A 264951-nucleotide genomic window follows, 5' to 3' on the forward strand; every position below is an offset into this window, starting at 1 on the left:
TTGTCTCCAGCCTGCTTCTTGCCTCCCCTGTCATTGAAGTGGCCCATCAATATATAGTGTATTTTGTTTTGACTTTACCCATTGCCGATTCCACGTCTTCATAGAAGCGTTCGGCTTCCTGGTCATCATGACTGGATCTAGGAGCGTAGACATGTACGACCTTCAATTGCTGCCTCTTATTAAGTTTCACAACAAGACCTGCCACCCTCTCGTTAATGCTATAGAATTCCTGCGTGTTACCAGCTAAATCCTTAATAATCAGGAATCCTACTCATAGTTCTCGTCTCTCCGTTAAGCCCCGATAGCACAGGACAATTACCGGTTCATTACCTATCAAATTCTTGCACTGATGTTTGCTCGATTGTGCATGTTCGCAGAGGGCTCGCCGACAAGAAGCCACACTACTTCTCAATGAAATGGAGGTGAGTTCGTTCATATTGGTAAGGTAGGTAATTTAAGGCGTTAAAATCGAAGTTTTCCTAGAGATCCTCTTGTGGTAAAGTGTTGGTCGGCTGAAGATATCTTGTACGCGTTCCAAAATAGAACGGAGGTGGTCCGTTCCACCCAGCCGCACACGAATGGTCAACTTGAACCGTGACGAACGCCATGACGCCAATTGCGACGTGATATCTGCTGTCAATCATTCCGTGCCGTCTGCTATCGGATGAACGCAATGGAACGGACCGCCTATTTCGTGACGTAAAGAACGGACCGCCTCCGTTCGATTTGGAAACGCGTACAAGATCGCACCCAAAATGCCTTTGTACGATCTACCAAGCGTTGTTTAAATAGGAGCCCTGATGTATACATGCCCGCTCATCTTAATCACTCGCGGATTTGTGTTAAAACTTCGCACAGGGGTGGCATATTGCGGGGGATTTCGTCTAATGCCGAGTTTTCTAGCATTTCAGTCGAATCTCGTTAAATGAAAATTCAAGGGTCCGGGAGAACATGTTCCCGTTAACAGGAGTTTCGTTTACTGAGAAAAAATGTGCAGGTGTACGACACTATGTTTTGCATTGTGTTAACACTGTTAGATATGTCAGCTATCGAGAAGTGACTGCAGCAGCTACATTGTCCCCTGGTTATGGTGGCTAGACACCATAACCTGGTTTTGGCATAGTCGGTGACTTTTGGATTGACTAGGATTTGCATGTTTTTTTTGTTTGTTTCGTGGAGACACCAGTGAAGTATAAAAGCAAAACAATCACTCTGATTGCTCGACTCGGTGGTGGAATCTGTGCGAGGACGTGCTGGTGGAGTCCAATTTATCGAACGTATCATCCACCAATAAATAAAGTAGCGACGTCACCAGTGGTGGCGCCATCTGTCTGAGGACAATAAAATCAATCTGCCAATGTGGGCTGCGATATGTGCTTGTTGCTTGGCCATGACATAACTGCATGGTATAGTAAATAAAATTATAACAGCAAAAACAAAGACTGTTGAAAACGCATACGTACGTCTGTGAAGTCGCGAGGTAAATGTAATAAAGACGTACTGGCATGACATTTCCCGAATTCATTTTTGCGTTAATGTACCCAGCCTTCTAAACCATACAAAAACGAGATCAATCTTCAGACTGCCCTATATAATTATAATATCCATTCCACAAACATGTTTAGGTTTAAGTTTCCGATAGGTGTACTTGTCATGACGTCATGATGCAGAGAGAGGACCCATGGGAGCGGAACATCGTGACGTTTCGGCATTCGCTTCGGCTCGATCGTCTGCAATTCCGCCACCCTTAGCCCGGCCCTATGTAGCAGCATAACATGTGACCTTGCGAACCTAAGTGAATCCCAAAACGTCACCATATCCTACGTCATGACATGAAACAGACACCTCCAGGAAAAACAAAATAAAAATCATGTTTGCAGAAACGTACTATAGCTAATTATTGAAGGCACTCTGTGGATTGCTGGTGCTTCACTTCTTGGCTAGAAGGCCTGGACGTTCATTAACGAAAAAAAAAAGACTAAAGAGCGATGACCTGTGCCTCATATCAAGGACTTTGTGGTTTTAAGGTATACGTCCGAGACTCAATAGCCCCATAACCTGAATGCGAAGCTGTCGGGGTGTACCTGCCGGGGAGGTTCTGCCACATGGCGTTCTTGTCTCGTTTCAGGAATGCCTGCACTACTTTCATTACGATAAATTGAGCCAGCTAAGACACAGGACAGTGGCACATCGCCTCTCATGACCTCGTCGTCCGTTTTCGTTTGCTCCGAAAAAAGAACGAAAAAAAGACAACGTGACATATCAGGAAAGTGCACGCAAATAAACCACATGAGGCTACAGCGCCTCATTGCGCTCAGTCCATGGTTTCGTCGATATTTCCTATCTGTTTCGTTCTACTGATAAAATTAACAATAAAGAACACCCAATAATTTTTCACATGTTCAGTTTATATTTATTATTATTATTATTATTATTATTATTATTATTATTATTATTATTATTATTATTATTATTATTATTATTATTTGCCGTTATATATCTACCACCGAGCCCCGCCATAGGATTGACATGCTCTTAATTTTTTCATTCTTTTCGTTGCATCTATGGAAAGATGCTTGAGTCGCTACGAAAGGCAGATGTGAAAAACTATTGCTAATCCATGAGCGTGATTTTGTGCGCGACAGCGACAAGCGACGGCTTCCAGCGATGGATCGGGCCGTCGCTTGAACAGATCGCTCGGTCATGCCGCGCGATCGCTCGGTTCTGCAAATCTAGAATTCGTCGCTCGTCGCCCGGAAGTGCTATGAGCGACTAGCCAATAGCGCGAAGCCGGAACTGGATGTGCATTACTCAGGCACTTCCGATTGTCGCACGGAACGAGCAAATGATTGAATTTTTATACGTGCAAGAATGAGAACCTACTGCAAAACTTTCAGAAAAATTTTATGCTGCTTTTTACCAGTAAAAGACATCAACTTAAGGTAATAAAACATGCGTCACGCTAGTTTCGGCGCTATTGCTGCTATCATACCGGCAACACTGGGGAGACGTCGCTCGAAGTCGTCGCTCGCATGGGGTAGGACTTGTAGGCGACGAGCGAACGCGACAGCCGTCTCCATCGCGTCGCTTGTCGCTGTCGCGCGCAAGATCACTTGCATGGGGTTTACACTTCAGCGATCCCTCTGCAGACTGTTGGCGTCGGTCTAGTGTGACAGCGGCGCCGAGAGACCGCATACCAAAATAGGTGTCGTGTCGGCCTAGTGTGACAGGGCCCTTAGGAAGGCATTGTCTTCGAAACGAAGAATAAAACACAAACGATCGCACTTCTAAGGATGTGCGCGAATGGCGCGTTTCGCTTTATTGACCAAAAAAAAAAGTACGTAGGGAGAAAGACTGGGAAACGTTGGCGCACATGCTGTTCTCGGGTGGATAAATTTGGGTCACGTGGTTGCGACCATGACGACGAGCGCCCTCTACACATAAAGAATGGGAGGAATGGGAAAAGAGGAAACGAGCAGAACTCCTCGCATCTCCGGGCCTCGGCTTCTCCCTCATCTCCGAGCCTCGTCGTGGTCGTCCCGATCGCGGTCGCGATGTGGCCGCCTGCCAGACTTTCTCATCTTTACGTCTCTACTCGTCGTCGTCGCCGCCGAGCTCATCGCGCTCGTCGAATCCAGGGGGATACCTGCGGTGTCGCCGCATTGTTTCGTCATCGTCGACGGGCCGCCTTCGGTGTCGATTGTGCCTGTCGTAGGGACGGCGACGTATGAAGTCGTCCGGTCCGAGACCGCCGACTGGCTCCGGAGGGACGCGGTCGGCGGAACGCTTGGGTCGACGGTGCCCGCCGTCCTGCGTCCCGGATGCTTCGCGTCGCATCGACGTGCCGTAACGAGTTGAGGAGTCGTCGTCGTCGTCGTCGTCGGCATGCGGTGGACTGAAAACCACCGCTTCCGTTCCATGCGTCGGTGTTTTCCGCCTGGGTTGAGGCGAGCAGAGAAGAGAACGTACGTGTTAGTCTGGCCACGCGCGAGAACTTGTACTTGTTAGCCGTCCTAAAGAAAGGCGTAAGTTGCACAACTTCATCTAAATAGAAGAAAGAAGAAACATCGTTTTTCTCTTTTGTTTAGGTGCATGCTGGATGCACAGAATGTCGGCTACGCGTCAAGGCTATGGACCGGGATTCATCTATTTATATTTATATGGCCGGTCACCTCGTTTGTGCGTTGCCAACAGACGGTCGCGCGGGGCGCAGATTTCATTTTCATTTCATTTCATTTCATTTTCTTTTTATTTCTACTCTTGCCATACAAATTATCAGACACTGACTGAACCCATAGCCAGAGGCTAGTGTGGGGTTCAGGAACAAAAATACACGATGGCAATGACACAACACTTGTGTAAAATAGAAAGCCCTGAATCACGGCGAAAGACCAAAGTACACTATACAATGAGGAGAAAATAACATAATATGCATTTTACAGGAGAATGAATAAAGATCTGTAATGAACAACACTGTACAACAAACACAAACCGCGAACGACTGTCACATAGATCAAATAAGGCTCAAAAAGTATGTTCTTTTCGCGTGGTGCCAATCGCGTGGTGCCAATCGCGTGGTGCCAATCGTGCATGCAAAATAGCGCTTTGGCGTGCGCCGCGAAAGCAGCCTCAAGTCGAAACAGAAGCCCGCGCGCTCTTTCCCTCGCGGGGGCCTCCGGGGAGGGCGACGAGCAGCTAACGGTCACGCGCAATAGGCATTCTGCGTCACAGGCGAGGCGCGCGCAGCTCGCGACAAGCATGCAGCAGCGCGAGCGACTCGATCGCGAACCTCCGCCATGACACCTGATATTGGGAGGCGGCCCGATCTCGAAGGCCATGCACAAAACATCGCCGTTTGGTATGACGTCACACCGCGTTCCTCGTTGTTGCGCTCGCCTCCGCTCGCTTCGCCAGCTGCGTCGCATGCCTTAACATGGAGGATTTTTTCATCTACGATGCTTTATACAGAATGTACGCTTTCTGTATTGCAGCTGCAACCTGCGGGTGCAATTTCATTTCGAAATCTATGTTTTGGTAACGATGCGCAGGTGATGTGCGGTGGCCGCTGGTCACAGAGTCTCTATTAGCATAAGCAGATGCGCTCAGACCGGGCCATACGGTAGACTGAGGAGCTTTCAAGGGATAAATTACCGGTAGGCGGTTTTATCTGGCACTCCAGATAACGCAATGTGACCGTAACGAACTTACAAGAACAGTGCGTGGAGAGCACCACTCGTTCAAGGAGCAAAGCAGTTTAACTATGCAGGGCATGCTGCACGTCGTTCCAAAAAATTACGTAAGTGGTCTGAGATTGTACGAATAAACAAAATTGTCTGGGTTAATCGACAAAATAAAGAAAGAAAGAAGTTGGAAGGTCTACTTCTACTATGATATACTTCCAACCTACAGTTAAAGTAGATCCAACACAACATCTTCCTGAGCAATTTGTGATTGAAAATAGGGCAGTCGCTATGAACGGCGCTCTATCACATCCGCTCCTCGCGTGCGGGGAGTAGGAGGAGCATTGAACTGCTCAACATTTTTTTTACTGCACCTTATCTTCGAGCTCATCCCCATTTTTTTTTAGATTGCAAATACCCACGAAAACAGCCTCTATACTAAGATTGCACGATTCTTGGGGTTGGCCCTCGAGAGAGGCCAGAAATTCGCCGATATCCCAATCGAACGAAAGAGGGTAACTCGCTAAGAAATATAATAGAGAGTTTTAAAGAGTACGGTATTCGGGTAAACGCAAGTGGACTGGGCGTTTTACCGGATGAGTGCAAGAGTTAATGGCCTGCACGGTGCAGCCACCTGGTGGCGCAGAGTTCAATGAGACAAGCACAGCTAATACTGCAGTAACCAAATGTATCTTACTTTCCTGATGGCATAAATTTTTTATAGGAACACGATTACGCCGCTGCCGAAAATTTACAGCAGCAGCGAAGCAGAATACACTGGGTTACTGTAATATTAGCATCGTATTTGTCTGATCGAGCTCTGTGCCACAAGGTGGCTGCACAGTGCAGGTCGTTCACGTTTGAGGAATGGAAGAAAAGCTGAGAAGTGTTGGCCAAGAATCACAATCCAGGCTCGCGGAATGGACGGTGACACCTGTGACCCCCTGGACCCCGACCTAGCCTCCCCATGACCTGGCTCCGCTTTCATCTTCCCCTACTATTCAATAAAGTTGTTTTCTCCTCCTCCTCCTCCTCCTTCGCCTCCGCTCATCCGGTAAAACGCCCAGTCCGTTTGCGTTTGCCCGAAAACTGGACACGCTAAAGCTCTCTATTGCGTTTAAAACTGTAAGCAGGTGTCCTAATTTATTGAGGGAAAATTACCCTGCAGAAAACTGTAAGCAGGCGTCCTCATTTACTGAGGGAAAATTACCTTGCAGAAATCATTTGCACCACGTGTTCGTTCAGAAACTGCGACTCCCCTACAGTAGAATTGTTGGGAATTAGTCCCCACTTGCAGTTGTATTTCTTTGGCTGAAGTACACGCGCTAAGTGTTGTTATCCTTCATATTCGAACGGAAACGAATATTCGAAAACTTCGAATGGTGAATTGTCTCGAATAAAATATAAATCTAGGAGAAAAGACTGTATTCAATTTTAATTCGAATTTTCGAATATTCGCATGCCTCCAGCGTGTGTGATGTGCCTTCACTGGCTCAAATGGGCCTAGCTACGTTGGGCTACGAGTGCTGCTTTACTGTATATTCGAGCAGAAACGAATATTCGGCAACAGTCGATAGTAAATAGTAAATTTCGGCAATAGTAAATTTTTAAATCAAGAACGATCCTAATACAAAGGAATATATTCGCTTTATATTTGAAAGCTCGTACATCCGCAAAGCCTGTACTGTTTTGGACCCTTCACTGCCCTACGTTGACTCAACTACGTTGGTCTGACTACGTTGGACAACGATTGGTGGCGTTGTTCTTTTTAATCGAGGCCAAACAATTATTCGACAAACTGGAAGAGGGGAATATTCGAATTGTGTGCGAGACGATAAGCAAAGGCTTATAGACAATGCGTATTCGAAATTTCGAACATTAGCAAGCTCTAACGTTCGCGTTGGGCCCCCGTCGACCCACCGCGCGAACTTGTGTTTGACATCGACAATCTTTGCTACCGAGGCGTTTTCGCGAACGCGCAGATCCTGTCGTCATGTACGGATATACCTTCTCCTCCTTTTTTCTCTGGCCCCTTGCGTCATCGAGGCCTTAGTCCCGTCTTCACCTCCATGATAACCATAATCGTGTACTGTACCGCCGTCTCTATCGTCATCGTGATCGTGTTCGTCGTCATCGTCGTCGCCAGGTTCCAATGGCATCCCGCCAAAATTTCCCAGCATGCCCATGCGAACTTTCACGCAATGCTGCACGGGAGAAGGACGCACAGTCAGTGTCAGTCACTCGTGGCAAACAACCATGAGAAGCCAATAGCCAACGAATGCTTTTGCACTAATTGTAATTATGTAGATGTAATTATTCGTTACGTTTACGATAAGCTTTTTCTCTTTAATTTTTTTTAATAGGAAGGAGAGAAATTAAGCGAGAGAAATTACCTCCGTCTACGATGGGAGCCGAACCCACAACCTCCGCGCGACGCGAGCAATGTCTTTTTCAATTGGACTAATATGCGCACTTCATCCTCATTCGCTCTTTGTAGACTATAATGCGCATTGACTTCGAAAACTCTCAAAGTTAACTAGGAAGCGATTGGGTTAAGACATGCGTCTCGGATATAAAGTTAGCTTCATGCGGAAACTGCTGTGTTTGGAAGACTATGTTTAGATTGACATTAGTTTCACCTCGACGGCTGGGGCACAGTTAACACTAGTCGGCATGCAAATTAAATATGTCACATCAACATGAAAACCGACCATACAATGTAACGCCTTCTCTCTCTCCCTCTCTAGGCAAAGAAAAGTGATTTTTCATGGCATTACCATGGAACGACGAATCTTTCGCTACTATGGGTGTTCGAATATCAATTATTAAGACTGAATCGAATAAGAATCGAATAGTGCCACAAGTGGATCGAATGTCGAATGTATTTCGAATGGCTTTCGAATAATAAATAGCTGTTTTCGCGATTATTATAAAGCGATTTTCACATTCCAGCATTAATAATGTTGGCAAGTTTCTGTCGATACATTGCACGTTATGAAGTCTCGCTTATTAAATGACCAAATCGAGCATTAATAACAACTAAGTAGTTAGCTCTTATGCCCAGGTCACTTGGGAGAGGTTGAGTGGTCGTGATTTAGCAGGTCAAGTCTGTCTCGATGTACCCTGATCGACGTAGCCTGCTCCATTCTGAAACTTCCTGCGTATTACGGCTAGCACGGCAGCGGAAGCTAAATATATCGTATTTTTGCTTTACATTTATGCCTGATTGAGCTCAGTTGACAGCTCTGAAACATTTAAAAACTATGAGAAAAACGTTCGTACTTACGAATAGTGACTATTGGATTCGACGACTGAATCGAATAGGACGATATTCGATTCGTTATTGGAAAGTTTCGAGCATTCAGACAGACCTGTTCTCTACGTACGTAACAACGTCTTCTTCGACAGCTAGTCGTGGTACATAAACAAACAAACAAAGATTTCTTCTAAAGCTTGTAACGTACCGGTCGGTCATGAGAACTGACTTCAAAAGCGATTACGTCGCTGAGTTGTCGGCTTCTTATTCGGCCTGGTTTCTTTCGGCTCGGTTTCTCCGAATTAAGCATTCAATCAGACAACATCTTACAGGTGGTGGAGCTGCTGATCACGGAGCACAAACGTCGAAAGACACCAGAAAATTCGTTCGTTAATTAGGAGAAACAGATCGAGCCTACTACGAAGGCGGCGATGAGAGGGAGAGGTGCCGATGAGGGACTATCACGAATGTATACACACGAAACACGGAATTACTAATCGTTTTGTCCTGTGCTAATACCGTGCATTAAATACTATGTCTGGTTCGATCGCAATAGGTATACTACTTCATACGCGTACCGGTTTGTTTGTTTTTTCGAAATAAATACCATAAAGAAAGGAAAAAAATTTCGGCTTCTCTATTATGCCCCTTAAATACGAAGGCAGGGCCGTCAATTAGCGTCTTTAATGTGGTTGTAAGTGCCTGTCCCGTATTTCGAGAATTTTCCACACTTCTGGGCGGAGTGGGCATTTACACCTCTTATACACACACCCCACTTACCCAGAGTCAATGCACTGCTTCGTAGAGTACGCTATAAAAAAAACAGTTTACACTTTCTGGGGAGTATTTTTGTCCTACAACTACAATGATAATCTATCTTGCGTTCACTTGAGTTATTTATCGCGGTGCACCCGGTACGTCCATATGTGGGACGGCATGCACGTTATTAGCGTCACATTACATTCTTGCCAGAAAAGTAGTGAGCTCAGATTTTTTTTTTCGAGAAAGAAAACGCAAGCAATTAAGAGAGATGACGATTATTGTTGAAACCGAGAGTGTGAGAGTACCCAAGTATGAGTATGAGAGCATCCGAGAGTATGCTGGAGTGTATGGTTGTGTATGAAAGGAGGAGAGTATCAACGAGTATGATGCAATTTATAAGAGTAGGAAAGTATGAGAGTATCACAGAGAGTATGTTAGAGTATGGCAGCATCTCGGCTTATGCCAAATTGCTTGAGAGTATATGAGAGTGTGATAATGTGATGGAGGATATAAGAGTACGAGAGGGTTCGAGAGTAAGAGAGTGTGAGAGTATGACGAAGAGTATGACAAAGAGTATGAAAGAACTTTAAAGTATGAAGGAGAGTGTGAAACATAAGAGTGTGGGAGAGTAGGGGACTATCTGAGAGCTTGAAGGTGAGTATGAGAGTAAATGAGAGTTTGAGAGCATGACGGAGAGTATGGCTAGAGAGTGTCCCGAACGTATGGTGACGGAAACGATGCCTCTTGTGAGACAAAGGTACACTCCAAAGAGTGCGAAGCGTTTTTAGAGTGATACGCCAAACACGAAAACGGGTGTTAAACATGGGGTATGCAATTACTCCCACATCAATCAGTTGCTCACTCTGTCTTTATGGGTGCAAACCTGGCCATGAAGTTTGAACAAGGTCTGTAACCTTTCTTTCTGCCGTGAGCCTTTGGCCAGTTCCACGAAAATCGTCAAGGGGATATTTTAGTGAAAAATACTCTGCAGGCGACACCGATATATATATATATATATATATATATATATATATATATATATATATATATATATATATATATATATATATATATATATATATATATCGTTTCAACGTATTCACGCTAGAGCCGACACATAATGCAACGCAGAAAAAAGAAGCCAAACTTTTGTAAATAGGTCCTTACTGAACGTTTCAGCTGGTGGACCTGCCTTCGCCAGAATAGTGACTTTCTGACGAACGTTACGTAAAGACATTTTCAAAAGTTCGTCATCCTTTTTTCTGCATTTTATACAGCATATACATACACACATCAGGTAATCTAACGCTTATAATTATAGCATGTGCCGCGCAGTTTTGCCAGGCGATGAACCAAGGTCTTACGTCATATCCACCATGAAACTTGATGGCGAAGAACTTGTTCCTCACGTCCTTGGATGCGACAGGGAAAATGAGAAAGTAAAAAAAATAAACGTTACTCACGCTCGTCCAGCTGCGTTCGTGCCAGACAAACTCGCGTGCATTTAATGAACACGCGAGCCCCTCGAAGGTGCACGTTTTCTTTTTCCCGGCATATCATTCAGGCCCACGTCGATCACGACCGACGTCTCTAACCACCGTATGCAGAAATGCAACTTAAGTCGAAGCACGTGCTTGACTTGATTTAGATGACGCCTGGCGTTAACGTGCCAAAAGACGCTCACTGCGTTTCCTTCGGCGCGTTCCCGATAGGCGTCACTCGGATCAAGTCAAGCATGGGCTTCAACTTAAGTTGCATCTCTGCATACGGGGGTAAATCAACTCGCGAGGAGGTACTGCCAGTCTAGTTGATGTTACTGCTAGTTTCCAGTGATGAAGCGGGGGGGGGGGGCAACCGAATAGACTAGACAATGCAGAGTGCCGACTATGCGCAGTTCTTTATTGTTGGATTCCGCGATAGCATATACGAGCATCAATTCGCATGGACAAAGGTGGGCATTCGAAAGGACACCTTTTTCGCCTCAAAGTTCTAACATGACACGTACCTAAGAAATAAATCCAAGTTCCTGGTGTGCGTCAGTCAAGGTCAAGGTTCCAATTCCTCAATATCACGCCGAAACACCACAGCTCGCGCGTCATTGTGACGTCACAAGTTTCAAGATACTTTTTCGTATACGGGCCGTTGAGACCTCCCAGTGAATGTTCTGAAAGCTTCCCAAGTTCAGCCTTTGGGGCTCTTTTAGAAGGCAACGCAGTCCATCTTTACCGATAATAAGTTAACTATAAGCCGGAGCCAATGACATCCATATTCATGACGTCCCGGGGGCCTTGGTGCGGAAAGACCGAATTGGGGTGGTTGATTGGGCTAGTTGGTAATTCATAATAAAAAAATGATGTACAGCACGAAGGACAAGGACTGCGAGAGCGCAGTGTATGTTGTCTCTCGCAGTTTTTGTCCTTCGTGCTGTACGTAATTTTTTTATCAGGAAACACCGAGTCGGTGTCGCCAAACCGTCTTCTGTTCTCGCGCATTTTTCCACGCTTTCTAATACCTGCGTCAGACGGCGTACGTTAGATCGCGATCGAGCCCAATCTGGATCAAAATTTGAGACCGCGACTGGATTTCTTGCTCGGCTTGAGCAAAGGAACCAGTTGCGACCGAGAATTAAGTTCGATTGCGATCTGGCACGATCGCGATCGAAAGTGCGCGCCGCATGAAACCCTCATGAGGCTCTGCTCACGGTAAAAGTTATATATATTTTTTTGTATTTCAGAAGAGTAATTTACTGACGCAGCTCGAATACATTTTTTTATGCACCTTTAACGATTAAAGGAGTACTGACTTCAAATTTTCACCGTTAATTCTCATCTTTTTTTCCTTGCGTTATATGAAGGTCCTACAGCTCTAAACCCTATAAAATATATTGACCATAAATAGCTCAATTAATTATTTTATATAGCACCTTCCCTACGGCCATTGCTGGTGACATTTCCCAAGAGGATGTTGTGTCTTGTCCTCACAACATGGCATGCGGTCGCGTGAGAGCAGCGTCTGGCGACGTTCTGACATTCACTCCGGCGTCTTGACACCCGTGCACTGTTAAACGATTTGCACCCCTAAAGGCAAAAGAGTGGTGTAGATAGGTCTATAACTCACGTCCTTACACCCTTCTTGGGCGCAATTGTATGAGTTGTAGGCATTTCAGATCGTTGTCGTGAAAAGGACGCGATGATGATAGTGTCATCAAGTGTATTTGATACTGAAATAATTGATTGATTGATTGATTGATTGATTGATTGATTGATTGATTGATTGATTGATTGATTGATTGATTGATTGATTGATTGATTGATTGATTGATTGATTGATTGATTATACTTCGCTGAGAGGACCTCTAGTGCGCGGTGCCGAAAATGGAGCTGCAATGTAGCCGCTTCTCCACCTTACGCCGCGACTGGGCTGCGTGTTCCGCGCAGGTGTGTGAGTTTATTTATGAAAATCTCGTGTTTCTTTTTTTTTTTCTTTGGGGTGGGGGGGGGGGGGCTTTTACGGGTGTAAACTATTTTGGTGTATGCTTTCGTTCACTGCGAGCACCGATGTAGCGGCATAGCGGACTACCAAGGGAGCCGGATCGAGTGTGGAAGTGGAAGCGCCGCGATGACCTGCTCCCACGTGACCTCATACTGTGTCACGACAGACGACACTGTAGAAACACTACCAAAACTGGCTATAGAAAAGCTGATTCGTTAAGTTATTTAGGACACTGGGACGCTTGGCTGTATTTGCTCTCGTCTTTACGAGTACCGGACTTTCATTTAAAGGAAAATAGTTAAGGCTAGAAAATATCGTGTCAGCACCCCTTTAACACGCAAAGTATTCAAAAAATGAACAGAAGTTACTGCCAGCGTCTGCCACAATGCTTGAAAAAAAATTAGGACGAGAGGTTGGGCTTTTGTATTTCTCTAGTAACGAGCATTACTTCTTTCCCCGTAAAGTATTACAGAGACACTTTTAAAAGGGCAATTAAGCAGCCTTTTGAATAATGTAGTGCTTCTTGTTATTGCATCTTTAACACTAGCTACGCGCGTGCAGACGGACGCAACGCCCAAAAAAAAAAGTTCTCGAATAGGACACTTACGACTCTTCTGACCAGTGCCATTCTTGAACACTGTAGGTAAACCCTCATCTGCGAGAGAAAGCAAAGCGAATGAGTATCAGACGCCCTCTCATGAGATAACTTGACACCCCCGGATAAGTTCGTCTGCTTTGCCTGCCGCCATACTGATCCGCTCCCGAGCAAAGTAGGTCGAAATAAAAGATAATGTAGCGCTTCGACGAGTTGAAAACAAAAAGAAAAGTTGCGACAAACTTAATGTTTACGCACAGCAGCGCACTTATGAACCGGTATGCAAACCGTGACAGCTCGTGTCTCCACCAACAACGAAAAATCAGTCGAGAATGCAGCAGAGGATGGCTCTGACACATCACACATAAGCTTTCGTGTACTGATCATTTGTGTACATATTTTTTATTAAAATAAATAATAGGAAACGTTGGCGGCACCTTTATGGCGGCACTGGCTACTCCTTGTCACTTAGCAAAGGAAACTAATATGTGCATAAAAAAGATCGAATAGTGTCACAAAATATGGCGCACAGAAGAACATCAGATGTATAGAAAACAATGCAGTTCTACAGTACATGAATTACAATGCTTTGTGCATGGGTATTTCAGTACACATACGCATATATAAGGTCAAACATATTGAATGGCGAAAACACAGAACACAAACAATTACACTGCAAAGCTCAGAACACAATTACACATGGCACAAAAAAACAGGATGACAACATAAGTCGATGTACTTATAATGTACGAAGTTGCCCAGCACTTAGCTTTGTTTTCGTCTTATTTGATCACAACTGCGTGCAACAGTGATCCGCCTAAACTTGTGCACAACTTTCTGTCTCAGTGAAGGAAAGCGAGGCAAAGCTATGGACAGGGAGCGCGCAAACAAAGCAGGGGGCGCTCCCGACTAAAATCGCGTAAAACCCCTTAAACCTCGTAAAGTAGCGACACTCTCCGCCTCTGGCTTCACTCCTCCTCGTTTCTTTTCTCTTTCGCACTCCTTCCTCGACCGTGGCGCCGCCTACACTGCTCGAGCGTAGCAACGGCTCCAACATACGCTCCTCGCCCCTCCGTAGATGCTTCTCGAACAAAAATGGCGCTGATGCACGGCGCGAGGGCCCACGTGATGCTATTAGGCCAATAGCGACGCGGCGGCGGCCTCAGCCAGAGCGCGCGAGGAGGAGGCGGCATTCTTCAAAGCGTGGCACTGCTTTACGAAGTTTAAGGGGCTTTAATGTCGCGCATTGTAAGCCACGTTTTTCTCAGCTGGGAAAGAGAAAATGCGAACATCATTTTTCGGCAACTAAAAGGTAACTCCAATTGCACCATTTAGTTCTTAAATCTGAACCGTTTCTTCTGCTTTTTTTCTTCTGCACAATGGTAAATGCGAAACCGTCACATGTGGAAGCTACGCTAATTCAGTCTCACTTCGAAAGAAACAAAGAAGCGCTCTGGAATGCTGCCGCACTACTTAGCGCAGTAACACATGTACAGAAGCTCCGCCCCTCCAGCTTTCCCTCCATTGCCACAGAAAGTTGTCTTGTCCGCTAGTATAGTCTTAGCCTTTTTCTTATATATATATATATATATATATATATATATATATATATATATATATATATATATATATATATATATATATATATATATATATAACTCTCTTTTGTATATATATATATATATATACAAAAGAGAGTTCTAGCGTGTCCGCTATTCCGGTATACGCAGTGGCGTTTCCGTGGTACCTGGTTACCGGATGCCGTAGGCGACATCATGTGCCGATTCAGCTAACCACAACGCCCTAATTATTATTATCATCAGCAGCAGCCTATTTTTATGTCCCCTGCAGGACGAAGACCTGTCCTAGCGATCTCCAGATATGCCTGTCTTGCGCTAGCCGATTGCAACTTGCACTGGCAAGTTTCCCAATTTCATCACCTCACCTAATTTCCTGCGCTTCCTCGATAGCGCTTCTCTTCTCTTGACACCCACTCTGTAACTCTAATGGTCCACCGGTTATCTGCCTCGCGCTTTACATGGCCTGCCCAGCTTTATTTCTGTATCTCTTAATCTATCTCTTATCCCTTAATGCCAACTAAAATATCCGGGACTAGGAATGCTTAGGAGCGAGGATCAACGGCGTATATTTCAACAACCTTAGATTTGCAGATGACATTGTCCTGTTCAGTAACAATAGGGATAAATCGCAACAAATGATTGAGGGCCTTAACCGAGAAATTTGATGAGCACTGTTGAAGTTTAATATGCTGCAGACAAAGGTAATATTCAAGAGCCTGGTAAGGGAACAACAATTCATGATCGCCAGTCAGCATCTAGAGTCCGTGAAGGAGTACGTTTACCTCGGACAATTGCTCACAGGGGATCCTGATCATGAAAAGGAAATTTACAGAATAAAAATTGCTTGTAGTGCATACGGCAGGCATTACGAAATCCTGACTGGAAGCTTACCACTCTGGTGGAAAAGAAAAGCGTAAAATCATTGCGTTCTACCGGTGCCAGTCTATGGGACAGAAACCTGGAGGTCATCAAGGAAGCTCGAGAGGAAAATGTTAGGTGTAACGTTAAGAGACAGGATGAGAGAGGTGCGGGTCAGAGAGCAAACGGCCTTAATTACAGACACATTTTATTGCTCCGCGAGTGTTATTGTAAAAAAAATCAACAACTTTTAAAAAGGCAACCTGTACCCGAATATGACACTGCCGAAAATTCCCACCAACGGCGAAGTAGAATATACACTTGCTTATGCGCAACAATAGTTTGCCTTGTCGAGTTCTCCTTATCATTGGTGTGTCTTTCGCGCCATGAACAAATGCGTATCGATACTTACACTTGGTTCATCCTTGCAGTAGGACTTGTTGGCCCCCATGTCGAGGGACATGGCCAAACAGCCGTTTAGATCTTCGTGGAACGGAGCCTGGGACATCTGTTGGAGAGGTCGCAAGGGCCAGGGCCCATCACAAAAAAAAATATTTTAGCCATCGTAAGAAATAGAAAGAAGGAAAAAAATCGGTGCCTTTGTTTTCTTCACGCTGCTCCCGAACCATACTTATTGTATTCGCGTAGCAGTCAGACGCTATCCATGCTAGGTGTGACGTTGTTACAGCGTCATGAATGGATAGAGATCGCTGAATGGCGCGATAAACGCTCTCGCGAGAGCGTTTATCGCCCATGTGTAAAGGGTATCGTGGTAAACGCGTTTACCACGATACCCTTTACACATGGGCGATATTAAGACTTGTATGTAACAAAACACAATCAATTACAAGTAATTATTTACTAGTAATCAATTGCGTTTTTTAGTAAATGTGGCAATGTAACGATTCATTCCTTTACTCGGTAACGCGCGCTGTAATTGAATTACTTTTTTGCAGCAACCAATTACGTGTAATTAGCTGCATTTTTTGGCAAAACAAGCCATAACAGGCGATGCAGCTTCGAGCTCTTAAATTTGGCGGCAACAATCGTGCGCCCACACGGATGTAAATATGCGCGTGGGTTACCTCCGTGTTACCTCCTTCCTACAATCGGCGTCCTCTCCCTCTCCATTTTGTCTCTTCCCTTTCTCCCTTCCCCAGCGTGGGGTAGCCAACCGGACTCTTGACTGGTTAACATACCTGCCTTCCTTATATCCCTCTCTCTCTCTGGTGCTGCTGCTGCGCCTCGATATCCCGAACAAGGCAGCCTTGCGCATTTGCAAACTTCTCTTGTAAGTACACCACCGCTGAACTTTTCTCCTATAGTCAATTTCCCACTCCTTCTCTCGCCCCTAGAAGCACGCGTTCCACTCATGGGCGGTAAGAGCTGCTTGCTCAATACTTATTCGCTTAGTGCAGTTTTCGGCCTTTGAACGCAAATGATTTCAGTTCGATATATGCGCGTACACGTGACTCGTATACACCTGTGTTTTGTGATTGTAAGACACGGGCAGTATCAACAGCTCGGAATGATATGCAGCTTTATGGTAAGTGACAACACAAATTTAGCCAATATTCGGAGGAACGTAAACGTTCGCTGACCGTCCGTTACAGTTAATCATTTAAATCTCTGAATGGCTAGCGAGTGAGGGGCGCCGGTCCACCAGATGTTGGCCAACAAAATGGAACGGCGCTTCGACGGCCCTTTAGCCATTGTTACTTCGGACGTTGATGACTGGGAATCAACTTGTGAACAATTTTCAGTTTTTTTTTTTCATTGGCCTTATCGCGGTAGCACCTTCTGCTGGCCCCAGCAGCAACGAAGCGCAGAAGACCCAGACCTGAGCATCGCGGCATCGAATAACAGCAACCCTGTGTGCAAAGCGTTACTAAAGCAATGACAGGAGTTAACTGGAGCACGTCCATGATTACGCTGTGCTGTTTTTTTTACACTAGCAAAAAAATAGAAAATAGGCAAAAAAGGATGCAGACGGACGTCTGCACCGTCCGAGTCCTCCTGAATGTGTTCGTACGTCACGATTAGCGCAGCCCTTTCCATCAGCGCGAGCATTTAACAGTTTTCAATGTCGCTGCAGATATATTCTCCAGAAAACGAAAGAACATCGCGGAAGAACATTTTGAGAAGCAATTCTTATTGAAGATAAACAACTTGTCAAGGATTGCAGATGATGCAATTTGTGTGCTTTGATTGTAAAAGCTTATAAGGAACAAAAAAATTGAATCGAGACAGTGAACAAAACAAACAAAAGAACAGTAACATTTTAGCCGGCCGCAAAAGAAGTTTTATATGGCATCCCTCATCGTGCGGCCCCAGTATGAATATTCTGAAAGGTTACAACAGTACAGTAACATTCACAGACAGGTGAAGAAGGCGCTCCAGCGCACTCCTCCGCAACGAGGACAAGCGGATAGGACAGTAACAAATGTTAGTTTAGGCTTCAAAACCTTTTTTTTTCGGTCTCGTTTGCTTACTCGAAGCGGAAAGTTCGCACATTACAATGGCCGACGTCACCCATGGCCTCCGAGATCAGTTGACGCGCGACGTACACACTCCCCGATCCCGGAGGCCCTGTGATGACGTCACCCATGGCCTCCAAGACGAGGCGATGCGCGGCGTACACACTCCCGGATCTCGGAGGCCCTGTAGTAGTTACATAGCACGTTGGCTACTCGCTCATCGTATGACTTCGAAAGCTTTGACTACATCGGTGGGTTACGTCACACTTACGACGGCGGCCATGTCCTTCTGCGATTGGTTTGTCCAACGCTTCTTGATGCCGCACTTCTTGAATACTTTGAGTACTGTCACATGCAAAACGAAAAATAAAAGATGATGAAATCCGAAACCGGTGTCCCAATGTCAGAATTTAGCCCATTTGTCCCTTTCGTGGGACAATAAATGGCGTCCCACACGTAAATTACAAATCTCCGTAACGAAATTACGATGCCGCATCCCACCGTTAAATTTTTACCTATACAGGTCTGGTCTGGCGCCGTCCACTCTGTGTCCAACCTTCCTTGAACCCAGAAACATTTGATCACTTTCTAGTAGCATGCCGTCGATTTAGAAATCAGAGGAAGAAACTAGAGTGCTCATTCTGAAAATTTATTTCTTTAACTACTCAAAATATGCACTCCTTCGGGGCTTCTTCATTGGGCTTTAGCGACAACAACATCTGCGTGGCCATTTGCGACTGGCACAAGAAGGCTACCATGCTAATTCTTGAAATCAATGCTTGGATAGATCATTAAGTCCCTGATTGTGCCTCCGAAATTATTCTAATAATACTTAAAAAGCAAGGATACGAAATTTGCAGTTTATATATAATTACAAAAAAAACATTTCTATATCTTCCATGTAAATCTATTTTTAATTACCATGAACGTTATACTTCATCCCGATTTAATTTTACGTTTTTCTCTCTCCCCTTCCCTATAACTTCTAACCTTTAACCGTCGGCTTCTTGGCCAATCTCCCGTAGCACCACAATTTAGGAACAAGCAAGCAAGCAAACCATCAGCGTAGGAGATAATTGAGCAAGCCTCCAAATATCGAACGCCTAAATTACGAAATCTTAGATGGTGCAACTACAGGTGTCCCTCCGAACCTCGTTACTGCAGCGAACAGGCCTCACAAAACATTTATTTAGCAACTTTCTTCCAATAATTTTTTGCCTCCTCACTCATATTCGCTCATTTATTAATGACTCCTCACGTGTCATCATCATCATCAGCCTGTTTGTGGCCAATGCATCACGAAGGCCTCTCCCTGCGGTCTCTAATTGCCCCTGTCCTGCGCCAACCGATCCCAACTAGCGCCCCGAGAATTTCCTAATCTCATCGCTCCACCTTGTCTTCTGCCGTCCTCGACTGCTTCCTTTCTCTGCGTACCCATTCTGTAACCCTAATGGTCCAACGGGTATCTAACCGGCGCATTACGTGACCTGCCCAGCTTCATTTTTTTCTCTCAATGTCAATTAGAATATCGGCTATACCCGTTTGCTCTTTGATCCAAACCGCTCTCTGTCTGTCTCTTAACGTTATGCTTAGCAATTTTCGTTCCATCGCTCTGTACGCGGTCCTTAACTTGTTCTCAAGCGTCTTTGCCTCACGTGTACCTATATATTTATTCAATTACTCTCTCATCAACATGCTCTGGCTTATGCTCACTCACTCACTCGCTTACTTGCTCACTCACGTACACACTAACGCTGCTGAGCCTCGTGGTTATAGCTCTGCGTTTACCCTTTCCTGGACCTATTATTCTCCTCCTGCAACCGATTCTTCTGAGGCGTATTCGGGTGCTCTTTTCATGGCGAACTGACAACGCTTTGTTACAAAGCTGGTCTGAAATACCAACTAAGAGCACTTCTGCAAGGATCAAACGGCTCCACTGATGTTAAAGAGACACTAAAGGGAAAAATGATTTTTTCTGCATCAGCAAATTACCGTTCTACAAGACCAAAAACACCACTCTTACAACGATAAGACGTTTGGTAAGCCAGAAAAAGCGCAAGAACGAAATACGGGTGGCGACGCCTACTTATGTTGCCGCACCTGGGGGCTGTGACGTCTTGGATCTTGACGGCATCTTCTAGGGCCTACTAATTGTATATAGCGGTACAGATTGACTACATTGTGTTCTAAAGGAACCAAATATTAAACATGGCAAGTTTCGGGAACCTTTATTCAGCCAACGCGGCCCAAAATGCGAAAACATACTTTGGAATCCCTGACGTCACGCTGACGTAGCGGCGCTTGGGTTTCGGCGCGAAATTCAAATACTGATACTTCGACCTTCATTTTGTCATCTGATAATCAAAGTTCTTTTCTTTTTAACGGCTGCCTGCAGGGTTCTCAAACAATGCCTCATTAGTTTAAACTGATTTATTGTTTCGCTTTAGTGTCCCTTTAACGAAGCCACGTTATCTCTATACCCTACCAGGGTATTGTCGTAATACGTACAGCTTTAAAGCTGTGTTTTTTTTTACGATCTTCATAACGCCAGCAGAGCGCTCTCAAGCGGTCACTACCACGTGCCGCTACGTTTCCACTCACGTTTCCTGCACTCGGGTGTCCGGAGTTGCTTCCCCATCCTGTCCTCGAACGCGCACTCGCATACCACCACCAGGCAGACCAGAACCAGGAGTGCAAGCACCGGTCTGGCCATGTCGGGCGTGCTGCGTTGAAAGCCGTGCGCAATTAACTGCGAATAAATAGAGACGTTTAGCTTGTACGCTATTCCGGTAAACGGGAGCGCTTTGGGCGGATTACCGGATGGTCGGGGTGTAAACGTGAGCGGTGAAGCCACCTGGTGTTGTAGAGCTCAACCAGACAAACGCAGAGCTAAAACTGCAGTAACTCACCACATCCTGCTTCGCCACTCGTGCAAATTTTTGGCAGTGGCGTAATTGTGAACATGATTACACCACTGTCGAAAATTTACGCCAGCAGCTAAGCAGAACATAGTAATTAGCTCTTTGTTTGTGTGGTTGAGCTTTGCGCCACCAGCTGGCGCCACCGATCGGGCTGCTCACCTTGACGCCCCCGCTGAACCGGAAAACCGCCCGCGCTTGCCCGAATACCGGACACGCTAAACGTCTCTTTTATCTGTTGAATACCGAGCACTTCGCTGTAGGTGGGTTCCTGTCTCGCATCGTTTATGGCTTCTTCGGTAAAGTAGAAGAAACAGAAAGCAAGTGTCCGATGATAGAACGAACCTCGGTTTCCGGAAACAGCAGCCTCATTCTCTAATCATTAGACCGCAATCTTCTTTTTAACAGTGCGTCAGTACTGGGAGTGGAAGAGTGGGAAAAATCGTGTACCGGGTGCTTTTAATGCGTAAGCATTCTTTGGCGAGCTCCCCGGCCCTGTCACGCGAAAAGTGCACTGCCTTGTATCTGCACAAAAATGCATAATTTGCTATATTACGACATTTAATCATTGTGATAATGTAAATGTAGATGAATGGTAGCTTTTAACCGATGAGGAATAACTTAAAGCAAAAACAAAATAATTTATGAACAGAATACACATAGAGACCCCTAGAGATACACAGGGCTCCTTAGAAAATGCATAGGGAAGCTTATAGTACGGGTGAGCCAAGTGAAATTTGGGGATGGGCCAACTTCAAATTTGGAGCTGGTGTCGTGGCGCTAGGTTACGTTTCGAACCCGGCTCCATATGGTAGCAGGGCGTGGGCTTCAGGTTGAGGAAGTCAGATGTTCGGACGTTGGCAAAACGATAACCAACCGGATACTGGCACTTTAACAAAAGTTATTTACATCGCTGAATAGGAAAAACAGAAAAATGGTGAAGTGTTTAGCACCCAGCGTCTGGAAGAACCTCGTATCCATAGCCCAGAGCCGCTTGTTTTCTCTCCGCACCGTCATTACAACATCTTTGTTCCAACCCTCCCTCCTGGCGGTAGCCTATCACACACAGGTCACAACCAATCAAGAAGCGCAAACAACACTGTTGCCGATGGCATGTCGGACCAGCGGCCCCACCAAGTTCCAGCGGATGCAAAGGCAGAGAGAGGGTCTGGCCGTGGGAATGGGAGAGGAGATCTGTTACTCCCTAAAGCCCCTTAAACTTCGTAAAGTAGTACCACGCTTTGAAGAATGCCGCCTCCTCCTCGCGCGCTCCGGCCGAGGCTGCCGCCGCGTCGCTATTGGCCTGATAGCATCACGTGGGCCCTCGCGCCGTGCATCAGCGCCATTTTTGCTCGAGAAGCGTCTACGGAGTGGCGAGCAGCGCATGTTGGCGCCGTTGCTAGGCTCGAGCAGTGTAGGCACGGAGGAAGGAAACTATGGAGAGGCCCTACCCCCTCCGCGCGCTAGGAGAAAAGTGTGGCGGAAATGACGCAGTAGGTTCTCATTGTTTTGCTGCTTTTTTATTTTTTTTTTGTTGTATGGCCACGCCCTTTGGGCCACAATGGCGGCGTTGTTATGGTTTTGAGCGCTCACACGTGTTGCTCTGGTAGGGTTTCGTGTCGTGGCAAAGGCGCTGTGTGGGCGGGTTTGCGTTAGTCACCGTGTCTTGTTGCGCTGTGTTACCTGCACCGTGCTCTGCCGGATGTTGCTGTGGCCAGGTGGGACAGGAGGAGCTAAAGTTCGTGAAATGAACGCGCATGCAAGGTCGTAAGCAATGTACCGCGCCACGGCAATGGCTACGGACGAAGGAATATCCGCGGGAAATGTTGCCCTCTTTCGCGGAATCATGATAACGTGCTAACGATTGCTTAGTATTGCTGCGGATGTTGGCTTCTTATGATATGACTAATAAAAATCGAGCCCCTCGGTTAACCCCCTTTCTTCTCGTATATATATATATATATATATATATATATATATATATATATATATATATATATATATATATATATATATATATATATTTGTGTGTGTGTGTGTGTGCATATGTGCGTGTGTGTGTGTGAACCGAGGCGCCCGATTTTATTAATCATAGCACAAGAGGTGGTGGTGCTGGCTAACACTCCCTGCCAAGCGGACAAATTACGCAGGGCGTGCCAAAGCAAAGCCACATTAATTAAAGCACACCGCAGGGTCTAGGCTGCACTACGGTAACGGTCGACCGTCAAATCAACACTTCTGTGCCCGCCGCATTAACTTTGCGGCAATGGCATTGCCAGAGGTCGCGCATTTGATTCCGACCGCGGCAGCCGCATTTCGACGGGGGCGAAATAAAAAAAAAAGCTATGATGCACTTAGATTTAGAGACACGTTAAAAAACATCACCGTGTCAAAATTAATCCGGAAACCGTCACTACGGCGTGCGCCTCCTAATTAGATTCTAGTTTTGGCACGTACGGCCCCATGATCCAATTCTAGTGTAATGCTTCTGCCACGATGCAATGTGCCATGCGAGGTAACGACAATGCTCAACCCTCTCAGAGGTTACGAAATATGGCGCACAACAACGCCTCAAGCAGACGCCTCTCCCTGTGTGTTCTCTGTACTACGCATGACAAACGGCAGTGGTGCACGCAAGGTAACATTTAACACCAACTCACCGCTCTCGTGTGGACTAAGCGTTGAAGAAATTAAGCTTTAGCGCTTCAACATCACCGATAATTATCGCCAATCGAAGCAACCAGCAAAGAAAGCTTCGCTTACATCGGTTACCACAGTGCGTAGGATCTGCATTTTTTATTTTATGTTTTTTTCGGGATTGTACGCGACCGCGTCGCAACGATTTGAAGACTACGAGGCAACGTTGCAGCACATGCTGTAATGCGAGAATCTGTGACTGAACATAGATCATGGCCTCCGAGATTCACCCCGCACGCGTTTTTGCGTCGCGGTGGATCTCGAAGGCCATGCATATATCGGCTTGGTTCTCGTCGCGGCCGCCAGGGGAGCGAGCATACAGTTTGAGTCGTGATTTAAAAAAAAAAAGGAGCATTTCGGCTGTTGTGTTTTAAGACGAAGGTTTGATCCCTCCATTGGTCGCGCATTCCTTTGCGAGATTGTCCATGACCTCGCAGCAGCATTAGATAGGGGCAATAAAATAGACATGATATTTCCGGATTTCGAGAAAGCTTTTGATAGAGTGTGCCACCAAAAACTGCTTTTGAAACTTAAACCTATTCTGAAAAATGATACATTGCTCGCATGGCTAGCGGCATACTTGTCATTCAGGCATCAAACAGTATATATTGATGGAATCAGTTCGGACCCTGCCCCTGTAGAGTACGGTGTTCCTCAGGGCTCCGTCCTGGGACCATTACTTTTCTTGGTTTTTATAAATGATATTGCTGCCAATATATCAGTTAAAATACGTCTGTTTGCCGATGATTGTATACTTTACCATGAGATTTTGTGTCACCACAATCAGGGATTATTAAACATGTATCTACGTAAAATTCACGCCTGGTGCTCAACTTGGCAAATGTGCATTAATTATAAAAAAAAACATTAGCTATGACTGTGACACGAAAAGTTAGTCCTTTGAAGTTCCGCTACACCATCGATAACAACACCTTATATCAGGTTGCAAAATAGAAATACTTAGGAGTCATAATTACATAAGATCTGAAATGGAATGACCACATAACGTACACTGTAAGTAAGGCAATGAAACAACTTGGATATTTAAGAAGAACTCTTAGTAAATCCTCTACAGAAATTAGACTGCTGGCGTACAAAACTTTCATTAGATCAATTCTAGAATATGCATGCAGCAGTTGTTTGGGATCCACACACAGAGTGCAATATTACCAAACTTGAAAATGTCCAACGCAAATGTGTCAGGTTCATATATAATTGTTACAGTTGGAAAAAGTCCCCATCAGCCCTTTTGCAAACAGCCAATTTAGAGACCCTACAGGTAGACGACTCTAGGAAAGACTAAAAATTTTCTACTTAATTTACCATAACCAACTTGGAATAAACAAAAATGCATATTTTCATTCAATTACCCAGCGACAAACCCGTTCATTCCATTCAAAGAACGTGAGCGAGTTCTTGTTGCAGAACAAATGTGTTCAAAGTCTCATTTTTCCCGAGCACAATTCGCACATGGAATAACCTACCTGCCAATGTGGTTGAGTGTTCGACGGTGTCTGCTCTCTTAAGTGCATTCCGCAATAGGTAACGATACATCACATCATTGTGGCATATTGTTTGTATTCCGCTTTGTATAGCCTATGTGGGTTCTTCTAATGCCGTACTCGCTCGGCCAAATGTACATTGTGTTCCTATATACTCTGTTGTTATGTACCCCGCTCCTGCCTAAAGCCTGACACCCAGGCTGGCAGTATGTAATAAATAAATAAAATAAATAAATAAATGTCGCAAGTCGATTCAGACTTGACCCCCTTTGGGCGGCCAAACGTCCCGTATTAGAGGTTGGATTGCACAACATTTTGACGAGACACACAGAAGAAAAGTACACACCACAGAGCGCTCCAACCTCTAATATGGTATGCCAACACGCCCAGTCTTCAACCTTGGCAAATGTTCCGACTTGTTTTTGTTTTCTCACTAGAAAACAATATACACACGAGGTTTCCTGTTTTTAATGGTGGACAACTGTTTTGCATGTTCTTCCTCTCTCTCTCTCTCTTTTTTTCTTGTAATGTGGCGTTGTCATAAACATTGAGGCAGTGTCGTTCTTGTTGTGATTCTAGTTCTGTTGTAGGCACTAATGATTAACAGTACCTCTATTGGTAGACTGTAAAAAAAATGCATCCTTAAAAGTGAATGAGGGTAAGAGTCTAAGTTATAGACATATTTACACCCTTATTCACGTTTAAGAGCGTAAAATATTTTACAATGTACTGGTAGCGGTGATAGTCAGGCAGTTATGCATCATTTTTCTTGTAAATCTCGACATGCAGTAGGAGTAAAAAATATTGTTAAACTTTGTTGCACGTACATGCAGAGACTGGAGGCTCCCGGTACTGACAAAGTCGATCGTGTACCCGCGTATACTTCGGCTTTATTGTGAATCGAACAAACAAGTGGCGCTCTCAAACATCGAAATAAATTGAATTCACTTGTGGGGCATGCATTTATGCGAAATTTCGAACGAAAATCAGCCAGCTGCTTGCCTTGAAGAGTTATGTAAACAGCTGACGTACGCTTGCTTTTTTACAACACTCAGTGCATCTTAACCATCATAACTATAAAATGTTCCTCTTTAGTGTCCCTTTAATACAAGACAACGAAGAGAACAGCTTGTGCTTTTTTTTACTCTGCATTTGTTTTCTTTGATCCCGTGGGCTTTGTTTGAATACATACGCTCTCCATCTGTGGATCTTGAGACTGCGTTTGTTATGCGCTAGGCAAACGCGTATAAAACACTCACAAAACGTGCACGAAGGCCCCAAATGGTGCCTCGCAAAAAAATCTGGCTTGATGCTAACTTACTACAAAGCGACAGAATGTAAGAGCGTGCGACACATACCCAGTTAGGAAAATAAATGTCATCAGAGATAATGAAACGACACAGTCAGTTACGCGTGTATATCCGTTGTGAGGCCATTTGGAGCAATTGAAAGAGTGAATGTGTCCTGGTGTTGAAAGTTTCAGGGTCGAACAACAGTATGCAGCTCAAGTGTCACGCTTAGGATAGGGACAAATTATTTTTTGTTTCACCCGAACTATATGAAGGCTCAATTCACTGGGTTACTTTCTCACTCGGTACGTAAACCATAAAATAGAAGTGCAAACATGAACAATTGCAAAGCACTTTCCCATGTTAGTTGAGTGACATCTGCAATATGTACTCCTACTTCATCTGAGATAACGAAAACATCGATTTTTCGATGTTACAGTAACGTGTTATCTCGCTTGCTCTTACGTGTTTCAAGTGATTACATGTGAATCGCAACACTGGTCTTATAAACAACATGTGGACTGGTTGAATAAAAGTTGTAGAATTTAAATTCTAGGGACTGTAGGAAGCAGAATGTTTATTTAGGCCCTGAAGATTTTTACAAAGGTTGCCGGAAATTGTATGCTTAACAAAAAAATAGGAGCCCGAAGTTTACAAACGCGAAACCTTGTACCAAGAACAGATATTGTAGTGCTGGAAACTTCATCTGTTAAAGTGGAGGAATTTGATAAATTAACTGACAGCTTATGTGAATTGGTTGCAACGTTTACAATGGTATCACAAGAGTCCTAACCATATATTAGTGATGTGTTAGAGAGCCATATGTGTAATACATCAATATTGTCGGCTTAAATGTACTATTATATGTGGTTTACAGAATTGTGATATTGTTTTCATTATTATTGCTGATATAAGGAGTTGTAAACTTGATAACTTTCTTTTCTAAAGCTTTTACAATTTTTCAACATTTTCTTTTTGTTGAAGAAGTGCCGGCCTAAATCACAAATTCGCTTTCAACAGTCACTAGATTTGAACGTTTTCTGTTAATTGCAACAACCCTCGTCAAATGTGCAGCAGCGGTTCCCGAGAAAACGGATTTTTCCTTTCCCATTTATTCCCTGAGCTAAAGGTTCATTTTAACACTGAAAATATGAACGTCTACGACATATAAGGATGAAGCACAACCTACCGACACTTTATTACTGTCAGTGAACGCGTTTTTATAGATGGCGATAGGAATTAAATGTAAGAAGTAATGAAATAGTTTAGGAGGGGCGAATAGTCGAAACTTGCTATTAACGAATTGAATAGTGTCCTATTCGATTCGATCTTCGAATTGAATAGTCACCATTCGTAAATGCGAATATTTTTCGAAAACTTTTCGAATATTTCAAACAGTCAATTGCGCCCAATTAAACATAAACTTGGAGCAAGAGTACGGTAAATTTCCGCCACCACAGGCATACCATTGACATAAAACATGAGAACTAACTTGCGTAGCACGGCAGGCTACGTCACTTAGGTAACCATACTTCACGGGCTATGCAGCGATAATCCGCGATCTCCGCAGAATCCTGTGTATGTGAAGAAAAAAAAAAACTACTTGTTTGCTCCTGATGCTCGATTTGTGCTTTTAATAAACAACGCTTCGTAATTAATGTACTATGTGAGGACAGAGACTTGCTAATTTTCGCTAAATTTACCTGCGATAAAGGCTGTTGATTATTAGAAAACTATTCTAAAAGTATTGAATATTCGATGTATATTCGATTCGAGTCGCTTCTGGCACTACTAGATTCGTTTCCAATTTGGTCTGGAATATTCGCGCACCCCTAAAGTGTAGCATTGAAATATAAGAATATAAGGATTAATGAGTTGGTACTTTGCACTTCGCGGTTTCTTGTCGTGGTCGTTCATATTTTCGGCGTTGAAACTCCGCGCAACGTAATCATGAATTTGAGCCTCCATAGCGCAATAATGGGTCAGCGGCTATCCTGCAAAGCAATACAAACGACACACACAAACAAAAATCCTGTCCGTGCTACTTTTTCAAAGCGAAACGTTTAACTAGACCCAAACAGACGCTGTCAAAATCTGGGACCTCATTGAGAGCTGCTGGTCATGGTGGCCATGGCGAACTGGGACCACTGGCGGTATGGGAGCGGCCCATTCGATTGGTAATTACAAAAGCGTGACTTACAGCTTGAATTAATTGCTTGAATTACAGCTTGAATTATAGCTTGAACTAAAGACTGAATTAATTGCAGCTTAAATACGAATATTCCTTTAAGGTGCAGCTAGAAGACTGTTCTTCGCATTGAGAGTTGTACCCGAATTTCCATCCGCTGAACGCTGTGCAACGCTACCGTGCCACATCGACTGCAGTGTAGAGCTAGGACAATAAATACGCAACTTACGCCAGCTGAACCCAGGAGAGATGAAGCAAGGGGACTCGAGCTAACTACCCTTCCACGCGCTGTCTCCCCTATTTGCCCGTAAAACTGTAGCCTGGCTTTGTACTTGCACGACTTTCTGGCAGGCTCGCTCAAAAGAATACTGCAGTCTTTAGAGACGCATCTGTTGCGTTTCGGGCTTAATACCCCGCCTGTCGTTAATAGCCGATAAAGAAAGATGTTCAAAAGAGTCCCAGAAGTGAAGTACACGTGTATCATTGCGCTTTGGGAATCAGCCTTCGTTAGCCGCGAAGTGTGCATTATGCTTAATAACTCTACAACAGTGCCCTCTACTGTGTACTAGGGTTCTGCGTTAAACGAATAACTCTCTCTAGCAGAGGCATAACGTTCCCATTTTCCTGGATAAGGGGGTGGGGGGTAGGGGGGGGATCAGAACTAGCTGTTCTGTTGATTGAGACACACAAAATAAATCAGTCATTGCTGTGATCAAACTTTCGAAGTTTTTTTACGCATGCTTCCTTTCTTTGTACAACAAAATCTCCTTGAAACATTCAAAAACAGCGACACGTAACACGTCTAAGGTTTCCGGCCCGGCGGGCTGGGGGTGGGGCGGGGGGAGTATCCTTGCTCACCCGCAATTGACGCTTATGCTCTTAAGTGTACGCAGTGCTACAAGTGTGTACAAGTGTCTACACAAAGTGTGACTATATTACACGTGCCAAACGAGCACACTTATGCGCACAAAAAGGCATAAACTGCAAATGCAGTTGAATTAATACTAGCATATAACGTTCTCGACTTTTCATTTTTTGCTTTAAATGAAGGTCCTTACCCCGAAACCCCGGGGGAAGAAAATCTCTGAGCCTCAGAGCGCCCCGAAATGATTTACTATTATAAAATTTCTACAAACCAGTTTTGGTTTCGTTTCTGGGGGCACAGTTCGGCCTCCACATTGCTTGATCAGCCTGACATCGGCGTTGGCTTGGGTGTCCACGGGCCATAGCGGGCAATCGCCGGCTGTTAATCTTAAAATGGCTTCAACTTATCATTGCAGGCCATCCTGGAACACCTGCAAGTATGGCGTCGCCAGAACTTCGGCTCCGACGACCGCGCGATCGGGCTATCAAATTTTCCCGTGTGATTCTGCTATAAGCCGCCATTGTTGGCAGTTAACTCGAGAATCTGTTACTTGCGCTGGCAACACTGTCCAAATAAACAAGAATGGCCGCAATGGCCGTATGGCTAAGAGTGTAGAGTTTCTATGGCTACGACATCCGGGCTCGCGGCGGCTCTTTCGCTTGGTGCTGCGCTCATGCGTTTCTCGTTCGTGGCGTCGAATCGAGCTGTTTAGCCGAAGCCGACACGGTCCTTGCTGCCGGTTACCTTTTATAGTTTAATCGGTCTCCAGAATTTCATGGACGAAACCACGGAAATCCTTGCGCGGTGTGTGCCTAAGTCCGGCCTGCCCAGCGAACCGCATCAGATTTTTTTTAAGACAAACAAGATTTCATGTGAGCCGGAGGTTTAAAAGACGATGTGTTTGTGCGGAGCGGGCCTCCGAAAAGTGCAAGCACTTACTTGTTCGTGGCGTTACTCCATGCGTTACTCCGGCGTTACTGACGTAGGTACGATACTCGACGGTTTTCGACCTTCGCAGGCAACTGCGTACTCCGACTCGTGTTGTAGTATATCACGCGTACCATCTCACAATATACAGGCAGTAACGTCTGGCTTGCTTTCAGACGCTGAATACAGATATCCCGCACTGACGCTAAAAACTGTATAACTTTACCTGGTCAGTGTGTCTTGGGATAAAAAATTCCAGTGTCCTTCCACTCTGCGAAGAAGGATGACCTGCGAAACTGTGTATGTGGGCCCCTTAATGGCGAACTGCACCTCCGCCGCGTGTCGGGCCGGCATTGCACTATCTCCGGGTGTTGCACTATCTACGCAGAGTGTAAACATAAAATCATGTCGCCAGTGTGCGCGTGCGCTAGATGTGTTTTTTTTTTGCGCCAAATCGTCGATTTCTATACAGCCGAGTTTTCTGTGGACCGCCATGAAGGAATCGCCGGTTGGTAGAGGTAAACAGCTTCGCTGCAAAACAAATGAGAATTCCGTTTGTGAGTCGAGGCCGCACCTTTCTTCTTATAGTTAGCTGATACCTGTGATAAGGTCGTCTGAGTCCGATGACTTGTGCTTGTTCGTGCTCGCATTACGCAGTGCTCGAGGTGGGGCTCGAGCTTACGATCATGCGCCGCCCGTAAAACGCCTCAAACCTAAAGTGAAACGCGCGAAGCGATTATAACAACGAATCTGACCATGTTTTGTTTCTCCCAATAGGTATCCGGAATTTAGCCAACGTTTCCTTTTGGGCAAGGTCACTTCTATTAGTGTAAATGCATGACTTGGAAATGAACTGAACCTGTTCATGACTTGGAAATGAACTGATCCGGAAATTAATTAACTACCCTTGTGCGCGCAAGCATCACGAGGATTTGATAACTGCGAGGCATTCAGCGCATGCCGTGACAGGAGGCCCTCTTTCGCTTCAATCTTGAACCTGGATCGACTGCTTCTCAGCAAGGCCGCTAGAGGGCTTGCATTTAGTTGGAATCGCTAATACTGAAGCCCCCCCTGAAAACTAAAGTAGCGACAACTGCGTCCTTTGGCCTCTGCCTGCTCTCCGATGAAGATTTATTGGCATCCCCATTGAAATGGAGCGGTGACCGTCACTTAGCCTGCTTGAGTTACAAAATCAGGTACACGTCTACGTGCTTTTCATTCTAGCATCTTTTCTATGCATACCTTTAATCTTTTTTTCTCTCTTTAAAAGACTTCTCTACTACCTTGTACGCTACCTATGCTTCTAACGGATAAAGTGGTATCAGTTTCGTATCAGGTCGTACCAGTGATCTCAACAATAAACCCAACAAGCTGCAGCAGCGCCATCTATGGCGTCCGCATGAAATTTCCCGCTGCGAGATGCGGGCTCTGCGTGTCTCCGCATAGGTCTCGGGCTGCAAACTAATTGGATTAACAATCTACAGAACGCACAAGAGATGAGGAGGCGGCAGCACACGTATGAGGGTGGAGCCAATTTAGTTAATTTTTCAGGGGCGTTGAACTATACAGCTCCACTGTCCTTGATGCTCGAGTTTCTCGGATTTGCCCATTCGTTTGCCCATTCGTAATATGCGGCAATATATCCGGTGGTTCTTTTGTTGCAGAAGACTCTAAAATGAAAGTAAAGAGAGGTCTCTTGTGCAGGCTCCCGCTGTTTTACCTGATACTCTCCGTCGCTAGCCGGACATAGCAGCAAGAAACAGTTCGGCAATAACCTCGCTAAACGAATATAAACACCCGCTAATTAATTTTTTAATTGCTAACTTTAGGGCACATGTTGTAACTGCGAAGCGGAAGTCGAGTGGCACAGAAGTCATATATCAAAGCTCAGCAGAAATCGTAAGACTAGTACACTTTCTCGACATTAAAATTTGCTGCGAAATACATAGGCGTTCCGTTTAACAGTTGCCTAAAAACGTGCCTCTAACCATTCGGGCCGATCTAAACTGAAACACCAAGCTGCGTTTTAAATCCGATTTTGGGGGCGAATATCTCGAAAATTTCTAAACAGACACCACCTCACTCTTCCTCGACCTCCATTTCGCAATTATACACGTGCCTTCCTAAGGTAGTTAATATTAAAAGAAATTTAATTTATAATTTCAGGGCACATATATAATTGCGAAATTGAAGCCGTAGAGCCTGTATTAGCGCGTTTCAGGTAATTAGTTTAATTATTGCCTAAATTATATATTCGATGCACAATGTACGTCCATGGTCACGTAGCATATACATCTGGGAAAAAACAACAGCAAAACGGCAGGGGCTTCGAAATGACAGTTTCTCAAGCAGAACACTATTAATGTGGACGTTAATGCACTTAGCATATTTAGCGACACACCATGCGCACTTCCACCGCGGAAACGTGTCACGTATAAATTCCCAGCACCGGATAAATTTCAGGGGATTTTTTCTGGTCATTGGGGGGGAGGGCAGGGGAAAGGCACAGTGACCCAAGTTGCCGCGAAGGAAGTTCATTGAAGAGCGGCACATATTGCAGGATCATAGAATACTCGGTGACCCATGTTGAACCCATGTTGGACCCATGTTACTCGGGGACCCATGAATACTCGGACCCAACGATTGGTTCCGAGCGCGATTTCCACAGCTCAGCAGCGCGATGCTCTATCGTTAGGCCACACACCACCGAGTGGCCGGTAGATACACACACACACACACACACACACACACACACATATATATATATATATATATATATATATATATATATATATATATATATATATATATATATATATATATATATATATATATATATATATATATATATATATATATATATATATATATATATATATATACGGGAAAGTAACAGGGATGGATCCTAAATTTAGAATTTTATAATGGCACTAAAAGTGTTCTGCGTCATGAAGAAGCACATAGTCCAGGCCAGGCTTGCCGTCTTTGTATTATGCAGCCCGCGAAGTGCGGCTACAATGCAGAAGTTCACCTTGAATTAATGAGCCAGTGGCTTTCCAGAAAGAGCCGTTCATAACCGTCTTCAGCTTGCGGTACTTGTGCATGCCGGTGTTCAGCTGAAAGGACAAGCATATTTTTTTTATTCTTATTATTTCGAGTACGTGTACGAAACGCCAAAAGTTAGCGCCGACCTTCACAGACAGGCGCGATTTCGAAACGCCCTAGATAGCGTTCCATTTCTCGTATGTTTCATTTCACATATGTTGTCTATATTAATACGCCGGCATGGAGCATGAGGCTGACATGACGAACAGATCCATCAGACGCATGCTGCGTCGTTCACGGAGAAAGTTAATGACTCGTCAAACCATCTGCCCGTAAGAGCTCTAACTTTTGCGCACATGTGACGGTGGCAGTGCGCTTAATTTATATTTCAGATTCGTTCGTGACTCTTCTCTGCGACAGTCTACTGCCGTCTGTCAATGCACTCGCAGAGCAATACGTAGCGTCCACATTCCCGTCCCATATAGTGGCGCCATTTAGATTGAAAATGCGGATCTTCGAGGATATGTTTTTGCTATTTGAATGCGGCGGAAGCGGTTTTGGAAGCCGGAAACACGTCATAGACGCCTGGTTTGGGCACCGTCTATACGGAGCCTTCGTACTACAATGTGCTAGAATATTGCGCACTGTATTCTAGCACATTCATTGCACACTGTATTCTGTATTCTATTCTAGCACACTGTACTTCGTAGGCACACGTATACGATAGAGTGCTAGAATGCAAGTGCGTATGGTGGCTCTCTACAGAGTGATACAGAGCAATGAAAGGTAGCGCCATCTGGAAGATTGAAGGCAAAGTACCTCCTGCAAAGCATTGCCTCCAAGATTTAACGCTGCGCACACCCAATTTAGGAGGCCATGTGCCAGACGTGCAGCAGTTTTTCTATTTTAGGTACAGGTGCTGCCACCATTAAGCAGCTTTTGTTTGACCACTCTGTAGATAACGTCAACGTGCTATGGTCGGATGCAACTTAAATCTGCTGTGAAGCCACGCCCACGCCCTCATAACCGCCAGCCACTGTTCCTCCGCTAGGCTGCGAATATAGTTCGTACTTCCGACCTTCCCTGTTACCTAAACAAGGCGGTAACCACAAAAATAAAATTATAAGCACATAATCTTATACTTTTCAACTCGTCTATTATAGTAAAATGATGAAAGCCTAATTGTTTATTGAACTGAAATAAAACGCTTGATTCGCTGTTACTATTTATGTCAACTTTTACTTTAGTTGGCAGTGAAGTTTAATGAGTGAAACCTGCTCAGCAGTTAAATGAACTACACCGCGAACTTTTGAAGAGTAAAATGTTCAGACTCCATACACTTTGTACATGTCTCTTGCATGCCTCATCGCTTCCGCCGATGAAGACTTCAAGAACAGCAGACGCTCCGGAGGCATCAAGTACGACGATTTTTTTGCTTCGGTGATTGGCTGATGGAGTAACACAACGCCGCGTGGACCATGCGCCTTGGTTGCCAGCTGCTGTTTTTTTTTAAGTTGCATACCCCCTAAGATTCAACAAGACACTCCCTCACCAGAACAGGAATTGGCTTCCCTGGTGCAGTGCTCGGCCACTCCCTCACAAATGACTCATTTGATTACGCAATGGCCCTCAGTCCCCAACAGTTGCGGAGCACCTGACCAAGGCCGCGGTCAGACCTGTAACGCAGCAGAGGGTGCTAAGAATCTCTGGGTCCGCACAGGCAGCCAATGGAAACTGACCCTGTCAATCTTTAACGCCCGAACTCTGTCGCGGGAGGCTAGCTTAGCAGGACGACCTGAGGACCTATCAGACATTGTTTGGGATATCATGGGCCTTAGCGAGATTAGAACTGGTGAGAGAGGCTTATACATTGCTGACTAACGGTCATGTCCTCTGCTATAGAGGTCTCCCAGATAATAAGCAATACGGGGTAGGATACCTAATCCATACAAGGACATAGCGGACAACATTGACGAATTCTGCAGCATTAATGAGAGGGTAGCAGTAGTCTTAATAAAGCTGAATAGGAGGTACAGGATAACGGTAGTGCAGACCTACGCTCCAACATCCAGTCACGGCGATGAAGAAATATAACAGTTTTATGAAGATGTTGAATTAGCGATGCGTAAAATGCAAACTCAGCATACTGTAGTCATGGGCGACTTCAGTGCGAAAGTGGGGGAAAAAGCAGGCTGATGAACAAGCAATTGACAACTACTGCGTGGATTCTAGGAACACTCGAGGAGAGGTGGTGGTAGCATTCGCGGAAAGAAATAAGCTGCAAATAATGAACAGATTCTTCGGGAAGCGTTGGAACAAAAAGCGGACCTGGAAAAGCCCTAATGGTGAAACAAGAAATGAAATTGATTTCATATTTTCTTAACACTTCTACATCCTGCATAGTGCAGGATGTAGAAGTGTTAGCGGTAGGGTAAATTGTAGTGATCATAGGTTAGTGATGGCTAGGATTCACCTCAATTTGAAGAGAGAAACACTAAAATTGGTCAAGAAGAAACATGCCAACCTAGACGCAGTAAGCGTAAAAGCAGACTAATTCAGGTTGGCACTTGCGAACAAATATGCAGCTTTATAACAGATCTGTTATAAATCTGCATATTTGTTTGCAAGAGATGAAGATTACATAGACCTAATGAACGAAAGCGTAACTAAAGGCTGGCTTCAGAGGCAGCAATTGAAGTGGGAGGCTAGGCACCAAGGCAACCAGTAGGCAAGCTCTCCCAAGTAACAAAGGACCTAATAAAGGAAAGACAAAGAATGAAAGTGTTCAACTCAAGAGATAAGATAGAATTCACGGAACTGTCAAAACTAATGAACAAAGAGAAAATAAGTGATATTCGAAATTATAACGTGAGTAAGACTGAGGAAGCAGTAAAAAATGGACGCAGCCTGAGAACAGTGAGAATGGAACGAGGCATCGGACAAACCAAGATGTATGCACTGAAAGATAGGCAAGGTAATATCATCAGCAATCTCGAAGGTATAGTAAAAGCAGTGGAAGAATTCTATACTGACCTGTACCCCAAAGCAGCCACGATACCTCCTTTCGAAGTAGTAGTGAACGCGTTACAGAGGCTCCTTCTATAACTAGCGATGAAATGAGAAGGGCTTTGCCAGAGATTAAACGGGGAAAAGCGGCAGAAGATGGACTACCAGTCGATTTAATCAAACATAGTGGATACATAATGCTTGAAAAACTAGCGGCCATTTATACGAACTGTCTATCGACTTAAAGGGTCCCAGAGAACTGGAAGAATGACAACATTGTACTAATCCAAAAAAAGGGAGACGTTAAAGAGTTGAAAAATTATAGGCCCACTAGCTTACTTTCAATATTATGATCAAATATTCACCAAGATAATCTCCAATAGAATAATGGCAACATTGGACTTTAGTCAACCAAGGGAGCAGGCAGGTTTCAGGAAGGGATACTATGCACTTGATCACATCCATGTAATCAATCAGGTAATAGAGAAATTCGCAGAGTACAATCAGTGTATATACATGGATTTCATAGATTACGAAAAGGCATTTGATTCAGTCGAGATACCAGCAGTCATAAAGGCATTACGTAATCAAGGAGTACAGGACGCTTACGTAAATATATCTTGGAAAGTATCTCCACAGCTAGCTTAATTATCCACAAGGAAAGTAGGAAGATACCTATAAAGAAAGGGGTCAGACAAGGAGACACAATCTCTCCAGTGCTATTCACTGCGTGCTTGGAAGAAGTATACAAGCTGTTAAACTGGGAAGGCTTAGGATTAAGGATCAACGGCGAATATCTCAGCAACCTTTGATTTGCAGATGACATTGTCCTGTCCAGCGACACTGGGGACGAGTTACAACAAACGTCTGTTGAACTTAACAGAGATGGTATAAGAGTGGTGTAGAAGATTAATATGCAGAAGACAAAGATAATGGTCAATAGCCGGGCAAGAGAACAAGAGTTCAGGATCACCAGTCAGCTCCTAGAGTCTGCGTGTGAAGGAGAACGTTTACCTAAGTCACCGGGGACCCTGATCATGAGAAGGAAATTTACAGAAGAATAAAAATGGGTTGGAGCACATTCGTCAGACATTCTCAGATCCTGAATGGAAGCTTTCCATTATCATTGGAAAGAAAGGTTACAGAATGGGTGCCAAGAGAAGGGAATCGCAGTCGAGAACGGCAGAAGAGTAGGTGGAGTGATGAAATTAAGAAATTCGCAGGCGCTAGGTGGAATTGGACAGTGGACGAAGGACAGGGGTAATTGGAGATCGCAGGGAGACGCCTTCGCCCTGCAGTGGATATTAAATAAGCTGCCGCTGCTTTAACTTCTTTGCAGTTCTATACGAAATGCACGCGAATTGGCCTAGCTGTTACTGCACTGCGTTTTGCTTGCAATCCGTGTCTCGCTTCTGGCGTTTTTCTTATCTTAATTTGCAGTTGTGTTTTTCATCAGTAAATGGCACCGCCGATTGCTGAAACATCTTCGAGTGTAAAGGAAACTTGGAAGGAACGAGCTCGCAGCTGTATGCAGTGTACTTTGATATATTATATTATACCTTTTATTTCATGGCCAGTACCAGTGGCTATGCAGTATTTGTTTTTAAAAGCAGAGTATAATGCAGGCACTTGGGAATATATTTATTCACATATGCAATGCACAAAATACGATTAGGATATGCAGAGTTCGAAATGACTTCTTGGACATATTGTGAAGCGCATTTAACAACGCACGCACAAACACAGGAAAGAGTAAAAGTAGAATTCGCTGCTGAAATTTTTTTTATCGCACATAACGCAATGCGGATGTTTGTCAGCGAGTTAATGCGCTTCTGCCCCACTATTTACTTGCATAATAGGTCATACTGCACTTGCTAAATCAACGGGCTCATAATGCAATAAAATCAATAATCTCCACTAATTTCGGCCGCCAACATTCATGCGCGAATGAAATACTAACGCAGCTCTGCACACACACGCGTATACTTTCTCTCGCACCTTCGCATCGCTCTACGTTACTTTCCTCGCATGGTCGTGCAGTTACCGACGGTTCAGTCCTTCCGTCCAACTCTATGCAACCATACTTTTATTCTGGTTAGGTTCTGGTTGCCGCGCGGGATGCAAAATAACTTCTTGCCATCCTTCGTCCGGTTTCGGCACCCAACCGCAAAGCAACAAGGCATTTCGGCCCTCCCCAAACGAAATTATTGCAGCAATGTGCATAGTACAACAGGTGAAACGCGCACTCTTCGCCCGGCGCTCAGGAACTTTCATGGCGGCAAAGGGGCGGAGCAAGGTCACATGTCACCGATCAGCCTATCGCTGGCGTCGTCGGTTGGATCAAAGCCTTTCTGTACTTTTAAATTATTGAAGGACTTCCGCACTGCCGCCGGCGCCGCTGGTGGCAGGAAAGAAAAGCACAAGATTGCACGAACACCAAAATGGCGGCGCTCGGGGTACGTAACGGCGGAGAAACGGCGTTCGCGGCAAGTAGGGATATTTTGAGCACTCGCTCGCCGCTCAAGGACTGCTGCGGCTCGTTATACACTTTATTTGAAAGAGTTTCGCGATGAATTAAACGTTGCTATTTACAGAAATGGTAGCTTAGAACACATACTACCCGAATATGTGGTTTTCCAAAAATCGTTTTCCCTATTTTTCTGCTATCAAAGCGCCCCCCCCCCTTAAGTCTGGGTGGTACTCAAAGTAAGCTGCAGGATTGTGTGGAGCAGTTACACACAGCCTTTTTTTGCCATGCTCAGCAGCATGGTGCGCGCTCGGCACTAAGGCTGATAGACTAGCCGCTACCTCCATAAAGCCAAGCAGGCTGGAGGGGCTGGCGGATTGGTTCAGAAGAGGATGATTCCATCAAGACAATTTTCAATTTATGCTAGCTGATCATGACCTCACCGCTCAGAAAGGCCTTGGGATTCAGCTGGCACTGCTCCCCAGTGGCAAGAAAGTTTACCTCCATGAGCTCAGGTGGAGCACTGGAAGAGTCAGGAGCGAGAAGGTGGCTGTCTTTCTAGCAGTTTTTGTGAAATATTCTTTCTACCAAGCCATACATTTGCAGCAGGGCTCTAGGAGGTGGAGGTCAGGGTCGCGTCAGCAAGGTCATACTAACATCTTCCACCAACCAGAGATAGTGCATACCAGCACCAGTGAATTGCATCACCCTAGTTTACTCCGGAAAACTATGCACGACGAGACAATTTTTTTAGGTTCTACCTAGATTACCTTGTCCCTTTTTTAAACATTACACATGATCCAGAGTAGGCTGCATGCGGACTGCTATAGTCATGGCACTTTGTGAATGCATTTGCACAGTTTTACAATTTATATTCATGGTATTATCGCTTCGCACATTGAGTTTCCCATGACAGGAATGTGAGCTACGCCCATATCACTGGCTTTTGAAACCTCTACTTGAGTTCAGAACTAATAGCCCGACTGGACAGCTGAGGAAAGCTAAGCTGACTATCTCATGCAAACACATTCGGTTAAGGTGAGGACTAGATCGGTGTGTTTATCTCCACTGCTTGCCCTTTTTATTGTCATGCACCCAACTGCAGCGACTACTTGGTCAAGCAGTGCAACTAGAATGACTGTCTTTCTCATTTAACAAATGTCTTTTAAGTAGGTTATAAGAAACGAAAACAACAGTGTGAGGACCATACTAAGATTGCATGTGTAATACACATACAATCCATGTAATTTCTTCCCTTTCAAATAATCGAAAATAAGTTTTCTAATAAGTGTTTCTTCTATAGTATCTGGGGGGAAGAAACGACACTGAAAGGGTTAAGGATGCATAAAAATTACAGGGCCTTCAATCCATGAGAACAATGTTTTATTATGAAGCAATTTTCAAGGTTCTCAAAGGTCTGCACGGGTCTTTATGAGCAAAAAAATTTCACACCAGTTCATTCAGCATCACTGAAACCAGTTGAAACGTAGTAGGAATCAAAAATGCACATAATAATTGCATAATTTCAATTCCTGAGAAAAAGTTGTTTTAACTACATTAAACAGCAATAGTAAATGGCCACTCAAATTCGCTTGAAGAGTTCAGCACAATAAATGCGAATGAATTGAAACATTACATGCTATTAGTGCAAGTATTGAAGTATCAATAATTAACAAAGCCCAATCCCAAATTTTATTTAGTGCACTGAAACGAACTCGCACAACTGATTTAGTAAAGAGCAGTTCAATTCATGTTTATTTGCATCTATACGTGTATAGATGACAGGAGTACAGACAAAAAGCCAAATGAATTCGGCATGACGGGGTCTGTACCCCCTACAAAAAATGGTACTGTGCACAATAAAGAGAACACAAACATACAATAATGGATAAACGAGAAAAAAAAGTGAACATTAGTGAACATTGTAAAAAATCAACAATAGGATGCTGCAAGAAATTGTATTACAGAAGCGAATAGTATGAAATGACACAAATAATACAGCCTTGAAATTCACATATATGAATAATAAGTTACTGACAAGAAGAGGAAATTGGTTAAGCATTCATGGCGTCAATGTATACCAGAGCAAAAGAAAAAAAAGAAAAAAAAGGAATCCACAATGAGCCTATTAAAAGGAGAGATAGGTGTCTATTGAGTTTCCAATGAGTTTAACAAAATGGCAGTGTGTGGCGTAACATTTCAATGCAGAAAGAATTGTCTGCAACAAAGAGATAACACAACAGATAGAGATAACAACAATCATAACGAAAAGTGAAGACTTACAATGTTTCATCATAGTATAAAACTACAGGCCTACACATATGCTGAGCTTCCATGAAAAAAAAACTAAGAAAAACATGAAAAGCAAGAAGGAACAATGAAGAGTGCACACAACTCAGCGCTGCTGCACTGCAGATGTTAGGTGCACTTGTAGTGGCAAAGTGCCTATTGAGGTGGCTTTTATGTCCGAAGGTTTCACGGCAGAAATGGCACCGAAACGACCTCTCGCTTATGTGGGTTGTGCATGTGTCAGTTCAGTGCGAACTTCTGCAAGTAACTCTGAGGGCATGAAGAGCCCTCACATGGTGTCTCCCTGAGTGGAAACACAGGTGATCCTTCACTACAGACTTCTTGTGGACAAGTGGGTGTCGATACAGTGCAGATTTTCACAAGTTCTCAGGACATGACCCTGAAAGGACCCTGAAACAGGCTCTCACATTAGTGGAAGAGAAGTTCAGTGCGAACTTCCATGAGTACATCCGAGTACACGAAGAGCACTGACATGGCCTCGCTGAGTGGATACACACGTGGTCCTTCAGTAAGGACTTTTGAGGATTGCTGAGGGCATGCAAGGCATTGAAATGGCTGCCCGTAAGTGTGGCTGTTGGTTTAATGCAGACTTCCACAAGTTCTCGGACATGAACAGCTCTGAAACAGCCTCTCACATTAGTGGAAGTGCAGGTGAACCTTCCACGTCGACTTTTGTGAGAAACTTTGAGGGCATAAAGGGCATTGAAATGGCTTCTCTCCTGTGTGGGTGTGCAGGTGTTGGTTCAGATGACTCTTTCGTGAGAAGCTTTGAGGGCACGCAGTGCACTGAAATGGCCTCTCACCTGTGTGGGTGTGCAGGTGCTCGTTCAGATTACTCTTGCGTGAAAACATCTGTGGACATGAAGGGCATTGAAATGGCTTTTCGCCTGTATGGGTGCGCAGATGTCGGTTCAGAGTATTTTTCTGTGAGAAGCTCTGACGGCAGGATGGGCATTGAAATGGCTTCTCACCTGTGTGGGTGCGCAGGTGCTGGTTCAGATGACTCTTTCGTGAGGAGCTCTGAGGGCACAAAGGGCATTGAAATGGCTTCTCGCCTGTGTGGGTGCACAGGTGCTGGTTCAGATAACTCTTTCGTGAGAAGCTTTGAGGGCACGCAGGGCACTGAAATGGCCTCTCACCTGTGTGGGCACGCAGGTGCTGGTTCAGAGTACTCTTTTGTGAGAAGCTTTGAGGGCAACAAGGACACTGAAATGGCCTCTCGCCTGTGTGGGTGCGCAGGTGCTTGTTCAGATTACATTTGTGTGAAAATCTCTGAGGGCACGCGGAGCACTGAAATGGCTTCTCACCTGTGTGGGAGCGCAGGTGCTGGTTAAGATTACTCTTGCGTGAAAATCTCTGAGGGCACGAAGGGCAATGAAATGGCTTCTCGCCTGTATGGGTGTGCAGGTGTTGGTTCAGGGTACTCTTTTGTGAGAAGCTCTGAGGGCATGAAGGGCATTTAAATGGCTTCTCGCCTGTGTGGGTGCGCAGGTGCTGGTTCAGAATACTCTTTAGTGAGAAGCTTTGAGGGCATGAAGGGCATTGAAATGGCTTCTCTCTTGTGTGGGTGCACAGGTATTGGTTCAGATTATTTTTCTGCGAGAAGCTCTGAGGGCACGATGGGCATTGAAATGGCTTCTCACCTGTGTGGGTATGCAGGTGTTGGTTCAGAGTATTCTTTCGTGAGAAGCTCTGAGGGCACAAAGGGCATTGAAATGTCTTCTCACCTGTGCGGATGCACAGGTGTCGATTGAGATTACTTTTTCGTGGGAATCTTCGAGGGCATTCAAGTGGCTTCTCTCTTGTGTGAATGCACAGGTGTTTCTTAAATGTAGACTTCATCTTGAAGCTCCTAGCACACAAATGGCAATGAAATTGCATCTCACCTCTGTGGAAGCACGGGTGTTGCTTTAGAATAACTTTTTGTAAGAAGCTCTGAGCGTGAAGGGCACTGAAATGGCCTTTTGGCTGTGTGAGTGTGCAGGTGTTGCTTCAGCTTGAACGTTCGCGAGAAGCTCCGACGGCACAAACGGAATTCAAACACATGTTGGTCTGCATGGATCCTGGTGAGCACTTCAGATCACAGTTTATCCATCCAGACACAGGAGTTACAGCGGTAGCGGTATCCTTCACGAAACTGCACCATCTGCATTTGCTGGACAGCTGGAATGCTTCAATGCTGCACCAAGAAAACAAGACAGGTTACCCGAGTAATGCTTTTCACCTAAAAATAAAAATGTAGTTATAATATGCCGAAGAAATGCAATTACATAGATAGTAGTGGTAAAGATCAGCCTTTTCTTCATTCAATGTCTTGGTAGTGATTTCAGATCAAATCAGAGCACAGCAGGTCAACCATATTGATTTGGAGAATAAATATATTTTTATGATTGCTCAATGACCAAGTTTACGAAATTAGCACAAATTTTTGCTTAAGAATTTTTTAAACTGAAAGATATAGTGAAAAGACTAGGAGCATGGTATTAGTGCAAGCGGCCATTGCAGTCAAGTGCGACAGCCCAAACATTCAGTAATACCATCATGGGCCTGATGATCAAATTATGAATAGCAGCACTTCATCTCGAACTAGGTTTCGCAGTATTGGCTGTTGTGGTAGATAGTTACATTTCTGAAATTTATTTATAAATGCTGCCTACTCACTTGAGTCCAAGGAGGAATGAATATACAGAAAATGTAATCAAGGGACAAAAACATTGGAAAACAATATTATAGCCAAACAATACAAATCACAAATATGACAACATATCTACTTTCAACAACACTCTTAGGCTATTCATTCCATTCTTTGTCTTAGAAAAAAAATTACTATCTATAAGCATTATTCACAGCACATAGGTCCTGTATCGTTCTACCGTGGTACTGACGAATGCTGGCACAAGAAGTAGGACACAGGCAAAATTATTTCATAATGCTGGACTCTGAAAACAAATTATGTGGTTTTACGTGCCAAAACCACGATTTTGAGTATGAGGCACACCGTAGTGGGGGACTCCAAAAATTTCGACCACCTGGGGTTCTTTAACGTGGACCTAAATCTAAGTACACGGGTATTTTCGCACTTCGCCTCCATCGAATTGCGGCCGCCCTGGCCGGGATTCGATACCGCGGCCTCGTGCTCAGCAGCCCAACACCATAGCCACTGAGCAACCATGGCAGGGTTGCTGGACTTTGTTGTACACTAAATGCAAGAGTTGTAGCCTGTCTAGCGCGTCTTCACTGTAGTTATTCAAGATGGAGAGTACTCAGCATCTGCAAGACACTATCAGTTTTTCTGCAGAAATTGCAGATGAACCTAACTTCTATTTGCTGTAATAATTCTAATTTAACAATATTTTATTGGCATATGGATCCCGCAAAGTTTATGCATATTCATAGATAGGTCTGACAGCATAGCGAACGCCCCTATACATTTACCCGTATAGGGGCTCCTTTGAAATTGCGACAAAGGTCCATAAATTTCTAAGCGCTCATGCAAATCTTTTCAATATGCTCGTCCCACCTCATGTGTTCTGTTAGAATTACCTCGAGGTACTAATAGGTAGAAACATTGTTAGGTGTTATTGCCAATGAAATAGGAAAAGTGTAAACATGTCCCCTTGCTGCTTAACTTCATAACACAGCACTAATTATTGTTCAAGCTTATTTCCTACCCTTCACGCGAGTGGCAAATCTTATCAAGATTATTGCTGAGCTTAGTTTCATCAGCTTGTGATTTAACTACTGTGTGCAATGCATCCAACCATATTTGCTGTCATTGACTATTAGGAACAGAAAAGGTGCCAAGAATGACCCCTATCCTATGCTACACCTGACATGAAATGAAATGCTTCAAATACGACTGCCGACTTTGACATACTGAACATGGTTTTCAATATAGGCTCTGATAAAATGCACAGACTTGGTGTCTATTCGACTGCATAAAGCTTACATGGAGCTTTATGTTCAGTCACTTAATCAAAGGCGTTGGCAAAATCTAAAAAATACTGCCTCTATTTGTTCCCCGTTATTAACTGCTATGTCGTTATATGAGGCAATAAGCTGAGTGACAGTAAAAGCCTTCCATAAAACAATGCTGGACTCCAAACAGCATGTTGTCTTCAGCTAGGTATTGTTTTGGGTACCAACAGATCATATGCTCTAACCTATTGTAGCAAATTTGGGTCAGCGAGACAGGTTGATGATTTTGCACATTTAGGGGATGCACCCGCAGTGTCGGAAGCAGGTGTATTTGGGAATCAATGGGTGCGCCCATTTATTACCAAATACACTTGCTTCCAACACAATATGCTGTATGGCCAACAATAGTATATACTTTGCGAATACTACTGACCGACAGCCTCACGGAGGATATGTTCTTGTTCAAGACCAAGAGCCAAGCCAATAAATGTTCCGCAGTGGCCTGCAGCAGCATTCATTCGATGATACGGCACACATCTCTCCCAATGGCACCGACTGTTCTTACAATGAGTCACTTATTGCTTGTGAAACCCATCCGTTCACTACAAGTTTGAATTAAAACCATGAAGCAGTCCTTTAGGACACTAGTTGGAGTGCTAGAGTATAGCCGAGGCAGTGGAGCAGTTTATGCTGCGTTGACGAGAAAACATAAGGTACTTTGTGCAGTGATGGAACATCCATTTGACCTTCTGGCACAGATCTTAGCACCAGTAAGAAGCTGATTTTTGCAAAGCAACTAGCACTTCTGGCACAGTGTCGAACCTACGTCCATCTTTCTTTCATTTAGATTATTCAAGGCAAATTCGGCACAAAACTATATAGTGTATCTTTAACTGAAATAGGCAATTAATATAGCCGACATCTGTTTACGCACATAATAAGGTATTCGGGATAAAAAGAACTCAACTTTTAAAGTAATGGTCAACCCTCTGCATACATCACTGTATAAGGCTGTTTATTGATGGTATTGCTCAGCACTCATTAATAATTAGAAGGTTTTGCTGTCAGCAGGTACTGACAATATTAACTCTAAATTACTAAAGAATATTGTCTCTGAGCAGGTTATTATTCCATATCTTTCATCAATCTTTAATGACTGGTCAGATTCCACAAGATTGGAAACTGCCAGTCATACCAATCTTCAAAGACGTCAGCAAAAACACGGCTGAAAACTACCAAGCGATATTGTTGACGTGTAATGCTGTAAAATGATGGAACATTATGTCACGGTGCCATGGGAGGCACAAAGACGACAATCACCAACAAGACGTAAGAGACGACGTAGTGGGGCTAACCTAACGTTCAGCCATACTCGTTTTACCAGCCATATCTTCTGCAGAGTAATACGGTCCCATTTAACCTTACATCTCGTTTCATTTTTGGTGTAGGTTCTGGGTATTGCAAAAGATGGAACTCTGCAGTGGGCTTGTCCTCAGCTGTCCTACCATGCTGACAGATGACCAGGCCTAGCTAGCATCACTGTCGGGTCCCAACGGTTGTGTGCAGCGATGCGTTTGTATATGCCAAGCCATTCTTCAATGTTGACTTTGTCGATGCCATTACTAGAGAAGGTGTCGGGGTCACGCGGATGGGTCAAGACGACTGACGGTTGCGGTGTAGCGGATGCTGATGGCCTGGGTGCACCGGGTGCTGACGCCAACCACGGAATAAGTTCTGGGAATTTGAGAGTATGGGAATTTTGACAGAAGAGGATAGTTTAGAAAAACTCAATGCTTTTATCAGTCCTTGAACTGTTTCAAAGCAAAGTTGGATTTGATGGTGGTCGCTATGGGGTAGCCTTCTCATGGAAAGAAGATTGTGAGTAGCTAGACAGCAATCAAAGAGAAGCTTTAAAGCGAGTTTAATAGGGATTTCGCTGAGGAATATGGCTCAACCATTAAAATTTATATGAAGACATGCCTTGCTGAGTGTAGACTGGAAAGAAGTGGTGCGCAGTGTCTTGTATTCATTACATTCCACATCACGCTGTCATATGCAGTGAGTCAACAACTACAAGAGTATGGATAATTTTTGAAGAGTCAGCTAGCACATAGACCTCACTTGTGCCACCGAACAAATGCTTAGAAAAAGGACCTAATCTTCCGATTGGCTTTGTTACTCCTCTCATACGTTTTTGGATTAATCAAACTCCTTCGACTGCCGATATTTAAAAAAGCATCTTGGCAGATCGAACCGTAGCTTGATATCTTTGAAAGTGATAGCTTGTGCATTACAGTAAAAGCTCGTTAATTCGAACCGCATGGGGAAGCCGCTTCAGTTCGAATTAACGAAAGTTCGAACTAACGAAAGTGAAGGAGGGCAACAGTACACTGCGATTTGGAAGCAGTATGGCATGTCAGAAATTTGGCGTGTCAGAAAGTGATGGCGTGTGCCGCGAGCAAACGCCATCTTCAAGTCGAAGCTCTGGGTCCGACTGTGCCACACCACCGATGTCCACCGAAACGAACGTTAGCCGAGGCTTAACACCATCACAATGAATCGCGACGGCCGATACCTCCTAAGCTGAAAACAGAGGTGCACAGCCGATGAAGACTACCGAGACAAAGACGCTGAACATGTGAAGGTGGCGAAGGCCCTGATTCGTTGGTTCTTGATTGCAAGCGCAGCTGCGACTTACTTGATTCGCTGTGTTTTGGAGCTTGCCGTGCCATCTCCGCACAACATTAGCAGCTGTACAAGATTTGCAAAGCCTCCGAGATCCGCAACGGGCAAGAAGTCTCGGAGGTTACGTAGAACGGAGAGGCGGCCGCCGCCGCTGCCTTCTGGCTGACCCCGCGTCGGTTAGATTTTTTTCCGATTTTGCCTTCTCTCGCCATTCTCTCCGTTTCGGAGGCAATACAGCCTTGTGTGTAGGCAGTAGGCGCGTTTCTCTGGCCATGTGCCAGGCGAGCGTAGTTCGAATTATCCGTGAGGGAACCTTCGCGCGTTCGAATTAACGGACTTTTTTATACATAGACTTCTGTGGAGCTTGGCCGGACCAAATCGTACAGTTCGAATTATCCATAAATTTGAATTATTGGAGTTCGAATTAACGAGCTTTCACTGCAAGTGATGACTGCAAATTTCAGTGACGAAAGTATCCTCAACCACCATAATAGACCTTACACAGAAAGCGGTACACTTATACAGCATAAAAACTTCCTCAATCATAAGACACAATGTGCTTAACCTTGACTTTGCAAAAACCTGCCGAAGCATAAGAGTATAATGAGAGACGTGCAGCAAATTTTTTGTTGCCCCAAGAATGGCTTATATCTACTACGGGATATTGGCCAGCAAGTATGCAGCTTTACAAGTGTTATTAGGACTGTTTAAAAAACTTCACACATTAGAGCGTAATTTCAGGCACGGCTGCGTCCCATAATCACCATCAGGAAAATATGTGCACTGATGTTTTATAAAGTGCTGCTGTCTGAAATGCAAATGCTGACTTGCATGGTTTAATGGGTGGAGCATCGAGCTTCTGTTGCTGGGGCACAGTTTTAATCTAACCAACGAACGTTTTTGTTTATTTTATTTCTAATGGTAACCGACTCAAAAGGCTTTCTCTATCACAAAGAAGAGACAGATATTTCAGTTCCAAATTCCACAGTGACAAGAAGATGCTGTCATGGCACAGTTTGTTGAGCAATATTGGAGAACATGGCAGAGAGTGCACCTACTGAGTCGCCATTCTGCACACTATGCAAGTGTTCAAGCTCAAGCTTCGAACAATCTAAATGATGGAGCTTGTGCTTGTTTATCAAGATTAAGCATCACGACTCCATTGAAGACTGCACAGATCGCAGAGGTACATTGAGGACATGATCAGAACATAAAAATCTGTTGAATTAAGCGTTCAAAGAACTCAGTAACACACAGACTGGTCCGTCCAGCATTTTCTTTAATTGAGCTTTTATCGACTCAGCAGATTAAAACTACATGACTTTCAGGGGCAGAGGATAGTTTTGCAGCTTCTTGCGCAAGCATAACCATCAACTCTAATAAAACTAAGAACAGGGACAGCGTCCGCCATGAACTCTCTCACAGTACTATGGTTGAGTTACTTGAAAATTTGTTCTCACAACGGCCATGATCATATTTTTTACCCTCTCCCCGTCAAGCATGACAGAATATCTGATTGAATTAACGAATTGCCACACATAAATGACAGCAAGTCTGCAGAACTAATTGCACAAATGTGTCATGGATGCTGCTCAAGCTACAAAAGGTCTGACTAAAAGTGTACCTGAAATCAGTGTAGAGAACATGCAGATGGAATGAGCCACTGTTTTATACTAAAACAATACTGTAGCTTCTTCGTCCAGCTTTTCTAAAACTTATATTATGGCTGCCCCATTATAGGCCTTATGCTAACCTTGAATCAAAAGGATATCAGCACCATACAGTCAAAGTGAGGACAAGCAGAGCTCTACAATCATTGTCATTACATGCCGATGAAAAGAACTTAATTTAGGACCACTTCCGCAACTGGGAAAGCTACATGCTTGACTATGAAGGTACAGACGCCAGCTCTATCCAATACACAGATGTTGAGCGGGCGTTGGACAGTCATGGCAGCTGCTGGCACCATCCTGCTCTCCAAGATAAGTATTCTCCACTGATGTACGAGCAGAGTGGCTGAGAGTCACAATCCTGGACTGCCAATTTGTTGACTGTCAGATAATGTCCTTCCAGCAGAATGAGAACATTTCTTTCTTTGTAGTTTCCTTGCAATGGATTTTGGGATAATAGTGATGGGCAGGCGGAGTCACCACTGCAGATCAAAACAAGCACGGGAGTTCTATATCTCCTTGCATGAAAACATTTTGTACAGGGCAGCCTGCTTAAGATGAATTTTCCCACACGTCACTTGAGAAATAAACTCCACTGCAAGCTTCAGAACTGCTGGCACCGTAGTTGCAGCAATGAAGGCATGAAATCAGAAAATAATTTTTAGCACTTCCTTCAAAACTTAAACAGGTGATGAATAAGTGTCACAACAGGTGTCGTTGGGTGACAATACAGTTAAACCTCGATAAAGCGAGGTCGGTAAGATCGGCACTTCGTTTGATCAAAATTTACCCAAATTGAAATTCAACCTTTTCGCTAAGTGCTGTAGCCAACTGATTCTTTTTTTTTTACTCGGAAGGGTCGTAACTCGACTCCGTTTCCCCATTCCCCCTTTTCCCTAACACACCGGCGTGCCATCAACTTGCCTAATAAAGTTTATTTCCCCGTTACATTATATTTGCAGTAAAATCGTCTGATAGGTTTCACATTATTTCTCTGGGATTTGTTGTTTTCTTCAGCGTGTCGCGGGCAGCTTCTCTGAACTTCAATCATGGAGAGCGACCTCGGTGTGGTATCCCGAAACGGCGAAGTCCTTTATGTCGCGCTAATCGAGATCGTTTGCATGATGCTAACTGGACTTGCTCACAGGCGAGAGGGTGTTGCATTTAGCCAAATTGTTTAGTACTACCGCCTCCACCGGTACTCACGTTTGTCATTTTGCACACGAGGTAGAGAGCACTGGCCTTCGAAACAGCAGAAACAACCAGCAGCACACACCAAATCCGGCATACAAACACGCGCGGATTCAGCACTACTGCTGCCGATGTTGATGGACTATTCCATTTGTGAGGGAGGCCCATTTTCTTACTCCGTGCAATCTTCAACCCAATCGTGTAGGAAAGTGTAGAATAATAAGTAGCGTCAAAAACACGCGAGCGACTAAATCGGTGAACACCTATATGTCGTGCAATGGTTGCGCAAAAATCACGTGACCTGATCCTAGGTGCACGTCTCGTAGCTTCGTTCACTGCGCCGCAAGCAAATGCCAGTAGTCTAAAGATCGAAGTTAATCCGAAGCCCCCTTTGGGGTGTATGTCTGCCACACAACGATAATCGTCATATCTGCCTTGCTTGCATTTCCTTTCTTGAAAACGCCGCGCTCGCTACTTTCCTGTCGGGAATGCCACGTCTATATAGTGCCTATGATAGCGCGCATGCCGTTCGTTACTGTAAAGTACCAGGCTCGCCGCGGTAAAGAAAGGAAATGCGGTCAAGATAGATGACGATTATCGTTGTGTGGCAAAAGGGTGTAATTTTGCTTAAGAGTGATAGGTTGGGGCAACGCTCATGAGAACCCCCGTACACACTAGCGCCACATTTCCCTCTAGGGTATTTATTTAGAAACTCTATGCATTAAACTAATACTTTATTTCGTGCTCTTAAAAGGAGTGTTGGTACAGCTGCGACATGTGCCGCAGTTACATTATAAAACATCTCGAGCATCCACTCGGTGGCTAAACTTCCGCGCAACAGGGCGACCATACCCGATTCCGTGCGACTTCAGTAGCCAAATATCACGTCAAATATCAAGCGGGTCAAGCGGATGGTACGTAGCGCCCCTGGCGGGAGAATGACAAAATACCCTGGCAATGCCCACGACCTACCGAACTACAGACCTGCACAGATCTCCCTCCTTCAGCACGCCTGGTCTAGTTCGCCCCTTTTGCCGCTAGGGAAAGAACGTACGAGCAGAGTGGCGCTAGTCATAACCTGTTCGCTGTCGTCTGCTTCTGTGATCTGTTCGATCAGCGCTTGTCTTGCCATTTCGGCAGGCACAAAGCTCTTGTATTGGCGGTTAATGAATAAATTCACAAATATACAAAAGAAAACATATTTGCGAATGCGTTGTGTTTGAATAGTGAAACTAGAAGAGGATGAGCGGTGCAAGAAATGTAAACAACGAGCATATATGTGGCAGCCGCAATGCTAGATCGACGGCATAAATTTCCCTTTCCTAGCCTCCTTAAGAGACTGGAAAAATTGTTTAAAAAGATTCATAGGATAATCTAGCTTTCTTTAGTTGATTACAGACAGCCTAATGTCGTAGATGACACTAGGATTTACTACTGTGTGCCGTAGTGAAAGGAAGACGATCTGGTAAAAGTATATATAGTAAAAGTATTCACTAGTAAGTCCTCCACCTGATATGTGCAATAGTCTGATCGATTCTGTTTCAAGGGAAGGTGAGCATATCTTGTTTTTAATATCGTTGGATGTCTAGCTCAGTAGAAAGCTTGCAAAAAATTAAGCGATCCCAGTGCTTTAAAACGTGCTGCAGTGCAGGCCTTAAAAATCGTGTCACGGAACTCTTTTCAAACTGTAAAGCTAGCTTTTCCGCGTAGCACGGCGGCAGCATAACGGTGGTGCTGAAGATACGTACGCAGTGAAGCTGTGTGCGTAATTCACTTTTTGAACTCGTGACGCATTCACGGACAACTTTTAAGAGTTAAAATGAGTGGTAATCGTTCTGTCGTCGAACATTACGGTGGCTTCAAGTTTCTAAAGAGCGCAGACGCGAATTTTACGTGTACAATGAAACTGTTGGGTACGTTGCGAACTCTATACACAATGCGATTTATAATAATCTCCTTGAAAAAGGCAGTGGGAGCGGCTATTTAACGCAATTTTAGAGAGCAGCGGACTTCACGCTCCGACATTTTTTAGGTTCGGGGAGTCAACTTTTGGAGCCAAGTGACCGATCAAAGCCTTGTGACATCTCTGTCACTGTGTTAGCAAAAATCGTCAACTAGAGAAGCAGTTCGTCGCAACACAACAGCTGCCGTACTACTTACAACGCCGCACAACCGCCCACCGCGTAGCAGACGGATGGATGGATGGATGTTATGAGCGTCCCCTTTGGAACGGGGCGGTGGCTTGCGCCACCAAGCTCTTGCTACTATGCTGCCTAATATCCTACCTAGGTTAACCCATGAGAAAAAAAAAACACACTATGAACTACCACGTCCAAATTTTCTGATACCCTATTGCGAACTGTGCTTTTGTACGTCTCCGTCCTTTGTCGTTTCCCTACTTTTCTTCCACCAATCCTCCAATCGCCTCTTACTGATGTCTATTGCGGACCTGTTTGCTTTACCACTGCTCCCGCTGAACCCAAGGGCTTCAAGGAGGCCAGTGGTGCCTAAATCGACCGCTGGATAGATGTCTTCACATTCTAATAAAATATGCTCCGTCGTTTCCCTAGCTTTACCGCAGCAAGCACATGCTTCTTCTTCCTTCTTATATCTCGCTTTATACGTGCGTGTTCTAAGGCATCCCGATCTCGCTTCGAAAAGTAATGAGCTTCCCTTTGAGTTATCATAAATGGTTTCTTTCCTAATTTCGTTTTTTCCCCTTAAGTAGTTACTCATGGCAGGTTTCTTTTCCATTGCCGCCACCCATGAGATTAATTCAGCCTCTCTGACTTTCCGCTTGACCTTCTTTGTTGCTGTGTTGCCCACCCCACAGGCCGCATACTTGCTGGTAAGCTTCCTAGTTCTTTTCCTCCACTGTGAATCAATGTTTTGCCTGTACAGATACCTGAACACTCTCCCAGCCCATTTACTTTCCTCCATATTCCTCAGCCGTTCTTCAAAGACGAACAGGTTATAAAAGCGCCACCTACGGCAGTCGGTTGAACGAAAGTGGGCGCAAGCTGCTCCCATAGATGCTGCTCCCATAGAAGCCGGATATCTGTGCAGGTCTGGAGTTCCAGCAGGTCGTGGCAATGCCCTCCCGGCACGCGCATGCGCATTGCAGAATCCTTTTGGCTTCCCTCATGGCCACGGTGCGATAAAATGGTCGAGAAAGGAGACATGGCTCACAGCGAAAACGAGTCGGAGAGCGACCCGCAAAAGACTAGCGTGCTAAACGGAGACGATGAGCTGCCGAGCTTCAGTGATCCCGAGGACTTTGTTGACGATATCCCCGAGGAAGGTGCGCATACGCTTTGTCCAGGTGCACGTGTTGCTTCTGCCCCCCTTCCCCATCTTCCTATGGGGGTGGTCGTGTCTTCGGGCTCTGACGCCGTTTCTGTGACACGATCGGCTTCTGTGGTGGCGGTGAAGTATTGGTTCTCCGATTTGAAGTGCCACTTTTACTAAGCGCTTCGCAGGAACCCATACATAATCTCGTGTTCAACGCTGTGTCTCGCCTACCCCCAAGCACGTCACTTTCTTTGATCAAGCGATCACGTCCACGCCGGCAATGTGGTAGCGACGGAAAGGGATTACCCCGATTTCGTAAATTTTTTTATGCATGTCGCGCGCCCTTTCTATGCAAAGGCGGCGATTGCTCAACGAAGGTTGGCGATTCCTGTTGACTTGTGAGCTCGTAGTCGTCGTCTGTCTCAAACTAGCGCGAAAAGTTCGGTGTCGCTATACGTGGGGCGCCTTTGACACATTTCCGGCTTTCCTTACTTTTTGTACGCGCCGTAGGCTTAAATACGTGCCGGCGACTTTCGTGCAAGCTGTTTATCGGCGCCGGTGCCCGAATTGTTTGTCCTGCCGTGCGATTGCGCATCCGTTGTAACTTTCCGCAGTTTACCCTTGGCCAACGATACATTTTGCTTTCTTTTCACTGCCGTGTCCCTCGTTCGTAACTGAACCATATTGAAAGGCTCGTTTCGAACTACCTGCTTGCCACATTTTTTAAACCTCATGCCGGCTTTCGGAATGTGTTTTCCGGTGCGTCGGGTGGCCTTAGCTGCGAAATAATCGCCTCTTAGAGCGGCGCGGTTGTTTTGTTTACTTAACGATGGTTGATTCGCGGTGGGTCACTCGCCTTCGTAATAAACCTGATCAGAAGACGCCGAAATTGGTCTGCCGCCTTGCGTAAATATGAATGACGTCTGTTAGGTCGCGTGATATCTTAAAAAAGGGACCTTCTGCTTGATTTCGTGCAGTGTAATGTTGATCGCTGACACTTCGATCGGGTGTTTTTTTTTTTGTTGTTTTGGACATGGTAGACAACTTACTAGGCGACGTGTGGCGTCATCGCGTTAGTGTGCTAAAATGTGCAAATTTGAATACAGTCGATACAGGCGTTAAATATGTTGTCTCCCGTACGGCATAGCGACCCACGTATATTCGGGAGACGCGTCTAGCAGAAATTTGCTTGCCGCTTAATGCGATAATGGTGTTATGGCTGGCATTTCGGGACACTGTCGCAGTGTCGAATACATTAGTGTGGCTGATGCTGGAAAGGGGCTGTGATGTGGACCGGTAAAATGGGAGGTCTCATTACTTGAACTGGACGGCCTTCTTGATTTTATGCAACCGATTCCTCGGAACAAACCTACATTTTTGAAATAAAACCGAGGTTGTTGGCGAAATATTTCTGTCCACATAACTCGGCAGGCTGTGTCATAGGTGTTTTTCATTAGCATATGGCCATGATGTACTGTCAGCATACGGTTTCCTACAAGACATACAAGTTCAGCGTTGATTATTCAGTGACTGTGAGAATAGTGAGTTGTACATAGATTTGTTGGATCATGATGCTTGTGGTGCTATGCTTTTTCCTGCTAATATCAGTCAGTTCTTTGTGCAGAGCAAGGCAATAAGCGTCTACGTTCAGAACGCTACATTTTCAAAGCAGTGAGTTTTCGCAGTCGTAATGTTGTGTGAATACATGTAGGGAAAGTTCAGAAAAAATTTGTGTGCCACTCATTGTTCCCATGCTGGCTGAAGGTACATAATTCATTTCGCCGAGACATCAGCACTGGAGTTCTCTCAGGTAATTTTGGCAGGAATCTCCGACGTCGAGTACCGCTCTGCCAATAGTGTAGTTGCTTGTAGTTAAACAATACCACAGTGTATCGCTTTGTTTTGACTCTGTCAGTTCAGAATTTGTTATTCCATACCACTTGGATTGCCTATACAAAGGCAGCTTGTAGACATTTCTGTGGTTGTCGGCACAACACATCTGGTTGAACATACTACGCGTGTCACTGGCATACACTGTTTATAGTCAAATAAAGGAAGATGTGTATATTTAAACGCTTGGAATCTGTTGGCCAACCTAAGTATACAGTGCTTGTCCATCTGTTAGGCAGCTAGTATAGCAGAGCCACACAATGCCCTGCATCTATGCAGAAAAAGTCCATAATATACAACATTATGCAAACATTGTACAGCAACACTAAGTTCGATAATACCGAATTCTTCAGATATCTCTTTGAGGGAAAAATATTACATCAGAAATACTATGGGTTGTGACATAATGCAACATGATGATAAATTGTGTTATTGTGACAGCTACATTCCTGCAACCATAGCTACATTGCATAGTGTAGGAATTTGGTGGTGACTGCAAAGCTTTCGTCAATGTTTGTACAAATGTTATGCAAAATACAATGCTAATTATGAACATAATAGTACAACAGGAGGCAGATGTAGCGTTAACCTGTGCAAATGTATAGCTTATGACACAGATGCGATGTAATGTTTCGGCAAACTTAACATCATCATGCAAATCTTTGCCAAACTTGGCTGCCAACTCCTTTCTTTCACTTCTCCGTAGCCGACACCTTCAATTTTCTGTTGCCAACTTGACTTCTTGTCTGTTGTTCCACTTTTGTATTTCCATTTGGACACACGCCAAGTTGTGCAAATTGTTTACTCGGGAAGATGGCAGCACAACCAAAGTGGGAGGGAAAAAAGTACAGAAAGCTTCGCTTCAAAACAACAAAAATGTAATGTACTGTTGCGCTACAGCACAAGCTTGTTTTGCAACGTGGTGTTTGTGCAAAATAATTGTGGGTCTATAATAACGCATTCATGCCATGTGAGAAGTTTCTTCGTTGTGATGCACAGCTTCTTGAATGTAATATTCCTTATTGACATCTTTGGAGCAGCACACATTATGCTTTATTGCTCACCCAGGCCATGTTCAGTGTCAGTAACAACTGCGAAAATGATAACTAGAAACTGCGGCTTTATGCTTTCATAGTTTCAGCCTGCTCATTTAGGCATGCGATGCTACAGGCATTGTCACTGCAGTCATGGCTCATTTAAAAAAAATTATTTTTGTCATGCGTCATGCTTGCGTCCCATTGTGTTTTCGCAGAGCTCTTAGGGGACATCTTGCAGCACAGGCCCGCGGAGGCTGATGGTGTCGAGAGCGTCATTGTTGTTGACAACATCCCCCAAGTCGGGAGCGACAGGATAGAAAAGTTAAAAAATGTTCTCATGAAGATCTACTCTCAGTTCGGCGAGATCAACACAGAGTACATACCTGTTGATGAGACGGGCAAGACGAAAGGGTGAGTTTCGGCGACGGGCCTGTGGTTTTCGTCACTCTGGGTCGTCCGTTTGTGGTTGCTTAGTCGGCGACCAGGAACGGCATAAAGCATTTGAATTGGGTGTGCATGTGAAGGAGCTAGTACCTGAATTCCAAGTGAAAGTTCTGGTATGCACTCTTAAAAAAAACTTTTGCACCCTTCGAGGTTTATCATGTACCCAAACAATAATTGCCACCTCTCTTGCTGCAAGGCCTTTCCTGTCTCTAACGTTGTGTACCCTGTACCTTCACATCTTGAATGGCATGTGCTTATCAGTATGACCTATCATTCCTGATAGGAAAGCAGTGAGCACAGAGTGTTAGGGAAAGGAAATGCGCGCAAGATCGATGATGGTTGTTTGGGGATAAGATCGTCACCAAAGAGTTAAAAAAAAATTGTTCTTGTTTCTTATAACTTTATCTGTGCCCTGCCCACCACTGTAGTTCTGGGGGCTACTGTGTTACAGATTATCCAGTGCCACTGTAGTGGCCTCCGGGTATTCCTTGGAAACCTCCTATCACTTTCGAGCTTGACGTTGCCTCGTATAAGTCGAAACTGACAAAACACGCTTGGCAAGGTGTGTCCGTTTAGAGACTGTATATTTCATTTTTGCATTGTTGCAGGTACATGTTCTTGGAGTACAAGAATCCTCAAAGTGCACAAGATGCTGTCAAGGTGACGAACGGACACAAACTCGACAAGCAGCACTCGTTTGTCGTCAACCTCTTCACGGACTTCCAAAAGTAAGTGGCCATTCCGCATGTAATCGTACCTTGATGCATATTATTTCGTTAGTGCAGATTTCATGGGGCTCGGAAGATTTTCTCGAATTAACCGAATGTGGTATTTATCGAATGTGCCATGACGACATTAGACAAATGTGCGCGCTTACATCAGCACGCCACTAAAAAAATGTTTTGCTGAAGAAATTCACTACCCTCGCTTCTGTTTTGCACGATATCCAAACAGAAGCACCAGTTATCAACTTATCGTGGCTGGTCAAGGTTTGCAGCAGTGAAGGCCTTGAAACTTCCTTCGCAGTTTAGTAGCGGCACATGATGCGCGACTTTGTCGAAGTAGATGAGCTTTTCGCTGCTGCGCACTTCCTGATTGTATTTTGCCATTGAGCTTGTCGGCAACGGATTGCCCATCGCGATGTAGCCTGCAGGTTTGATGCCAGAATTTCTTTTCATCCTTGAGAACTGCTGCGGTGTTCGTGACGTCGCACTGGTTTTGTGCTTTGGGGGGCCATCTGAATTGGCTGGTGCACAGCTAAGTTGGTTTCAGAGTTGATGAGAGTTTGATGCCATTAAATACAGTAGAACCTCATTCATACATTTTGGGAAAAAAACAAACGTGAGAAAAAAACTTACTAGCCGGGAAGACGAACGATCTGAAGTAACTAAAAAAATTTTACAGACTCAACTATTGTTGACATCTACGTAATGCGAAGTGTGGCACAGATTGCTGCGGCGTGGGTTGCCAACGCGCATCGAGCTAGTGGTGCTCCGGCGGCCTGAGGCACGTTTGGTTGTTTCCTATTGCGTGTCGGTGTTTTAAGAGGGGGACGGGAAACCGAAGTGAAATTGAGCTGTTGGGTGATGCCGCCGAAGCAAAACGTGATGTCCACATCACGTCGGCTGCAGCAGGGAATGGTGGCGCGTTTGGACTATCGCCTACTAAAAGCGTGCAGTACGCTATCAATGGCACTATGCAGCACACGCTACAAAACAGATAGGTGAAGATATTTATCGCAGTAGGTTTGGCGGTGATCATTGTGAATGCAACTTCTGACAACCCAGGCACAGATCTGCTTTTACCGGAATAAGAAACTGAGTGCGCGCCGGCGTTTTCACGCTATACGGGCTGATGAATATAGCAGTGAAGCTGCCGCGGCGGGAAGCTACTGTAAAAACCGGAACATAGGTCGAACTTTTTTTCAAAAAACCATCGCGAAAAGTCGACCCTCGACTTATATACCGGACATTGGCGGAAAAACTACGGAAGTCTTGCAACAATGGGCGAACGAAGTAAACAGCCGCCATCAGCAGCAGCGCGGCGTGGCGACATTGTGGCACCGGAACTTTGCGTTTCCACTGTCGCAAAGTTATCTTAATTAAAAGCTGCATTTTCATTTTGTTTCAAAATGAGCGGAAGCCGACGTCAATTCACCGTCGCCTTCAAGAAAAAGGCGATTGAGTGCGCGGATGCCCACGGCAACCTGACAGCACAGCGCGAACTTGGAGAGTATCCGAAAAGAGCATTCGGTAGTGGCAGAGGCAAAAGCAACGTATTACAACTTGCAGCAACCAAAAGAAAACGTCATTTCGTAGCCGGATCGCAGCGGACTGCAGAACTGTAAGGCAAGGTTGCGGAGTCCGTCCGAGAGCTGCATGTAAGATCGCTGCCTGTTGTCGAATGCATTCGTTTGAAAGCGGTAGAGATCGCACGCGCCTATGAACTGGGCAGCGAGAAGCACTCGTCATCCGACTCTGATCAAAGGTGTTGCTCTGATTCGGAGTAGCGCTTGCGGGATCTAGCGGAGTACTGAATGTTGTTGCCGAAAAATCATGTTTTCTGGGAACGAATGAACCAGCAAAATAATGAGCGTAACTCTATTGGGTTATTTGTGTTTTCGGTTGTGAACGTTGGCGCCGGGAAAACGAACGTAATGGGAACGTCTCAACGAGGTTCTACTGTAATGAGTAAACTAGTCGTGACCGGAGGTGGGCGAAAAACCCGCATTGCTTGCATTGCGATGCTGTGCCGATTGAGCCACCATGGCAGATGTCGCCCCTTGTACACTCCTTGAGGTATTTTTGTCGTTTAATGAAGCCATCGTTTAACGAACCGTCGGGATTAACCCAGTGATAAACACCGGGGCTGTATGCTTCAGCTTTGCTGGTTAACCATCTGTACAGAGTGCTTGGGCGGTGATCTTTTTTTCCCCTGATAATTTCTACATTTCAATTAAAGCTACATTTCATTTTCCCTGTGCTTTTCTTGGCTTCATTATGACGCTCATAGGTTTCACACATTACTTAGAAAAAAGTCTAGCCTCTTTGTACTCCTTCTAGTTAATTTTAGTGGTATCTTCTGTTTTGTAACTCGGCCTGTGTTTTCTATCTCTCACAGGTATGAAAACATCCCAGAGGAGTGGAAACCACCTCAGCCACAGCCATACGTTGACCACGTGAGAAGCTTTTTTCTTTCCTTCTTTTTCTGTTGTACTTTTCACTTCTTTTTTCATATTCCTCACATTTCTGTGCAAGCGAATTAGAAGAAGTGTCTCTAGATCCAACAGGGACGCGGCAAGATTAGGGGGGACCAAGGGACTCAATTTCATTGCTATGTGCAACCACACAGTGTTAAGAGACATCGAAGCTAGGGAAAGCACAAGGGGAAATTGTCTTTTCATTGTGTATTAAAAAGACACTAAATAGAAGAAAAAGCTAGCTGTATTAATTATACCCCTGTCATGTGGCAGATCTAATGTAATTTACAACAAATGCCATTTGTTCATAATGATATATTTCTGCTGTCAAGGGAAAACACTAGGACAATTGTTCAAAATGTCATTTTCAACTGACTGAGTTCACAGAACTCATTTCCATTTGATCTGGAATTGAATGCTGTTGTGCCGTACCAATATAAATACAGTAGAACCTCGTTAATTCGAAGTCCATCGAACCGCGGAAAATCATCGAATTAACCGTGTTTTCGAATTATAAAACATCGACGAAAAACGAGAAATAAACGTACGAAATGTAGCTGTATCGACACTGCAACTTTATTTCGCCTGAAAAACGCTCACTTGAAGTACCGTATTTACACTATTGTAAGGCGACTCGAATGTAAGTCGACCCTCCCCCCATATCGCGTGACAGGGGGGAAAAAAAAAAGAAAGAGAGCATACTTGAGGGCGCATTCGATAACGAAAATTTATTAGTAGCTGACATGGTCACTGGACTACTCATCTTTACTAGTGCTGCCATCCTCATCGTTACTACGGTCCCACAGCGCGCCGTCGTCCCGCGAAATTTCACATTGGGCAAACGACCGCACCACGACATCTTCTGGAACAGCAGCCCACGCCGAATGCGTCCAACCACACGCAGCCGTCAGGGAGGCTCTTTTGACAGGTCCGGTTGGCGTAATTTCGTGGTCTTCTGCCGCCAGCCACTCGTACTCACAGCGGAGCAGGTCCTTAAATGGCGAAGATACGGGCTTGTTTCATGACCATGTCGCACTTGACTGGCCGGGACCGATCGCGCATTTCAGCGACGTACGCCGCAAGCTTAGCCTGCAGCTCCGGAAAGCGTCCAGACTTCAGCACGTGGGAAATTCCTCACTTGCCGTCACAGGTGAAAATTTCGCTTCGCTGCAGTCGCCACTCTCGCACCAACTCTTCAGAAGTATCGAACTTGCGGCCCGCTACGCAGTGATTTGTTTCTTTGGCGTAAAGGATGGCAGCCCTCTTGAACGCTGCAGTGAACGAGTGCCGAATGATTAGTGGGCCTGGAGCACTCATGACGACTGTGGAAGCATAGAAGTAGCACGTAGCCGCCAGTCAAGTGGAACACGTCAAACCAATGCCTTTCGTCGAACTATAAAGAAAGGTAAGCGCAACAGGCAAAGAAAAACATGCGAGCAGTGCTCTTCCATGAACTACCGATACTCCCTGCAAGCGCCGCCATTCTGAGGGTGCCGCCGCGAATGGAACAGCGGTGCTTCCATCAACTATCGACAACCCCTCATGAGTGTTGTGTGCACTGTAAAACTTTCAAAAAATGTTGAAACACCCTTCCAAAAAGCGAACAAACGCGGGATAGCGAAAAGGTAAGGGTAGGGCCATAGAGCAAACATAAAATTCTAACTACGTTGTAGCTCCCGTTGGTCTCGCTTTTTGGGCGGTGCCATGTTTTGGTTTCGATTGTAAGTCGACCCCGCCCCCCCCCCCCCCCTCAACTTCAGATTTTCAAATTTAAAAAAAGTGGCCGACTTACAATCGTGTAAATACTGTAGTCATTGACGCGTGACTGCTTGGCGCGGTAGTTAGTCGCACCGTTGGCTGCGCTCTCCAGTCTGCTTCCAGTGCGCAGCAATTCACTGTTACCGCCGCGGATCACGGAGGCACGGAAAGAGTCACGGAGGCCATGGTTTAAACTGACGTATTATCTGAATATGGGCACGCTGGCTGTTCAAATTATCCGGCAAAATTTGCATGCAAACTGTTGGGACCACCGAAAACCTTCGAATTACGCGGGATTTCGAATAAACCGAGTTTGAATTAACAAGATTTTACTGTAGTATGTAAGTATGTAAATATCGCATAAACTTTTTTGTTTCTTCTTCTTCTTCTACGGAACGAGTTCGTCTTTCGGCTTCCACACCGAAGTCACAACAATGTGTAATCTCGACTCCAGGGGGACATTTCTAAAAGATAGCTTATGACATGTTTTTCTTTTATTATTTGTAACTAAAAGCTAGTTTTTTTAGAATGACCAAGGGACTCAATTTCTTTGCTGTTTGCAACCACACAAAGTCGGCAGGCATCGAAGGTAGGGAACGCATAGGGGGAAATTGACTGTTCGTTGTTGCGTCGTCAGCCTTGTTCTTCTTCTTCTTCTCCTTCTTTTTTTTTTTTTTGCTTGGCTGAGCTTGACTTGACTTGGTTTCTGTTGTGCAGCTGGGACAAATTAGCCTGAATGGTTAATCATGTACTGTTAAAGGAATTATTAAGATTAAAAAGTCTTACATAGACGATAAACACATGGTAAATGCAAGTTTTATCACTTTTTTTTTCTGCAAAGTCATGGTCATCATTTTCAAATAAGATTTGCTTTTGCCCTGTGACGGGTATAATTCACCTTTCTACAATATCGAAAAGGCCACTCATACCATCAGAAAATGCTGAGTAAGCCTGAAAATGCAGAAGTAAAACATGGCTGGCACTACTGCTTCAGAAGTTCCCAGGCTAGGTTTCCTTAATGTTATGAACTTTGATAGCGCTGTTACGAACTTGCACCGCTGCACCACGATTACGGCTTTGTGGTCCCGTAGTGCTCGTCACCCGTTTCGTGACAGAGCGTTGGTAGCGAAGACTCCGAGCCTGGCGTCGATGAGAATAACAAAAGGGACTTTATACATTATATACAGGTTATCATACAGGACATGAACGGGTCGGCACTGGGGCCGAGTGCTCACAACAAACGCGACTGTTCTCGCACGACGACGTCCGGCGAAAACGCGTTACACATCTCACCCCAGTCGGGAGCGACACTCTCTCCCGGTGGGGTCGGCAGATCCTGTTTTCGAGCGGCGTGTCGCTGCTTTTATAATCCCCGAGGCCCATTGTCACTCAACCGGCCCAATACAAAGTCAGCACACGACGGTCGTCCGAGGGGTCCAACCAGCGACCGCGCTGGCCACCCGGTTCAAAGTTCGCGCGCGCGGTGACCTCCAGGCAAGGGAGGTGCGGCGCCGGGCCGTCTGGCACACGCGGACACGTCTAAACACGCTGCTCGCCGAGGCTTCTCCCGCACGACGGCGCAGCATCTTGTCTTGTGAAGGGAGAATTATGGCGCTCGCAGGATAGATTCCGCATCTTGCAGATTCGGAATCCGGGCTTGTGGTAATGGCACAACAGCATCCCCGCCCTCAGATAAGGCGCCGGGAAGACGAGCTGCCTCCACGTGGCTCGGATGCCAGGCGCGCACGTTCGTCAGGCTCGTCCAAGTTCACGTCCAGTGTCGGGACGCCAGGTAACATCACGTGCCCAGGTCCGACTCGCCAGGACAGGAGCTCTGCTCACCACGTCGTCGCCAAGGCACCTTGACCAGCTCCGCTCGGGTCGTTCCTAAGACCTTGCTTCTCGCCACTGGTCCCGCTTGGTCGTTCTGCAGCTTGCAAAACCGACCGGCAAAAGGCAACACCCAACACGAACAAGTGCCCTCTGTCTCCCGTCAAACACCAGACAAGGCCATAATTCAAATCAACCTAACTAAATTGTTTTCCCCCTTTTTTTTTTTCTCCCGCTGCAACAAGAGGCAGGTGTACGATCTAGCACACAAGGCTTAAACAATCAGTTTTCAAATCATCAACACAACAAAATAGAAACAATTATTAATCAGCAATAATAATTACAAATAGAATGGTCCCCTTGAAATCGCTTTGGACCGAAAACATACTTCTGAGGAAGCAAATGAGGTCATTCATTTTTCCCGGCGATATTTTCGCGGAATCCGAAGCTGCTTATATTTGCGACCCTGCTTATCCGTGTAGCGGCGGTACAATAAGCCAGATTCCTTGCCAAATGAAACCCCCTTTTTTTCCACTCCCCGTTTGACGCTCTTCCTCAGATCGGCTAATGAACAATCTTCCTGTTGCTCGCGAATCAGACTTTTTCTTTCAACTGCAGCCTGCTCCTGCCGGCTGGCGGAAACCGGAGCGAGTGCGGAGCCCGCGTCGCCTAATTGCGGCGTCGAGTCTATATCGCGGCTAGCACTGCACGCGTCACTCCCACTCACTTCCAGGACCCGCTCGTCTAGGCCAGCCTCCGAGCTCTGCCTCTCCCGTGACTGCTCGCCACTCAAGTTACCGTGATCGGTCCGTGTGCCGCACCGCTGTTCGCTCACCGACGCTAAGTCAAGTTCCCTCGACAGCGGGCGCGCTTTGGATCGCGTGGGGGCCATGTACACCACGTCGGCAAAGAATGATTTGCCGTGATCCCTCAGCAACTGCTCCGAGCTATTTGAGAAGAGGTAGGAAAATTGCTCCGGGAGGGCGGCTGACACAGCGGCTTCGGTGTTAAGTTTCCCAAATTCTCCTTCAATGCTAACCGTTGCGATCGGTAAACAGACACTCTCCTTCTCGGCCACTTGCCGTATCCTAACGCACTCTCCCGTAAAATCACTCGAGGAGACGAAAGACGGGTGAACAACGTCCATAGTTGCTGCAGAGTCCCGCAGTGCTCGGCACTTCTTGCCGTTTACCTTAATTTCCTGCACATAGGGCTCCAATAGACGTATGTTCTTGTGAGTTTCCTGTATCGTTGCAAAAGCAATTCTCTCTGGGCAGCTTGCAGCGATGTGCCCTTGCTTTTTGCAATTGTAGCAGGTTAACGGTTTCCGTTTTTCAAAAGAACGCGTCATTTCGTTTCGCTGTTTCGGACCATCGTCATCATTCTGAGATGCATTCTGTCCATCCCTTACAGTTTCTTTGGGAAGGGTCTCGTCGTCCCGAAACTCGCGACGCGTGATTTCCTTCCGTTCGTCGGGCTTCCCGGAAAACCCATCTCTTCTATCAGCTTTTTCTACGCGCACTGCCTTGCTGTGCAAGCTGCGGCGGGTGTAATACTCTTCCGCTAACTCTGCTGCCTTGTTTAGCTTAACCTCCTTTAGCCTATCTTGCAGCCAGAGCCGGACATCCTCATCAATGCAACGGTAGAACTGCTCCAACGCGATGCATTCGACAATTTTGTCGCGGTCGTCGTAAACCTCTTCGCCCTTCAGCCATTCCACCAGGTCGGCTTTTAGACGAAACGCGAAGTCAACATTCGACTCCTTACCCTTTTTTGCATACCGGAACCTCTGCCGGAAAGCTTCGGGCGACAATTTGTACTTCCGCAGTAGCGCTTCCTTCACATCACTGTAGCTCTCAAACGCCTCTTTCGATAAGCAAGTTATTACGTCTGATGCCTCCCCAGGAAGCAACGCTAACAGATTCTGTGCCCAGAGGGATCGCTCAATGCTATTCCGTTCGCACACGTGCTCAAATTTCACGAGGTATTTGGCCATATCCTCTCCGACGACAAAGGGTGGAAGTTGATCGCGTATTCTTGGAACGTTAGAAGTGAGACTAGGCGCTGGCGAGCTATTTCGGGTCTCCAACTCTTTCATTTTAAGCTCGTGCTCACGAATCTCTCTCCTTTCCTCCATGCAACGTTCCTTCTCCCTCTTTTCCTCCTCGCGACGTTGCTGTTCTCTCCTTTCCTCCTTTTCCTCTTCGCGACGTTCCTGTTCTCTCCTTTCCTCCCTTTCCCGACGTTCATTGATTTCCGCCCAGGCCTCTGCGGCTTCCTCCGCCGTTACGTCCCCAGTCCTCATGACCTCAAGGATCGCATTCTTTCTTTTGGTTGAGCCCAACTCAATGCCCAACTCCTCACAAATTTCGAGAAGTTCCTTCACCTTGTACTTCTCCATCGTTCACACTGTCCTCCTGCTGTTTACCCTTTTTGAATATACCTGCCGTACGCTACTATAACACTACTAGTAAGACATATGCAAGTATTTCACACACTGCCCTGTTTACCCCCTCAGCATCCCCTGGTTTTCAAAACACTCTTACTAGGCTTGAAACACACAAGGTTATCACAATGCAACACCAAATCCTTCCCTAAGCTACTATAACCTGTGTCAGAGAAAGTCTGGTGTTTGAGGTAAACTTCAGGCACTCACCGCGCCGAGGTAGCTGATGCCGGTCAATCCCGTAGCTGCCATCCAGTGTTACGAACTTCCCAACCGGTGCCACCAGTGTTACGACATCCAACCGGTGCCGCCAGTGTTACGAACTTGCACCGCTGCACCACGATTACGGCTTTGTGGTCCCGTAGTGCTCGTCACCCGTTTCGTGACAGAGCGTTGGTAGCGAAGACTCCGAGCCTGGCGTCGATGAGAATAACAAAAGGGACTTTATACATTATATACAGGTTATCATACAGGACATGAACGGGTCGGCACTGGGGCCGAGTGCTCACAACAAACGCGACTGTTCTCGCACGACGACGTCCGGCGAAAACGCGTTACACATCTCACCCCAGTCGGGAGCGACACTCTCTCCCGGTGGGGTCGGCAGATCCTGTTTTCGAGCGGCGTGTCGCTGCTTTTATAATCCCCGAGGCCCATTGTCACTCAACCGGCCCAATACAAAGTCAGCACACGACGGTCGTCCGAGGGGTCCAACCAGCGACCGCGCTGGCCACCCGGTTCAAAGTTCGCGCGCGCGGTGACCTCCAGGCAAGGGAGGTGCGGCGCCGGGCCGTCTGGCACACGCGGACACGTCTAAACACGCTGCTCGCCGAGGCTTCTCCCGCACGACGGCGCAGCATCTTGTCTTGTGAAGGGAGAATTATGGCGCTCGCAGGATAGATTCCGCATCTTGCAGATTCGGAATCCGGGCTTGTGGTAATGGCACAACAGCGCCTTCTCCAGCATAGTTACTCTTTTTATCCATAAAAAATAAAGTACAGTGAAACCTTGTTAAACCGTAATTGGCCGGAGCTCGGAAAAAGTACGTGCTAAACTATAGTACTGCTTAACTGAAATAGCATGAGATCTCCTACTTACCTGTCAAAAACGGAACTCAGTGAGAGTGCGATGAAAGGGGAAAAAAACATGCAGAATTTATTCACTTAGCGCGACAAAAGTGTTATTTTCGTTTGATGCCGCGGTTACCTAGTAGCGACGACAGTGGCCTCAAACTTAGTGAAGCTGCGAGCCAGCATTTCAGCCAGCCACCTCGGCAAACAATCGCATAGCAGATTCCTTGTTGGCGTTGCATATTCTCCGTGCACGGGCGCGGTAGCGTTGCAGAGGTCACGGGTTGCCTTTTCATTGCGAGGTGCTGTTCTCGTTGCGATGATTGCATTCATGAGGCTGACGTAACGTGCAGCTTCTGCCACTGTCGGGCCTGAATCGCCTGTGCTGTTGATTTCCGTGTCGTCCTCATCACTGTCACTAGTCGACACTTCGGCAACAACTGAGGCAATGATGGCGAAAAGCCAAACCTCGTAGCCGACATCTTGTCACGGTCGCAGCAGCGGTTCCGAGCAACTTCGCATTCCAAATGCCACACACCGTAGTCAACAGTAGATTCCCGTACTGTGCCAGCGCCAACTTCTTCATGTCACATTCGATAGCACGAATAATGTTTAATTTTTCTTCTATGCTGAGCACCCCGCGTCTTGTTTATCTGAGCTTTGGCAATGGCGCGAGTCCTTGCTTGCACGACGCCACAACGGTCTCTGGCACAGCGCCAAAATGATGTTGATGGGGCTTTACGCGCAAACGTACAGGGCACTTGGAGGCTGTTGTTCTGATCTCTGAGGCTTGTTGTTCTGCCCGGCAGCCTGATGGAAACGATGCACCACCGTGTTCGTGCGACGAAAAGTGGAAACACTACGCGTTAACCGATACATATGCAATAAGCTGGTACGGTTTATGCGGATACAAAACACTATTATGTTTTATATGGCCTCTGAGTCGGGGATGTTACTTTACTACTTTTAAAACAAAACTACTGTTTAAGCGGGTTTAAGGTTTTACTGTAGATTATGTTCCAATGAGCAAGAACTGAACTTGGCAAGTTCCAAGAACTGATAGTGTGCCGCAATGGCCAAAGAAAAAAAATAATTGCCACGGTGTTTTGTACTGATCTGCTGTGTCTGGGGTTCTAACATGAAATTTTCAAAATTTAACATTAACCTTCTAATTTTCTGTTCTAATAGCCTATTACTGTGAAATTAGCAAAAGTAGTTTTGAAAGGAAAATTCGTGCCGAACCCATCTCGTGATGAATGTTGACGTTAATGCGATTACCATTGAAGCAGCGTACCGTATTTACACGATTGTAAGTCGACTCGAATGTAAGTCGAGCCCCCCATATCGCGTGACCGGAAAAAAAATAATAAGAGAGCGTACCCGAGGGCGCATTCAATAACGAAAATTTATTAGTAGCTGACATGCCAACTGGACTACTCGTCTTCACTAGTGCTGCCATCGTCATCGTTGCTGCGGTGCCACAGCGCGTCGTGGTCCAGCGAAATTTCAAATTTGGCAAACGACCGCACCAGGACATCTTGCAGAACAGCCGCCCACGCCAAATGCACTCTACCACACGCAGCCGTCAGGGAGGCTCTTTTGACAGGTCCGGTTGGCATAATTTCGCAGTCTTCTGCCGCCAGCCACTCGTTGTACTCACGGTGGAGCAGAACCTTAAAATTAAGGCGAAGGTCCGGGCTTGTTTCATGGCCACTCCGCACTTCACTGGCAAGGACCGATCACGCATTTCAGCGACGTACGCCGCAAGCTTAGCCTACAGCTCCGGAAAGCGTCCAGACTTTGGCACGTCGGAAATTTCTCACTTGTCATCTCAGGTGAAAATTTCGCTTCGCTGCAGTCGCCACTCTCGCACCACCCGTTCAGAAACATCGAAATTGCGGCCCGCTGTGCAGTGATTTGTTTCTTCGGCGTAAAGGATGGCAGCCCTCTTGAACGCTGCTGTGAACGAGTGCCGAACGATTAGTGGGCCTGGAGCACTCATGATGACTGGCGAAGCATAGAAGTAGCACGTAGCCGGCAGTCAAATAGAACGCGTCAAACCAATACCATGTCAATACCAATGCCTTCAAACAGAGAAAGAGAAACCAGCGGGCGGTGTCTGCTCTTCCATGAACTACCGATACTCCCCGCAAGCGCCGCCGTTCTGAGGGTGCCGCCGCAAATGGGAACAGCGGCGCTTCCATCAACTATCGACACCCCCTCCCCATGAGTGTTGCATGTGGTACTGTAAAACTCTCAAAAATGTTGAAAAACCCTTCTGAAAAGCGAACAAACACGCGGGATAGTGAAAAGATACGGGTAGGGCCAGAGAGCAAACATAAAATTCTAACTACGTTGTAGCTCCCGTTGGTATCGCTTTTTTTTTTTGGCGGGGCCATGTTTCGGTTTCGATTGTAAGTCGACCCCCCAACTTCAGACTTTCAAATTTAAAAAAAGGGGTCGACTTACAATCGTGTAAATACGGTAGCTGCGCACCGTATTGGCGCCGCCAAAACGCGTCATGCATCATGCATGGGCTTCAGCCAGGCTCCTCTCGCACTTCTTCTCCGGACACCCTACGCCATCTGGCGGTACCGCCATGAAGCCCGCAGGTGGCTCATGTGTGAATATAAACTCTTTATTTGCTTCCCCTTTGGTGGACAGGGGTAACCTTGCTGGAGCCGGGAACTGAAGGACGGCCGTAGTAGGTCCGCTTTGAAGGCTTCGTGGGTTTCCAGTTCACCTCTGTGGTAGTTATTTTGCTGTTTCGCTGGGTCCGCTGTTGGCTCCAACAGGCTTGAGAAGTCTTCCTCGGATTACTAAATAAAAAAAGGTAGTAGTAACGACAAAAGACACAAAAAGTAAGGCATGCAAGAAAAAGGGTTAAAAAGGACATGCCGAAGAGACTTATGCATCGGGGCGATGCTCTCGCACAGTTGGCAGAGCACCGGAGAGGCAATTGTGCACTGACGAAGACACCCTGCGCCAGCTGGCGGTACCGCCATGAAGCCCGCAGGTGGCTCATGTGTGAATATACATTCAGAGGTGTTTGTCTGAATATGCATTTTACCTTCCAACGCTCTGGGCTTACCGCTGACTCCTTCGGTTGACCACTCCAAATATAGGACTCCTTTATTTATTTATTTATTTGAAACCTTGCACGTTCCTGTATCACATGGGAAAATATTAGAAAGGTGACGAAGTTGACAAAATCGCACTCGTCTAGCGTGCTATCGGCAAAAATTGGGTACGAGGTCAAGCATCGGGAGGTGCCGTCGCACTGTAGAGCGTGCAACCAACGTCGCACTGCAGAGCCGCATTTCACCATGCACAAGTAAGATCAGAAGAAGAGTGGAAAAAACGAAACTAGCCTAGAGATTCGTTGCTGCTCTCCGCGCCCACACAGAAAACGCTCCCATTGGCTGATGTAGCAGATTTGAATCGCCGGTTCCCGTTTCATGCACGTTTTGACTGTGGCGAGCTATACATTTCCTTTTCTCTGCAAAGTTTTGCTATCGTTGTATAATGCCTTGCTGGCTCGTGTTAGTTTTGTTCGTGCGTCCAAATTACGAAATTGCTGAATTTACAGTTCAAGAATGGCAGGCAGGCCTTATCGAAAAAAAAGAGAGAGAGAAAGGGTGGTTTGGCTGCACGTGGAACATCTGCTAGCACTTTTTAAAATTTCATGCCAAAGAACCCCAGCGCAAGTACGTCGTTGCGGTGTCACGGATTTCAAAGTACTTTCTGGTAATGGGATCGTTGGGGCCCAGTAAAAGATCCCGAAGCTTGCGAAGTTCTGTTTTTGGCTTGCGTGGAACACCATGTAGTCTATCTTTATTGAGAAAACATTAACTAGGTCCTAGCAGGTGCTGTCAAAATCCGTGCCGTCAAGGCGGGAACTACAAGGTGGCATCGCCACCTGTCTTGTTTTGATGTCTTTTCTGGCTCATTGAGCTTCTCTCACACTAAAGAGGGGCTTTCTTGATTTTGTAGAAGCGTGATTTACTTACACAGCACAACTTCCCGTATTTATTTGAAGTGGGTCGAATTTTTTTCTTCTCTCACTCTCTCTTTTCTTTTTCCCCGGAAATTTTACACGAAATCAGCTATCAACCAATATTCTTGACCAGAGAGTCTCGACCTACACTCTGGAACAAAGCTAGCAAAAGTACCGAGTTAACGGAGCTCCTCCGCCGTGCCCACCCTAAGGCCATTCCCGAGATTATCGGGTCTGGTTTTGGAAGAAATGCTGCATATCCAGCGCACTCGACGGCATCGAGGATGACGTAGTTTGGGGTGCCCAGGATGCCTAGGAATCATCCAACCAGGACGACTTCCCTGGCAGTAGTTCTATCGAAGACGCAGCTTGCGGCACTCACTAGTGAGACTTTGTGGTTGAGCTTATGGTAGGTAAAGTTTGTCGTGTTCAAACTTTTCATTTTTTCCTAAAAAGGTATGTGTTGGCCTCTATATATCATTTCCTTGGTGAGTTCACTACGTAGGGGTCGACCTGTACTTGTGTTCAAGCTATTTTCGAGTAAATATGGTTACAGCTACAGCTATAGCTACAGCTATAGCTACAGCCACCGAGCTGTCGCTGTAGCTTTTCCACACAAATAACTTCGCTTGCTGTGTGTGTGAAGCTTTCTTTGTGAGCCCTTGCTGAATTTCCTGAACATGACTGCTGGATGCTGTTGCTGTCTTGCCTCGTCCCTGGTTTAAATCTAAGCTCCGTCATTTGCAGGGAAACCTGAGGCAATGGCTGCAGAACCCTGACTGCTACGATGAGTACAGCGTCATGTACTGTGGCGGGGAGCGGGTGGCCATCTACCTCAACAGCACGCCAGAGCCGACGATCATCAAGGACAGAGAGGTACGTACGCTCGGGGTCGCTAACCTATTTGCTTGCTTGCTTGCTTGCTGCTGGTTGCCGGTATACCTTGTACAGCTAATGAGGGTTCTAATTTTTCCATTGTAAGTTCTGGCTGTATTACTTCTAGAGATGTGGGTAAGCATGACAGTCTTGGTACAGCGTTGGAAATTTTGTTTGCCTCTGCATGCACTTTGTGTTGCATAAAACACGTGTGCTGCGAATTTGCATCGCTGCTTTCTTTTTTCTTCTCTCCAAAGTACCCAGTTGTGCATGGGGGGAAATGTAGGCTCACTTGTGAGCGGTGCAAGAGGAAGCGATTGTTCTTGTAGAGTGAAAGTAGGTTCCACACTTGTAGAAGTAACCCATGCAGATTGCATTTATTCTGGAAACTTTTGACTGCCACTTTTGGCGCCAAAGCAGCCCGCTGACCAACACGGGTCAGCAGACAAAAAATATCTTTTTGTGTAGTGAAATGGTTAGAAAAATTAGCCATAATTCTGTGTGTCTTCAGATGTTCCTAGGCGGACAGGATTTGAGCGGTCTTTTTCTTCATATTAATAGCTTCCTGTGCTGATTCATGGCTCCTTCTTTCTCTTATTATTTTATTGCTTCTTTCCAGCCTTACACACTTATGTAGCGAGGTCCATCTTGAACTCTGACAGGAGGAAGAACTTATGCGTACGTTCATTAAGTTCATCGCGCTTGTTAATTGCGTTTCTTCTATACAGTTTACACAATCATTAAGAACATATTTTACAAAGGTGTCCATGTTTACTACAACTTCAAGTTAAAAAAACAAGATCAAACTGATGCGTACAGTCACCGTCATCTTTGCTTCAACACAAGTCACTGTGATTATTCATAGATGGTATTCCACAACCATCGAAATGTTCAGAACTCATTTCGCCCATGCTGCGAGAAACGGATGTCGTGGTGTACATTGTTGCGTTTGTGCAACATAGCAACTTTCCACCGCTGCGAATCACTCGGGTATAGTAAAGCTCTAATAATATAGTCAGTCAGATGATACTGATATACAATAATATAATAATGACATATAATGATAAAAATGAAGGCAATAAAAAATGTAGAGAACAAATGAAGATATAAAAAAAACATTTTGTTTTGCTTCATTGTTCCCAGAAATAATCAGCTTACAACTGGCAAAACTAATATATACAGAATATGCAACTTTTGGCAGTCAAAGGGTAACGTTATCCTATTTTGACGCATTGTGAATCATAGTCTGCTACAAAAATTACTGGAGGAAACGCTGACACTGGCTGCAGTTGTTTCACTACCATGAAAATTATGATCAGTACGACATGGACCTGTCTCATCTTCGTGCTTGCAGCTTTCAAACATTGTGGTGTTGTCTATTACGCTTTATACTTTTCTAAATTTCCAAGAAATTGTAGCTTTTTAAACCGAGCAAGGCAAATAGTGTGCGCCCACATGTGTAACCATGTGCCTTGTTGCATATAACAATGCAAAACTTCATTGAAAGTGGTCAGTCTGTGAAAGTCGCAAGGCCGTCTCGAGCCTAAATGACGGAGCTTAAGCAAATCCACGTGTCATTCCCGTGCTACCGGAACTGCCATACTTGCAGTTTGAATGGACACTCTCACTGTCTAGTGGTTTTTGCGGGAAATTATGTGCTTTGAGGGACGCGAGTCACTGCAGGGTGTGCGTGCTACTGGCTTCGACCTTCGGTGAGGTCATGGTGAGGGGTTGCTGTGACACCCTCTTGGTCCCTCTTCTCTTTGTGCAGCGTTGGTCCGACAGCGGGGTGATGTGGTCTCCGCTGGGGTCCTACTTTGCCACCTTCCACCAGCAAGGCATAGCCCTGTGGGGCGGGCCCAGCTACGCCCAAATCATGCGGTTCAGCCACTTTGGCGTCAAGTACATCGACTTCTCACCATGTGAAAAGTGAGTAGGACATCCTTTCGGTTGTAAGTGTTGTGTACAGCGCGTGATCAGGCGACCGGACAACAAGCCCTCGTATGCTACGTCATGGCGTCAAGGCTGCCAATAGCTGTGTTACGTAAACCCAGTGAAGTTGGGTCAAGTCGGCTTGTCGGGCCGGCGTCTGGTCATCGAGTTCACGTCAGCGCTAGCGAGTGTCGAGGCAAGTTCTCTCTGCCACCACAGCAGCATGTGCTATGGAGTTCTGCTGCAGCACTCTAGGTCGTAGATTCTATTCCTGGCCACTGTGGCTATGTTTCGATGGGGACAAAATGTGAAAACGCTCATGTACTTGACTTTAGGTGCATGTTAAGGAACCCCAAGCGCTCAAAAGTTAATCTGGGGCCCTCCACTGAGGTGTCTCTGGCAGCTCCAGTTTTGCTTTGTGACTTTAAAATTCACAAATCAATCAAATCGATAAATAAATAAACTCATGATATCATCTCACAAAGCATGTAAGCTGTGCGTGCAGTGAGCGTGGCTGAGGTTAGTCTCTCTCTATGTTTTTTTACGCAGTTATCTGGTGACACTGAGCCCGCCATCACCTGAGGCTTACGCAGCGCACCAGAAGGGCCTTCCGCCGCCCGACGACGGGAGCCAGACAGTGATAATCTGGGACATCCGGACAGGCCTCAAGAAGCGCTCGTTCATCGCCGACGCCGAGATCACCAGCTGGCCCCTGTTCCGGTGGAGCAGCGACGACCGCTTCTTCGCCCGCATGTCGGTCGACATGCTCAGCATCTACGAGACGCCGTCGTTTGGCCTGCTGGACAAGAAGTCGCTCAAGGTCACGGGCATCCGCAACTTCTCCTGGTCCCCAGTGTCGAACATCCTGGCCTACTGGGTGGCCGAGGACAAGAACGTACCGGCGCGGGTGACCCTCATTGAGGTGCCCTCGCGCCAGGAGCTCCGTGCCAAGAACCTCTTCAATGTGGCTGACTGCAAGATGCACTGGCAAAAGTCGGGCGACTACCTCTGCGTCAAGGTCGACCGCTACACCAAGGCCAAGCGGGAGAAGAACGAGTGGAAGTACAGCGTGAGTAGTGGCCGCCTCTTATTTCCAGTCAGCGTCTGATTTTTCAGGCTCGCTAGGGGACGCGAAAATGTGCGAAAAATCGGGCAGTCCGAAAAGGCGAATGCATGCACTTTACTGCCCCCAAGGGCTAAGATTGCCGCAGGCACGTCCAAAATAGCCGTAAAGGCCTGCCAGTATACTTAATGGCCGTATCGTTGCTCATACTGTGACAGGAGACGGTGGGTGCATGCATGTATATAGTCAACGACCGATTTTACGCACCCTCTAGGGAACGTAAAAACGTCCGAAAATTCAGGCAGTTCGAAAAAATGAATGCATGCAAAAAACCGCACATTTTTTCTTTTTTTCTCGGATCTAGAGGTAAAGGGCAGAGTACCAATTTTCCGAAACCCTGCCAAAGCATCAATAAAGGTGCTATAAAAAGAGGCGTTCAAAAACTCTTTATGCAGCCGATTGCCGGTTTATTATGTACATGTGCATCTTCGGGTAGCCAGTGTTATTGCTGCAGTGGCTTGAAGAACTTGTTGATTGTTGTTTGTACGGCATTCCGGTTGCATGCAATCATATTCGCCTAGATCTGAGCAAGGGTCATGTCAGCACTGTATACCGATAAAAAAGTCAACAGTGCTCGCGTCAACTCGGCACTTGTAGGCGGCACAGGCATTGGCTCCTCATTTTCAACATTGTAGTTTTCTGAATCCCCCACAACCTGATGGACTATTCCCTCGTCAGTCAGTTCTGCGCAGAAGTTGAGCTCGTTGTCAGCGTCAACAAGCTGTTGAAAAGTTATATCCATGGGTACAGTACTGCTTTCCGTGCTTCGATGCCATCAGCGAGGACGACGAAGGCAGAGTGGGGGCCATCGAAGGCAAGCGAAATCCTTAAGTTGCGAACAGTGGAGTTCGCTGACGAGCGTCGAAGCACCTAGGCCTAGCGTCGCAGAGCACACTTGACACAACAGCACAACCACACACCACGCTAGCCAAAACGCAGCCAGCGCAAACAAACGAAATAGCGCCGCTCCGGAAACTCCGCCGGAAGCGGAAGTGTGGCCATTTGCGGCGATGAACATAGCCAGCGTGGCCAGACCAAATCAGTGTGTGACGGCTAGATTCGGCTAGTTGTGGTTCAAAGTGGTGATATGCTTCGGCTGCAAGTCGATTTCCTTCGCAAGGGCGCTGCGCGAGAAGCCAAAGGACCTTCCGTCGCGTCAAAAAGTCCGGGGAATTGGACGGCGGGGGGTTTGAGCATCCGAAACTTCAGATGTCCTTATACATTGATTCTGTGGGGCTCGTGGCGGTGCCGCGAAGACGTCCGAAATATCGGGCATGTCCGAAAATTTGGCCGTGCGAAAATTCAGTCGTTGACTGTGATTAAAGGGACTCTGAAAGCAAATAACGGCAAAGGTAAAGTCTAGGTAAAGTGATATAGTAGTCCTCGAGAATCTCTAAGGCATCAATATTACCGTATTTACTCGCATAATGATCGCACTTTTTTTGTCAGAAAAATTGACGCAAATTCAGGGGTGCGATCATTACGCGGGTTAAATTTACCGCGAAAAAAAATTTTTTTTTTTTTTGCCCCGCGTTTGCTGCGGGATGCGAGATTGCGGGTGCGGGACACCAAAACAAAAATGGCGGCCGGCGGAGCAAGCCGAGCGCGCCGAACGCGATTTTTTTTTCTTCTCGTGAGTACATTACGTGTATTGAAACAGTTTCTTCCGTATCAGTGATGAATAATATCGTTAATATCGGCAAGTTTGCGGCAGTAACGTAGCCATGTCCACTTTGAGGGGACAGAAACAGGTGTGCGCGCTTAGCTGCCAGTGACATAGAAATGCATGGGTGACGTGCTGCGGAAACTGCGACATCTGTCTTCACTACTATCCTAATACGGCACGTTTCCGCTAAGGGTGGGCGAATATCTTAGCTGTGTTACAAGCGTCGGCGTATGAATAGGGTGCACTTTTATCGTATCAGAGTAAACGTGGCTACTATCATTGCTGCGCGCGATTTGTTGCATGCTCACGAGTACAAAAGCAGATGAAAAGAGTCGAAATGCGCCTTTATTGTTTTTGTTGAGATCAACCATTATAAAGCCAACCCATAATAAATGCAAGTTTGGTTGTACCTCATTTTGTCATAGATGTGCGGAAAGTGACGAAAGTAATGAAATGAGGCATCTACTTAAGAATGTTTGGTGCGTGCAGGCCGCTTGGCTTGTCTTGAAGAGTCGTTCGCGTAGCATTCGACAGATGGTAAGCGCGATCATTATTAGCTAGACTTAGCACACGACATATCGCTGCGGCAAGTTTGGGGTGCGATCATTACGCGGGGAATAAAAAAAATCGAATTTTGACGACAAAATTTAGGGGTGCGATCATTACGCGAGTGCGATCATTATGCGAGTAAATACGGTATCGCGAACAGAGCCTTAATACAGTAAAATCTCAATACTACGAACACCACACTAACAAACTTTTCAGATTTGCGAATTTTTTAAAACTTCCCGCCACAATGCCTATATTTTCAGTGTAAAAGAACTTTCAGTACTATAAATTTCACATTACCGAATATTTCAGAACAATGCATGTAATTTAATCTCGTTATCACCAAGGTGCTTCGTTATTACAAAGTTCCGTCGAAGTTTCAGTACCAAATCCCTGAGGCTTACACCTATCATCATCATCTGCAGCAGCAGCAGCAGTCATGCGCTGGGGAACCTGTTTCAACAGGTACAACCCGCCGTGGTTGCTCAGTGGCTATGGTGTTGGGCTGCTGAGCACGAGGTCGCGGGATCGAATCCCGGCCACGGCGGCCGCATTTCGATGGGGGCGAAATGCGAAAACACCCGTGTGCTTAGATTTAGGTGCACGTTAAAGAACCCCAGGTGGTCAAAATTTCCGGAGTCCTCCACTACGGCGTGCCTCATAATCAGAAAGTGGTTTTGGCACGTAAAACCCCAAATATTATTATTATTAACAGGTACAGCCCCAGCAGCATCGGCATCAGCATGTCGCATATTTTCATGTTCGGGCTCTCCTACTACGTCGTAGGCCTAGCGTCACCACGTTGATAGCGATCTGCAGGAGCTGCGAAGTTATCGGTGCTGTGATTGTGTCATTCGTTAGCTTTGCTGACAATGAGTTCTCCTGGCCCCCGCGTTAAAAAGAAGCAACGCCAGTTTTGGCTCAAAGAAAAAGTGGACATTTTGACGCAGCTGAATGCTGGAAGAAAGCCAAGTCGACCTGTGCAGGGAGCGTGATATTCCCCTGTCAACAATGGCAACAATGCTCAAGGATCAGGAAAAGATCATGAAATCGCATCTAGAATCACAGCTGGCTCCCTCAAGAAAACGCTTGCGGCTTGGAAACTACTAGAACATCGACGACGCCGTCCCCACGTGGTTTAAGGATGCCAGACAAAAGGATGCATCCTTGTCAGGCCAGATTATTCAAGAGAAGGTGCTACAGTTCGTGGCTGCCTTAGACATTTCCAGTTTCGATGCAAGTGCCGGATGGCTTTACCGCTTCCGGCAAAGGAATGGCATTGCGTGGCAGATTTCTTGTGGCGAAGAAAAGGCAGCAGATGCCGAGAGTGCGGTTGCCTGGCAGAACGAGCGCTTTCAAGAGATCATCGAGTCTTTCTCTCCAGACGACGTTTTCAACGGGGACGGAACTGCGTTCTTTTATCAGTTTTACTACCCTGAGTCACAATACGAGCACCGATAGATTGAATAACTGTACTGGCACCCATTCAGAGCTGTTAGTGACATTACTGTGGAGAATTACAGCCTTCCTCACTGTTACGTTTTTGCTGCTGTTACATTCCTTTTTCACGCTTCGTTAAAAACGTATAAAGGCGTTCTACTGTATAGTGAATTACTGGGTACAACAGAGTCAAAATTTTCTTGAACGGTATTCTTGGTCACTCATTTTTGGGGATACAATCGCTTTCGTATGACTCAGCACCAAGCATGTTGGCGTCTACGAGCATCAGTGCTCCTGGCATAGTACTAAGATGGCAAGCTTGGCACAGTTGTCGTCGCTCGCTATTGACTGCAGTGCACGTCTGGTGTCTGACCGGACCAGCTGTGCCTTGTTGTGCGATGCGCTTCGCTGCAATGCACCTTCAAAGGTCAGCGACTGCAACTGCTTCTTTTTTTTTTTTTTTTACAAATTTGCACTTGCGCGTGAGGTAGCGTTCACTTGTCATACCGCGCAGTGTTGTTTACTAGCAAATGATCGGTCAGCGAACTGGCAGAAGTTTTTCAGGGCTCCGATCTGACTTGCACGCCGTGGCAGAGTTGTACCGTATATACTCGCCTAATGATCGCACTTGTAAAAAAAATTGACGCAAATTCAGGGGTGCGATCATTGTGCTGGTTAAATTTCCCGCGAGAAGATTTTTTTTTTTTTTCATCCCGCATTTGCTGCGGCACGACAACAGGTCAACAAACAGGCGGCTTCCGCTGTAACAGTGCGGAACACCAAAACGAGGATGACGGCCAGCAGAGCAAGCCGAACTCACTGAACGCAATTTTTTTTCTTCTCATGAGTACATTATTTGCATTGAAACAGTTTCTTCCTTTATCAATAATGAATAATCTCGTTAATATCGACAAGTTTGTGGCAATAACGTAGCCATGTCAATTTTGAGGGGACACAAACAGATGGGCGCGCTTAGCTGCCAGTGACATAGGAACACATGGCGGGCATGCTGCGGAAACTGCGGCATTTGTCTTCACTACTATCCTAACCAGGTGCTCAAGAATCAACTTATCACCCTACCGTCCTACACTTCGTCCCGTTCAGACCACAGATATAAAGTTGCCGTCCCATCCTCCCGAACGAACAAGTATCATGATTCTTTTTTACCCCGCACAAGTGTCGACAGGAACCACCTTCCTGCTTCCATCGTTCAGATCACAGATGTAACTTCATTCAAAACAGCAGTCTACCACGCTATCGCTTAACGTTGCCTGCATACCATTGTCTGCATATTACATTGCTTTGTATGTACCACTCCTTTCTGTAGTGCCTTAGGGCCTTGAAAGTATGTATAATAAATAAATAAATAAATACGGCATGTTTCCGCTAAGGGTGCGGGAATATGTTAGCTCTGTTACAAGCGTCGGCGTATGAATAGGGTACACTTCTAACGTATCAGTGTAAACGTGGCCACTATCGTTGCCGCTCGCAATTAGTTGCGCGCCCACAAGTGCAGACGAGAATTGAAAGGCGCCTTTTTTGTTATTGACCAAAACCACTATGATAACTACAAAAAATAAAAATAAAGCCAAGGTAAGTTTGGTTGTAGCTTTCTTTTTCATGGAAGTGCGGAAAATGATGAAAGGAATGCAATGGGGCATCTGCTTAACCCTTTGAGGGTCGATTTTTTTCACCATATGCGACTGCCGAGGGTCGATTTTTTTCACCATATGCGGCTGCCGAGGGTCGATTTTTTTTATTGCAGATTCCAATTCTTCTTAGGGACTTACATCGAAAAAAATTTACTGTAATTTTTCTAGGGTGACCGTAAAGTGAGAAAAAAATATCTTGAGTTGGTATATATGTACTCTTCTTTCATGAAAAGTAACAAGAAAAAAGAAAATAAACTTATATAAGAATTAAAAATTTGATGCATTATTATACACATAGTTCAAGGCTTTGAAAATGCACACACGAGAATATTTTGCAAGACTCAAGTGTTCCTGCTCTTACACTAATATGTACATCCATAGCGTAATCGAACTGCATAGGTGCGTGCACTCAAGCAAACTGTGTGGTTGTGTGCCCGTTAAAAAAGCAATATGTGTGACAAACTTCCGCTAATCTTCATCCTATCGCCAACCAGAGGCAATTTTCGCGAGTGTCCAAAAAAAGGAAAGAAAGCAACCGAAACGCATGCACGGCAGCATCCTTCCTATGCACACCCCTGTGAGCATTAAATGAGCGAGAGACAGGCGGTCGCCCTTTGAGCGATTAGTAACGAGATAGCCATCAGTTTTCTAAGCGCAAGAAGCTGAAACTGCCCGCGGAACCAAACCCAAACCACCGCCCGCCAATGTGCGAGCAGTAGTATATAGATATGTGGGAGCAAACTAGCTCTAAAACAAACAATGCTTGAAAACAGAGAGAGGGAGGCACACGAAAAAAATTCCCTATATTCCTACATAGTGGCTGCATATGACAGAAAAAAAAAATTTAGTAAATTGGCGTGCTTTTTAAATGAACAGACGGCGCCATAAATATACGGCATCGACCATTCTTGGACTTGTTCGTGGCACCGTATATTTACGTCTTTGGCCCTTAAAAGGTTAAGAATGTTTTGTGCGTGTAGACCGCTTAGTATGTCTTCGAGAGTCGTTCGCGTAGCATTCGACAGCATTCAACAGATGGTAAGTGCGATCATCATTAGCTGGATATCGCTGCGACAAGTTCGGGGGTGCGATCATTACACAGGAAAGATAGAAACTCAAATTTTGACGACAAAATACAGGGGTGCGATCATTACACAAATGCGATCATTATGCGAGTAAATATGGTAATCACTGGGATTAGCTGCACAGCACTGTGGGGCCAATTTTGACTATAACGCCAGTGTGGCAGCTTGCCAGTCCTGTAAGATGGCGTGCATCACACAGTGTCAGGATGCTGTCACCCATCTACAATGAACAGTCAATTGCTAGTCACGCAAAACGTTGCGAAAGTGATTTGACCTCTGAAAGTGAACAACCGACTGCCTTTGCTGGGTGCCTTGCAACGTGGAGGTACAGCGTCACGCCCGCATTTCTCTAATGTAGAAGCATTCGCAAATTATTTTTTTTCATTAATATTGGTGTGTCAGTTTATAATTAGTATTGGATATAACGAAGCAATTTCAGTGGCTGCTGCAACTTTGTTATAGCGAGGATTAACTACTAGGCATCATTTGCACGCTAGCTTGAATGATGGAAGTGCCCCAATTCCCGCTAGTAACTTTAGTAAGAAGCTCTATCGGTGAATGGACAACACACAGCGCTGGCTTAAGCTGCTTAATTTGAGAACATACACATTCTGATGTGTATGTTCTCAAACACTATAAAATTGGCTCTGTGTGTTTTCCTTTATCTGACCTTGTCTCTTTAGCCCTACTCAGATTTCCAATGTTACAGAATTACTGCGTTGTGCATCTAATGTCCTCGACCTTTCTGGTGGCAGCTTCGAAGATTTTGGCCCGAAAACAGCGCGACAGACAGTGACATGCGCTGTACAGTGACCAAGTGACATGCAGCTGCGTTTGCTCACGCTTGGTTATCAGTTTTTGCATGTCCTGTAAAACTGCGTTGTTTCCCAGCTGATGTCATACAGCAGCTGACCCAGATGCTGCACTTGACTCTGACGCATGCCCAGTTCCTGTGGCTTTGAAGTGGAACAGGATGTGTGCCCAAATCTTAGGGACACCCTTATTTTGTAACAAGTAAGATGTCATGCCGCTGATTTTGGGCTGTAATGAGCAGGCAAAGCCTGTGGTAAAGTAAGGTTACCTATGGACCACAACATGTTGTCATCCTTGCAGTCCGCTATATTTGATATTCTACATTCCTTGAAGTACTCGGAAACCATCGCAAACAAGCAGGTGGCCTGTGCTTCAGCTGACCACATTGCCAGGTCGTCCTACAACACATGCTGCCATAAAAACCAGAATATAGGTCGATGCGAAATGTAGGTCGAACCCCTGCTTTGAGGGGCATAAAGGGGGGGGGGGGTAGGGGAATCCAGGACACCTAAGCACTTCTTATGAGCTGGGAATGCAAAAGCATTAATGTCCAATTGAACGTCGTCGAGCGGTCCTTCGAGTTTTGCGCTGCGAGTAATGTTTGTGTTGATTCTCGTTCGCCTACCGTGTATGTATTGGGAGAGTTGTCGACGGTGGTGGATTTCGCTGCCGCCTACCTCTTCGCTCCTTCTGCTGCATTCTTCCGCTCCCTTACTTCGTCCGCGGTGTACTGGGCGGGATGGTCACGTTTCGCTACTGCCGAGGCTGCGTGCGCCGACAATGTAAAGGCATCAGACTCCATAGCAGTATGCGCTGTCCGAGCCAGCATCACCATCGGACAAGGCACGCTCGGGACGTGGCATCGCAGCCAATGGGAAGTTAGGTGCCATTCTTTTGCTGCTACATACGCTGCCGGCTTTTTTCACTGAATGGGCCATCTGACGCTTATGCATCAGAAAAAGAAAAAGGTTATTCAGTGCACTTAACCACAGCACACACTTTATTTCATCGGTGCACTCGATTCGTTGTGAGAGACGAAAACTGCACGGGAACTGTGAGGATTCTTGTCCGGGGATGGTTGCTAGTCACATCTGACATCCCACAGCACATCACCGGTGATGTCCAAGGCGCGTAACATTGTCATCAAGAAATTAATGGCACGCACTGGGCGCCCAAGGTTGAATGCCGACAACCACTGCAGCTGACTCACGTCCTTACGTGGCTGCCAGCCATTCATTTGTTTTGATGGTCTAGATCCTTTTATTGCAGCTTCAGGCGTTTCGTGCCATGTTGGCACACTACGGTGGCCGATGAGGCTTATCTTCTGTGCTGTTGAATAACACCGATGGGTAGTTCTCGCACACAATGCTTGTGAATAAATTGCACCACGATGTCTTCAAGTTTAACATGAGCAGCGTAGTGGCCGTGGAATGAAGTTTTCAGCGAAAGCTTAAAAGTTGGAACTCACCGGGGTTGCACAGTTTCATTGTTGCAGCGCCACCGTGCTCCCATTTGCATCCGAGTATTCTTATCACATCGTTTTCGAATGCACCGCTAAAGTCAAGCCAAGACCTGCTAATTGCAGTCAATTTCCCAACCTGTTTTCTTTTGGGAAAGTGGTGTTCACTAGAATTAAGTGCAGTACCTGTTTGTACAATTTGTGCTGTATTGTGGCATTTGTGCGACATTCGATAGGTTACATTTGGTCGGTTACTTTATTTAGATACGTATACAGTGCGTTACTAGTTCATTTTTTTTTACAAGTATATTTTGATTCAGACATGTGCGAAGCAAATTAAGAGTGCTTTCTTTTTATGAATAGTACTTGCACAAGGTGCGCTAACAGTGTTTTGCCCGTCTGTTTACTTGCAGGGGATGTACTTCAACTTTGAGATCTTCCTCATGAAGGAGAAGCAGATTCCTGTAGACAGTCTCGAGATCAAAGGTGCGTGTGCGCGCTCGATGCTTGAGTTCACCTGAGGCTGCATTCTCAGTTTGATCACTTTTGGAAATGTGTTCGCTATTGTGTACAGTAACGTCCAGTACAATGTCTCGGAAGAGCGACTCTTGTTCTGTCCACTGGCTTAGCCCATCAGCATCTGCTCCCTGTGACACGTTCAGAAGGGGTCAACCCAGAATACAGACCCTGCAAGTGTAGCTTCGTTGCCTGTGAAGAGCTATTGGACAGCGTGCTTGTCTGTTTGTGATTGGGAAGTTATACGTGGGCGCACTTAGAGTAAACGCTCTCTCTTCTGCTTGTTTAATTCTCAAAGTCGTATGTTCCGCTGTCACTGAAATAGTGAGTCTTCACAGTTGAAGCCACCAGACATATCAAACGCCCCTTGCAGCCAATAGTTGTCCCCGTATTTGCTGCAGTACTGCCGTCTGCTCTAACGGCATCTTGTGTTTCTTTCTCGCAACCTTTCCCCGCGCGCAGACTCAATTGTGGCGTTTGCCTGGGAGCCCGTGGGCAGCAAGTTTGCCATCATCCACGGGGAGAGCCCGCACATCTCCGTGTCCTTCTATGGGGTCAAGCCCGGCGCATCGGCTGTGCTGCTCAAGAAGTTTGAGCGCAAGCAATGCAACCACCTCTTCTGGTCGCCCAGCGGGCAGTTCATCGTGCTCGCTGGCCTGCGAACGTGAGTGCACCTCCTTTGCCTGTCTGGATTGTCTGCTGTGAGCCGCTTTAAGGGAATGTGTTGTTTTGATAGTTGGTCCATACTTGCAGGCCTTGACAAGCACACACCTCAAAAGCTGACTGCAATTAAACTTCTGGGCTTGGTAAAAAGTCTAGTTTCAGCTCGTGTTGTTATCAAGCTTTTATATAATACTTTCTTCGTCCCTTGTATTTTTTTTTTTATGTTTCTGCGGTACTAAAATTTTGTCCCAGTTTGCACCTTCCACGTCAAAGGCATTGTAATTCCATTTGGAAACGTGTAGGTGTAGGATACAGCTGTGTTAGGTAACAGACGACCTTGGCACTGGCCGTAGTAAGAATGCCAAAGGTGCAACTCGAAGCAGCAAACCTTATGTTACATGCGCCCCAGGGACGCAGGTCCACCACTGATTAGAAAGAAAAAACTAAACTGCTGCTTCGCTGTTACGGACTCTGCATCAGCCACTGTGATCCCTTTTGGGGGATGGAAGATTAAGTGGCGGTCAAACGGAGCAAAGTGTACTGTCCCCAGTGGTACCTAGGCAAAGGCAGATCTAGAGAAGCCAAAGTCCCCAGATCCATCTTTTGCAACTCACACTTGCGCAGAAAATTGAGCAAAATGTGAGAAGGAAGCTCTCCTATGTATGGCTAAGCGAATATTCAATATTTTCATATACAGTCGCTGATGAATTCTTTAGACTCCAAAAATTCGGACTTGGTGGATATTCCAGACTTCATAAATGCCCTGACTTCAGGGTTTTCCCATAGATCTGATGCATTTTCACGATCGATTATTCGCACGAATTTAGGTCCCAAGTTCGATTTTCCGGACTAAATTGCTCGTTCCAAGCCACGCTACCCCCTATTCTTGGGAGCCGACATGTTGGATTTCCCGCTGGCTTGGCCAATCTTGACTTCCCGTGGCCCGCTCTATAGCCTCGATCAGGACATGCACGTTTTCAATAGAGAGAGCACAATATCCTTGAGTTTAGGAGGCCGTGCCCACTCTTCCTTGACCGAAAAAATGCTCTAGGGGATAGCACTTTTTCTTGTTTATTTCTTTTTTCAGTCAGCACTATCGTCATAATCACTTAATGCGGGATCCATGTTTATTAGTTTGTTTATTTTTAAAGTTTCGGTTGCTATTTGCACGTGGTGTGTCCACAGAGCAGGTGTGTCTTGGAGATGACGTAGCATCTTTGTGTGTATTTCTACAGCTTCGGATTTGTGTGATCGGCACTACTTGAGCCACCATTTGTGCCGTGTGATCGGCACCGCTATGTTTTTGCGATAGCCAGGTGGCACAAAGAAATGTGGCTCTTTTCTTCGACCTCCATGGCGATCTCCAGCAGTGGAGATCGCAGATCGCCAAAGTGATGACGCTCTTGTTAAACTGTATACTGAGACGACGTCACCGTTGTGCAAATCCAAGTAAATCTGATCTGGTTGCCTTCAAGTGTAGTATAGGCAGGGAATTGTAAAAGATTTTGTTAATTTGCTTTAAGCCTAAGATATTTCATTTTTCTGGCTGAACAAGTTTTTGGGACTATTTTTCGGTCCCTGCAAGGTCTGAAAAATCCATCGACAACTGTGTTTGATGGATTGTTAGGGTGTTTGGTATTTGCTTCTGTTTGAATTCCAGTATTCGGAACGAGCTAATATCAATTTGAAAACGTACAATCAACAGTTTCTATTTCGGGGCTCATGTCACATTGCCATTGACACGGCTGAGGGCCAACCAAAACAAGCTAAAAACGAAGCCACCACTGGGTCACCATGCCGCCGACCAATTTTTCAATTGTTGAAGTTCCGGATTCCACGCAGCACCTCTATCAATTTCTCGAATATCGTTCGCATTCACGGTGTTGGAAACTCTAAAAACCGATGCCATTCAAGTTGTCCCCCCTACCCTCGCTTTCCTTCGCGATTTTACCTCTTGATGACCAAGCCGCAACTTTGGTTGCGAACACGTGGTGAAGCAGTGCTGACAAGGTTTAATGGCCAAGGCAGTATCGCTGCGCCGAAAATTGGCCAGAACCATCACGTGAAGTGTTGCCACCCGTTGAGTGGCTCATCTGTGATTGTGTACGAGATCACATGCACGGGATAGACTGGGGGCCATAGAATCGGAATGCACGGGCACTTAGCCGTAAACTTTAGCTGGTGTTAAGTTTGCATACCTTCTGAATGTAATAGGCCAAACTCCTGTTAGATAGGAAGCACCGAGCCTAACAGCCGGCACCACGCAGTTGGCACTGTCAAGGTAGGATACTACATGTGCACTTCGATGAATCGCGGTGGCATGCAACAAAGATTGAGGTGCACAGCGGGCAAACATGAAACGCCCTGCAGACTTCACCGTCATGAAATTTAAACACAGTGGAACGCCGTGATATGCTTCTCAGTGTTGCATTTTCCCGGCTGATATGTCACATTTTCGCAGTCCAGACTTAAAGCTCATTGACTTCTATGTATTATGTTCCCATTTGATATGTCACCGTTGTGCAATGTTCCCACATCTTATGTTGCACTCGAATGCAGTGGTCACCTAAATTTAATGCTGCAGGGTCAAATTTGGACACACGACATGCTGTGCGCGATTGAGATTTTTGTTGGCATCCAGTGTCAGCTTCGCTGCAATACAGCCTTGTTATGCGGTGAAGCATATTAAAATGGCGAGAGGTTACTGTTATGAAATATTATAGTATGTTTCTCTTAATTGTACATGCACGCAGAACTGTTTGTGACGTGGCTGTGAATATTTGGGGACTTTTCTCACTGTTACATTTTCCAGGCTGTTATGTTTATTTTTTCTCCACATTCCCTTCAAAAACATATCAACGGGGTTCTAATTCATGCTGAACCCCAACACTGGACAATAATCCATAAATAGGTTTTCTGTACAGCTGGCAATATTGCCAGCATCGTAAAGAAATGTTGAACTTGCGTTTTTGCGGGCATATATTTGCATAAGAGCACTGGAAATAAACTTGCCATCTATGCAACAAAGATGGTTCTCCCTCGCCTTTTTTTTTCAACTTCACTACAACTATTCACTTTGAGCCAACAAATTGGTATATTTATTAGCCTAATTACACCAAATACGGTTGCATTTTTCTTCACCAAAATATCTCCTTTACAAAGTACATTCGATTAAAACCTAAAATTTACTGTTCACCCATCCCTGTACTGTACCTGCCACTCTCGGGCTGGCCGTACCACCATGCTTGCAACTCGCTTGGGCACCGGCAACCAGGGTTCCGCGTAGTAATTTTCATAGGAGACTCGTATGTCCATGTTCACTTTCTCACTGGGCCTGGTTATGAAAACTCTCCTGATTTTTTGGGGGGTCATGCTTGAGATGACTGAGTGCGTACGCATGTATTTCCTGTTTGCAGCATGAACGGAACCCTCGAGTTCATTGACACTGCCGACTTCACTATGATGAACACGAACGACCACTTCATGGCCTCGGATGTGGAGTGGGACCCCACCGGACGTTATGTTGTTTCCGGGGTCAGCTGGTGGCTGCACAAGGTTCGTTCCTATTCCTGACCAGCTTGCAACCCGTCACGTCATTGACCTTTGATCTTTGAAGTTCTCGGTGTTTTTAACCCCATCGATTGTCAGTGTTTTTCTACAGTCGGTTCTCACTTTAACAAAGCTGCAGAAAAGCGCCAGTAGACGCCCACTAGCGACATGGTATTTTACGCCTCACTGTTGCACAGGCATGATGCGAGCGTTCTTATGAAGCTGCGATGTCACTGAAATGCTGTGGGCTCACATGCTGCTTTCTTTTGAGTGCAGCGCTAGGAGTGGGTGCACCAGTTCAAAAGCACCGATCATCTTGGTCAGCGTCATGATTAATATGCTGTGATCGCATTGATGTGTCATGGACAGTGTCCTAAATGAGAGGGGAAAAGAAGGATGTCAGCTACCAGCTCACCACTGCTATGCTGGACCGCAACAAAGTGGCACTGAGCAACTGGCGAAATGCGCATCAACGCTGATGACAGACAGAAGGGGCAAAGATAGGCTTGGAGCATGGCTTAGCTCACCGCTGCTACACTAGGCCACAGCAAAGTGGCAGCAAGCAACTGAGTAAATACGCGTGAACAGTAATGGCAGAAAGAACAAGTAAAGATGAGCTTGGAGCATGGACTGGCCTTGCCTGATGTCTGGCTCAGCTAGCAACCTGCCGCCAGGTAAAATGCTAGCACAAGCAACGCTGCCAATACTGCCCCGTTCAAATTTTCCTGGTATTTTCGAAGTCGAGATTTCGAGGTATCCAGAGTCGGGCTCAACAGCTTTTCGAGGTAGGAGGTGAGAGTTGGATCGGGGTAGGGAAAAAAATTGTGACTTAATCTATGTTTCGAGGTATCAGAGTTCGACTTTTAACGAGTGTATACTGTATGTAAAAATTTTGTTGCCCATGCATTATTTAGATGGGTTAAACTACGGTTATAACGAAACCAAAACTACAAGATCCACCGTAACATTGGACATGGTGAAGCGAATATTTGTGCAATTACAGTTCAAAACATGTTCCTCTGGAGGCAGTCACTCCAGACTGTTTTTTGAAAATATATATATATATAAATAATTTTTGGGGATACGGTTGGTTTCACCTGACTTGGCTCTGAACACATCATCTACGGGCAACAGCCTTCCTGGCTCAGGGCCAAGGTAGTGTGCTTGGCACTGTGCGAGAAATGCACAGTGCCTCACAGATGCCGACACTTCAGGTGCAGACTAAAGCGAAATCTCGCAAAAGTAATCATATCACCTAAAGGAATTGACAGGGAATACGGCCCCCTTTACAGTGACTAGAATAACACGGCCAGGGCACCAACTCACGCACACGCGTAGCTTCTTAACGTGTATTGTGTGTGTCACTTGAAGTGGTGCTCGTAGCGGCGCTGTTGTCGTTGCACAGTATTGAATGCGTCTTGCAAACCGCCGCTCTAACCACAGCCTGTGCGTGCATGGCCAAGGGCTCCTAACTGGCCGTGCTCCAGTATGTGGTGCGCTTCACCACAATGTACCTTCAGTAGTCAGCCAGTTGAGTAGCCAGGAGATGCTTTTTTTAGGGGGAGTAGGGGGTGCTTCCCTGTTGTAGCTAGACCCCTGCACTTCTCAGCTGCATCTACACCATGTAAAAAAAAATTTACATTTTGCAGGTTAGGTAGCGTTCATGTTTTGTGCCACGGTGGTGTTGTTTGTTTGCAGTTGACATGTTGACAGGCGGGCATGAGTTTCACTGGGCTGTCACGTGACTGGCATGCTACTGCACAGCTATTATCGGTGAAATCAGCCACATAGCACCAAGTGGTCAGTCTGTGTGATGACGGCATTTTGGTGGCTTGCCAGTCAGTCATGTTGGACAGCGTGTTTGGCACAGTGCCGAAAGTGTGCTGACGCCCGTTGACACCAATTAGTCAGTTGCTAGCCACGTGAAATGTTGCAAAAGCGATTTTTCTTTCCAAAAGCGAACATTCGAAAATACCACCCTTACTGGGTGAATCGCAATGCCGACATACAGCGTCATGCCTGCATTTCTCCCAGATAGACGCAGTCTTGATTTTCTTTCATTGATATTGCTGTTTGATTATATATAATGAATACTGGTTGTATAACAAAGTAATCTCAACGGCAGCTGCGACTTTGTTGTGGTTTGAATGTGCTGACTGTTCCTGTACTGGCAAGTTATTTGTCTATTTTCTTACTGGACTTTTCATGTTACATAGGAGCTAGTTCTCTGTCGTCAGCTCCTTTTGATGCAGAATTCATGAACAGTTCCTAAACCTCGCGTGTCAGAGTGCAGATGTGCTTGCCACACTGGTCCACCATGACTGCACCCTGCCGAGACAGACTGACAGTACACTGAGACACTGGCTCCACCTACTGTCAGAAATATAACTTAAGCTTTGTGGGCTTAAGAGGAAGCTTTAGCTCGGGCCCAACTCCGACGCGGCCTATTCAAATACATGTAAAACGCAAAAACGTTTTTCAGAGATAACCCCTGGACCAATTTCAATGAAATTTGTTGCATTTGAGAGAGAAAGTTAAATTCTAGTGACTGTTGGGAGTGGAATTTCGATTTCGGGCCTGAATTTTGTTAAAAAGATATTCAAATATTCAGCAGTTTGAAAAAAAATAGAAGCACGAAGTTTACAATTTCAAAGCTCTGCATCAAAAACAGATAGCACGGTTCTGTAAATGTCATCCATTAGATCATTCAAAGCACACAAATTCGTTATGTGATTTTACATGTTACGTGCATTTGTTACGTTGGTTACAAGGGTTCTGCAAAAGCTGTATTTCCATATTACTAAATTTTTTATATTCATGTGCAACATGTCAATTTTGTCTGCTTTAGGTGTACTATTAGATCCAATTCACAGAATTGTATTATCATTTTCGTTGTTGAGTTACTGAGGTGTAAACGTGATAGTTTTGTTTATTGAAAATTTTCTATTTTTGCCAATTTTTAAGAAAAAGTTGACGACCTAATTAAAAAATTCAAAACCAGCAGTCACCAGATTTTAAGTTTTTCTTTTAAATGGAACAAGCCTAGTCACATTTGGGGCAGTGGTTGCCGAGAAAAACGAATTCTCCTTTTACATGTATTTAGACAGGAGCGCCCGAGCTAAAGCTTCCTCTTAAAGGGACCCTGAAACGATTTTGGCGATTTTCTACAAACGTACTCAGTCGTTAGAGTAGGTTCTTCTGATCATTAATTGATGCACCTAAGTGCTCTGCGTAATGCGTGTAATTTATTATAAGGTTTTAAAAATACACATCGCTGCCGATCGCAGCGCACTGCTCGGCGGAATTTTAAGCCGCCCCTACCCATATGACGCAAATAACCCATATTACGTCACATGGGCGAGCTATCTGATTGGCTGACCAGGGCGCGTGGTTGATAATTTTTCCAACTTTATGGTGAACAAATGATGCTCGTAATAGTTGGAATGTTAGTTACTTTGTTTTTGTAAAAAGAAAATAACTTAAAGAGAATACACAAGAATAGTTTTTTAGTACACTTCAGCACTTCCGGCACACAGCAAGTGTCGTCTGCTTGTGTTACAACGTACTCCATTTTGACGAGAGCTCCGCGGTCAGAGTCGGTCTCAGTCTTTTCGCGAGCACTATGATTCGACTTTGTTGCCTTGTGGACTGCAAACCTATCGACCTGCAAACCGCGAGTCCAGTATTAGGGCAAACGCAAGCACAAGGGGACAGGGTCTGGCCGCTTGACTGTGCCGGGATGAGCCACGAGATGAGCAGAAGGGCAAATGTGAACGGTCTGCACGGTGCAGCCACCTGGTGGCACAGAGCTCAACCATACACAGTAGCAGCAATGAAGTGTATTCTTTGCTGCTGGTGTGTATTTTTCGCAGGAGTGTAATCATCAACACGTTGATTTATAAATGTTTAAAATGCTTTATACTTGGTTAGAGCAATATTAGCGCTTTGCTTGACTGGTTAAGCGCTGCGCCAGCAAGTGTCTGGACCGTGCAGACCGATCAGGCTGCTCACGTACGTCTACGCTAAAGTTCCTTCATCAGCTTGAGTTTATGCCTCCAGTCATTTGCCGAAATGACCAGCTTGCCTGTTTTTAGCGGAGTACCGGACACGTTCGGCGCTACGACAGAATGCTCGCAACGCACGCTGCTTCGATAGCTCTCGGTCGACGGCCAAGCGGCTAGCGGAGAGGTCTCGCGCGGGAGGGGGCGTGCTCCTAAACAACCGGAAGTGAGCGATGTGACGTCGCATCGTGACGCTGAACCAGTGAAGGCGGAGCTTAGCGCCGCTCCCTCGGCGAGCGAGTTGAGGAGGAAAAGCATAGCTAGGGAGGAGGGTAACTTCTAATAGCTTGCAGCTCCATTAATACGTAACGCTTCACTTAAATTGTGGTGCGAATGTTCTACTTAAGCTGTACCCTACGCGCCTACAAAATTTGTCCGAACCGTTTCAGGGGCCCTTTAAGATCGCCTGCTCACAGGGAGCACAACATGTATGCGATTTTCTTTTTCGCACGAGTTGCTTTATCAGAGGCAGGTGTAATGTGCTGTAAATGCAGATCGAGTATACTCGGAGGTGGCAGGGGTGGTGGTGAGAGTGAAGGCACTAGTTGTATGCGGAGTGGCAGAAAAAGAAGGAGTTAAAACCGTGAGCCTGCACCAACTCCTGTGGGCTCTTCTGGTGCCCTCATGGCTGAGTGCTTGCTGTCGTCACGTTGCGCAGACGGACAATGCCTACTGGATCTGGTCCTTCCAAGGGCGGATCCTCCGCAAGTGCAACCTGGATCGCTTCTGCCAGCTGACGTGGAGGCCCCGGCCTCCTTCTCTACTCACCGAGGAGAAGCTGAAAGAGATTCGCAAGAACTTCAAGAAGTACTCGGAGCAGTTCGACCTCAAGGACAAGGCCTCGCTTAGCAAGGCGTCCAAGGCACGTGCATACGCCTCTAGCGAAGTTTTGCGATAAATTTTTAGATTTTGGCAGCAAAATCTGGCGGGGCTTGCGGAAAATATTTGGATACACAAGCATTATGCATTCCTCCGTTTTCAAGTTCTGTTTTGAATGCATTGAAGTTCACATTTTGCAATGTGGGAGCGTGCGGCGAGAAATAGAGGGAAATAACTGAATAACTGAAGCCAGAACTTCGAAATGTGCTTGTGGTATATCACATTATACCAATCGTACATGCAGCTACATACTGCGAAAAAAACAAAAACAACAAAAAAACGCTTCTAGCTGTTTTGGGTGCTGAGTTATCAGCGCTGGCAGATTACAAGGAAAATGTTAATTGTCAGAAAATTGCAAGAAAACTACTCAAGATGGCAGGGTCACAGGTTTGTAGAGTTAAATTCATTACTATTATTGATCTATGAGTATTGATTCATGTAGCAGATACTTTACAGGTTATTGCAAAAAGAGTAGTAGATTTAAAGAATGTCAGTTTTAAAAATTTGATTCTTTCCAGGATTTTTGGCCTCTTAGTAACACCAGGCTGACCTCTTAAGATTGAGAGTTGGGAAATAGAGTTGGGCAGTCCATGTAGGGTGTTTAGCAGGTAGCGGGTGGCCTGTTGTAGAGTAGGAGAGTAGGTGCACAAGGAAGGAATGCGTGGTCAAGGACGACAAGAGACCTAGGTAGTGCAACGAGGTAAACTTTGCGATAAAAAATTGAATGACTCAGGGAGGGGGTAACTGGAGACCGACAGGAGAGGCCTTCCATCCTGCAGTGGCGTAAATTATGATGATATCTAAAAGAGAGTCCTACTCAAGTGCTATTATTGCCGCTTCACATTCTGCAATGCATTTGCATTCATCACCTTCCGAGTCGAAATGCCAGAATTGGCTGATAGTAGTTTGTGGAACGGTTTCGAGGCACTGTCATTGTGGGAAATGTGTTGCGCACTTCCTTCTTCGCATTAATGCATCCGCTGTCATGCAGACTGTGATTGCGGTTTTGTTTCTTCTGCAGTCTGAGCACCAGAATATCTATCAGTGAACAACATCCGCTAACACTAAGTGCGTTCTTTGCACTAGAGGCAAAGCCTTGGACAACGAAACAAGTAGTTTTTTTTTTACACTTCAGTCACTGAATAATGAAAATACCTTTTGTCACAAGTACTCCTGCATGGGATTACATGATCACATTGAAATGTTTTTAATTTCTTTTTCAACTGAGATGTAGCAAGGTTTGATTTTACGCAGTTTGATATTTAAAGAAGTGCTTTCGATTCCCCGTAGCTTATGTATAGAGCCTAACGCGTTGCAAAGTTCGAAGCAGCAAAGAGAACTCACTGTCATGCCTGATTTACTGTATTTACTAAAACTCGCCCTCGATTGTAATGCACACCTGTTTGCCATCACCTAAGACTCAATTCTAATGCGCACGCAATTTTTTTATTCATTTTATCGGGGAAAAAGTGCGCAATAGATTTGATTATATACGGTAACTAAGATTCGGGGGAAAGTATGGGCAAAGTATTAGGGAAATGTCAGTATGTCAGATTTTAGTTAGGTGATGGGTCCATTGACTTGTTAAGAATGTTCGCCACCCCATGGAGGAATACAAGACGTACCCAGTGCGCTCATTTTTCATGATGAGTGCATACAGAAGAATTACTCATTTTTGCTTTTGAATAAACTGAATATTATTGGCATGGATGTTCCTAAGTTCTGTGAATTCAACCAAATAGTTTTCCATTCCCATTAAATTTGTTGACTTCGACACATTTCTTCCGCCTGTTCTCTTTTTTTCTTTCTTTAAAATTGCTGTCGGCATGGTCGTCTTGCAGGAGGTCATGGAGAAGCGGAAACGGATGTTGGAGGAGTACCGGGCCCTCCAGGAGCGCAAGACACAGGAGTACAACTCCATGCGCGACATCCGTATGCAGCTCCGAGATGGTGAGTTCTTTTTATACGCATAGCAGGCAGTGCTGCGGGAGCCAGCAATGTAGTGTTGTAACTGAAGTGCCACTCCAAGCATATCGTAGTACAGTCATTGGACAGGGATGCTTTCTGCGGCGCAACTGTATGCAGTTAATCTCGATATTGTGAAGTCGGTGAAATAAGCGCTTTACTCGTTATATAAAGATTTCTTTATAAAGTCGATCCCGGATATATCAAGCTCGCAACAACTAAGTCAGTAAAACCAGCAATTTGTTTCATCATATTGAAATTTCATTGCATAGAAATGCGATCATGTATGCGAATAACTGCTGTCTCCGATAGAATTTTCTTACATGGAAAGGGCCACAAAATTTTCCGAATTATGGCACACTCAGAGAATACAAATTTAAATCAGAAAACAAATTAATTTTGTTGAATTTGAGAGTCTGCGACAAACAATGCGTTTTCACGCGGTTTAACGATATCCTCACGTCGGCGGTACGAAGCAAAGGCAGCCGCTTTTGCGTCCACTCTGCCTCGCAGCTGATAATGTTGTCCACAGTGGAATAACGCTTTCATGAAAAGGGCTGGCAGCTTCGTCGCAAATGCTTCGTCTCCCTCTCGCTTCAACGCGTCTCCGAAACTCGTGAATGCACGGAAAGACAGTGCACGTGATACCACGCCATCTTGGCACTTCCACACTTTGCACAACTACATGACAGATTACCTCTAAACACGGCATGCAGGCTGCGTATGCGCCCAGCTGTGCTAATTACCATGTGTAGCCACGACTGTCCCCCCCTCCCCACGGTTGTGCGCCCTTGATCGCATTAGTGGGAGCTGGCTCTGCTAACCCCCCCCCCCCCCCCTCCTTCCTTTCCCCTTGCTGACGTGAAAAGATACGTTTGAAGTCTGCGCTCATCAAACCACCATCCTTTTCGGCTCACCCTCGCACATTTTCACTCGCACCCAAAGGATACAGTACACAGAGTGCGATAGCATCTTATCGCCCTTGGACTTGATACGAAACATGAAGCTGCTCCACTTCTGCAGTCGCTGTTGATCACGTGGTGCGCAATTTGAGAGGTGCATTCGCAAGCAGCCGCTTGTAATTAAATCTTTTTTGAGCATCTGCGTCTGCAGAAGTTGCTGTTTATTGTCTCGGTACTCCTTTGGTGCAGCAGTGGAATTTCGTTATGCTTAAATCATATATAAACACACTTCGTTATATTGAGGCTCTAAATACATGGTGTTCGAAACGCATGGTGGAACGAAACTTGCACGACCAATTGCGCAAAGCTTTTACGACTGAGTGCCTTGTCTTGACTGTACTGCAGTTTAGGGGTGGTCGGTGACTAGTAGGTCAACTGGGCTTTGCTAGTTTCGGTTTTCGAGGAGGCACTGGTGATATGGCTGATGACAACGCTGACAACATATCGAAATGAAATTATCTCTATTTCTGCTTCACTTGGGCGCCAAATTGGCACAGAGCCTTATGAAGTCACAATTACCACGCACCCACCTGCGAGGAGTCCAAAATTTTGGTCGCCCTTGTGCATTAATATCTTGTGGTCAACATAGCAGGTTGCTGTTAAGAATTCGAGAACCCCTGTGGTGATCCACAGGACAGGCTACCAGAGCAGCTCAGTTTTGTTTTCACCTATAGGTACATTTCACTTGGAGTAGTATTTGTCGTGTGGATGGCATCATTTTTCGGAGTCTATGTTTCAACCCACCTGTCTGAAATCTTGAGTTTTATTTTTTTTACGAGATGGAGACTCATCGTTCAACCATTTGCCCGCAGGTGTGGACACGGACGAGCTGGACAGCAACCTGGAAGACTTGGAAGAAGAAGTGGTTGAGTTCCTCGTGAAGGAAGAAGAAGTACCCCTAGACGCTGGTGACACAGACTGAACTCAGCTGAGAGAGAATGAGCCATGTCTCCTCCGGGCCATCCTGGTAGCTGCTCAGAAAATAAATGCCTCCTTGTTTATCAACATGTTTATTATTTGTAGGAATGCTGACACTACACCAGCCAACGCTCCCTCGAATCTTCCGTAAAGTTTACAAACTTGGTTTCTTTCACGATGTTATGAATGTTGCACCCAGTTTTCCGGAAAGCAGATTCTCCACAGAAAAGCTCTGCTTGTCAATCTCAGAATCTTCTGTTGCAAATCTTCTGATGAAAGAACTTCAGATGTTTGCTTCCTTTGAGCAAGTTTGTACCGACGATTTCCTGAAGCTAATGAAATCGGCAACAGCAAAGTTGCCGAAAGAGTAACTGTGATCTAAAACCAGTCTGTCGCTTGTCAGTCTTTACTGTTCTAAGTTTGCGGCTGGTTGTGTGCTGTGTCCAAAGGTAAGCGATCGTTAATGAAGCGTGTATGTGTCCCAGTTGAGCCGCATGCTCAGAGGAAACATTAAAATAAAGTGCTTCCCCTCCCCCTCGCCCCTCGGTATCATGTCTGCGAGACATTTATGAATTTTGATGTGCACGGGCTGGGAGATATGCTGACACATATTCAGAGTTGTAGATAGTCTACTACAAGCTTCTTGCACATCAGAAGACTCTTAGAAAGTATGAGTGTAAAGAAGCGTAGAACAATTTCATTGATTTCTTCCTTTGTGTTTTCTCAGCTGTTACTCTAGCACAGCATCCACCTCATCACCTTCGATACCTTGCCCAGTTACTTCAATATACAAGGCTGTGTGAAAACTGGGCAAGAGTCATTACTATATTGAAGATTTGGCCTATGTGCCAGATGAAAATTACAAGCATCATTTACTGTGACTCATGGCTTACCTCAGCTTCAAAAAAGCATTTATAGTTCAATCCTAAAGGGACAGACAACTGATTTTCAAGCATTCCCCATTTCTTGTCACGGTGGAAAGCCTACTATCTGAAGCATCTATATCCACAACAGTTTATCTGTGGTATGCCGGGAAACTTTACAATGAAAATGTGCACCTCCTCTGGAAGTTGTCTAAGTATGCCTAGGCATTGTGCTAGTTGCTCATTTACACGCAGCCCAGTGTCATTATCAATGTTTGAAACATAATCGAACCAGTATAAACGCTTGTTAGTCATCAATCTTATCGAACACGATCCAAGCCTTATCAACCCTTATTGCAATCGATCTGATCCTTTTCAACCCTCATCCGTCATGAATCTTGTCGGACATTATCTGACCTTTATCGAATCTTATCAGACTTGATCTGACCCTTGTCGGTATTATCAACCTTATTAGGATTGCTCCAACCATCACAAGCCGTTATCCATCCGCTTCAAACCATTATCAACCGTGATGAGACAGTATAACCGCTCATCACTCCTTACCATCCTTATCAACTCGTTCACTGCCTACCTGTCTGTGCTGTGCGACGTGAAGCGCATGAGCCCTGGTAGATCGGCTGCATTTTAGTCGGTGAAGAAGGGCCCCAGCGGAAGGCATCCCATGACAACCTAAACACATTGGGGATGGGGCGTGCGTTGCATTAAATTTTCGCAAGTTCGGAATTTTTCTGATATCTACAATGCTCCAAGCCAGCTATGCATGTGGTCCTAGAGATGATTATTATTCCAGCATCACCAAATCTTTCAACAATGCCTTCATAGAAACTTTTTTTACATCTTTTGTACTACTGGTACAATGCATTCTTATGGTACAGATATGACAACTGCAGAATTCGTTACTTGTGCTGGCAACACTGTCCAAGTAAATATGATGGCTACAACGGCCAGGTCTACGGCCATGGGTGAAGGAAAAAATATAGGAGGGAACGTTACGTCACGCTGCCAGCACTGGCAAGCGAGTGCTCCATGAAGCCACAGTAGTGGCTTAACATGTGACCTCTTGCATCGAGATCACTGAGCAAGAATTAAGATTTTCCAAGATGCTTGGTTTCCAGTAGCTACGCCAGTAGATTTTCTTTAGTGTGCATTCGGGTGCCCTGCCGTGCCTCTGCCTGCAGAGCGGGTACACTAAAACTAACCACGCACCTTGATGGGCCATCACGTGTTCGGCCACCACTGGCCCAGCAGATTTTGGCTTCAATCGCGTTGCGGTATGCTCCCTCATTTTTTCCTTCCTCCATGTTCACAGCGGCATTAAGGCGGCTCTTTCGTTTAGTGCTGCATTCACGCATGTCTTGTTTGTGGCGTCAAATCGAGGTGTTTCATTGAAGCTGAAAGGATCCTTGCTGCCGACTGCCTTATTTTGATCAGTATCAGGGATTTCAGCGACGAAACCGCGGGAATCGTTGCACTGTGTGCCAACGTCCGGCCTGCCCAGCAAGCCGCATTAGATTTCTTTTTACAGTGGAGCTGTTAGAACCTCGCTGGGTTTCTCTTGACGTGCGCAGCTTCGCCAAGCTAGGGGAGAGAGAGATTGAAAGCCATAGATGAAAGCAGAGTGTAAAAATAGAATCGCGCAGCATAGCGATGCGGCGAGGGTGGGAGGGTGGAGCCTAGCGGGGGAGAAGGAGCGACGCGGGGGGTGCACAGGATGTGTGACGTCATTTCTCTCCGATAAAAACCCGCGCACTCACTTCTGCGGTCCTCCTTCTTGCAGTGGACAAAATTCTGCGTGGCTCTACTATCGCAAACATCAGAAACCAGCAGAACTGGGGGAAGCCCAGCAAAAGTTAGACTAAGTGTGTGGTTTGGCACTACTTTACTGGCCTTCCCCCAGCTCCGCTGATCTCTGGTGTCTTGCAATAACAGAGCCACACACAATTTTTCTTCAAAGAAAAAGCCTTTCAAGCGTGGCGAAGGTTAAGAGAAATGGAGGTGTTTGTGCATGTCGGGCCTCTGAAAAGTGCAAGCACTTGGCGGTGTTGCTCCACTGGTACAGGTGCGATACCCGACTGTTTTCAACATTCATAGGCAACTCTGCACTGCGAATCGTGTTGTAGTATATCACGCAAATAGCATCTCACAATATACAGGCAGTGACGTCTGTCTTGCTTTCAGAAGCTAAATATATTAGATATTCCGCGCCGATACAACGAGGCCGAAAACTGTGAAGTTACCTGCTCAGTGTGTCTTGGGATAAAAACAAACGAGAGTCCCGTCATTTGCGACTCGGGGCCACAGCTTTATGGTTATGCTTAGCTGATACGTGAGATAGGGTCGTGTGCGTCTCTTGACTGCACCCTTGCGGTAAGCAGTGTTTCAGCTAGGGCCCGGGCTTGCTAAGACCCGCCGCCCGTAGAAATTATCAAACCCTAGTGAAGCGCGAGAAGTGAATAACAACCAATCGGACCAAGTTGACTTTCTTCCAAGAGGTTTCGAAATTTTAGCGAGGGTTTTCTTTTGTTCAAGGTCACTTGTATTAGTGTAAATGCATGACTTGAAGGAAACGAACTGAACCAGTTGTAACGTCGAAATTCAGGTGTGTGCACAGTGTCGCGGAGCAGGCTAGTGGCGCTGTGCGAACGTCGAACGCTGCAAAACTGCAACGAGCGCTGTTTGTTGTTGCTTCTAAATTCCTTGCGAGCAAACAAACTGACAACTCGTCATAAAAACTGTTTACAGCGCAAACACATGCAACCACAAAGTGTAAGGGACAGGACACAAGCGCTGTCCTGTCCCTGTGTCCTGTCCCTTACACTTTGTGGTTGCAGGTGTTTGCGCTGTAAACAGTTTTTATGTCAAGTATGCACCAACTCGCCCAGAAAGAAGTTTTAATCATAATAAACTGACAACTCACAGCGTTGAATGATAAAACAGCATCTTCCGCTTGCACCGCTAAACTAAAGCATATATGCTATGAAAACGATATGTCACTTGGCGGCATAACATGTGTCGTGTCAACTTCAGACCTTCCGAGGCAACGATCATTCCTGCTACCGTGCCTGCAGACAAAAGTACGTTAGCGAGAATATTCCTTCTGCTTGAAGCATTAGTAAGGAGAACCAAATGAAGCTCAAGCGTACATCACTATAATTTATCAAAGCGCCTGCCTGAAGAAAGTACACTCCACGATTTGAAACATCAGCAAGATAACTAAAATAAACTGAGAGAAAGCAATGGTCTGTCTACTCGTCGAGAACGAATTATACACGAGTGAAGAGTTTTGAACAAACCGGTATAGTATCAGTCACCATTCCCCGATGCGGAAGTTTCTTATCCAAGTCGCGCTCCGATACGCGTCGTCTGCTTCTTTCTAGAACGGTGAAATCATACACCGCTGCCTTTCCACCGCGATGACACGCATAATAATACACAACAAAAGTCTTTCGATGTCCCTCTTCTTTCCTTTTTTTTTTTCATTTCTGGGCCTGTGCGCGGCGGCATCGCGATTTTAGAACTACGAGGTATCTTAGCGCATGCCGCGACGGGACACCTCCTTTCGCTTCAAACCTGAACAAAGGGAAAATCAGACATCCACCCGTTCGTAGCAATTGCTACAAAGGAAACCCATACGGGTTCCTCGAAAGAAAAGCGTCATAGTTGAAGAAAAATTCGTCCTGGTCCGGGACTCGAACGCGGGACCACCGCCTTTCCGGGGCAGCCGCTCTACCATCTGAGCTAACCAGGCGGCTTGCAGATGGTAGGGCGAAGTCGAATTTGTCGACAACACGAAGCAAAGGCAAGAGTTTCACGTCACACCGTCAAACCTGAACCTGCTTCGGATGTTTGGAGTCGTCAATAATCGCGAGTCACGACGCTTCCATTGACACGATGATTTTAAGACACATTCCAGACGGTTGTCCATCCCTCTACATTTACGCAGGGATAACAAGGTTTACTGAGCAGGTTTTCAGCTGTTTGTTAAGCTTTATTCCTTTTAAAAGGTAGGTTCTTTTATCAGTAGCAGTATTGTAGCCAGAAAGGTTTTTTCATGGGGGGCACCCACTTGGGGAGGGGCTGGGGCAGAATGGCATATGAGGGGGCCTGTGAAGGCCATATATACTAAGAAATAAATTTCATAAGGTGGCTGGATGGCAGGTGCCCAGTGTGCCACTCCCTGGCTGCGCTGCTGCGGTCGGGAGTTAAGTTTTCCCGGATTATACGTTCGTTATTCGTGATACCATACTACATATTTTTGTAAGGTCTCGAAATAGCGCACCTAGCATCAATGACGCCACAGGGAGTTTGTGGAGGCATCTACCGGGCCGGTAGCCACCGGTCACATCGTTGTGGTTGTCCTTCTGGATTACGAAGTGTCTGCCCGTGGTAAAAGTAACTTATTTGGTATTCTAGAAGCTATAGTCTACACTCTCTTAATTTCTAATGACCCTAGCGCGTGGACCGATCCGGTCCTAGTCGGCCGTGCGCCTGTCCGACGAAGATGATCCACTGAGGCGCGCCATCTTTGTGATGGCGTATTAGAAGCGTGAACCAACTGCCGCCCAACGAGTATAGCGATGTGTCAGAGACGAATTTGTCAGTGTGTGTAGTGCAATTTATTGCCTTTTTCACCGTAATCGCGCTGTGAGGCGCAGACCCGTGCATGCCTCATTCAATAGAAAGGACGCCAGGGGCGCGGGTCCAGAGGGGCGATCACTCCTCGGGACATTTCGCGTGGCTCGGGGGAACCAGCGCTGGCCAGGCGCCAAGGCAGCGCCCAACTTAATCGGCCCTACGTCAGCCGGTAGGGAGCTAGGCCACGAAAATGCCTCTATAGTGTAGATTTCGATAACGACGTCGCGATAACAAGTGGGCATCTTTAGCTAGATGCCTCCGGCCAAGCTTTGTCCATGGCTATGCGCGTTGCGCCGAAGTGCGCATGCGCATATGCGCTCCTACATTTTGGCACGCCGGCGCCGAGGGCCGGTTTGAGGCTGCAGACGCATGTGCCTCAATATATGCGGCGAATTTGCAGGCGCAAAATCGCAGCTACGTGTTACTAAAAAAACTTTCCTCCGTTCACTATTGTCAATGGGCTGTGCACCGCGGTGATGCTGTTGTCAGGCGAAATTTGGGCGCTGCCATTCGTTGCCCCACGCAGCCTCGAAATTCTCGCGCCGCCGCTCCTTCGCTGCTGGCAGTTGAGGCCACACACACACACGGCCAAGACAAAACGTCGTAGTATACGTTCAGCCAAAACGTAGCGCCGCGAGGACAGTGGCGACGTAGAGCGCCACGAGGAATTCGGCGCCCACGCTTCCGCTGCTACTCGGGTCCCCGGCACAGTGAGGCGTGTCGGGCCGGAGCTCGCTGATGGCGACGGTCCTGGCGCTGGTCCCCGGAACGGTGCATCGTGGTTCGGCGCTGTAGGTTCTCGCCGCCTCCGGCGATTTGGACAGGTGGCGCCTCTGTCGCAGCAGGCGTCGCCGGAACCACAGCAAGCGGCAGTCGCAAGTCCACGGGGTGCCTCGCAGCGAGAAAGAGCCTGCAGAACAGTGAGTATATGCAGTGGAGTCCGTTTATCTCATTCAGGCGTGCATTAAGAAGTACACTAAGTGCTAAAGTGACACCGGAAAGCCTACATTGTAAACGCCTCTCGCGAACTGATGTAGATAGTTTGCCCTTTGACGTCGCGTACGCAGCTTCGCAATGTGCTATGGTGACTATGCACTCTACAGTCATGCTTCTAGACACCTTCAAAGCCCCTCCATACAAGTTTTCGGCGAAGCGGTGGTGACGCGTGGAGGGTGGTGCTTTAGCCACCGCAACCGTTGCTACTACCCAAACATGGCCACGATGACGTCAGTGCACCGTATAATTACGCGTACATCTGTTAGCTTTCTGACGATGGCCGTCCTTCACCAGATTACCACTCTGTTATCGATTTGTCGCTGCGTGCAAGAAGCGCCTGACGTGCTATCACGTTTCTTTTTTCTTTTTTTTTGCGCAACTTCTCGGCACGCTAGATACCTTGGGATGACGGCCAAGGTGACGTCAGTGTAAATCGTCTTTGACCTATGGTCAATGAATTTTAATATGTTGCTTCAGGTAGTTGTTCTGTGTTTGCATCTTCTTTGGGTTGCATCCAGTGACGTGGGCGGAGGGGAGGTTTGGGGGGTTCGAACACCCCCTTCCAAATTGTTCTGACTACACCCCTCGCCTTCCCTCCCCACATAAAAGAAAGTTTCAAAAGAGGCACTCCGAAAGAGTTGAGAGGCCATGAATGACAGGGAAAGGTTGAGTGTGAAGACGACTCGGGGCCAGCTGCGGTTCCAAATTGGGGGGGGGGAGGGTATGGGGATGATCCCCCCTCCGCCTACACACGAAGCGTCTCTGCCGTCTCGTCGAGCACAAATGGGTAAAATGCAGGGCATGCTACGTTTCCGTGGGAGCTAGCTTCTATTTGTGAAAAAAACAACTAATAATTCCTGGTTGTTGGAATAAAGGGAGAAGAGAATTCCGCTGGCCACACCGGTAACGGCTGACTGCCGAACAGTGACAGGTAATGGTTCCGCAACAAAAAGTGAAAAATGAAGGTGAAAGAATAAAGTGGGGAGAAGGAACAAAATCCCGCAGAACCCGTCTCATGAAGGCTACACGTCGACGTTGATGCGATTAGCGTACAAGCAACGTAGGGACACATCATTATTGCTGAGGACGCCTTTGTTAAGAATTTTATAGTGGTCAGTCTGAAATTTCGACTGCTCCTGCTGTATCGACGCCCTGTCTCCCAGATTTGCCGACTTTGCTATGACCCTCGCTCATCAGAGTCGGCCATGATCTCGACAACATGACGATGACTGTGTGGCGTTAGAATGACGTCAATGCAACGACGAAGACGGTATGAGGACAATGGGATGATGATATTGAAGTTATGACGATGATATAACGACGACAGCGTTGCGATAATGGCGTAAAGACAATGCGATGACGACGGCGTGAGGAAGACGGCATGACGAAGCTGGAATGACGACGTACGACAACGATTACATGAAACTGGGGGGGGGGGGAGGGGTACACCCACGTGTGAATGACGACAGCGGCATGATTACGATGTAATGAAGAAGGAATAACGTCGATGGAACGACAGTGGTAGCACGACAACAATCGGATTACGTACGTTTCTGAAATGACGACGGCACGATGACGGCACGAACGACGACTTCATGTATTATGACAATGGCGTGATGGACGACGGTATGACGAGAGTCGAACGCCGAAGCTGGAATGGCGATGTTGTCACGAACACGAAGGCATCACGACCACGAGGCCAAGCCAGAAGACAACTTGGTTCACTGAGTCCGCGTACAGACAGACAGACAGACAGACAGACAGACAGACAGACAGACAGACAGACAGACAGACAGACAGACAGACAGACAGACAGACAGACAGACGGACGGACGGACGGACGGACGGACGGACGGACGGACGGACGGACGGACGGACGGACGGACGGACGGACGGACGGACGGACGGACGGACGGACAGACGGACGGACGGACGGACGGACGGACGGACGGACGGACGGACGGACGGACAGACAGACAGACAGACAGACAGACAGACAGACAGACAGACAGACAGACAGACAGACAGACAGACAGACAGACAGACAGACAGACAGACAGACAGACAGACAGACAGACAGACAGACAGACAGACAGACAGACAGACAGACAGACAGACAGACAGACAGACAGACAGACAGACAGACAGACAGACAGACAGACGGACGGACGGACGGACGGACGGACGGACGGACGGACGGACGGACGGACGGACGGACGGACGGACGGACGGACGGACGGACGGACGGACGGACGGACGGACGGACGGACGGACGGACGGACGGACGGACGGACGGACGGACGGACGGACGGACGGACGGACGGACGGACGGACGGACGGACGGACGGACGGACGGACGGACGGACGGACGGACGGACGGACGGACGGACGGACGGACGGACGGACGGACGGACGGACGGACGGACGGACGGACGGACGGACGGACGGACGGACGGACGGACGGACGGACGGACGGACGGACGGACGGACGGACAGACAGACAGAGTTCAAGTGCCTGATGTAGGCAAAAGAAGGTTAGTCGTATTAAAATTGCGTGAGTGGTTTTAAAGGGGAAAAGGAAGAGATAAGTACAGCGCCGTTACTGCCTCTCGTGCGAGGGCACCTCCACGGCGCTGTACGGGTGAGGGGAAAGGGATAAAAAGGGTAGCGAAGAAAACAGAGTATAGAAGTGAGAGATAGCCCCGCGGTAAGGCACGTCAGGAAGGCGCGGCGGCTACAGCCGCTCGTACAATTGTGGCCTAATTCGTTACTAGAGCACATGGACAGACCAAGGTCCGATCCGATTGGACAGGTAATTGAAGAGACCCAAAACGATGCGAGACGGGAACTTGCCTAGTAGCTTACCGAATACCTAGTTTGGGGACAAAGGTTGTTTTGCATTAAAAAGGCCTCTAATGGTGTCGAGAAAACGCGAGCGCCATCTAGCTTACTGCTGACGTAGTGAGACGGCCGTCGCTCCTGAGCCGTGCCGTTGGGGCGCTCTTCGTCTCCCGCGACGAACGACGTGAGCGCGGCGTTGTCCGACAGGTCGACGCTGAGACGGGGCAGCTCGGCCCACCTGCGCAGGAGTCCGGCTGGCAGCGCCTCCAGGAGCGGGCACTCCCGCAGCCGGAACGTGAAGGGACCGTGCGGGTGCAGCCCTTCGAAGGCGTCGGCCGCCACCGAGCGCAGCTCGGAGCCGCTCACGCTCAGCTCGCGAATCTGCCCACGGTGAGAAGCATGGAGGAAGGAGAGAACCAGGAGATATGATTAGGTGACAGAATCGAAGGCAAATAAATCCGCCCAACACGTGATTACGTCGCGGTAAGCTTGTGTTTTCGATCGCCGTGCTTGAAGACGAGTGCGAAAGCAAAGAGAAGCTGCCAGTTCACAAATCTGTCTGTCTGTCTGTCCGTTGGTCTCTGTCTGTCTGTCAGTCTGTCTGTCTGTCCGTTGGTCTCTGTCTGTCTGTCTGTCTGTCTGTCTGTCTGTCCGTTGGTCTCTGTCTGTCTGTCTGTCCGTTGGTCTCTGTCTGTCTGTCTGTCTGTCTGTCTGTCTGTCTGTCTGTCTGTCTGTCTGTCTGTCTGTCTGTCTGTCTGTCCGTTGGTCTCTGTCAGTCTGTCTGTCTGTCCGTTGGTGTCTGTCTGTCTGTCCGTCGGTGTCTGTCTGTCTGTCTGTCCGTTGGTGTCTGTCTGTCTGTCCGTCGGTGTCTGTCTGTCTGTCTGTCCGTTGGTCTCTGTCTGTCTGTCAGTCTGTCTGTCTGTCCGTTGGTCTCTGTCTGTCTGTCTGTCTGTCTGTCTGTCTGTCTGTCTGTCTGTCTGTCTGTCTGTCTGTCTGTCCGTTGGTCTCTGTCTGTCTGTCTGTCTGTCTGTCTGTCTGTCTGTCTGTCTGTCTGTCTGTCCGTTGGTCTCTGTCAGTCTGTCTGTCTGTCCGTTGGTGTCTGTCTGTCTGTCCGTCGGTGTCTGTCTGTCTGTCTGTCCGTTGGTGTCTGTCTGTCTGTCTGTCTGTCTGTCTGTCTGTCTGTCTGTCTGTCTGTCTGTCTGTCTGTCTGTCTGTCTGTCTGTCTGTCCGTTGGTCTCTGTCAGTCTGTCTGTCTGTCCGTTGGTGTCTGTCTGTCTGTCTGTCCGTCGGTGTCTGTCTGTCTGTCTGTCCGTTGGTGTCTGTCTGTCTGTCTGTCTGTCTGTCTGTCTGTCTGTCTGTCTGTCTGTCTGTCTGTCTGTCTGTCTGTCTGTCTGTCTGTCTGTCTGTCCGTTGGTCTCTGTCAGTCTGTCTGTCTGTCCGTTGGTGTCTGTCTGTCTGTCTGTCCGTCGGTGTCTGTCTGTCTGTCTGTCCGTTGGTGTCTGTCTGTCTGTTGGTCTCTGTCTGTCTGTCTGTTGGTCCCTGTCTGTCCGTTGGTGTCTGTCTGTCTGTCTGTCTGTCTGTCTGTCTGTCTGTCTGTCTGTCTGTCTCTGTCTGCCTGTTTGTCGGTGTCTGATTGTCTGTCTGTCTGTTGGTCTCTGTCTGTCTGTCCGTCTGTCAGTCCGTTGGTCTCTGTCTGTCTGTCTGTCTGTCCGTTGGTGTCTGTCTGTCTGTTTGTTGGTCTCTGTCTGTCTGTCTGTCTCTGTCTGCCTGTTTGTCGGTGTCTGTCTGTTTGTCCGTTGGTGTCTGTCTGTCTGTTGGTCTCTCTGTCTGTCTGTCAGTCTGTTGGTGTCTGTCTGTCTGTCTGTCCGTTGGTGTCTGTCTGTCTGTCTGTCTGCTTTACTAGGTATTCCTGACAAGAACAAAATAATTTATTGACAGCATATCTGAAGCGAAGTTCCATTGTCTGTGGTGATGCAGAACCTTGCATGACAAATCAGATGCACCGTCTCACCTTCTTGTTGAAGGCCCACTGTATTTGGTAGGAGAGGCCCGGTTCGTCCACGTGCACCACGAGCGTTTGTAGAACCTTGGCCTGGAACAACATCTCTTGGAGTCGAAACGCCCTCGCGCTGGAGTACGTGTTGGTTTTGACACTGCGCAGGCTCCTGTAGCGTTTCGAATAAAAAACAAAAAACACACCTATTTCTCCCACAAGACGGTGTATCATCTTCGATTGCACCTACAGCTGCACCGCTGGCGTGTACTACAAATCCTCCTCGGCTGAGAGCCATATGCCCCCGTATTTATATCACAAGAAGCCAACAAACACTGACACCAAGGACAACATAGGGGAAGTTACTTGTGCTTAAAAAATGAAATAAAGAAACGATAAATTAGCGGAAATGAAAATGGATGAAAAAAACAACTTGCCGCAGGTGGAGAACGATCCCACAACCTTCGCATTTCGCGTGCGATGTTCTACCGATTGAGCTACCGCGGCGCCATTTCCCCATTCACTTTCTTGGGTATTTATGTTTCCTAGTAGAACCCTGAGAGCGTTAGCCAGGGTTCACAGACCCTGGCCGCGGACGTGGAACGTCCTTTCTGCCGCAGGCGTCACGAGAACGTGATCGTTTCGGGTGAATGCGACCGGTCAATAAACCCACACATGCTACCTGAAGGCATCAATGTTGCCGGATTCGAGACCCTCGTTATGTAATGAACTAGAAGAAAGGGGGTTAACCGAGCGGCCCGATTTTTTATTAGTCATATCATAAGAAGCGAAAAAACACTGACACAAAGGACAACATAGGGGAAATTACTTGTGCCTAATAAATGAAATAAAGAAACGATAAATTAATGGAAATGAAAGCGGATGGAAAAACAACTTGCCGCAGGTGGGGAACGATCCCACAACCTTCACGAAGGTTATTGTGGTCACCGGTGCGTGGAATGCCTTCTTGCAGACGATGGTTGCGCGATCCCGCGCAAGTGTGACACTTCTAGTGCATTAAATTTAACTGAAGATGAGTTTCTGTGGTCGGCAGACAGTGGAAAGGAGGTGGCGTCAGACTCCGATAGCCACCAGCTGCTAAGATTCTGCCGTGTGCATGTCTGTCTGTGTGCCTATGTATGCTTCCGTAATATCGTTTCAACCCGACACGCGTCAACTCAGGTTTCGTTACTTGACTTGCGAGGTAGAATCGGTACCAAGTTCATTTCTTTTGGGGGGGGGGGGGCGGTAATATAAATGCGCGTTGGAATCGGTGGCGCCCTATAGAATCGGGCAACTGTTGTCAATTATTCGCCCGTTTCATTGCTGCGCCTTGACCTAGTGAAAGCTGGCGCGCGCACACGATGCTCTAGCACGTGATGCGTCACGTGACGCAATCAGCGATCACCTGTGTTGGCGTTATGCGGACGACGTACACAACACTAGTGTTTCTGCCGAGCTGCTCCGTCACTGGTCATGAGCGAAACGGGAAGTATAAACGTTAAGCTAGCGTTATCAAATTTTCATTGGGCGCTGACTGCAGGCAACGCTTTCCTGTCGGTCCCACGTCGTCCACCGTCCAGGGTGGACGGATGAATGGATGGATGTTATGAGCGTCCCCTTTGGAACGGGGCGGTGGGTTGACTCACCAAGCTCTTGTTGTTATGTTGTCTAATGTCCTGCCTATGTTAAAAAGAAAAAAAAGGGAAAGCAAAAAAAAAGAAATCCACGATAAATTCCCATAACCAAACTTTCTGAACCCATATTGTGAACTTCTGAAACAACGCCTCCGTTGTTTGTCGTTTCCCTACTTCCACCAATCTTCCAATCGGCTCTTATTAATCTCTATTGCGGACATTATGTTTTTCCCCTACTCTCGCTGAACCCAAGGGCTTCAAGGAGGCCAGTGGTGCCTAAATCAACCGCTGGGTAGACGTCTTCACATTCTAATGAAACATGCTCCATAGTTTCCCTAGCTTTACCGCAGCAAGCACATGCTTCTTCCTTCTCATATCTCGCTTTATAGGTGCGTGTTCTAAGGCATCCCGATCTCGCTTCGAAAAGTAATGAGCTTCCCTTTGAGTTATCATAAATTGTTTCTTTCCTGATTTCGTTTTTTCTTCGTGCGACGCCCTAAACGCCACCTGGTGACGCTCTTCATCACGCCAGCGTTGGGAGACGTCTGGTAACTAGCTGCCCTGTTCTGACCAGCAGGAATTGCGCCGGGTCGCGCCCGCCTACAGTGAGAACACAGTTCGAGGCGTTCAAGCGCGACACTGATTCCTGAGTATCGTTGTCAATGCTTCGACTTTCGGACCAGACTACGAACTTTGAGTTCTAAATTTTGATCAAACGTAACACTTAAATTTTCTTCTGCTTTCTCTGGCTTCGTTATCTGTTTATTAGCATGGTTGTGACCAAAAAAGTAATAGAGCACCTACGAATTACTTATTCAGTTGGTTCCTCTAGCTAGCGTACCTTAAAGAAATCAGAGTTGCGTGAAGCACTTCTCCGACTCTGCAGTTTTCTACAACTCTGCATCCCATCCATCAAGAAAGCACGGCAGGAAACGTATATGTTACGAGCAGACGAACGGCGCGATCACAAGGGGAGGGGTGACAGTCCTGCGGCAGACCTTACTTGAGGGGATCCAATGTGCGTGCATCGAGGAATTTCAGCTCGAGGCCCCTGATGTCGAGGTGATGAAGCGTGCTGAGGGGCTTGAAGCTTCCGCTCCCGAGCCCTCTGATGGGATTTCTGGAAACATCCAAGCTGCGCAAATCGGCCACGTGAGCCCACCATCCAGGGTCTATTTCCCGAATGCGGTTGGACGAGAGGTCAAGCGTCCTGAGCTTGCTCACATTTGCGAAAGACGTGGCCGAACAGTTTGCGATCGAGTTTAAGCCGAGCGAGAGTTCAACGAGGTTCGCCGCGTTCACGTCCGGCACCGAGGTGAGGTTGCAGTCGTCGAGAGCGAGGAAGGTTACGGGCAGGTTCAGAGACCCCGGCTCCACTCGAAGCAGGGGGTTTCGAGACACGTCCAAGACCACCAGGCGGCTGAGGTTGGCGAAGACCTGGCCCGGCAGGATGATGATCTCGTTGGAGGACAGGTTTAGGCTCTCGAGGTTGAAGAGGTGATCGAACTCGGTCGCCGCGATGAGCTTGATGCGGTTGTGCGACAAGTCCAAACGCGTCAAAGTGGTTCGAGTGGGGGCGAACGCCTTGGTGAAGGGTCTGGGAAGCGAGTTGTGCGACAGAGAGAGGTGGACGAGGGGCGTCCCTTCGAACGCGTCTTCCGGCAGTGACGCGATGCGGTTGTTGTCGAGAGCCAAGACTTGAAGGCGAGCCATCCTCGTGAAGGCCTCTTCGGGGAGTGCGGAGAGCCGGTTGTGACTTAGCAGCAACACGCAGATCTCGGACGACGCTTGAAAAGACCGCGGCGAAAGTTGAGCGATTCGGTTGTGGCTCAGGTCGAGAACTTTGACCCGCGGCAGCTCGGACGCCACTTCGACGGACACGGTTGACAGGAAGTTGTGGGACAAGTTGAGAAAGGTCAAGCTGTGCCGTGTCGTCCAGAAGAAATGGCGGGCTATGCTTTCGACGAGGTTGTGGCTGAGGTCGAGGGAAGTCACGTTAAGGATGGCGTGTTCGGCTCCGTTCCTTAGCCTGAGGTAGGTTATTTTGTTGTGCGAAAAGTTAAGCTGCAGTAAGTGATGCGTGTTCCGGTTGGCAATAAACTGCACGTTGAACTCTGACAACTTGTTGAAACTGAGGTCGATATCCCTGAGTCGAGGGAGGTCAGCTAACGCTCCTGTGTCGATCACCGACACCTTGTTGCGCGACAAGTTTAATTTCGTCAGGTTGTGCAAGTTGTTAAACGTTTTTGTTTCAAGGCGAGTGACTTCGTTCGCAGACAAGTCAACGGCTTGTAGGCGTGCTAAATCGCTGAATGTGAATGGCTGTATCTCCTTTATGTGGTTTTGGTTAAACTTTATTGTAGTCAATTTTGTCTGAGCTGTTCCGTTCAGAAAATCCTTTGGAATATAACGCCAATCGTTCTGCATCACGTTGAGCGCGATAAGCTCACTCATTTGGTTCAGTGGTGTCGGTTCCAAATTAGGTAACCTGGCATAGGTGGCGTCGAGGCTGTTAATTCTTTGACACGATTGAAGAAATCTGTTTACAGTGTCCGGTATGAGTCGAGTTCCAGAAATATCGATGGCTTTTATGTTTGAGCATCCTTTGGGGAACCAATTAAAATCGAGTGTCGTTATGGGATTGTATGCGAGGCGCAGGTTTGCCAACTTCGAGAGCATTTCGAAGGCATGCTCCTCGATGTACACTATGTTGTTCCCGCTGAGATCTAAAGACAGAAGCCCGTCAAGACCATGCTTAAAGTCCTGCCTTTCTATGGAGGCCAAAGCGTTGTCAGCCATGTTTAACGACTTCAGTCTCGACAAGAATTTTAGCGCAATTTTAGGAACTGCGTCGAAATTGTTGTCCGAGATGTCCAGCACACGTAAGCTGACCCTGCACGAGAAAAGATCGTACTCGCCAAACTCCGACAACTGGTTGTCGCGCATGTTTAGTGTGTGAAGTCTTCGGAGCTTTCCAATAGTCCGGGGAAACTGGCGCAGCTTGTTGTGCGCCAGGTCCAAGTGAACAACGACATCGTCTAAGCCTTGAAACAGCCCTTCGGGTAGTGACTCGATGTGATTTACCGAGAATGAAACGTGTCTCGGTGCCAGCGTCCTGAAGAGGTTCGGTGGCACGTAGCGGTGGTAGTTGTCCGCCAGCACGAAATGTCGGACGGTGACTTTCTTTTGATTCTGGAACATTCTCGGAGGCAGCTGGGAGATGACGTTTCGGCCGAGGTTCAAGGTGTCCAGGTGCTCCGTGGGGAGGGTCCAATTGGGATCCAATCGCTGTATCGCGTTGTCGCCCAAGAGCAAGTAGGAAAGATTCCTGAGTTGAACGAATGCGGTTCCTGGCACCTGTTCCAAAAGGTTCCCTGTCAGGTTGAGTCTTACCAGAGATGGCGGGAACGGACGTCCCTCGATGCTGAGGATGTTGTTGTTATCCAGGTCGAGGATGGTCAGGTTGCCGAAATAGTAGAACATGACGTCATGCACGGACGTTATGACGTTGCTGGAAAGATGAAGGCTCCTGAGGCTGACGAGGCTACGCGCCACTGCGGCCAGCTCCTTCACGTCCAGTTCACCGATGCTGTTGAACCTCAGGTCCAATCGCTGAAGGCGAGTCAGCGGAAGCACAGCTCCAGAGGGAAAGCTCGTCAATCGGTTTCTGCTCAGATCCAAGTTGGCCAACTTTGGCACGCTCGCGAATGCGCCGTCTTCGATCTGGCTGAGCTGGTTGTCGTTTACGTGAAGGGACGTGACGTTGCTTTGACGTAGAGTCGAGGAGTTCTTAAGTATCCTCAACAGCGTGCATCCCTCGACGGTCACGTCAGCGTATCCACTCATTTCTGGAAGTGTCGTCAAGGGGACTGCCCGGCAATGCGCTTTCATGCGGTCGCAGGTGCACAAGGCGTTGAAGTCGCAAGGTCGTGCACTGCCATCGGAGTCTCGAGACGCGTCCGCTTGTTGCCAAGATACGGCGTTTGCAGTGCAGAGGCACGCCAGTAGCGGAAAGGTTCTGAAAAGAGAAAGACGCAAAACGAGTTCGCTAATATTATGATATGACATCCTAATATTTCTCTTACATAAGCAGGGGTTCATGGAGAGGGCGATACTGAAAAAAGAAGTTTAGTCAATAAGCAAAGTGACGCAATAGTTGGCGCAAGAATGAAGTTAAGAGGAAGCTTTCACTCGGGCCCAACCCTGACGCGGCCTATACAAACACATGTAAAGCGCAAAAATGTTTTTCTGAGATAACCCCTGAACCGATCTAATTAAATTTGTTGCATTTGAGAGAGAAAGTTCAATTCTAGTGACTGTTGGTAGCGGAATTTTGATTTAGGTACTGAATTTTGTTAAAAGGATTTTCAAAATTCGAAAGTTTGAAAAATATAGAAGCACAACGTCTACAGACTCATAACTCTGCATAAAAAACAGATATCGTGGTTCTGTAAACGGCACCCATTAGATCATTGAAAGCGGACCAATTCGATAGGTTATTTTATGTCTTCCGTGAATTTGTTACGTAGTGTACAAGGGTTCTGCAAAAGCTGTATTTCCATATCCCTAATTTTTTTGAGATTCATGTGTAACATATCAATTTTGTCCGCTTTAGATTTACTATTAGATGCGATTCCCAGAATTGTATTATCAATTTTCTTTGCCGAGTTAGAGTTGTAAACTTTATAGGTTCGTTTTTTGAAAAATTTCTATCTTTGCCAATTCTTAATAAAAAAATGACGACCCAAATAAAAAATTCGAAACAACAGTCAGTAGATTTTAAGTTTTTCTTTTAAATGCAACAGACCTTGTCAAATTCGGTGCAGTGGTTGCCGAGAAAAATGAATTCTCCTTTTACATGTATTTAGATAGGAGCATGCACCGAGCCAAAGCTCCCTCTTAACGCAGGAAGTCTCTCTCTATATCATCCGGTGTCGTTTGTTGTGAGAACTTTCACAGATGTGCGGAGAACGATCTGCTTTCGAGAAGAACACTTTTCTGATGTCGACTCTGTCTTTGTGGATGTAGTGCTACCCGGTGTTGGGGAAAGGGGCCAACTTTCTTTAAAATTTCGTAAAGAAGGATCAAAGAATACTTTGCATTGGTGGGAGTTCATTAGGCAAATGACTGGTCCTTTCAAAAATGACTTTATGAGATGACACCATGACTGCACGATGTCTGCTTCAACTTCTTCATAGGTACAACGTTGTGTATTTTCCAGAGAAACGTGGCGGACACGCTTTGGGAGTCACCAGACACCTCAGTCTAGGCCGACTTGGAACAAGACAAAGTGGTAAGTTTGATAAATAATTTTAGATCAAAACTACAACTTCATGACGACACAGTGAAAATCCCATTTCTTCCGAAAGCCTTCAACTAAGTTCGTAATGATTGGCCACTGTCTAATAGAGGTGGCCAACTGCTCTAGTCGTATTTTCAGTGCCAGAATGAGATTGGCGGCTTTTCCATGGAAGACGCCTCGTGATTCCGCCCTCTTGTCAGCAAGATGCTTTGTAAAAGCCTCTAGGTTGCTAATCAATACATTGTTTCAACAACGACGACGACAACAACAACAACGAAAGTAATGCAACGCTGTACTGGCAAACAATGAAGGTGGAGATTGTAAGCATCATTTTGAGCCATAAATTTTTCCTGCAGCTTCAGGGATCAAACCTACTAAAGCCTACAACGGATACAGGCTCTCCCCAAATGGCCTTTGAAAGCTGCGTCAGTTTTTTCACTTGCACAAAGTGGCATACTTGCTCATCGTTGATTATTTCAGCAGATACGTTAAAATTTAACCTCTCTGTGGCAGCAACAAAAGTACTCCGAGACACCTTTTTGCCAGATCTGGCATTCCAGCAAAGTCGTGTGCGATAACGGCCTCCCATTGAACTCGCAAGCATTCAAGCAATTTTTCCTTCATAATTATACAAGTCGAGCAATTTTGTATCACTCATCCTTCCCGCATTATCGTCGGTCCAGTGGACATGTGGGACGCTAGGTGCAGACTATCAAATACGGCCTCATGAGAACATTTATAGCTGGCACTGACATTTCAGTCGTACTAATAGAACGTATATAGACACTGCCACATGTAACTGTACCGTCACCTTCCGATGTGTTAATGGGACGTCAACAGTTGAACGTTGAACTGCGAGCAGCGAAACGGCGTAACCATAATGCTGTTTCGGGGGTTGCGGTGGTTTCAGTGATGGTTAGCGGGGAGGCGGTGCAGGTGGCATACTAACAGACATATTTAGGGGGGAGCGGAGGTGCCTGGTGTGCCCCCCCCCCCCTCCTCTCTGGCTAGGTTACTGGCGAGCAGCACAAAAAGACTAGACAGGATAGCGGCAAGCGTGTCTTGCCTGCACTCGTACTCCACAACATATAAAAAAAGAACATTTCATGTGTGGTTACTAGCGCCATTCCCAGTTGTGTCTGACGCGGCCACGCTTGACGAAGGCGTTCTGTCACGTTGTTCCTCTGTGGCGTGCAAGAGGTCCCGCTCGCATCAACTTGCTGTGTAGCGTTCAAGCAATAAACGGCGTTTAAACACGAATAGTTTATATCATAAGTCAGAACAATTGCTTTTATTGCGAGACAATCTTGACACCTTCAGCCGAACGTTTTGTGATGGGTACCTGTCCGACATCTGGCCATTTTCGTGGGCCGATCCCGACGTTAGTGCATTCTAAAGAAATGTCGGTTGATTAGCCTCTGCGGCCACTGGGCATGCGATGCTCTTCAATGAACCTCGCTGTTATCACAACAACAGACACTTGCGTAGTGACATTGTCATGTGGAGTAGACTTCGCTTAGTTTTTTTAGTAGGGGAGAGCAAGAAACTTTTTATGTCATCATACACTCATAATAAATATCATGTGATTACATTCTGACGACACTTTTTCACACAATAACTTCTCTGAACTAGAAATAATTACAGGAAAAAAGAAATCTTCATTCAAGCTCGTACCCGCACACCAAAGTACAGAAGAGTATATACTAGTAGCTATAGCTATATATATATGTATACATATATACTATATACTCGTGGCGTCGCATTTGTAAACGAAATTCAAGAAAGGGTTTATACACGTGCCAACACTATTCATGTAATAAAGTCGAAGAGCATTCAAATGGGCGGTTTGTGTTGTTGTTGTTATTATTATTACTATAATAATAATAATAATAATAATAATAATAATAATAATAATAATAATAATAATAATAATAATAATAATAATAATAATAATAATAATAATAATAATAATAATAATAATATTTATTGTTGCCATCTTACAATAATAATAATAATAATAATAATAATAATAATAATAATAATAATAATAATAATAATAATAATAATAATAATAATAATAATAATAATAATAATAATTATTATTATTATTATATGGAAACATACTAACACACAAAGGAAACAGGGAGGGAGCAAGCTGACAACTGCCACCGAGATGGGCACCATGTCTGCCTACTCTGCAGTTTGTGTTCAAATACGTGATATAAGGCAGAATACGAACCAGTCAAGTTGACGCTTATATATTAAAGCAACCCTGTAGAAGTTGAGCAACACAGCAGCGCACGCAAAGGGTTTAATCCAAGGAGTCATGTCAAACGGGAACTCAAAGCATGAACTCCACTGCTCTGAATTCGCCAGCGGACCGATCGAATTGTGTTGGTAATTCTAACAATATTTTTGCGTGAGGCTTTAAAGTGAGCGTGTGTTAGTTATGCCGTGTTAAATGTGAGCACAAAGCTTGGGTTAGTGCATTAAGGAACTTGACGATGGTTTCCAATTATCAAAGCAAATTTTTCATTCGACTTGCGGAGCTCTGATCGAGACACTGATGCGCTTGAACTGCCGGCAGAATTTTTCCTTCACTTATTGTGGTTGACTGCCGTAGCCATCACAGCAGTGTTTTCCGCGACGTCTACCGAAAATTGATCGAGCACGCGTCTTCGCGCTCAGCAGCCACAGCCAAATCCATAGCCATCAATCCACCTCGGCGGGGTACCTTTTAGTTATACAGATGTGCCCTGACGACTACACATACTTCCTGTTTTGCGGTGATGTTCTCAAGTCTTTGGGATGGTTCATGTAAGCGCGAACCACTGGGTGGTTGGTGTTAGCCTTTGCTTTCGATTTCGCTGTCCGATTCCTTCTAGCTATCGTGTTCATGATTTTTTTTCTATCGCTCACGCTATGAGGCTTCCACGGAAGTTGCTTTCTACTAGCTTGTCGATTTGCCCCTACCAAGCTTTCCCCTATATCTTGTCATGTCGCGGCTTGTTTTGGAGCGTTGCCTGCAAAGATATGAAACGACGCTTTTTCAACTTACTTAGTATTGTCTAGAATTGCAGTTCATGAGCTCTTCTTGCCCCCCCCCCCCCCCCTAGTCTCGTATACATCCAGCATTTGCGTTGAAAGTCAACGAGTATTTCTATATCGAAGTGTAATGAAGGTCAACAAGTATTTCAATATCTAAGTAACTATAGTTTCGAACGTACCATGGTCTCATGCGTAAAATCTAACCCTGCTGATTGTGCTTTGAAGGTTTGCATTATTTCTTAAATTTTCAAAATGCAATGCCCACTTAGGTTGACATTTGCTGGTTTGCGCTCTGCTTCGCCCCTGCATTCTTTGCGTTCACTTCTATACGTGTATCATGTGCACGAGTGACATTACCAGCTCGCTTTACCCCGATAGTGAATTGCACCAGCCAGCCTGACACATGCTTTATAGCGACAACGCAATCTAGTAAAAGAAAAGAGGACCTCATATCTTCATGGTCTCCCATTTCATGTTCGTTTTACAGGCTGTCCAGGCGAATGCATTACTACAAATAGTGGATGAGAATCGGATTGTTTTTTTGATAATTCACTCTTCATGTTACTCACCTGCATTTAGGAGCAAGATCAAATACATTTGGCATTTCTTTCGATAATCGAAGCACTCAATCTTTCGTGCATTTGTATTTAATTGGACACGCATATTTAGCTATTACAATACAGCCTGACACCTTAATATACTTCTTAGAGGCGTCTGCTACTATCGTCGCTGGGCGGAAGTGCTTACCTGAGCAGAAGACGGCCTCGCGAGGAAAGTGTGGGAATGTGCATCTTGAGAGCAGTCGAAGGAAGAGACCGCGAATCACAAGGCCTTCATGAAAACTTCACAAACTTGACGCCCTATAGAGACGGTGGTAGCATAATCTTGTCATTGCAGAACCAAGACCGCTCCCCCGAACTGATTCCGTACGCACGACTAAGGTCCGCCACCATTTCACTTGCGGACAGACGGACACCCACGTCTCTTACGCAAAGTAGGTACATCCTTTTCGTCCCGCTGAACGTCGCTGTAACAGTCACCAGACGACAGACGTCGCCTCCGTTGCCGTCACCTCCGTCTGCCCAGCTTTCGAATCAAAGCATTCGCGTGTGCACCCTCGAGGATTCAGTAAAGCTACATGGCACGTTTCTTGTTTGTTTTCACGCGGCGTTCTGCGCAGTTCTTCGTCTACTCAGGATGCCATAGACGCTCCTGTAGCGTAGGTCGCCTTTCGAGTGGCCACTCGTGAACATGGTTACAATACTGTGCCTCGCCGTCGTCAACGATGTCGTCGTCACCGAGCTGCGAGTCGTCGCACTGGCACGAGTCAAAAGAAAGAGAGAAAGAAAGTAGTGGGCCGTTTTATTTCGGGTAACGCCTGGGCCGCCGCCGCCGCCTCGTCGTAGCGTCGCTTGTTTGCTTTGAAAGCAAACTAGAATGATGTTCGCGAAGGTGGAAGACAGAGCTTGGGGGGGAGGGGGCAGGACCACGTGCTTCGCGGAGATGCACACCGCAAGAGTCTCGTCTCTGCTGCTATATTTAAAAGCGCGAGTTTCGCGTAATAAACAAAGACCGTGGTGCCTCCCTCTCTGCGTGTGCGATCGCTTCATCAGAGATGCTGAATGTGGTAGCCCTACGTGAAATTGTTACGTTGATGTTTTGAAGGCGATGCTTGAACACGCAGAGAAGTATAGAAAAACTGCATAGGACACAGACAGGATAGAAGAATAAAGAAATATATATATATAGCAGGCGACTGGGTGTCCAGAATTCGTCATTGACCGTTCCGTTTTGGTCGCCACAATAATATTTGCAACGTAACGCTCTAAGCTTCAACACTTGGTCAAACGGCCTCACGAGAAATTCTTGTTACTCGGCGAACTGGCGTAACCCACTCTTCACGACAGTGTATCATCTTTTAATGCATTGGCATTAAGAGTGTCAAAGTGAAAAAAAGACTGTGTGGGTGAAGTGTGGGAACCGGTCACGCGTGAGAGGTAGAAACGGGAGAGGGTGTATATATATATATATATATATGTATGTATGCGTGTGTGTGTGTGTGTGTGTGTGTGTGTGTGTGTGTGTGTGTGTGTGTGTGTGTGTGTGTGTGTGTGTGTGTGTGTGTGTGTGTGTGTGTGTGTGTTATGAAGCAGGCCATTCGTCGCGTGAGCCCCTGAAGGACACTTTGAAATGTCGTGAACGAGGTTCAAATCATGGACTTGGCCCCTCAGATAGGTGGGACGTACTTCCTAACGCATTTCTCTTGGATCTACCTCTAAATCACCACGTTATCTTTTTTTTTTGGCCCGTACACTCTGATGACGATGTCGTCGTACCTTCGTGACGTTCACTTTGCGGATACAGAAAGGGAAAGGTCCAACAGTTTAACACTGAAACTGAACTCCTCGTCATTCGTTGGGCTGACAGCTGCTTCTTGAATTGCAAACGTATGTGCGTTTTCTCAGACAATGTATATTACTTGTTTTAATTAATCTCACGGCGCATGCTCATAAATTTTTGCATCCCTAACTCGCGTGTGCAACTTTGTGTGCGTTTATACTATTTGAGTATATTAAGCGCATTTCGGAGTATTCTGCGGTCTTGATGGCACAGAATCCAGTGTCACCTAATGGAGATAAGCTCTCCTTAAAACTGTCATTAAATTAAAAAAAACATCTTGAGCGTTGATACACTTGAGCGACCTTTACCTTATCACATAGCAACCTTTAAACATGTTTGCGGGTATCCTTGTGCCGTCCTATTGTGGCTTCCTGGACTTACATTAAAAAAATATATTGTGGGGTTTTGCATGACGAAACCGCAATTGATTACGAGGCACACCGTAGCGGGGGACTCCGGAATATTTTTGATCAGCTGGAGTTTTTTAACGGGAGCCCAATTCACGGTACACGGGCGGTCTTGCATTTCACCCTCTTCGGAATTCAGCCACCGAATTCGGGATTTGAACCCGCGCCCTCGGGTTTAGCAGTGCAGTGGCAAAGCTACTACGTCGCCACGGCGCACAATTTTGTTATCAACCTTTTTGTGACATTCCAATGCATTCGGTGTCTTGTGCATTTTGGGATTTCAGTTTGCTAGCCATGCGATGATTGGAGACGAGCGGCGACTTTAATGCTTTAAAGCAATCTATGTTATGGTTTTTGGTGCGCAATTGACACTTCGTATAACAATTATGAAAGGTGGCACATTCTCAATGACACATACCAAGTCACCCGAGTTTGCACAAAATAGTTTTATTGAAGAGCAACCCATACCCAGTGGTAATTATTACCATGTTACCCAGGTTTCCGTCAAAGAGGTTCGTTGAACAGCGGCATATACCCAGTGATCCAAGTTGGTCCGACAGTTGTTTTATCCTCCTTAGTGCGTCCTTAGTCAGCCATGACAGAGGATCATCATCATCATCATCATCATCGTCATCATCATCATCATCATCATCATCATCATCCGTTTCCTCAGCACATCTGCCCGATGCTCTGCCCATTTTGCTACTGACCACCCAGAGACCGAAGTTGGCGGTAATGAGGTTAGGCGCGGACATAATACATCAAACTGGGTGACGTAATCAAAGAATGCTAATAGGAAAAGAAAAGGAGGACTTCCGCTAAATTGCCTTTATTGTACAAATCATGCGAATTCACCTTGTGACGTTAAATAAACAGAAACCGGTCAAAAAATAAAATGCTCTTTACGTACTTTTTCTCACAATTATACAAACCTTGAATAAAAAAAATGACGCAATAGAGAGATGGCCGCAGACAGAAAGAGTGATCAACAAAAACAAAGACACACACACACACGTAAAAAAAACGACGCTGATGACGCAGGTGACACGTACACTTCGCCGGTGCTCCATCCACGATGCACATCTTGCACGACCCGCCCGCCATCTTGCGGGTCGTGCACCTTGCGGGTTGTAACTCAGTGGAAACTAACGTGCACCGTAGAAAACGCAAAATAAAACGAACTTTCAGTGCCAAGCGTGCACACGAGACGTTCTCGCAATGCACTCCAGTGGGAGCTCGCCATCAGAACCAGCTGGCTGCGTCACGACTTTCTTTGATTTATCAGCTGGAAACATTGCGGGGAATAAGAACGCGCGAGAGTAAGCGTCTTCAGTGGAAGTTCTCTCGTTGACAGCATTGTATTTTTTGGTTGTGGACCGAATATGAAATTGTACAATATATGTACACGCGGGAGAATAAAGAAAGGTAATAAAAAGCACGGAAAGGCACCATAAATCCAGAAAACAGAGGTCACACATTGTCGGACGAACATGGAAAAAAAGAAACTCGAGAAAATGTGATTGTCGACGATTGGTTTTCGTCGGTACGTTTCTCGTCACGTGATCAGTCAGTATGTCAACAAAAAAAACGGTAAAGACGCGATCCAAGTCGCAAAAGAACAGGCCCGGTGCTCAAGAAAGTGTGATTGTCGACGATTGGTTCTCGTCGGTACTTTTTTCTCGTCACGCGATCAGTCCGTATGTCAAAATAAAAAAAAGTAAAGACGTGATCCGAGTCACAAAAGAACAGGCCCGGTGCTCAAGGAAGCGTGATTGTCGACGATTGGTCCTCGTCGGTACGCTCCTCGTCACGTGATCAGTCAGTATGTCAAAAAAGTAAAGATGACGTGATCCAAGTCCCCCCAAAATACAGGCCCGGTGCTCAAGTCCTCACGCGGTGCCCTTGATGGAGAAGTCCTCGCTGACGTCGAACATCTGCGCGATGGCGTTCTGCTCGTTCTCGGCCCGCTGTGCCAGCAGGTAGAGGCAGCAGCCGAACGACAGGAACATCACGATCAGCGCCAACATCGCGACCGACAGCCACAGGAAGAGGGTGAGGTTGGTGCGTACCTTTGGCAGCTTGATCTCTGCGCGGTAGAACAACCATGGACAACCTCGTTTCTCATCGTTCGACAGAGGGCGAGAAAGACGACCATCGTAGCACCCGTGATACTAGGCATAAAGAGGAATGGCACGTACGCACACCTCGGACCAATTACGATAAACAATCATTAACACTTACTGTACCCATTCTACTTAATCAACTCGCACAAGAAGACTTTGATCCTTTATGTAACTCCAATAAAGAAATAAGACTATTTTGTCAGTTATGCCAAATAGACTAGAATGTCAAAATATTTTACAGTCATATTAGCACACCTGTTCATATGTGTAATAGATCTGTGTGCATTGCTTGTGCATATAGTATGTATCTGAATGTGTGTATATGTATACGTGTGTATGCACTTAGTATAGTATACGTGTGTATGCACTTCCGAACTCGGAAGTGCATCTTAACTCGAAGTCGATGCTTGACTTGACCTGAATGACGCCTGGCGTGAGCGGTGGCCCAAGAAGCCCATTGCGAACCCGCTGTGGTTGCTCGGCGGCTATGGTGTCGGGCTGCTGAGCACGATGTCGCGGGATTGAATCCCGGCCACGGCGGCCGCATTTCGTGGGGAGCGAAATGCGAAAACACCCGTGTAGGGGCACGTTATTCCGGAGTCCTCCACTACGGCGTGCCTCATAATCAAAAAGTGGTTTTGGCACGTAAACCCCCATAACTGAAAAAAAGAAAAAAGCTCATTGCGTTTCATTCGGCGCGTTCACGATAGGCGTCGTTTAGATCCAGTCAAGCGTGGGCTTCAAGTTAAGATGTATTTATGAATACGGAAGTAAGGCTTATCTTTGTCAATGCTTTTGTTTGCATGTCTTCTTGAAGAGAAGTCTTTCTCGAAGCCTTTTCTCGAAGCAGGCTCGCCGCCCACTCCTGACAACTTCAAATCACAATGTAGCAGTGAAAGTCAGTCCTGTTTGCAACTAAATGCTAACTGTTTCAACCACGTTTTCGTTTGACAGTGATGCCTCGCTCTCACTGAAAGGCAGAGAAACAATTAGGCAGCTTTGTCCCCTTGATCAACTTCCGATTTTCCTGTTCGAATTGGCACGAAAAACATAAAGGCTGCCATTTAAGAAACCCCTGCAGTGATTTGACATTTGTCGGTCAATAGGAAGGACCTCAGGCTTGTGTGGCCTTGCAGAATCACAAACCTATTTTCAGCGATGCAGTTCCTGTCCAGCAGTTCCGTTAAGAAATGCCATTCACTGCAATCATACCAGAAACTTTAAAACGTTTCTACCATGATGTGATTCTTCCTTCAACCCACCAGTTCTGCCGTATTATTTCCTCCATTTAAACCAAATTAAATTTTGTTGGGAGCTGTAGTTCCTACAATACGGCCGGATGAACTGTACACTGTTGACGAAACACGCCTTTAACGTTCGCAAGCGCTTGCATACGTAAGTCAGTGCTATAGCCATCAATAAGACGCATACTTTAAGCTTTCCCTATGCCTTACCCATAAGCGGCTTAGATACATTTCGGCCAAATATGAACAAGACGACCCGTTTAGTTCACCAAGGATACCGGTTTAAACCTACGAGGCGCCTCATATAATGCACGAAGATATGAATAAAGGAGTACGCAAACACAACTTGAAGAGCTGGTATGCAAAACCAGGAACGTTGAACTTTCTCCACATACCACTTCTAAAATATACCCCATTTCCACCGAGTGTGAACTTGGTTTCTCTTAAAGTTTTCCTACGACTCCGATGGAAGCATTGCGGATAGCAGTAGTCTACCGGTTTCGAGCACTGGATCTGGCATTTTTTTTTTAAATAAAGGGATAATGAGACTTCCACCCAATCGTAACAATTGCTACAAAGGAAACCCATATTGGTCCCCCGAAAGAAAAGCCTCGCAACTGAAGAAAAATTCGTCTTGGTCCGGGACTCGAGCCCGGGACCACCGCTTTTCCGTGAGAACCGTTCTGCCATCTGAGCTAACCAGGCGGCTACCACATGGCAGGGCGAAGTCGAATTTATCGACAACACCGAGCAACTTGTAGCAATTGCTACGATTGGGTGAATGTCTCATTTTCCCTTTATTAATTATCTCCCTCCACCTTGCGGGTTTCCGCAGAACTATTACATCAAGGTATTAATTCCCGTAATTAACTGAACCACTCTTCAAAATTTGTCAACACTTCAGCCACGTGATACACCCTATCCTTTTGAAATGGTGACTCCGCTTTCGTCGACTTATTTCGAGACATCGGGCAAACTCCCCACGCCGTTCGTAAAATACGCTTACGAAGCTCTGGAATAACTTCTATAAGTAATTTCACTGCAGAAGCTACAAATTACAAAACTCTTTTTTCGTACGCGTCAGCATGGTCCCTGTTCTCTTCAATGTTGCTGCCATAGTTGGTTTTATCAGCGTAGCAACGAAAGTTAGCAAGGGTTTATATAACATCTTTAAACAAGCGGAAAAATAGGGGAATATTCATTTAGAAATTTGCCTGCGTATTGGCCCCAACATCCTTAACTACATTATTGGGCATAAACTTGGTGTGTTATGCTGTTATTCTTCTCGGTACAATGTGAAAACTTGCACATAACGTTTTTGAAAGCTTGTAGTTGCCCTCACAGCTTCACTGTTAAAGAAAACGGGCCATGGTAGTTTTACTAGTAACTACTAAGTACTAAGTAACTACTAAGGTCAATCGCGTAACAGTAGGAAGGAGAGGAAACCCCACAGCACCAGGTTTGTAAAAAAGAAAACAAGTTGCATAATAAAAGTGATTCAAAACCACACGAAACAACAGAAGTTCTGTGCTCAGCTGCACTCACTTTACAGTTAACACTTACAGGCACCGTGAATATGGTTGAAGTGCCAGCTGGCAGCTGTTAACCTGAACATGAATACAGTATGCCACAAAATCATGCTAAGGATGCTTATCAACAACTGTCGCTGTGAACAGTAATTCCGCTAGATCAATATGACTTCATAACTTGGTTTCGTCAGTGTACTTGAAACGCGTGCCGCAAATTGCATGTATACACCGTAATTAGTGAAGCATTGTTACTTAGCAGACATATCACAGTGCTAAGTTAAATAATGTCTGCCACTAAACTAATGTACGAGTATATGCTGCCATTTCTCGCACGAGTAGCGAGCTCTGATTTGGGGTGATGTAGCAGTTCCGACAGTATCGATGTCTGCCACAGATATTTGTTCAGTGTATATGGTCTGACACACACACACACACACATGCTCAAAAAAAAAAGAAAAAAAGAAAAGACAATCTAAAATACGCGTCATGTACCGCTTGACATCGGCCTAACTATATCCGGGTCTCGCGACTGTCCTGTTATTTCTTTTGTGCGATTTGCCCAACGTTTCGTGTCCGAGCTCCTTGCATGGTAAACAATATGTCAGGCAACGAGTCTCTCCGAGTTCGCATTTGTTTTTCACCTTCCTATACTTCGCTACGCACTCAACATGGTGAGGCTGCGCGTGTCATCTATCGAAGTATCACTCCGCACATGTTGCAGTACAGTTGCTTTTGATCTGCGATGCCTGGAATCGCTACTTCATACATCACGACTAAACTTGTTGACGTAACGAAGCATAATATCGCATATAATTTAAGCAGGTACCTTTGTGCTTCCCGAGTATGATTTACTACGCTTCGATCGCAATCGGTGGTAAACGTTCGGTGGTGAACGTATTCAGGTGTGCGTCACCGTTTAATATTTATTAGGTCATATCTCGAGACATAACTACACGAGATGTATTGTTACATTGAATCAGGTGACCCCCTTGACGCATGTTACCGAAATGTGGATGTGCTAAGGCAAGCACAAGGACGAACGAAAACAACTACTACCTTTGACTATCACAAGAAAAGTCGCGCTAGTGGCGTTCAAGAAGGGAGACACAACTTATCTGCTCATGGCGAAGGGACGAAAACGCCAACTCATCGATCGTTGACGCGTGCGGGCACTCACGAAAGGTTAACTGTTCGGGCATGGGGATTCTTCGTGCAAGATAACCGAGGGCTGGCTTAATTGCGCGCTACCATTGTAAATGGTACGTTTTGTCTGGACCATCAAGTTCATTTGTTCGCTCTTTCGTTAACGTGAATGCCTACCAATTTGCTCAACTTTCTCTCCAAGATACATGGCGCATACCTATACATTTACTTTATATGTGGCGTACCATTTTTTTTTGTGACGCGAATGCGAGTGGCGAGAGATGTCGCTCTAGTCTTCTTAGCGTTGCCTGCTATGTAACGGTGCATAGAACAGTTCTTCGGAAGAGTGCGTAAGTTGCTATAGGTAATTAAAGCCCCTTAAACTTCGTAGAGTAGTGCCACGCTTTGAAGAATGCCGCCTCCTCCTCGCGCGCTCTGGCCGAGGCTGACGCCGCGTCGCTATTGGTCTAATAGCATCACGTGGGCCCTCGAGCCGTGCATCAGCGCCATTTTTGCTCGAGAAGCGTCTACGGAGCGGCGAGGAGCTCATGTTGGCGCCGTTGCTACGCTCGAGCAATGTAGGCGGCGCCACGGTCGAGGAGGGAGCGGGAAAGAGAGGAGAAATGACCAGGAAGGAATGCGGAGGAGGAGAGTGTCGCTACTCTACGAAGTTTAAGGGGTTTTATAGGTAATCTGTTCATATCAGCCCGCGACGAGAATCACCTCGGCCGGAGAAGAGTGCGAGAGTGCCGCGTGCAGATCTGAGACTCACCGACGCACTCCAGGTTTTTTAGGTCCATGCCTTTGGGACACCTGCACAGGTTGTCTTCGCAGATCTCCCTCTTGTAGCACTGGCTATCGTCCATGCAGACACGGTCCACGGTTTGTGTTTCTGCGCGCAGAACGCAAAACGGAAGGTTCGGTTGGCCATGTCGCCGGTATCACTTGTGCTGCACTTAGTTAAGCTTCGGAGGGACAACAAATACAAATAGCAAGCTAAACAATACTCGTAGATAACACTTTCGGAAATAACATGCAGGCGCGCATTGATACAGACGCCATGGTCGGCAATTTGATCTCTGATCCCTGCCCTAAACGGCACAGCTCATACCTCGAGTTTCGCTTTGAACGACAATCGCTTTCAATCGAGAAGAGATTCTTGCTGTGCAACTTAGTGAATACGCTGGCGTTCACGTGTCTTGCAAAGTCGTTAACATCAATCAATCAATCAATCAATCAATCAATCAATCAATCAATCAATCAATCAATCAATCAATCAATCAATCAATCAATCAATCAATCAATCAATCAACCAATCAGTTGATCGATTAATCAGTTGATCGATTAATCAGTTGATCGATTAATCAGTTGATCGATTAATCAGTTGATTGATTAATCAGTTGATCGATTAATCAGTTGATAGATTAATCAGTTGATCGATTAATAAATTGATTAATCAATTGATCGATTAATCAATTGATTGATCAATTGATCAATGGGTCAATTGATCAATCCATCAATCAATCCGGCAACTTGACAAACTTGAACATCACCTTTCTTCTCGCAGACCCAATCGGAGCTGTAGATGCGCAGCTCGTAGCCTTTCTTGCAGAAGCAGGTGGATGTCGATGGGTCGCACGTCGAGTACTCCGTCTTGCAAAGGCCATACGGGCAGGGACCCAGGTTGGCTGGGTCAGTGCGATGAGTAATTTCTAATTAACGGTGGATGTAGAAAGGAGGTCTTTGTGACCAGCCCCGTCACAGCTACAGATTGGGCGCCAAGAGGACGGGAACGTATCGTCAAGGACTGCATACAATTTGGCGGAGTCATGGAATTAGGAAATTTACAGGCACGCGGTGCCTAAGTCAGCTGGTGCAAAGAAAAGGGCAGTTGAAAATTATTGGCAGAGGCCTTTGTCCTGCAACGGATGTGAATTAGGCTAATGATGATCATGACCAAACGTGACTATCGGATACGAGGAACAAGCGCCACAATTTCTTTTGTAACACCGCCTGAACGATCGTCAGGTCATGCCACTCCCCTAAAGAAACCCGGAAGCTTCACGAGAGCATCACAACACTCCATGACATCCCGATCAACGGGGCAGGAGATGCTGACGAGGCGCTCAATAAAGCTCACTTGTTGGGTTGCATGATCCTTGTAGCAGGGCCGTGCCGTTGGCACACCGGCAGAACTTGTCACGTGACCCCGGTCGCGCACGTGCGCACTCCATGTGAAGCCAAAGGCCGCAGTCCGAGTCGTTTTTGCACTCTGCAAAAGTTGTTAGGGCGGGGGGGGCAGTGTATCTTGCATGAGTCGCATTCCGCCGTATGCGCATCCCAAAACACACAAAAATCCCGATCACCAAGCGATTTCAAGCTGAAAGCGCTGATATAGAAACTTCTGGTGAGAAGACGCGGTATGTCGAAGACACGGGTACGAAGATACGAAGAGTACGAAGAGTACGAAGAGTACAAAGAGTACAAAGAGTACAAAGAGTACAAAGAGTACAAAGAGTACAAAGAGTACAAAGAGTACAAAGAGTACAAAGAGTAGAAAGAGTAGAAAGAGTAGAAAGAGTACGAAGAGTACGAAGACACGGTACTTTTTTATTTCATGATATACATGTCCGTGTTCCTTTATTTAAATAAAATTACTTTGCGATACGACTCTAGCGAAATTGGACGCGAATGTTACAGAAGTCTTTGAGATTCAGCTCCGAATTCGTTTCGGAGCGAACGAGTTTCCATTTTTTTTGCGACGTGTACAATCAAACGTTATTTGCGAGTGTGTACGAGGTATTGCTTTCCCGCTGAACACCACGGAACAGATACGATAAGCCTTATTCAATCCCTAAGGCTTGCGCAAAGCAAAATTACCGGTTTCTTTCACATATATTGCAAGCAAACAGCAGCGTATGTTTCAATTTATAGTCTCTTTACAGGTCAGATCAATCCAAAATATATACCGAAAGCGAGGAAAGTTATCGTTAAGAAATCCGCAGATTTATGGAATGTCGAAAGGTGGTCTTGAGGAGCGAATTTAAGTTTTCAATACTGCAAATCACTCGATATAGGAGGTTAACGACGGGGATACAATGTGGGCAGAGCTCGCTGCCTAACTTACGGAGAGGGATGCAGCTCCCCTGCACTCCCAAGAATCCTGTCGGACACAAGCACCTCCAATTTTCGCAGATGGCTCCACCAGAGCAAGATTTTGCTGTGCACTCTGCGAAGTGTAAGTACAGCAATGGCGAGCTTTATTTTAACCTGCAGGGCACAAGGCACATGCACCTCTAATGCACTTTCGTAACGCTTGAACAACAGACGGAGTTGCAAACATGTTCCCCTGCGAGGTCTATAAAACTTGGCACCAATTGGTTAAGCTCGGGCAGAGCGTTCAGTTGGTTGCTCATCGAGACTGCGTATTGGGCAACTCGCGAAAACGTCTGCGTGACCTAACATGTGACAACTTGTTCATCATTTAGGGTGTTTTGAAATATTAGTGACCTTTTTCTTCAACCGTGCGGACTGGAAAGCGATAAATCGTACGCGTATTTTGGACTCACGACGCACCCATATATCTCGATAGGTGGCCAATCAGGACGAAAGGCTTTCGAGCCCAAGTTGGGACCCCCCAGATGAGAGGAAGTCGTTAGCCGTGTGACATTCCATATCCATCCCAAATGGGTCCTGCTTTGCCGATTATAGAAGTGCTTTCGTTGAAAACCGCGTGTTTACCCATGCACCTAACAGTGGAACTGTAGTAAAACATATCATACTGCTTTTGGTGAAGCAATTTGTTGACTTTGCTGCATGTTCAAGAAGCCGAGGTGACGAAAGTTATTCCTGGAGTCCCCCGCTATGGCATGCCTCATACTGAGAGCGTACTTTTTTTTTTCGCGTAAGACGGCCAGTATTCAATTTTAAATTGCCATTGCTTCAAAACTACACAAAACACTGTCAGCTTCTTCCATGCATAAAAAAAGGGATTAGCAGTTCTTTGTCCTGGAGTTTCACATCGTGAGTCACTTGAGGCTACAGCTTTCGGAAATAACTGTGGCATTCGCGTGACAACCCCCAGGATCGTCGTCGCCAAGCCCACGATCTCGCAGGCCAAAGGCAGCATGACATGCGATATGCCTCGCTTGGCCTACACCCTAAAAACAGTTGTACCCTTTGGGGTGTACATTTGCCGCACAACGACAATCGCCGTCTGTCTTGCTTGCATTTCCTTTCTTAAAAAACGCTGCGATCGCTCCTTTCCTGTCGAGAACGCTCCGTCATGCTGATAACGCGCATGCCGTTCCTGACTTGAAAGTACCGGGCTCGCAGCGTTAACGAAAGACAATGCGGATGAGACAGATGACGATTATCGTTGCGTGGCAAATGTACACCCCAAGGGGTGCGGCTGCTTTTTTTACACTCCTAAAACGGTTGCACCCTTTGGGGTGTATATGTGTCCCACAACAATAATCGTCATCTGTCTTGCTTGCGTTTCCTTTCTTGAAAACTCGGCGCTCGGTACTTTCCTGTCGGGAATGCTGCGTCACACTTATATACGCGCGTGGCGTTCGTGACTGGGAAGTACCGGGCTCGCCACTTTAAAGAAAGGAAACGCGGGCAAGACAGATGACGATTATTGTTGTTGTGGGACAAATATACACCCCAAAGGGTGCAGCTGTTTTTAGAGTGTTGTGGGACAAGATAAGCCCCAAAGGGTGTAAATTTTTCTAGGAGTGTAGAGTATGATATATACTGCGTATTTTTTTAAAACTTACCAGTAGGGAAATTGCATTGACCGAAGAGAAGGTAAGAGCCGCTTGTGCAGGTGCATCTGTTCAAGAAACACAGGCTGGTAGGGCCCAGGTAGTCTATGCAGTCGTTCTTGTCAGTGCATTCTGCGCGGCGACAAAAAAGAAAAGAAAAAACGAGTGGCGTAGGTTTGCTGCGTGGTTGGCGGCGCTGCGCTGCAGCTGTCCAACTAAACGACGAAGGAAATTTTGTAACAGAGACGCTTACGCACAGCTAATACCCATAGCGTAGCAAAACATAAATAAATAAAAGGTATTCCGGCAGAACTTTTTGTTGGGCTAGTTGGTGCATGGTTACTGAAGTACTAAAGCGCCAAACAGACGACACATGAAGCGCTCCTCCGCGTCTCTTCATGTATCGTCTGTTTGGCGCTTTAGTACTTCAGCAAATAAAATGTATCCAGCAAGAGCTGCGTTGGTTCTGGTGAGGTTGCGTTTAACAATATCTTCTAGAAATTCCATGCGCGAATGTTACTTTCCAAAATACACCATTGGAACCGCTTCTCACCGGGCGTTTGTTATACCGCACCACATCCGCTGTTCTCCGCGGGCTTCTCCAGAAGTTCATATTCTAAAAACCATGAATTTTTTTTCATTACGAGCTCGTTTAGCACTGAGTCTTGTTTTGCCGCTACTCTTACTTTTGTATTTGTGCATCATTTTGCAAATGTCTTTCCTGGTCGTTGAAATGAATGATGTCCTGTACGCATGAGAATAGGGTGACCTATTTCGCAGTCCTTATAGCTATAGTAACAAATGTGGTGCCTTTGCGTACCCCTGTAGGACCTGTGTAAAATTATATGCCTTGTGTTTTGTATTGCAATACTGTAGGCGTCACTGTAAGAACAATGATGCCTACAGTACAGTAATGCCCTGTACCGGTGATGTATACATAGGGCACCTGTATAAATAAATAAATAAATAAATAAATAAATAAATAAATAAATAAATAAATAAATAAATAGACGCGAAAGTGTTTCATAGTAATTAGTTACGAAAAATCGGTTTGTGAGCGTAGATAGGACGAATACATTCCGTATTCGCGTCAAATGTTATATGCGTTCTTATGCGTACAGAGCGCATTCGTACTATGCTGTGCCGGTGTTTTGTCTTTCGTGCGCTGAACCAAAAAAATAACACTTCAGCAATGGGAAATGTCGATTCAGATGACACCAACTTACGTAGCGCGAGTTGGCGTATCGTAATTTTCGGCTTGGTAAAGGCTAATTACGTTATGAAAAAAAAATACAATTTTAAATCAACTGGCTAATTTTTAAAATATTCAATTTATTAGTCTTATAACAAGGTTATAACAATGTAGACTGTGTAAAGTTTAAAAAAGAAAGAACGCTAATTTCAAGGGGAAAAGATTAAGGCAATTGGTCTTAAATAGGTGCGCGTTCAGATTACTAAACGGAAAATTGTCATTGGAAGACGGTCAAAAAGCATGGAAGACATTTGATAAACTGCATTTTTCGCGATTTCTCACGGCCTTCTTGAAAAATAACGTGCTGGCATATACCTTTGTTTAGTTTCAGTTTCCTTCTGATGTTCGAAACTGCTCTGACGTTAAGCGCTATCCCTCAGAGCTTCTACAGAGGAGCAGTGCTTTTTGTTTTCGTGCATCGTTAATTTATAACCAAAGTTACAACCAGTGGATACTTTATTAAACTTCAGTAAATTTTCAGTGTGGATACCATTTGGTCGTACCGTCGACTTCAGATCGAAATAATGCTTCGCGCTAACATTTTAGGCTTCCACAAGGGGTTGACGTACTTGTCTGGCAGAGGCCTCGGTGCTTCTCGAACTTGCTTCCTCTGGGACACCTGCACCTGCCGAGGGGGGGTCTTATGCAGTTGCTCTTGTACTTGCGACAGTCCCAGTTCGACGTGCAGGGTATGTCCGCTTTCTCTGAGTACAGACGAGGCACCCAGGGCCGCATCACTTTCAGTAGACTTTCTTTACACCAAAGCGTAATAGCGAAAAAAGTGGGTGCCAGATCAAAAAAGAAAGGAAAGTATAAACGCAGCACACGGACATCTTTCTCTTTTTTCGCCACTATCACACAACGTCCTATACATCGGCTAATCCTACAACTTCTTTTTTTTGTTGAAGCATCAAGTAATGCATTGAGTTGTCTCCGTTGTTCCTTCCGCGGCGGCACATATCTACAGCACGTTGTATCGCAGTGGCGATAATTGTACACTAGATTAACGAATCATTTTGCCCCAAAGTATTGGCGACTCACAGGCCGTTGCGAGTGAATAATTTAGGCCGGCTACTAACCAATCCACAACATTCTTCTAGAAACTCAGTGCCAGGGGCCAGTTCCTAATAGTGAGCAATAAATATTTATAACGAGATGCAACTATGTTCTAATAGACGTTATTGGAAAGAAAGAAAAAAAAAAGCTTACCAGACGGTTACGAGTGTGTGTAACGCGAATGCTTAGGCGCTAGCTCTGGTGGGAGACGAAGTCAGTCTATATACAGACGTGTTCAGTTTTGTCGCCTTCATTGTTTATCTTATTGTTGCAATGACGGCGTTGGGATCGCTGATTGGTGCAGCAGTGATACGTGTCGAACGTCCCGGATGAAGCCATCGTTTCCGGGACGCGGGGTCGGCGCAGGTTCCTCCAAATCTGGCGACGGATCCCGGTGGAGTCCTGAGTCGAAGCATCTATATGGTCTCTGGATTGGCGCTCGGGAAAGTCAGTGATTCGAGGTCGCGGGATCGAATCCCGGCCATGGAGGCCCCCATATCGATGGGGGCGAAATGCGAAAACACCCGTGTACTTAGTAGCTTTGGGTGCACGTTAATCTAGAACCCCAGGTGGTCGAAATCTCCGGAGTCCTCCACTACGGCGTGCCTCATAATGAGAAAGTGGTTTTGGCAAGTAAAACCCCATTATTTATTTAAGTCAGCGTTTTTTTTTTTTTGCTGGAATGACGGTGTATATGAGGGCGTATTTATTCTGGCGGCGTATACTCTGGCGGCGATCTGTTAACACGACACCTGCTTTATCGAGTAAGAACTTCTTTCTTCTACAAAACAATACCAAAGTAAAGCGCGTGAGTAGTACCGTTGAAAGTTAGAATCGATAATGCTATGGCACGTTTTCCGAGCAGTAAGCAGCGCTAAACAACAGGACGAAGAAGAGAGGAACACATGCCACAGCGCTGTGGTCTGCGTTCCTCCCTTCTTCATCCTGTTGCTTAGAGCCCTGTTTACCGCTCGTAATCATGAATCAGCCATCCCAAATGCGTACTTTTCTGCAGCACGTTTCCGTTGCGGGCGGTTTCAGGAAGCGCAACCCCTATAACCGATTTTAAAGACGTTCCATGCGCAACGACATTACGGCAGCAATGCATTTCGCACCACATTTCTATTCCGAATTCTCCTGAATTGGCACAAGGCAGTATTTTTTATTCAATTATTGTTGCAGGCGCAATTGTGCCGTCGTGGTCGGCGTAGCCGTGATGTTTCGTAAAATGTCCAAAGGCGATGTCGCCATCGCCGCGCGCCCTATGCTGTATGTACGAGTGAAAACGTGGGAGGATGAGCCGACGATCGCGGTTCGCTCTCGTGCGCTCAAGCGAGGAAAGCGGGGACGGAAGCGGGGGGGGGGCAGGGGCTTAGTATTTCAGGAGCAACGCGCGGTCGCGCGGGCTTTATCTTGAAAGCGATCTGCTTTGGGGCAGGGTCTAGGTGGGCCGACGGCTCCTAGCTTCGCTCGTGCTGTGTTCTCGGCGCACAGTTTGCGTTGAAGCTATAGACGGCACGAAGTTCACTTCGCTCGCTGCTGCTGCCGTGTTTCCTCGCCTCGGCGTTTTGACAGTGAGTGCCCGCAGTCATCGAGTGGAGTGTGCGCGTGTTTAGCTGTGCGCGCCGACACCATGCCTGTCGATTTAGTATGTAAGCGGGCGTTTACAAGTTTACATGGTCGATAAAACTGCCATCCTTACTTCGTATGGTTGTCTAATTTGCTATCGCAATCGATGCTTCGCCTTGGCGAAAGTGCGACTTTTCTTTTAGCCGGAGTTTTACTTTGCAGCTGTACCGTGCCCCCCCCCGTTCCTTTCCCTAAGAGTGATTAATTAACAATTAGTGCATCATTTCTTCTTCTTGCGAAAAAGAAATGAAAAAGAAATGGGCATGGGCAGGACATGTAATGAGGAGGGAAGATAACCGATGGTCATTAAGGGTTACGGACTGGATTCCAAGGGAAGGGAAGCGTAGTAGGGGGCGGCAGAAAGTTAGGTAGGCGGATGAGGTTAAGAAGTTTGCAGGGACGGCATGGCCACAATTAATACATGACCGGGGTTGTTGGAGAAGTATGGGAGAGGCCTTTGCCCTGCAGTGGGCGTAACCAGGCTGATGATGATGATGAGTGCTTTAATTAAATACTATATTTATTATTGAAAGCTGTAGGAGTTTTCATGTTCGGCGCAGTTGTCAATATCGGTCAGCAATACTGTCACCCTTTCGCGAATCCTAAACGTTTGACAAACTCGGAATACTATTGCTGTATAAGGTCAGGCGTTACGTATACGGCTCCGCATTTTATGATGATACCGTGTTTCGAGGCGATATAGTTTGCCCGCTCACAGACGGAATATTTCCCACCGCCGCTATACACTCACCGGTGTATGGGGTCAGGATCAGGGTACCGTTGGCGGCCACAGTGCCGTTGGGACGCGTGTACGTGACTCGCAGGTTGATGCTTCCCGCGCCGAGATCCATTCGTGAGCTGGCCAGGCTGAAATCCGGTTTCCTGCGAGCATTAGGCGGGGTTGTCGATGGCTATCCACCACTGCCGTCGATCCGATCGACAAACTTACTGCCGAGCCGTGCCCTCTCTAAACGCCTCCACACATGTGTGCGTTATACCTCCATACATGTGTGCACAGGATCACTAGATGTGCCGTGTACTTCGTCAACTACAGTCGGTGACAGCTCAAGAATGCGTGGCAAGTACACACCGCAGCACATCATCATCATCAGCATCAGCATCAGCATCATCATCATCAGCCTGGTTACGCCCACTGCAGGGCAAAGGCCTCTCCCATACTTCTCCAACAACCCCGGTCATCTACTAATTGTGGCCATGCCGTCCCTGCAAACTTCTTAATCTCAAACGCCCACCTAACTTTCTGCCGCCCCCTGCTACGCTTCCCTTCCCTTGGAATCCAGTCCGTAACCCTTAATGACCATCGGTTATCTTCCCTCCTCATTACATGTCCTGCCCATGCCCATTTCTTTTTCTTGATTTCAACTAAGATGTCATTAACTCCCGTTTGTTCCCTCACCCAATCTGCTCTTTTCTTATCCCTTAACGTTACAGCTATCATTCTTCTTTCCGCAGCACAACTCGGAGAATATATGAACACACGTGCCAAGAATCGAGCTCGCTTTCTAACGACGCATCAGGGCTGCAGCAAAATTTCTTGCCATACGGGGGGGGGGGGGGGGTCTCTCGTGGAAACGAAGGCCTTAGGCGAAGTGCGTCCGACAGTGGACAAGAGAGTGACCTGCATGCACCGTCAAAAGAGTGAGCCAGAACACACGTGTACAACACACTCTCGTTTGTGCAGTGTCAGGTGCGCCACGTGTAAGGCCTTCAGTATGTCATACACAAGCAAAGCGTGCAACATTACGCGACTCTCAGGGAGAGTATGTTTCCAAGCACAGAGGCACGGTGGGCACCCGCGAAGCTTGTCGGCGGAGGTTCACTGAACCACGAGGTCATAGCCGAGTATGTAGTTCGCCATATTAAGAGCCAGTTTCGTGCGTTTCCCTAACTGGTCTTGCGACAGCTGCGCGAAATACCGCACTTGCTTTAAGCAATGACGACGCGCACGGTTATGTTGTTCCCGGAAAAAAAAAACGGCGTCGACGCTAAAGAAGGCAAGGTCGAAGCACCATGGTGGTTCAAATAATTCGCTGAATAAATCTTGATTATATCTATGCATTCTCTCTCTGTTGCTACTTCCTTTGCATCATTCACTCATTTTGTATCTCATTCTTATTATTTCACGCGCAATTACGTCGACCTTGTGTTGTTTACCGTCGACACTCGTTTGACCCTTGCTCGTTTTCAGCGTTTGGCACTCTGGAATGAGCCCCTAGCCTCTGTTCTCCAGTTGCTCTTTCTCGCCACTGCGAGGCATAAGGCCTATCTACCTCCGAATATTTAGGGCTTCCTCAAAACACACGCCCAAGGCTCGGGCGACGCACTCGAGCAGCCTTCGGCTCCCCCGCGCTCGCCCTTCTCCAACACAGCGCTCTCTTTGGTCGTGAGCTATAGTGTCCCTGTATATGGGCATATGCAGGAACACTAATGGATGGATGGATGTTATGAGCGTCCCCTTTGGAACGGGGCGGTGGGTTGTGCCACCACTAGTGTTCCTGTATATGAGCCACGGAGGAAGGAAACTAAGGAGAGGCCCTACCCCCTCCGAGCGCTAGGAGAAAAGTGTGGCGGAAATGACGTAGTAGGTTCTCATTTTTTTGCTGCTTTTTTATTTTTTTTGCTGCATGGCCACGCCTTTTGGGCCACAATGGCGGCGTTGTTTGAGCGCTCACACGTGTTGCTCTGGTAGGTTTCGTGCCGTGGCAAAGGCGCTGTGTGGGCGGGTTTGCGTTAGTCACCGTGTCTTGTTGCGCTGTGTTACCTGCACCGTGCTCTGCCGGATGTTGCGCGAGCGCGAGCGCTCCGCGCGCAATACCACGCGGTTTCGCGAAAGATGTAAACAAGAGAGGAGGGTGGCCCAAAAGGCGGAGCGTCGCCATGAGCAACGCCAACTTCCGGCTTCACTTTTGCTTCACAAAGAGTGACGTCAGGGCCTCTCCTTAGTTTCCTTCCTCCGTGATATGAGCATATGCAGGAACACTAGTGGATGGATGGATGGATGGATGTTATGAGCGCCCCCTTTGGAACGGGGCGGTGGGTTGTGCCACCACTAGTGTCCTTGTATATGAGCATATGCAGGAACACTAGTGGATGGATGGATGTTATAAGCGTCCCTTTGGAACGGGGTGGTGGGTCGTGCCACCACTAGTGTCCCCGTATATGAGCATATGCAGGATCACTAGTGGATAAATGGATGTATGGATGGATGTTATGAGCGTCTCCTTTGGAGCGGGGCGGTGGGTTGTGCCACCACTAGTGTCCCTGTATACGAACATATGCAGAAACGCTAATGGATGGATGGATGGACGTTATGAGCGTCTATTTTGGAACGGGGCGGTTGGATGTGCCATCAGTGAGCTCGGCCACTCTGTGCCATCTGGTGGAAAACTAAGCAGTTACGTTAGATGTCACTTGATGGCGGCACGGCAGAGGGCAAAAGTGACGCCAACACTCGCATTCCACGCCACGCGTATAACGAGTTTGCAGCTAATTATTATAGTTTCTGATTATATCCTCTGTTGTTGGCTATTGCTGCGTGTTCTCGGTATGGGGAAGAATCATTTGATACAATTTCCGTGCTCACGCGACACCGGAAAATCCCCTAACCAACCATATTTTCCCGGACGTAGATCCAAGATGTGCACATCCAACAACGCCAACCCTGTCTGACCTTAGCCAAGAAGGCCTTGTCTTCGAAAATGACCAAGTTCCACACGTATAAGTGAACGCAGTCGTGCGAGCGTTACTTCTATTACTAGTGCGGGGAAAGGCTAACATACAGGAGGCGCTGAGATGTTAATAAATAAAGTACAATAAAAACACTTGCTGCACAACACTGGCGTGATGAAGAGTGGGCTAGCAGTGGTGAACGCTGCCTCTCCTTTAACGCGAAATAGGCGGGCATAGCGCAACGCACACGAAGCCATTCTGTGCTCGCACAGCCATTTCACCCATTACCCCTATGGCACCTCTATGGTACCTCTATGATACCTCTATGATACGTCTATGATACGTCTATGATACCTCTAGTTACCTCTATGATAGGGCACGCGCGGCTGCGCTCAGCCTCGCCCAACCGCGCCATAATCAGCTGCTGTGGGTATAGAAAAACGCGCGGTGACATGACCTCTCCTCCCCCTTCTTTCCCTACCCCAGCTCGCGCTCACCTTCCCGCATCTCTTATTGCGCGCGCGAGAGAAGGCGACGCGCATCATGCCGCCATCCTTCTCGGCTCAGGCTCTCATGTTTTCCTTCGCGGCTACAGCGTTCGGCGTGGGGCTGCGATTTGTCGCGCTTGGACTTTATACGGAACGTCACGCCGACGCCGACGGCGGCAATTCGCCTGGAGTGTCCGTGTAAGTGTTATCGCAACAAACATTCACAGGCAGCTGTTGTCCCGCTATGCGCGACAATCGATACGAGTGCTTCCAAACGCAGCTCTGCCTATAGTTTCGGACTGTACTAGCTAACCCTAACCAACACATTCTCCTTTGCGGAAGACAACGTAGCACACCTCTGAGGAAACAAAAATATCATGTACTTACGTGACGCTGAAATATTTGACACGCGGAAGAAAAAAACGAAAAGAAAGAGGAAGACAAAGTAGAAATGAGTATCTGCAGTGCTTCCCACTTGGGTAACTAAACTCAAAAGGTAGCGGTTTAGATAGCACAACTGGATTTTACTCCATGCCGAGTCAGCGTTTAGCGTGTGGTTCGTCGAGTGGACGCCAAGCGTGGTTCGGGCAGTTATGAGAAAGGTCTAAGAAAACATTCTTGGGAGAGACCTCCCACGTGACCGTACAAATTCATTCGGAGCCCGGTCGCTAGGCGGTGGCTTTCATGACGCAGGTAACGTTAAAATCATTCATTCATTGATTGGAGAAATGAACGACTCAAGCAGTCAATCACCAAATAAATTATTCAGTCACTCAATCATTGAATACATAAATAAATGAATTCATCAATCAATACAGTGCATGCCTTATTGGCGATGCAGGTACTGAAAAAACATATACCTATCAATGTTTCTTTTTCTCATGCACAAGAACTAGCGCAAAGAATAGACGCTAACACGGCTGCTGGTGTAGCACCTCATGGCACTGTGCCTAGAAAAAGCGCGACGAACTCATTTGACTGAAACATTTCGATCCGCCTCTTTGACAGAATGTAGACATATTCGCTGCGCATGCCCACTTCACAGGGTAACGCTTAACGATTGCAACGTGTGACTGTCACGGGGAATACATATGATTCACAATAAATGGGAAATCTAAGCGTTACATGCTTTATTTGGGTATGAATGCGGATCATGTGCATTAACTGTGCAGATATATTTGAACCGTTTGATTTCTAAGCAGCGCTGATACCGCGCATATATATATATATATATATATATATATATATATATATATATAGCCATTTTGAGTGTAGGATTACATATTTTATTCAGTGACTATGGTATTGGACGAACGCGTCCTTTTATTCGTGTCAGTCTGTTATTGAATAGGCCGCAGACAATATGCTACAATAACGCCGGCTGAGGAGATATCTCGGGCCGTGAAAACCGTCGCAACGAGACCCATAATAGCGCGTGTTTATGCATGTTAGCATACGCGATGGCTAAACAATAGCAGGCTGACTTTAAAAACCGAGGATCAACCAAAGCTTCATTACGCGTTGTGAGTGGAGCAATATACGTGACCGTACGCGTTAAGAGTGCTGCCCGAACAAGCAATGTCGCTGAAGCCCAGCGCTCGGACAGGGGCACGTGTTTTCGCCAGGGCAAGAACCCTGACAACGTCCTTGACGATGACACGTCAATCCTCTTGTAAAAAGAAAAAGCGTTGGCTTCATTGACATTGCCTTGTTCTACCAATGTTCTACCAACTTCGAGCCTCAAGCTTCCTGAGAACCTCTCTTCTGTGACATGACACACACATTATATGACATGATACATACATACATACATACATACATACATACATACATACATACATACATACATACATACATACATACATACATACATACATACATACATACACACACACACACATACATACATACATACATACATACATACACACACACACATATACACACATACACACGTACGTACATACATACATACATACATACATACATACATACATACATACATACATACATACATATAGTCAGAAGGGTAGGGAAGAAATGGGATGGTCCGAAACAATATTACTAGTTCGTAACTACGGAGTTGGGTCTGTGAATTTAGAAAGGCGCTGAATCTGAAGTACAGGAATGCACACTCACTTTCTCAGCACGAGCGGCAGTATGCTCTGACCCTTGATGGTGTCGAGGTACTCGAATCTGACCTCGCCGCCGAGCTCTTCCTTGGACAGGACGACCTGCACGAAGAAGCGGCTCTCGTCCGACATCAGCAGGCGCACGGTCGCGTGGAGCACGGTCGCGTTGAGCACGTCGTACTTGTCGAAATCCCGGATTTCGAAGCCCTCCGAACCTGCGTTTCAGCACCGCGGCTATTTTAACGCGACAGCGTTGAGGAGCTCGTGTCGCAGAAAAGCCGGTGTCGTCGACGTCGGTGTCGGCGTCGGCGGTGTTGGCCGTGAGCGATAAATCCCAGCAGGCACTTCATGAATAAAAATGGCTGTGGCTTAGCTAAGGTTAAGCCCAGGATGCGAAGCATACTAGCCTTTATTATAGTTGCTGAACCACTGTTTAGCCTGGTGAACTGCTGTTGTTTGGCTATATTTGGTTCGGCTAGACGAAGAAACAACTCATGCAGGCGAGCGCACGAGCTGAGACCCGGCTATGTAGCTACGCGGCCGCAAGCGAGCGCACGTGTTGAGCCTCCACTTTTGCAGCTGTTATGACGTCATATGGTAGCTACGCGGCCGCGCGCGGCGCAGCAAGGAAGAGCGTGGTTGTGCGGCTAGTATGCTTCGCATAAAAACAACTTTTATATAATACCTCGGGGGCGCTCGGCCATCTGAACGCAGCGTGGAATAGGTGAAATCGTAGTGCTCGACAGTCGCTCAATACCCGTTTTTGACAAAATCTGCTTCACAGAAAAGCAAAAAAAGATTAATAAATAAATCGAGATTGTACCAATTTGTGCGGTGCCCATTTTTTTTTTCTTTTGGACGCTTACTTGTAATAAAGAAAAAAGTTGTTGAAATAAAAAGAATAACGAATAACAAAACGACAAACTTTACAACTGCATAATTGGGAAACGATTAGAACAGATATGGCGCGATAGTGGGAAAAAGTTAACGTGTCAAAATTACTTAGAAGCAAACCACCACCGAAATCGTGAGCACCATACGGAACAGGTGTAAATAGTTCAGCAATTTCCCGTATAGGCGGCGACCTCAGATATCTTTGTTTTTTACAGGCACCCGCCGTGGCTGCTCAGTGGCCATGGTGTTGGGCTGCTGAGCACGAGGTCGCGGGATCGAATCCCAGCCGCGGCGGCCGCATTTCGATGGGGGCGAAATGCAATAACACCCGTGGTACTTAGATTTAGGTGCACGGTAAAGAACCCCAGGTGGTCGAAATTTCCGGAGTCCCCCACTGTGGCGTGTCTCATAATCAGAAAGTGGTTTTGGCATGTAAAACCCCAGAATTTTTATTCTACAACATGCAATATACTTAGTCCTGAAAAAAAAAAAACGTATTCTAAGCGTATTCTGCCTGGAAGCGTCTTCTGCCTTCAACAGAGAGAAATGACACCAAATTAATTTCTCGCCCTTTTCTAGGTGCTATGCACAAGCCTAACGAAAACATCTCTTTTTTTTTTCGATAGCTTGATTTCGTACCTTGAGACGCTAATACGGCCACAACGGTTAAGCGCCAGATTAGACGCTCAAACTCGTGACGGGAGGCGCTGGTACAGGTGACCTCTCTGTCGGCCAGGGGTCCTGCGAAGTGGTACTACGACGTAAGGCCTTTTTACGTTAGGTCACTGTATGAGTGCACCCAGTGCAAAGACTCCGTATAACTTGCACACGGAACAGTATATTATGTGCGATTGAATATTTTGGAGGCACGTATGACTCAAGAGGCTTCAGACAAGCGGGTGCGCGAGGCAGGGCAAAAAAAAAAGCTTAAGTAGCGAGTAAAATTGAAGCGCTTCACTTTTATCAGTGCTGCACAAAAACACAGTCTCTCTGCGGGCGCTTGTAAGCAGTCTCAGAATAGCTGAGAAGAACTACTCCCAACAGGCGTGCCGCAAAATTGCTAGCGGCAGAATTCATACCACTGCGCTCCGGATCATCAATCAAAAGCGGCCAACGAGATCAGTCATGATCATCTGGGCGCCAGCTCATCAAGGCATTCCTGGCAACGAGGTCGCCAACCACGTGGCTCGAGATCTGACCCACCGAGCCGACGCCGAGGAATCTGAACCCGAGCGCATGCACTTTCTGGTCTCTTACCAAGACATCACACAACACTACAAGCTGACCCGCAGAACATATGCACCCCCACACAAGTCACTACCTAGAGAGCAGGAGCGATTCCTCCGAGCTCTACAGGTTAATACATTCCCCCACCCAACCAGAAATCACCTCATAGACCCTACAAAATTCTCTCCGCAATGCCGCTTCTGCGCAGAGCCCGGGTCCCTCAGGCACATAGTAGGGGGTTGCAGAGCGGCACCATTAAATCCTCCGAACCCTTACCCCACTAATGAGCTTTGGGAGAGAGCCTTGGCCAGCTCCGACCTCGAGGATCAGCAACGGCTCATTGCGAGGGCCCAGGACGCGGCCCGAGCTCAAGGCATTCTGGAATGAAGACGCCTCTCCAAAGCTGCATTTACCCAATAAAAATGCTTATTCTCTCTCTTAAGGCTATCTATACTCAGGCTATCTATCCTCAGCTTTCTGAGGCAGTCCTAGCTTCCCACCATTCCCTTAAGCCAAGTGCGATGAAGAGCTATACAGCCAAGCGATATCACACTGGGAACTAGGGGGTTTCTGCATCCGGCTAAGTAGCCACGTGATCACACTCCGACGTCTACACCTTTTCGCTGGAGGGGTAAAAGTGCGCTGGCGCGGAAGACTTTTAAAAATGGTCTCGGGGTGCCGTCGCTGAACGATGCCGCGCAGATCGGCAGACTCCAGCTTATCTCGGCGAACAGTTCTGGCCAATCACTTCTACGCGCGAAAGCCTACGCGGAATTGCACTTACCGGCCATTGCCGATCTAGGCTGGGCGCGATTTGCAGCTGGATGAGAAAAGCTTCCGAACAGCGGTTGACAGCATCCACGGCCCCGATCGACGATTCTTCTTCTACTTCTTTTTCACACGTGCACCACCACTTGCACCACACGTGCACCACCACGCGTCGCCATTGTACAGAATGAACACCAAGAGAAGGGGAGCGCAGTCGAGGACGGCAGAAGACTAGGTGGGGCGATGAAATTAGGAAATTCGCGGGCGCTAGTTGGAATCGGTTGGCGCAGGACAGGGGTAATTGGAGATCGGAGGGAGAGGCGTTCGTCCTGCAGTGGAGATAAAAGATGATGATGATGATGATGATGACGATGATGATGCAATGATGGTTGCGTCTTCCACGTGCAGTTTCAGTCATTTGACGCATGACGGCCACGACGACGGCAGAAGCAAAAAAAAAAGCTTAAGAAAGACAGACACAACGAGGAGAAGTAGTTAAACAAGCCCGATGAGATTTCCCGATGCCTAGCAAGTTGCAAACGACTGTTAAAAACAAATATCTTGTTCTTGTGTCCAAAGAGTGGCTCACGCTCACTGTGGGGGATTGACCAGGAAGCAGGTGGTGTCAACCGTTTCTATTAGGATTGTGGTTCGCAATTTTTCTATTGTAAATTTTACTTTTGTACTTTATCGTGTATAAGTTTTGCTTACGCTTTTTTGTGTCTAGCTTTTTTTTTTCATGTTTCTAAATGCAATTCCCTGCATTCTCTACTTTTGTAACTAGCTGCCATTCCTTTTATATTTTAAGTGTCATCGTAAGTTAAAACTTAAAATCTGAAGTATGCAGACGTATACTTAAGATTGTGGCGACTCGACAGCTGCGCCCTCTTGTGCGCCACGGGCAAACTCGGCGTATTTGAAATCAATAAGCTGAACTGCAGTGAACTGAAAGCTGAGTCACCTAACGCAAATCGGGTCAATAAAGAAATGATAACCACAAGAACCGCATAGCATTGTGATCGTGCTTATAACGATAAGCTGTAAAAGTTAAGAAAGAAGCGCCCATGTGTTGCGTCATTCAACACAATCAACGCAAAGCTTACTATAGTATTGATCAATACTTCATCTCATGTATTCATAGTTTATTTTACATCTTGGATTATTTATTTTCCCCTCTTTTTTCGAGTTATTTATTTATTAACCAATTTATTTTATTTTATGTATTGAGTCATATTACCACCCGATTCGTGGCCTATCCCCCTCAGTGGGTTTGTGCCATTACCTGAGGCTTCATCATCATCATCATCATAATCATAATAATCATCATCACACTGCGGCACTCTATCGAATAATTATGCATATTTATGTCGTCGCCATGAGCCATTTAAGACCGCTGTTGAACTTGAATTATTTTTCAAGTTAGCCCTGCCATCCGACAGCATAACTTACTGGATGCCTGACTCCTTTCGCAACTTAGAAGGACAGAAAGCTGAGCTAGCTGGTAAGGATTCATTATGCAAAAAAAGGTGAGACGTGCAGACAGGACACAAGTGACGTTCGTGTTGTCCACTTCTCTTGTGTCCTGTCCGCACGCCTCACCTTTTTTGCATAATGCTTTCGTCAAGTCGTTGTTACACCTAATTTTGATCCGGCAGCAACTGCGCTTCCCTTCTTTGTGAATCCGCCTTAAACTTTAAGAACATTTCTGTTCTTGTGTAGTGTGTAATGTGTCATTCACCTCGTTCCTCCCATTGTCATCCCCCATTGTGACCCTTTTTCTTCCCCTCTTCCCCTTCAATTACGTAGAGTAGCAGGCCAGATGCTCCACTATCCGGCCGACCTCTCTACATGATGATGATGATGATAATGATGTCCTTGATGAGTTTGGCGCTTACCCACTCGCGGGGATTGGCCAAGAGTCGGGCAGACTTTGCTTATGTGTTCAGAAAATGGAGGTAAAAATCTAAAATTTTGTTAGATGAATTTAGGCGAGGGAAAATCGAAACGGTTCAGTAGATTGTCATGCTACGTAGAGGGAAAAAATAATTGTCTATAATATATCAATGAGGCAATAGAGGAGGAATGAATAGAATAATACGGTCATCAATGAAATCGGTTTGATTCAATATTAAATTTTTGTAAGGCGAAGCACACATTCCTGTGTGAGTGCCCAAGCTCAGACGCTCCGAAAGACAGTAGTACCGGAGTGTTCAATGGCAGGCCAAGCTGTCGCACTGTAATTTTTAATGTCATTTTCCTCATGGAGGAGAAACGCCGGCATTCCAGTAGGTAGTGCTCAATTTTCCAATCATTAAAATACTTCTTGCGGCCGCATTTCGATGGGGGTGAAATGCGAAAACACTCGTGTACTTAGATTTAGGTGCACGTTAAAGAACCGCAGGTGGTCAAAATTTCCGGAGTCCTCCACTACGGCGTGCTTCATAATCAGAAAGTGGTTTTGGCACGTAAAACTCCATAATTTAATTTTAATTTTTTAAATACTTCTTTTTCTTCTTTCTGCTCTTCTTTTCTCCCTAGCTGCCCACCGGTTTAAAGCTTGCATCTTTCACAACGGCGGATTGAAAATACTTGATTTTTCCCTCTTCAGTTCATCATATGGTATGAACTATTATTATTTTTTTCCCATTCAGTCTGTATTCTAGACTTACATTTTCATTCTTGCGCTACGTGCACCTTTCAGCCCCAACTACGGGGCCGGAACGCTGGGAGCAATGGTCTCCACTGTGTTAATGGACCAGAGCTTAGGAGTCGTCTTCGTGGTGCAGGGAACATGCGATATGTTAGTGATGATGATCGTGCGGCATGAGGCGATCGCATGCGCGAATGGCTTCTCTCGTGAAGCCAGTTCATTCGACTCTACTCAAAGGCGCCGCCTGCACTGGAGACAGAAAGAAACCTATAGTCGGTCCTGCTCGACAGAAAGTGACGTATTGCGACGCCGTCGAATGCCGCCACGTGTTACCCCGTTTGAGCCAATCAGAGAAGGCGTAGCTGTCTGGCGGAGCTAATTATGGCCGACCAGATCGCGAATTCGACGATATCGCGAAATTTGGCACAGTCTACAACGCACAGTGAAGTGCTGGCGGACCAGCTCAGGGCTGTCCAGAGGGCCCGTGTGATAGCAGAGGGGCTCGGCCTCTCTGTACCGACGTGGGAGTGGCCCGCATCAGTCCCAGACTGATCCCTCAGGACCTAAATAAAGTTTTTCATACCATACCATACAACGCCCCAAGGATCTAGAGAGAGGCAAGCGCGATCTGAACGATAAGTAGGTAGAAGTTATTACAGTGCAATGCAATCACAGTGCAACTTCTGAGGTGCGCGCACCCCGAACTTTTGCATCTACGATACGTTCGACGATTTTCCGAATATCACCTTTGATAGACAAGCATACATGTTTTTCATGTGATGCAGCTCTTTCTTTTGCCTTGCTACTATATTGTTGTATATTTTATCCCACTATACATATCTATAGCTGTTTACATAGAGTTTCTCACTATGACACCTAGAGGGTAATCTGGCGCCACCGTCTATGGGAGCTTCTTAAGGGGGCACCGTGCCGTCATGGGAATGACGGTATATGTGTCTGCGAGGCTCGTGTTGGCTGGTGTTGTAAGAGGCTTCGTCTAAAACGTGGATATGGCTACGCAAATAACGCGTTCTCAAAGTAAAATCTTCATAAAATGTTTCCATTCACGCATATTACATCTTTACTCACCCACGATGCATGACCAAGCGAAGAAAAGCAAGAACAGACGACCAACTGTTTCAAAGCGAGCGCGAACCTTGTCGTAACCTTTTCGTAATAATAAAGCTAAAACAGCTTTTCACGTGCTGCTCTAGCAGAAAATGAATCATTGTGACAGACGGAACGGCACTTGCCAAGCGCGTCTTCAAGGTGTCCTGTCTCTACGAGAACGATGCCGATCCGAATCCACAATATACCGGCATTCCCATGCATACCACAGCGCAGCAGCGCCAGATTTCCCTAAATAGGTAATGTAGTGAGAAACTCTATGGCTGTTTAGGATGTTTTTACCAATGCCTTTGTGTGGTGAATGTACAACCTGGTGCGAGAGGCCTAGTCAGGTGACCTTTAACGTCGCGTTTGGTGTACTGCATCACGACAATCGTGTGGTGTCAAATAAAATAAAGATGATTAAGTGCGCCCAGCATGGTAAGCAGCATGCTCTTATCATTGTGCAGCGTTCAGAATAGCATGGAAGGTTGAGGTAGACACGCGCATAGCGCATCATAATAATAATACTTGGGGTTTTACGTGCCAAAACCACTTTCTGATTATGAGGCACGCCGTAGTGGAGGACTCCGGAAATTTTGACCACCTGGGGTTCTTTAACGTGCACCTAAATCTAAGTACACGGGTGTTTTCGCATTTCGCCCCCATCGAAATGCGGCCGCCGTGGCCGGGATTCGATCCCGCGACCTCGTGCTCAGCAGCCCAACACCATAGCCACTGAGCAACCACGGCGGGTGCATAGCTCATCATATTGACCGCAAATAAAGACGGGGACGTAGGGAGAGAACACATAAACAGCACGGGTGTTTATGTGTTTTCTCCCAATGTCCCCGTCTTTATTTGCGGTCAATATGATATGCAGTAAATACCAACTGGGCCAAAGTGAAGTTCTTCTGAAGCAGACGCGCATAGCGATGCATTAGATTCATAATTTATAACTGAGGTTGAACAGCGCGAATAAAACTAGGACACGAAGAAACAAGTACCACGGACAAGCACTGAAACGGCTCTATAATCTTTAATGAGTTGACAACAAATCTGGAATACACTGACAATGTCCCCTCGTGTCGTGACAATGTCTCACTCCATTAAACTCCTCGAATATTTAATTATATGGTTTGTCCACTTCACGTCCTATGTACTGCAGGTGGCACTTCTCAGCAGACTCAAATGAATATAAATAATAAATGTCTGCACGGGCACGTATTATACGTAATATTTGTCTGATACTAAGATTACAACGAATGTTCTTCTGAACAATCAGTTTGCTCGACGTTGCGTTTCACTGTACCCGGTTCAAAAATGGGTTGAACGCCTTCAGCTATAAGGAACGGTAATTTACTAATCAAAAAGCGCGAATCACTATGGAATAAAAACGAATTATACGCAGCTGCAAGATTTCACGAATAGTACTTCCACGGAGTCCCGTTATAAGGAATCGACTGTCTAGGACGGTACTTCTTCCGGCGGTTCGAACATCTTGGCGATCTCCATTTGCTCGTTCTCGGCCCGCTGCGCCAGCAGGTAGAGGCAGCCGCCGAACGTGATGAACACCACGATCAGCGCCAGCATGGCGGCCGACAACCAGAGGAAGAGACGCAGGTTGGTGGATGTCTTCGGCAGCTTGATCTCTGCGCGATAACAGAGAGTTTTAGGGTAACGCGTAGCAGCGGACGCAAGGAGTTAGCGTTAGAGCATGCGCACTCCACGCCGTGCATGCGCTGCGTGTAAACGGTGCTGGGGCATCTCATGTACAGGCGCCGACAAAAGTGGTACGCAGCGGGAGCCGGAGCAACGGATGGATGTTATGAGCGTCCCCTTTAGAACGGGGCGGTGGGCTGCGCCACCAAGCTCTTGCTACTATACTGCCTAATATTCTACCTAGGTTAAACGATGAAAAAAGAAAAAAAAAACACTATGAACTACCACGCCCAAATTTTCTGATCCCCTACTGCGAACTGTGCTTTTGTACGTCTCCGTCTTTTGTCGTTTCCCTACTTTTCTTCCACCAATCCTCCAGTCGCCTCTTACTAATGTCTATTGCGGACATGTTTGCTTCACCACTGCTCCCTCTGAACCCAAGGGCTTCAAGGAGGCCAGTGGTGCCTAAATCGACCGCTGGGTAGACGTCTTCACATTCTAATGAAACATGCTCCGTAGTTTCCCTAGCTTTACCGCAGCAAGCACATGCTTCTTCTTCCTTCTTATATCTCGCTTTATAGGTGCGTGTTCTAAGGCTTCCTGATCTCGCTTCGAAAAGTAATGAGCTTCCCTTTGAGTTATCATAAATGGTTTCTTTCCTGATTTAGTTTTTTCCTCTTAAGTAGTTACGGAAAACCGCATCGCAACGCCACCTACAGGCAGCATCTGGGATCGAGACAGCCAATAGGCGCCCTTTATTATCTGCAGGCATGTCGATCCCAGATGCCGCCTGTAGGTGGGGTCGCGATGCAGTGTGCCCCTGCTCCGGCTCCCGCTGCGTGGAGTACACTACTTTTGTCGGCACCTGTACCTACGCTATTTCCGGGAGTTAGCGTTCACCTCTAACGCAGGCGAGGGGAGCTTTATGTAGGGAAGCATGGTGTCAGCCGTCGATGTGAAAGCCGCGCGCTTCGCATCTGTCGAGTCATCAGCGCGCCCTGTATTCGTTCGCCACTAATGCTCATAATTGCTTGATATCTGTGTAATCGTGCTTCGACGGCGGGATATACTGGTGATAAACTGGCGCTGTTATCGCAATACGTTATTCGAATAGCGGTGTGTGTAGGCTTAACGAGAGAGATTGCTCGTACTTGCTGTATCCGCATGGTGACGGCTCCAAGGCCTGTATCTAGTTTTTTCTGGTTCACTCGCCCGTTTCAAAGCATAACGGCCACCATACTCAAGCCGAGACGCGTCACGTTTACCACGGCGAAACAAAGTGATCTGTGGTCGGTGCTTTGGATCGGCTTGACTTGTTGACACACTTGCCGATTCAAAAATGGATTAGCTCGACATTTCACGTGGGTTTTAAGCGTCAGTACTTAGTTTTTTTACATCTATACGGCGCCGTACATGCTTGTGCTAGCGTTAGCGTTTCGCTCCTTGCCGCTGTTTCAAGACTAGTTTGTGTCGCCTGGTGTAGCCCATATATCTCAGCGTTAGCGTTGCGTCGTGCGCTAACGCTAACGCAAGCGTTTTATGATACTTAAGCACTCCGCTCACGCGCTTTCGGCAACGATTGATAATTTTAGTGTGTCCGGTATCCCGGTATACACGGAATGGCTTTTGCGTAGTACCGGGCTACCGGACGCCGGTACAGCGACATCTTGTCAGGCTTCGCCTTCGCCGAACCCAATGCCTTATCGACACGTCTTTGTGAATGTATTTGTCAAAAAAGAAGAAAAACATTTTAAAAGGCGACGTGTTAACGGTTACACCACTGCAGAAAATTTACGCCAGCAGCGATGTAGAATAAGCTTGGCTGCTCCAAAACTAGCTCTGTGTCAACAACTAGCGCCACCAAACCTACCGCTTGCGTTTACGCGCGCGTTAATCCGGTAATTCACAAAACGCGATTGCGTATATACCGCAACACCGTGGGCGTCTGCGTGCGCCCTTTTCAGAGATCGCGTTTTTTTGGGCTCGACACAGTACTCGAGTAACTCAAGGCACTTTCACAGTACTTGGGTGCATTTCTAAAGTATTAGTAAGGAAGGCTTTATAGGTGTTCGCAGACGCCTTTTACATACAGCGTTAGCTTTTACGACCTTTTCGCAGCACTGACAAGTTACTGCTTAGTGATACTGTTATCTGATGTTTCTGTTTTTGATAGTTCCAGAATCATTTATAGATGCCTTTACAGCAACAGTACCCATGGCTCCTTCGATCCAGTCGTAAATCATTACTTTCTGTTCGATGAGGTGATTGCTGAGGCGATTGTGGGCACGTTCTACAGACACAGCATTTTTAGGCTACATGCCCAGTACTCGTGAACCATCAGTTCTGTTATACATTGTGGGCTCACAGTACGTCTCCGCGCACGGCGTCGCCAAGTGGCCCCCGAGAAGTGGAGCCTCACGACGCGGCACGACGGCGCACGGCGATAGACCCACCGCAGGTTCGAGCACCGAGCCGAAAGACCTGGACGGCTCTGGCCGTACGCATGGGCGCTCTCCCAGGAACACACGGCGTCCAGGACAGATAAGGCGTTTATTGATCCCCAATGGCCAACATGTGCCAGACTGCACCCAAACACACGGAGTACACTGGGCGCCCGCGGTTCCCGATGGCGAGGAAGGCGGGTTACACGCCGCGTCGAACAATGGTTTACGCGCGCGGGCCGAAATGCGTTCGCAAACGCTACCTAGCGCTTCCCGTCACCGACAATGGTCTGCGACGGTTCGGACACGCAAAATGTGACGCACTGAGCACCTGCGAATACCGCAAGGGCGGAACGCAAAGCCACTCAGCAAGCCACACTTACGCAAGCTGACAAAGCACGTGAACGTCCCCAGGCCGGGGCGTTGGGGGACGCAAATAGCTGGTCGCTCACGTACCTTGCAGCTTGCCTCTCGTGACCGGCGCTCGTCCCTGTCGCAGCACCACTCTCCCGCGCACGGCGATCGTCCCCCGTCGGGGCTTCTTCCCTACGTCACGCCCCACGACCCAATCGCAGGGCCGCGTAGCATGACGTCACGGGACGCGGCCGCGGCGCCCGGGGAAAACGGCGCGCGGTCGAGGGGTAGGCATTTGGGAGAGGTTTTCCTCGCAATGGCGAATAAGTCCAGAGCCTTAGGCACAGCAGCGACTGCGCCCCGGTAGACCGAAGGACTCCCACAACATATAAGATGGACGCGGGCACTCACCTACGCACACAAGTTCTCTGCTGAGCTCCTTGCCTTTCGGACATTTGCAGAAGCCGTCGTCGCATACCTCTCCGGGGTAGCACTGGGTGCTCTCCATGCAGGCGCGGTCCACTGTCTCGGTGTCTGCACGTGCGTAGCACAGGGCAGTGCCTAGAATTAGGTAGCCTATAGACCTACAGGCTATAGAATACAAATTAACATCAATAACTCCATTCACAGGTGACATCTAACGCACTCGTTCGCTACCGTGTAGTCTGTACCCCCCTACACTCTGTAAACACTCGCGATTGAAGTTCAAGGATACCAATTTTTCGGTAGGGGGTCCATATACTGTCAGTACACCAGACATTCCCCATAGGAAAGCAGTTGGCGTCGCATAGCCGTACCTGCCAACTCATCCTAATATTTTCCTGAGGTTTACGAATTTTAGTTCGTTCTGCTATTTTGCGAATGCTACGTCATGCGTTAAGAGAAGATAAATTCAATTCAAGAGAAAGTTTTAAAGGCTTTGAAACAGAGGCGGATGCGAGATTGCGAACAAAAAAAATGCACGAGAAAAAATAAATTGCGATGGTACTCGCGCCGCTTTCTAGTTGTAGCGCGAGACGCCATTTATTACAGCAGGCCGCCTAATTGGTTCGAGCAAATTTATTAAGGCGAGCTCCTGAACAACGAGAAATCGGCGTCATCAAAATCGCTAAAAAAGTCACTGTGAACGAAAAAAAAAATTACCGACGATTACGTTACTTCCTAATGCGAAATTTGAGCGCAGCAAATAAGCTGTTTCACCTTTTCGATAGATTGAGGCAAAGAAATCGAGCAACACATGTATGCGCTATCACAGAATTTTTTTTTATTTTTCACACGTATTCCTTTAACAAAGACTCCACTAACAGTTCTTGACAGTCATGAAGGAAGCTTTGTGGTCGGAGAAATAGACTGATATATGTTCGACTTGATACACCAATGCTTGATTCTCAAAGACGAGATCTCTACAAGTGCCTCGCGAGGTTGTCACAGCCGTGGGACGCGTTACGAGCGAGAGGAGCGGGATGTTCTCCCGCATAAGTGTTAGGAAATTGCTGTTTGTCTTTATGTCAACATTAAAGTCCCCCACTACTAACATCGGTGTGGATCGACGGACGGTTAATGCGAGTTGCAGGATGTGCACGACGTCTTTCGTGAGTGCGGTAGCGGACTCACGAAAGCGGTATCAGTCGGTCGCTGCTAGCGCTGGGGGGATGAAAGGGGGGCGGAGCTGGTTACGAGGCCGACGATAACGCCGACGATAACGCCGACGACGACGCGAAACCCAGGAACGGACGCCAAAGAGCCATTTGTGTAGCCAGCCCTCCTCCACAGTCTCTCCTTCTCCCTTCCATCATCCTCCCTCGCCCGGAGAGCCGACAGCGCGCATGCGCGGCGGCGGAGCAGATTCGTCGGCGAGCTGGTTACGAGGCCGATGACAACGCCGACGACGACGCCGACGACGACGCGAAACCCAGGAACGGACGCCAAAGAGCCATTTGTGTAGCCAGCCCTCCTCCACAGTCTCTCCTTCTCCCTTCCATCATCCTCCCTCGCCCGGAGAGCCGACAGCGCGCATGCGCGGCGGCGGAGCAGATTCGTCGGCGAGCTGGTTACGAGGCCGACGACAACGCCGACGACGACGCCGACGACGACGCGAAACCCAGGAACGGACGCCAAAGAGCCATTTGTGTAGCCAGCCCTCCTCCACAGTCTCTCCTCCTCCCTTCCATCATCCTCCCTCGCCCGGAGAGCCGACAGCGCGCATGCGCGGCGGCGGAGCAGCAGATTCGTCGGCGAGCTGGTTACGAGGCCGACGACAACGCCGACGACGACGACGCGAAACCCAGGAACGGACGCCAAAGAGCTGCGCTCTAAAAAAGCACTGAGAAAACAATACGTCCCTTGTCAGCCTCTGCTGTGCCAAGCTTGCTACTTTTCCTGTCCTGCGTGTAAAGCTAAATCATTGATAATAAAGCGCGTATGTATGCCACCATGGTGCGTGCTCAGGGCCAATTCAGCTTTCAAAAATGTGTGCTACATACCCCGCCCCCCCCCCCCCCCCACACACACCCCACCCTTCTCCCAGCCGCGGAATTCTTGCGAACATTAAAGTTCGAAGGTTGGCAGGTGTACATGGTAACACTACGCACAGGCACATACACACGAGCAACAGTGTACCCGTATGATACGGGTGTCTCAGTATGCGCGCAGTGTCAATGTGACCAAACGACCACGATCAAGATGTCCTATGTGAGTACCGTCTTGAGAAATTGCCTATTAGGAATTAAAGTCCTTGTGGATAGTATTTCTGGACTTCGGTTTGATAAATGTGTAAAAGGAGTTTCTATGGACTCGATCAATAATTGAATTGATGTCATTATACGACTCGGATGCTGCACTGTTTGCGACGGCGGACGCCGCGAGAAGGTGGGCTGCGGATTAAATTTGAGTGTGTATATATATATATATATATATATATATATATATATATATATATATATATATATATATATATATATATATATATAAAAAGCCAAGAAAGGAATAAGGGGAAATTAAGTGCGGCTTATATGCAAATTTGTAAAATAATCACGAAAAGGAAAATGAAAGCGGACGACAAGATAACTTACCGCCGGCTAGAGTCGAATCGATAGCTTCCGCATTACTCGTGCGTTGCACTACCAATTGTGTTACGGCGACGTCTACCAATACATCCACTAACTTGGGTAAACATGTTTACAAAATTGAACCCTCGTACTGCTTGCCAGCGCAGGCCAAAGCCTTGGTGGGCGGATGTGGAACATCCTTTTTTTTTTATGCGAAGCATATTACTAGAGCTCAACCCAGCTCCTCAGGCGCGGCGGTGTCGCCTTCAATACCACGTGACACCGTGACGTCACGACAGAGGAGAAACGGGGCTCCAACTCGCGCCGTCGCTCGCGGCGTCGCGGCGGTATATAAGCAGCTGCGCTTGCCTCTGCTAGACACTCACGAGATGAGATGCCTCCTGGAGACAGAGCTGCTCGTTGGAATGAGAAGCGAACGTTGCGGCGTGCTACAGAGACTGTTTCTAGGTGGCTTTGCTACGGCGCAGCGACTACGCGCCCCGCATCGGACGCGGTGAGCGTCGAGCAACGCAGCGTTCGGCGCGACAACGAAATGTGCGCCTGAGCAAGTGCCGCATGCCTGAGCCGACGACACCGGCTTTTCTGCGACACGAGCTCCTTAACGCTGTCGCGTTAAAATAAAGGCTAGTATGCTTCGCATCCTGGGCTTAACCTTAGCTAAGCTACAGCCATTTTTTTTTTGCCCGATGGCGTCCCGTAACACGAGAACTTAGGAGAGCAGGCAGGTGGCTAAAGAAACGTGTACGGATTGTGTTAGACGGTTATGTCTATATAGCGTTTTATTTTCTTCTCTATTGGGAGATGAATTGTAATTGATGTGACTTACATTTGGTACTACGCAGTTAAGAGGAAGCATTAGATCGGGGCCAGCTCCGATGCCGGTTATTCAAATGCAGCAAGTGAAATTCTGATTTACGGCTTGGAATGTTTAACAAGAACTGTCGAAACTTGGTCATATGAGGAAAAAATAAATAAAAGCACGACGTCTACAACAGCGTAACTCTGCGCGAAAAGCAGATATCACGGTTCTCTAAACTGCATCTGTTAGAGCGTTTAGAGTAGACAAATATATTACCTTACAGTTTGCGTGAAATAGTTACAACGTTAACAAGGGCTGTACGAAAATTCTACTTGCATGTCATTAGTATCTTGCAGAGCTGTGTATAATATATCAATTCTGTCCGCTTTAGATGTATTACGTGCTGTTTATAGAATTGTGTTATCAGTTATTGCTGGGTTAGAGTTGTAAACTAGCTTTCTTTAATATTTACCCGCCGTGGTTGCTCAGTGGCTATGGTGTTGGGCTGCTGAGCACGAGGTCGGGGGATCGAAGCCCGGCTACGGCGGCCGCATTTCGATGTGGGCGAAATGCGAAAACACTCGTGTACTTAGATTTAGGTGCACGTTAAAGAACCCCAGGTGGTCGAAATTTCCGGAGCCCTCCACTACGGCGTGCCTCATAATCAGAAAGTGGTTTTGGCACGTAAAACCCCACAATTTAATTTTTTAAATTCTTTAATATTTATAATCTAATCCTAATCAAGACCTAATAAAATTCCGTGCAGTGTTTTCCCATAAAAACGGCTTTTAGATCCCACGTACTTATGCCGGAGTCCCCGAGCTAAAGCGTTCTCTTGGGTCATTCATTGACTTTCGGTTAACAACCTCAACTTGTAGACACTTGTGCCACCTTTCCCTCTCCACAATATTGACTTTATTTGTCGCCGGGGGTGAGTGGCAAATAAAAATAAAAAGATTACACGCTTCAAGGGCAAGGCGATGCGTGACACAAGGCAGACCAATGCGTGACCTTGTTTCTCGCAGATCCAGGTATTGCCGTAGATTCGCAGCTCGTATCCCTTCTGGCACCGGCACAGCGAGGTGTCCGGGTCGCATTCGGAATACTCGGTGGCGCAGCGACCGTAGGGGCACGGTCCCAGGTTGTCTGAAAGAAAGGGCGAATAACCAAATCTGGCCGGTTAGGACGTGCTCCGGGGGACCATAGGCAAGCAAGAGGTGCGTTGCGAAGGACGGTGAACGAAAACTAGGCCACAACTTGGCACCGCTAGTTCTCCTGGTATGCGTTAGCGTACTTGAGATTGTGGTGACTTAAGAGGTCTAAGTACGCGGAAGCATGCTTACGATTGTGTGGTGACTTAGAACTCTAAGTATGCAGAAGCATGCTTAAGATTGTGTGGTGACTTAGATAAGATTGTGTCGTGACTTAGAACCCTGAGTATGCGGAAGCATACTTAAGATTGTGTCATGACTTAGATATCTAAGTATGCGGTAGCATACTTAAGATTGTGTGGTGACTTAGATCTCTAAGTATGCGGGTGCATATTTAAGATTGTGTGGTGGCTTAGATCTCTAAGTATGCGGAAGCATACTTAAGGTTATGTGGTGACTTAGATCTCTAAGTATGCGGAAGCATACTTAAGATTGTGTGGTGACCTAGATATCTAAGTATGCGGAAGCATACTTAAACTGTGTGGTGACTCGACCGCTGCGCGCGCTTGCGCGTCACGGGCACACTGCGCGGTACCGTGATACCTTATTTCACCTCAGTAGGGTTGCACCACAAAGCGATATGGCTTTACTAAGGCAAGACTCCTCCTCCTCTTCCCCTTCCCCCTCCGCTTCACCATGGTGGTTACGGCCCAGTTTTGCTTCAGGACAGCGTATAGTTCAGCACTTTTCAATGTATTCTATACACTTTCCCTCCTCAATATGAATCCAGCGAAAGCTTAAGCAAACACTTAACATTAACTGGCGCGCGCGGGGGTTGAGCGATCTGTCTACTCGGGAGAGGTTATGACGTCAGCGCTGACGTCACCTGCGAGTCTGCAAGTGCCCTCTACGGAAACTCGATGCGCTCGCACGCGCTTCCTTTGTTAGACAGGCCAACCACGAAAACCTGGAGAAGTAGGCAAAGAAAGCGATCGCTTTAGATCTCCGCTCACAGCAGCAGGGCCACATGAGATTAGAAACAACGTTGGTTGTAAAAAAAAAAACGACACAGCATTTGTGTCCTTAAAAGATAAGTCAAAGACCCCGTGGTGTATCTCGAGGGAAGCTAAAAGAACGACACTACGTAGCTCCATGAGGGTTCACTAAGCTGAACCTCCCATAAGTATTCGATACGTGTGTTCAAAAGATCTGCATGGTCGATCCACAGACGACACTGAACACAAATATAGTATAATAAGCAAGATGCACATCGAAATAATGTATTAGTCCGAAATGAGAACGCGGAGGAACCTACGGGGTAACCAGAAGGGTCGTGTACCTTCCTGTCACTCTTACTTATAGGTCAAGTCCAGTGTCCTTTTTTTCCATCTTTTCTGCACCGACCACAGCTTTACTGATACCCGCCGTGGTTGCTCAGTGGCTACGGTGTTTGGCTGCTGAGCATGAGGTCGCGGGATGGAATCCCGGCCACGGCGGTCGCATATCGATGGGGGAGCGAAATGCGAAAAACACCCGTGCATACTTAGCTTTATAGGTGCACGTTAAGAGAACCACAGGTGGTCGAAATTTCCGGAGTCCTCCCACTACGGCGTGCCTCATAATCAGAAAGTAGTTTTGCCACGTAAAACCCCATAATTAAAAAAAAAGCTTTACCGATTGGATTGCAGGACCCCAAAAGCAAGGCCGTGTCCTTGGCGCAGCGGCAGCCCCTGAGCGTTGAACCCGGTCGAATGCGCGCGCAATGCGCGTGGAGCCAGAAGCCGCAGTCCGCGTCGGTGGTGCACACTGCGGCAGCACGCGAGCGCGTGTCATTAGAGAGTTTTAGCCCAGCGGGTTTACGGCTAGCGGAGCGGAGCGGGCGAGCGGAGACACGACTGCGCATGCGCACAACGCTGAGGCGGCCAGCGGTTTTACGGAGCAGCGTTTACGCCCGCTGGAAAGCACTCCCCAGCGGAGGGTATACACAGCGCGCGAGCGTGCGTAAGCGCGCGCGGGCGTGTATGGGAAATGCAAGATGGCAGCCGCGAACATGAACGCCGGCAGTTCTGCATCGACGACGGCGACTGCGGCGCTGACCCGTACATTAGTACTCAGTATATTATTAACAAATAATGTACTGAGAACATGTAATATATTTTTATTCAACATTTCTCGCAATATAAAAGCAAGCGTAATTCAAATTCATTTCTCAGTAACTCCTATTCGGACCACTAGGTGGGGAAGCAGAACGCCCCGCTCGAGCGGGTGAGTGATCCGCCGGGCTATGGTGGCCGGGCTAAAATTCCGGGCTAAAATTCTTTTTTCGTGAGCCGCTCCGCTGGCGCAGCGGTGGAGACCGCGAGCGGAGCGAAACGTAAACCCGCTGAGCTAAAACTCTATATTATCTTCGTGCGCGGGACACCTGCGCAGCTTGTACATTTTTATTGCGAAAGCGATACTGCTCGCACTTTCGGCCCATCGGTGGTCGTGGCGCCTCCTTACACAGCTGCGCGTCACGTGACCGTGTGACGTCACGTCAGACCGAGAGACGGGGCCCCAGCTCGCGGCATCGATGGTGGAGGCGAAGCTTTGCGCGCCGCTGCTGCGGCGCTACCGAGAGAGGGCGCTCGCTGGTGCGACGTTACGCTAGGAGGATAAATGGGGCTACAGCTCGGCTGCTCGCAGTGGTCGGCGCGCTGCCTTGCGCTATGTCGGATGATGTATAGCCATACGTTTAACAAAGGGCTGCCATGTCCGCACCATCAGCCGAACCAAGGCGCACTCGAGGGTATTGCTATCGCAATCTTCCAGGCTTAACCAAGCTAAGCCTTCAGCCAATCTTTTTGAACACCTTGACGTGTGTACCGCGCGTGCAAGAAGCGCTGAGCAGCCCGGTGCACCAGACCAGTAGCAAGCATTTACCAACGAACAGACTAGCGCCGTAACTTTGCTGAATTGCGCGGGCTATAGTTACTTCGTCCGCAGAAGTGAAGCCGGAAGTAGTGACGTCGTGCCAATTTGGGATGAGTCGTGGCAGCAGCAACAGCTACCCTGCCGGCCAACAATTAAAAATTTGCCCATCTCTACCGCCTTTACAACATCCATTCAGTCATTGCACATTTATTTATTCATTGCTTCATTTGTTTCTTTATACCAACCATGTTCCACGTTTCTGCTTCCTTTCACTCAGTGCTTAAAAGAGCGCTGAAACACGTTTCTAACGAATCATAAGATGGTCTCACTATTAACGTAAGTCGTCCCACGAATCCCATACCAAAAAAATTTTTTGAATCCTTCTACTATAAGTCGAGTTATCGTACTGCTACTGCTCCGCTAGCGCGCTGGAAGCTACACAGCGGATTCAAGTATTTCCCATAAAGGGTGCGGGAGAGAGGAACGTAGTACGGCAATTTGTACTTCAAAGGATAAGAAATTTTATTTTTTTCCCAAGGCTCCTCGTCCTCGCCTTCCATCGGTCCTCGTGCAGCTGTTTTACTACTCCACATTATTATTGCGATAGCACTTATAGTGATACTGCATGCAAATTTCCGCCGTTGGTGTCGGCGTGATGTTCCTTATAAAGTCCCACTGCAAAAAATGGCTGTGGCTTAGCTAAGGTTAAGCCCAGGATGCGAAGCATACTAGTCTTTATTTTAGTTGTTGAACCACTGTTTAGCCTGGTGAACTGCTGTTGCTTGGCTATATTTGGTTCGGCTAGACGAAGAAAGAACTCATGCGTTACTCTGCTTCGCCTTCAAGAGTGGAACGCGACAGCGTTCCCGTCGACCCGCCAAGGGGTGTAAGACAATGGGCTACGGCGCAGCGACTATGCGCCCCGCATTGGACGCGGTGAGCGTCGAGCAACGCAGCGTTCGGCGCGGCAACGAAATGTGCGCCTGAGCAAGCGACGCACGCCTGAGCCTTAGAAACAGCTCGTTTCTAGGGCAACACCGCATTCACTAGAGGCGCTTTTGTACCGCTTTGAAGCATCGTACTCGTGGCTCAGTGGTAGCGTCTCCGTCTCACACTCCGGAGACCCTGGTTCGATTCCCACCCAGCCCATCTTGCAAGAGTTGAGCCAAAGCCACCTAGAAAAGCAGTCTCTGTAGCACGCCGCAACCTTCGCTTCTCATTCCAACGAGCAGCTCTGTCTCCAGGAGGCATCTCACCCCGTGAGTGTCTAGCAGAGGCAAGTGCAGCTGCTTATATAACGCCGCGAGCGACGGCGCGAGTTGGAGCCCCGTTTCTACTCTGTAGTGACGTCACGGTGTCACGTGGTATTGAAGGCGACACCGCCGCGCCTGAGGAGCTGGGTTGAGCTCTCGTAATATGCTTCGCATAAAAAGAAATCGCGGTCGCGCGCCTCATGTTGTAGGGGTGATGGAAAGCATGCGAGGACGACCCGAGAAGTATGGTGGCTTGGTGTGGCTAAAACCCCTTAAACTTCGTAAAGTAGTGCCACGCTTTGAAGAATGCCACCTCCTCCTCGCGCGCTCTTGCCGAGGCCGACGCCGCGTCGCTATTGGCCTAATAGCATCACGTGGGCCCTCGCGCCGTGCATCAGCGCCATTTTCGCTCGAGAAGTGCCAACGGAGTGGCGAGGAGCGCATGTGGGCGCCGCTGCTACGCTCGAGCAGTGTAGGCGGCGCCACGGTCGAGGAGGGAGCGTGAAAGAGAGGAGAAACGAGGAGGAGTGAAGGCTGAGGAGGAGAGAGTCGCTACTTTACGATGGAGGCTTTAGGTGCGGCGGCTTCTCGCGCGCGCGAGGGAGGAACGCGTCAAGTGGGCGTGCCGACTTTTCGCGCGCACACTACGAGGGAAAAGGGAGAAGGTGCAGGGGGAGAGTAGCGCGCGTCTCCGCTTCTACTTCGGCTTCTGCTGCAGACGGCGCAGGCGCGCGCGTCGTTATCTTAGAAGTAATGCACGGTGGGTTCGAAGGCTAACCGACCTAAAGCCCCTTAAACTTCGTAAATAGTGACACTCTCCTCCTTCGCCTTCGCTCCTCCTCGTTTCTCCTCTCTTTCACGCTCTCTCCTCGACCGTGGCGCCGCCTACACTGCTCGAGCGTAGCAACGGCGCCAACATGAGCTCGTCGCCACTCCGTAGACGCTTCTCGAGCAAAAATGGCGCTGATGCATGGCGCGAGGGCCCATGTGATGCTATTAGGCCAATAGCGACGCGGCGTCGGCTTCGGCCAGCGCGCGCGAGGAGGAGGCGGCATTCTTCAAAGCGTGGCAGTACTTTACGGAGTTTAAGGGGCTTTAAACCGACCCATATGACTGATGGCTCCGTGTGCGCTGTGCTCTCGCGCGCCCGGTTTGCGTTGAAGCGAGAGGTTTCGCGAATGAGAATTCGCTCGCCACTGCTGCCGCGTTTCCTCACGCCCAGCGTTCTGACAGCGAGTGTCCGCGGTCACCGAGCGAGATATGTGCTCATGCGGGTCTGTGCGCGCGTGACGCCATGCTCGTTGTTTAGTTATGGTAAGCGAACGTTTGCAGTTCGTGCGGCCGATATAAAACTACTAACCTTACTTCCCATAGCTGTCTAACAATTTTGCTATCGCAATCAACGGGCGCGTTAAGTTACCGTACCCTCCGAACTCCAGAGCCACGCACTCGAACGCGTTTGGGCACGACGCCTTTGCAGCGTAGCTTAACGGCGATATTTTAGGCGACTGCGCCCGCGAACGCCCAAGCGTCATTTGGTGTTGGGCTGCTGAGCACGAGGTCGCGGGATCGAATCCCGGCCAGGGCGGCCGCGTTTTGATGGGGCCGAAATGCGAAAACGCCCGTGTACTTAGATTTAGGTGCACGTTAAAGAATTAAGACGGCAAGCTGGGCGAGTTGGTGATTGAACATGTTCCTATGGGTGGGCAGCGCAGGCCGGACGAAGTACGAGAGCAAGTACACAACACGAGTGCAGTGTTGTGTACTTTCGTCCTTTGTCCGGGTTGCGCTGCCCACCCATAGGAACACGTTAAAGAACCCAAGGTGGTCGAAATTTTCGGAGTCCTTCACTACGACATGCCTCATAATCAGAAAGTGGTTTTGGCACGTAAAACCCCATAATTTCTTTAGCACAGCGCCATCTGACGAGGTTTACGTCGCTTCCGCATTCGCTATCGCACTTAGCGCGCTTTGTGAACGTGGCACCGCTGACAAGCCGCTGCAGTTCTTGATCCACGATGGCGAGCTCGAGAAAATGGACGTACGGCGACGGGGGAAGCAGCAGCGGTCTGCGTTTGTGAGGAGCAAGCTGTTCGCTCCGCTATCAGAGGTACCGCACACCGCAGGAATTGTGCTTGCAGCGCGGTATGCCCACTGTCTGATAATTCATTGCATTCTAAAATTTGCATTGCCAAACCTGGAGTGATGAAAAAAGTGACGTCGAAATAACTGTTGCGCACAAGGGAGCATCCCCCATTAGATTATATGGCAGTCTGGCCACTAGCATGACCTCATGGATACGAGTGAGCAAGCTTTGTGCTATCTAGGTGGTGCTGGCATGAGCCCCCGCGCACCATCCCCCAGGCTGGAGCGCCTAGAGCTCGCTCCCTCTTCGCGCACCGGAAGTCGAGTTCCGCCGCTTAAGTTTACACCATGGAGCACGCTCTACCGACTTGAGAGAGTGCGCTCGAACTCCTAAGCCTAACGCGCCCAGTGCAATTCGCTATAGTTTCGCAGTTCCGCCGAAGCCGCGACTTTTTCCCCCATCCTTCATTCAATCCTTCGTGACAGTTTATGCGAAGCATATTACTAGAGCTCAACCCAGCTCCTCAGGCACGGTGGTGTCTCCTTCAATACCCCGTGACACCGTGACGTCACGACAGAGGAGAAACGGGGCTCCAACTCGCGCCGTCGCTCGCGGCGTCGGCTTCAAGGCGGACCACGTGACACCGTGACGTCACGACAGAGGAGAAACGGGGCTCCAACTCGCGCCGTCGCTCGCGGCGTCGCGGCGGTATATAAGCAGCTGCGCTTGCCTCTGCTAGACACTCACGAGGTGAGATGCCTCCTGGAGACAGAGCTGCTCGTTGGAATGAGACGCAAAGGTTGCGGCGTGCTACAGAGACTGATGAAGAGCGGAAAGAACGTCTGGCCAAGCGACGTGCTCAGTATGCGGCTCGGCGACAAGTTACTTACCAAGTTTAGCCACCAATTTGCTTCGCATCTGACTAGGTTTAACCAAGCTAAGCCTCAGCCATTTTTTTTTGCATGTGCTCTCAACGATGTCTTAGCGTGCTCCGGAAGTTTCGACAACGTGCTGCGTTACCGTGGCGTTCGCAGACGGCAGCGCTTGCGGTTCCCACGCCCAACGAGCCCGCGGGGCAGACGCATCTCGTGTCCTCGCATATGGAGCCACTGGTGCAGGTGGAGTCCTCGATGCAGCCTGCGAGCAGTCGACGACAGATGGCGTGCGGTGGCGCCATTGATTCGCGGAACGCCGCCGCGTGCTGTGGCAAAGCCTGACGTAAAAGAATGCACTGACGCTGATGTCGCATTCCGCGAATGCAAAAAAATCGCGCACACACACACGCACACACACACGCATACACACACACACATACACACACACATACATACATTTATATATATATATAGTTAGAATATATATATATATATATATATATATATATATAGAATATATAGTTAGAATATATATATATATATATATATATATATATATATATAGTCATATAATGAGAAGCCAACAAACACTGACACCAAGTACAACATAGGGAAAATTGCATGTGCTTAATAAATGAAATAAAGTAATGATAAATTAATGGAAATTAAAGTGGATGAAAAAACAACTTGCCGCAGGTGGGAACCGAACCCACAACCTTCGCATGTCGCGTGCGATGCTCTACCAATTGAGCTACCGCAGCGGCGTTTCCCCATCCACTTTCTTGGGTATTTATGTGTACTAGTAGAACCCTGGGAGTGTTAGCCAGCGCCCCCACTCACAGACCTTGGCGGCGGACGTGGAACGTCTTTTTTGCCGCAGGCGTCACGAGAACGTGATCTTTTCGGGTGAAGGCAACTGGTCAATAAACCCACATATGCTACCTGAAGGCATCAATGTTGCCGGATTCGAGACCCTCGTTAGTAATAAACGTGAAGAAAGGGGGTTAACCAAGGGGCCCGATATTTATTAGTCATATAATGAGAAGCCAACAAACACTGACACCAAGTACAACATAGGGAAAATTGCATGTGCTTAATAAATGAAATAAAGTAATGATAAATTAATGGAAATTAAAGTGGATGAAAAAACAACTTGCCGCAGGTGGGAACCGAACCCACAACCTTCGCATGTCGCGTGCGATGCTCTACCAATTGAGCTACCGCGGCGGCGTTTCCCCATCCACTTTCTTGGGTATTTATGTGTACTAGTAGAACCCTGGGAGTGTTGGCCAGCGCCCCCACTCACAGACCTTGGCGGCGGACGTGGAACGTCTTTTTTGCCGCAGGCGTCACGAGAACGTGATCTTTTCGGGTGAAGGCAACTGGTCAATAAACCCACATATGCTACCTGAAGGCATCAATGTTGCCGGATTCGAGACCCTCGTTAGTAATAAACGTGAAGAAAGGGGGTTAACCGAGGGGCCCGATATTTATTAGTCATATAATGAGAAGCCAACAAACACTGACACCAAGTACAACATAGGGAAAATTGCATGTGCTTAATAAATGAAATAAAGTAATGATAAATTAATGGAAATTAAAGTGGATGAAAAAACAACTTGCCGCAGGTGGGAACCGATTAATTTCCATTAATTTATCATTACTTTATTTCATTTATTAAGCACATGCAATTTTCCCTATGTTGTACTTGGTGTCAGTGTTTGTTGGCTTCTCATTATATGACTAATAAATATCGGGCCCCTTGGTTAACCCCCTTTCTTCACGTTTATTACTAACGAGGGTCTCGAATCCAGCAACATTGATGCCTTCAGGTAGCATATGTGGGTTTATTGACCAGTTGCCTTCACCCGAAAAGATCACGTTCTCGTGACGCCTGCGGCAAAAAAGACGTTCCACGTCCGCCGCCAAGGTCTGTGAGTGGGGGCGCTGGCTAACACTCCCAGGGTTCTACTAGTACACATAAATACCCAAGAAAGTGGATGGGGAAACGCCGCCGCGGTAGCTCAATTGGTAGAGCATCGCACGCGACATGCGAAGGTTGTGGGTTCGGTTCCCACCTGCGGCAAGTTGTTTTTTCATCCACTTTAATTTCCATTAATTTATCATTACTTTATTTCATTTATTAAGCACATGCAATTTTCCCTATGTTGTACTTGGTGTCAGTGTTTGTTGGCTTCTCATTATATGACTAATAAATATCGGGCCCCTCGGTTAACCCCCTTTCTTCACGTTTATTACTAACGAGGGTCTCGAATCCGGCAACATTGATGCCTTCAGGTAGCATATGTGGGTTTATTGACCAGTTGCCTTCACCCGAAAAGATCACGTTCTCGTGACGCCTGCGGCAAAAAAGACGTTCCACGTCCGCCGCCAAGGTCTGTGAGTGGGGGCGCTGGCTAACACTCCCAGGGTTCTACTAGTACACATAAATACCCAAGAAAGTGGATGGGGAAACGCCGCCGCGGTAGCTCAATTGGTAGAGCATCGCACGCGACATGCGAAGGTTGTGGGTTCGGTTCCCACCTGCGGCAAGTTGTTTTTTCATCCACTTTAATTTCCATTAATTTATCATTACTTTATTTCATTTATTAAGCACATGCAATTTTCCCTATGTTGTACTTGGTGTCAGTGTTTGTTGGCTTCTCATTATATGACTAATAAATATCGGGCCCCTCGGTTAACCCCCTTTCTTCACGTTTATTACTAACGAGGGTCTCGAATCCGGCAACATTGATGCCTTCAGGTAGCATATGTGGGTTTATTGACCAGTTGCCTTCACCCGAAAAGATCACGTTCTCGTGACGCCTGCGGCAAAAAAGACGTTCCACGTCCGCCGCCAAGGTCTGTGAGTGGGGGCGCTGGCTAACACTCCCAGGGTTCTACTAGTACACATAAATACCCAAGAAAGTGGATGGGGAAACGCCGCCGCGGTAGCTCAATTGGTAGAGCATCGCACGCGACATGCGAAGGTTGTGGGTTCGGTTCCCAGCTGCGGCAAGTTGTTTTTTCATCCACTTTAATTTCCATTAATTTATCATTACTTTATTTCATTTATTAAGCACATGCAATTTTCCCTATGTTGTACTTGGTGTCAGTGTTTGTTGGCTTCTCATTATATGACTAATAAATATCGGGCCCCTCGGTTAACCCCATTTCTTCACGTTTATTACTAACGAGGGTCTCGAATCCGGCAACATTGATGCCTTCAGGTAGCATATGTGGGTTTATTGACCAGTTGCCTTCACCCGAAAAGATCACGTTCTCGTGACGCCTGCGGCAAAAAAGACGTTCCACGTCCGCCGCCAAGGTCTGTGAGTGGGGGCGCTGGCTAACACTCCCAGGGTTCTACTAGTACACATAAATACCCAAGAAAGTGGATGGGGAAACGCCGCCGCGGTAGCTCAATTGGTAGAGCATCGCACGCGACATGCGAAGGTTGTGGGTTCGGTTCCCACCTGCGGCAAGTTGTTTTTTCATCCACTTTAATTTCCATTAATTTATCATTACTTTATTTCATTTATTAAGCACATGCAATTTTCCCTATGTTGTACTTGGTGTCAGTGTTTGTTGGCTTCTCATTATATGACTAATAAATATCGGGCCCATCGGTTAACCCCCTTTCTTCACGTTTATTACTAACGAGGGTCTCGAATCCGGCAACATTGATGCCTTCAGGTAGCATATGTGGGTTTATTGACCAGTTGCCTTCACCCGAAAAGATCACGTTCTCGTGACGCCTGCGGCAAAAAAGACGTTCCACGTCCGCCGCCAAGGTCTGTGAGTGGGGGCGCTGGCTAACACTCCCAGGGTTCTACTAGTACACATAAATACCCAAGAAAGTGGATGGGGAAACGCCGCCGCGGTAGCTCAATTGGTAGAGCATCGCACGCGACATGCGAAGGTTGTGGGTTCGGTTCCCACCTGCGGCAAGTTGTTTTTTCATCCACTTTAATTTCCATTAATTTATCATTACTTTATTTCATTTATTAAGCACATGCAATTTTCCCTATGTTGTACTTGGTGTCAGTGTTTGTTGGCTTCTCATTATATGACTAATAAATATCGGGCCCCTCGGTTAACCCCCTTTCTTCACGTTTATTACTAACGAGGGTCTCGAATCCGGCAACATTGATGCCTTCAGGTAGCATATGTGGGTTTATTGACCAGTTGCCTTCACCCGAAAAGATCACGTTCTCGTGACGCCTGCGGCAAAAAAGACGTTCCACGTCCGCCGCCAAGGTCTGTGAGTGGGGGCGCTGGCTAACACTTCCAGGGTTCTACTAGTACACATAAATACCCAAGAAAGTGGATGGGGAAACGCCGCCGCGGTAGCTCAATTGGTAGAGCATCGCACGCGACATGCGAAGGTTGTGGGTTCGGTTCCCAGCTGCGGCAAGTTGTTTTTTCATCCACTTTAATTTCCATTAATTTATCATTACTTTATTTCATTTATTAAGCACATGCAATTTTCCCTATGTTGTACTTGGTGTCAGTGTTTGTTGGCTTCTCATTATATGACTAATAAATATCGGGCCCCTCGGTTAACCCCCTTTCTTCACGTTTATATATATATATATATATATATATATATATATATATATATACGCACGCAGGGTGTCTATCAACCGGAAAAACAGGAAATTCGCAGGGATTTTCGATAGTACGAAAATACTGAGGAAAACTCAGGGAATTTGTGCTTCTATCGGGAAAAAATTAGCTGTAATGTTATTTAAAGGGAAAGACAGTCACGGTAATGGTGGCTCGAGTAACAGAGACGAATCGTAACGAAACTTGTCTGTCACCGTGTCGTCCACTGGAGGAGTTGCCATGGCAACCCCCCCCCCCCCAGTCGACTGTATACACGGCAGTGTTTACAGTCAACGACTGGCTTTCCGGACGCCCGATAACTCGGACGGCTTTGCGGCACCACCACGTACCTCGTATATAGTCAATGTATGCAAAAACGCCTGAAATTTCGGACCCAAGGACCCTTCGCCGTCTGACTTTCTTGCGCTTTTGCCGTGACCGCGGGGGTCCGAAACGGCAATAATCAAAGCCACCACCGCGGCAAAGCTAGGCCTAGCTACTCTGACGTTCGCTATTAAGCTTCTTGCCATTCGGTGCAGTGTTTTCCATTGAAAGAAGTCACCGCTGTCAGCAATGTCACCGACTCCGCCTTTGTGGTCCTCGCGATTAGCTTCGAAGCTCGGAATGTACGACGCGTTGCATATTGCCGGTTTTTGAAAGTTAGCTTCGTTTCAATACAGTACTGTTGCGCGGTGAAGCACACGCAAAAAGTATTGCGATGAAGCGTAACAAGCGGGGGAAGGGGCGATTGCCACGGGCACACAGAATGTATTCCTTAATTATACACGCGTGCACCCGCCATCTCCTATCCCAGTACGAGCACCGGTATGCCTAACACGTGTACTGACAGGCCTTCAGCGCCTTTTCGGATGTGCCTTGGGTGATTTGAGCTCTTAAATGCAGTGAAAAACATGAATTCATTTTTTCGAACAGTCCGACTTTTCGGACCATTTCAGGGCCCCTGAGGAGTCCGAAAATCGGACGTTGACTGTAAAACTGACCAAGAGGATATCCCTCATCTATACGAAAATAAACTTTTTAAAGCAGTGAAACGCAACACTGAGATGTGCGCGGGCTAAGAGTGTGTTAGGGCAGTCGAGGTCGACTTTCCAGCTGTTGAGGGAGAATCTCACTTGCGACAAAGTTTTGGCCTCATACCAATGAATTCGCTATCAATGGCTAGAAATAGCTCACATTAAAAATATTAGCTTTTTTATGTATCTCCGTTTTATTCGTATTTGAGAACGTTCGAGTCGATTTTTAATGGGTTTTACTATTGTCGCTGTGCATTCTAGTAACCCATCTTTTCTGCATTATTTTTGAATAAAACAAACACTACTCCTTACTATTTAAACTGTATTAAGTCGTTTTTTTATTTTTTTAAGATGCTTAGTAGAGAGCGACAGCATCAGGGGACATGGTGACAACCTGTCTTCATATAAAACAAAGTTCCGGGTCACTCAGCGAGCTTTGCAAGGGCACTCCCGTAAAACCTGGACAACTGAGGAAATTTGGAAATGTTAACTTGGTAGACACCCTGATTTATGTATATGTATGTGAACGAGAAGACACGGAACCGAGTGGCCCGATTTTTATTAATCATATAATGAGTCAGCAAATATATATAAGGATAAGCGTTCATGGCAACTGTATCGGTGTTTGAGTAAGGCTTGCAAATAGGTTATGCGGAAGCCCGCAAGACGAGAAAAGTTTCATCAAAAATAAATTTCTCATCCAGCCGATTGCGCAACACTAAGAAAAGCCAAACGAGTTTCTCGGACGGAAAGCTTCGCAGTTGACGAAAAAAGAAATTGGTTGATTCCTCTTTCAGAGAAATTGTTTCACGAAAGTGAAACCTGTATTCCAAGAAGCAGCGGGCATTTTAGTCGCACATAAACGAAGTCTGTAAATATGTGCCCAGCCATTTATTAATCCCAGTTCAACTCGATGCAGGGCGAGGCAGTGGCGTGCAATAGCAAGCACGTGACACTTGCGCTGCTGGTCTCCATCTCCTTTCTTTTCTCCCCTTAAACCCCTTCCCCTGCGTAGGGTAGCAAACCGGACTTGCGTCTGGTTGACCTCCCTACCTTTCCTTCCTTTTAATGCGTCAGCGTTAAGGAGCTCGTGTCGCAGAAAAGCCGGTGTCGTCGGCGTCGTCGGCGTTGGCCGTGAGCGATAAATCCCAGCAGCCACTTCATGAATAAAAAACAACTTGCAACATGGGCTGGGTGGGAATCGAACCAGGGTCTCCGGAGTGCGAAACGGAGACTCTACCACTCAGCCACGAGTTTTTTTTCTTTATTTACCACTCAGTCACGAGTTCGATGCTTCAAAGCGGTACAAAAGCGTCTCTAGTGAATGCGGTGTTGCCTTAGAAATGAGCTGTTTCTAAGGCTCAGGCGTGCGTCGCTTGCTCAGGCGCACATTTCGTTGCCGCGCCGAACGCGGCGCTGCTCGACGCTCACCGCGTCCGATGCGGGGCGCGTAGTCGCTGCGCCGTAGCCCACTGTCTTACACCGCTTGGCGGGTCGACAGGAACGCTGTCGCGTTCCACTCTTGAAGGCGAAGCTTAAGCGTCCTCCAATTTTTTCATCCTTCAATCCTTGCGCTGCTGGCAGCGTAAACAGCACCCCACGTATACACGCACGCCTCATAGGTATGCATCCGACACGACAGTGAATGCGCGAGTGGCAGAACTGCATCGTTCGAGTTCTGGAGGTATCGCGCTGGCCCGCCCATGCACGTGTTCAAATGTGACCCAACGAAATGCCATCCTGAGGTGACGGTTGTCGGGCATCACCTTCGAAACGTACGAACAAACAAATACACAAACGAACACACGAACGCGCAACCAAACACAAACAAACATACAAACGCGCAAACAAACACACAAACAAATACACAAACAAACAAACGCGCAAGGAACACGCCAGAAACCCCTTAAGTCTTTTGGACGCCGACTGAGTTCGGTCGCGAGGAAACTTACTATAGTGCTATCATCTTCACTGCCCTATACGTGTACAGGTTCCCGGCAACCTTTTATACAGAATTACTGAGTGCTAAAACAAATGCTACTTATATACTCGATATGCAGCAAGCACATATCGTCAAGAGCGCAATTCCTTTATCAAAACAAACCTGTCTATCCATTGCGCGCCTATTTTTCTAATCGTTAGGTGGGCACAAAACAGCACTGTGTTGACCGCAAGACTAAGCGCTACCAGCTCCACTACCCTTACAGGTGTCCAAGATTTACTCAGTGATAAGACCCGTCGTACCTAAATATCCTAAACTGCTACGAATATACGCCATGAAGAGCACATTGTCAATCAATTAAATGAAGCAAACCTTTCTAACCTTTAACTGCCTACTTACCAAATCATTAGGTAGGCACAGAAACGGCAAAGTATTGCCATTTCGCGGGTTAGCGTGAAGACGATTGCGTGACGTGCGTACATGGGACGGGCTTTCGGTGGAGCCCGGCGTAAAACGCATTTCAAGTTAAAATCGTTCTGTTTCGGGTATCGAAGACGCGAGATTCATCTCATTTCCGCGGGGCAGTCTCAATACCGTCCTGAGCTAACCAGGAGAAATAGATCGTGAGACCTATAGGCCGAAATAATCTATAGCTCGAATCACATCGGCATTGAATGTGGCTGTTCAGTTCCGCTGACGCCCTCAAGGTGGAGGTTAAGCTTCGTGAAAGGGCAAATTGCCGCAGTCGGACGGACGGCAAGTATAGCCCTTTAACGAACCTTCCTCCACCTTGCCGCTTTCTGCAGAACTGATTCTCGTACCATATTCGGCGTCCCTGTGATTAGAACTACCGAGTAATCCGGTCTCGCGCTGTCATCCGCTATAGCCTTCTCGTTTGCTCAGGTAGCAGAGCGACTGCCCCGGAAAGGTGTTGGTCCCGCGTTCGATACTCAGGAGCGGCGCGAATTTTTCCTTCAACTTCGAAGCTTTCCTTCTGAGAAACCCTTATGTATTTCCGTCACAGTTATTTTTTTATTTCATGATGTCCCAGTAAGTGCTCCATTACAGAACTCAAGTGAATCATTTGGACGTTTATACAGGCGACCGGCCTTTATCGAGACTGATCTTACGGGCAAAATGGATGCCACCGTCATACTGCTCGGTTGAAGCAGATACATATATAGCGAGTTACGAAGTATTATTGCTCAGAATAAAACTCAATTGGTAGAGCATCACACGCGAAATGCGAAGCTTGTGGGTTCGGTTCCCACCTGCGGCAAGTTGTTTCTTCATCCACTTTAATTTCCATTAATGTATCCTTTCTTTACTTCATTTATTGAGCACAAGTAATTTCCCCTATGTTGTCCTTGGTGACAGTGTTTGTTGGCTTCTCATGATATGACTAATAAAAATCAGGCCCCTCGGTTAACCCCCCTTCCTTCTCGTTTATTTCTGAGAATGTTATTCAAGAACAACGTTACATCGTGGGGATTATATGTCCCGGTAATCTTTATTTTTTTCGGATTTACGTAGAAATCGCTTTGGCAAAGCGTTTCGCACGAACTTGCTGTATTTACCTCTCGGGTAACCGCAAACGCCACCCACCAGCACCGTGCCGACAATACAGGTGCATTTCCCCAGTAGGCACTCTAAGTTCCGTGATCCAAAGCCCCCCGCGCAGTCGGCCTTGTCCTTGCAGACTGTTACAAAGAAAAAAAAAATTGAGAGGACGCCACGAATCAGTGTCGATCTCTTGACCTGGTAGCAGGGCTTTAAAGGGACACTAAATCGAAACAATAAATCAGTTTAGACTAACGAAGCGTTGTTTGAGAACCCTGCAGGCAGCCATTTAAAAAAGATAGTTTGATTATTAGATGAGAAAATGAAGGTTCAAGTATCAGTATTTGAATTTCGCGCCGAAACCCCAGCGCCGATACGTCAGCGTGACGTCAGGGATTGCAATGTATGTTTTCGCATTTGGGCCGCATTGGCTGAATAAAGGTTCCCGAAACTTGTCATGTTTATTATTTGGTTCCTTTAGAACACAATGTAGTCAATCTGTACCGCTATATATAGTTGGTAGGGCCTAGAAGATGCCATAAAAATCCAAGACGTCACAGCCCCCAGAAGCGGGAACTTAAGTAGGCGTCGCCACCCGTATTTCGTTCTTGCGCTTTTTCTGGCTTACCAAACGTCTTATCGTTGTAAGAGGGGTGTTTTTGGTGTTGTAGAACGGTAATTTACTGACGCAGAAGAAATCATTTTTCACTTTAGTGTCCCTTTAAACAACTACAAACGCAATTTTATTGGCGGAGCCAATATATCCGAGGCTGTTATAGGAAGAACGTAGCGTGATCAAACATGAAAGGCAAGAAATATGAAACACCATATGAAAAAAAACAAACAGGAAAATTAAGCCAGGGACAGCACAGGGAAAATTATTATGTTTATTGAAATATGCAAATAATAGGGAAGAAAAAAGGAAAGGAAAGCGCGCGAAAAGCCAGAAATTTGCCACATGTGCAAGCTGTGTGCTTGTGTGTGCTTGTGTGCGTTTGTCTTTTCTTGGGGCACGCGTAAAGACTTACGTAACCAGTCGTTGCGCTACCGTGAAAATGATGGGTATAATTGCCCGGATTTGCCTATAATCGCTCTTGCGGCTTCGGACGTCATCATGGAGTTCCTTATTGCGCCTCATCTTTCTCCATTTGCAAGCTGTTCTCCTTATTGTGGCTCATCTTTCTCTTATTGTGGCTCATCTTTCTCCATTTAAACTGTACTAGTTTTATAATTCCAACAATGTCATATGAGACTCTGCACACGTGCTTAATAATTACAGATTGCATTTATTAGCGCCATTTTCTGAAGAAAACGATCAAGTGGCAGTGTATAGAAAGTCGCCCGAAACGAGACAAAGCAGTGTTTATTTAGGCCAGTCCGCGTACTAGGCACGATTACAACGTTGAACCGAACTGTCAGCCTTCCAGCCCAATGACATCGAAGTTCCTGCTATATAGCGATTTCTCTAGGAAACTGCATGCAATTTCTACACGTAATTGCCATGCTGACTGAACGGCAACACTTCCAGAGCTCCCGCAGGCAATAACATAGAAGTTCCGGCTAGCAAATTTTGTTTTATTCTAGGAGAACACATGTATGATTAAAGCAACCATGCAGATAATCATGAACCACAAAGTGAACTCACGCTTGGTGCAGTACAGCTCGCGGCTCTGAAACCTGTTGCCGGCGCCGCACTCGCAGCGACCATCGGTGCAGTTATTCATGAACCTTCGGCAGTCCCAGTTGTTTTCGCAAAAGGTGTCGCCAGTGTCTGCGTGCCAGTAAAAAAAGGATGATAAAAACGACGTGCAGCACGAAGGGCAAGGACTGCGACAGACACTACGCTGTTTGTGTGTCTGTGTGTGAATCTCAGTCCTTGTTCCTTCGAGCTGTACTTCGTTTTTATCATGAATCGCCAAGATTACAAAAGAAAGATATATATCACCTGGACACCCGCTCACACCCTCGCGGAGGACGGCAACAACGAGGCGGCACATGACGCGGCTCGAGGGCTCACGGACCGAGCCGCAGTCGCAGGTGACGCCCCGACACCCTCCGGACGTGACGGTGCGGTAAATGAGTGGGAGTGGGTGGACAGAATGACAACATATAATGACATTACGAAACATTATAGGTTACAGAGGTGCATATTCCCGCGACCTCACGCAAAATTGACAAAAAAGCAGTCTGTCGCATGGCGGCAGTTACAAACTAGGACGTACCCGAATCCTGCGATCTCGCACATCATATATCCGGATGTATATCCTACGGACAAATGCAGAACATGTGAGTCCAGAGCCACTCTGGAGCATATATTATGGGAATGCCGAGGGCTAAATAGCAATAAAGAAAACGCGGTCTCTAGCAGCAGCCTTCGCACGCGCTGGGAAGCCGCGCTGGGAAGCCGCGCTGCTCAGCCCCGCCCTCGAAGATCAACTATGGGCCGTCCAGCGGGCCGAGGATGCCGCCAGGACCCAACAACTCCTGGCCGTCACCTAGGCGGGCCCTTTGGCCCTCCCCACCAACTCGCAGGGCACACAATAAAGTTCTTTCCTCCTCCTCCTCGCCAACTAGCGTGTGATCTCAGTCCTTGTTCCTTCGAGCTGTACGTCGTTTTCATCATGAATCGCCAACTAGCGTGTGAATCTCAGTCCTTGTTCCTTCGAGCTGTACCTCGTTTTCATCATGAATCGCCAACTAGCGTGTGAATCTCAGTCCTTGTTCCTTCGAGCTGTACGTCGTTTTTATTATGAATCGCCAACTAGCGTGTGATCTCAGTTCTTGTTCTTTCGAGCTGTACGTCGTTTTTATCATGAATCGCCAACTAGCGTGTGATCTCAGTCCTTGTTCCTTCGATCTAGCTGTACGTAGTTTTTATCATGATTCGCCAACTAGCGTGTGAATCTCAGTCCTTGTTCCTTCGAGCTGTACGTCGTTTTTATCATGAATCGCCAACTAGCGTGTGAATCTCAGTCCTTGTTCTTTCGAGCTGTGCGTCGTTTTCATCATGAATCGCCAACTAGCGTGTGATCGCAGTCCTTGTTCCTTCGAGCTGTACGTCGTTTTTATGATGAATCGCCAACTAGCGTGTGATCTTAGTCCTTGTTCCTTCGAGCTGTACGTCGTTTTTATCATGAATCGCCAACTAGCGTGTGAATCTCAGTCCTTGTTCCTTCGAGCTGTACGTTGTTTTCATCATGAATCGCCAACTAGCGTGTGATCTCAATCCTTGTTCCTTCGAGCTGTACGTCGTTTTTATCATGAATCGCCAACTAGCCCGAGCAACCAGCCAAAAACAAAAGATGGCCGGGCTTTACGTGCGAGACGTGAGCCCGAGGCTTGTGCCGAAGTCCTTGGGACCCTTTCGTCTTCCAACGTAGATGTGCCCGTGCGCTTCGAGCATGCGAAGCTATTAACTTTGCGCGTTTCTCTGATTAAGCTGCCCGCCGAGATGTCGCTACCGGCGTATCCGCTGCCATCGCCTCTTCGGCAATGTGGTATTCCACAAACGGTGATGCGTCTAAAGACAAGACGAAACTCTCTGCTTGCTAGAGAGATTTAACGCTACCGTATTACTATACACGAACAGTTGTGAGCCGGTGTGCGGTGACGGCGATGACGATTTATTGGCATCACCTTTGAAACTGGGCTGTAACAGCTAGTCACCTAGACTGCTTGAGTTAATCAGGTATGCGATCGCATGCTTTTTATTCCAGCATTTTGTATACGATTCCTTAATATACTTGTTTCTAAAAACTTCTCTATCTACCGCGTACCGCTGCCTACGCCTGTAACGGATCTGGTCGTATCCGTCTCTTTCCTTTTTTTTTGATACTTCCATCCACTTCACATCCAAGCGCGTATGGAAGGTGCACGTCACCTATGGGTCTCACTGGGTGAATATTTTTGCGTTTATTACGATGGGCTGATAGGTCTCCTGAATGTCGCTGGAGCAGAGACATGCGCCATCTTGTTGCGAATATTTGTTCTGGCATGTTATTATCCTCAGGCAACCAAGTCGGAAACAACGCTGCAGATTAGCGACATCTTGTGACACTTCGTCTAACCACAGGGCCTTATACACGTTTTCCTCTTACATCAGTGTTCTTGACATTGTTAGGCACTCTTAGAATAGCGTTAGTCGCCATGCATACGTTAAACGCAAGCACATTTGCGGGAAGTTACAACGGTGTGCGTGCTGTGAATACTTTTAGTTTGACGTATACAGGAACGCAAACGTAAGGAATACAGGGCTCTGCATCTCTCGCTGCGCCTGTTCGAAAACAAAGTTTTACGCTCACCGCTGCCCTGTTCTTCATCAAATATTGCTGAAAGATCGCATTTTGGAGTCAACGTCGTTTAGTATAAAACTCACCACAGTGAATTGTCCGGTGTCTAAGAAAAAAAAATGCGAACTCACCTTCACTAAAGGGGATGCGAGCTGCTACAGCGAAGACGCTGGCATAAACTCGCGTCGCCGCCTGCCGGCAGCTGCAGAAAGCAGTCGGTCAGGGAGGTTTGTTTGCCGCGTGTTCCAGGAGCGAGCAACACGCGGCAAACCTCTCTGATCCTTCGGGAATTTTCGCTCACGGTCACCGCCGGACGCCGACACCGGCTTTTGCGAGACGCGGGGTCCCTGTAACGCTGCCGCGTCACATTACTCGCGGCGCCCCGCGCGCACTCACACGAGAAGGGCGTGATGACGATCGTCGCGTTGACCAATAGCGTTCCGTTTGGGAGCGTGTACGAAAGACTGGCGGACGCCGTGCGGCCGCCCAGGTCCATCCGGGAACTGGCGAACATCAAGTTGCTAGCGCTTCGGGGAAAAAAAAAGAAAAAAAAATTGTCTCACATTATCGCGCACCTTGACCCTTGGTTAAGTTATACAGTTCTTTTTTTAGACAACACATTCTTTTAATGAAAAAAGGCTATGACAACGAGACAACTGTCGTCTTCGCATACGAGCTCTACGGCGAGGCGGAACTAATTTGCCGCTGCTTAAGTTACTCTTGGAAGACTAACCCCCGTATTCACAAATGCATCTTAACTTGAAGCCTACGCTTGACTTGATTTATATGACCCCTATCGTGAAAGTCCCGAAGGAAAGACCATGAGCGTCTTGGGCACGTTCCCGCCACGCGTCAGTTATATCAAGTCAAGCACGGGCTTCAAGTTAGCACACATCTCTGAATACGGCGGTAATCAACGAAAATTGGTCAATTAACTTTTGTATTATGCGAAGCATATTAACGTAGGTTTCGGGCCTTCGCGCGAAGCCCGGCGGTGGCCACCATTGACCTTGAAGTGGGGTAACGTGACATGACGTCACGTGATGACGTCACACAAGCTGCAGATGGGGCCTCATATCGCGCCGTCGGTCGCCTCCCGGCGGTGGCCACCATTGACCTTCAAGTGACCTTCAAGTAGGCCACGTGACATGACGTCACGTGATGACGTCACACCGGCTGCAGATGGGGCCTCATATCGCGCCGTCGGTCGCCTCCCGGCGGTGGCCAACATTGACCCTGAAGTGAGATCACATGATGTGACGTCACGTGATGACGTCCCACCGGCTGCAGATGGGGCCTCATATCGCGCCGTCGGACGTCGCCCGGCGGAGGCCTCCACGCTTCGGTTCGCGCTGTCGCGCGCAACGCGGCGGCGGCGCCACCATCGGTGCATCACGTGATATGTGACGTCACGCCAGGGATGAAGCGGCGCGCGCCCGCCGTCGCGTCAGTCTCTGTGCGCCCGCAACCGCGCCAGCGTCTTTGCGCCGGGCGTGTATGCGGTCAAGATGCCTCCAAACGCTAAGGATACGCTAAGGTTAAGCCCAGTGGATGCTTCGCATCCACTGGGCTTAACCTTGATAAGCCTCCAATTTTTTTTATTATTTACGTCGCGGAAGTTATTTACATGGAAACCCTTTATGGCGTCACAATTTATGGCATAGCAGTTTTACAGAAATGCAAAGAAATCCCACGTAATTTCAGACATTCATAACCAGAATTGAAGGCATTGAAGGAATTGATGTGTCCAGGCAATGTGGAGGCTGTGTGCATCCCTCTGCGCCTCAGATGTCAGCGCCCCGTAAAGAAGTGTGGGGCGACGTTCTCAGTGCTAGCATGTCTCGAATTAATTCTGACATGATAGACAGATAGACATGATAGACATGATAGAGGTCAACATCCACAAAGATCCGTTAAGTACTTTCCATGAAATTGTTTCCCATTATCGACTGGGCAGGAGGACATTTCCACCCCCTCACCCTAAATTGAACAAACCTCAGGCTAGCACCCTCAGACTTCCGCAAACCCGTTCGTGTCCCACTCCTCGGTCTCTTAACAGGATAGATTCTGCCCACTCACAGCAGTCGTGCCCCAAATGTGGTCACGACTCGTGCTCTTTTGAACACATGATGTGGCTGTGCCCAGCCCTTAACGCCTCTCCACCCATCACGAAAGAACAATGGCAGGAATCTCTCAAGAGCAGCAATCTCCACATCCAACTCCAGGCTGTCCAGAGGGCCCACGACACTGCGGCGGGACTTCACCTTCCGGTCTCATCCTGGGTGGCGCCACCGACTTGATCTTCAGGAGCCTTCAGTTTTAGCTCCCCAAGATCTCAGTACCTCAGGACTCAAATAAAGTTCTTGTTGTGTCACGTCATGATAGACAGCGATACATGCATGCTTGCCAGGCAGAGCGTCCCGTATCTGTAGCTGCCGCGAGTTGGTCGAGGCGTTTGGTTTCAAGCTTGCTCGCGCTGGTCATCGCGAGGAGTTTTTGATTGGCTTACGCCCGTTGTTAATCCGCCGTGGTTGCTCAGTACCTATGGCGTTGGGCTGCTATAAGCACCAGGTCGCGGCATCGAATCGCGGCCACGGCGGCCGCGTTTCGATGGGGGAGCGAAATGCGGAAAACACCCGCGTACTTAGATTTAGGGGTGCACGTGGAAAGAACCCCCAGGTGGTCGAAATTTCCGAAGTCTCCCCACTACGGCGCGCCTCACAATCGGAAAGTGGTTTTGGCACGTAAAACCCAATAAGTTTTTTTTTTGCCCGGTAGTTGGAGAAGTATGGGAGAGGCCTTTGCCCTGCAGAGGGCGTAACCGGGCTGATGATGATGATGATGATGATGATGATGCAGTCGTAGGAGCGGGCCTTCCCTCTATTTATTTAGTTTATTTTACACCGCAAGAGGGAGCAAGAGTTTGAAAAGGGGCGTTTAGGTCTGATGTCACGTGATAATATGAATGATCCTTAAAACATGAGGGTGCATTAAAGTGTGACTGTCTGTAAGTCCGCTATTTAAACAACTGCCCCTAGGGCACTCATAGAAGAATAATTAATTTGAGTGGGGGGAATTAGTCGTCCGAAGCTCATTCTATTAGCGTCAATGTAATTCCGCCTCGCCTGTGAACTCTTCTGCAAGAACGCTACGTTTTTGTATGTGTAGCTTGTAAAAAATAACCTTTAGTTATAGACAGAGGATACATAAGTGTTATAGATGTATTATTGTCGCATCCCTTGATGGCACGTGGTTTCGAGCTCGAAATACGCTTTGTTCAGGACGGGCTTGCGAAGAAACGTAAATCCGCGGATAAATGGAGACCCTCGCCAGATGTTTGAAAATTTGAGCAACTCGTACATCAAATGCAGTGAAGATGCGTAAGGGAGTTTTCGCACCCTTCGGGAGTCTTAGGACACTGGCTGTGAGCGAAATCTCTTTGAGACTTTACAAACGCTTCACTACATAAGCTACGATTCCTCCGCTATATCCGAGTTCCTTCTAGCGCGCTTCGGTATACGAGTTCTTTGCACTTCGCAGTTTGCTATTTCTGACGCCTGTTCTTGCGTGATGCGCTCGCTTCGCTCGGTATCTATGCGATTGTGCATCCTCGATACAGACTTCGCCACCACACACTCCTTCACCGTCGCCCACTGCCTCCGCAAGAAAACCGTCGTGAAACTGTACGCAGCTTCGCTGCAATTGTTTCTCAAATGCGGACCTCACTAAAGACTCATTAAAGTACGTTGCGTTCGATGAGATCTCGATACCCTGTTCCGTGTAGCGATCGGTGTGCAGTGTGTAGTAGACGTGGCAGGCGTCGCACGCGACCCCTGGTGCACCGAATTTGAAACTATAGTAAGCTGACGTGGCCTCCGAGATCGCGCCCGGGGATGATCTCGGAGGCCATGAAGCTGATGAAAAGAAGGCGTTGTAGCGGGACGGCGCGCGTCGTACGCAGGCCATGCGCTTGAAGGACACTTCACCAGGTGTGGCCATTTTTGAGCTGGCAAGCGCTGTGCATACGATGCGCGCTAACAACCGTGCCTGCTAAGTATTACATCCCTACGCGATTCGGAAAGAGTTTGAATTTCATGCCAAACGCCGTTTGCCCTTCCCCAAGCGGCCGCCGCGCTCCTAGCCGGAACGATGACGTCAATCGCACGAGTGCGCCTACGTAGATGGCAGTACTGTGACGTCGCTCCCAGTGACACGTGACTTCGAGAATTGTTCAAGGTAACATCAGTTATTTGTTTCACGTGTTGCTTCAACAGACGAATTAAAGTATAGAGAAATAATAAAACGTGCAAACCGAATGCCTGCGTGTTTTTGCTTTACTTAGTACCGTAGCGAGAGCTATGCACTTCCGTTTCGTCTGCTTGTTTCCACATCATGCAGTCGCGCGCGCAGAGAACGAAACTATGCGATTTTTCACCGAGTTCCAGTGCCGCGATCATGCTCTTTAATCCTCTCGCGTCTGTCTCAGCGCTCGTGATTGTGCCACTGACTTATACCACTAATACGTTTCGGAGCCGTTACGGCAACAAGATTAGCGCCATATCATAATAAGGAACTTCCCGTCATAATGCGCTAGGCAAGTGAGACGTCGCTCTCAACAGAAAAATGACTGTCAACTTACGTGACGCTGAAAAAAAAAAACGATCGAGCGGGTCAGTCAGTGACAAAAGTGGCAGCGTTGCTCAATTTTAATGACGTAAGGCTACCACTAGGACTACTTGACTGCAACACAGCAGTAATTAGCGATATGCGTGCACAAGACGTCCGCTGACCGCTAATGCTTGGTTCAAGTACATTAGAATTGTATGCTCACTTTTATTACACCAAACATTTCTGTTTTAGGAAAATAAGGAATTATCTAAAGAAAGCAAACTTGAACGAATTATTAATCTATGGCCGTACAAGTAAATTTCGGTTCTACAATAACAAAGCGGTCACTCTGACAGTGACAGGAAGCTTCCTTAGATAAAACATGACGCAAAAGGTGAAAGGCGAACCGCGAGGCTGCCCCAAGGTTTTCGCTCCAGCATGCTGTGACGTCACATAACCTTACAGCGTCTGCTTGGACATAGCTAACTATTTGATAAAAAAATGACCATTGTGCTCTGACTGCACCAGACACCGAACCATTAAATTTATGAAAATTTTTGCTGCGCCGAAACGGACCAGAAAGGAGGAAATCCTTTGAAAACCATGACGTAACACCGGTCACCTGTGAGTGAACAAACGATATCTCTGCAGCCAACGTTCAACAACAGGACTTGTTTTCGTCAGATCCTACAAGTGACGTTTGCCTTTGTTGACAAGGCCACTTAAACGTTCGCATGAGAGACATGCCTTTTCCACCCTAGCCGATCGTGTCAAGTCCTTCCAGTAAACCACCGTCCCGATTTAATGATACCAAAGTGGTTTACTGACGCCGTTGTTCCTGGATAAGATACGAGAGCATGAAGTCCGGCCTTTACGTTCTAAAGTAGCGTAAAAAAAGCTTTTACTAAGTAAAATTTATAAATAATGATCAATATCTTTCTAGTCTTACATACGTCGGCTCTATAAGTGGACACTAGCCCATAATCACTCGCTAATTATGTTTCCGGGTTATAAATTTCCCCACTTTCTCGTCTACTCACACGCTTCGGTAGCTACTCATACTTCGACTTTTACCCACATACTCTGAACACTCACTCGATCGCTTTCATGCTCACGTTAATTCACAGTTTCGAGCATCTGCTCGCTCTCATGCTTTTGTCCAATGATCACCATTGGTCACCGCTTACTAGCCTTCGTACTCAAGTCCACTCGCTCGTCGCCGACAGTCCCCCACGATCACACTCACGTCCATACAAACTGACTGTCATTGACAGGCACTCACTCTCCATATACGCACGTCCCTTCAAACTCACTGGCAGCTCATTTCCGTTCATACCCACACACACCCTTTCGTAACTCACGTACCCACCCATCTATTCATTCAATCACTCATTCACCCACTTAATCATCCACTCACTCAGCCACCCACCCATTGGCACCTCACTCGCCCACCAAACTATTCATTCACTCACTCACTCACACACGCACCAACTCACTCACTCACTCACTCACTCACTCACTCACTCACTCACTCACTCACTCACTCACCCGCCTACCCACCCACCAACTCACTCATTCACACACTCACACACACACACACACACACACACACACACACACACACACACACACACGCCCATCCACTCACTCACTCATCACACGCTCACTCATACACACACACACGCTCACTCACTCACTCACTCACTCACTCACTCACTCACTCACTCACCCGCCTACCCACCCAACAACTCACTCACTCATTCACACACTCAGTCACACACACACACGCCCATCCACTCGCTCACTCATCCCACGCTCACTCACACACACACACGCTCGCTCGCTCGCTCGCTCGCTCACTCACTCACTCACTCACTCACTCACTCACTCACTCACTCACTCACTCACTCACTCACTCACTCACTCACTCACTCACTCACACCTGAAGAAGGAGCCGCTTGAGCTCCGAAACGTCGGCGACTTTAACAAACTTTGTTTGGAATTTCTTTGCTCTTTCATTCAGCATAGAACGGATATGGCTCGTTCTCAAGAGTGAGTGTGCCGGCCTGTGCCGTTCTTAATCGATTCGGCGTCGCTCTTTCGTGCGCCGTCAGGCACCCTGCGGATCGGACACGTTTCACACTGGCTGCGAACCTTACTTGAGGATCGTGAGTGGCGTGAGCGTCGTTCCCTTGATGGGCTCCAAGAACGCGAAGCTGAACTCTCCGTAAAGCTCGTCCTTGGTGAAGTCGACGCTGAGCACGAACCGGCTGCTCTCCGTCATCACCAGGTGCACCTTGGCGAAGGGCGCGCTCGAGTTCACGATGCCGAAGTACTGGCCGTCCTGGACCTCGAACGCCTCGGCAGCTGCGCGCGCACCATTTTAACGCGACAGCGTTAAGGAGCTCGTGTCGCAAAAAAGCCGGTGTCTCCGGCGTCGGCGGCGTTGGCCGTGAGCGATAAATCCCAGCAGGCACTTTATGAATAAAAAACAACCTGCAAGATGGGCTGGGTGGGAATCGAACCAGGGTCTCCGGAGTGTGAGACGGAGACTCTACCACACAGCCACGAGTTCGACGCTTCGAAGCGGTACAAAAGCGCCTCTAGTGAATGCGGTGTTGCCTTACGAACGAGCTGTTTCTAAGGCTCAGGCGTGCGTCGCTTGCTCGGGCGCACATTTCGTTGCCGCGCCGAACGCGGCGTTGCTCGACGCTCACCGCGTCCGATGCGGGGCGCGTAGTCGCTGCGCCGTAGCCCATTGTCTTACACACCTTGGCGGGTCGACGGGAACGCTGTCGCGTTCCACTCTTGAAGGCGAAACTTAAGCGTCCTCCAATTTTTTTGTTTCCCGCACGGTGGCAGCACTTTGAGGTCACTTTAGAAAAAACTTCCGGTCGCGCGCTTTGTCACCCAAGTCGGCGAAAAAAGAAAATGCTTTTTTTCTGAGGCGTACTTGGCAAGTGCTCTTGGCCTGATCAAATAAAAGAAATAGCGCTACACAGCGGCTCGTAGTTGTACTGAATTTGGAGTGGAGGACGAGTACTTTTCGTAGACCCACGCATCAAGCTACTTTCGCTAAGTTGAAGCACTTTAAGGAGTTTGCGTTCAAATCTGGGGAATGTTATCTGGGGGTCCTGGAGTGAGCTTTTCCCCTCGCTGTGCCCTCACTTTTCTTATAGGCCGCAGTCTGAGGACGACGACGATTCGTACCTGGACGAACTCATCCCCCTCATATGCTGCACGATCCTGCTCCTGCTCATCATCATGATTATGCTGGTCATTATGGTGCCCGGCGCGTACGCAAGTGAATGCGACCGACGCTTTTTAGTTGTTTTTTCTTTTTTTTCTCAACGTTTTGGTATCCGTCAGTCAGCCAATCAGTCGGTTGGTCGGTGGGTCGGTCAGAAGGCCTTATTAAAAGGAGATTAGCCCCATGGCTTCAAGTGGGTGAAAGGTAAGAGGGAAATGCATCCACGGGGTGATGAAGTATGATCACCACTTGTGAGTAGTCCAGTGAGCCCAGAGTAAGGTTCGCGGGTCCTTGGTTGGGCTATTCCCCTTCTTCAACCCGCCGTGGTTACTCAGTGACTATGGTGTTGGGCTGCTGAGCACGAGGTCACGGGATCGAATCCCGGCCACGGCGGCCGCATTTCGATGGGGGCGAAATGCGAAAACACCCGTGTACCCTTAGATTTAGGTGCACGTTAAAGAACCCCAGGCGGTCGAAATTTCCGGAGTCCTCCACTACAGCGTGCCTCATAATCAGAAAGTGGTTTTGGCACCTAAAACCCCATAGTTTAGTTTAAATAACGTCTGGTTCGTCCACTTCAAGAGAAATGTATCTGTAGAATTCTTGTGCATCTCGGAGTACGCATTTATCCAACACCATTTTAATCGCGTCGCGATACTGGTGCCACCTGTTGGGCGGCATATACGAGTATATAAGCCGGTCATTGCAAATTCTATTCTCTTCGTGACCCGCTGAATTGTTACAGACTGCCAAAACGATAGCCTTCTGGAACGTGCGTCTTCTAACTATGCGCCGATTCAAATAAAACGATTTTGCTTAATATTCTAGCAAAGCCGAGAAGAACACACGATGAAAAGTGCTTGAACTTGGTGCTTGCAAGGCATATAGAAGACGCGGATTTTTCTGACGGCGTGCTACAGGATTAAAAGAACAGTAGAACGAGTCGAAAGCATCGCAAGATGTGCCAAAATAAAGCGAAGGCTTTACACGGCAAAAATTGCTGAGGCACCACTGCAGGGACACTTCTGGGTTAGCTGTAGTTAAAGCTAGGAATCGTGCGGGTGCTGTGACGTATGGACTTGTCGGAGAGCACCTTTTAAGTAGTCTTTTGTCGCACGATGAGATGTGACGAGGACCACATTGATGTAATTATTGCTCCTGTACGTGCTCTGCTACAGCGTCCATTAAAGGGTTTGCCGTGCTGCAAACTCTCTTCTCCTTTTTTGCACCCTGCGTTGACAAGTTAGTGCCTCAATAGGGCGTTTGACGCATTCGCTTTGCGTGTTGGAAGGGAGACTGCAGCGTGTGTGTGGTATAGAGGTAAGTGGATAAGCGCGTTGTGACGTCATGACGTAGTGTGTGGTCACCTGGTAGCCGGACGTCGCACACGTTTTGACACACGGTCCGGCTTGCTCGGCCGGCCTCGTAGCCGTTGCTCGTTCAAAGAGGACGATGTTGCAGCGCAGCGGACGATCCAGCGAGCCAGAGTGAGTGTTAACTGCCCTGCTCTCACATGACCACATACGGCGTCATGACGTCACAACAAAGCAGAAACGAAACCGAAACTGGCCGCCGAAAAGATATTACCAGTTATTTTGGAATCAGTGAAGCTTGACATTATTCTGATTTTCGGGGTTTTAGAGGTACCGGACTTTCAAATAAGCCAGAAACAAGACGAATATTTCGCGTCAGGACTCCTTCAAAACGTGTCCAGTGTATCGGAATATTCTTCGATCTCGTCGCGGATTTCGTAGCCAAAGGAGCTCATCTACTTGGATTTCGGCGATCGAAGACTGTGATTGGCGTTATCGTTGTGCTTTGAGCGTTGTTTGGTTTGTGGATGCAAGTTCGCGTAATATAGAGTTTATCTCGCGAATTTGTAGGGTACTTGCTCGGGCGATTGAGTCGTTAGCATTCTATGACGACAGGGATTTTTGGGCACAAACTTGAGGATGGCGACAAGCGATGAGAGAGACAGATAGAAGTGCAAAGTTTCAATTGAATTTTTATTGACTAGCAGCGTGCGGCTTGTGCGCTGACGAGATGTGGCGTGCGTCTGGTTCATACCAAGAAAAACAAACAACCTCTAAACAAACGAAGGAATGCTGGCACGTGCAATACTCGTCGAAAAACCTTGCTTTGCCCAAAAAGGGCCGAGGAATTCTAATTTTATAGGCGCGGAATTTGCGAAAGATACTCTACTTCTTTTGATGAGCAAAACGTGAACAAGGTGAATGCAGGAGCCAACGTTTCGACAAGTGGACTTGTCTTCTTCAAAGCGACATATGCTTATGTCGCTTTGTCGCCTTCAAGGCGACAAAGCATATGTCGCCTTGAAAGCGATATATGTCGCCTTGACGAAGACAAGTCCACTTGTCGAAACGTTGGCTCCTGCATTCACCTTGTTCACGTTTTGCTCATCGTCTTGAATTTCCATCTCCCGCATTCCCCGTCATTTCTCCAGTTCTTTTTGTGCGTTAACTCAATGGATGCGGTATTGACGCATTTGGTTCTTCACGACCGGCATGCTATCTTTAAAACGAGGCTGGCAGCCAGAATCCTTGCAATTGACTCCTAAATGTCTTTGCACTGTCCTATAAACGTTATTACCGTGTTCGATATAGGCCTATCATCGAGACACCTTTCTGTCTGGCCTACGTACTTTTCGGACGAGATGAAGGGAAACATAGGGGCTCGTTTTTTTGGTCATTACGCCCGTATAAAGCCACCAAGCAACGAAGCCAACGAAAACGCAGGGGTAATTAGCTGCGGCTGAAAGTGAAATGTAGGCAATAATGGAGAAAAAAAGAAAGGAAAGTGGACGAAGCGATAACCTGTCTGCGGTGGGGACCGCGAACCCACAACCTTATAGCGTAATGCGGAGGTTGTGTGTTCGCTCCCCACCGGCGACAAATGATCTTCTCTTCCACTTTGATTTCTCTTTTCTTCGTTATCTTCTAACATTTCAATTTCAGCCACAGCTAATTACCCTTATGGTTTTGCTGGCTTCACTGCTTGTTGGTTTTATGTGGGCCTACTTATTTTCCCACCCAAAATCGCGTGCACACATATTTTCTTACGCGATCCTTCTTTTGTGTGGGCGCAGCAGCAACGTACAGTTGACCAAAAAAGTTTACGGACCAAAAGATCTGACACAAAGATGAATATCTCCTCAGTCTCAAGACACAGCCTGTTACTCCCACTTTTAGCCTTTTGTGGCATATGCGAACAGCACTGTGATGCACAATTTTACTTGCTGCTTTTAAAGGCTGCTCGTACATTTTGAATTTTCTGAGATGCCGTGGTCCGCAAACTTTTTTGTTCGACTGTACATTGGTGCGTGCATCACGTGGCACCATTCTTATAACCAACTTGTTCGTTTAAAGACTCTTTGTTGCTTTCTTGGAATCAACCAAATGCACGCGTCATATCTATTTTAATTATGCGCAAATTTCACCGTATAATCTGAAGCAGCAGAAGCTTGATGTGGGCGAGTTGGTTTAACACACTTGAAGAAATGGGCGTTACAATGACGCTGACTAAGAGAAAAACAGGTTTAGGTTTAGCGCCTGCCCGTCGTACATGTTCTTCTCTTAGTCTTCTTTTCTTCACCGTAATCGTCAACAAAGATTCAGTTGTAGGTTTGCGCTCGTCTCTTTCTCGCCACTTGTCCCCATTCCCTAGTCTGTGAGGGAAGGCCTCCCGTCACATTTTTTTTTGCATTGTGATTCTTCAACGTCATTACAAGGTGATACGTATTATATATTGTTCAAATTCGTCTCCTTTGCAGTTCTGATTGGCTGGGAGAACGTCTGCCCTATCTCTGACTGGCTGAGAACGCCAAGCAGGCGGGATTTGGCATTCTTCACGATAGTACCCAGCGAGGCAGCGCAACTCAGGTACATAACACTGACGTCTGGAGTACCGCTCGAACGTCTGTGCGACTGCTACCGGAATATAATCACAAGCAGTGCATGCACTCTGTTCTCGATGGAAAGATAAGCGAAATAGTTATTGGTGATACAAGCTGCAGAAATTCTCTATACACGAACCTTCGATTACGAGCACGGCAGCAGCTAACAGCGATAGTGGACGACGGCCACCAATCCTGGATGCGGCTCCGGGCACAGCGACGTTTGCTGCGTCGGGTACTTCGTGTCGGAATCTTGAGCCTAAAGATAGAATTTTCAGTCAGACAATTCCGTTTCAGATTATAGTATGGGGTGGTGCGAATGTTCGAAGTTTCGAATACGAATCGAACATTAGACACACTAAATGTTCGTATTCAAAAATTAAATATTCGGGATTTTTCTAACATCGAAACTAAACAAATATTTGGCGACAAGCTAGCAGTAAAACCGGGTTACTCTGCTCCGTCTGCTACAGAAACGATCACAAGTTATGACAAGTGGAACAGCGACAAAAGTTTTCGAAGCGCCACTCCCCCCCCCCCCCCCACACACACACACGTAGACACACACAACTCATTTCTGACCGCCTCTCAGGTGTCGGCAGGCTCTGTTAGACAGTTACAGTGCCGTTAATTAGCAGTCATTTCATTTTGTTATATTACAGACCGACCAATCACATGTACCAGATAGACAAATCGCCTGTATCGTCCGTTAAACCACCTGAAATACACCGAAGTTTCGCCAAAATAAAAACGAGAACGAAGAGACACCGCAACAGATTAGAAAGGCGTTTTTTTTTATCCTTTTTTCACAGCATCGCCATATTACCCGTGGCGGATGTCGAACTGAGAGTGACGTTGAAAAATTAACAAGCCTAATTACCTAAGTGTGTTAGAATGGATAATTGCCTTATTGAGAAAGAACTGCTATCACAAAACTGAAGCCAGGCAATATTCAGTCTGGCAGGAACATCGTTCTATCGGACCCCAGGGTGTGTGGCGGAACACGCTGGCGCTCCGAAGACAGTAATTGGCACCAAAACACTTTCCTTAGCAAGAAGATTCACTTCGCAATCTTTGGAGTCCGACATCCTCAAATGGACGCCTGTCTGAGGGCTTTCGTGGTCGACTGGACACGATGACACTCACAACAGCTGGCTTCAAATCTCTAACACGACCTTTAAATCTGCTACACTAATCCAAAACAATCACACGCACTTTAGGTGTCCTAACGGCAGTTAACATTGTGTAATGCCACTATTGTCTTCCGGACGACAAACGGTAAAGGTAAGCCTTCCAATCAAAAGGCCTGCACTGGAAGTTTTCTTCATTTGCTTGAACCAGTTTCACCTCTAGAGAGCGATTATTACGTCTGTCTACTACAAGCCGAAGGCTGTGTTCAGTAATCCTGAGACAGCACTTGGAAGGGAAGCTCGAAGTTAGTGTTAGCGGAGGCAGGCACCGAACAGACATGCATAAGGCACTTGTGTAACTTCGATCGTTCCTCCTAAAAACCTAGGCGATCACAACAGTGTCAGCAAGCATTTAAAGTGCGCCGCACCACTACTGTGGACCTACCAGTCATGACTCATGCACGCTGTCTGAAACCTGGAGACGATACGAGATGAGATCATCTGACGGGTCGTTCTTCTTCTCCTTGTTACAACGGGATGGCGCTTACCCACTACTATAGGGGTACCGCGAGGAAGCACTTGCTTTTTAAATAACTTTTACATAATATTATTCTAATCAATTTAAAACGCGAGATATGAAGTTATGGATGCACATATTGTGCGGCAGTGGTGTGCAGTATATAGGTCCGGTTAACCGGGTGGTTTGCTCTAAGTACTGCAAACGTCTAGTGCAGGGTGTGTGTGTTGCGGCGAAGCACCCCGATAAGCGAAAACACGACTCTTGATCTGGAAGACTCCACCAAATATGTAGGCTCCCGATTTGGAGCAAAAATACATGCTTACCTCTCACTAGCAACACGACACACAGAGCTTGCTAGGTCAAGAAGAATCCAGACATTGTAATATTCTTCCACTCAATACTTTTGACTTCTTCAAACTGCCACCGAAGACAAGAGGCGCGTCTGCTTCATTACGAGAGCGATAATTTCCACGTGATGGGGATGAAACTTAAAGCGGGGGTACTTTTCAAAATTTTTAACGTGGTCACGGGCAATGTTACAAATACTAGTAATAGCAGTCCCATAGCGGAAAGCCAGTGAACAAAGGGGCGAAACTGATTGGAAAGCGTAACGAAAGCCCAAGCCGGCGAAGCGGAAGATAAAATATTATTGCATTGAATTTGCGCCAGACGACGTGTTCAGAAAGGAATGGTATGCAGCACACAGAATAATCCATTTACAACTGTTTTATTGAAGTACGTAAGGGACCTATTAACACGAGTAGCTTTCTTTGAGCTTTTCATCCCGTTTTCGCTAACGGTGAATGGTGGCGGTCGGAATTCTCACTGCCGATAAGCAAAGGCGCCAATGCCAAGGGAGCATGCTCCTCGCGCAGTAGATTAGATCTGCGATTATAGATTAGATGGATTAGATTAGATCATGTCTAGATAAGGTTAGATCCGTAGATCTGCGGGACGCGTTAGTTGCCGAACGGCAACACTGGTACAGCTATTTCCTTTCCCGCGATGCAAATTTTTATCATTGCGAGCGCCCGTACAGTCGCCGAGCACCAGACTGGGAGAACACCACCTATACATAGCACAAGGCTTTTTTACTTCAATCCGTGACGTCATGTCACCCGGCCCGACTGCCGTAGAATCTAACGGGATGCTCCCGAATAGGCAATTGATAGATTGAAAACTTTATTGTTCCACCGATCAATCAATTGCTTATTCGGGAGCATCCCGTTAGATTCAATGGCAGTCGGCATAGTGTGTGTGTGTGTGTGTGTGTGTGTGTGTGTGGCACACACACACACACACACACACGCACACACAGACAGACAGACAGACAGACAGACAGACAGACAGACAGACAGACAGACAGACAGACAGACAGACAGACAGACAGACAGACAGACAGACAGACAGACAGACAGACAGACAGACAGACAGACAGACAGACAGACAGACAGACGCACAGACGCACAGACAGACAGACAGACAGACGCACAGACAGACAGACGCACAGACAGACAGACGCACAGACAGACAGACGCACAGACAGACAGACAGACAGACAGACAGACACAGACAGACACAGACAGACACAGACAGACACAGACAGACACAGACAGACACAGACACAGACAGACACAGACAGACAGACAGACACAGACAGACAGACAGACACAGACAGACAGACAGACACAGACAGACAGACAGACAGACAGACGCACACGCACACGCACACGCGCGACTAAGCAACTACGGCGGGTATTGGATTGGATTGTGAAACTTTATTTGTCCAACAGATATAGAGAAGGCTTTAACTTCCCACCTAGACGACGGCCAGGAGTCCTTGGACCCTAGCGGTGGTTTCGGCCAGTCGGGCGGTCTTCAGTTGAATCTCCGGATCGGAGCTGAGTAATAAGGTCTCCCGTTGCTCTAAAGACTTTATTCTTCCCTCAGAGGGAGCCTGTTGGCATTCCCACAGAATATGATTAAGATTAGCCCTGGCTTTACATAGCTTACACTGGCTGGAGTACTGACCCGGGTAGGAGAGGCTGCACGACACCGGGCTTGGAAACGAGTTGGTTTGCAGGCGACGCCAAGTGGAGGCCTGGCTCTTGTTTAAGGATATATGAGCCGGGGGATATTTAACACGCCCTAGTGTTGTGTGATCTCTCTGTAACACACTAAGCGGTCCCGCCCCGTGAAGCCTTCGGCTAGCCCACCAGCTCGGAATGTAAGTCCTCGAGCTAATTCGTGGGCCGCCTCGTTCCCAGCGAGGGAGGCGTGCGCTGGTGCCCAGATTATTTCAATTTTCCTGCTATCTCTGCACGTCTGCAGGATTCTGTTCGCCTCGGGAAAAATTCTGCCTCTGGCAAAGTTCATCGCAGCAAAGTGAGAGTCACTGACTATAATTTTTGCTAAAGTACTTGCAATTGCAAGTGCTATGGCAGATTCTTCTCCAATCTGAGAGCAATCCGTCGGAACTGTGCCACGGGCTATCAGTCTAGTTTCAGCGCTCGCTACAGCTAGGGCCATGCGGCCGTTGCCATAGTCTGCAGCATCAACGTAGAGCATGTCCTCGGCCCGGCCCATTTCTCTCTGCGTTCCTTGTGATGGATTGGGTGCATGTTTTGAGGTAGTGGTGGGATTATTAGTCGGTTCCTCACGCTTCGCGGCAGGTCGACTTTGACGCCTTCCTGCCCCTCATAGTTTATGCCTAGCCTAGCTAGGACTTTCCTGCCCGTAGGGCTTCCCGCAAGTCTCTCATACTGCGAGATCCTCGCTGCTTCAATAATCTCCTCGAGAGTGTTGTGGAGCCCTAAAACTAAAAGCTTATCATTTGCAGTGCGGATGGGAAGCCCCAGCACCTGTTTTATACTTTTAAGTATGATGCCCTCAATTTTCTTCTTCTCGAATGACCTAAAACTGAGAAAGGGAGCAACATAAGCTATTCTACCTATAACAAAGGCATGGACTAGCCTAACTAGATTCGCTTCTCTCATCCCGGACCGCCTGTTGGCAATCCTGCGGATCAGCCTCATGGTCTGCAGTGCGCAGCCGTCTAGTCTCCTTATTGTTTCGCCATTAAAGCTTTTGGTCTGAATCAAAAGTCTCAGAACTCCAACTGTCCGCTTTTGGAATGGGGATCCCCCCCAGCTATGAGGGAGATTTGTGGTTCCTCCTTAATGGCCCTGCCTTTCGGCTGGTATAGAAGCAGTTCCGAATTTTGCGCTGAACATTTAGGTCCCCTAGGTCCGACGTAACCTTCAACTGCCTGGATAGCCCTTTGGAGGGTCTCCTCTATTTGGGCATCACTGCCCTTAGCTATCCACAACGTGATGTCATCAGCGTACATGCCGTGGTTTAGTCCTTCAGTAGCCTCCAGTCTTTCAGGGAGTTTGATCACGGCCACATTGAAAAGAAAGGGCGAGAGCACAGAGCCCTGTGGGGTCCCTTTGCTGCCTAATTTAAGGTCATCCGATTGGCATTCTCCAATAAACAATCTGTGCGATTTATTCCTTGTTATTATATGATGTTTCCTTCTTTTCCCTAATGCACCGTGCACTAAATAATTTTTTTTTCATTTCGGTTGCATTTGCGGTTATAGGTTGTAAACAGATACGGTTTATAGATGTCTTATATTCTATGAATTTTCTATGTACTGCCCCCCTTACTCAATGCCTTCACTTTGAGGCCTGTAAGGTATTTTCAAAGTAAATCGGCTACGCCCCGAAAGTTCGCTTCGAAATCCGGCTGCGAATCTGAACCGCATCATGGCGCCATGGCGCACTGAGCAGCCATGATGCCCGAGACGTTTACCTGGAATATAACACACAGTACACCGGACATTGCAGCCAAGGGTGGCAGAGGGAATGAGAGAGAGAAGCAAAGGGAATGAAGGTGGCATGTCATGGCGCTTAACCCCCACATATGCGTCCAATCACCTAGTCTGTAAGGGTTTATGCGAATTGGAGACAAGCAATTGGCAAGAGAACACATAGCATGAGGGTTAGATGCACCAATGCCACTTGAAAATTGGACGGGTATAAAGAGTATGCGTTTGGTTCAGCTGCCGCAGGACAACGATAGATTGGAGATCCCACGGTGATGGAGAACCTGTCCTGCGCAGAGATGATGTGAAGATGAATACTAGCCTTCTCGACCTCCTGAAGGATTGTCGCCTTTACAGGCTTACGGCACTCCGTGCACTTAGCATGCGCTGTAGTTTTCGGCACAGCAGCCGAGAATGCTCGTCCCCAAGCACCACGTGATTCGCTTCACGACAAACTGATATGGCGCCCAACGATGGCAAAGTATGGAAAGAATCACAGCATGGTGTGCATCGACGGCCTCAAAAGGCAAACGCTGAGCAAGATATCCGTTAACACGTTGACGCGTTGACAGCGCACTTGAAAGCAGAGTCGCACGACTAAGCGAGCATTGTGGACGAGCGAACTAAATGACCATTCACGAATGTGTCGCGCTGAGCAACAGTGGATTAGGAAAAGCACCTCGTCACTGTCTATAGGGTGGCATACATTACCTCATCGCTGTTTGGGCATACGTCGTTTGTGCCGAACGACTTTACTAACGCCCCATGACGACATGGTCGCGTGGCGTTCTTGAGGATGCGTCGTGGCGAGGTTATGTCAATAAGAGCTTGCCGCATATCAACAACGACGTTTACCTATCGTCAGCCGTTTATGCGTCCTCAACGTCGGTGGCGAAGCAACAAAGTGGAGTAGAGCGGATCTCGGCTGAGCCCCCCCCCCCCCCTTCCTTTTTTTTTTTGCCGGAGCGGGTTTCTATATTTTGCTGCTATTCAGGACGTCCACGACGGCCTGGAACATGGCGTACGGCTTCCACTCGTACGTTTCGCCCCTCACAGTGAACTTGGCGTACAGGCCGTCTTCGCCCAAGTCGTCGAAGACGACGCAGCGGTCGTCGGGGTACGCCTTCAGCATCTGCTCGACCTGCAAAAGAGTGGTGCCACCGAGGTTCGGGCGATTCCGTCTGACAACGCGGGCAAGGCATTCCGTTAGAGTGGAAGTCCTACAGCAGGACCCGTTGAATCGGGCACGTCGGTGGCTACCCATTGCAATAATTAAGGGCGCTGACGTAAGCCGCGGCTTTTGACAGATCGCGATACTGACCGCGTCGGGAGAGTAAGAAGCGATTCAAGCAGTGACGTCACTAGCGAGGGAGGATAGGGGGAAGCTTGTTGGACTGTGCCGGGTGCAGTTGTTAGGGGGGTGCAGATGGCCAGTGAAAGAGAGAGGGTGGATTGAATTGGCAAATAATTACGTGTCAAAGAAGCGAAGAGGCGCGCGGTCACGGCATGATGCACTGACTACAGCAAACAAAAAAAGATCGAAAATTTGTAGGGAGGTCACCCTTAGCAAAATTTCGTGACTTAGGGTGCTTTAGAACGTTAAGGTAAATGAAATATACATAAGAAACGTCGCCCCTGTGTGGCACATACAATATTGTATTGCGGATACATCCGCGCACTGCTCGTTGTAACTGCTGTAGAAATACTTCCCCGCCGGGGCAGACGGTGCTAGCGGATAGCGGGAGATAAGCGTAAGTTTGTGCTTTAAGTTAAGCTGCTTTATAACAACATTCGTTCAAGCGAGAGTGTGCTAAACTTCACCTAAATATGCAACGATCCCTGACGCCATGGCGCGTTTAGTATGGGGAAGTTCTAGGTGACGTTGCCACACGTCTATATTCCATTATTCAGTGTAGCACACAACAACACAATGGACAGGCTACAGCACGGGCTATGTGAGGCAACAGTTGTTCACGGAGTGCCAAATAGGACCAATATATTACGTTTCATACTCAGCAGTCAACGCCGTGGAATGAAGATATGCAAGCGTATAGTGCTCTCATAGAAGTTTTAACTCATCGGCGACGGCTTGCATGGAATAACTACTTCAGTCACAGCTGTAAACTGAAGACGTAAAATTACATTGAGCCCGAAAAAATCTCCACCGTCCGCGAGGAAGATGCTTTTGCCTTCTTGGAAGTTAGCTCACCTTCGATTCTCTCTGTGACAAAATGGCGCCACGCGTTTGCAACGCCGTCCTGCTTGTTAGTCGTCTGGTATGCCTACAGTCATCTAAACTGCGGTGTCGATAGCCTAGTTTTTATGCTACATTACGGCTATCAGATATGGCTCCGTGCAGGTGAGCGAAGCTACACTTTTTCTACACCATAAAAAAAAAGGCGACTTCCTACACTAGCTACACTCGTGTAAGCCAGTCTAAGTAAAAAAACTAGCCCTATTATATAGAGTAGCACAAACACACAGTGTCGTACGCGTACCTTGTACTTGAGTGTCTCGGCCATGTCGTACGCGAAGAAGCTCAGAAGCTTCTGGCTGGCTGATAGGTGGCGCCAGTAATGCGTATGCGTGACGTTGTCGTAGTGGTAGAACATGAGCTTCTTCTCCACCGGCAACTTCTTGCCGATGGGGGCGACGAACTGCGCATGCGTGTGTGAATACAGAGGGGCCATGGCCACGCATCACGCTGTGCGTCCAGGCGTCTCCACGCGGATACGTTCTTGAATACTAACCCTGTCTTTAGGTAAGGTTAATTTCAACTCCATATATACATGGAGATAACTCTGGCGGCACAGGTTTTCTACACACACAAAAAAAGAAATCTACTAGACGGAACTCTGGTGTTATGATCATTAGGCTGCGACTGAGACAATATTTAGTAATGAGATTTGTCTAATCTTTGCGCTCGTCTCATCAAACGTTCTTGCGGCCTTCTTTATGCCGCTTTTGCTTTTTTTTATACATTGCAAGGTTATTAATACCTGCGCCCGTTGGGAATCGTAGCACTTATAAGGCAACATTTTGTTAGAAATAATCAATTTGCAAAATGACGAACAGGTTTGAAACTTCAAAGGACGATGTTTAGGGGAAAAAAAAAGAATCAGCGCGGCTTCCGTCATTCCAACGCTGGCTGTCCGTACTTGCACGTAGCTACCGCACACACTAACGTTAGAGTTTCCCCTCGAAAGTTTTCTATAGAATTCTATAGGCGTTATCGTCTACGGGAGTGGCAAGTGTACGGTGGGTCAGCCCAAGCGGGAACGATGCTAAGCACGGAGACCTAATCTTCGAGCTGGGTGTTGCAGACGTGGTTGCGACATCATTTATTATGCTTTACGTTTCAAAACTTCAACGTACCCACTGTTATCTAAACACATCAAGGAAGTACCCGCCGGGGTTGCTCAGTGGCTATGGTGTTGGGCTGCTGAGCACGAGGTCGCGGGATCGAATCCCGGCCACGGCGGCCGCATTTCCATGGGGGCGAAATGGAAAACACCCGTGTACTTAGATTTAGGTGCACGTTAAAGAACCCCAGCTGGTCGAAATTTCCGGAGTCCTCCACTACGGCGTGCCTCATAATCAGAAAGTGGTTTTGGCACGTAAAACCCTATATATTATTACATCAAGGAAGTCGGCCTCGGCGGACACACGTAATCATTCATATTTACGGCGTTTACAACGCGACAGGTTACTGAAAGTTGCCAGTTTGGAAGAGTCACAAAGTCGCTCTGACAAGCCGGAATGCTAAGGCTCGCGGGTGAAATGACGGCACCTCTCCTCTTCTCCCCAGACACAGCTAAATTCTGAACTCGCGGACTTAAAAAGTCTATAGCGACATTCATGGATGGCCCTGCGATTACCCAGCGTTTCATATTCAACGTTCTCTGACCGCACGGCACCACGGAATGTCGTCGATCAAGGAAACAGGGTCACCGCGTTTCAAGAAACCCATTTTCCCATTTCCTGTGTACACGCAATATGCGGAGAACACCACCCTCGAGGATGGATTGGATGTCGAAACAGACCTATCGCACCCCTGCTTTTGCTGGAAATTTTGAAAAGCGGGTGTACTCGTAAGCTAGAACACGCACAGTGCACAATTTCTGTAATTTCAGGGTGCTAGAAGGGCGTTTTGTGCGAAACATGCACCTAGCAGAATTTAAGGGTGCACGCAGGTACTTCAACATTTCAAGCAACAAAAAAAACAATAAGTGTCTATATCCCAGTGATTTACGCCGAGCCATGGTTCAAGAACGTCATATGGTCACAATAGGCTACGAATGTGAACCTGCTACTTCGTGTACTTGGGGTCCCCGGCAGTGAAGTGAAATGGAGGTTGCTTTTTTATTTTATTTGTACCCTGCCTTTCGCTTTTTAGCACTGGCTTTACTAACGTTGTTCCAGCTCGCTCATGTTTTATAGAACAGCTACCAATCGTCAGCAACTCACAGCGCACCAACCAATGACAGTTCTTCAGGCGCTAGTTCGTTCTGGTGTAGCGTCGGGGCCGGCGCAATGTCATGCGCAGCGAGCCTTGAGCTGCTACGTGCAGTATCGGTTGGAGTAGACACTCGCTCGTGCATGTGGAGCAATCTTCTACAGATATCAGAACACATTATCTATTGTGAAGGTGGGGCAGCTTGCTGACAAAGTGGGAAAAAACGAACTCAACCGCTTTGTTCTATACACCATGCTGCCTTCCACTGGCGTCGCTTATGGTCCTTCACTTTCAGTTCAACACGAATAAGACACAAAAAATAGGCGTGCGTTCCAGAGATGCACACGAACAGTACTGTTCGAGACTACACAGAGTTGATACCTTTCACGTGTAAGTACATGTTCTCTCAGCAGCGTAAGCAAAGGAACGGGGATGGAGCATAGAAGACTGCTTCCGATAACGAATTCCACTCCTGTGCAGCACAGCACGGAGATAAGCGTGTTTGATAACATTATAGTACGGAACTTATACTAGCGTTCCTTAAGGACAAAGTCTATATTAGCCCTGGCGCGTAAGTGGATCTTTGACGTATTCTTGTTTTGTTTATCGCAGTTCATTAATAAAGGAAATTATTGAAAGCGCGAACAGAGGCTATCCCGTGGTGCCCTTTGGTTCTTGTCTCCTGTATTCTGTATAGCGGTTCTGCATGCCAAATGGATCTCGGCTTAGTGGAGAACAACAGATGCTAACGCGCTTGCTCTGTAATTGCGTCACAACTGCAACATTTTGCCGCTGTGTATTCTAATTCTCTCTCATAAAGATAGGTTTGGCTTGGCCGGTATTCCGGTAAAACGCGCGCGGATGGATGGGGCGCTGGGGCGGAGGCGTAAACGTGAGCGGCCTGCATGGTGCAGCAATCTGGTGGCCCAGTGCTCAGACAGACAGAAACGGCTGATATTGCATTAACCGAGCGTATTCTTCTTCGCTGCTGGTATTAATTTTCGTCATATGCGTAACCTTGTTGCTGCCACAAATTCACACCCACAACAAAGTAAAATACACTTGGCAACTGCAATATTAGCTGTTTCTGTCTGGACTGCGCCACCAGGTGGCTGCACCGTGTGGACCGCTCACGTTTACGCCTCCGCCCTATCGCCCCGCCCCGTCCGCCTGCGTTTTACCGGAATGCCGGACAAGCTCAAAACCTCTCTATTATGAGAGATAATTAGAATACACCGGGACGAAATATTGCACTCGCAACAATTGTAAAGCCAGCGCGTTTGCACCTGTTGTTCCACAACCGAGATGCACTTGGCATGCAGCACCGCCTGCGTTTTACCGGAATACCGGACAAGCGAAACCTCTCCAATGCTGCCATACCCGCCTCCGGCTGTAGCGTTGCACGTCTTCGTCGGAGCGGACGTCGTAGATGAAGTCGATGCCGTCGACGCTGGTGTACGCATAGTTGATCGAGGTGGTGACCGAGAAGCAGAGCCTCGACTTGTTGAACACCTTCTTCCAGTGCGGGAATTCGGCCAGGATGTCCAGCTGCGTGCAGCACGCGAATGAAGCAGTCACGTGCATGTATAGCCGCGGTGAAGTCACCACTGGCGTGACCCCGGCGGTTCAATTTCAGTTTATTCTACATCATTACAACGCGGGTATGCCCGGGCGATGAGGGGAAATATATTTGAAACTTGAGGGCGCCCGAGTACACCCACGTGCACGGCACACGACAACGATTACACCAAAAAATGCGACGGACAGCCAGCCGAATTTGTTTAAAATTCCAAAGCAACCTCACTTCTTAGCACATGTTCACCCGTGAGCGAAAGTGTAGAGACTACAAGGTCGTTAAGAAACTGAATTTCTTCGAAGTTAACACGCATAGCCGGAAACTGACGATTGCGCTGGAAAATTTTAATGCCGAGTTTGAATTGGAGTCTTTCTTTTCAAGTTGCATTCACAGACAGAGGAGAAAAACAGTTTTAACGCGCAATCCCTGGTCCGTATACTTTTGCCCAAGAGCGTACAAGACAGAAAGAACAACTCGACAGCAAAACACAAGAGATCTCGCAGAAATATACAGTAATGACCAAAAACTTATAATTACCTCGAGAAATGTTGGCGAGTATTGCGTGTACTGCATTTTCAGCCCAAATGCATTCGGAAATAAGTTTGCTTAATAACATGCAGTTCAACTTCATGACGTAACTTCTGTGACGAGACAAAAACGGAACGCACCAGAATGACGCTTCAGTGGCCGCAGACGAATGACTGTTGAAAGGTTGTTTTAAAGCGAAGCTTTATTAGCGCACCCTACCGGTCCTTGACGAGCATGGTTAATGCTGCTGCAGAATAGGCACGTGCGAATGACACCGCGTTCGGGTGAGGGTAGGAGCACACGCTCTATATAGTCTCCATGAGGCCAAGTACGCAGTAATGAAACGGGCTAAATTATAGCCAACCCTATACCCCTGTCCGACGAGTCGCACTCTGCTGCCCTGGCAATTCATCCCTCGACAAACTTCAGACATCGCCTTCGCCCTCGTGACGTCACTGGGTCAGCGTCTGACCAGAACCACTTAGACTAGGTGGTTCTGGTCGGACTAGGTGAACTACTTAGTCTAGGTGGTTCTGGTCAGACCGTGCGTGCGTTCGCCCGAACGAATGTTTGCATTTTTTTCGAGTTAGAATTGCGAACGGCCGGTGTAGCGCATAAGCATAAGAGAGCTTTAGCTTAGGGGACGCAAGCGGCTTCCACACGCAAGAGATAGGGGCGCCGGTACTACGCATGCGCAGACACTGACGTAGTGGTCCGCGCATGCGCAGTAGCGTCGCCTCTAGTTCTTGCGTGCGCAAGCCGCTTGCGTCCCAGAAACTAAAGCTCTCTATAATCATGAAGAGATATTACTCGCTCCGGAGATGACGCGTCGGACTTAGTTTTGTAGCGTTTCGTTATCAGCTTCACGAAACCTATTGCGCGGGGGGGGGGAGGGGGAGGGATAACTGACGCACGGCGTGCGGACGCAAAACCGCAGCACCGCAAGCGTCGATAGGCGACGCTACGCAATAGGCCGCACGGAAATTCAACACTTTCTGTGCCCTCCGCGGTATGGCTTTGCGGCTGTGGCGTTGCTCGAGGTCCCGGGTTCGATTCCGACTACGCCAACCAGATTTCGATGGAGGCGAAATACAAAATCGCTCGTGTGTAGTTAGATTGAGGTTCTTGTTAAATAACAATCGGGGAGTCAAAATTGATTGGTGCTCCGCCACTATACACAGCGGGCCTCGTAATACGATCGCTGTTTGTTACACCTACAGTCCCGTGATTCAATGAAAGTTGAACACTTCTGCTAAGACGGGATGCGCCGTGTGAGCAAAGAACGCCTCAAGCAAAACGTCTCGCTGCGTGTTCTCTGTGTTACGCGAAGAAACAGCAGTGGTGCACCTGGTGCAACACTGCGGTTGCTGATGCAACAGAGATGCAACAAAGATAATGCAACAAAGATACTGGTGCAGTGGTGCACCAACATCTTTGCCCCCAACTCATCACTCTCTTATTGTGTTCAACGCTAAAGAAGTTAAACATCCACCGTCGAAACCACCGCCAATTACCGTCAATCGTCAATCTAAGCAAAACAGCACAGAACGCTTCGCCTATACGTCGATTCCCACAGTGCGCGGAATCTGCATAATTTTATTTATTTTTTTCCTCGTTTCACTCCTGCTTGCAAAGCCGAATGAAAGCGGCTCTCGCACGCGTTCCCTCTGGAGCACGTGTGCGAGAGCACGCGCTGACGTCACATAGCACGTGCTCTCGCGAGCACGTGCCACGTGACTTGAGGCAAGCGCCTATTCGGCAGCACTATAGCTTCCACAGTGGGGAACGGGCGAGTGCGAATAGTAATTGTGGAGACCTAATCGAATACGAATCGATTATTTCCGGAGTCAAATGGACTCAAACATCGAATGCTTTCCGAACATTGGACAGCCGTTCTTGCAATTATCATACAAAATGGTTTTCACGTGTGTGAGTACAAAACATTAGCGATTTTCTATAATTGCATTTCAAGTTATCCGGCCTTGTTCATTCGCATGCGCATGTTTAGTCGCATGCGCAGGACTATTCAGAGACTGCGGATGATTGCTGAATAGCCGGTGATATCTGGATGCCTGAGCGATCTGTATCCGGCTCCACAACGCCAGTTTTCATGCTTTATGCGTGTATACGCAAAGCCCGCGCGGGAATGAAACGTGGTGCATATTTTCTCAACCTTTATGTCTGATTCCGCTCAATTGACGAATTGAAACAGCTAGGAATGTCGAGGAAAGGAAAGTCTTCCTAACGTATATATACGTACTATGGCCACGTTCTTTGATGTTTAATTAGATTGCACTGCCTTCGGCAACGGTCCACATTTTTAGTCTGGGCTATCTCCGGCACAGACCCATACTTTTCGTCGAGCAAAGCCATACCTCCGGTTTCACCTTTAGGCACGTACACTTTGAACGAGGGCATCCGGACTACATTTCACCTTTCTTGCTCTTAGTTACTCACTATTACATACACTATACTACGTACGCTCCGTACATACACTATACACTACGTACTATACACTACGTACGTACACTACGTACTATACACTATACACTCCGTACTATACACTAACTTTGTGCGCCTTTTTTGTGTTCCAAGCTCTGTTCTGACCACTTTTTCGCTCTCCTCAAACCGCCTAACCTGGCGAGACGACAGCGGCCAGATACCCCTATCTCGCGAACCACATGCACATCTGGAGCTGTTAAAGGAGACCTCGTCTTCAATAAGAGACAGTGACGTCATCCAGGGCGACTCACCATGCCTCGCGTGTGGGGGCCGGGTGGCATGATCGGGTTGGGCGGTGACGCAAACCGGAAGGGAGCCGTGTTCTCCACCCGGCCCAACAGCAAGTTGGGCTCGTCCGTGCTGTTGGCCGTGCTGATCCCTACGACGTCTGCTTCCCTGCGTGGCGGGTAGGGCGAGATAAAGCGCGTCCTGCTCCAGCAGGACCGTCGGTAACCGTTTCGATTGGCTGCACACATCGTCCGTGCTGGCAGTTTTGATTGATCGATTTCTTAGGCTTAACGCGCTCAAACAAGCACTGAACAAGACTAGAAGTTTGCACCGAGATACAGGAAACGAAGTGGTTGGAAAGGGCCGAACAAGGTGTGTCACAGAAGCAAAAAGTCTCCTTCTCGAAGCGTTTTGCTTCGCGAAGGAGACTCGCCTTCTTCAGGGAAGTGCAGTTGCTGCCCTGACGCACGCAAAGAGTCCTCAAAACGTTGGCTCAAGCAACAGTCCTTTATGGGCTGCTCCTAATCACTTAGGCGAGTACCGACGGGACATTTTCTACTTTTTCTCTTTCTTCCGTCAAATGCCAGTCAAACCCTCTAAACCCTAAAAACAAGCACTGGAAGATCGCGCTCTCGAAAACATATTACGACAGACGTTTCTACGAAACAGCGGTTGAATTCGCAGAGCTTTTTGTTCGTAATTGACCTTTCCCAATGACCGGCCGCCTTCGGTAACAATACATCCAGCTGGCATCACGCAGGATTGGTTGACAATGTCTCTTACGCACAATTATATCGTGAAACCTTTCGTGAATACAGGCGCGGAGCCCGTCTTCAAGAGAAGACTCCAACACCGGAATGTTTTGTAAAAGAAAATGTCAACCAATCGCACGGCTAGCCAATGCCGTATAGAGCGCTCACGAACATGAAGCTTGGTGATTTCGGACGCACTTTCGATCGCGGTACCTCAGAAACAGACCCATCTACGTGACGTCAGGATATCCTATAGTTATATCACCATTTCTGCTATCGGAGAGTGCGGTTATACCACGAGAGGAAAGTCTGAAGAAACGGGCAATACACTCCGGCTTAGTTTTGTTTCATGAACATCATCATCCTACCTGACCTTACTGCTACGCAACGTGATCAAACTTTGCCTTGTGTCGAAACGTCACGATAATGTCGATGATGTCATATTCAGCTTTTAGGGACAAACTTTAGTATCAAATATAACGAGTGTTTCCAAATCGTCATGCTCGATGAGTATCAATCTTTTACACACGAGAAACACGACACAGAGCCTTCAAGACGAGTACAGATCGGGCAGGTTTGGCTAGATTCATTATAAACAATGCGCGAATGAAAGAAGACACCATAAGCGGTGTTGAAATCCACACCCGAGTGACGGTTCCTCCTCGGTAACAGACTCAACTCTCGAAGGCTATGCTGTTGCAGAATCAAATTTCGGTGTCACCTAATCGCGGTATGGCCTCCGAGATCGGGTGGAGCTCGCGGCGCGCTGCAAACGTCTCGGAGGCGGCATGATGGGACTTCCGTCATTGCAACAACCGCCACGCATAAAGTTGACGCCAGGTGGCCGCGTCGTCTGCATGGGTGCTGCTTAAAGGCGACCGACAAGGAAGCTACGCAATCATCAGCCCCGGGGCTTTGCCAAGACTGCTTTAGTGTGGTATGTAATATTTGTCTAAATATAGCTAAAGTCAGATTTAGTCTCAGTTGGTCCTTACAACACACGAAAAAGAAAATTCCGTGGAAGTCGCCATCATCATCACTTAGAGACTTTTTGCTCATAGTAGAGGTTTCTGGCGGCAACATTGCGAAATTGTGAAAAAAAAGAAAAGAAAAAGAGAAAAAGTTACAAAAACCATCGACGCACTTCAAAATGTTTTGGAGCATGGTCTCGGGAATAACGGCTGGGCCGAAAGGAAATATCGCCGCCGTGTGTATCAATGACCAGCTGGGATCCAGGATCGGAGTGCCGTGTTTATTTCCCCGGAAGATCTGCGATTTGAAAATGAGGATTGCATTGGTCATCGTATTCGACATGCCTACAAACACACCAACAAACAAACAAAAAATATAGCTATGCATACCTTTAAGAAATGAAAAATTTTGAAAGAATCAGCCATGAGCCAGTACAATTTTAATCTTTGCGCTGGATTGGCTCGAAGAGGTGGTCATTATTTGAGCGAAAAATTGTTACTGTTCTGTTTGAAAGCACATACACAACTGAAAGACGCAAAAGATATAGAGGTAGGCTGGCAACCATGGTCACCGGAAGAAACTACCTGAGGAACGCAACAGCCACCGAAAGTACACAATCACTAAATGCGTTGTTAGGTGGTGGTCGAAATAATACCCTAGTGGTGGCGCCCTCTGGATAGACAGATGCCGGTCTCGAAGGCTATGCTTTTGCTGGTTGAATGCGGCGGAAGCGGTTTGGGTAGCCGGAAACACGTTATAGACGTCGGAGCTTGTACATGACTTATTGTGCAAGCAGCATTTAAAAAAAAGGTTTCTCTCTAAAAAAGAAAAAAAGAAAGAAAGCTTCTGATGGAACTTTCTGAAAAAAGAAAATTTAACTGTGTCGCTCTGTCAAACACATGCTGATCGCTTTTTTTTTCTTCGTGGAGCACCGCAATTTCCAAGTTAGGGCTGAGCATATGGGTAAATTAGATATTGTCAATTTCAGAGCTGTTTTTTCCCCTCGCACTCACGAAACTTCAGTTTGCAGAGCATGCGAAGTCACATTAAATTACTAATTTGGATTTCGAGCGACCACACGCAGAGGTGATAAGACATAGGCAATAAGAAATTAAAAAAAAAGATACTCAATATCCTTCGTACTGGATTTTTTTGCCGACTACAAACAGAAAACGTAACACAACGCCCTTAAAGATGAGTTCGTTTCAAAGCCCAATCATTCTGGAAGGCACTGGAACACTTTTGTGGTCATCCAGATTAAAACAAATTCTTAAGAAATTTATGTGACACTAAGTTATCCTCTGGAAGGACCTTCGTCCTGCAGTGGACATAAAAAATGGGCGGATGATGATGAAGTTCTGCCCTCTAGTGTAAAATGGTGCTCATGAAGCGGAAAACATTTTCCAGGTAAAATATTGTGTACATGCCACTCTCCAAATACTGTTAAAGCAACGTTTCTTAGTTTAATGAAAACAGGTGTTGGCCATGTTGACCCTATAACATGTTGGCATGAATGACCCATAGACAGAAAAGAAGCGAAGAAAAAAAATACAGGAACAAGGAATTAAGACAGAAGCTTCACTCGATTTTCTAAATAAGGATATGCATTGTGTCATTTGCTTATCTGCATGCAGCCGCCATGCAGGTGTAATTATCAATCTTACCAAATTCGATCCGAGCACTATAAATCCTTATCAGCCTTTACTGGTGGTTATCAAGCGTATAGTACTAGATCTGGCCCTTATCAACCGTTATCGACCATTATTGGAATAGATCCAACCGTTATCAACTTTTATCGGTCGTCATAACTTTATCTCAATCTATTCGATCATTATCAATCTTTATGTGCCCTTTTCAACTTTATCGGGCATGATCCGATCCTCATGAACTCTTATCGACTGTTAACTTTATTGAAATCGATCCACCTCTTATCGGTCATCATCAATCTTATCGCAATCTATCCGATCATTATCAACCCCTATCTGTCCTTATCAACCTTATCGGACATGATCCTATCCTTATCAACATTTATCGTTCCTTACCAACCTTATCGGACTTGACCCGACCCTTATCGGTCCTTGTCAATCTTTTCAAAACTGCTCCAAGCATTTAAAGCCGTTATCGTTCTTTAGCACCTTATCCATCCGCGTCGAACCATTATCAACCGTGCCAAGACCCATATAGCGCCATGTCACACCTTATCAACTCATTGACTGCTTATCTATGCTTATCTGCTTATCTGTGTTGCGCGACGCGAAACGCATGCTGACTGATTGAAATGCCACCGATCAGAGATCGGTGCAATTCGGTCAGCGAAGGAACGCTCCAACACAAGGTGTATTCTCGACCGCCGAAACGCATCGTGGTTGGCATTAAATTTTCGCTAAATCAGAAACATTGCTAATGTGTAGAATGTTCCAAGCCGGCACTACGTGTGGTCCTAGAGATGGCTTTTATCCCACCACCAGTTCTCCTTTGACGTTTGTGTTGCACCACCGGTACAACACATTCACATGGTCCAGATATGTTCACCCTCTGAAAGCATGGGTGTTTAGACTAGTGGGTAGGACCCTCGGCTTCTCAGTCTGGGGTCGTAGGATAAAAACTCACCATCGCGAACATTATTTCCTTTCGAATTTATTCTAATAACAATAATAATATTTGGGGTTTTACGGGCCAAAGCCACTTTCTGATTATGAGGCACGCCGTAGTGGAGGACTCCGGAAATTTTGACCACCTGGGGTTCTTTAACGTGCACCTAAGTCTAAGTACACGGGTGTTTTTCCCATTTCGCCCCCATCGAAATGCGGCCGCCGTGACCGGGATTCGGTCCCGCGACCTCGTGCTCAGCAGCCCAACACCATAGCCACTGAGCAACCACGGCGGGTACGAATTTATTCTGTTCTGGTTTAAATGCGTAAGCATTTGTATGCCTACTTAGCGAAAAAACCCGTCCTTCTCTCACGTAACACGAATCGCTATATGTAATGCATTACATCATCGCGAGAAAGAAAAAAATTATATATTAATGCTTATCTCTACGCCAGTCTGCGTGGAGATGAGCAAATCGCACGATGCTTACGCATATTTAAACAACTCTAGCGAAGTTTCTAATACAATAATTTTTTTGAAGCGATTACTCTTATGTGGCATAGCGATCAAAGCGTTCCCTCATTGGGTAGGCATAAATGTGGTGCACGTAAGCACTTATCGTTAAAATCTGTTCAATGGCAAAAAGAAAAGAAAAAAAGTGAGAGAAAGAAATAGCGTTTACGAGAGTAGAGCTTTGTGCATTCGACCCCAGAAACTAGGGAGCGCTTCCCCAGGGTGTACGCACATCGCTGAAATCGACGGAGCGACCCAGGGGCCTGGTGTCGCGTATGATGCTGTTGATGATGGCGAACCCGTGGAAGAAGGACATGTTCAGCTTGTCGCTGAACTTGCTCCGTATCGTGTCGTGCAGGGCCCTTCGCACGACCGACGCGTGGAAGAGACCGGACCTAGAAGGAGGAGCAAAGGGTATTTGCAGAGCGCGTTTTGGAAGCACCGCTATAAACTCAACCGCAAGGAAGGTACGATACATTGTATAGAGAGTGGTTGACGCCATTGAGGAGTCGACGTAGCTGATTATACTAGTGGTTCACACTCATATATATATATATATATATATATATATATATATATATATATATATATATATATATATATATATGTACACATACAATTACGAATGCACTTTAAATAACCCCTGGTGGTCCAAATTTCTGGAGTCCCCAACTGCCGGGTACCTCATCATGAGATGGTGGTTTTGGCACGAAAAACTCCATAGTATAATATATATAATTGCGCCAATATAAAACCAACAGGCAATGAAGCCAAGGATAGCATTTATTTATTTATACAAGTACGTGCAGCGCCACAAGGGCATTATTGCAGGGGGGGACAAATTGAAGAAAAGTGAACATGTGACAAAAACTTGATACAGCAGAGCACAGGTGGTAATAGTAACAAAATACGTAACATGGATGAGTCATCTCGACGGCAAAACGGTCTTGTGAAATGCGGTGCAAATTTGCAAGACAAAAATGGAAAGAGTACACTATCGCATGAAGTGTAATGCCAGCCAAATGATATAAAGAAAACGGGATAATATACTACGACAGACTGCGTGACAAAAAAGACAGAAACTCTGAACACGTTTTACATTCACCAATGCTCCTGGGAAGCCTATTCCAGTGTGCGGAAACATGCGGAAAAAATGAATTACGGTAGACATCAGTACGCCAGCGCATTTCAAGGACTTTCAGCTCGTGATCACATCGTTTAGAGATGAAGTGGGGAGGGAAAATGTACAAGTTCTTGTTTATTCCCGTGAGATCAAAGTAGATTCGGAAAAAAAGTTCTAATTTTGCAGTTAATCGGCGGTGTGCTAGTGTTTTCCAACCAAGGTCCTCTTTAAGCAATGTAATACTGCTACAGAAGTTATAATTACCAGAAACAAATCTTGCAGCGCGGTTTTGCACGCGTTCGAGCTTTTCTATAAGTGTAGAGCTTTGAGGGTCCCATACCTGGCAAGCGTATTCGCGTACCGGACGAATATTTGTTATGTAAAGCAGTTCTTTTACTTTCTGGGGGGCGTTATAAAAATTACGTCTAACAAGGTTTAGTATACGAGATGATTTTAAGGTTAAGTATTCAATATGTCTGTTGCATGTTAAATTTTCTGAAAAATAGACCCCGAGGTATTTGTAGTGTTCGACCTTTTCAAGAAGTAGTCCGTCCAATTTATACACTGATCTCACAGGAAAGCGTTTACGGGTGAATGACACAAGTTGGCATTTAGCATTGTTCAAAGACATGCCCCAATTAATGCACCAAGCGTGAATTTTGTTTAGATCATTCTGCAAACTACTAACATCACAATCATTTTCTACATTCTTGTATATGGCACAATCATCAGCATATAACCTCACTTTGCATTCTAGATTGTGCACAATGTCATTTATAAAGACTAAAAATAACAAAGGCCCCAAAACAGACCCTTGGGGCACGCCAGAGGTTGCGGTGACAGGTGTTGATTTAGTGCCGTTTATTAAAACATGCTGTGTTCGTCCAGACAGGTAATTTCCAATCCAATGTACTATTGCAGGGTGTATAACGAGACAAGATAATTTATTTAACAGCAATGCATGAGAAACGGTGTCGAAAGCTTTCCGGAAATCTAAAAATATACAGTCTACCTGGAATCCAAGGTCAAAAGAGTAAAAGAGATCGTGAGCGAACTTTACCAGTTGAGTCGTACATGACAAGCCGGACCTAAATCCATGTTGAAAATCCGAAAAAAAATTATTGCTTTGAAGGTGTTTCATCACAGCACTGTATATGATGTGTTCTAATGTTTTGCAACATACACATGTTAGAGAAATGGGCCTGTAGTTTTCTAGTACATTTTTGGGACCGTTTTTATGTATGGGAACGACGTGGGCTACCTTCCACTCTGCAGGTAATGAAATGGTATTTAATGATTTATTTAACAGAGCGACTAAAAAATGCGCAATTTCTTGAGAGCAGGATTTCAATACCTGCGACGGAATACCATCAGGACCGCCAGCTGATTTGTTGTTCAGATTGGAAATAAGTTTCAGAACACCGTTATATGTGACAGTGACCATAGGCATATTCTCATAGACTATTTCTTGTATTTCAGGCGGTTCACCAGTGTCTGTCTCAGAAAAAAACACTTTTAAAATAGGAATTCAGACAGCAAGCCTTCTCATAATCATCAAGCACTGTTTTCTCGCCAACTGATAAAATGGGGACAGTTGTGTCCACTTTACCATTTATTTTAACAAATTTCCAAAATTCTTTAGGATTATCCCTTAACTTTGCGTCAAGCGATGAAATATAAGTTTGTTTATTCATCTTTATTTCTTGCTTAATATTGTAGTTCACATGACGCATTTCATGGAAAACAGATTGATTGCGAGTCTTCAAATACGAAGCATACAGGCGGCGTTTTTTGTTAATTAGCGAGCGAATTTTCTTATCTACCCAGGGGTTCATCTTTCCGGCGTCTAGTTCTCAAAAGTTTGGAAGGTATGTATTGTTCAATTAAAGCCTTTAATTTATCTCTAAAAAGAATCCATGGGGTGAATAGCTGCGGCTGAAATTGATGTGTGGGAAATAATGAAAAAAAAAAGGGGGGGGCGGGAAATGGAAGTGAACGAAAAGATAACGTGTCGCCGGTGGGGACCGAACCCATAACCTTCACCTTAAGGCCAGAATACATGGAGCGAATATGCGACGAATAGTCGGCGTTCGACGCCCGGCGGCGTACGCGCGACGCGCGGCGGCGGAGAAATCGTCGTTCGCCGCCGATCCAGCTGGCGCAGAAAAGTTCGTCGGGCGTCGACGATACCGGAAGCGGCAAACGAGCGGCGCCCCAAAGCGAGCCAATCAGGTCTCACTATCCCCCCCGACTTCCGACCTGGCTTCCCCGCTTGTCCGTGTATCGCGATCCCGCTCTATCGTTCACGCTGGTCTCCCGCTTTTCGTATTCATGGTATCCAAAGAGGCGCGGTTGGAATGTAACGACAAATTAATTTCGGCTGTTCAGAAGCGTGCCATCCTGTGGGACATTTCTAAACAAAATTTTACGCGTTTTTAGAGTGTTCCGCAATTTAAAAGCAATAATAGTTGTCGTTAAAGTTTATTTTTTTTGTCATGTGTTTCACTACAGCGCTTTTGCCTCGTCTAGCCACACTGATAACACCGCAGCGACTCGCCGGCGGCGGCCGCCGTGTCTTCGCTCCATGTAGCGCAGCCCGACGAACATCCGGCGTCGCGCCGCGGCAGATTTTTTGCCGCCCGAACTTCGTCGTGAAAGTTCGCTCCATGTATTCTGGCCTTTACGCGTGTGACGCACTACCGGCTATGCTACACCGAAGGCCACCAAACCATCTGCTGGCTTCATAAGGTCGTGACGGACAAAAATATGCACGCACGCACGCACGCACGCACGCACGCACCCACGCACACACACACACACACGCGCACACACACAGCAAAGTTGTCAAGAGCGTTGCACGCCTAATGCGATTACCTCTATTCGGGACCAAAGAGCGGCAATTAGTTATTTCTTCTAATTTCCCTCGTCTTTATCATTTCTATATATGAATTAATCAACAAGTAATTAACTCGATGCTCTCCTTGGTTTCATTGTCAATTGGCTTCACATATTTGCGATTGCGAAGCTGAAGCACCTTGAGTTCGCATTACATGAACATTTCACCCTAAAAAAAATTTCATTATTTTGTGCCAAGCCACGTTCATAACAGACTGAACCATAATTTTTTGGGTATTTGCACAGCACCTATGGAGAAATTCACGTGGTCGGTCGCGCGAGGTTTATTTTTTATCTAAACACGGTATTGCAAGGACCCCTATGGCTGAGAGCAAGGCCTTCGGGATTCGGCGGAGCACGCGCGGTGCGACATTTTCGCGCGGTGGATCACGGAGGCCACGTTAAGACAGTGTTAAGATTTAACAGGCTGCCCCGCGCAGGCACTTAACTCACATGAGCCTCATGTAGGCGGAACCCCAAACGCCCAAATACCAGCGGGTTCCTGGGTGTCGTGACATGGCGATCTTCACTTTATTGTCGAGGTTTCGGTAGGAGGAGAACGGTCTCCATTCGTCGGGGCTGTCGTCGTAGTACATATGCACGAGTCCATCTGCAAGCACATTTTTTTTTTCGGCACGTAAGTACAGTTTCCGTAAGAGCAAACAAGAAAGCGAATAAATTTTTTTTACTTGACGATCGCTCAGCTGCCACAAACCTCGTTGATAAACCGTACAACTTTACGACCGGCTGACAGCTCCTCAGTTTTTCGGCACCTCCTCCACTCAAGCCATGCGCGCGCGGCTTATTCCTAGGGAAGGTGAGGGCGCTGCGATCGAGCTTTGCGTAATGCCCCTTAACGTTAGTAAAGTAGTGGCACTCTCCTCCTCCACCTTCTTTCCTCGTTTCTCCTGTCTTTCACGCCCCCTTCCCGACAGTGGCGCCGCCTACACCGCTCGAGCGTAGCAACGGCGCCAACATGCACTCCTCGCCACTCCGTAGACGCCTCTCGAGCAAAAATGGCGCTGAAGCACGGCGCGAGGGCCCACGTGATGCTATTGGGCCAATAGCGACGCGGCGTTGGCCTCGGCCAGAGCGCGCGAGGAAACGGCGGCAATCTTCAAAGCGTGGCGGTATTTTACGAAGTTTAAGGGGCTTTAGCTTTGCGCAAAGTGAACGGGGCTGGTTGTTTTATTGACCTGTGCACGCTAGCTGCGGCTGCTTGTGTTGCGGCTGCCTGTGCTGCGTCTTGTCAATTGTTAGCCAATATTATTTTTTTCACGCTGTGCATGCCTCGTCATTGTGTCGCGTGGGCGTGGCCGGCAGTCGACGTCCGGTCGAAGTTCTGCGCTCACGGAGAAACTTCAGCACCTGCGACGTGCGGGCCACCGAGTGTTGATATCGCGCGCCCGCTTTTTGGTGTGTAGGCCTATACTTCGCCTCCTGAAGTGAACGTCACTCATGGTGCCACGTTTTGCGTTCTGTTACAGAAATGCGCGACAACATGCCCACGTGTCTTGTGCACGTTTGCCACGGCAACGACAGGAAAGGTCGTACAAACGGCACATAATTCCGCATTGTTACCTTAGAAGCCACAAGGAAGCATTTTCTGCACGGATAAAAACCTTCTGGAAAAATTGTCCAAATATTTTTTTTACGTTAAGTTCCAGGCGGATGATGCATCCTAGTCATGTCGCAAGCGGGGAGGTCGTCGAACGTGATCACGGCTCACGGGCATGCTTGAACAATGGTACAGATACTTGTTTGCTTCCGAACGGTCCATTCAACTTTTGATCCCATCGAGAAAGTCGAAGGTCGTCAATATAAATGGAACACATACATAAGCAAGTAGTAGAACAACGTTGTGGCATGTCCGGAAAATCTCCGTAAGAGTCCCACCTTCCTTCGGACGTACGCCTTCAGTTGAAAAAAAATTCAATGAAAAAAATAACCTGACCAGTACGAGTACGGAGCTTCGGCTTCGCCGAAATTCGGAGATGACGACATGAGGATTTTAAGCGCAGCTCTTAGGCGCCCATTTCTGAGGCGAGCGTCGTACCTCGTAACCGAGTGACCGAGCACAGCGAAAGAGCGAAAGAGCGAACGCGGAGCACCGCGTGCGATGAAAGACGGCGACAGCGAAGGAGGAAAGCGGAGGAGGAGGGTATGGCGTACTTGACATAAAAACTGTTTACAGCGCAAACACATGCAACCACAAAGTAAGGGACCGGACACAAGCGCTTGTGTCCTGTCCCTTACTTTGTGGTTGCATGTGTTTGCGCTGTAAACAGTTTTTATGTCAAGTATGCACCAACTCGCCCAGAAAGAAGTTTTAATGAGGGTATGGCGAAAGCGTGAGGAGAAAAGCGTAGCGCCGCGCAACACGGGCTCCGCGGTGACGATGGCTACGAGGTGGCGCCAGAGTAGCCCGCGTCGTCTGTCCGCGTATGAAGCCACCAATACCACGTATGGAAACAAAGCGCTGCATGAGCGGAGGCCTGTCTGCGGCGGCTGCTGTGAATCGCACCCACGCGTGCGCTGCCTAGCTCTCGCGATGCCCCGATTAGCGAGCGAAGCAGTCGCGCCACGCTTCGCTCTGGTTGCAACGTGCCGCACGCGACAGATTGTCCGCGTCAGCCGAAAGATCGCGAAATGAAGCTGCGCCCAAGTTTCGCATTAGGGAGTATCGTAGTCAACGGTGGATTTTTCTTTTCATTTTGTAACACGCATGTACATTTCAGACGAATGAAATCCAGATGAATGAACGCGCATTTAAGGTGCAGCGGGAGGGTGAAAGGGCCAAAGTTTAATGATATGCATACTTGGGGAATGCCACTCACTATTTTGTGCGCATTACGAGTGCGTTCTTTTAATAAAGGTGACACATTTTTTATTCCTAGTACTTCTTAACTTGGCGAATGGTGAAGGTGGGATGCGGCGTTTTTTTTTTTTCAACGTGAACTTCGGAATACCTTTGAAGCAAGAGCTATAGCTACTAGGCATGCAGATGGTGCAAGAAGGGAATCTACGTGACGGCTAATTAAACCTCATTCGGATCGCGGGGTTAACTTTCACATCATTTTACGACAACTGAGTACGTAAATGAGATCTGGTATATTTACCAGGCTTCAAATTTCGACTATAAAAAGCAGATCTCGAGTTGTTGGATACAGCTAGCTGTCGAGTGAACAGGGCAACATGTTCTGCGCGAGTTGGCATTCCTCTTTTCAGCTCTATGTCGCGTTCTGAACAAAAAAAATTGCCGTTTTAAACCGTGAATGTAAGCTGTCAAAATGCTGCATTCGTCGAGGTCATTTGGAAACGAATGTAGATAAAGAAGTATGCGAGCGTGGAGCTCTCTAGCTAAGTGCGTTGAAGCCGCTCTGCCTGTGTATAGCGATGACGTAACGCTCCTGGTGCGCATCCTGTTATGCGGCAATCAGTATTGGCTGTGCGTAACTACGCGACTACAAGGAGCAGTTTCAACTGCCTTATGCCGCGGCAAGACGAGGTGCTTATCCGCTGCACCCGGTTTATGCGCTCAGCGTCGAAGATTCCTCCCGGAAACGGCTTTCAATTCGAGATACAAAATGCCATTGACGAATCGTGCCGTGAATGGGTGCCAGCGCTCCAATAATAGCACTACTGACATCCTCTGAGCTTGCCATGCAAAAAAAAAGCCTTGGCGCATGCAGCCAGAAAAATTGCACGGCCTTCGAGATCATGCAGTTTGCGTTGCTCGGAGGAATCCGCGGCAGGGGGCGTAGATTTGGACACTAGCTATTATTGTAAAGTTAATTCAACGTTTGAGTACAAATGAACCGCCGAAATATCGGCTTAATAAACAAAATGTCCCTTTCTCACAGCTAGAGCCGCACCTGTCGTCCGTCCCCCTCCCACCAATGCCGGCGTACAATCGTTATCGCGATCACCTATCACTGTTGCCAGCATGTTTATTGAGCACGACTACATCCTCAATGCAGATTGCGAGAAATTATAATTATCAGACAACTGTTCCGCGGGCTTTTGAGCGTTACCACGGTATGATTGAACACTCGACAACTAAGCTTACCGTTACGATAAAGAGAAAGGTTCCAGAAGAATTGGCTGTGAGTGCCTTTAAAATAGGGAAAAATAAAGGGGCAAAGGCGCATCGCAACTTGGTCACCTCTGAGCCTCTTCTTCTCGAACACCACCGGTTCGTTCGGGTTATTCTCCTTGCTGTACGTGAAGAACCGGATGTAGACGTAGTCGGTGCACGAGTAGGTCTTGTTCCACAGCACACGTAGCGCCTCGAACACGCAGATGAGCGTGTATGGGCCTGGCGTCGCGGGAGTGGAACGACCGAAAGACGCAGCTTTAATTTCTTTCAAAGCGTCACTGAAGCGAAACACTACATCTACATTGGTTTACAATGCTAAAATACCGACTCTTTAAAACGAGGGTTCTGTTTTCTTTTAATTTTGCGGTAATAGGTTGATTAAAAGATCAGTAAAGGAACGTCAAAGTTTGATTTCTTAAAATTTCACTTCAGAGACTGACGTCAAAGACATCGCAGTATCTTTTTTTATTATCATTACTTGGGAATTTGCAGTTGAGTAATATTTATTGACAAATGTTAAGCTACATGTCTTTGGCTCTACGCGAATACAGTGCAGTTGCGATCTTCACCGTCGATATCTATGACGTCACGGTGAGACGGAGCCAAAACCCGAAGCCGGTGACGGTACCTGTTAATTGTCATGCAGTCTTTTCCGGATTACGAAGGCTTCTCTCACAATAAGATCGGCATTTTCGGTATTGTAATAAGGTTAATTTATGACATATGTCGAATAACGTTTTTGTCTTTATCTTATTTAATGTCCTTTCGACGCGTTCGAATAGAAGAGACACGACACAAGCATTGAGCTCTTGCGCGTAGCTTTCGTGTGCGTTTCGAAGAGAAAAGAATCGTGTATCAAACAGTGTTTTAACAGTTTTAATTGCCCAGAAGAATTAGTGCAATCTGAAAGATTCTTTATGCCAGGACGTGCGTACTGCGCTTAAAATGTTCAAAAAAAAAGCGAGAAAATCTTTGTGCTTACCGCTGCATTGTTCATGCTCAAATTTCGAAGGAATATTGCAATTTGGTGTGGAACATTGCTCGACTGCTGGCAAGTAAACTGTCGAGTAATGTGCCGCTTTACTCACTCCGGAAAACCATTAATGAGGTTACGTTGACTCGATTTATACCTCTTGTAGACAGCTCCAAAGTTTTTTGGCTACACGTCATTGAATGTTAAGCTATACGGTTTAGCAAGGGAAGCCAGTTAGCTTGTCCAAGAATCACCAGCTTCTTTTTGTCGTTGTTGTTCTGCGGACCATTTATCACAAGATGACTTCACGTTCAAGAGGCTCACGTAAGAGGATAACGAACAAACCGGCACTGAATGATAATGCACGCAGTGACATCAGCTTGGGTCATACTCGCAAGACCGTGACATTTCTGCGCCACTGCCTTTTTGTCAGTACGACTTTCTGATAAAGGCATGCGACGAAGGAAATGGAAGGTGCAGGCGGGGCCTTGAAATGTAACTTACGAACTCTCGGCGCCGAAGCTTGAATGAAAAAAGAGATGAAGATGCATGACGTTAGTCTAAGGAACTAGTGTTAGCAAGCTCATTTATTAGGCAACCTATGGCTAAGACCACAGGTTGGCAAAAATGCACGGAATTAATTCAGACCGCGCTCTGTGACTCAGGCTCACTCACAAAAAATATTTCTTGCTTAGCCCCCCCCCCCTCCCCTTCCTCTCACTCGGACACCCGAAAATATTACAGCAATGGCCTCTGACCAACCGCAACAAAATGTTTAACCGCGTGAAACGCCTCGCTTCGGATAGTGCGCACATATATAGCAGTCTCCATGCAATATGTAACTTCGTACTGCTTTAACATAGGACGACACAGAAGGCAAACGACAAACACAAGCGCCATCTGTTACAATATCAAATAGCAAATATTGCCCGGCATCTAGCACTGTTAAGCTCCGTGGAAAATTCCACGTTTGTAATTCGAGTGGATGCCGCACAGAAAGGCTCGCAAAAGTTGACGTTTTTCGTACCGAACCCGAAAGAAGAAGAAAAAAAAAGTCCGTCCTCTATTACACCGGAAGTGACGCCCAACTCAGAACGCGCGGCACCTCTGCATTGCCTCCGAGACTTGGCGCTGTCCACGGCACGCTTCAATACTTCGCACACCACGTGACGGCTCCTTACGTCACGTCCACTAACCGGCAGGTGCAGGCGCCGTCCACTAAGGCGCTAATGAAAGGCTGCTAATTAAGAAAATTACACAATTACCACGCCTGCAGCTTTTGCCAAGATGGCTCTGTGGTAAAGCACAGTACCGATTCAGTTATTACCAACTTAGCTGAAGCGATGTTTCGTTACAGTTAGCCTTTTTTTTTTAAAACGCGAGATCCGACGAGAACCGGCCACTCACTTGTAGTCGGCGGTGGTGGTCTCGTTGTTGGTTTTTTGGTCGTTGTCGTCGGCCTTGGCGTAGTGCTCGGAGGCGTCGTCGGTGGTGGCGGCGGCGCTGCGGTCGTCGGCGTCGTCGTCGGCCGCCGTGTCGTTGTCGGCGCCATTCTAGTTGTCGCCTTCCGCGTGGTCGTAGCCGGCGTCGAGGGCTTTGTAACTGGTTGGCGGACCGTGGATTTCGTCGTGGCTTCGGGCAAATAAGAAACGATTATCAGGTGACGGTGGTGTCTTCTTGACGATAAACGAAGTAAATTGGCTATAACTACCCGCGAAAAAGAACAACTATACGCTGAACAGACAAGATGCTTCTCATTTGCCCAGTTGGTAATGCGCAGTGATTAGCAGAGGGGCGCAAGTTAGGACACACACAGATAAAGCAGACAGCAATAGCTGTTGTTCTCACTACTCCGACTGTGTACACGTGTTAATTTGGGCGCTTCTTCTAATAGGGCAGGTGATCTACGCCGGCAAAGAACTCCCTCTGTAAATATATTGGACACGTATGCACCGGTCTCACGCTTCTTCCGCGCATTAAACACGTGCATTCAGTTTAGACTGATATAATATTGGCGTGAAACTCTTCTTTCGGTGATTTTTTCCGGTGTGCGCTTGATTACTAGAAGACAACATGAATGGTCAAACTGCTATTACCTCCTAAATTGCACGCTGGAATGCTAGTGCCGATATATGCTAGGGTGACGTCATAGGTTTCAGTGAATTTTCTCGTATTTGGACCGTTGGAACAGACAAGTTCTCGGAACTTGCTAAGTCTGGTCTTTTTTGGGGTGTTTCAGGAGGCAAAGAAGTCCATATATAGAAATAAAGGAAATACAACTATAGGCCCAAGCTGACGCCGGCCACATTTTACGATGTCAGGGAGAGTCACTTGACGTGGACTGTCGTCAAATAAATCCGTGACGTCACAGAAATGCGGGCGAAGATGCCTCCCGCATTTCGCTTTTGCTTCTTTTCTGCCTTATCAAGTCTCCTCTCACGGTAGAGTTGCTCTTTTATCGCCCCGTATATATAGTAGTCGAGTAATCCACAATACCAAAAATTATATATCTCAACCTAAATTTCGTTTTGGTCTCTAAGTGAAGAAGACAAGTTGTGTGCTTATGGGCGGGGGGTGGGGGCAGTTACCGCAAAAGCTATGTAAGCTGAATATGGTTACGCAGACGAAAAGCTATATACAAGTATATTTACAAGGCAATACGCCGCACTTGGCCAAGAGGCAACAGCCTGCGCTAGCCTCTAATTGTCGTCGTCGTCGTCTTCTAACTACTCGACTCCTCATCATTGTAAACACTGTTCCGTAGCACTACCCCCGGCGGCAAAAGCGCCGTCCCGGAGTGACTAAACGCCGGACTCGGAAGCAGTGTAGTAGGCCTTGAGCCTACTGACGTGCACGACATCACTAGATGCCAGAGTAGAGGATGAGGTTGAGCACACAGGAGCAATTTCGTACGTCACAGGCGTCACCTGGTGAAGCACGCGGTAGGGCCCTGTGTATCGCCAAAGGAGCTTTTCTGAAAGTCTGACGTGACGAGAGGGCGACCACAGGAGCAAGAGCGCATCAGGCGAAAACTGTACGTCATGGTAGTGGGCGTTTCTTGGATACAGTTTTTTGGATACATGTAATCCAATGTTAAGCTATACAGTTTAGCAAGGGAAGCCAGTTAGCTTGTCCAAGAATCACCAGCTTCTTTTTGTTGTTCTGTCGATCATTTATCGCAAAATGACTTCCCGTTCAAGAGGCGCACATAAGAGGATAACGAACAAACCGGCACTGAATGATGATGCGCGCAATGACCTCAGCTTGGGTCATACTCCCAAGACCGTGACATTTCTGCGCCACTGCCTATTTGTCAGTACGACTTTCTGATAAAGGCATGCGACGAAGGAAATGGAAGGTGCAGGCGGGGCCTTCGAATGTAACTTACGAACTTTCGTCGTCGAAGCTTGAACGAAAAAAAGAGATGAAGATGCATGACGTTAGTCTAATGAACTAGTGTTAACAAGCTCATTTTTTAGCCACCCTATGGCTAAAACCATACTTTGGCGAAAACGCACGGAAGTCACTCAGACCGCGCTCTGTGACTCAGGCTCACTCACAAAATATATTTCTTTCTTTGCCCCCGTTCCCCTTCCTCTCACTTGGACTCCCGAAAATATTACAGCAATCGCCTCTGACCAACTGCAGCGAAATTTTTAACCGCGTGAAACGCCTAGCTTCGGATAGTACGCACATATTTAGCAGTCTCCATTTAAAATGTAACTTCGTAGTGCTTTAACATAGAACCACACAGAAGTGAAATGACATACACAAGCGCCATCTGTTACATCAACAAATGCCAACCATAGCCCGGCATCTAGCACTGCTAAAGGGAAGCTGAAAGGTTTTCCAGAAAAAATGAGTGAACGTCTCTACATAATAGTTTTCAACCCTCCGAATTTGAATATCGCATCGAAATTTTGTGAAAGAAAGCGCTAATATATTTTATTTCGACGAAAACTGCAGCAGCGGACACGCCCAGCTCGCGCGTCTCGTTTCCGCCTGTGATCGGTCGGGCGCCTCGTGACGTCAACACTAGTAACCGACCGCTGCCGCTACACATGAAGCGCGGTGCCAGGTAGTTTGGTGCTGTTTTTCTGAGACGGTAATGGAAAATTTAGAGAGACTGCGTTTTTCTGAGGAGTTCGGCGTTACTCCCTACATGTACGAGCCGATTGCGAAGATCCGGCCTCTCGAAGAAGCAAACGATGCTGGGGCGAGCAGTGCTTTCGACGCGAACGAAAGCAAACTCTTGGGATCTCCTCGTGTTGTTAATGCTCTTTGGTGAGTATGTTTTTTGCAAAGCGACTTAGTGATCTCGCCGATCTTCTGCCGTTCTAGTGAGCTCGTTTCCGGTCAAACAACTGTAGTGTCTTCCTGCATGGCTCCTCGTGGAACGTAAGCTTGGATGCGACCGTCGGCATTTGTGCGCTGTCCAAAGATGTCGGCAATTTACAAAGTCTGTTTAAACGCGTGAAAAGCTTCCCGGTTCATGCAGTACGTGTAGTGACCTTCATCTGTTGACCAGCGCGTTGACTACCACTCACGTTGATTTCCACTCACGTTGACTACCGCGCACGTTGACTACCATTCTACATGCACGCAGACGCACCAACAAAGGAATGCAGGGTCGATCGAAGCAGAATACGATGGCACGCACGCAGAAACAAGCGCGGTCAGGCACGGTCGCGGACGCTGCGAAGGAACGAAACACTAGAGTTGACGTCACAACACCGCGGTTTCCGGTCTCCTCTCGCATCGTCAGCGTCAGCAGCAGCACGCGTCATTCGACGGGGGGCGGAGCTACAGCGCAATTTCAACTGACGATTACGTCGCTCCTAATTGAAAAAAAAACCAAAATTTTACCTACATGGTTTATAAGGTTCCCGCATCCGTATATGAGCGTCTTATTGAATTCGACAGACTCTTCACCTTCCCTTTACGCTCCGTGCAAAATTCCACGTATGTAATACGTGTGGATGCCGCACAAAAAGGCTCGAATTGTTGACGTTTTTCGTACCGAACCCGAAACAAGAAGAGAAAAAAAAGTCCGTCCTCTGTTACACCGGAAGTGACGCCCGACTCAGAAAGCGCGGCACCTCTGCATTGCCTCCCAGACTTGGCGCTGTCCACGGCACGCTTCAATACTTCGCACACCACGTGACGGCTCCTTACGTCACGTCCACTAACCGGCAGTTGCAGGCGCCGTCCACTAAGGCGCTAATGAAAGGCTGCTAACTACGAAAATCGCACAATTACCACCCCTGCAGCTTTTGCCAAGATGGCTCAGTGGTAAAGCACCACACCGATTCAGTTATTACCAACTAAGCTGAAGCGATGTTTCGTTGAAGTTAGCATTTTTGTTTTTTTAAACGCGAGATCCGACGACTACCGGCCACTCACTTGTAGTCGGCGGTGGTGGTCTCGTTGTTGGTTTTTTGGTCGTCGTCGTCGGCCTTGGCGTAGTGCTCGGAGGCGTCGTCGGTGGTGGCGGCGGCGCTGCGGTCGTCGGCGTCGTCGTCGGTCGCCGTGTCGTTGTCGGCGCCATCCTAGTTGTCGCCTTCCGCGTGGTCGTAGCCGGCGTCGAGGGCTTTGTAACTGGTTGGCGGACCGTGGGTTTCGTCGTGGCTTCGGGCAAATAAGAAACGATTATCAGGTGACGGTGGTGTCTTCTTGACGATAAACGAATTAAATTGGCTATAACTACCAACGAAAAAGAACGACTATACGCTGAACAGACAAGATGCTTCTCATTTGGTCAGTTGGTGATGCGCAGTAATTAGCAGAGTGGCGCAAATTAGGACACACACAGATAAAGCAGACTGTAGGAGCTGTTGTTCTCTCTACTCCGACTGTGTACACGTCTTAATTTGGGCGCTTCTTCTAATAGGGCAGGTGATCTACGCCGGCAAAGAATTCCCTCTGTAAATATATTCGACATGTATGCACCGGTCTCACGCTTCTTCCGCGCATTAAACACGTGCATTCAGTTAAGACTGACATAATATTGGCGTGAAACTCTATTTTTGGTGCTTTTTCCGGTGTGCGCTTGATTACTAGAAGACAACATGAATGGTCAAACTGCTATTACCTCCTAAACTGCACGCTGGAATGCAGGTGCCGATATATGCGAGGGTGACGTCATAAGGTTCATAAAATTTTCTCGTAATTGGACCGTTGGAACAGACAGGTTCTCGGAACTTGCAAAGTCTGGTCTTTTTTCGGGTGTTTGAGGAGGCAAAGAAGTTCATATATACAAATAAAGAAAATACAACTATAGGCCCAAGCTGACGGCGGCCACATTTGAAGATGTCAGAGAGAGTCACACTTGACGTGGAGTGGTGTCAAAAATATCCGTGACGTCCCAGAAATGCGGGCGAAGATGCCACCCGCTTGTCGCTTTTGCTTCTTTTCTGCCTTATCAAGTCTCCCCTCACGGTAGAGTTGCTCTTTTATCGCCCCGTATATATTGTAGTCGAGTAATTCAAAATACCTAAAATTATGTATCTCAACCTAACTTTCGTTTTGGTCTCTCAGTGAAGAAAAGTTGTGTGTTTGGGGGCGGGGGGTGGGGGCAGTTACCGCAAAAGCTATGTAAGCTGAATATTGTTACGTAGGAAGACGCAGACGAAAAGCTATGTACAAGTATATTTACAAGGCAATACGCCGCACTTGCCCAAGAGGCAACAGCCTGCGCTAGCCTCTAATCGTCGTCGTCGTCTTCTAACTACTCGACTCCTCATCATTGTAAACATTGTTCCATAGCACTACCCCCGGCAGCAAAAGCGCCGTCCCGGAGTGACTAAACGCCGGACTCGGAAGCAGTGTAGTAGGCCTTGAGCCTACTGACGTGCACGACATCACTAGATGCCAGAGTAGAGGATGAGTTTGAGCACACAGGAGCAATTTCGTACGTCACAGGCGTCACCTGGCGAAGCACGCGGTAGGGCCCTGTGTATCGCGAAAGCAGCTTTTCTGAAAGTCCGACGTGACGAGAGGGCGACCACAGGAGCACCAGCGCATCAGGCGAAAACTGTACGTCACGGTGGCGGGCGTTTCTTGGATACAGTTTTTTGGATACATGTAATCGAATGTTAAGCTATAAGGTTTAGCGAGGGAAGCCAGTTAGCTTGTCCAAGAATCACCAGCTTCTTTTTGTTGTTCTGCCGATCATTTATCACAAAATGACTTCACGTTCAAGAGGCGCACATAAGAGGATAACGAACAAAGCGGCACTGAATGATAATGCACGCAGTGACCTCAGCTTTGGTCATACTCCCAAGACCGTGACATTTCTGCGCCACTGCCTTTTTGTCAGTACGACTTTCTGATAAAGGCATGCGACGAAGGAAATGGAAGGTGCAGGCGGGGCCTTCAAATGTAACTTACGAACTTTCGGCGTCGAAGCTTGAATGAAAAAAAGGATGAAGATGCATGGCGTTAGTCTAATGAACTAGTGTTAGCAAGCCCATTTATTAGCCACCCTATGGTTAAAACCATACTTTGGCAAAAATGCACGGAACTCACTCACACCGCGCTCTGTGACTCAGGCTCACTCACAAAAAATATTTCTTGCTTAGCCCCGCCCCTCCCCCCTCCCCTTCCTCCCACTCGGACACCCGAAAATATTACAGCAATGGCCTCTGACCAACTGCAACAAAATTTTTAACCGCGTGAAACGCCTAGCTTCGGATAGTGCGCACATATATAGCAGTCTCCATGCAAAATGTAACTTCGTAGCTCTTTAACATAGAACGACACAGAAGGGAAACGAAATACACAAGCGCCATCTGTTAAATCACCAAATACCAACTATAGCCCGGCATCTAGCACTGTGAAGCTCCGTGCAAAATTCCACGTTTGTAATGCGAGTGGATGCCGCACAAAATGCTCGCAAAAGTTGACGTTTTTCGTACCGAACCCGAAAGAAGAAGAAAAAAAAGTCCGTCCTCTGTTACACCGGAAGTGACGCCCGACTCAGAACGTGCGGCACCTCTGCATTGCCTCCGAGACTTGACGCTCCCCACGGCGCGCTTTAAAACTTTCCACACCACGTGACGGCTCCTTACGTCACGTCCACTAACCGGCAGGTGCAGGCGCCGTCCACTAAGGCGCTAATGAAAGGCTGCTAATTACGAAAACCACACAATTACCACCCTTGCAGCTTTTGCCAAGACTGCTCAGTGGTAAAGCACAGTACCGATTCAATTATTACCAACTTAGCTGAAGCGATGTTTCGTTAAAGTTAGCCTTTTTTTTCTAATACGCGAGATCCGACGAGAACCGGCCACTCACTTGTAGTCGACGGTGGTGGTCTCGTTGTTGGTTTTTTGGTCGTAGTCGTCGGGCTTCGCCTAGTGCTCGGAGCCGCCGTCGGTGGTGGCGGTGGCGCTGCGGTCGTCGGCGTCATCGTCGGCCGTGTCGTTGTCGGCGCCATTCTAGTTGTCGCCTTCCGCGTGGTCTTAGCCGGCGTTAAGGGCTTTGTAATTGGTTGGCTGACCGTGGTGTTCATCGGGGCTTCGGGCGAATAAGAAACGATTATCAGGTGACGGTGGTGTTTTCTTGACGATAAACGAATTAAATTGGCTATAACTACCCGCGAAAAAGAACAACTATACGCTGAACAGACAAGATGCTTCTCATTTGACCAGTTGGTGATGCGCAGTGATTAGCAGAGGGGCGCAAATTAGGACACACACAGATAAAGCAGACAGGAAGAGCTGTTGTTCTCTCTACTCCGTCTGTGTACACGTTTTAATTTGGGCGCTTCTTCTAATAGGCGAGGTGATCTACGCCGGCAAAGAACTACCTCTGTAAATATATTGGACACGTATGCACCGGTCTCACGCTTCTTCCGCGCATTAAACACGTGCATTCAGTTTAGACTGATATAATACTGACGTGAAACTCTTTTTTCGGTTATTTTTTCCGGTTTGCGCGCTTGGTTACTAGAAGACAACATGAATGGTCAAACTGCTATTATCTCCCAAAGTGCACGCTGGAATTTTAGCGCCGATATATGCGAGGATGACGTCATAAGGTTCAAAAAATTTTCTCGTATTTGAACCGTTGGAACAGACAGGTTCTCGGAACTTGCAAAGTCTGCTCTTTTTTGGGGTGTTTCAGGAGGCAAAGAAGTCCATATAGACAAATAGAGGAAACACAACTATAGGCCCAAGCTGACGTCGGCCACATTTTACGATGTCAGAGAGAGTCGCTTGACGTGGAGTGGCGTCAAATAAATCTGTGACGTCATTGAAATGCGGGCGAAGATGCCACCCGCATTTTGCTTTTGCTTATTTTCTGCCTTATCAAGTCTTCTCTCACTGTAGAGTTGCTCCTTTATCGCCCCGTATATATTGTGGTCGAGTAATCCACAATACCAAATATTATGTATCTCAACCTAACATTCGTTTTGGTCTCCAAGTAAAGAAGACAAGTTGTGTGTTTGGGGGCGGGGGTGGGGGCCGTTACCGCAAAAGCTATGTAAGCTGAATATTGTTATGTAGGAAGACGCAGACGGCAAGCTATATACAAGCATATTTACAAGGCAATACGCCGCACTTGGCCAAGAGGCAACAGCCTGCGCTAGCCTCTAATCGTCGTCGTCGTCTTCTATAACTACTCGCCTCTTCGTCATTGTAAACACTGTTCCGTAGCAATATGAAATACTCTCTAATATCATTTTTTTAGCATTTTCGCTTGGCTTTGTCGGAAAAAATGTGCATTGTGACTTTCTATAATGGGCTTTTTGTGCGATACTTCTCAAGGCCTTTCAGCAGCATGGGAACAAGGCAAGAGCAGGAGCCAATGTTTCGACAAGTGGATTTGTCTTTTTCACGGCGACATATATAATAATAATAATAATAATAATAATAATAATAATAATAATAATAATAATAATAATAATAATAATAATAATAATAATAATAATAATAATAATAATAATAATAATAATCTTTATTACATCCAGTCATCTCATGGTTACAGATCCAGCCCGCATAAGCAACATTGCTTGTGTGCGAGGCTGGGCAGTCAGCTGGTAGTACTCATATGTGTACAAATAAATTAATATAGGAAAAAAATGACATTGCAAAAGTGAACAAAAGATATTATTTGAACAAAAGATATTATTGCATCAACAGGTAAAATATACACATTGACATTAGAGATGAGTTCGCAATCAGGTTCGTATGTTTCAAATCCCGAAGAAAACTTCAAAGAACGTGGGCATTACTTATCACCCATGACCTTAAATGTGATTTTATTTGTTTAAATGTTCCCGCGATATCATTCTCATTCAATTTATTGAAATTAGCCGGCACGTAGAAAGCACGAGTTCTCTTGCCGTAGTTTGTGTACACACGAGGTACCACATATTTTTCTGTCTTACGTAAGCTGCGAGATTTCACGTTCAAGTTTTTGAATTTAGTAGAAAAATAACTTTTACACATGGCGTCGAACAAAACTTGTTGCTCGACAAACAACATGCCTGACTGGTACATGCTCAGCAAGAGATCTTGCTGCAGCTATAGGCAATTGCCTATAGGCAAGCTATAGGCAATTTTTTTTAGGATGCGGTTAATTATCTTAAGTCTACTAGAAGAAGCAAAGCCATAAATTGTTATTCCCTACTTTATGATCGATTCCCCAAGTGCCTTGTAAACCATTTTACGAATATTTACATCACAGAAAGATTTTAGGGCGTACAAATGAGCGCACACAGCACGTAAGCGCCTTGCGAGCTCTTCAATGTGGACATTCCATGACAATGTGTCGTCGAAGTGTAGACCCAGGTATTTTGTGCTATTTACCAGAGCTACCGGAGGACATGAGCATGCGAGGTAGTCACTGGTGTGGAGATAAACAGGGGAAATATCCGCGACTGCTTTATATGGGCTGTGCAAACATATCATATTAGTCTTCGATTTATTAATGAACATTTTGTTATTAATGAACCAACCAAGTAGTTTACAGACATCATACTGTAACACTCTCGCGGCTTCGTTTGAAAATTTGTTTGATACAACCAAAGCCGTGTCATCAGCGTAAAAATAAATTTTTGATTTTTGTGGTAAGCAAGCAAGATCATTCAAACAAAAGCGGCCCCAATACGGACCCTTGCGGTACCCCTGATTTAACACGCAACAGAGAACTATAGGACTCCGCCACACGGACACACTCTTGTCTGCCTGTTAAATAATTTTAAAAAAATGAGTAATACGGGCCTCTGAAACCACACCTGCTTAGTTTTGATAGTAACTGTTCATGATCTAATGTGTCAAATGCCCGTTGTAAATCAACGAAAAGAGTCAAAACAACATTGTTTTTATCGATTTCGTTACAGATATAGTCATTAAAATCTTCCAAAAGACCCACAGTACTCTGTCCTGAGCGAAAGCCAAACTGCGCCGGGTTGATAAGGCTAAACTTTTCACAAAATGAGGCCATATTAATATAGACTACTTTTTCCAATATGCATGCCAAAGACGAAAGAATTGAAATTGGTCGGTAATTCTCGTAAAGCTTTCGAGATCCTTTCTTATAAAGAGGTCTCGCAATGCTAACTTTCATGTTTTCATTATCTGACCGGTTTTTAATGTTTCATTTAGGATGTAAAGTAGCGTTGATTTGAGCACCTCGAAGTTCGCAGCTATATCTCTTATCCTAACTTTATCAAAACCTGGAGATCTTGTTAAACTCATGGATCGTATAATATCCCACAATTCTGGTTCATCAACAGTAGGCAGAAAAGCAGAATGAATGTTAGAGAACGTGACATTGTTTTGGATATTTGCCGGTATGCACCCATTTGTAATGTTGTTTACTGATTCGATAAAGTGTTTGTTAAAATCATTCGCTATCTGAACAGCAGGTGAGTCGAGAAAGGCGTCCGCAAGAGTATTATCAATACTCTTTTTTGCAGGTCTCCCTATTAGAGTGTTAACCAAGTTCCATGTTTTACCGGTGTTACGACTGCAAGCTGCAAACTTGCCTGAGTGGTAGCGCTTCTTAGCTAGTCTTATTTTAGCGTTTACTTTGTTTCTCATGTGCCTAAATTCTTCTCTTGCAAGAGCGTCCCCAGGTTTATCTTGGCATTTTCTAAGGAGCTTGCTTTTAACGCTGCAAAGCTCCATTATTTCGTTATCAATCCACGGGCTATCTTTATTTCTTCTTTTAAGCTTTTTGCTCGCCTTTTATGCTCGCCTTTTGACAATTGTGTTCGACTGATATATATAGTGCAACTTTATTTCCTCCCACCCCGGTGTGCTTTTATCCGTCAGCACTACGACATCGTATGTACTAATTATTGTGACCAATTTTTCTTCTTCGTGTTGGAGGTTTTCATTCGCACAAGAGCACGCAGTACGATTTCAGACCGACCTTCGACCAACGCTTGGCTAGCTGTCTAATATCTCACATTTCGATCACCACCTGTGCAAGTGCCTTTATTCCTTAATGTACAGCAATGTGAACTGCCCAATACGGTACAGCACTCTACAGGAACTGAACAAAGCAAGTCGAGGCTCCAGCACCAGTTAAACGCACACTAGACCACCTTGTTCGCACAGAAAAGCAGATCGAACGCAATGATCAATGAAGAGGAAGCTTTTGCATGCTTGCCTCATCTGACAACTATTGCTTCGCGAGCCTAAGGAATGCAGCAAAACAATAGCCAGGTGCCTGATGGAAAGAGCAAAAACGAGTGCTGCCTGTACGATAGGAACTTAACTGTTTTCACATGCTTTCACAAGCAACTGCTTTCCCGCATAGCATGCGCGACTGTGTGGCTAGCATTGACGCCAGCACATCTTCATAATTTATGTTGCCTGATCTGACTTACAGAAGTTGGGGAACTAGGAACTATAGGTGCATATTTACGATCTTTTTTTTTTCTTTAACTCTCAGTACTTGTCAAAAAAAGCTAATTCTTGCTTTTATCGTGTTCCTTGAGGTGCTTCTTTGTAGTTGCGCGTAAGCATTCTAAAAAAAATAATTTGCCCAACTATTAGCCCTATAAATCCATTCAAAACACGAGCGATCAAGCTATGATATTATGCATGACAGTATACGTTGCGACAACAACGTCTTAAAATAACGCGTTCAAATGTAAGAGCATCGAAAATGAGCACATTTCTAGCGGTAACGACAGAATTAAGCATTTTGTACTCACTTGTTGTAGGGGGAGGGCCGCCACCGCCGCCACCCTTTTTATATGTCGCGCCATCGGTTTCGTCCTCTGGAAAAGAAAGAAAGGCCTACACTCTTCCAACACAAGAAAAAAAGAAGCAAGCAAGAGAGCGAGCGAACAAACAAACAAACAAACAAACAAGCAAACAAACAAACACAAACTGATTACACCACTGTATTATGTTTCAATCCCCATCTGGCCACAAATGTAAAGTTGGTGTTCCAGCCTTCCGAACGAACAGTGTTTCTTTTTCTTTTTTACTCCACACAAGTGTCGACTGGAACCACCTTCCTACTTCCAACGTTCATACTTCCAGACGCACCTTCAAAGAGCAATCTCTCTTATCACGCTATCGCTGAACCTTTTTTTTCTCGATACCGCGCTTTTTAATTTTATCATTACCCGAATCTTTGAAAATTCCTCTACGGCATGTAGTAAAATTTTCTCCCTGGCCTAGATTACTCTCAGACATTATTTGCGGGACAAATAAAAATAAGTATTTTACTTTTAACGAAGCATCGCTGAACAAGTTTTAAACTAAATACTTTACAACAGGCATTGCAATTCAGGAATTGTAGCCGGCGACTTAGGAAGTCGTATCCACTTGTAACGGATTCCGACAATAATACCAGTCTTGAGCTATTAATGTAGCTATTAAGTTAATTAAGTTAATTAAATTATTATTTATGTAGCTATTAAGAGCTATTAAGGCTCTTTAATGTACTCCCACCTGTCCCTGGCCACAATTTCGAACTAATGGGTCCGATTATCATTCAGTGGATTGTTATTAACCATGTACGAAATTTCGGAACTTCTTCCGCATATACAGATTTCATAAATTCAAAAATTCTAAAGTGTACAGGTGTTTACTCATCCATAATACTGTCCAATATTTTCCCCAGTTTGAGAATGCTCAGTCTTACACAGTGACTGAAGTTAGGCGAATGATGCCAAACTGTAGTACAATCTCTTTCCAGCATTCTACGTAACACCTTTGAACACATCGTTTTTTTTCGCACGTTGGGAACATTTTAGAATAAAACTCATTCTTTAACTACTGTCAATATGATACTAGAAACATTGTTTCTAGCGATACTCAACTATTTTTTACTAACGACTTATTCGCAAATACCGATTTTAGTGGCGACACTCAGCGCGTTTTTCTCGACTTTGCTTTAGCTTTCGATATTCATTCGCAACTTACTTTCTCCAAGGCCTAATGAATTACACCTTGACCAAATTGTTCTTTCCTAAAGACGAGGCATCGATTGCGATAACAAAGTAGCAGACATCTGTACGAAGCAAGGATAGTAGCTTTAGCGGCCGTAAAAACGTGGAAACATTCGCTTACTAACCGAATCAGCAAGCATGGTATCAGTGCGCACAAGCAAACATCAATGCATCACACTCGATGAGCGCCGACACTCGATGTCAAAACGCTAGTGTGAACAAGCGCCGCAGCAACAGCGAGCGAAGTGACCTTCGTGCTGTCGACCTTCGTGCTGTCAATCGCTTCAGTGCAAGAGCGGCGAGAACACATCGCGTACAAACGTATGAGCCGTCTGCAGTTGCCTTTCAAGATACGGTGCACGAGACCGCGCGCGGTCGTGGAAATTCATTAGGTACGCACTTGGTGACGCAGTCGAAGCCACGCCCCCCTCCCTTCCCCGCTGCATCCCCGCTTTCCTCCATACATCGCGCGCGAGATCGTCAGTTCCCTTCCCTTGCTCCCGCTCGCTTGAATGCGCAGTTGCTGCCGGAGAACAACGACCCTCCCCCACTCCCTACCTCCCATCCCCCCGCTACTTTTCACGCGACGGAAGACGGCGCGCTTGCTCTCAGCTTTCTTCCTTTGCGCGGGCCAGATTGAGCCGCGATCACCGGCTTCCCTCGCATGCTTTCACTCGCGCATACAGCACACGACGCGCGGCGACGGTGTTATCACCCTTAGACTTATACGGAACATCACGGCGATGGCGACGACAAAAAAAATTGGAGGACGCTTAAGCTTCGCCTTCAAGAGTGGAACGCGATAGCGTTCCCGTCGACCCGCCAATGGGTGTAAGACAATGGGCTACAGGGCAGCCATCACTTACGAGGCGCCCCGCATCAGACGCGGTGAGCGTCGAGCCATATGGTCGAGCAACGCGGCGTTCGGCGCAGCAATGAAACGTGCGCCTGAGCAAGCGGAGCGAACCAAAGAACTCGGTATCCCGGAGGGGGAAATGATGCACGCCAGCCAAACGCCGTGATCGGCACGGGCAGAGAGATAGAGAGATAGTGATCTAAAGAAAGGAAGGACGCTTGATTCTGCGGAGGGAGCGAGGCGAAGCGTTGTCAGGGGAGAGAGTCCGAACCGCGACAGCTCCAATGCGCGCGTGGCGCGCCATCTGTCGGGGCAGCGCCGTACATGGAGAGGAGGGGCTCTTCTGTGTTTGCCGCAAGATGGCTCTCCGTGTGCGGAAAGCGCAGAAGAAATGCAGCGAAACGCACTTCGCTACTCGTGTAATTGCGACTTCTGTAAGTTACATGTTCATAATTACCTATATACACCACAGTATAACTTTCCACGGCTCGTTTCGAAGGCAACACCGCATTCACTAGAGGCGCGTTTGTACCTTTTGGAAGCATCGAAATCGTGGCTGAGTGGTAGCGTCTCCGTCTCACACTCCGGAGACCCTGGTTCGATTCCCACCCAGACCATCTTGGAAGTTGCTTTTTATTTATGGAGTGCCTGCCGTGATTTATCGCTCACGGTCAACGCCGCAAAAACGCTGACGCCGACGCCGACACCGACGCCGACGACACCGGCTTTTCTGCGACACGAGCTCCTTAACGCTATCGCGTTAAAATGCGCCTGTAGTGCCCATATAATTGCTGTCGCAACAAAACTTTCTGCAAGGTCATTAAGAATGAGTAGTGGCTAACAATTCCTCTTCCACTTGTACACCTGTAGCATATCTGGGGTTCCAAAAGGGTCTGCCTTTCGGTCCCTGCTTTATTTTTGTTTTTATTACCGACTTACGACACAGTGTTCAGTTTTTTTTTCAATTATAGTATTTGGAGACGATTGTGTAATCTACCATTAGATTACTAGCACTGAAGACTCTCGTAAACTACGAAGTGACCCTGCCAATATTTTCCAGGTGCATTAACTGGCGCATGAATCTTAATATTAACAAATGTAAATATACACATTTATCTCACCGTCTGAACTAACGCACTTCCTTATTTCGACAATGGCATGAGACTGGACTCTGCTGACTCCTACAATTACCTTGGACTTTATATCACCAATTACCTTACATGGAGCGTAAGCATTGACTACGTGATTAACATTGCCAATTGTTCACTACGGTACCTACGCCCCAGCTTTAAAACTGCACCGAGTGAACTTAACCAACCCTCTACAAGACAACTGTTCGCTCTAGAGTATATACTATGACACTCTTCTCTAACTACTCTAATACAACTCCTTGAAAGTTTTCAAAATCGTGCTTCTCGTTTTTTATTGCCTGATTACGCCAGTTTTACATCTATGAAACATACCTTTAGTCTACGTGAACTCTCATCCCGTCGAAAATGGGCATGATTGTGTCTTTATCATACGACCTCTCATTTCAACCCACCTCCACGTGAACAACCGATAACACGTCTGTCATACATATAATCGCGGTTTGGTCACAACCTTCAAGTGGGTGCAGTGTGGTGCCGAACAAGGTTGTGCCAGGGTTCCCTTATTCAGTAAACACGTCTGAATTGGAACCGCCTGCCTGCTTCCACTACCACTATTCCGGATAATGCGAGCTTCAAAACAGCCGTAAACAACACGCTTTTGTTAAAGTTTGTGATGCGAAGGCATAAAATGGCACATTGAGCTGTAAATGTGGCGTCTGTAGCAGCGAAACGGCACCAAAATTCTCACTGGCTGTGATCCCACCTTCCATGCGCGCCTCAACGGAGCAGGGCGTGCGAACATGAATATCTGCTGGTGCGCTGGCGCGGAGGATGTCACGTGATGGCAGAGGGCATCGCCGCGATGCCACGTCACCGTCGCTCTCACTCTCGGAAGCCAGTGTTCTCACCCACTGGGCTAAACAGGTCTGTGCAGTCTGATCTATCTATCTATCTATCTATCTATCTATCTATCTATCTATCTATCTATCTATCTATCTATCTATCTATCTATCTATCTATCTATCTATCTATCTATCTATCTATCTATCTATCTATCTATCTATCTATCTATCTATCTATCTATCTATCTATCTATCTATCTATCTATCTATCTATCTATCTATCTATCTATCTATCTATCTATCTATCTATCTATCTATCTATCTATCTATCTATCTATCTATCTATCTATCTATCTATCTATCTATCTATCTATCTATCTATCTATCTATCTATCTATCTGTTAACATATTCGTACGTAAATTATGTACTGCATCCCGCTCTAAATATTTCCAAGTATACGACCGTGCACTCATTTATCTCTGTCTGTCTGTCTGTCTGTCTGTCTGTCTGTCTGTCTGTCTGTCTGTCTGTCTGTCTGTCTGTCTGTCTGTCTGTCTGTCTGTCTGTCTGTCTGTCTGTCTGTCTGTCTGTCTGTCTGTCTGTTTCTCTGTTTGTCTGTTTGTCTTGTCTGTCTGCACGTGCCAGCAGCCAAAGGGGGCATAAGCTCGACGCTAACAAACTTACCGCTTGCCTCTACAGTTGCTGCGTAGAGAAATAAGAACGGGAGAAAGAGTCTTGGTAAGTGAGCAAGCTCGTTTCACAAAAGAAGAACGAAAAGGCGAACACCACCACTCTGTGAAGAACAAATAGCAAAAACATAAGCAATATCGAAATCTATAGGTGGGACGTGCAGCGATTCTAACAGCGGAGAAGGTAGGCGGTACGAAAGGTGACAGTTCCAAAAAACTCGTCACCAGAAAATTTTATTCTGGTAACACGCATGCATCTGCTCAACCACAGAGTACGTAAAAGTTTCGGCTACATCAGGTTTATTTAGCATTGTTTTTCATAAAAATACCACTGGTAAATGCACTGTAAAATTGGACGCAGAGTCTTACACATTGTAATGTGCATTTGATGTTGTCCTTACACCTGAAGGCAACTTGTTTGCAAATTTATCCATTGAAAAAAAAAAGACCATTAGCAGGTTTTTTTTTTTGAGACTATTTTCTGAAGTCAAAAGGACACGACCCTGCGCCCCTAAGTCCTCTACTAGAAGCCTACAGACCAGCTTATATAGAATAAAGACTATCGAAATGTTAGAGGACGTTCTCAATTTGCTTCATCGCGGTTTAGCCATAGCACCGATAGGTTTCGAACTACACGCACATTACTGCCTCCAGATTTCGTCCCTTTGGTGCTTCATGTTTGTAGTATTGTGTATATAACTATATTTGTAGACATTTCTCTAATATTGCCTATGTGACTTTTTTTCTGCACTTGCTTATGTATTCGTTTATGTATTTCTCTAATCCGTATTCGCATCCTTGCTACACTTATGGCATACGTATGTTTTACTATGTAATGACTAGACATAAATAGTTATCGTCAAATGTATGGTCGGACGATACTTCTCTGGATTTCGCTTTAATCGTCTATACATATGTCTACATAACTGTACGTCCATATATGGCCTTTACAAATTTGTCCATACTTTATGTCTTCGCATTTTCAGACAGCCTTGCTACGTATATAGTTTACGTAGCTGCTACTGCGCAATGCCTAGACATAAGTAGCTTTCAAATACATATACTTTTGGTTAACATGAATGGTCGCAGAAAGCCTATTGCACTTCTTGCGAATGAAAGCGTAAAGGCACAAGTGTACAGGATGCCGGCAGTAGAGGGAGTAATTTGTGCACGAAACGTCTACACGTATATTTCTTAGGACACGCCGAACCTAACTATCACGAGCACAGCATGCAGTGGAATGCTAACGCAGAAGGTAGTATTGTCTGCATGCAATGCAACACACACGAGCGCCTCAACTTCTGCGCCATTTCGCCCGTTCGGCAAATTTACGCTCCTAGCTATTTTATGGAACGTGCACTACTGACGTCAGCACGTTAACCACCGTTCCCTGCTGATACGGTGCTCAATTGTTATCCTCGATTCGGCGATAATGTTAACACTGACAGATTCAACTACGTTAACGAGACCGTGCGCTGGTAATGTGTAGCACAATCCTAACTCTGAGGCAGCGTCCATCTCTGCTGCGAAAGTTAAACCGGCTGAGTGGAAGGTGTTATTTTTTCAAGCGAGCGGATCCACAGCGCTTCAGTGATGACGTAGTTGTTATTCTTACTCTTACTAAGCTACTCTTACTACCTGCCTGGCAACTGCATCGGAGAGTATCTTCGAGGTGTCAATGCCACTATACTCACACGTGTATCGCATCAACAGCAGCATGAGCAGTATGATCATGATGATGAACAGGATCAGGTTGCAGCAGATGACGAACGACACTTTCAGGTTGTCATCATCCCTGCGCCAGCGCAAAAGTACATTCATTCATTCATTCATTCATTCATTCATTCATTCATTCATTCATTCATTCATTCATTCATTCATTCATTCATTCATTCATTCATTTACCGACCGACAAGGCAAACGTGAAACGCATGGTGCAGAATTAAGACGCTATTTATTAGCATCGCGCGCGAATCGGCAACCACATTGAGCGTATTTCGGGCGTATTTTCTGCGTCGCGTCGGCGCGTCAGATCCGCCGTCTTGTGCGACGGCCACACCGAACTTTCCAAAAGCACGTGCTATGTTATGGGCGGTCTTGAATGCGCTTGAATGCCGTAAATTCCGCGTGTGAGGAATGAACACCCACCGCAGCGTGGTTTAATTATAGGCCCGGAAATGCGTTTCATGGGGACGAGCCGGTGAGGCTCGCACAACGGGCCCCCATGGATGCCGGTCATCATCTCCGGACGAATCGATGCGTTTACCAAATAATGCGAGGAGGGAGAGAGATCATTGTAGTTTACTGTGAAAGGATAATAGTGAAAAATGCACACACGCACATTATATATATATATATATATATATATATATATATATATATATATATATATATATATATATATATATATATATATATAAACAAACACTGGAGCCAAAAGAATACTCACTCGTCTTCGGTAGAATCTGAGACCACGCTGAAATAATGAAAGGAGGGAGAGAGATCATTGTAGTTCATTGTGAAAGGATAATAGTGAAAAGCGAACACACCCACATATACACAGACATTCTATATATATATATATATATATACTGTAGCCAAAAGAATACTCACGCGTCTTGAGGCTGCTCGGTGCCGAAAGTAGCGGTAGAATCTGAGAGCATGCTCATTTCTGCGTAGATTAAGCGAAGTGTGACAAGTTCACAAGGGACCGAGAGTCATATTTCACAATCGCACTCTACGATATATATAGCTGTTGCAGTGAAAAAAATAAACGCACTGGCTACGTTGGCATAGCATAAGCACACAAACACGGCGTACGTGAAAACACGTTCCTGTCTGCTGCCAAGCGTTTCGGCTGAGCCTTCGTCAGTTACGTGATATACGTCATAGAACGTGTTTCTACTTACGTCATGTATATTCTTGTGATATATATATATGTATACATTTTATATGCCTTCAAGGCCCCAGCGGGACGTTACAGAAGGGAGTGGAAAACAAATGGTTTAGTCACAATACCACTGAAAGCATATTTAGCGCCAGCGAACAAGGACACAAAGGAGCCGACACCACAAAGTCACCTTTCTGTCCTTGTTCGCTGGCAACACGCCCAACAAATGAAAATGCTGAAACCATTATACCCTCCCCCTCCCACACACGCATATATATATATCACAAGAATAAACATGACGTATGTGGAGACACGTTTTTATTACGTCATTGACCAAGGCTACCCACCAGGCGAAACGTTTGACAGCAGAAAGGAACGTCTTTCCACGTACGTCGTGTTTATTTTTTTTTTGTGGTATATCGACGTATAGCCAGTGCGTTGTTTTTTTGTTTTTTTTTTCAGGTAAGAGGCCTTTTCGGGTAAGAGGCCTTGGTGTTCATTACCAGACATGGCTGCGAAACGTCGAGTTGAAGGCTTCGCCGGAAAGGGGAGTCACGAATCCGTGGGCTGGCACCGCTGACGAAACCGATGGCAGCACGGCTGCTTTCTGCAATGATTTATCGTGCTCGTGTAGCAGCCCCAATATATACATGAAGACGCGGAATGGGCAACACGCGCATGCTTAATGAAACTGCGTATACCTATTGCAGGTGGCCTATAGTTATGACGGAAATTGCTTCTGTTTCCCAAGACGCGCCGAAATTTTATTTACATAGGGAGTTTTAGCGGTCCGCGGGACACCGCACATGCTTCGCTTCTCTGTTCAAGCTCAACGTCTTAGAAACGATTTTATGTCGCGTCATTGACTTCGCTGGAGGGGAAAAAAATGTAGAGGATTTTGCTTGCCAAAACCGAGATCTGATTATGGGGCACGCCAGAATGGGGGACTGCGGAATAATTTTTGACCACCCCGGGGGTGTTTTTGAATTCGGTCATCATCGAAATGTGGCTGCCACGGTCGGGATTCGATTCCGCGACCTCGTGCCTAGCAGAGCAACACAAAAGCGACTAAGCAACTAAGGCGGGTAAAAAAAAAAGGGGGGGGGATGAAAAAAGAACAAGAAAGTTGAGCACTACCCTGCTGCACGGAAGCCTCTGCGCCAGTGGAAACCTTGCACGTGACGTCACGAACGCAGCTTCTCACCGCGTCGGTTCACTAACACGACGCGTAGGATGACGTCAGCGCAAGCAATATATAATGCAATCGTTGCGACCACATTGCAACTACAGTTATCTGCTATTGCACGGAAGCCTCACGTCGACCTGCAGTGAAGCTACTGCGGTGTCTATGTGTAGTGGGTTAGTGCACTGTGCAGGAAAAGAACAAAAAAAGAAAACCCTGACATATTCCAAGAGAGCGGTCTCACAGCATTGCTAACAACGTAGTATTTATCAGAGGCAGTATTTGAAGGCAACACGCGAAAGAGCACCCAGTTCGCTTAACACACTCTAGTAATGACTTTCTTAGGCTTGTGGCACAGCTGAGAAAGAGCAAAAAGGAAGGTGCAAAGGGTAATCAAAAGGAACGGAGAACAGAGTGAGCGCTAACTTCCCGCTGATGGTTTATTTCGTGACGCAGAAGGCTACAGAGTGAGCGCTAACTTCCCGCTGATGGTTTATTTCGTGACGCAGAAGGCTACTTATACACTCAGCGAACCATGTGACGCGAAGAGATTGCACAAAACCAAGCAACAAAACCGAAAGTAACCATGTTACAACACATATTCGGACAGCCTGTGGCGGAAGTCTGAGCTACAAGCCTAAAAAAGTCAAGACATACCAACTCGCCCAAACTGCCACGCTTTTTGACACGGCAGTGAGGCAACCGGGAGCATAGCGCGTTCACGCGTACCCGAAGAAAACGATTCCTTCAGAGCCTGCTCGACGGAAACGGTGGCGAAGCTGCCGGTGATAGATCGCGGGGGTTGTCGCGGGAACGGGGGCCGAAGAACGCCTGCGCTAACCTCGGCTGGAGTCCGAGTGGATGCTCTCGTCGAAAAGTCCGGCACGAACTCGGGGCCCGGGTCGTGAGACGTGCAGCAGCCAGACCCTCGTCGAGGCAGGAACGCCAACCGCGAGCTCTCCTGCTGATCTCGTGACACGAGCCGAACGTCGATGATGACGACGACGACGACGACGACGACGACGACGACGACGAAGAAGAAGAAGAAGAAGAAGAAGAAGAAGAAGAAGAAGAAGAAGAAGAAGAAGAAGAAGAAGAAGAAGAAGAAGAAGAAGAAGAAGAAGAAGAAGAAGAAGAAGAAGAAGAAGAAGAGGAGGTTGATGATCATGATGGTTCGTAAGCGTGGCATGTACCCACGGAGGTTAGCGATAGACAGATCAGGGGAGATATGCTGTAGGAGTCCACCTGGTGGACCGTCCATTTCGGCCGCTGCTGATTGGCTGGGGCCGCTCGCCTCCTCCTCGCTCGTACAGCTTCGTCCAATCAGCAGCGGCCGAAATGGACAGTCCACTAGGGGGACTCTTACAGAATACTCCCCCCCCCTCCTCAGGTCTATGAATGCAAAAAAAAAGAAAAAAATTGACGTGAAGATCAAGAGCGGGAGCTTGACGGTGTCACCTTGCACCATCGTGAAAGGCCATTTGATGGCGCTCGGCGAAAATTGTAGGAGTCGAAATCATTGGAGCAAACCAGGAAAAGCGATTGAGTGCGAATTAGTAACAGAAGACGCCCAACAAGTAAACCAAGTTGCCAATTTGTGCGTATTGTTCTTGTTGATATTATCTTCTTGCTTTTCCTTTCTTTATTTTATGGGGGAAACTAATTTCGAATTTCGGGAAAGTCGTATACAGCTAGCAGCAAGACATTCACTTCTTCACCGCCAGCGATTGAGGCAATCAGCAAAAAAAGAAAGAAAGTGCCTTTCTGGCGCTCACGCGTAATTCCATGGCAGGATTTTTAGTATTCCCATCAACGCAAGGCTTATTATAATATTGATCACCCCTTTATGTCATGTATTCACGGGGTATTTTTCACCTTCGATTATATATTTATTTTTCTCTTTTGTCTTAATTATTTGTTAAATTATTTAATTTTATTTCAGTGATATTACCACCCGATTCGTGGCCAAGATTTTATTCACATAGAGAATTTTAGCGGCCCGGGGGACACCACGGATACTTCGCTTTTCTGTTCAACATCTTAGAAACGATTATATGTCGCGTCATTGATCTCGCCGGAGGCAAGGAAATAGGGGATTTTACGTTCTACAACCAAGATTGATTATGAGGCACGCCAGAGTTGGGGACTGCGGATTAATTTTGATGACCACACGGGTGTTTTTGAATCCAGCCGTCATCGAAAGGCGGCTGTCATGGTCGGGATTGGATCCCGCGACCTCGTGCTTACAGCGAAACTCGAAAGCGACTAAGCCACTACGGCGGGTGTTGGATTGGATTGTAAAACTTCATTTGTCCAACAGATGTAGAGAAGGGTTTAAGCCTTCCCACCTAGACGATGGCCAGGAGTCCTTGGAACCTAGCGGCGGTTTCGCCCAGCCGGAGACTGTCTTCAATTGAATCTCCGGATCAGAGCTGAGTAATGAGGTCTCCCATTGCTCTGAAGACTTTATTCTTCCCTCAGAGGGAGCCTGTGGACATTCCCACAGAATGTGATTAAGATTAGCCCTGGCTTTACATAGCTTACACTGGCTGCAGTACTGACCCGGGTAGGAGAGGCTGCACGACACCGGGCTTAGAAATGAGTTGGTTTGCAGGTGACGCCAAGTGGAGGACTGGCTCTTGTTTAAGGATATATCATCCGGGGGATATTTAACCCGCCCTGGTCGGTAGTGTTGTGTGATCTCTCTGTAACACACTCAGCGGTCCCGCCCCGTGAAGCCTTCGGCTAGCCCACCAGCTCGGAATGTAAGTCCTCGAGCTAATTCGTGGGCCGCCTCGTTCCCAGCGAGGGAGGCGTGCGCAGGTGCCCAGATTATTTCAATTTTCCTGCTACCTCTGCAGGTCTGCAGGATTCTGTCCGCCTCGGGAGAAATTCTGTCTCTGGCAAAGTTCATCACCGCAACGTTAGAGTCACTGACTATAATTTTGGCTGAAGTACTTGCAATTGCAAGTGCTATGGCAGATTCTTCTCCAATCTGAGAGCAATCCGTTGGAACTGTGCCACGGGCTACATCAGTCTAGTTTCAGCACTCGCTACAGCTAGGGCCATGCGGCCGTTGCCATAGTCTACAGCATCAACGTAGAGCCCGTCCTTCGAGTTTTTGAAACGCTTCTCAAGAGCCTCGGCCCGTTTCACTCTGCGTTCCTTGTGATGGATTGGGTGCATGTTTTGAGGTAGTGGCGGGATTATTAATCCGTTCCGCACGCTTCGCGGCAGGTCGACTTTGATGCCTTCCTGCCCCTCATAGTTTATGCCCAGCCTAGCTAGGGTTTTCCTGCCCGTAGTGCTTCCCGCAAGTCTCTCATACTGCGAGATCCTCACTGCTTCAATAATCTCCTCAAGAGTCTTGTGGAGCCCTTTAACTAAAAGCTTTTCTTTTGCAGTGCGGATGGGAAGACCAAGCGCCTGTTTTATACTTTTACGTATGATGCCCTCAATTTTCTTCTTCTCGAATGACCTGAAACTGAGGAAGGGAGCAACATAAGCTATTCTGTACTTATAACAAAGGCCTGGACTAGCCTAACTAGACTCGCTTCTCTCATCCCGGACCGCCTGTTGGCAATCCTGCGGATCAGCCTCATGGTCTGCAGTACACAGCCGTCTAGTTTCCTTATTGTTTCGCCATTAAAGCTTTTGGCCTGAATCAAAAGTCTCAGAACTCTAATTTTGGCCACTTTTGGAATAGGGATCCCCCTAGCTGTGAGGGAGATTTGCGGTTCCTCCTTACTGGCCCTGCCTTTCGGCTGGTATAGAAGCAGTTCCGATTTTTGCGGTGAACGTTTAAGTCCCCTTGGTCCGACGTAACCTTCAACTGCCTGGATAGCCCTTTGGAGGGTCTCCTCTATTTGGGCATCGCTGCCCCTAGCTATCCACAACGTGATGTCATCAGCGTACATGCTGTGGTTTAGTCCTTCAATAGCCTCCAGTCTTTGAGGGAGTTTGATCATGGCCACATTGAAAAGAAAGGGCGAGAGCACAGAGCCTGTGGCGCCCCTTTGCTGCCTAATTTAATGTCATCCGATTGGCATTCTCCAATAAACAATCTGTGCGATTTATTCCTTGCAACCATGCAATTCGCTTCACGACAAACTGGCTCGCGGATAGTGTCACGCATAGCATCCTGAAGAATAAATATTTATTAACGTGTAATCACCACGCTGGTTTTCTTTCGTTTCTAAAGCACCTATATTCTAAACCATAGTGGTTATTTCTCTGGCATGTTAAGCACTATGCTACATTATTTTGGGCTACCCTATTCTTATACAGTTCCCGAAATATTTTCATTACACTTCTAAATTACAGTTCTATAGTCCCACGCTCCACTATTCAAATCTATTTTCGCTTTACTTCTAAGCATACGGAAAATCTACAGACTGGGATACATAACGCCGAAAATGACACAGGGACAGGCAGAACACAGGACGAGTGCTGTTCTGCTTGTCCCTGTGTCATTTTTTCAGCTATGTGTCCCAGTCTGTATGTATCTCACCAACACGCCCAAACTTCTTCCCTGCTAAAATACGGAAAACCGCCTGCTTTTGGCCAATCCCCCATAGTGGGTATGCGTCATACAAGACAAGACAAAACAAGTGGGCATGTGCCATTGATACATTAGGCTGTCCATCTACGCTTGCACGAGCAGAGGCTCGAGGTCGAAGCATGCGCAGAAGAAGAAGCAGCAGCAGCGCAGCCAGCAGGCGCAGTCGGGGGTCCGGCGGCGTGCATCGTCTTCCGGCTCACCCGACGTCAAGCGGATCAAGATGGCGGACGGTGAGGACGCGGAGCCGAACAGCCTTCGCTGTGGCGGGGGCGCAGACGATACATAGAACGAATCGCGATTGTTCTCGAAAGCGTAGACACCCCCGCTGCCGTCTGCTATGTAACCCCGTGGAGCTACTTTAACGAAGAAATTACTCACGTGGGTGACGTTATTCCACGTAAAGATCTTTGTTCAGATGGCGGCTGCGATACGGTGCGTGCCTCATAGGCCAGCTGTCATCATTCAGGGTGGAGACAACCTCGCTGGCGCCGCCATATTGGTTCACACGAGCTCAGTGGCTCAGCAGCCGGCCTGCTCGGCCAGGCTCAGCTGCGCTGGCGTTCGTTAACAGCGACGCGCTTCAGAGTGCTTTCACTGGAACATAATTTTTTTATCGGCATCGAACTGCGCACATTTTAACCCACAATAGCTCCCAACTCTTTTGAGGGTGGAATACTTAATTGCATGGCCCCGCGAACAAGTGCCAAGTGGTCGAAGTCGTAGGCATGTACCGTGCCGCGGGTATGTTTGAAAAACTAGTTTTTTTAGCGCTTTGTTCCTCGGCAATTGCTGCCACCCCGCGTGGGCGTAATGCTTCTTTTTTTTTCACCATACCGTTTTGGTTTTCACTCTACTCTTTTCATACGTCCGCGCGTTGTCAGACGCTCTCGCTCGGCGCTTGCTTCCGCTTCCGTCAAGCGTGCTGTTTCCATTTGTTGCGCTCGCAAAACTGATGTATGTCTGGCTTTTTTTTAATCTCTGAGAAGGACACCACGAGGTGCTCGCCCACGTCTTGCTTACAAGAGTGCAAATGCATCTACTATACATATATATATACCTGGGCATACTGTGTTTAGGCACTTAGCGTCCGTCACAGAAAAGCCACCACGATCGGGAATGAGCACGTGATCGGGTAGGAGCGCGAGCGAGTGTTGCTTTAACGAAAAACACAGTACAAGTATACGCAAGTCTAAAAAAATCAGCTCTTCACTGTGACACCATGAGATTCGCAAGGTATCAGGGATGAGAGCTCATCTGCAGTGAAAGTCAAGATGCTTCGTTTGGCACCAACACAAGAGCCGCTCTCTCCAGACGAAGCACAACGTCCTGTCTTTAGACCCGAATAACGAAACACACGCACACACGCACACAAAGACGACTAGTGATTTGCGTGAAAATGTAAAGTAGATGTAAAGTAGTAGTAGAAATGTAAAGTAGATGCCCGCAAGACGATTTGTTGGTAATTTTAGAATATTCAGCGGCTGAGCATCTCAGTCTGACCGCAAAATAATGGTAGTCCACGCGTAGGAGGAGCACCTATCAAAATAAAGAACGCTTATGCTGACATCCACTTGCAAACCTGTACGTTACTTAGGCAGCACGCGCGCTCACATGAGAGCGGATCGGAATATAAATTTTTATTTATGTGAAGAATTCGGGGAAGCAAGACTAAACTGTCTTGACACTTACCTCGCCTGTACGAGAGCTGTAAGTCTCTTCCCACTGATCCCGCTTTACTCGCGCGTCTAAACTCTTCCTTCGCTCTGGGTTCCGGGGAAAGCGGAAGCAACGTAGGCCTCTACGTGTTGATCCACGCCGCACATGCGAACCGCACAGCCCTTCGTGTTGACTCGATGGACTTGAAATGTCATTAATGCGGTCAAAACATTGTCCAGCAAGTATAACCACTGGCTAGGCAACCGCACGCACTGTGCATCGTACAACACAAGTTCTGTGCTTCTCGCACCAAGCATGTGCAACCGCCCGCGCCGTGATTCAAAATGGCGTCTCTGCGAGAAAGAGGCAGCGCGTAGGGGCGGTCGAAGGTTGACGCCACCCTGAACGGTGGCGCTGGCGTCGAGGCACTCTTAAAATCCCTTAAACTTCGTAGAGTAGTGACACTTTCTTCCTCCGCCGTCCCTCCTCCTCGTTCCTCCTCTCTTTCACTCTCCCTCCTTGACCGTGGCGCCGCCTACACTGCTCGAGCGTAGCAACGGCGCCAACATGCGCTCCTCGTCAATCCGTAGGCGGTTCTCGAGCAAAATGGCACTGATGCACGGCGTGAGGGCCCACGTGATGCTATTAGGCCAATAGCGACGCGGCGTCGGCCTCGGCCAGAGCACGCGAGGAGGAGGCGGCATTCTTCAAAGCGTGGCACTACATTACGAAGTTTAAGGGGCTTTAGGCACTCTGATTATGCGCGTAGAATGTCGCCATATGGAGGATGTCACACGTCGCGTCATGTCACGGAATTTGTCATGTCACGTCATGTTTTCTCGTCGGTGGAAGCGCATGCGATGCGACACCGCGTGCGCTTCAATTCGTGTAACCACATTCTGGGGCCATCTCACCTCTCTCACCACAGGTGGCGTCAACGAGGCGAATCTGAGAAACGAGCTAAGGTAGAAAAACGAACGCTTTAAGATGTTCTGCGCAAGTGCCGAATGTGTTCCCGCGTGATCATACGAGGTTGACGGGCTCCGCCATGAACTCTGGCAACCCTGTCCTCGCGGAGTTTCGCAGCAGTAGCAGCTTTGGCACAACCTGGTTTCGCGCGAATTCTCACGGATAAGTTAAACCGCATTAAACTTTGAATTCAACCGTAACTGCATCCACGTTACCCAGCCTTCCCGGTTAAGTTGTCGAAAAAAAAAACACGAACGAGTGGCCTTGCGCGAGGCCTTTGTTTTTGACAATCGACAGTCTAACGTGCTGAACCGCGTATAGCTCTATCGCCATGCCCCCGCGGTCTGGAATCGAACCCGGGACCTCGTACTCAACATGACAACGCCATGTCCTCTGAGGCGGGTAGCGGTCTTGAGCGTGTCTTCTCGCATCGGCTCAAACTGCCGCAAAATTTAAAATGGGGGAAGTCTACACTGTAACACGTATTGATCTACGACAGACGTCATCTCCATATAACGCGCTTCTCTCCGAAGCCGCAATTTCGAGACTATAGTATGGATCCTCGCTGCTTTTCTTTCAGCATCCGAGGAAACCATGATGCTGAGCTCCATCAACATGTCCTCGTCTCCGTAAGTACACACACACACTCGACGACAAGACGTCGTCGCCCGCTGGGTCTTTGCGTTGGCAAGGCGCTTGTTGGCCGACAGAGCGTATGTGAGGTGCCACGAATGCGTGATTTCGATGTCTGCGGCGCGTCACTTCAAACGCGAATAACGCGAGAGTGCCTCTTGTGTCCGCCATCCGTGCCCTGAGCGTCGCTGGCTAATCGACTCAAGGCTAATCTCATATACTCATACACATCATCATCATCATCATCTTTTATGTCCACTGCAGGCCGAAGGCCTCTCCCTGGGGTCTCCCATTACCACTGTCCTGCGACAACCGATTCTAACTAGCACCCGCAAATTTCCTAATTTCGTCGCACCCCACCTAGTCTTCTGCCGTCCTCTACTGCGCTTCTCTTCTCTTGGTACCCATTTTGTCACCCTAATGGTCCAACGGTTCTCTAGCCAGGTACTCATAAAAATATCCCCTAAAGTGGGCGGGAGCATGGCGACGCCGTAGTATGATTGACATAAAGTAACGCATGAGTAAGGTGGAACATGAGGGTTCAGCTTCCGCGGGCGGCAACATATCTTTAATTCCCTTTTATATACATCCATTCGTGTGGTTCTTTCTGCATTTAACTAAAGGTAACGAATAACTTCGGGTATGCAGTCCGGGGTGTGGCGTGGAGCAGAGGTAGAACACTGGTTCTTCTAATCTGAAGGTCGGGAGCTCGAATCTCCGACCAGTCCGCTACATTTTCAGTCTTGGAGTTGCGCTTGACACCGCGAAAAAAAAAAATGCCGAGAGTTGGTGGGGCTATGTTAGTCCAGGAGAAACCGAATTCGGAAGGTTCACTTCAACAACGGCACTCCCTCAGCAGAGCAGGAATTGACCTCCCTGGTGCAGTGTTCGGCCACTACTTCCCTCTCGACTCTTGCAATTAACCCATGGCCCCCGGTCCCCAGAAAAAACGGAGCACCTGACCAAGGTGGCGGTCAGACCTGCGACGTGCCAGATAGTGCTAAGAATCTCTGTATCCTGACAAGCCGACACTGGAAACTGAACCTGGCAGCGTTTAACATGCGGACCCTCTCGGGTGAGGCGAGCTTAGCAGGGCTCTGATTAATTATCAAGCATTGCCTGGGATATTATAGGCCTTAGTGAGGTCAGAGGAACTGGTGAGGCTTATCCAGCGCTGACTATAGCGGTCGCGTCCTCTGCTACGGAGGTTTGTCAGATAAGAAAGAAATCGGGGCGAGATTTCTAATCCACAAGAACATAGCGGGCAACATTGATGAATTTTACAGCATTAATGAGAAGGTAGCAGTCGTTGCAATCAAGTTAAATAGGAGATACAGATTACAGGTGACACAAGCCTGCGCTCCAACCTCCGGTCATGACGATAAAGAATTACAACAGCTTTATGAAGATGCTCAGTTAGCAATGAGGAAGGTGCAGACTCGGTATACTGTAGCCCTGGGTGACTTCAATGCACCTAGGGCTACAGTGCGAAAAAGCAGGTTGGGGAAACAGCAATTGGTAAATACGGCATTGACTCTTGGAATACTGGAGATGTTGGTAGAATTCCCGGAAAGCAATAGACTCTTTTCCCGGAATTCCCGGATAGGAATATCTTCTTCGGGAAGCCAAGTAAGAGGAAGTAGACCTGGAAAAGCCCTATTGGAGAAACAAGAAGTTAAATAGATTTCATACTCTCTGCCGATCGCAGCATAGTGCAGGGTGTAGAAGTGTATAGGTAGGTTAAAGGGCAGTGGGCATAGGTTAGTAAGGTCTAGGATTTCCCTCAGTTTGAGGTGAAAAAGAGTAAATTTGGCCGAGAATTGAAACAGGCCAACCTGGATGTAGTAAGGGTAAAACCAGACGAATTCAAGCTCGTGCTCACAAATTAATATGAAGCTTTAGTGCAAGAAGATGAACTTAGAGGGAATGAATTAAACCGCATCGAGGGGCTTACTTCGGAAGCAGCGAGTTGAGAGGTAAGGCACCAAGGCAACCAGTGGTTAGGCTCTCACAAGTAACAAAGGACCTATTAAAGAAATGACAAAGCATTAGAGTGTCTAACTCGAGCGATCAGATAGAATTCGCTGAACTATCAGAAGTGACGAAGAAGAAGAAAGTAAGGGATATTCGGAATTATAACGTGGGAAAGATTGAAAGAGCAGTAAAAAACAGCCGCCGCATGAAATCAGTGAGAAGAAAACGTCGCATAGTACAAGGCAAGATGTATTCAGTGAAAAATAATCAACGTAATTAATGTCATCAGCAATTTCGATGATATATTAAAAGCAGCAGCAGGATTCTGTGTAGATCTGTAGAATACCCAGAGCAGCCATGCTACCTTCATTTGAAGTAGTGATGAACACTGTACAGACGCTCATTACATAACTAATGATGAAGTTAGAACGACCTTGCAAGATTTGGCCCGAGGAGAAGTGGCAGGAGAAGTTAGAATAACAGTCAATTTAATCAAAGTTGGATGAGATATTATGCTTTAAAAGCTTGCCACCCTTTCACCGCAATGCCTCACAACTTCAAGTGTACCGGAGAGCTGCAAGAACGCCAACATTATACTTATCCATAAGGGAGACGTTAAAGAATGGAAGAGTTATAGACCAATTAGCTTGCTGTCAGTATTGTATAAAATATTCACCAATATAATTTGCAATAGAATCACGGCAATACTTAACTTAAATCAACCAAGAGAATAGGCTGGCTTCAGGAAGGGACATCCTGCAGTGGATCACATTCATGTCATCAATAAGGTAATTGAGAAATTCGCGCACTACAATTAGCCTCTGTGTATTACTTTTATAGATTATGAAAAAAGCATTTGATTCAGTAGAGATACTAACAGTCATGGAGGCATTACGTAATACCGGAGACGTACGTGAACATCTTGGAAATATCTACAAATCTTCCACAGCTTCCTTGGTTCTCCACAAGAGAAGCAGAAAACTACCTATCCAGAAAATGGTCAGGCAAGGAGACACAATCTTTCGAATGATATTCACTGCTTGCTTAACGAAATACTCAAGTTATTAGATTGGGAAGGCTTAGGAGCGAGGATCAACAGCGAAATATATCGGCAACCTTTGGTTTGCAGACGACATTATCCTGTTCAGCAACACTGGAGATGAATTGCAACACACGATTGTGAGGACCTTATCAGAAAAAATGTGCAAGAGTGGGTTTGAAAATTAATATGCTGAAGACAAAGGTAATGTTCAATAGCCTTGCAAGGAAGCAAGAATTCATGATCTCCAGTCAGCCTTTGAGGTCTGTACGGGGGCGCGTTTTACTCAAAGGCGATCTTGACTATGAGAAGGAAACTTACTGAAGAATAGAAATTGGCTGAACCCGCCATGGTGGTGCACTGGTTTTGGCGTCGCGCTGTTAAGCCCGAGAGCGGGGGATCAAATCCTTGTCGCGGCGGCCACATTTCGATGGGGGCGAAATGACAAAAAAAAAAGAACGCCAGTGCGACGCGCAGTGGATGCACGGTAAAGAAGACCAGGTGGACGAAACTAATCCGAAATCCCTCACCATGGCGCGCCTCACGATCATGCGTGATTTTTGCACGTAAAACCCCAGAATTCATTCATAAAAACGGGTTGAAGTGAATACCGCAGGCGTGACCAAATGCTGACTAGGAGCTCACCACTACCGTTGAAAAGAAACGTGTACAATCAGTGCATTCTACTGATACCAACATAGTGGGGTAGAAACTTGGAAGGTAATTATGAAGCTCGAGAACAATTTAAGTACCACGCAAAGAGCAACGAAACGAAAAATGTTAGGCGTAGCGTTAAGAGACAGGAAGAGATCGCTGTGGATCATCGAGCAAACGGGAATAGCCGATGTTCTAGTTGGCGTTAAGAGAAGAGAGATTCACCGACGATTCTGATACCCCCTAATGTGATGTTTGAGCGTAGCTCTATACGTGTTTTCATTTAGCGATATATTGGCTGGCGCGAACAACCTGTCTCATGCGGCACTTTCCAAACAGAGCGAAGGGGGGTGCAACTGCCTCCTTAACCGGGAGATCGCGAGAAGCAGCGCGTAGCTGACGCGTGGGCTAGATTCACAGCCGGCCGCCGCAGACAGACCTCCGCTCATGCAGCGCTTTGGTGAACAGACGACGCGTAGAGTGCCTCGATGCGCGCGCCCCCGCGAACGGAGCGCAGGTGAGCGAGCGCACCGAAGGATGCTGCTCTGGCGCCATCTTGTAGCCATCGTCGCCCTAGTCCGTCTTGCGCGACTCTACGCTTTTTAACGCGACAGCGTTAAGGAGCTCGTGTGGCAGAGAAGCCCGTGTCGTCGGCGTCGGTGTCGGCGTTGGCCGTGAGCGATAAATCCCAGCAGGCACTTCATGAATAAAAAACAACTTGCAAGATGGGCTGGGTGGGAATCGAACCAGGGTCTCCGGAGTGTGAGATGGAGGCGCTACCATTGAGCCACGAGTTCGATGCTTCAAAGTGGTACAAACGCTCCTCTAGTGAATGCGGTGTTGCCTTAGAAACGAGCTGTTTCTAAGGCTCAGGCGTGCGTCGCTTGCTCAGGCGCACATTTCGTTGCCGCGCCGACCGCTGCGTTGCTCGACGCTCACCGCGTCCGATGCGGGGCGCGTAGTCGCTGCGCCGTAGCCCATTGTCTTACATCCCTTGGCGGGTCGACGGGAACGCTGTAGCGTTCCACTCTTGAAGGCGATGCTTAAGCGTCCTCCAGTTTTTCTTCTCAGGCTTTCGCCATACCCTCCCCTTCCATTAAAACTTCTTTGTGGGCGAGTTGGTGCATACTTGATTGTGGAAATTGTAACAGCGCTAACACATGCAACCACAAAGGAACAAGGATGAGACACATGCGCTGTGTCTCGTCCTTGTTCCTTTGCGTTTCCTTGACAACACTTTCAAGGATCAGGCCTGATCTTTAATCAACTCATGATGGAAATAGTCGACGCTCACCACATACGGATGGCGAAAGATTTATGTGTCGGTCGCATACCTCGCCGTCATGGTCAGGCAAATAGTTTAATTTCCTTGACAACGCTTTGAAAGATCTGACATTGTCATTACGCTTGTGCTTGTTGTAACGCATTCTTGGAGTTCAAAGTGACTTGATTGTGTTTATAAAATTGTTGTCATTTCAATAAACCTCCAAGTTTCGAGTTCGGCGACGGTCTCGTCGCTTCTTTCGCTCTTCGCCATATCTTTCTTGAGCTATTTTTTGAGCTATCGCCGTATTTCTTGAGCTTATACCGGAGAAAAAGAAAGTCTCGTCAGGTACCTTGGATCATGGCGTGTCCTTTGCTCAAAACCTAACATTCTTCCTGCGAGATTTCTAGAACGTGTGGCCATTTCTGCACATCTACTACTATATTAGCTATGCCGTAGATCGAGTTGTCCCAACAAGCATGCAGCAAATGTAGAACGTACACCGTTATGGTCCTTCAAGTAACTATGCACTGAACGATGCATCTTGATAAATATTCAGACATCGATGAAATCGAAATGTATTGTTATACTTTCGACATACCGATTCTTGCAACGATCCGTTTTATTCTTCTTTTAAGAATGATCCACGTTCCAGTTTCGGGGCTGAAATGCGCGCGTGTTCAGAAAAGGACAGCAGCTGTACATTTGTTTTTTTCCTGGTGTATTATTTATTTTTTTGTTTCGTTTTACATCATGTGCTTTTATGTCACTGCGTGAATCGACTCTGCATTGCTTTTACTCATAAGCGGTTAAAAAAGTGATCATGCGCATTATGTTTGTTTGTGTGCAATCTCATGAGAGTTGTCACCCAGAGCACTTACGTTTTGCTCACCCTCCATAGTTATTTGTTGGTTACGACTCTACCATTTTTTTTACGTTGTCGACTTACCCTTCTTTCGGTGGCTCTATATTCATGTCCATCTTTTATGGCCTGAAATTTGTATTAAGCGTGATCTGACATTTCCTATTAGCATCACGTGTATATGTGTATTTAGCATTATATACGTGCAACGGTTGCCTCTGTGCTAGATTGGTTCCTCCCGCACTATAATGTCGTGTCGCGGTAAGGGGAATAAATGCATAAAGCAAACGTGACGTCATAAACGTCAGAAACGTCATAAACCGACGTGACGTCAGAAACGTTACTCGCTTTTCTATCAGGGCAGCACACATAGAGTGTAACTTGCTCCCACAGGTGGTGATGTCGTTTCACTTTAGGATATGTTTCCGTAACGAGTTCCTAATGCATCTTACCGACAGCAGTACATGCGTTACACAGCGGCTCGTAGCTATACTGAATTAGGAGTAGGGGACGAGGGCTTTTCGTAGACCCACACATCAAGCTGCTTTCGATAAGTTGAAGCAGCTTAAGAATTTGTGTTCAGATCTGGGGAATGTTATGTGGGGCTCCTGGAGTAAGCTTTTCCCCTCGCTGTGCCCTCACTTTTCTTATAGGCCGGAGTCTGAGGACGACGATACGTACCCGGATGAAATCATCCCCCTCATATGCTGCACGATCCTGCTCCTGGTCATCATCATGATTATTCTGCTCATTATGGTGTCCAGCGCGTACTCAAGTGAGTGTGACCAACGCTTTATAGTTTTTTTTTTCTCAACGCTTTAGTATCCGTCATTCAGTCAGTCGGTCGGTCGGTGGGTCGGTCAGAAGGCCTTATTGAAAGGAGATGAGCCCCATGGCTTCAAGTGGGTGAAAGGTAAGAGGGAAATGCATCCACGGGGTGAAGCATGATCACCACTTGTGAGTAGTCCAGTTAGCCCAGAGTAAGGTTCGCGGGTCCTTGGTTGGGCTATTCCCCTTCTTCAAACGTGCTGATGCCAGGTGCCTGATGCATCCTCTCGGGTGCTCGATATCTCCAGCCAGTCCCACGGTAGGTGTGGGTGGGTGTCAACATGGAGTTGTCGACGGCAGATGATATCGGCTGAGAAAAGTTGGGAGTAGCGCCTTCTCGCCAGTGACAAAATGCGCCTCGACTGTAGCACGCGTTGAATTGTGTTCAGACTGCTTGCTGCATGCCGCGTCTAAACTCAAGCTCGGTTTTCGAAACTTGGAGTCGTGAGAATGAGCATCTTGAATATCACGAGCTTATAAGTATAATCGCACATAGGTCTGCTACCCTTGCATTGCAGACGCTCCCGCTATCTATCGAATAACTGGGTTTTTTAAAAAACAATGCCTGTAAATTTAGCGTACGCAAACATTTTCGATGCTGTTCCTGTCAGAACGTTTCCTTTGTTACCTAGTCATCGCGGACACTGCATTTAAGACATACAATGCGGCAGCCTGACCGTTTAGTGTCGACTAGGTAAATGTGTACATAAGACGGCTATTGCCTGCGAAAGCACTCGTCACGCTTACGTTGCACTTGTGAACCGCTCAATATAGTCAAATGTAGCCACTGTAATAATACTTAAAACAACGAAATAGGCGCACATTTTGGACCATTATATCGGCTACTGCTGTCTGCGCTTTCTGAAACAGCCACTCAAAAAAAAGGCTGTTGCATAACTCTCGATTACCTAAACATTATTCGCCTCGAACTACGTGGCGCAGTTAACGTCGACAGCCAAGCCATCAAACGCGATTATAAATGTTTCATGCTGGTCCACAGCAGCCTGCGGCTATGGCTCAAGCTCGACTAGGTGGACGGCGAGGAATGTAAATCATTCATTTTAATGTACTCTTCTTCGGACTCAAAAATAACGTACAGTGCCAAGGACAAGGACAGCGATAGACGACATACACAGCGCTGACATCCAACAATATTTTATTGCGTTGCCACATCGTGTGTATATACAAGAAAGGGCATGCGCAGAAATGTCAGACAAATATCAGACCTTGGCGCTGTGCGTTATTTTTGATCATGAATTACCAACTAGCCCAAGCAACCACCCTAGTTCTCTTCGGACTCCCTTTGAGCTTGGATAAATTAATACTTAAATAAAGGCAATCACGTTGTCGATATGATGTTCTTGCTCAGTGGCCGATCTAGCGAAGAGGGGTTGAACGACGGTCGGCAGACTTGTGTTGTCGTTTTCGTCGGTCCGAAAGTGTGCCACACAAAGACGACTCGCTGTCATAGATGTCTCTCAAAACTGTCTCTCGATGTCAAAACTGTCTCGATGTCAAATGTCTCTCTCGATGTCAAAATGTCTCTTAGCCCAACGGTCCACAAGCTAGCCATTCCAGCGTTTGCGTCGACATCATGTCGCCGACATGTTGGTATCGGTGTCGTTTCCGCCATGTGAAACTGCACATTTAGCGTTTACACAAATCTGGCAACCGGATTTCGTTCCTAAAAGTCGCGACTCAACGTTCCGCTCACGACGCAGGCGTGACGCCTTCCATCACGTGTCTCTACATCCGTAGATAATTTTTTAAGTCACCTATGTCACGTGATATCTTCTACGCCTCCATCATTACTGAAGCAGGCGGGTATTGCTTGCATAAAAAATATTCGTATCGAAAAGGTCAGTTGAAATGTATCGCTAACTAACTTGTAATCAACCACATTTGGGCTCATGTTTGAATTGTAGTGATGAAGGTAACTGATGCCTAAACGATGATCAAGCGCAGAACTTTCAAGACTAATGGTAGTACAAATCTATCCGTCATCGAAATCTTGTAAAATATTTTTTGGCACTGCACCTAATTTCTTCCCTAACAGCGTGAAGGAGGCGTTTAGCATGCTATTCACCGAAACACCGATGTAGCCGTAGCACTTTTGGATGGACGCTATTCTCGAAAGTTATGTTGGCCCAAAGATTTCCGCTGAACGGAAGCTCGGCTCTAATTTCGGCATAAATTGTAAAGTCAATTAGTTGAAGGTTATAAATTAGATAACTGAGCACAGGGACTACTTGTTCTAGTAATGCCCGAAATTCACCTGAACAAGCTCAGTCGCGTTACATGCTGAATACGATTTCTAAACGATTGGTTCAATCAAAAAGACAAAGGACGTGTTTTTCCAGCGTAACCCAATTATATCGAAGACACTGCAGCGAGAAATTAGAGTACATGCAGGAGACCATGAAATAGTGTTTTACTTCCAGAAAGGGCAAAGTATTTGCAAGGGGAAAACACTAATAAAAATTACCGGTGCACATTCTTCACAATGCACGCCGGCAAACACACTGCAGAATTTCTTGTAGCTAGAAAGACACGGGTGCATGCTTTCACATCTATTCAGTTATTGTGCAATGCACTACGCCTCAGCTGTAGCTCTTTAAATCACTTATAGTTTATTATAAATAATACTATGAGGAACTTTGGCTCTACAGCCCTTCAACTGCTACGTGATGGTTAGCATATAAACGTGTAACACTAGACTTCAATCAACCAAGAGAACAGGCTGGCTTCAGGAAGGGATATTCTACAATGGATCACATTCATCGATCAGGCAATTGAGAAATCTGCGGAGTCCAATCAGCCTCTCAATATGGCTTTCATAGATTATGAAAAGGCATTTGATTCAGTAGAGACACCAGCAGTAATGGGGCCATTGCGTAATCAAGGAGTACAGAAGGCATGCGTGAATATCTTGGAACATACCTACAAAGATTCCACCTCACCTGACTTCCATAGCGAGGCCTCCAACCACTGTGACCACCAATTCCTTTGGGTAGCCTGCTTTGTTAGGGCACTCAGGGCCATCGCATAGGGGCAGGAGTTCCAGAGGGCAGTGGGTAGACAATACTTAACGATCAATGTTTTTACGTGTTTTTGTGAAGACTCACAATCTAGTAAACCTTTCTCGCACCGGGGCACACGTGACCTTTACCGAAGATGAGAGAAATATTCAAGAGCTGCAGCTGATCATCAAGAGGCATCTCGCGAGTGAACTTCAGACCCATGGAGCACTCCACAAAACCGAAAGAACATCTTCCGTTTAGTCTGTTTTCACTTGTCGAATAGTGCTTAGTAACCATCCATACATAGCATCACGCTTTCAGGCCAAGAATGTTTCTTATGAGCGCATCAGTTTACCTGTCCCACTGGGCCTGGGAGATATCGCTTTTCATTCACGTATACTTTGCCTTTTCTTTTTCTGGAAGTAAACCACTGGCTGATAGACTAGCGGTTGTTTCGTCTTTTCTGTCTCTGTCTCCATGTTAAACCATTATCGCTGGAACAATGAATGCTTTGAACATAAAGAAACTAGACCAACTTGTGTACCCTTACTACTGACTGACAACGGACAACACGCTGTCACGACGCCGGATTCTCGAGCCTTGCGCTGCGACCCACCGCGGTTGCTCAGTGGCTATGGTGTTAGGCTGCTGAGCACGAGGCTGCGGGATCGAATCCCGGCCACGGCGGCCGCATTTCGATGGGGGCGAAATGCGAAAACACCCGTGTGCTTAGATTTAGGTGCACGTTAAAGAACCCCAGGTGGTCGAAATTTCCGGAGTCCTCCACTACGGCGTGCCTCATAATCAGAAAGTGGTTTTGGCACGTAAAACCCCATAATTAAATTTTTTTTTCGCTGCGTTGTGATGGGTGATGGGGGGAAAACTGGCCATGGGCGTGAGAAGGCTAAGCAGCCGGGCGAGGACAAGACACAACTTTTGCAAAAAAGTTAAACATTTCTCTGAATTATGAGCGATATATTGAATAAAGAGTGTAAGGGAGAGACGTAACCGCTTACGTATCCTTCGAGGTCACCTAAATGTCCCAAGTTTTCTTGCTGGTGAACACACACTGTTCTCCCGGTTGTAAGACGGGTCCACTACTTGGTTGGGTGGTCAGTGATCCATTATCTCCTCTCCGAGAGGACATTATCCCCTTTCCAAGTGACTGGGGTGAGGGGAGGGGGTCGTTATACCCTTTTGGGGTGGGTTAAGGAGTCTTCTCACGCCAATAGTAGCATGTCTTTCTTTTTTCCGCGTGAGCCGAAGCGCCGCAGAAATCCCCACAAAGGCGCGTCGACTGACGTCAGCGAGCACCACGTGACACCCCAAACACACAAACCGCGAGTTACGCACCACAATTGTGGCGTAGGGGTGAGTTGTAACAAGGTGTCGTTGGAAGCAAGCCCAGTTGCACAGCTACTCTATATAAAATGGTTGGCATGCTGTTACAACGTCGGCCTGCCGTGGGCTTTCAGTGCATAGCCTGTGTACCTAATGTGTGTTTCCTTTGTTTCTCTTGTAGGCAGCGAAGGGGCGGGCGGAACAAGTAAGTCTTTCGTTATTGTTTCCATTTTAGTTCAATAGTAAAGCGGTCATTCGCCGTAATTACTCAAAGAAAAAGAATTACATTTACAATCATGGGACTGTCAACAAGGGATCTCTAAGTTCCCGGAACGCCAACTTTTTTTTTTCTGTGATTGTAAACAAGGGATATAGAAACCAGAGATCCAAAAGCTTTGTGATCAACAACTATGGATACTTTCTTTGCACTTCACAGTGTTCCATGGCGAAATCTACTGATGGTGTTTTTACGTGATACAATGGTGTCCCGTCGAAATTTCGATTACAAAACCTAGGTTTATAATGAAAGAAGCCATATGGCAGCGACGTTCTGATTCTGCCGGATGAAGTGATTTATGATGTATTTCATTACAGTCGATCATCTTTGAGTGTGGTTTTATAACTTGGTCTCCCCACTATCATTATGTAAACAAGCTCGAATGCATGCAAACCAAAGCAATACGATTCATATACGGCAGCCACGATCGCCACTTCAGACCATCGTCGCATTTTCAACTGCTATCTACTCAGTCACCGGCTTTGAGGCGTACATAGGAACGCTTTATCATGCTTCATAAGATTTGAATTATAAACGTGCTGCGCACGATGCACAAGAAAAGAAAAAAAAAGGACAGGACAGAGCGCAGACTATTGTCAGGATTGGGGGCTCAATCCCATCGTCCGTGGTCCTGTGCCAAGATTGGAGTACGGCATGAATTCGAAGGTAGCTGGCCCATGCCGTCGTCCAACTTATCCACGCTGAGGACGTTGATGAAGGGGAGAACTGCTTCTCATCGAGAACGAGGAACATGGGTTTATTTACAGAAATTAAATCAGTCTAAGATGACTGCTTGAGAAAAAGAGTGTCAGTCCAACATGACTGCACGAGAGAAGTGTATCAGTCTAACATGACTGCTCAAGAGAAGTGTGTCCAGCATTCGTACAACAGCAGTTTTTATATACACTCGGTCCGCCGGTCATACGAGGCGGCGACTGTTCGTTTACTCATCGCCAACTTGCCGCCGCTCCGCAGAACAGTTTACGTACACATAGGCACACACATTCCGATGCCCGACGCCGGCGTTGGAGGGGTGCCTTTCCGGGAAGTATCGGCGCCAATCGTGGGTAGCTCGTTGTATTGTGTCTAGTCGAGGCCTGGGAAGCACCAAAAAACGGCTTTCCCGCGGCAGCTTGTTCATGCGTATCAGATCAGGTCCGCGCTGGAGAGCTCCGGCACCATTGTTCGTCCACCGAACTCGTTCTGTCACAATGGCGATGGGGCTGGTGGATAGAGCGGTTTTGAGCACAAAGCCCGCTTCTTCGAACGCCTCCTAGCTGCAGCGATGGAGAGTGGGGGATGCGCGTCTTGTCCCCAAGTCGTAATTGGGTGGCAATGTTGCCTTGCAGCTCGCCATTCTTAACACTATCAAGTCTATTTCATGAAACGACAGAATGCCTTTATGTAGTCAACCTAATCACAAGCGTCAACCGGATGCGCGAAACATGGAAAATAAAATTTCCACCGTCACCACGAAGTGTGCACAATTTCAGTGTCGAATTTCTTTTTTTTTGATACAGCATAAAAAAATACATCCTTAAAGGCCATTTCAAAAGGTACCAACAACAAAACCGAAATAAACCGGGGGAAATATGTAGGAAGGACAACAGAGCGCTCAGTAAAAATGAAAAAAAAAACACAATTGGCAAAACGCATATGCAGGGTTAACAATAAGTGACACCAAAAACCCACAGAGTCTCTTATGTTATACCTAAAACGACATGAAGGTGAAAGCCCAAGCGCCGATGCATACAAGACGCAAACACGACGAACACATCCGCCTAATTTGCTTGGTCTACTTCCCTTAGTCAACGCTCTTAATTCGATCACTCATCAAGCTTAATTCCATTGCCTTGAACTCGCCTGAGTCAACCCCTTAATTCCCTTTATCATCCATCTTTTTTTACTTATCTTGCTTGCTTACGGGGGCACGAGCCATTGATGATGATAATTTTTGTACCTTTCGTGTAGACGACACATTTTCGCTCAAGGACGTTGAAGGTCGACCGAATGATGAGACAAATAAGGCTTTAACCCTAATAATAGAAAAGCAGATCATGGTGAAAGCAACGTTCATCACCAAAAGGAATGCAGAAACTTTAAAACTCTTATGCGGCCATCGGGAAAAGCAACTTCCTTGTCTAGGCGTACATTCGCACTCGTCCTTATCATGCCTGAGGAAGAAAGCTTGAGTAATTTCCTTTTCTGTGCTATCACGTCCTTCTGCCTTCACTCCAATTCGATCGAACTGTGGTGAGCTGCCGCAACTCCTGCAATGGACAGCTAGATGCGCACCATTGTTACTCCTTACAGCCAGACTTTGCTGTCGCGTGCGATCATTGTTACAGCGCCCCGTTTGCCCAGCGTACACTCTCCCAAAAGATAAAGGAGTACGCTAGACTCCTTTATCTTACTCCTTTAGAGGAGAATTCGTGAAAAAAAATAGTATGCTTCTTCCCGCACTCACTTTCTCTTGGGACATCAGCGAGCAAATCTGTCCTAACTTGCAAGGCACTGAAAAAACTACCTTCACGCCGGACCTACTCGCAACCTTTTTGACATTGTGGAATAAATTGTGTAGGTGCGAGATAACTAAAACTGTCTTCTTATCCCTTTCCTTCACCTTAGGGTTGCATTCCTTGTTCTTTTGAAGCGGACTCTCACATGCGCTTGAGACTCGTTGTAAGGGATAACCGGCTGCACACAGATGAACCCACTGGGCGTTGAAACTATGCTGCATCTGGTGCGCGCAGGAGTTTTCGAGGGCTCCTGTGCAGGTTGACAGAATAACAGTTTTTACGAGCTTAGAGGGTGCGCTTTCATACGATGAAAGACCTTTCCTGGATCTTGGGTTATACCTCCAACAGATTTCTTTCAACAGGGTCGGAAGAAAAGTGGAAGTGGAAGAAAAGTGGAAAAGTGGAAAAGTCTACTGCGCTTTCATAACTGCTCAAATACTTTCCTTGTGAAGTAATTGGTAACTAATCAATTACGTTCAACTGCAGTTGTATTCGGTTACTTCCTTTTTCTGTTGTGCGTATAGGTCCCGTGGTTCGTGGTTTCAGTTGGGAGTGGGGCGGTGCTTCTTCATAGTTCACGTTAGGTTGGTTGTTGACTCATGCCCCCGCGCCCCCACTCTTCCCCGTCCCTCCTCTTCACGGTCCATGTTACTCAGTTCGTGGCTTCTTTCATGCTTGTTCATGGTTTCTGCTAGTAAGTAGTTGGCTCCTTTTTGTTCATAGCTCAGGTTTCTTAGTCGCTGTTGGTAACTGCTGTATCATGATGCTTCAACCTTGTCGAGCCATACGCAAAGGTGCTTGTTTCATACTGGTTTATGGTTTTTGTTTATTGGTTTTTGTTTATTGGTTTTTGTTTGCTTCAACCTTGTCGAGTCATACACAAAGGTGCTTGTTTCATACTGGTTTATGGTTTTTGTTTATTGGCAGTTGGTTCGCACTTCATTGCTAATGATTATCTCCAGTTTGGTTGTTGGCTAGTGCTTGTTCACGGTTTAGGTTCACTAAGTTTGTGGCTTGTTTCATACTGGCTCATGGTTTGGGGGTCAGATGGAAGTTCATAACTGTTCACAGATCATGTTACTTCTATTAGTTACTGC

The 264951-nt window shown here is 46.8% G+C and overlaps 10 protein-coding genes across 20 annotated transcripts in view; 3 read left to right on the forward strand and 7 right to left on the reverse strand.

The window, feature by feature from the left end:
• Positions 1 to 2397, forward strand: part of LOC135917145 (uncharacterized) — a 21689-nt gene extending 19292 nt beyond the window's left edge. The window contains exons 6-7 of the mRNA XM_065450639.2: positions 378 to 422; positions 2129 to 2397. Coding sequence (XP_065306711.2) covers positions 378 to 422; positions 2129 to 2203 — 120 coding nt within the window. The 3' untranslated portion in view covers positions 2204 to 2397. The remainder of the gene's footprint in view (positions 1 to 377; positions 423 to 2128) is intronic.
• An 888-nt stretch (positions 2398 to 3285) lies between these two features.
• LOC135917137 (uncharacterized) lies at positions 3286 to 29183 on the reverse strand. Of its 3 annotated transcripts, none has more exons than XM_065450621.2 (8): positions 29024 to 29183; positions 20802 to 20923; positions 18472 to 18545; positions 16136 to 16231; positions 13298 to 13345; positions 10563 to 10610; positions 7188 to 7384; positions 3286 to 3937 (listed from the first exon to the last, which is right to left on the reverse strand). In XM_065450621.2, exons 2-8 carry the CDS (start codon positions 20911 to 20913, stop codon positions 3592 to 3594), a joined length of 921 nt encoding a protein of 306 aa, XP_065306693.2. In that variant the 5' UTR covers positions 20914 to 20923; positions 29024 to 29183; the 3' UTR covers positions 3286 to 3591. The 3 variants fall into 3 exon arrangements, with proteins under 3 accessions (XP_065306693.2, XP_065306695.2, XP_065306696.2); XM_065450623.2 differs by lacking the exon at positions 29024 to 29183 and adding an exon at positions 28807 to 28974; XM_065450624.2 differs by lacking the exon at positions 29024 to 29183 and adding an exon at positions 26145 to 26302.
• Positions 29184 to 40470: 11287 nt separating this feature from the next.
• LOC135917134 (zinc finger protein 84-like) lies at positions 40471 to 50994 on the reverse strand. Of its 2 annotated transcripts, none has more exons than XM_065450616.2 (2): positions 50894 to 50994; positions 40471 to 43593 (listed from the first exon to the last, which is right to left on the reverse strand). In XM_065450616.2, the coding sequence occupies exon 2, from the start codon at positions 43293 to 43295 to the stop codon at positions 42051 to 42053; it is 1245 nt and encodes a 414-aa protein (XP_065306688.2). In that variant the 5' UTR covers positions 43296 to 43593; positions 50894 to 50994; the 3' UTR covers positions 40471 to 42050. The 2 variants fall into 2 exon arrangements, with proteins under 2 accessions (XP_065306688.2, XP_065306689.2); XM_065450617.2 differs by lacking the exon at positions 50894 to 50994 and adding an exon at positions 43685 to 43770.
• Positions 50995 to 53980: 2986 nt separating this feature from the next.
• On the forward strand, positions 53981 to 98035 carry eIF3b (eukaryotic translation initiation factor 3 subunit b). Its single transcript, XM_065450611.2, has 13 exons — positions 53981 to 54179; positions 57312 to 57507; positions 58149 to 58268; positions 60661 to 60718; positions 72588 to 72716; positions 74488 to 74645; positions 75198 to 75717; positions 84849 to 84921; positions 85414 to 85615; positions 89031 to 89169; positions 93883 to 94086; positions 95945 to 96053; positions 97843 to 98035. The coding sequence occupies exons 1-13, from the start codon at positions 53990 to 53992 to the stop codon at positions 97950 to 97952; spliced, it is 2208 nt and encodes a 735-aa protein (XP_065306683.1). The 5' UTR covers positions 53981 to 53989; the 3' UTR covers positions 97953 to 98035.
• Positions 98036 to 103378: 5343 nt separating this feature from the next.
• Positions 103379 to 120845, reverse strand: LOC135917155 (chaoptin-like). Its single transcript, XM_065450652.2, has 5 exons — positions 120032 to 120845; positions 111938 to 114952; positions 109316 to 109469; positions 107415 to 107685; positions 103379 to 104377 (listed from the first exon to the last, which is right to left on the reverse strand). Exons 1-5 carry the CDS (start codon positions 120073 to 120075, stop codon positions 104082 to 104084), a joined length of 3780 nt encoding a protein of 1259 aa, XP_065306724.2. The 5' UTR covers positions 120076 to 120845; the 3' UTR covers positions 103379 to 104081.
• A 2701-nt stretch (positions 120846 to 123546) lies between these two features.
• On the reverse strand, positions 123547 to 146168 carry LOC135917143 (complement component C1q receptor-like). Of its 3 annotated transcripts, XM_070522965.1 has the most exons (12): positions 146052 to 146168; positions 144680 to 144781; positions 143154 to 143361; positions 137588 to 137718; positions 134721 to 134855; positions 132912 to 133031; positions 131258 to 131359; positions 130271 to 130402; positions 129684 to 129818; positions 128903 to 129022; positions 124161 to 124177; positions 123547 to 124058 (listed from the first exon to the last, which is right to left on the reverse strand). In XM_070522965.1, the coding sequence occupies exons 1-12, from the start codon at positions 146056 to 146058 to the stop codon at positions 123981 to 123983; spliced, it is 1287 nt and encodes a 428-aa protein (XP_070379066.1). In that variant the 5' UTR covers positions 146059 to 146168; the 3' UTR covers positions 123547 to 123980. The 3 variants fall into 3 exon arrangements, with proteins under 3 accessions (XP_070379066.1, XP_070379064.1, XP_070379065.1); XM_070522963.1 differs by having other exon boundaries at positions 123547 to 124177; XM_070522964.1 differs by lacking the exon at positions 144680 to 144781 and having other exon boundaries at positions 123547 to 124177; positions 146052 to 146162.
• Positions 146169 to 150812: 4644 nt separating this feature from the next.
• Positions 150813 to 180348, reverse strand: LOC139049036 (cell death abnormality protein 1-like). 3 transcript variants are annotated; one of them, XM_070524117.1, is made up of 8 exons: positions 180224 to 180348; positions 177184 to 177309; positions 175556 to 175678; positions 166540 to 166656; positions 160942 to 161073; positions 159128 to 159262; positions 154661 to 154783; positions 150813 to 151444 (listed from the first exon to the last, which is right to left on the reverse strand). In XM_070524117.1, exons 1-8 carry the CDS (start codon positions 180339 to 180341, stop codon positions 151260 to 151262), a joined length of 1059 nt encoding a protein of 352 aa, XP_070380218.1. In that variant the 5' UTR covers positions 180342 to 180348; the 3' UTR covers positions 150813 to 151259. The 3 variants fall into 3 exon arrangements, with proteins under 3 accessions (XP_070380218.1, XP_070380217.1, XP_070380219.1); XM_070524116.1 differs by having other exon boundaries at positions 177484 to 180348; XM_070524118.1 differs by lacking the exon at positions 166540 to 166656 and having other exon boundaries at positions 177484 to 180348.
• Positions 180349 to 186590: 6242 nt separating this feature from the next.
• LOC139049304 (uncharacterized) lies at positions 186591 to 193250 on the reverse strand. The gene is made up of 3 exons (XM_070524681.1): positions 193174 to 193250; positions 191738 to 191857; positions 186591 to 186802 (listed from the first exon to the last, which is right to left on the reverse strand). The coding sequence occupies exons 1-3, from the start codon at positions 193178 to 193180 to the stop codon at positions 186591 to 186593; spliced, it is 339 nt and encodes a 112-aa protein (XP_070380782.1). The 5' UTR covers positions 193181 to 193250.
• Positions 193251 to 195101: 1851 nt separating this feature from the next.
• LOC139049038 (uncharacterized) lies at positions 195102 to 243251 on the reverse strand. 3 transcript variants are annotated; one of them, XM_070524122.1, is made up of 21 exons: positions 243099 to 243251; positions 241578 to 241681; positions 240798 to 240855; positions 240634 to 240660; positions 239879 to 239979; positions 238180 to 238197; positions 233458 to 233523; positions 228579 to 228800; positions 227673 to 227690; positions 225687 to 225911; positions 223672 to 223689; positions 221691 to 221915; positions 220788 to 220805; positions 219377 to 219529; positions 215665 to 215821; positions 211426 to 211588; positions 208261 to 208385; positions 206388 to 206532; positions 202911 to 203078; positions 199573 to 199731; positions 195102 to 198215 (listed from the first exon to the last, which is right to left on the reverse strand). In XM_070524122.1, exons 2-21 carry the CDS (start codon positions 241582 to 241584, stop codon positions 198048 to 198050), a joined length of 2241 nt encoding a protein of 746 aa, XP_070380223.1. In that variant the 5' UTR covers positions 241585 to 241681; positions 243099 to 243251; the 3' UTR covers positions 195102 to 198047. The 3 variants fall into 3 exon arrangements, with proteins under 3 accessions (XP_070380223.1, XP_070380222.1, XP_070380224.1); XM_070524121.1 differs by having other exon boundaries at positions 242987 to 243249; XM_070524123.1 differs by lacking the exons at positions 223672 to 223689; positions 225687 to 225911 and having other exon boundaries at positions 242987 to 243248.
• Positions 243252 to 246919: 3668 nt separating this feature from the next.
• LOC139049037 (uncharacterized) overlaps positions 246920 to 264951 on the forward strand; it is a 70842-nt gene continuing 52810 nt past the window's right edge. For both annotated transcript variants that reach the window (XM_070524119.1, XM_070524120.1), the window contains exons 1-4: positions 246920 to 247048; positions 250024 to 250072; positions 256523 to 256644; positions 261240 to 261263. In XM_070524119.1, coding sequence (XP_070380220.1) covers positions 247039 to 247048; positions 250024 to 250072; positions 256523 to 256644; positions 261240 to 261263 — 205 coding nt within the window. In that variant the 5' untranslated portion in view covers positions 246920 to 247038. The remainder of the gene's footprint in view (positions 247049 to 250023; positions 250073 to 256522; positions 256645 to 261239; positions 261264 to 264951) is intronic.

This window comes from Dermacentor albipictus, chromosome 8 (assembly GCF_038994185.2).
Source record: "Dermacentor albipictus isolate Rhodes 1998 colony chromosome 8, USDA_Dalb.pri_finalv2, whole genome shotgun sequence".
Lineage (NCBI taxonomy): Eukaryota > Metazoa > Arthropoda > Arachnida > Ixodida > Ixodidae > Dermacentor > Dermacentor albipictus.

What these genes read in the sequence shown, in the direction of transcription:
- LOC135917143 (XM_070522963.1), bottom strand. An exon ending in GGGGAGCTGCATCCCTCTCC is followed by an intron (nt 130,403 to 131,257) that starts GTAAGTTAGGCA and finishes CAACTTTTGCAG; the next exon opens with AGTGCAAAAACGACTCGGAC. An exon ending in AAAAAACCTGGAGTGCGTCG is followed by an intron (nt 124,178 to 128,902) that starts GTGAGTCTCAGA and finishes TCTACCGCGCAG; the next exon opens with AGATCAAGCTGCCAAAGGTA.
- LOC139049036 (XM_070524116.1), bottom strand. Translation starts at nt 177,667, where the DNA reads ATGTTTCGTAATGTCATTATATGTTGTCATTCTGTCCACCCACTCCCA. An exon ending in GGGTGTGAGCGGGTGTCCAG is followed by an intron (nt 177,310 to 177,483) that starts GTGATATATATC and finishes ACTGGCACGCAG; the next exon opens with ACACTGGCGACACCTTTTGC. An exon ending in CGAGCTGTACTGCACCAAGC is followed by an intron (nt 175,679 to 177,183) that starts GTGAGTTCACTT and finishes TCTTTGTAACAG; the next exon opens with TCTGCAAGGACAAGGCCGAC.
- LOC135917134 (XM_065450616.2), bottom strand. Translation starts at nt 43,295, where the DNA reads ATGCAATTTCATTGCCATTTGTGTGCTAGGAGCTTCAAGATGAAGTCT.
- eIF3b (XM_065450611.2), top strand. Translation starts at nt 53,990, where the DNA reads ATGCGCATTGCAGAATCCTTTTGGCTTCCCTCATGGCCACGGTGCGAT. An exon ending in AGACAGTCTCGAGATCAAAG is followed by an intron (nt 84,922 to 85,413) that starts GTGCGTGTGCGC and finishes CCCCGCGCGCAG; the next exon opens with ACTCAATTGTGGCGTTTGCC. An exon ending in CGCTTAGCAAGGCGTCCAAG is followed by an intron (nt 94,087 to 95,944) that starts GCACGTGCATAC and finishes GTCGTCTTGCAG; the next exon opens with GAGGTCATGGAGAAGCGGAA.
- LOC139049038 (XM_070524122.1), bottom strand. An exon ending in CGGCCCTCCCCCTACAACAA is followed by an intron (nt 228,801 to 233,457) that starts GTGAGTACAAAA and finishes ATTCGCCCGAAG; the next exon opens with CCCCGATGAACACCACGGTC. An exon ending in TCCGCCTACATGAGGCTCAT is followed by an intron (nt 211,589 to 215,664) that starts GTGAGTTAAGTG and finishes TCCTCCTTCTAG; the next exon opens with GTCCGGTCTCTTCCACGCGT.
- LOC139049304 (XM_070524681.1), bottom strand. An exon ending in TGCCGTGCTCGTAATCGAAG is followed by an intron (nt 186,803 to 191,737) that starts GTTCGTGTATAG and finishes GTGCGCGCGCAG; the next exon opens with CTGCCGAGGCGTTCGAGGTC.
- LOC135917155 (XM_065450652.2), bottom strand. Translation starts at nt 120,075, where the DNA reads ATGCACATTCCCACACTTTCCTCGCGAGGCCGTCTTCTGCTCAG. An exon ending in CGCACATTGGATCCCCTCAA is followed by an intron (nt 109,470 to 111,937) that starts GTAAGGTCTGCC and finishes GAAACGCTACAG; the next exon opens with GAGCCTGCGCAGTGTCAAAA. An exon ending in GCCGTCTCACTACGTCAGCA is followed by an intron (nt 104,378 to 107,414) that starts GTAAGCTAGATG and finishes ACTGTTCTGCAG; the next exon opens with GCTCTTTCTCGCTGCGAGGC.
- LOC135917137 (XM_065450621.2), bottom strand. Translation starts at nt 20,913, where the DNA reads ATGGCCAGACCGGTGCTTGCACTCCTGGTTCTGGTCTGCCTGGTGGTG. An exon ending in GACACCCGAGTGCAGGAAAC is followed by an intron (nt 18,546 to 20,801) that starts GTGAGTGGAAAC and finishes TGCATGTGACAG; the next exon opens with TACTCAAAGTATTCAAGAAG. An exon ending in AGAAGGACATGGCCGCCGTC is followed by an intron (nt 16,232 to 18,471) that starts GTAAGTGTGACG and finishes CCTCTCCAACAG; the next exon opens with ATGTCCCAGGCTCCGTTCCA.